We start from the raw sequence: 288,358 nt of genomic DNA, 5'->3' as shown, positions 1-288,358 counted from the left end.
AGACAGGTAGGTTAGAAAATTTAAAAAGGGAAATGGATAGATTAAAGTTAGATATAGTGGGAATTAGTGAAGTTCGGTGGCAGGAGGAACAAGACAGTTGGTCAGATGACTACAGGGTTATAAATACAAAATCAAATAGGGGTAATGGAGGAGTAGGGTTAATAATGAATAAAAAAGTAGGAGTGTGGGTAAGCTACTACAGACAGCATAGTGAACACATTATTGTGTTCAACAACTAGAATTAGAATTGCAAAAACTAGACAGTACCATTGTGTGTATTACTGAACATTGGTGTAAGGAAAATGAAATTATATATTTTGCATTACCATCTTATGACCTGGCCTGTTCCTATAACAGAATTTCCATGAAAGGTGGCGGTTCATGTACTTGTGTGAAAAAAGGCATAATATTTAAAATTAGAAAAGATCTTATAGCATTAAGTGAAGATAAACTTTTTGAACTATCACAGTTGAAATAACAGGAAACAGCTTGTCAAAAAAATATGGACATTTTTTCCTCAAAACTCAATCAGAGCTTAGAAAAGGTAACTTGTCCAAAAATGAGAATTCTCATATGTGGGGATTTAAATATCAACACAATGAAATCAGATGATCTTAGTAGTACCTTCTTGAACATTCTCTGCTGCTATGGCATAACATCACTCATTAACTATAGTGACCAAACAATCTTTCTCAATAATAGACCATGTAGCAACAGACATAGAAAGAAAGCACTGCCACTTAACTTGTCCAAAATCTAGGCCTATCAGATCACTTCTGTCAGATATTAAAAGAAAATATTTGTGTAGTAAGGTCTGCTAAATTGAATGCATGCAAGAGGGTCTTCTCAGAATCAAATCTATGTCATTTCTCATGTTACAACATGAGAGGAAGTGTATGCAGAAACAGATGTAAACAAAATGGTTAATAAGTTCATGACAATATTTAAACTAAAATTTGGGGAAGCATTCCCCAAAACACTGCATTCGATTGGAGCAAAAAACAAAAATTAATGGGTAACTAGAGGTATCAAAAAATCCTCTAAAATCCTACTGTATCTCGCATCCATCAAAAATAGCTAGACTGACCCAGCTTTTTTAGTGTTCTACAAAAATCACAGGAGAACTTATAGAAAAGTATTACTAGCTGCAAAAAAACTTATAAATGGGAAAACATTACTGGAGGCAGATAACAAAAGTAAACACAGATTAAAAGCAAAGATGTTGAAACCAGCAATCCAAAGAAACTAGCAAACTTTGTGAATGAATACTTTGGTGGGTTTTCTAAGAAACTGCAAGAGAAATTACCAGACACATATGTTCTACACCAACAGGACCAGCCACCATATTCAATAGTTCTCTTTCCAACAACAGAGCAAGAGGTGGCACAGGTGATACACCATCTAAAGAATAAAAAATCCACAGGCTTAGATAAGATCCCAGTCAGTGTGCTAAAGAAATGTATACACAACATAAAAACCCCATTGATAATAACAATTAATGAATCTTTCAGATCTGGCTGCTTTCCTGAATACCTGAAACAAGCAAAAGTAATACAAGTACTAAAAAATGGCGATGCAAAAAAGTAGAAAACCAGAGAACAATTTCCTTGTTATCTTGTATTTCCAAAATAATAGAAACCATAACGAAAAATAGTTTAATGAACTACCTAGAAAAATTTAACCTTCTCTGCAATGAACAATTTGGTTTTAGGGCCACAAAAAGTACACAGACAGCTATAGCACAGTTTACCAAAGTCGTACTAGAAGCATTAGACATAGGGGTGAATGCAAAAGGCATTTTGTTGGATTTATCAAAGGCTTTTGACACAGTTGACCGCAGAATTTTATTACATTGAGGTGGATGTTCAGGTCAGTTACACCAAACAACACCTTTTTAACAGTAGTTCATTTATTCACCTCTTTACACAAGCAAGGCTTACAAAGAGCTGCTTATGGAGGAAGAGAGCAAAGATAATCTTAGCTTAGTGTCCAAAGACGATGCTCGGAGTCTAGAGATAAACGTATATCGATGCTGGTGTCAACCTCATCCCCCGCAGTATGGAGTACTCTTGAGAGGCCAGGGGTGGGGGGGGGGGGGGTTACCAAGGCGTCAGCAGGGGAGCCGAACCACGGTCAGCTCGACAGCGTCGTCGGGGAGCTGTGTGGGTAGATGGGTAGATGATGTGATGGAAGGTTCAGCCACTGAACCTGGAAGTTATTGAAGCGCGCCGGGCGTCATACTGGGCATCCTGGTCGTGCGGCGACAGGTAGGCCAGCGGTTTGTGAGTGGAACGGAGCGACAATGACGATGTCTCCGGTGGGCGTGGTGAACACACAAAGCATGTCCAGGTCGACGTCAGGCGAAAGGGGAACACATTTCACCAGGTGGCAGGGAATGGCGGAGGTTGTGTCATGAGCACCAGACGAGGGGAAACACACGACGAACAGTGTATCATCGAGTAGTATTATAGAGATGTCGTGGATTATATCCAGGGGAACAGGTACAAACACCACAAGCAAGAGCACATTCAAGATGGGGGGGGGGGGGGGCATGAGAAACCTCGATAAGGCGAGGCAGGCGACAGAGTAGAGGTCGAAGGGACCAGCAAAGGGCCTAGCGGCGAGGGTATGATCGTAGGTAAGCTCGACGTGGGGAGCATGAGGTCACTCGACAGAGTGAGTGAGACCGGAGTAGGGGGTGAGGTCGGAGGAGAGCTTGACGATTGGAGCTGGAAGTCACTCGATTCAGTGTGTAAGTCCGACCTGGAGGGAGTGGTTGGAGCGTCGTGAGCCACAACAGTGAGTGGTGTGGTCGTGACCTGAAGGGGGGTAGAAGAAGGCTCGACATGAGCAGGCTTAAGTCTGTTGATAGAGACTGTGACAGCTGAATCCTTCATTTGGTTGTCATAGGTGTTGGCTGAGTGCCGGAGAACTCGGTACGGGCCGGTATATGGAAGTGATCGCACCTGCGAGGGAACTGGTAAAGTTGACAATGTTGAGTATGGGGTAGGTGTCCATAATTGTTCATCCATTTAGTCAATGGTAGTCTCTGCACATGTGCCAGGACCCATCTTTCTTGGGTGTCATATGAATGGGCATAGACCAGCTACTGGCAGAGGGTTCAATGACACCAGAGTTTAGAAGTTCGGAAATCTGCTTTTTAAGGTTGGAGAGGCGCTTGGGACAAAGTCTACATGGTTTACTGGAGATCGGGGGACCTGGTGTGAGGCGAAGTTTGTGAACCGTGCCATTGGTGAGGACGGAAATGTTGCCGGCAGTGCGGGAGGTGGTTTGTATACAATGTGTGGAGGGCAGGGCAGGTGAGGCGTGGTCGTAGTGTTCGGAGCCACTCGGCGGAGCCGTTGGGAGCCGAGGCGGCAAAGCGTCCCAGGAGTCAACGCGACAAGATGGCAGCCGGCCCGAAGCAGTGGCACCAAGGTCAGGTGAACTCGGTAGAGCTCGTGAGCCATTTGTGAGTCCATTGTGCGGGGCACAGCCTGTGACAGCACAGTCGCGAGTGCACTGTTTGTGTTGTCAGAGGTGGTCACACGGCGGAATGCAGGAGCTAAAGTTGAATAGTATGAGGTGCTGTCTGTGAGGGGAGGGGTAGGAGCTGTCAGTTCAGGAGCACGTGACGCTCGTCACACATGCGCACTCGTGTCCGGCCGAGTGTCAAATGCTGCTGTGTTAGGGGGGTGTGGCCCTCTGGAACTGTCAGTTCATGTTATGGTAGACTTGATAGCACAGTTGCGAGGGGTAGTGGGAGGTAAACACACAGAGGCTCGAGTGCTGGGACTACAAGCAGATTCGGCGCGCTTACTGACCTTGCTTTGTCCTTGCTGCAGTGTCTGTAATTCCTTTGCTGCGTCGGAGAGCTGGAGCTGAGTTTCGTGGAGCCAGAGGGAGGGATCGAAGTTTTCCTTGCGTAGGCGAGCGACATTTTCAAGTTCGACAAGGCACTTGTGCGTTGTTTCTTTTAACGTCGTCGACAGAGACGAGCATGTACGGATGAGATGAGCCCGGACCAATGTGTCACGAGGGGGTTTGCTCGACGGAGCACAGGGGAAGTGAGTTTTGGACAGGTGATGAAACATGGTGCTTCGCACTAGGTCCAGTGAAAGTCTGTGGTGTCGCAAAATGTCAGTGCCTAGTATAGATTCCTTAATATCGCACACTAATAAAGTCCACTCGTGTTTGCAGTTTGTGGAGAGTGACATGATGTGGGAGGTTGAACCCAAGCATTGTAGTTTAGTTGAATTCACGGCTTGCAGTGAAGTATGTTGAGGGCGGATGTTCAACAACACTAAGGACGTAGGCAGCAGCGAAACATCGACGCCTGTGTCCACTAGGAAAAAGTATCCCGACGAAATGTCTGTAATATAAAGTCGTCCACAATTATCCGGTTGTTCCCAGACAGAATGGAGAACTGGTGGGGGCCTGTCATGTTGTGTGCAGGAGGAAGCTGCAGGGTGGTTTGCAGTTCCATGCTGCCTCACCAAACCATGTATGGAAGTAACAGTATGGGTAGTGCGGTTGCATTTCCTGCGGAAAGTTCATTGCCAGAGGCGGTGGCTGAAGTTCGGTGGCCGCAGCAGGTTCAGTTGCAAGAGGGGGCGTGACTGTGGGCGAAGCCGGTGACGTCCCAGCTGCTTGTTTACTGCTTCCAGGAGCGAGTGGAACAGTCGGTACAGTGCAGCCCCGGCAGCGTCCGGCCACGGGACGAAGAACCTGAACCTGAGACTTGCCATGTAGACAGTGGCTGGCGAAATAGAGCAGTGATGCGTCATGTAGTTTGTCAGCAATTGTCATTCGTTGCTCGACAGGTTCGGGAGACCTCTGAGCCAGAGCAAAGCGGATATGAGGAGATAGTTTATCTGACCAGATGGCGAGGAGAGCTGTGTCAGAAAGTAGATCGTTGCCGACCAGGGCCCGTAGCCATCTGCAGAGTTGGGAAGGTTTGTCGTTGACTAGTTGCTCGACGTGGAGCACTTGCCGTACTGCTGTCTCAGTTGAGCACGCAAGCTGACGTAGAACTGTCTTTTTGGCTAGAGTGTACCGGGTAGCTGAGTCCGGGGCATCGACCATGTCAGCAATCAAGTCCTCCTGGTCGTGCAGGTGGGTGATAAGTCACAGAAATCTGGCTGACTCGTCGAGTTTGTAATGGTCGAACACTTCGTCCACAATTTTGAACCAGGTTGTTGCTGTGTCGGGATTAAACGGCGGCAGCGTCGGTAAGCATTGTAGAATGTTTGGAAGAACAGGCTGAGTTGAATTCGTTGGGGCACTACCTGAAACGAGCTGTTGTTGCTGCAGTAATCAAGGAGAGTGTGCCTCCAGGGGACGTGGCGACGACGGCTGGTCGGGTGGCAGCGTGATGGTGACGTGTTGTGGTTGAGCGCGATCCTTCGCGACGCGGAAGGCCGACGCGGGTGAGACACTGTAATGTATCGATTGCAGTTGCGGAAGCTCAACATGTTGCGGTTGTGTTCGGATTGACGCATCGCGGAAGACCGATGCGCATGAGGCACCGAGATGTGCCGAGAACGGTAGCGGAAGCTCGACTGGATCCGGCGCGGGGGCGACAGGTGAGGAAAAGTTCAAAGTTTGAAAACATGTGCTAGTCCGCAGAAAGCTCGATGTACGATCAGAGCCGGAGCCACCTGTGTTGCAGGGAGGCTGCGGAGGTGCGGGCTGTCCAGAAGCACAGTGTGGAAAATGATGTTGAACTTCGGACGGAATGTGTGAATGTTCACTGTTCATAGTAACTCCACTCAAAATGGTGTGTGGATAAGGTGAATGTCGTGGCACAAAACACTGAGGTGTAGCAGTGAGACGGAGATGGAGGTCAGGCACAGATAACAAGCTATTGTTCCTGTTGCAGGCCGAGGTATCAAAGCAGGAAGACATGTGCTGATGCTGAAACAAGGCAGGCACAGGCATGGTCAGATGCTGAGGAGGTTGACCTGTGAACAGTTCCGGCCACGTGGCAGGAATCCGTGGATTGCGGCGTGGCAAATCGTTGTCCTGGCGGTGGTAAGTTGTCCAACGAAGCAGGGTCCCGCACTGCACGGAGATCCGTAAGAGGTAACTGCACCGTCGATGAGGGAGGGCACATGTGGTGGGAACAAAGGCGTCTGGTAGCCGGAGTCATGCACACTCCTAACCTCACTTATTTTTGCAGGCTCGAAAACATCCGGCGAAATCGGCATAATCGTCGAGTGAGAGGCATCGTGTTGCAGTCCTGGCGGGTGTGCATCGGCCGCAACACGATGCATGTCAATCACAAAATCCGGCGTTGGGCGTTGGGCCGAAGTCATTGTTCGAATGCTGTGCCGATGTAATACACGCGAAAATAAGCGACACGGAGGCCGTGGACACAGTAAAATGGCGAAAACGGAAGACGTTACAACTCGGGGTCAACAGTGAGGTGGATGTTCGGGTCAGTTACACCAAACAACACCTTTTAACAGTAGTTAATTTATTCACCTCTTTACACAAGCAAGGCTTACAAAGAACTGCTTATGGCGGAAGAGAGCAAAGATAATATTAGCTTAGCATCCAAAGACGATGCTCGGAGTCTAGAGACAAATGTATATCGATGCTGGTGTCGAACTCATCGGCGCCACAACACAAATTAGAAATATTAGGAATAAGGGGCACAGCAAAGCAATGGTTTAAATCATACCTGGAAAACAGGGTGCTAAGAGTTGAAATCTCACATATTTGCAAAAGACTGGTAGCAAAACACTTACCTGATTCAATATATATTAATATATGTGTCCCCCAGTGAAGTGTACTGGTCCCAATCCTCTTCCTTATAAATATATATAAATGATTTCCCACAGAGTGTCAGGCATGGAGAAAAAATACTATTTGCTGATGACAGCACTGTAGTGATTACAGACAAAAGCTCAACACTGTTCATAGAAAAAACCAATGAATCTCTCAGAGGCATCCACAATTGATCACTTGAGAATAAATTAACTCTAAATGTCAAAAAGACAAACTGTATAAACTTCAGACTAAATAAAAATCCATTTACATTAAACTAAAAGTAAACAATGAGGTACTTGATTGTGTAACAGACAGCAAATTCTTGGGGATGAATGTAGACTGTCAGCTGAAATGGACAGGGCATGTGAGAATTTTAGCAAAGAGGTTATCTTCAGCATGTTATGCCCTGTGAATCCTTGCACCAGTGTGCAATATTTCATCCTTCAAAGTAGCCTACTTGGGTACATGCATTCAGTCCTCAGTTATGGGATAATGTTTTGGGGGGTAAGTGCTGGAAACATACAGACTATTTTCAAGATACAGAAAAGAGCTGTTCGAATAGTAACAAATAGCAGTAACGGGGCGCACTGTAAAGATTTGTTCAAAAAGTTCTGTGTGAATATATTTATCAAAACATAATGTATATAAGGAAAAACATTAATCTGTTAACCACAAACAACACAATTCACGACCATGGAACCTAATCCAGACATTGTTTACATCCCAACAGAAGAAATAAGTCAAAAGCTCAAAATAGTGTATTATATCATAGTATTAAATTGTACCACTGATTACCACTAGAAATAAAAGATGTAAATGATCCCCACACCTTTAGTCAAAGGCTAAAAAGATATTTACTAGGTAACAGATAATACATTGCAGATAAATATTTAAAATAACTTTAGACTAATGTTCATGAACATTGTACTGCATAACAAATTTAACTTGACATGATTAGAAAAGTAGAACTAAGTATGGGAGCTGTATATACTGTAAAAAGGCATGTTCATTTTATAAGAAATATTGTACAAACATTTGACGACATCCATGCATTGCATATTGTTCAACGGATGAATAAATAAATCTGTGGTGTCACCGCCAGACACCACACTTGCTAGGTGGTAGCCTTTAAATCGGCTGCAGTCCGGTAGTATACGTCGGACCCGTGTGTCGCCACTGTCAGTGATTGCAGACCGAGCGCCATCACACGGCAGGTCTGGAGAGACTTCCTAGCACTCACCCCAGTTGTACAACCGACTTTGCTAGCGATGGTTCACTGACAAAATACTCTCTCATTTGCCGAGACGATAGTTTAGCATAGCCTTCAGCTACGTCATTTTGCTACAACCTAGCAAGGCGCCATATTCAGTTACTATTGACATTGTGAACCATGTACCGTCAAGAGCGACGTTCATCATTAATGGATTAAAGTTAAGTATTCCACCAGCTACGTCCGTTTTTGTAACTCTAATTTCCTTGTCCTGTTCCAGACCTCACGCCAGCCTGTGTGAGCTAAAACGCGTGCATTTCGGCCTCCTCTAGTAACACGGTGTTGGCTCCCTGCCAACCACAACATTGGCGACGAGGCAAAACCGCGTTCTTATCGATATTGCCCTGATTTACATGTGTAATGGCTTCGCCACAGTCTCCAGATGTACTGTCCGAATATTATCGCTTACAGAATCAGCAGATGCAGGCCTTACTGGATGCCCTTGGACAGCTCGTCCAGGGTCAACGTGCAATGCAAAACGATGCGGCAGCCGCCACTCCACCGCTAACGCAGCCACAACACACTGTTGCACCAACTTTTCGACCTTTTGATGCTGCACTGGAAAGCTGGAAGGAGTGGTTACGCCAATTTGGATTCCATCTCGCCGCCTACAGAATTCAAGGTAACGAGCGGCAGACTTTTTTGTTATCATCAGTCGGGGTGAACACATACCATGTGATAGTCAAATTATTTCCCCGACGCGACGTAGCAACTCTGTCCTATCATGAAATTTTGTCTGCATTAGATGCATATTTCAAAGAATCAGTCAATGTAGTTGCAAAAAGGTATACCTTCTTTCGTACAAAACGTACGGCAGGTCAGATTAATCGGGAGTGGGTTGCAACCTTGCAAGACCATACTAGGGATTGTGCTTTTGAGTGTCAATGTGGACTCCCTTATTCAGATACTATGGTACGTGATGCAATTGCACAGAACGTTTCTGATGTTCGTATAAGGGAACAGATTTTGAAACTAGTCAATCCCCCCTTTCAAAAAGTGATGGACATATTGGATCGGCAGGATTTGACATTGCTCAGGACTTATTTGAAACTTCGCCACCCATGTGTCAGATTAACTGGCCCGCCGGGCGAGCTGGAACAGTAAACAGTCCTCGCGCCTGGCCACGCCGCTGCCGCCAGGCTCTCAGCCACGTGTGCCGCGCCGGCAAGCAAATGCAGTGCTCAAATCCTGCCCACGGTGTGCTACTAGACATTCGTGTGAGAATTGCCCGTCACGCCAAGCTATTTGCTTTTATTGTAATAAAAAAGGACATGTTCAGAGTGTTTGCCAGAAAAAGCTCAGATCAGAAGCTCAAAACCATGCCAGGCCCTTTGCTTCACGCCGGAATCGGAATCGAAACAAGAATACTCAGGTTCGCGAAACTTCGCCCATGGAAATTCATGTAGTTCATTCCACTCCGCCCAGTGGCACTTTCTCTAACAGTGACTGTGTTCGTCCCACAAATAATGTGCATCAACAATGCTGGAACTCCTGTCAAGTCGCAAGTGATTTTGTACCGGTGTCACTTCATGTTACATGAGACAGTCGCTCTTGTCGTCAGCAGTACAATAAACTTTTTGTGGACTTGGACATTAACGGCAAAGTGATACAATTCCAGCTCGATACCGGGGCTGCAGTTTCACTGATCAATCAAGACACTTACAATCAGCTGGGCACACCTCCGTTGCGTGCTGCAAATGTTAAGTTAACTAGCTATTCAGGTCAAGAGATCTGTGTGTTAGGACAGTGCAGCCTTCTTGCAACATACAAAGGACAAACAAAACTTGTGTCATTTTACGTCCTTCGTTCTTCTTCTGCAGTGAACTTGTTTGGTTTCGATTTATTTCAGCTGTTTAACTTGTCTATAGTAAATCAGGTCCTATCAGTGAACCAGACTGTGCCTTCAGTCAGTGTTCCTTGTCTATGTGACGAATTTACAGACATTTTTGCACCAGGCCTTGGTTGCGCTAAGAATTATAAAGCACATTTGGAACTGAAAGTAAACGCGCAACCAAAACTTTTCAGAGGACGCAATGTTCCCCGCACATTGCGTGATGCGGTCACGAAAACATTACACGATTTGGAATCACAAGGTGTAATTGAACGTGTGCAGGCTTCTCTCTGGGCATCACCCATAGTAATTTTGCCAAAACCTTCCGGAAAATTGAGACTTTGTGTGGACTTCAAGGCAACAGTGAATCCACAACTAGTGATTGCAACTTTTCCTTTGCCCCACCCAGAAGATCTTTTTGACAAACTGTGCCCGGTTAAATATTTTTCGAAGTTGGACCTAGCAGATGCGTATTTGCAAATACCGGTGGACAAAGAATCCCAACGCATTTTGGTGGTTAACACGCATCTTGGTTTGTATCGATTCAAACGACTGCCATTCGGGTGTGCATCCGCCCCTGCATTGTTTCAGCAATATCTACAAACTGTTTGTGCATCGGTCCCTACTGCAGCAAATTATCTGGACGATATTGTCATCTCCGGAAAGACGGAAGAAGAACATTTGGCCAATCTCAGAACATTATTTCAGGTCTTGCGACAATATGATCTTCGCTTGCGGAAGGACAAACGTGTGTTTTTTGCTCGTGATTTGCCATACCCGGACCAGTTGTCCTCTGACATGGAACTCTTGCCTGCTCCAGACCATATGTCGTCTTCGCCCATCAGGTGCCCCGGCCCGATGGAGGTCGACCCTTCGGCCCCTCCAGTCTCTCTACGGGCGCATACACCGCATGTTGGCGTGCACCCTGGAGCAGGCGTTTCCTAGCTCCCCGCGGTCCGAATGGCAGGGTGCGGGTGGCACAGTCTCGCCTGTTGTTAGGCTCCCCACCTTGTCGCATACGTCAACATGGGGTTCCCTCCCCACGCCGGGCGGAAGCCTTATACCACAACCGTACGCCTATTTGCGGGGGAGGAATGTGGTGTCACCGCCAGACACCACACTTTCTAGGTGGTAGCCTTTAAATCGGCCGTGGTCCAGTAGTATACGTCGGACCCGCGTGTCGCCACTATCAGTGATTGCAGACCGAGCGCCGCCACACGGCAGGTCTAGAGAGACTTCCTAGCACTCGCCCCAGTTGTACAACCAACTTTGCTAGCGATGGTTCACTGACAAAATACTCTCTCATTTGCCGAGACGATAGTTTAGCATAGCCTTCAGCTACATCATTTTGCTACAACCTAGCAAGGTGCCATATTCAGTTACTATTGACATTGTGAATCATGTACCGTCAAGAGCGACGTTCATCATTAATGGATTAAAGTTAAGTATTCCACCAGCTACGTCCGTTTTTCTAAACTCTAATTTCCTTGTCCTGTTCCAGACCTCACGCCAGCCTGCGTGAGCTAAAACGCGTGCATTTCGGCCTCTTCTAGTAACATGGTGTTGGCTCTCCTGCCAATCACAACAAAATCAATCAATCAATCAATATGTGCAAGATACGTCATGTTGCACGTTTTTATCCTTAATGATTTCAAAAAAATGGTTCAAATGGCTCTGAGCGCTATGGGACTCAACATCTTAGGTCATAAGTCCCCTAGAACTTAGAACTACTTAAACCTAACTAACCTAAGGACATCACACACACCCATGCCCGAGGCAGGATTCGAACCTGCAACCGTAGCAGTCCCACGGTTCCGGACTGCAGCGCCAGAACCGCACAGCCATCGAAGCCGGCTAACGATTTCAGGTAGAGATGATGGACATAATAGCTGTGGCATAGGACTGTCAAAGAATGCAGACACCCCATTCTGACATGAAAGACAAAGTGCTCTATCTCAAGTATACGCCTACCCATTTTTGAAACAATATTTCGCCCAACAGAGAAGCGTAAGTTTACAAGAAGGAATGGAACACCTTTTAAATCTGAATAGTTTGTGGCTTATCCATGGCTACATTATGAAGAAAAGAGTGGAAGTTTTTTTTTGCTATGACTGCTTTTGGTCCATCTGCTTAGTGAACAATAGAAGGCCACAAAAAGAGAGGGCTTTTTTTAAAATAAGTATCTGTAATTGGAAAAAATCTACGGAAAGTTCAAGATAGAAGAGCCTTTTTTATCAAGGGTCTCTCGTTATTCAGCAATGTGAAAATAGCACACCTGTCATTGCCCAAGTCGTGTGACATCTGCTGACTTATCAGGAGGAAATTAAAATCATTTCAGTAGTAATTATCAGTTCACTAAGGTTTCTGGGTCTAACAGGAAATGCACTGGGAGGTCATGAAACGGTCTCTGAGAACCTCATGACACTTCTGGATGAGGGGAAGGGTGATGTGCCAGAAATGAAGGTATGGCTGAAGCACCGTGACATTTCGTTGTTGCCAGCGATACAAAACGAAGTACTGGAAATAATGTCTTACATTATCCAGTGAAAAATTGAACAGCAAATAAAAAATTCCCCATTTTACGGAATTATGGCAGATTCAACGATGGATGTGGCTGGTCAGGAGCAGTTGACTCTTCGCATACTTTGTGTTGACCCTGAGATGCTCAAAATAAAAGAACTTTTTCTGGGTTTATGTAGTCCTCTGAACTCCAAGGCACAAACGCTGGCAACTACCATTAAAGATATCATTCTAAGACTGTCACTAGAAATTGAGTTTCAGTGGTGCAATTAAATTCTCTAGGCGGAACAAAGGTGTGAGGGAAATCCTTCGAGACCAGCTAAAAAGTTGTTACATCGACTGCGTAATAATTGTTTGGATCTGGCACTACAGGAAGTTTCTAGAAGTTGTAATCCATTGTCTGATGTACTGTAACTGAGAAAGATGTCTCAAATATAATTCTAGAATTCGCAAAAAGAAAAAAAAACGTGTATGCAGATGTTGTGCTACAATCTGGTGTCCACTGAACTCTAACGCACAAACGCTGCCAACTACCATTAAAGACATCCTTGTAAGACTGTTATTAGAAATTGAGTTTCTATGCGCCCACTGTTTCAATGGTGAAATTAATATGTCTGGGCGGAACAAAGGTGTGAAGGAAATCCTTTGAGACCAGCCATAAAGTTGTTATATCCACTGCAGTAATCATCATTTGGATCTGGCCCTACAGAAAATTTTAAGGAGCTGTGATCCATTGTGTGATGTACTGTGTAATGGTCGCCTAGTCGTTGATATTGCAAATTGCTGTAATCGCACTATTTCACTCCCATTTACGGAGCTTGTTAGCACTTGATGTTTGGTTGGCGCCATTAAAATGCGTTGTAGTAATCGCTGCTGCTTGCTGGATCGCTGCTGTGTCTCGATGCTGATGCTGGCTCTAAATCTGGTTGTCTAGGGTTAAAAACATGAGGTCCCGTGTTTTTTATGTGCATTTGATGATAAAGAACGAGCGAAACCAACAAATATGTAACCTTCAAATATTTATTACTCTGGTGGCCATCTTAACTCCACTGTCCACCAAAGACCATGACACAACACAAAGTAGTACTTCCATTACATGATCTTTGCATTGTTTATCCACCTCAAACAATAACACACAAACACACTTTACCAAAGTGACATTCCGACTGCCTCCCGACCGTTCTTGCTGCTTGTATTTATAACATTGTCAAAGAACTACTAAAAAGAGATATAGTTTACAAGTCACATGTACATCTGTTATCATAATTTGTGCAGAAAAGTTATTAATTTGCATCGAGTGACATAATTTAACATGTTATTAAAATGACAGACAGATTTGTAGACTTGACAGAATAATTCTTTGTTACAAAAAGGCCGTTTTTTAGAAGTTTGTCAATTGACTTCTCTAATTTGCATAAATAAGTAATTAACATGAATTATTAAGAATTACATTGGTTTTCGTCTAAAATAGGATTGATTACGTGAATACTGAGTGAAAACGCTCCTAGTGAACGAATAGGTTTCACTGGGTGATTTTTATTTAAGGAGATCCAAAATACCTAAGTTGGCTACTATTTTTCGTACTTCATATTAATTATTTAAGATAAACTTAGTGTTTTTACATGATGACATTTGCTGTATCAGTGATCAAGTGATATTAACTTTTGTGTGGGTCAGTTATTCAGGATAATTTAATGGGTTGACTGTTTATGGAGACATGTTGTGCAATCATTGTTAACATACACAATAACTCTTCTATAATCTTAAATACTCGTTAAACTGGTTGAATTTGGAGGGTATCACATACTTCATTAAAGTAAAGCCTTTAATATGTTCCGTTACAACTGGTAACTGTGAAAGATGTCTCAAATATAATTCGAGAGTCCTCAAAAAGGAAAAATGTGCATGCAAATGTTGTGCTAGAATCTGGTACTGATGAGATGAATCCAAACCCAAAAGCTCAATGACTGATTCCAATGTGTCCCACCTGATGGGCTGTAAGAGTAAAGTCTTTAACACGTTCCCGGGAAAACCGTGAGTGGGTCCAGAAAACCGTGACCGAAATATTGAATGTACCGAACTCAGAGAAGAAAGGTGGTCAGTTCTGCAGGGCTATGCAAAGCTGCTCAAAAAGTTTGAAACTTTTTTATATAACAGCAAATAAAGTGTTAGGACTGAGTGAGGAACTGGCCAGATCCCTACAGAATCCAAATTTTAATGCTGCTGGAGTGAAACATTCTGAGGTTCTAAAGGTAGCTATTGGAAGTATTAGGACTACAGAAGCGTATGATATACTGTTAGACAAATCCAAAGATTATTCTAAAACCTAAATAGGAAAGGCCCAAATATCTCCCACCCAATAAAAATATCAGCGAAATTGCAACACATAAAAAAATCATTTGCTCCCAAAGAATTGACTCAACAACAAAAATTAAGGAAAGATTTGTTTGAAGTTCTTGATCTTGTTCTGAATGAGATTGATCGAAGATTCAATCGAGAGGATCTAAAACAACTATCCCACCTTGAAGAGATAATTATTACGTCCTCCCAAACACATCTTCCATCTACATGATGTTTGGATGAATTGCTTGGGGTATATACAACAGACTTTAACCTTAACAGGCTTCATGAACTGCTCGAAATGCTGCGAACCATTACAACTGGAATACAACCATGTAATGTATCCTCTGATGGAAGAAAACATATTGCTAAACCTTAATAGGGTTAAAGAACTCTTTCAGGAAGTTATTCACTTCATCATTCTGATACTAACAGTTCCAGCATTGTCAGCATCCTCTGAGAAGTCATTCAGCACCTTGAGATGACTTAAAACTTGCCTCATATCAACAATGACTCAGCCGAGACTCCATCTACTCCCCCATGTTCATCAAGACAGAGATGGAAAAATTAATCTTATGGATGTCTTGAAAGAACTGTCGAAATGTAAACTACATTTGAAAATTGTATGTGAATTTTTTTAGTCTAAATAAAAACAAAATAAAGGACTCTTTTTCAAACAAATTATGTTTTTCTTTATTTCATAAAGATGTCACACACAGTGTTTGTAAAATGGAAATAATAACAAAAGGCTTCTCTCTGGATGAGTGACATTGCAGTCTACAGTAAATATGAACTCCTTATCGTAAATGGTCTCAAAACCAAACAGGACCAGTGTTTCCCTAGATAAATGTATTTAAAAAAATTAAAGCTGTGAAATTGTATTCAAGAGCATGACCTTTAAAACTGAGTCCATATTAGCAGTAATGAGTTGCTTCTCTCTGTAGAGCAACTGATTACCTCACACCTTCCCAAACTCTCGGTATGAGTGTATTCTTAACAGTTTTGCTGAAAGACGAAATCAGTAAATGGGTTTGCTTGCCCCCCTCCCTCCCTCTACATAAATAGTGGTACGCCACTGCCAGATGATGTCATTTATATTCAGACCTCTGAAGAATGTATGCATCATATTCATCAAGTGCTAAGTTGTTTTCGTGACGCAGGCCTAATGCAGAAGCCAGCTAAAGTAGATTTAGCCCACAGGGAAACATCTTTCTTGGGCTACATTGTGTCAGCTAAAGATATAAGGGTAGAACCTGAACATATCAAAGTAATTCACCAGTTCCCTCCACCAAAGGAAAAAAAGTGGACAGCATGATTCATCAGACTGGTCAGTTTTTCCGAAAGTTTGTGTCCCATTTTGTACAGTTGGCTGAACCTTTGAACCTATTAAGATATAAGGGAGAACAGTTTAAGAGGTCGCGTTCAACAGGTTAAAACAAGCTTTAGCCAGTGCGCCAGTCTTGATCATTCCTGATTTTGAGTGGGAGTTCATTTTAGAAACCAATGGTTCAGATTAAGGGGTGATGGCCATACAATTACAGGACCATCAGGGAGAATGGTGGCCTTTAGCTTACCCCACAAGGTCCTTGTCGGAAATCGAAAAGAATTAACCTGAATATGAGTTAGAGGCTCCTGTCACAGTGTAAAAGTTTCGTTTTTATTTGGAGCATAAGCTATTCAGATTGGAAGCTGACAACCTAGCTCTTATGTGGATGCTGGCATCTCCTAGGAAAACTGGAAGGACAGCCTGACAGCCTTTCTGATTTCAGATAAAACATATTAAGGGCACTGAAACTAATTTCTGACATGTTGAGTTGAATGTTCCAAGAGGAATCTGGAAGTTCAGATACCCTACAGGAGGTTGAGGAAGAGGTGTGTGTGTATGTGTGTGTGTGTGTGTGTGTGTGTGTGTGTGTGATCTTAGGGGAAATTCCGGGCAGGAGAATGATATTAGATTGGTGCAAATTATAAAACAGATTAAGGGTGGAGTTGAAGTAGCCAGATGTTCTCGCCAGAAAAATCTCTTGTGTTATAAAACACACATGAGGACAGTAAAGACAAGACATGTTTGCCTACAGAAATAATTCAGCCAGTGTAAAGGTATTTTCATAATTCACCATGTGGGGGACGGCTGGGAATACATAAAACCTTGATGTCAATCAAGGAGCATTTATCATGGGCGACTCTGCACTGAAAGATAAGGAAGCTGATGGAAGGGTGCAAGGAATGTAAAATGGCAAAACCAGACCCTAATTCTCAAACAGGGAAACTTAATTTGAATAAAATAGAACATCCCTTGGATAAAGTGTTCATGCATTATTTAGGCCCCCTAGCCTGGTCGAAGCAAGGCAACTGCTAATGGCTGCTTGCATTTAGGTGCACTACATCCAGTGTGATCATCAAACACCTGGGCAACATATCTATGATGGAGCACAGGAGACCCTTGTTAGCGACAATGCTCCAGCGTTTGTTTCAAGGCAAGTCAAAAGATTTTGCTTCAATAGTGCAATTTCTCTCTTCACCACCATAATGCACCTTCACCAGTCTTTATTTGTTAAGCAGGTAAACAGGAATTTAAAATCATCCCTAATTATATGCAATGGGATTTCACAATCCAAGTGGGAAGAGACACTACATTGGATTAACTTTGCATTTAATGCAGCAGTTCATGAAGCTGCAGAACTACATCCGCCAAATTAATGTTAACTCTCCATTATCCAATTTAATGTGCATAATGATCTTTTATCCAAAGTTAACAATCCCAAGATCATTTGGATGAATTGAGAAGACAAAGAAAGAACATTCGCCTGGCACCCCAGAGAATAGCAAATCGATACAATGAAGGATGGCATCTCATTAACTTGAAAATCAGGAATGTAGTTTACTTAAAAAATTTCTGGGCTGAAAGCAATGGGCAGCAGAAGATAACCAGCAAAATGCTACCCCACTTTCTGGGGCCTTATGAGGTTATTAAGCAGCTATTACCGATGAGTTATCCCGTCCAGGGTCGCTCCAATAAGAAGGAGGTGAGACGTCATATAAGCCAACTTAAGTTATTACAAGGGTATTATGATGGTGTGAAGCTGGCAGTTGCTTTGCTCGTTTCATCCTAAAGGTTACCCCCTTCACACACACACACACACACACACACACACACACACAGGGTGTATACGACCCAGGACAACCGGGAAAAACCCGGGAATTTTTTCATCCCGGAGAAAACCGGGAAAAACCCTGGAATTTTTCATTGTTTTAGTTTTCTGTTAAATTTTTGTAATTTTGACTGGTAAGAACAGACACTCTAACAAAGGATATTACTGTATCCCGCTACTGCACAATAATACTTAAACAATAAAACATAAACGAGAGAAAAAACGAAAATAACTTAAATTGCAAAGGAAATGCGCTTATACAACAACGACACACAGTGCTCATGCAAGCATCTGCCAACAGCAAAATGTGTCAAAGACTGTGCAATGCTTCATAACACACATTGCATCCGATGAGCGTGAAGCCACAAACATTAGATTCCTTTTAGTAGTTATGAGTGGGCTCATGCGCATGCGCAGTTGAGTCGCGTTTGAGTAGTGGATTCTCCCGCTTCTGGCTACAGGAATGTAGCTGTTGGCTGTGCAAACAATCGCAGCAAGCAGCTAGATGCTACCGGGAAAAGGGGGCGCAAAATTTATATTCTTGAGGGGGAAAAAATTGTTTCACAAAGCGCCTAGCATCCAGCTCACCTTGGTCTATCGCAGGCCGGAGTGGCCAAGCGTTTCTAGGCGCTTCAATCTGGAACCGCGCGACCGCTACGGTCGCAGGTTCGAATCCTGCCTCGGGCATGGATGTGTGTGATGTCCTTAGGTTAGTTAGGTTTAAGTAGTTCTAAGTTCTAGGGGATTGATGACCTCAGATGTTAAGTCCCATAGCGCTCGGAGCCATTTGAACCATTTGAACCTTGGTCTATCGATTGTTCATATGATTTTGAAACGCTTTCCTGTTGGTTTTTGAACATTTTTGAACACATTTTAAGTTGATTTCTGAATGAATCATAAGTTGATTTTTGAATGCGTGCATATTGTACGTGATGTCTCTATCAGGAGAATCCTCGTCGCATCTAGAAATAAACTTTCCGCAGACAACAGGGGACGGGGATATAGGAGCTGAGCAGAGTAAAGCCGAACGGATGAATGCCAATCGCTGTCTGATTATGTGATTGATTGGGTTTGCCAATGATCAGCGTTGTTATAATTACTAGCGAAATCCATAGATTCAGACTACCAGAATGGAAATAAACGACTAACAGAAATAACAGGTGAGAAAGATTACGTATTACCTACTCGGTGTATCCAAGAAAATGAAATTTTGACAGAGAATTTTAGGCCAGATCGCTACGCTAGTAAGGACTAGTTGTACAGACCCCGGCTAGCAGCCGCTTAAGTTCTATTCTGGAAGTAACGCGGAAAACGTGTTGTACGAACAAGTAACAACGCCTAACTGGAGATTAATCGCAGGATAAACCTGTGATTCTGCCAGGGTAAATCGGCGAACAAATTTTGATAATGGCAGGAATAGCTACAAAATTGGTGATGACAAGATTGTTTGTTACAACGAGAAAGGAGAAGAAACGGGGACATCACACAAATTATGCAAGAGTAAGACGATTCCAAAATTATATAAAAATTTCATAATACTACTTTTCGATCTCATGCTTGAGAAACTGGTGCGTATGAATGAAATGTGAAACTGTTTCCTAACATAAAGCTTTCTGCTTGTAGTAGGCCTTATAGGCATTTGATATTGGTACTTCGTGAATTATATTCTGTCGTGTTATAAAAATGACCGTTTGTGCTAAAACAGTCTCATTTATTTGGTGTGTGTTACAAAATTGCTGCAATATTAGAAAAGCCTATTTTGTTTTATCTAGCAGTGACACAACAGACGTAATCAGATGGAGAAACCACACCAGTCTTGAGTATTATTTGTATTAACAGCTTTTTCAGAATTAGATAACGACATTTCGATTTGTCATGTAGCATAACGTTTGACGAACTTTGATGAGGTAACAGATTCTTTCGCAGAAAGGAAAACACGCCATGTAAAGATGTAGCAAGATTAGAGGGAAAAATATGCTAGGAGCTAAGGATTGAAGAAATGTGTACTTTCTTGCTTGTCTCTTGTTTTTATTGGTTTTATATATCCTATATTTAATTTTATGTCACACAAAGCAGCAAGTTATTAGCTAACAGCCAATAAAGAGTGCAAATTTTCTGAAGAGTTCTTGTTCTCCCGATTACAAATAATCCCATCCGCTATTAATAGAGAGATTATTATTATTATTTTAAAAAAAGGACAGGCTGTCAAACCGGCCGACTGGGAACAGGAGAGGCACCACAGGACATTTCAATTTCCATTGTCCTTAATATAGTTTGATGGTATCCATTACAGAATATTCACGTTTCAGTTCCACAGAGCGAACACAGTGATGTGCGATAGAAGAATGCTGTATGAAAAGGCGTGGCACTGCACTTTGGCACACTTAAGGCCAAATAACATGTCTTCCATTTCCTTGAACACACATGTTTTATGTTTCAGGCTTTTCGGAAAGATGTGCGCTACAAGATGAACATATTCTCGAAAATTCGATTTTTTTTAGTATTGACCCGGTTAGCAAATATCGTAGATCCGGGGCTGATGTGCAGTGCAGGTAGTCTCCACGTAACCCGTGTTTACACTTTACATTTAGTGAGTTTGCAGGGTGTTGTGTGATGTCCTTAGGTTAGTTAGCTTTAAGTAGTTCTAAGTTCTAGGGGACTGATGACCATAGATGTTGAGTCCCATAGTGCTCAGAGCCATTTGATTTTGCTGTTTCCCCTTCGTTTACTCTCACCTCAAATTAAATCAAACCGGATATCTATGGCCGCGAGCTATCAAGTGAATTACAATACATTCACATAATTACGGAAGGCTAAAATATGTTATTAGTTTCAGATTTTATTTTATTTCCACCTTCTTGACAGTCAAGCATTAATCGCCTTGCAGAACAATTAAGTTATTTTTGTCTGTTTGCTAAAGAAATTTGACTTTTATTAACCTTTTCCGCAGAGGCAGTCAATATATTTGAAACGAAATCTTTAATTCCACAGTACTGGCTAGTTTCATCTGTTCGCTGCATTTCAGGTGCACGTTTTCATCTTCTAGCACGTATGGCATTATGCCATAATAAAGAACCAAACATGATATAATAGAGCACTGGTGCTCCAAGAAAATTTACATCCCGAAAACCACAATGAAAAGCTTAATATCTGGTCGAGGTCTACTTCATTGGGAATCTGGACATACGAATGTGCACTGTTAAGTATGCACTTTAAATGTGAACATTTTAGTATGGTTCACGAAACTCCGATGCTCTTGGAGTATCCTCTGATGTCTTGTTTCTTCTGGCAACTGCTGAAACGAACCTGTTTCTAACAAGTCGCGGGAAAATATTGCGAATGGTAGTTTGAAAAGCGTTACTTTCAAAGTAAATATCCTTTCTCGTAAGCTGAACTATGTGCGAAAATGTATCATGAATTTCTTAAATCAAAGAGCGTTTGACTCTCATATAAAAATTAACTTTTTGATGACGAGCCATTTAGAAGAATTTTGAACCCTGAAGATAAGACATTTATGTCATTATTAAAAATTTTACTGGCATATTTGTGTGAGGTATCTTCAAGTGTAACACGCGCAGGAAAAATCAACATTATATGTGAAAGCTTAGCTTCTCTTGCATCTTATTAACCTTAGAGAATAATATTATATGTGAAAGCTTTGCTTTTATTGTAGCAATACTACGTATATTAATTTAAACTATGAACTTTCCCTGTTTGTGTGTTCATGCTACTCAACACATGTCGCTGTTGGCTGACTGCATCACGTGTCCTATGTTCTGAATATCCGCTGTCATCGGCTGGCGAGATGACGTGACATGAGCTGACTGGCTTACAAAAGCGCATCGCAATCTCGATTTCAATGATTCAGAAAGTAACATGTGGTGTTTGGTGTAATTCCAATGTATACTTCCGTAATACGAAAATACGCAGTGCACAAGTTGCTGCACATTAAAGATATTTCCAAAATGTGTCTTTTGCCCCTGAGTTTCGTTTTCTAAAGTGACGGTAAATTCTACGCCCGTGTATAAAACCATAACCATTCAAAGGATTGAAGTTTTGCAGTTCTAAACGAAAATATACTGTCACTTAACACGGAAAAAGTGTGTTTTCACCCGGGAGAAAAGTGTATTTTTAACAGGGAAATTTTACACACGTTTTCCTTTAAGAGGGGAGTATTGAGATAGGGTGTGTAGTTTTTCGATTAATCTTGACTGATAGGTGGATCTTTAGCGATTGTCACCAGGTAACAGGCAGAAGAGGGGCATGGAGACGTGCATGCGTGGGTAGAGCTCTCTGGCAACTATGCTCTTAGAGCGGTAACAAATGGTAGTGCTTTGGCCTGTAAGCAAAGTGAGTGCGTGTCTTGGCAGGAACACTCAGCTGTGTTTTCAGGTTAGACCTACTGGACGAGTCCAGTGCAGCAAGGAGTGCAGACGTGTCCAAGAGTTCACAAAGGCAGAAGGACACTATTTTAGGCATACCACTAATGCAGTATAACCAGTCTCATTTGTGCACAGCAGCTATCAGACAGGTAGCTGTTGTCATGCCACAATAGTACTACCTAACCACAGTATTACTGTACTTGCAGTACATTATCGGAAATGTGCTATGACATTACAGTAAACAAAAATATAATTTTTTTTATAATCCTAAAATTTATTTTATTTATTTATTGTTTTTTTTTTTTTTTTTTTTTGCATGGAGACACCAACTGGTGTCTTTTGCGAACGTCATAGCATTTTTTTACAAGTTTAGTACAATATATATATATATATATATATATATATATATATATATATATATATACACTCCTGGAAATGGAAAAAAGAACACATTGACACCGGTGTGTCAGACCCACCATACTTGCTCCGGACACTGCGAGAGGGCTGTACAAGCAATGATCACACGCACGGCACAGCGGACACACCAGGAACCGCGGTGTTGGCCGTCGAATGGCGCTAGCTGCGCAGCATTTGTGCACCGCCGCCGTCAGTGTCAGCCAGTTTGCCATGGCATACGGAGCTCCATCGCAGTCTTTAACACTGGTAGCATGCCGCGACAGCGTGGACGTGAACCGTATGTGCAGTTGATGGACTTTGAGCGAGGGCGTACAGTGGGCATGCGGGAGGCCGGGTGGACGTACCGCCGAATTGCTCAACACGTGGGGCGTGAGGTCTCCACAGTACATCGATGTTGTCGCCAGTGGTCGGCGGAAGGTGCACGTGCCCGTCGACCTGGGACCGGACCGCAGCGACGCACGGATGCACGCCAAGACCGTAGGATCCTACGCAGTGCCGTAGGGGACCGCACCGCCACTTCCCAGCAAATTAGGGACACTGTTGCTCCTGGGGTATCAGCGAGGACCATTCGCAACCGTCTCCATGAAGCTGGGCTATGGTCCCGCACACCGTTAGGCCGTCTTCCGCTCACGCCCCAACGTCATGCAGCCCGCCTCCAGTGGTGTCGCGACAGGCGTGAATGGAGGGACGAATGGAGACGTGTCGTCTTCAGCGATGAGAGTCGCTTCTGCCTTGGTGCCAATGATGGTCGTATGCGTGTTTGGCGCCGTGCAGGTGAGTGCCACAATCAGGACTGCATACGACCGAGGCACACAGGGCCAACAACCGGCATCCTGGTGTGGGGAGCGATCTCCCACACTGGCCGTACACCACTGGTGATCGTCGAGGGGACACTGAATAGTGCACGGTACATCCAAACCGTCATCGAACCCATCGTTCTACCATTCCTAGACCGGCAAGGGAACTTGCTGTTCCAACAGGACAATGCACGTCCGCATGTATCCTGTGCCACCCAATGTGCTCTAGAAGGTGTAAGTCAACTACCCTGGCCAGCAAGATCTCCGGATCTGTCCCCCATTGAGCATGTTTGGGACTGGATGAAGCGTCGTCTCACGCGGTCTGCACGTCCAGCACGAACGCTGGTCCAACTGAGGCGCCAGTTGGAAATGGCACGGCAGCCGTTCCACAGGACTACATCCAGCATCTCTACGATCGTCTCCATGGGAGAATAGCAGCCTGCATTGCTGCGAAAGGTGGATATACACTGTACTAGTGCCGACATTGTGCATGCTCTGTTGCCTGTGTCTATGTGCCTGTGGTTCTGTCAGTGTGATCATGTGATGTATCTGACCCCAGGAATGTGTCAATAAAGTTTCCCCTTCCTGGGACAATGAATTCACGGTGTTCTTATTTCAATTTCCAGGAGTGTATATATATATATATATATATATATATATATATATATATATATATATATATATATATATATATATATATATATATATATGTACACAATAATTTATTTTAGTTTAATATTAATATTCACTTAAAGAGTATAAACACTTGTCAATCAAGAAATGTTTCAGTTTCACTTTGAATAAGTTCCCTTTGTGGCACCTTATAGAGCTCGGTAACCTGTTGTACCATATTTGACCACTAATGCATGGACTATGGTCTGTTGTTTTTAATTTTGTTCTTTGTCTGTAGTAGCAGTCTTTATTTCTTGTATTATAGGCATGCATATCAGAGCACTTTGTTTCTTTGTTTTGATGTGTCACAAAAAATATAATTAATTTGTAAAGATACAGTGAGTAGACTGTGAGGTATTTATGATGAACAAAGATTTCCCTGCATGAATCTCTATACCCTAATCCATTGATAATTCTGATTGCTCTTTTCTGTAGGGTTAATATTCTGTTAATATGTATGTCGGCAGCACAACCCCATATCTCTATCCCGTAATTAATCTGTGGAAAAATGGTTCCATAATAAATTGTTTTTAATGTCTGATGTGGAACTACTTTTGATAACTGGCTGATTAGATGTAATGAACTGCTGATTTTATTGCATAAGAATTTGATATGGTTTACCCATCTTAGATTTTCACCTAGGTGAATACTTAGAAATCTGCAGCCTTCTGTGTCCACTACTTCAATTCCACCTATGTTACTGATAGAGATTTGGTGTGAGTTTGTAAGTTTAAATGGCAATAACTGAGATTTACTGATATTAACTTTCAAACCTTGATCTTGGAAATAAGTAGTTATTTGCTGTAGTCCCTCAGTGGCTACCAACGTTAACTCATCATTTTGTTTACCAAGAAATAACAATGAGGTATCATCTGCATAGGTTACCAATTGGGAGTTGAAAGGTTGCTCTATATCATTTATGTACACTAGGAAAAGGAAAGGGCCCAAAATTGAGCCCTGGGGTACACCTTGTGTGACTCATATTTGGACTGGAAATTAATGATCAGATTATTGATTTTGTAAGTCAGCATTGTACACTGCATGTGGTTAAATAAATATGTAGCCAACAATTGCATGGATGCAGCATTTACATTGTATGACTCAAGTTTACTTAAAAGTAACTCATGGTTTACCGAGTCAAAGGCTTTAGTAAGGTCTAGAAATATGCCAGCTGTTTGCATTCCTTGATCAAGGGCACCATACGTTTTGTGAAGAAATTTCGTAATTGCTGTGATAGTACTATGATCTTTTCGGAATCCGTGTTGTGTCTCTGTTAGGAACTTATTTTTCAAGAAATAGTCACTAAGTTGTGTCAGCAGCACAACTTCAAATACTTTGCTGAAGACAGGTATTAATGATATGGGCCTGAAATTTGAAACCTCTTCCTTGGATCCTTTTTTATGCACTGGTTTAACTGTGCTCCATTTCAATACATTTGGAAATGTATGTTCTCTGATACTGCAGTTTACCAGGTGGGTGATTATTTTAACTAATTCCTTATTACATTTTTTAATCACGATACTACTCAAACCATCCCATCCAGATGAGAACTTATTCTTTAGGTTATTTATTATCCTGCCTATTTCTTTTTCACTTACTTGTTTGAGTTCAAAAGGTGACTCTTCAAAGGGGCAGAGCTTTACCTCACTACTCACAACTGTGTTATTAATTGGACTAACAGCTGCAGATATAAAGTATTTATTGAAAACATTGCAGACTTTATTAGGATCTTTAATTGTGTTTCCTTCATGTCTTATAATTAAAATTTCAGTTTCTGGCTTCGGTGTGGCTTTGCGAAATTGATTTATAATTCTCCATGAGGTCTTGGCTATATTGTCTGATTGAGCTATTTCACTGCTGTATATCTGTTTTCTTAGATTTGAAAGCTCTTTCTTAAAGATTTTCTTGGCTTCGTTGTACTTGGCCTTAAAAACCTGCAGGTTTGTTGACTTGTGTAACACATCCAGGTCCTGGATGTTTTGCATGAGTTTTATATTTGCTGGAAGTATCAGTCTGTTGGTTTTTGCACTTTGGTTATGGGTGAGCATAGTATCATAGAATTTGGCCCATTTGTTTTCAGATCCTTCAGTCTGGTAAACCAGATCCCAGTCCTCTATAGCTAATTTGTTTCTTAAGGCAAGGATGTTACCCTCTTTTAGGATTCTTTTATTTTTGATAACTTTTGTCATTTTTCGGATGCTTGTGTTTACATACTCTACAAGCTGGCATTTGTGGTCAGAGTAGTGAAAATCCATATTCCAGCACCTAACACTGTCTTTAATATGTTTACATAGTATAACGTAATCAATTCTGCTAGATATGGACTTTGTTACCCCGGTATCACTATTTACTACATTTATGAGATTATATGAGTTAAGAGTATCTATTAACCTCATATTACACAAACTGGAAGATTTTGCCTCTATATTCAGATCACCAAGTATAGTTAGGTCACTGGGACCACAACGTCCCACTACTCTACTAAATATGTCTATGAAGCTAACTACATCAGCCTTTGGTGGATGGTAAACCCCAATAACTTTATGTTTTCTCATAACCTCTCTACACTCTTTGGTGTGGACTTCAATGCCTGTCACTTCAATCAAGCCTTCTTTGTTGTACTGGTCTAGATAGTTTATTTTCTTGTACTCGAGATTCTCACTAATGTAAACTGCCACACCACCACCCTTATGTTGCTGTCTACAATAACTATTTGCTAAGGAGTAGCCCTCTAGTTTACAGTAAATAATTTCATCAGATTTTAATTCATGCTCAGTTAACACTACTATGCTAGGTGACTGTTCACTTACAAAAACCTGTAATATATTAAGCTTATTTCTAAGGTACTGTATGTTTAGGTGCATGAGCCTTAGTGGTATTTTTAACTGGTCACTCTGATTATCTTCCTTTAAAATGCACTGAGTTGGTTCACTTGCATAAGTTCTGGATCCAGGCACTAAAAGTGTTCCTGTTCTTTGGCGATCTTGCATTTCTTGATCTACTGCCCAACCTGGCTTCTGTCTGTCTAGTTGTCAAGGTAGCTGTTGAGGTGCCTTCTTGCTCCGTACAGTCCGAGGAGGTGCCGAGCTGCCTGGTGTTGCAGTAACTGGAGTTGTATACTCCACCACATTTGATTGAGTAAGTGATGCTGAAGAGTCTGCAGTTGATGCAACAGCTTCTGTTGTTTTAACTAGCTGGCTTGGCCAGTTGTTTTTACCTAGTCCTGGGAATTTGTTAGTTGCTTTACTTTCCCACAAAAACACATCACTTTGAACTCTGGGTTTTATTGGTCTTGAGGATCTTCTAGAAGCACAATGTGTTTCTGGACTTTTGAATATCCTGTTCCTGCAAACTGATCTTCCTACTCCATTGTTCGTTACTGTCCTCTTGACAACATTGTGGTTGATTTCTGGTACTGTAATTTTTTCTTGCTGTGGTATTATTTGCTCAGTTCCTTCTGGATCCTTCCACTCAAGTGATATTGCAGGCTTTAGTTGATTTTTGGAGAGATGGCTGCAAGTAGAGTTCTGGCCATTTCTTCCTTGCCATTAGCATTTAGGTGTAGTCCGTGAGAAGTGTACCAGTCTCTGTTCTCAGAGACTGTTACAAACTGAGTGTTTTGGAAAGATTTCACTATTTTGCCTATTTTCCTATTTGTTCGCCTGGTTTCATCGTTCACACAAGACCAGCTTTCAAGATCATATCTATGGGGTATCCCTACTATGATTACATTTGTGTGCTAAAGCTTAATTAATGCTGATGATGTAGCATTTAATGCCGTGTCTGCTTCGTTTTTGGCTACATCATTTGTGCCACCCCAGATTATAACTGTGTCATTCATTGTGAGATCTTGTAAGTTGTTACAGCTTTCAAGTACTGAAGTTAATGGTGCACCTGGTATAACATTTCGTTGGATTACGAAATTATTATGACTTTGATGCATTAAATTAGTTGCAACTGATCGGCCATGGCTGTCTGCAAACACTGTTATTCTTTTTTTTGTGTTTAGGTGAACTTTTTGTGTTAGTGCTGTGTCTGTTGTACGAATGTTTCTTGCTACTTATGCTGTTTTCTTGAACTATGAAGTTTTTATTTACCTCAGTGCTTTGTTGTTCACAATTTTCATCTTTTTGTAGCACATCAAACCTGCTTCTCTCGTTAGAACACACAGATGATCTAGATTCACTTTCACTTGTCTTATTTTTTGTGTTCACATTTCGTCCTGTCGTGTCTTTATTACCCGTTTTTCTTTGCACTCTATTTACTGACGATGTCATACCGCCAGAAAGATTTCGTTTACTACTAGCAGAAGTTTTGTTTGAAACGAAAATCGCCGGTATGTTTTCATTACACTCGTTTTTTAAATCGTCATAATTCCGCTGCTTTATCAGTTCCTCTAACTTATTTACGTAACGATTTGCAAGCACAAGGCCTTGCTGAAGCGATGTAGTAACACTTTCTTCTATGCAGTTATCGTATCTTGACAAAGCTACCGTTAGTAGATCGCAGCATTCCATGCCACAGTCACATTTCGCGTCCCATTCTTCCGTTCCCGCGAAACACTTTGTATGAATCCATTTTTGCGACACTGCACATAACTTGATACCTTTCGCGATGTAGTTATTGCACTTTATACAATTTATACTCGATATGTAACCGTTTGCCGTGGAACTATTTACACACACTTCTATACGCGACGCCATCTTATCAAAGAAACCTGTATCCTTGGCCAGGGCACTTAAAGAAATGTATCATTGTACGTTATATCGTACAGAAACAAACCCTTATCAGGTTTGGGATCCTGTATAAAGAAACTCTTTATGTGGCTTGGCATCTTATGGTAAACCCATGACCACTGTCACACACGTATCCCCTATGATGATGGGCATCCTGGTTTTCTCACTAACACATTGGCTACTATGTGCATTTATGAAACTATGGCGCCATGTAGTGATGGAGTTGATTGATCTATTGTTGAATGTCAGATGCACTCTGCACATCAACAGTTACTACACAAGCAATGTCTTTGCTCATAAGTTGAATGACCACTCAACAAACTTTGTTGGTACTTTGAGGAAGATCAGAACATACAGACCATTGACAGCAGTGAAAGGAAAGGTCAAGAAAGATGAAGTGTTATGCATGCAGAGTAACACAAACATAATTGTAGGGAAATGGAAGGCTAAGAAAGATGTCGCGCTTCTGACCACTAAAAAAGTTCTACAAATGGTAGCAGCCACCTCAAGAAAAGTAGCAACCAAAAAATCATTTACAGTTTTCGAATGTAATGCTGCAAAATCCTTCACATACATAGCAGATCAGATGGCATCTTAAAAATTTGGTTGAGCTGAAGCCATTAAGAAACCACAGTGAATCATCACAAACAGTGAAAGTTGTCCAAATAAAAAGGTCATGCACTTATAATGTTTTCCTTTTAACTCATAGTTGTAAAGTAAAGCATACAACCTATTAATTAGTTCAAATATGTTGTTATCTCTGAAGTGAATTTGTAAACCAACCTGCTGAGGTATTAAATATTCAGCATTTACATTATTTTTGCTCCATTCCTTCAAAAAAAGGATTTTATTCATCTGAAATGGTGAAATGAGTCTTGATGTGTTATTTAAGATCGTGCACAGTTTGTATACAAATGGCCTAGCAGGAATAGTATTAAAGAAATTAGATGTACCTGAAAAAGGCCTCACCCTGGTACATAAACTTGGGTGATTTAAGTTGGCAACCAATGTATTAAGAGTGACTAGTGCTGGTTAAGCCACCATGGGCCATACCAACACATTTGTACAATTTTTCAATCAGTATGCTAATGTTCATACAAACTGTGAACTATGCAAAACACAAAATGTGACTTACCTTAAACCAGAATTAAACTGTCACATCAATAGCATTGCAAAATAGAAATATAAATGAAAAATGTTCATGAATGTGAATCCTTTTTGAAAGGATGTCGGGCAGACTGCCATGAATTCACCAAAATTTACACAATGTGTCAGTGGTGTAAAACTTGAAGGTGGTTTGTACACCATGATCTCCAAGTGCCTTGGCAATGCACAGTTAAATTTTGAAGTTTATAACTAGTTTAATTATATAGTTATTACAGCCATAGGTACCCACAAAGGGAGGCAATTGGGGGTACTTACCGCCATCATCCCCCACCCCACCTCACCCCCAACCTCCCCCCTCAAAATCTGGTGTATTGTTCACCCACAATATCTTGACGGTTTTACTGGTGCTTCCAGAAGTAGAGAATACAGACTTTAGTTGGAAGATAATCATTTATTTCTAAGTGTGGCAACATTAAACTGCCCCTAGATGCAGAGTATTACTGTGCATATTTGTTAATGGTAACAGTACCATGGCTGCAGGAAGCCTCCAATTCACTGTTTTCAGAAACTTTCACCATGATGTGTTGTCACACGACATTATTATTATTATTATTATTATTATTATTATTGTATCTCTCCCCCTTGGCCATCTTAATGTGGGTGTGAGGTACGCCTCCTGCCGTCCCCAACAGCCACTATGGAGCTTTTATTCATATTACTATGAATTCTCTGAGATCCAATAAGTTTTTAGTGTCACCTATAAAATTTAGTTTTTATGGCACGACATGTCTAGCAGCTGACCAACTCCTTTACATTAAACATGGAATTTCTTGAGACTTGCTCCCACACCTCACTCCTGCAAAAACTTGTCTAGGAGTGCTTGATTATAACAGAACAACTGCCTAAAATATATCAAGATCATCATGACAAAAGATGCCCCCTTTTTCTATAGTTTTTTTGAGTTCTTCTGAACTAGATCACTTCCTATTAATCGATACTTTTGATATTACTTTTCCTAGAGAATACTATCAATGATAAAACATAATAAAAGATGTTCAGTTTAATTTGAGTACCAGCTCAATATGGACACATTTTCGCCATACCCCAATTTGTTGCTGCTTCTTAAGGCTTTATTTGCTCACACAGCAAAAACAGACAACTTTTTAGATGTTTCAGAACATAGTCTTTCCAAAGAAAATGGCTTAAAAGAGTTTGCGGAAAATACTTTTAGTAAAAGTGCGGTAAAAACACCCATTTTTGCGTTTTTGTAAAAATTGTCACCTTTGCCCTTGATTTGTAAGCTATTGGAAAACAGTAGGAGAATGAAATTTTATATAGAAGACCTTGCACTGCTAAGTTATTGCATGCAAAATTTCAGGTTTCTTGCCCCCTTACTTCCTAAGTTATCATTTATTTATTTATTTATTTATTTATTTATTTCTTGTTCCGTAGATCCAGTTAGTGAGTCAATCACAAGGATATGGAACGTGTCAAATTGTACAGGTTTCAATTTAAACTTACAATAAATACAAGGGCAATTCAATGGAAAATTGTACATAGTTTAAGTAAGACATACTATAAATAAAGTAACAGATACAATGTCAGCTAGATAACATAACTACCATTTGACAGAAAAAGGAGTTTCAAATAAAGGTTAAAGATAAGAGCACAAAGTTAAATCATATATTAGACCTACAAGAGTAAATACATGTACAGCCAATCTGTTGTTACAAAAAGTGCGCTAATGCCCAAATGCACAATAAATTCAATTGAACTACTTCTAGACACAATAAGTTTAGTGATGGTATACATTTTCTTTCAGGTATTCATCCACAGTATAATAAGATTTCTCTGTCAGGTAATCTTTGAGAACTTGTTTAAATTTTGGCAGTTCTGTATGAACACATTTGATATGTAGTGGTAGAGCATTGAACAGCTTAATGCTGGAGTAGTAAACTCCTTTTTGTACCAGAGTGAGACGTTTCATTTCTAAATGTAGATTGTTTTTGTTCCTGGTGTTATAACCATGGAATTTACTGTTGTCTTGGTAGATGGAATAATTTTTGCACACAAAGGTCAGCAAGGAAAAAATATACTGTGAGGCAGTTGTTAGGATACCTATCTTCCGAAACAAGTGCCTGCAAGAGTGTCTTTGATGGACCCCACACATTATTCTGATTGCTTTTTTTTGGATGGTGAAAACTTTTTTTGCAAGTGGTTGGTTCCCCCAGAATATGATAGCATATGACATCAATGAGTGGAAGTTGCCAAAGTAGGCAACCTTAATAGTGTCAACTTCAGCCACTGAAGAAATTACCCGTAATGCAAATGTTGCCGAGCTAAGTTTTTTACATAGATGAAGAATGTGAACCGACCAATTACATTTACTGTCTATGTAAGCACCCAGGAATTTTGTGTCTTCAACTTTCTGTATTGGTTGATCTCTACATTTTATGTTAATTTCATCGGGATTACTTTGTGATGTATGGAACCTCATATAATGAGTTTTATCTGCATTGAGCGAGAGACCATTTGAGGAGAACCAATTTAAGATGTCATTAAAAACAGTATTTGTAGTTTTTTCAAGATCATGATCAATCAAATCGTCAATTAGAATTGTGGTATCATCGGCAAACAGGGTAAATTTGCTGTTTGTCTCAGAACAAAGAGGAAGATCATTAATAAAGATGAGGAAAAGCAGTGGGCCCAAAACGGAGCCTTGAGGCACACCACACGTTATCGTGCCCCATTCAGACGAGGCAGGTTCTCCAGAAGAGCCATTTAGCATTACAGTCTGCTTCCGATCCTGTAGATATGATTGTAGCCACAAGCCAACAGTACCACCTAAACCATAGTATTCTGCCTTTTTCCAAAGAATTTGGTGGTTTACACAGTCAAAGGCTTTCGTAAGATCACAAAAAATACCCACTGGAGACATTTTTTTGTTAATGGCTTCCAAAACTTGGTTGCTGAAAGAGAATATTGCCTGTTCAGTACAAAGACCGGCACGAAACCCAAACTGATTTTTGCTTAAGATACTGTGGATGTTGAGATGGTCTACAATCCTCCTGTGCATGAGTTTTTCTAGAATTTTCGAGAAGGTAGTTAATAGGGATATTGGGCGATAGTTTGTAACAATGCTTTTATCCCCTTTTTTAAAGAGAGGAATCACTACAGCCAACTTAAGTCTGTCAGGGACAATCCCATCTTGTAGGGATGCATTGAATATGTTGCATAAGACGGGACTAACAAATTTATTACAGTGTTTCAGTATTTTACTAGAAATATTGTCCACACCAGCAGAATTTTTATTTTTTAATGATCTAATTACTCTTATGACTTCGCTTACAGTAACTGGAGGTAAGGATAACTGTGGGATTCTGTTGCTAATAGCTTTCTGTAAGAGGGACAATGATTCTTCCATAGAACCATTACAGCCTGTCTTCTCTGCTGCTCTCAAAAAGTGGTTATTAAATATTTCTGCAACCAACTCAGGTTTCTTTATGATACTGTCCCCTGTATTAATCTCCACCTGAGACGTGTTCCCTGTTGTCCTGCCAGTTTCCCTCTTTATTACATTCCATATAGTTTTAATTTTATTTTCTGAGCTTTCAATTTCTGATTTTATGCACATACTTTTAGATTTATTTATAACCTTCTTGAGAATGCTACAGTAAAGTTTGTAGTGTTGTCGTTTCTTTGGATCATTACAAGTCCTGAGAGAACTGTATAACATCCTCTTTGTTCTACAAGATGTTATTATCCCTGTAGTGATCCAAGACTTCTTGGCATTGCCTATATGACTATTTCTAACTACTTTTTTGGGAAAGATGGACTCAAATACAGACATGAATTCATTTAAAAATGAATTGTACTTTTTGTTTACATCTGTTTCCCTATAAACTCGGCTCCAGTCTATCTCTTTTAGGCTATCATTGAATTTTTTAAGGCCCTGTTCATTTATTATTCTAAAAGATTTCCAAGAATGCTCGGAACTGTTGCACACACTGATGTAATTGAGCCTAAGCAATTGACCACCATGATCAGAAAGGCCAGTGATTGAATGTACAGTGATCTCATTCCATGTAGACTTATCTATAAATATATTATCTATCAGACTTTTACTGTTAACAGTAATCCTAGTTGGGAAATCTATTATTGCCATCAGATTATAAGACTCCATTAAATGTACTAAATCAGCTTTACTATTGCTCTCATTTAGGAAATCAACATTAAAGTCACCAGTAATTATCAAGTTCTTGGACTTTGAGTACAGTATGGATAATAAAGAATCTAAGTGCTTAAGAAATACATTCAAATTCCCTGAGGGAGATCTATACAGTGCTAACACTACAGCCGTGAAGTCATTTACAGTAATCTCAACACCACATACTTCAATTTGTTGCTCTATACAATGGCTCTTTAAATCTAATGCATTGTAAGATATGTTGTTTTTTACATAAATTACCACTCCACCTTTTTCCATGATGGTTCTAGAGTAATGTGTTGCCTGACAGTAACCACTTAGTTGCAACCTTTCAATATCCTTCACATGATGTTCACTAAAACATAATACATCAGTATCTTTTATTCCTTGTGGTTCCTCTAGCAGAACAGTAATGTCATTTACTTTATTACCAAGTCCTCCCACATTTTGGTGAAAAATCGTCATTTCTTTGGAATTAGAGACAGATCTAAACTTTTGCCTAAAAAATTATCGGTAGCTACAGACACAGTACGTTCATTACTAACAATTTCCTGAAACATTTGAGTTTGAAACCGAGTCTGACTTGATGGTTGGAACCATTCAAGTGCGATTGGTTCCAACTTTGGGGTACATTTGTGGACTTCTTCCAATATTTTTGTTTTTAAGAGGGTACCTAATGCTTTTTTTCCTGATCTGTTCAGGTGCATACCGTGTCTTGTAAATAAATCTCGTCCAAAACTGCTTACATCTACAACACAAGTATTTTTAAAATGCTTACACAACTTTGCTAACTTAGAGTTCGTTTGTGAGATAGCTTCATTTACACATGACTGTGGAATTAAGTCATGTCTCTTTGGAATGTTCACAACAAATACCTTAGACTGATGAAGCGCCGATATTTTCTTCCTGAGCGACTGTATGGCATCATTCCCTTCGTTGCAGGCAACGTTGTTTGAGCCACCTATTAAGATCACACACTCGTTTTTTACTTTTTCAGGATCACACCCCGCTACAACTTCTTGAAGTTTAGCAGCTGGCTTCACAATTCCACAAACATCGGCAGCATTAAAACTACTTTTCACTATATCAGCCATGCCTCTACCATGACTATCAGCGAAAATGTGAAAACGATTTGTTGATGTTTCACTCACAGCAGACTGGATCACACCACTGCCACTTTCATTGCTGTTAACTGAACGTATCAAATGCTGAACTTCACACATTTTTCAAAGCAGCTATTTTTCCATCCGACTTTACTTCAAATTTAGTGCCCATATTATTGCAAAACACAATTGGCTAGAGCCTACACAGGATATGGTGGCTGATGTGCAGAGACCAATTTTCATCCAAAGCACTGAACAAGTTCATTCGTTTGATAGGAAGGGGAGGCTGATAGTGTTTGCCCTCTTTTGACCAGCCGGCAATGACAGAATTGAGGTGCACGTCCTGCAATCTTTCGCAAATGGTTTTACAGAAACTATACTGTAAAAGTATTTCATTTTTTTGTTACTTGTAGCTTTGGACACCAATTTCATGACGATGTGCCCATCATTTTGTTAATGGTCACAGCTGTGATATTTGCATATAAGTAAGATACTGTGTGAAATTCAAAAAAGTTTGCAATGAAAAATAGGGGACGCTATAATTTTGCATTTGGTACATATTACATAATATTTTGCTGCGTATGAAATTTAGCTAACATGTTTAATGTTTCTTTAGACTGGGATGGAGGTCTCTTTGTGTCACTACTCTCCAGAAAATTGATCTGATGTAGCATATTCATTTGCAATTGTGCGCACTAGCAATAAAGCCAGAATGCAAGACCCACAACAATCCTCATACTTCACAAATGGTTTGAGATAACGAAATGAGATTTTGGCAAGCAATAGCATGTGAAGAGGAAAGTATTATGTCATCTGCAAAACTTCATTATCTACCATGTTATTCCACTAACTACAGGCTTTTTGATAAAAGAAGGTAATTTTTAGGGACTATTGATAGGTAGTGAAATGAAAGTGTCGTAGGTTTTGGAACATTATCAGTGAAGACATCAGACATTTATTTTTGTACCAAGGATATACTTTTTCATTAGCTAGTGATCTTACTTTTCCTCTGGTCCTCACTTATTAAAATTAATAGAACACTGTTTCATAATTCCCTCTCAGCTGCATTTGCACATCATGTTAAAGAGGTCACACAGTGTCAACGCTGCTGTTTTTTGGCAAAAGAAGCACATTTTAACATGGCAACTAGAGAAATGTATAGGTTCTACTCAAAATTCACCACTCATGATGTTTCTCTGAAAGCTACAAATGGTTAACAAGACAGGCTGCTTTCGTTGCATTTTCAGAGGAATTCTTTTTTAGATACTACCCAAAGCAGAGGTGACAGCTCTTTCTGTATGGTCACCATGCAAGTGCCGGTGAGGAGGGGCTCCATTTAATATTTACGAAAAATGTGAGCACAGACTTCTTTTCAGCATGACACTTTTCCTCCAGTTCTTGGCATTTCCCCTACTGTGCCCGCCCTTAAACCTCACCACTACCATTTTCCTCATGCATGCCCTGCTGATTCCATATCTACCAGCCACATTATTCTGTGCACACTCTAAATGAGATGTTTAGGGAAATCATGGGAAAACACTTTTAGAAACCTATGCGAATTTTGTGGGAGTACTCATGGCTGAACCAAAAAAGTAATTATGAGAAGTGCTTCGAGGGATGAAAGAAGTGTGGGCACAAGTGTATTGTATCTGAGGGGGATTACTTGGAAGGGAAAAACATGAATATTGATGAATAAATAAATATTTTTTCATAAAAATATAAAGTCACCTTATTTTTTGAACACACCTCTTATGACTCGTACCTGTCTGCTGATACGGTATATATTGTGACATAAAAGTAACATTGATTCATGAATGCGCATTGCACAGATAGTCATCTTCAAATATGGTACATATTTCTAGCAAGGAATACGAAATTAAATTGAGGCTGATGTAATACAATGCAATGAGTAGAAGAAAAATGACATTCAAAAACATTTAGTAAACATTTTTGGTCATATGTCATATTGCTTAATGCATTTAAAAATAAGTATGATTACTTTATTAATCAATCAATCAATCCCACACATGGACAACACTTAATCGTGCAATTACAGTACCACAACTTTGAAGTTGCCAAGGGTGGCAGCAACCAAACAGAGAACAGTGAACAGGAAAGTGTTCTGAGTGGCGCCGACTTTTAACAGTCGGTACTTGGGGGCCAGCCACCAGCTTATCAGCCCCTTACTATAGCTAGTCTATTGGAGGCTCATAACAGTCTAATTAATATAGGCTACCCACAATAATTAACATGTGCGGCCCGAGGTGTCAACCTACGATGTCAATATTGGCTCTTGAGCAAAAGAGTTTGACAACTGCTCCTCTAGACTACTTGGCATGAAATGTCCCACAAAACCTATGATGCCCTAGTATCCCTGAATTTAAATAAATTTATTTAAATAGGCCACAAACTCCTCTAAAAGGATATGATCACTAAAAAAAGGATCACTAAACTAAGCAATACTTCCATTTTAACAGCTGCCAATGTAGGCAACAGCAATTACTCTTTGCAACTCCCTGCTCGTCAAGTCACATCACGACACAACAAGAAAAGCAAGCATGGCCAAGCTGCAATGACATGCATACAAAGGCAACAATAAGGCCTGTTTCACATGTATGCGATTCCATTTGGTTTGGTTCACTTTCGGTCATTTTTTGGTCATTGTTGACAATTGTTAAAGTGTGGTTTGGTTTCTATTTTGTACCTAATACTATAAAAACAGTAGAGTACCGAGAACTTCCTCAACACAAAGAGATATCGTCAGATGTCTACAAAGTGCGAACTCGTATCCAGGGAATAGAAAGTAAACAAGCACGGTTCAGTTTGTTTTAACCTGATAGCAAGCAGAACTCTTTAAAAATGATCTCTTGTTATTATTTTTTGAAAGCTATTGTTGCTGTTTTTTCTGATAAAATGAGCCGCTTACCAGATGATGTGCATCAGCTGATTTCCACAGTACAATCTAAATCAGTGCTGTGGGAAAAAAGCTTGTGAAAAATGTAAGGATAAATTTAAGATGTAGGAAGCATGGAAAGACAATTGTGTTGAAAATGATTTGAAAACAATAACATTTATTTGAAATACATATCAAATTATAATATAATACACCACTTTTTGTTATGAGTAATAAGGTAAATCACATTTTAGAAAATAGCCAACTCACTGAACCTACCGGTACATCAGTCATGAAGTAATCTTTCAACAAATCTCTTACACTTTTGACTAACATAGTTGCCTGGTTTCTCCTTGTTGCACCAAAGGGGACATCTTGAAAACCCAAGATGGACAACACATTTTCCATTTCAAAACCATCTCTGTTTCATACAAAATTGTGCAAAACTACACAAGATTTCACTATGTCCATAGTATAGTCAGAATCCAAGGTAATTGCACGATGGAAGAGTCTCCTTTGTTGTCCAGGTACAATCCATGTACCTGCGATCTCTGCACACAATAGTTGTGGACCTTTTTCTTCACTGTAAAATCATGTCCACTGTGCGGTTTGAGGAGATTCTTATGGAAGCCAAAAGAATTATCTCCCGTGAAATAGTAATGCATTTTGGGGTTCTGTGAGCTGGAAAGCACTTGTCCCCAGGTAGATTGATGGTGCTATTAATGACAGGTCTCCACAGTTGACAGTTGGGAAAGTAGCGATAGTTTAAAATTGCGGGAATGTGTGAAAGAAAAACAAAACGCTAGTATGAACCACATGACAACCATGTAGGTGTCAAAGGGTTTAACTTGTTTTCAGTAGCAATCGAAGATGAACCAAATAGAACTGCATATGTGTGAAACAGGTATAACAATCCTTTGCATGGCACGGTTCAGCAAGGCTCAGTTCCACTCAGCAGCACTGCCGGCTGCAGCTGTGTTGGACTGGGTGAGGTGAAGGGGCGGAGAACGCTAATGGCGGTGTGCAGTCGCACAGCTCCAAGCCGAGGGTGATCTGTAATTGCAGCGCAGCATCGAACTAAGCTGAAGGCAAGCAAATACATCTGTCCAGAACAAATTGGGTACCATGCTTTTGCCAGTATTTTTAGGAAAAATATGAAAACTCTCTGAATTTTCCAGAACGAAAAGTTCTATGAGTTTCGCCAGTCTGGGCACCCTGACTTAGGGAGGAGAGGGGGGGAGGGGCAGATCATACTACTGTACCTTCTTTAAATTATCGCGCAAATGTCAAAATGAAAATCAACTGAAAACCCTGAGCAGAGGAAAGGCCACAAGACCTGAAAGAACACCTATATGGTCCTACAGAAAGCATGCTAAGAAACTTGCTCTTTTTCTACTGCATACTGCAGGTCACTGGAAAAGCACAGCATTCTCAGTGATCGGATAAGTGCATACATTATCCCCATTTTCAATGAGGGTCATGAAACAGCAACACAGAATTATAGGTCTGTATCACTGATGTCAGTTTGTTGTACTATTATGCTTGCATATTATCACTTTTCTAGGAACTGAAAATCTCCTCATTAGGAACCAGCATGGATGCCAAAAGCCATGATCATGGGAAACCTAGCTTGCTCTGTTCGTCCACCAGATCCACAAGGCAATATATAGCAGAGAACAGGTTTACGCTGCGTTCCTTGACTTCCACAAGACATCTGATACTGTTCCCCTTTATCACCTCTTGCAGAAAATACGAGTAGACAGAACATCAGACTAGCTTCACAACTGGATTGAAGAGTTACTGGTAAACAGATCAGAGCATGTCATTCACAATAGCAAGAAATCTTCAGAAGTAAAAGTGACTTTGAGCACATCCCAGGAGATTATTAAAGTTCATTATTTTTCTGAAAAAAAAAAATATATATATATATATATATAGAATTTAGGACCATGATCAGCCACTGCACAGTCGTAGTGCACATACAGATCTACAACACTAATCAGTAGTGTAGTGTCATGTCCCTAATTGGTGAAATAAATTGCATTATGGTCACATCTCTTGGTCTTGATGTCTTTTTCCAAACAGTAATGTATAAGACACATGGGGTGGAAATGTTGGGAAATCTCCCGGAAGTGGATGATAAATGTTGAACATGTGAAGTTGCCAGATGACATACTTAGCACCTGCACTTCTAAGTTTTTCATTTAAGCAATGCATTCTAAGACAGCATTGTTGTAAAACTGCATCATTGGGTTATTTCTGAAGAATGTTGAAAAGCAGTTCAGTCTTTAATAACATGCTTTGAAAAGCAGAAACAAGAAAAAAACACTCAAGTGTATGAGGCTATTTTTGAAACCACAGTCTTCTCTTGTAGTTGTTGTGCACTGGAGTCTGGACTGTCAATTATTTCGTTTAAAACCTCTATTAGCACTGGACAGTTGTTGTGGATGGCAGAAATTATTCTGGCATTACAGTTTGATCTCATTTCACTGTTCAAAAGAATGCATTTACAAGCAGTACTGTTGATAATTGGTGTACGTTTGGTAGACTGATGGAAAAAAGCGTAAATGCCCTGAAGTGTGCAGGAAAAAATCCTAAGTGCAGCTCTGCTGCAAAACTAAATTTAAACAATGTGCAAAACAGCGAGTAAAAAGAGCTTGGGGGTGGGGGCAATTTCATAGACAGTAACTTGCAGGCCATATTTTAATTCTCCTGCCAGAAAAGATGCACCATCATAAGTTTGGATCATCAGTTTGTTGATCATATAATCCCAAAACACACCACTCAGCACACTGAATAAAGCAGCAGGAGTTCTAGTTCCACTAACATCATGAAAACCAAAAAAATTTTCTTGAACGTTGTTGGAGTCTACTAGTCCCACAACACTAGAGCATTGTGACTTGTCTGAAGCATCTGTTGCCTCATCCACAACGCAGGCATAAAATGAAGTTTTATTCAAACTTGAATGTATATACTTGCATTCACAAATCTCATTTATACATTCTATCAATTTGTTCTGCGTAGTTTTCGAAAATACGTGGAAATAGCCCATTTCCTTACAGTGTGTTTTCAAACTTTCATTTCTGTACAGCATAAGTTTAAAATGACTCTGAAATTTCCAGGACTCAGGGAATCTACTGTCTCGTCATCCCCTGCTCACACAAAAGACCTGTGGTGTCAGTTAGAATTTTCATGATGTCTCTGTCAGCTTTCACTTCATTGTTGTGCCTCATTTTCTTCAGTTTGTGATGTTCATTAAATAGCTCTGAAATACTAAATGCTAGTTTGGATGGTACTTTATGCTAAATAAAACTACTGAGATGATTTTTAGAAGAATCATGCTATGCTAAACTTCTGGACAGATTCTTCAGTTCATCGAAATTCTCAGCGTACCACACAGTTTTCCTTGTGCTTAAGAACAAACAAGGCCAGCAGAATAATTTTCCTTTTGTAGGGCTAGCACTTAACCATTTATGCTACTCAGACCATGAACTTTGGAATGCACAAGGTTTGATATCTTTCTGAAGAAGGAGTAGTGACAGTATGGACAGCTTTTTTTCAAAATTTCTTGTCATTCAGTTTCACACCTCCTTAAAAACAATAGCTCCTGAAAGCAAGTAATCATGTCCTCCCTCGAAAGTCATACATCAGCATTTGTACAAGGTTGGACTTCATCCCTATTCACTGCACACGAGAAAGCTACTGTACGCGGGACAACTAACTTAAGAGAAACACAGCTACTGACCTCCCGTGCCACAGCCATATGACTAAGACAGCCTGTAACATCTCTTCTAGAGCTCCTATATAATAGGCTGAATCGTACGCCATTTTTCCCCCAATTCTGAGGATTCAGCAATGTTTATGTCATGGGTGGTTAACCTATGCACACAATTTTTTTTAATGATATTTCTTATGAAATATTTTATATTCCATGTATGAAGGATACCAAACAGTAATTAATGTGTACAGAGAGACTCTGAATGATCTTTTTACACAACAGAAAAATTGAAATGTAATATTATACAGCTGTAGAAATGTAGACTTGGAACTCATGTGGTAGTTTGTAAATGTTAAATGTAATGAGTTAAGAACTCCATATCAGTATCTTCAAATATGGATGTTATGGTAGCAACCTGTGCCTATTACTTTTTGCCTGCATACAGGCACTTGCAAAAGATGTGTTTATTTTTTAATCATAAGTAGGTGCTTTAAGAAATGTGACAGTTTTATTGTAGAGAGGAGGGATTGCATCATGCATAAACTCAACCCTAGACATATATTCATATGGGCCTATTATCCAAAAATAACATAATACAAAAATAAGACAGAAACTTTGTTGCTTGCTGAGTTTTAGTCAAAACTTTATTCTTTGGAAGTTGTGCTGCTTGCACAGGTTGCCTCACAATGACTTATCTGCTATATAGGCATCTTAATTATCACTTGTCCTACCATACTTATATAAGAAGCTGAGTTAAGTATTATTCAGTTTGGGTACATATGTTTATGATAACGATGTATAAATACACTACAGTAAATACTGTGAAAATGTTTCAGGTATCAAGAAATTTTGAGATAAACTGCTTCAGTATAGTTTTCGACTGTGAGAACATACAATTGATTTCACGTTTATAACTACTTTTACTAACACATACTTGTAATATACAATTGAGTTTCAGGTCCTGATTACCAAGTGGCAATTTATGGCCCATCTTTTTCTTGGTTCAGGATCACACACACACACACACACACACACACACCACACACACACACACACACACACACACACACACACACATATATATATATATATATGCGAAAACGATTCTTGCAATGGTGAGTGCAGTTTGGAGCTGAGCAGCCACCCACATTAACAAGTTCTTCAACGCATTTAATCAGAAATCTCAATCTGCATCGTGACTCTCAGGTAAACACAACAATATACTTTGGGGAAAACACAGTGGATAGTTCAGCTCAGTCTATATGAGTCTTAGTTACCATGGCAACTGAGTATTTAAAGGCGGCCTTGGATGTGCCTGGCCTCCTCGCCATATGCTTCATGCCTCCATCTGCCTTAGGTCACTGTTAAGCTTTCTCACTTTGACTTGTTCTCTAGTGCTGGCAGTCTAGAAGAAACAACACAAGCTAATGTCTTTCATGCTCGATGATGAAAGATATTTAAGTTTATTGTAAAAAAAAAAAAAAAAAAAAAAAAGCTGTTACTATTACTATCACAAAAAGTGAGGAAGCCCAGTCTCCCTTCCCTGGTCTGATCAGCTGCCTCTGCAACTGTAGAAATTCAGTATGGAATAGCACCACCACATGCTGAAATCAAGGCTGCTAGGTGTTGTGGCATAGCACCAAAGAGTGTCTGAATATGCTGCAGGAGAATATTCTGTCATGCACTTTGTAGGCATGTCCACAAAGCATCAACTGTGGCTGTTGGAGGACCTGAACAAACAAGTTGAGAACGGACCATACCCCAGACATGTTTGATTGGCAACATGACAGGTGAACTGGCACGCCAGGAAAGCAGTCGTACCTATCATTCTGTGGAGAAGGCTTGCACATTCTCTGTCACACGCAGCCGGGTGTTGTCCTGCTGCCGGCCGCGGTGGCCGTGCGGTTCTAGGCGCTCCAGTCCGGAGCTGCGCTGCTGCTACGGTCGCAGGTTCAAATCCTGCCTCGGGCATAGGTGTGTGTGATGTCCTTAGGTTAGTTAGGTTTAAGTAGTTCTAAGTTCTAGGGGACTAATGACCACAGCAGTTGAGTCCCATAGTGCTCAGAGCCATTTGAACCTTTTTTTTGTTGTCCTGCTGAAATGTGCCATGTGGATCGGCCTGCAAGAGGGGCAGTGCCTTGGGCTGTAAAACCTCCCTGATGTCGTGTTAGCAGTTCAGACTGCCTTCAAGACGTAGAAGGCAAGATTGTGTGTTATAGGTAATAGTGCCCCAAACCATCACACTTTGCAGATTGTCTGCTATACCGCTGAACAATCTCAGTGTCATCAGACGTTTTTAAATGTTGATGAGAAACTAGGACTGGCAAGTGATCTCTAATGTCAACAAAAGTAACGTATTATTTATCAAAAAACAAAGATGATGTGACTTACCAAACGAAAGCGCTGGCAGGTCGAAAGACTCACAAACAAACACAAACATACACACAAAATTCAAGCTTTCGCAACAAACTGTTGCCTCATCAGGAAAGAGGGAAGGAGAGGGAAAGACGAAAGGATGTGGGTTTTAAGGGAGAGGGTAAGGAGTCATTCCAATCCCGGGAGCGGAAAGACTTACCTTAGGGGGAAAAAGGACGGGTATACGCTCGCACACACACACATATCCATCCACACATATACAGACACAAGCAGACATGAATTTTGTGTGTATGTTTGTGTTTGTTTGTGTGTCTTTCGACCTGCCAGCGCTTTCGTTTGGTAAGTCACATCATCTTTGTTTTTTGATAAATTTTTCCCACGTGGAATGTTTCCCTCTATTATATTAAAGTAACGTATTATGCATACAAAAGCAGAAAGCCCCAATATTGTATGATTATACAATTTCAGAACAATCACTGGAAGTAGTCATATCCATTAAATACCTGGGAGTAAGTGTAGGTTCTGTAAGTCGAGCAACCTTATAAAAATATTTGCAGGTAGTGCAGATGCGAGGCTAACATAAATTAGAATAATCCTTAGGAAGTGTAGTCCATTCAGGTAACTTACAAAACCCTCATTTAACCATTACTTCAATACTGCTTATCAGTCCGTGGTGTCTGTACTGGATAGAGGAAATAGATAAGATCAATAGAAGAGCAATGAATTTGGTCACAGGTTCATTTAGTAATCAAGAAAGTGTCACGGACATTCTCATTCAACTCCAGTGGCAGATACTATAAGAGAGAGAGACTGTGTATCATGGTGTGGTTTGCTGTTAAAATTTTGAGAGTTTACATTCCTTGAAGAGTGAACTAACACGCTTGTACCTCATATGTATACATTAACAAAAAGACAATGAAAGTAATATGAGAGATTCAGACTTGCATGGAAGGTTGCCTACAATCTTTCTTCCAAAGGACCATTTCCAATCGTGACAGGAAATGGGTGAGGGAGGGATCAGACCCACAATGGTATACAAAGCACTCTTCATCACATGCTATAAGGTGGCTTGTGGAGCACAGATGTAGATAATCACTGAATATTGTCACGTAGAAGAAGGTGTAATTAGATGAATGACAACCACTAACTTCACTTAACGAAGGTTTATTCAGCACTTGCACATTCAAGAGTGCGGAGCGAACTGCCTCCAGCCAGAACCATAGAGTATATACACAGCTACAGAACATTCCAGTACAATAATTCTTGACATTTGTGGATACTTCTAGAATGTACTCGAACCAAATATAGAAATTAAAATTGTACAGTCCAGGTGAGTTTTGAACTCACGACCCTCCATGCAACAGTTTAGTATCATAACCACTACACCACAGTTCTACTCAGCTTCTTCTGCGACATTGCTCCCTCCTTAAGAGAACAGCGTCTCGGTGTTACGTCATCCTAGTCCAGGAACCAGTCATCAGTCCTGCATACTCCGACTCCCGATGACTGATCTTCTTAGAACTTCTTTCGCTGCTACGCTCTTCATCACCTTTCCGCTTGTTGCCTGTCGTAGGAGCTTCGAATATACTCTGGGTGGCAGGATCCTTGTAGGGCTTCATTCAAAGAACGTGGACCGTATCCCTGATCTTTTGTTGTCTTGCGTCGGGGTCAAAATCTTCAACTTCATAAGTAACATCAGACAACTGTCTTACAACCTTATAAGGTCCAAAGTAGCGCCCGCCTGAGGAGCTTTCAGAGAGACCAACGTTCTGAACAGAGAAGATCCAGATGATGTCACCAGGCTCGTAGACAACAGGGCGGTGGTTCATGTCATACCTTTGGCAATTGTTTTCTTGAGCCTGCAGTGTGCGGAGTCTAGCTAACTACTGAGACTCCTCAGCTCTGGTTAACACCTGGTCTATGTAGTCGTCGTCAACATAATCAGGATGTAATGGAAGCACAGTGTCCATGGTCGTAGTCACCTTATGGCCATGCACCAGGAAAAATGGCGTAATTATGGTGTCTTGTTTGGCAGTGTTGTATGCAAACGTCACGAAAGGTAGCATCTCTTCCCAGTTGCTCTGCTCAACATTGACGAACATTGATAGCATTTCAGCCAAGGTCTTATTAAGGCGTTCAGTATGCCCATTAGTTTGCAGATGTTAGGCAGTCGTGATGTGATGAGTAATGTTGCACTGATGGTTTATCTCTGTCCAAGATTTGATTGAAAAACTTTCCCTTGATCCGTAATTAATGACCTTGGGGCACTGTGTTTTAATACAATTTCTTCCATGATGAATTTGGCTACCTCAGATGCTTCGGCTGTTTTCATAGCTTTTGTTACGGCATAGCATGTCAGATCATCAGTGCAAACAATAATCCATCTATTACCACTAGCAGACGTTGGAAATCGTCCGAGGGAGTCAATCCCAACACGCTGGAAAGGTGTTTCGGCTGGTGGAATTGGTATGAGTTGGCCAGGTGGTTTCTGAGGAACTGCCTTTCTCCTCTGGCACTCTGAACAGTGTGACACATAGTGATGGACACTCCTAAATAAACCTGACCAGAAAAATCTCTTGCGGATTCTATTGTAGGCCTTAATAAATCCTAAATGTCCGGCCTCAGGTGTGCCATGGAATTTCTGTAGAACATCTAAGCGCATGTGTTCAGGAATCACTGGTAGCCACCTCTTTCCAAATGGATCAGAGTTTTTCTTGCAAAGTAATCCATTAACTAATTGTCCTTTCAAATACTCTGACCGATTTACGACAAGCATAATTTGAGATATCTTGGCGTCCTTCTTCTGCTCAGCAGAGAGATGCTGGAGTGCAGCGAGACAGCCACTATCTTCATCAGTCTTCGTGGTCTTGCACAGGGTTTCTTGAGAGACAGTCGGCATCTTAGTGTTTTCTTCCACTTTTGAACACTATGGTAATGTCATGCTCTTGAAGACGTAATGCCCACCTGGCGGGTCGTCCTGTTAGATCCTTAAGACCTGTCAACCAACAAAGTGAATGATGGTCTTTAACAACTGTGAATGGCCTTCCGTAGAGATACTGCTGAAATTTGCACATGGCCCAGATCACAGCAAGACATTCTCTTTCTGTAGTTGAGTAGTTTTTCTCAGCTTCTGTAAGTGTACTAGAAGCATAGGCTATAACCTTCTCTCTTCCATCCGAAATCTGCACCAGAACAGCACCGATCCGATACCCACTGGCATCTGTGTGTAGTTCTGTAGGTGCTCTCTCATCATACAAACCAAGTAAAGGGTCAGTCGTTAAGAGCTTTTCGCAGCACATCAAAAGAATCTTGTTGAGCACTACCCCAGATAAACTTAGCATCAGCTTTTAACAACTCTTGGAGTGGCCTGGCTTTGAACAAAAGTCTTTGATAAAACAACAGTAATAAGAACATAATCTGAGAAAGCTTCTCACATCTCTAATACTTTTAGGACTAGGGAATTCCGTTATAGATCTCACCTTTTCTGGGTCTGGCCGCACACCTTTGTTTGACACAAGATGTCCAAGTATTTTGATTTCTTTTGCTCCAAAGAGATACTTTCTTCGATTAAGTTTCAGTCTACCTTGTTGGAGACACTTAAGAATGGCCCTCAGTCTCTTTATATGTTCATTAAATGTCTCTGAGAACACTATAGTGTCATCTAAATAACAAGGACACATTGTCCACTTTAGGTGACTTAGGAGATTATCCATCATCCATTCAAAAGTTGCCGGTGCATTACACAAACCAAACGGCATTACCTTAAAAACTCATACAGGCCCTCAGGGGTGATGAATGCAGTTTTCTCACGATCAGCCTCACCTATTTCAATTTACCAGTATCCTGAGTAAATGTCGATGGTTGAGAAAAACTTAGCCCACTTCAGACAATCTAGAGTATCACCAGTTCGTGGAAGAGGGTAAACGTCCTTTTTAGTTATCTTATTAAGCTTCCTGTAATCGACACAAAAGTGCCAACTGCCATCCTTCTTCCTGACGAGGACCACTGGTGATGACCATGGGCTCTGCGAAGGCTGAATGATGTCTTTCTTCATCATTTTCTCTACCTCGTCGCGAATTATTCAACATTCCGTTGCTGACACACGGTATGCTCTCTGGCTTATTGTTTGATGGTCTCCAGTGCTAATCCGGTGCTTCACCATCGCTTTGTCGAATTTGCTCTTCACCTGTGGATTGAAGCATTCAGAGAACTCTTCAAGAATGTCAAGTAGCTTCTTCTGTTGTTCCTTAGTGAGATTTGGTGATAGTTGAGGCACTAATTTCGCCCACAGACTCGGCATGGGAGGTTTCTATGATTCTCAGCTGTTCTTCAATTAACGACTCAGCATTTGCTATGCACATGCATTTTGGAAGGTTCTCAGTGACATTTAACTATCAGCAATTCACCGAATCCATTCTTAAATGAGACGACAGAGGCTGGGAAGACCAAGCTATTCTTCAGTGGTATGCTTCTCTTACATTCCACTACAAGATCCATGGGTTGATGCATGGCGTGACCTGAGACAGTTACCCTTCTAGTGCTGAATGCAGGAATTATCACTTCATCCAGCACACAGTCATCACACACTCAGATGTGCCTCTTCCTGTCCATGGTATTTCATCTTGTCTAGCATAATCTTCAAGCAACCACACTCTATAATTGCCTGAGAAGCTTTCAAAAAGTCCCATCCAAGAATGACGTCATAACTACATTCTTGTAAGATGATGAATTCTAACGGCTGTGTATGGCCACTTATGAATGGTACATCTTCCTGTAGGTTTTACATACTTCCCATTAGCCACCTTCAGCAGAGATGTTATGTTGTCGACAAATATGGTTTTCTGCAACTGACAACGGTACTTCTCCGAAATGACTGAATATGATGCTACACAGTCCACAAGAGCTTGGGCTGGTTGGCCATCCATGAGGATATCGATGTAATTTCCTATCATTTTTGTAGTGATCAATGGCGGAGGATTTTTCTCTCATCAGCCTCACCTCCAAGGAAGGTTACACTCTATAGTTTTCCAGGTTGCAGTGGCTAGGTGATCAACTGGAGCTTCTAAACAGCAATGGAGACCTTGATCGGCATGTTGGGGAGCATCCTCTCCAGCAGCTAGCTTGCGGCAATGGTGACCTACGTTGTCCTGCACCCATATCTTCTTGTTCATCATCGGCGTCCCAGAGTTGGTGTCGGCTAAGATCGGTCTGTTGTCTTCTGGCGTGAGTATCATCAAATATCTGCCGCCTTTCTCGACAATAGCGCACCACATGTCCCTGTTGTGCGCAGTAGAAACATACTGGTTGGTTATCCTGGGAACTCCAGACATCAGTCTTCCTTGGTGCCCAAACAGGTTCCTTATGCGACATTGTAGGAACGTAACTCCGCCTGGGTCTCGACTTTTCCACCATTTTAAGGGGAAATGAAGGACGAGAGATTGGGTCCAATGTTTGTTCCACCTCCTCCTTTATGACCTCTTGAAGCGCCTCGGTTTTTTGCTCGCCGATCAATCCAAGTGCCTTCTGAACTTCCTCTCTCACTATCTGACGACGAACACTTGTGAAATCAGTTTCTTCCTCCACCACAGACATCGATATGACATTTACAAGATACTAAAACTTCTTGCGTGTAATTCTTTTTTGATGTATTGTCTCGATATACTGGCACCATTTTATGAAGTCGTCTACTGTCAAAACTTCCTTCAGGAGTAGGACTTTATGCATGTCCTCAGCAACATCCTTCATGAGATGTGCAACCTTATCTTCCGCCTTCATTCTAGGAACCACTATTTTACACAGCTCAGATGTCTTGAATGTAGGATGCTGAAGTCTCTCCTGGATGCTGTGCCCTGCACTTTAATTTTGTCTTCAGCCTTGCACATTGTGTGTTGCCGAAATACTTGCGCAGTTCCGCCTAGAACACTTCCCAGCTTGTGAACTTCTCATTGTTCTCTTGGCAGTGCCCTCCAAGTAGAAAAATGCGTTATCCAAACACACGGTGTCATCCCATTTGTTAAATTTGGCTATACGCTCATATACCTTCAGCCACTTGTTTGGATCTTGGCCATCATCACCAAGAACCCGGAAGGATGCCTAATGTGGTGGCACACAGTTGCTGTCACCGTAAGATCTCTTTCTTCTTCTGTCTCTGACAGATTGCAATCTGTTGAATATGGCTCGAACTCAGGTTTCTCGCCACATAAATGGCGGCTCTGTCGTGGCCTGATGGGAGCCACTGTGTCAACGATAAAAAGTCCCAATACCCGGCGCCTCCATCAGAATAATGTCACCTAAAAGGTGTAATTAGATGAGTGACGAACACTAACGTCACTTAACAAAGGTTTATTCAGCACTTTCATGTACAAGAGTGCGGAGCGAACTGCCTCCAGCCAGAACATATACAGTATATATACCGCTACAGAACATTCCAGTACAATGACTCTTGGCATTTGTGGATACTTCTAGAATGTACTCGAACCAAATATAGAAGTTAAAAAGTTTTGAACTCGCGACCCTTCATGCAACAGTTTAGCATCATAACCACTACACCACGGTTCTACTCAACTTCTTCTGCGACACAATTGAATTCCATGGAGGGGTTGAGGTGGAATACAGTAAAGAACTGAAAACAAAGCAAACAAGTCACAGTTGCCTGAAATTCACGCTCTTATTGATGCTAGATCTGCTTTGAAAGGTGAAAACTAAATGGTGTCCATAAATTACTTTTACAACTATACTAGATATTAACTAATGGTTTTCAATATGTGATAAGATAACTCACAAAGTTTCCTTTTAAACTTGAGGTGACAAGTTTGACACATAACTGAACTTGAAAGCCTGATAAAATGTGGATGCCACAAGAGAAAGCTCTATGTGTGGCCACCACAATCCTCTGACCTCACACCAATCTGCTTCTTCCTGTGTGGTTTTGTAAAGTATCTGCTGTACCAAACCAAGTTAGAGATCTACAGGACTTGAAAGTATGCATTCTCAATTCGTTATATCAGCATGGCGGGCTTTAATCATATATGGAGAGAAACTGAATTCCGACTAGAAATTATTGGTGCCACTAATGCTGGACACATTGATGTTTAGGAATGAGGAAAAAACTTCATGAATTATCTTATCACATGTTGAAAACAATTTGTTAATGTTTTGTATAGTTTTAAAAGGTATTGAAGTCTTAAGTTGTAAAGACGATTTATGGATATCCTGAACTTCATGTAGCACTAAAGTGACTCCAATATTTTGACTCAAAAATTCCAAATACATGTTATGTGATTTTGATTCAGGTTTCAAAATCCAGCTATAATATTTTCCCTCTCCCTGATAGAAGTAAAATGCATCAAACAAATAAACCAGAATTGTCACTTTGAAAAACAACAATCTCACTCACTTTAAATAATAGTGAAGGAATTATTTAATTATTTATCTTTTGTCATGCCAACAGAGCCATTTGAGATGGTGCCACAGTAGTTACAACACTGAACTCATATCTGAGAGGAATGGAATACAAATCCCTATATCATGACACTAATTTAACTTTTCCACACTTTCCCTATTGCATTTCACCAAATTTCATGACAGTTGTTCGAATAAAGCTACATTCACCTACCATTGTTGCACATCTAAATTAATGCTCTATCTCTGATGACTTTAGTAGCTAAATAAACCAGTTTTGATCTACCTACCTGCCTTTCTAAGAAAACGCTTCAAATTCATTTGCTTCAATTTACTGAAACCTAGAAAAAATACGTCAGAATCATACTGAGGGTCCGAAAGTTATGGAAAGGCAGATACAATGTCTATCGCCGGCTGCTGAAACCTCTGAGGTGCATTTGTCTCTTTACAGTGCTGGTTGGAATAAGTTCCTGATGTCCAACATTCAAATTGGCAGTGATCTGACTCGAGGCAGGCCATCAATCACTTCTTACGGCTTTGCAGAGGTCAAGTGATGTCCAGCTCAGAAACACTCATGGTTGTCATGTGCTGTGATTTATGCATTTGAAACCACTGTCTGTGCAGCATTAAAAATCCATCCTAAACATTGCTTGCCGTGGAAACCCAAATACCTGTGTTGTTTGTTGTTGTTTTTGTTGTTGTTGTTGTTGTTGTTGTTGTTGTGGTGGTGGTGGTCTTCAGTCCTGAGACTGGTTTGATGCAGCTCTCCATGCTACTCTATCCTGTGCAAGCTTCTTCATCTCCCAGTACCTACTGCAACCTACATCCTTTTGAATCTGCTTAGTGTATTCATCTCTTGGTCTCCCTCTATGATTTTTACCCTTCACACTGCACTCCAATACTAAATTGGTGATCCCTTGATGCCTCAGAACATGTCCTACCAACCGATCCCTTCTTCTAGTCAAGTTGTGCCACAAACTTCTCTTCTCCCCAATCCTATTCAATACCTCCTCATTAATTATGTGATCTACCCATCTAATCTTCAGCATTCTTCTGTAGCACCACATTTTGAAAGCTTCTATTCTCTTCTTGTCCAAACTATTTATCGTCCACGTTTCACTTCCATACACGGCTACACTCCATAAAAATACTTTCACAAATGACTTCCTGACACTTAAATCTATACTCGATGTTAACAAATTTCTGTTCTTCAGAAACACTTCCCTTGCCATTGCCAGTCTACATTTTATATCCTCTCTGCTTCGACTATCATCAGTTATTTTGCTCAACAAATAGCAAAACACCTTTACTACTTCAAGTGTCTCATTTCCTAATATAATTCCCTCAGCATCACCCAACTTAATTCGACTACATTCCATTATCCTCGTTTTGCTTTTGTTGATGTTCATCTTATATTCTCCATTCAAGACACTATCCATTCTGTTCAACTGCTCTTTCAAGTCCTTTGCTGTCTCTGACAGAATTACAATTTCATCGGCGAACCTCAAAGTTTTTATTTCTTCTACATGGGTTTTAATACCTACTTCGAATTTTTCTTTTGTTTCCTTCACTGTTTGCTCAATATACAGATTGAATAACATCGAGGAAAGGCTACAACCCTGTCTCACTCCCTTCCCAACCACTGCTTCCCTTTCGTGCCCCTCGACTCTTATAACTGCCATCTGGTTTCTGTACAAATTGTAAATAGCCTTTCACTCCCTGTATTTTACCCCTGCCATCTTTAGAATTTGAAAGAGAGTATTCCAGTCAACATTGTCAAAAGCTTTCTCTAGGTCTACAAATGCTAGAAACGTAGGTTTGCCTTTCCTTAATCTTTCTTCTAAGATAAGTCGTAGGGTCAGTATTGCCTCACGTATTCCAATATTTCTACGGAATCCAAACTGATCTTCCCGAGGTTGGCTTCTACTAGTTCTTCCATTCGTCTGTAAAGAATTTGCATTAGTATTTTGCAGCTGTGGCTTATTAAACTGATAGTTCAGTAATTTTCAAATCTGTCAACACCTGCTTTCTTTGGGATAGGAATTATTATATTCTTCTTGAAGTCTGAGGGTATTTCGCCTGTCTCGTACATCTTGCTCACCAGATGGTAGAGTTTAGTCAGGACTGACTCTCCCAAGGCTGTCAGTAATGGAATGTTGTCTACTCCCAGGGCCTTGTTTCGACTCAGGTCTTTCAGTGCTCTGTCAAACTCTTCACGCAGTATCATATCTCCCATTTCATCTTCATCAACATCCTCTTCCATTTCCATAATACTGTCCTGAAGTACATCGCCCTTGTATAGATCCTCTATATACTCCTTCCACCTTTCTGCTTTCCCTTCGTTGCTTAGAACTGTGTTTCTATCTGAGCTCATACAAGTGGCTCTCTTTTCTCCAAAGATCTCTCTAATTTTCCTGTAGGGAGTATCTATCTTACCCCTAGTGAGATAAGCCTCTACATCCTTACATTTGTCCTCTAGCCATCCCTGCTAAGCCATTTTGCGCTTCCTGTCGATCTCATTTTTTGAGACACTTGTATTCCTTTTTGCCAGCTTCATTTACTGCATTTTTGTGTTTTCTCCTTTCATCAATTTAATTCAATATATATTCTGTTACCCAAGGATTTCTACAAGCCCTTGTCTTTTTACCTACTTGATCCTCTGCTGCCTTCACTACTTCATCCCTCAAAGCTACCCATTCTTCTTCTACTGTATTTCTTTCCCCCATTCTTGTCAATTGTTCCCGTATGCTCTCCCTGAAACTCTGTACAACCTCTGGTTTAGTCAGTTTATCCAGGTCCCATCTCCTTAAATTCCCATCTTTTTGCAGTTTCTTCAGTTTTAATCTACAGTTCATAACCAATAGATTGTGGTCAGAGTCCACATCTGCCCTGGAAATGTCTTACAATTTAAAACCTGGTTCCGAAATCTCTGTCTTACCATTACATAATCTGTCTGAAACCTGTCAGCATCTCCAGGCTTCTTCCACATATACAACCTTCTTTTATGATTCTTGAACCAAGTGTTAGCTATGATTAAGCTGTGCTCTGTGCAAAATTCTACCAGGCGGCCACCTCTTTCATTTCTTAGCCCCAGTCCATATTCACCTACTACGTTTCCTTCTCTCCCTTTTCCTACTACTGTATTCCAGTCACCCATGACTATTAAATTTTCGTCTCCCTTCACTATCTGAATAATTTCTTTGATTTCATCATACATTTCTTCAATTTCTTCATCATCAGCAGAGCTAAATGGCATATAAACTTGTACTAATGTAGTAGGCGTGGGTTTCGTGTCTATCTTGGTCACAATAAGACATTCACTATGTTGTTTGTAGCAGCTTACCTGCATTCCTATTTTTTTTATTCAGTATTTAACCTACTCCTGCATTACCCCTATTTGACTTTGTATTTATAACTCTGTATTCGCCTGACCAAAAGTCTTGTTCCTGCTGCCACCGAACTTCGCTAATTCCCACTATATCTAACTTCAACCTATCCATTTCCCTTTTTAAATTTTCTAACCTACCTGCCCGATTAAGGAATCTGATATTCCATGCTCCGATCCATAGAACGCCAGTTTTCTTTCTCCTGATAACAACACCCTCTTGAGCAGTCCCCACCTGGAGATCAGAATGGGGGACTATTTTACCTCCAGAATATTTTACCCAAGAGGACGCCATCATCATTTAACCATACAGTAAAGCTGCATGCCCTCGGGACAAATTATGGCTGTAGTTTCACCTTGCTTTCAGCCGTTCGCAGTACCAGCACAGCAAGGCCATTTTGGTTAGTGTTACAAGGCCAGATCAGTCAATCATCCAGACTGTTACCCCTGCAACTAACGAAAAGGCTGCTGCCCCTCTTCAGGAACCACACGTTTGTCTGGCCTCTCAACAGATACCCCTCTGTTGTGGTTGCACCTACGGTACAGCTATCTGTATCGCTGAGGCATGCAAGCCTCCCCACCAACGACAAGGTCCATGGTTCACGGGACGTGAAAGTTGGTCAGGATCCTGGGATCTTGCCAACAATCTGTACCTCCCTTTTACCTTTCCCAACATATCCCTCTCTTAAAAAAAATAAAAACAATTTTTTTTTGACAGCTAAACAGCTTTGCATGTCTAAATTAATGCTCTATCTCTGATAACTTTAGTAGCTAAATAAACCAGTTTGGATCTACCTACCTACCTTTCTAAGAAAACACTTGAAATTCAGTTGCTTCAATTTACTGAAACCTAGATAAAATACGTCAGAATCATACTGAGGGTCCGAAAGTTATGGAAAGGCAGGTACAAAGTCTATCGTCAGCTGCTGAAACCTCTGAGGTGCATTTGTCTCTTTACAGTGCTGGTTGGAATAAGTTCCTGATGTCCAGCATTCAAATTGGCAGTGATCTGTCTCGTGGCAGGCCATCAATCACTTCTTACGGGTTTGAAGAGGTCAAGTGATGTCCAGCTCACTAATACTCATGGTTGTCATGTGCTGTGATTTATGCATGTGAAACTACTGTCTGTGCAGTATTAAAAATCCATCTTAAACATTGCTTGCCATGGAAACCCAAATACCTGTGTAGCTGTCAATATACTTTGTCCTATGCATCATGCAGTAATTATCACCCCACGTAAAAAGTTGGTCAGGATCCTGGGATCTTGCCAACAATCTGTACCTCCCTTTTACCTTTCCCAACATATCCCTCTCTTAAAAAAATAAAAACAATTAGTTTTGACAGCTAAACAGTGTGTTGCTTTTACTTTTATTGTCAGTACTGTACCTTTTACCTACTAAAGTTAAGTAGTCGCCAGTGATTCTATCTCACGATTTATTAATTTTCTTGACTAAATTTTCCTTTGTAACAATAAATCATAAACTGCTGTTCTTATAACAAAACCAAGACTTAAAAACTGTATCATTTTAAATGCACAGTAAGGAAGTACATCTCCAGTGTCATAATAGACTTGACTGAGGGTAACAAAAAAAGTACCCTCACAAACTGTTGATTTGGATGCCTTCAAGAGAGAAAAAAAGAAACAAAATTTCAAAGTTATAAGAAATTTTTTGAGATCAAGGGTCTGATGATGGTTAGCAGATTTTCAAGTATCACATCTACAAAATTCAATAATTCAGAGAGAAAACAATTCTGAAAGATTTAATACAAAACTAAGTCAAAGTTTCTTAAAATATTTGGACAGTGAGTCACTAGTAACATTTTTAAACACTTTTTGAAATGATATTGCAACACATATGTTGTTAATAAGTTTCAGTACCTGTGTTAAGAAGAATGATACAATGTTCCTTAAGATATGCATGCATCGTTCTTCTTAAGAACATAGACATTGCAATATCTTATTTATCCCCCGATACCAGGCAGCGGCTTTCAATTAAAATGTCCTCTGTATGGGACTCACATAATGTGTGTATGAGTGAAGGTTGTGACACAGGAATGACAGTATATGGAAGTTTGGGTCTGGCCGTGAGTCGTGTATGGATAACCGAATCTGTTTAGATGACCTCTCCTCTTATGTAAAGTGCGAAATCAGGGTTTGAATCACAGTCCAACATAAATTTTCATTGTCGTCATTCACCTGACATCGTTCAGCTGATGGTTGTTTGCATTCGCAGCTGCGAATACATTTCATGAATTTTTTAAAACTTTCACTCTGACCTATTTCTTCACCTACAAATTCAATTAATTTAATGACTGTCTAAAGATCAGGTCGTAAACCAACATGTTGAATATGCAGGAACAGAGATTACACTTGTAACATGAAATATGATGTTAGCTCATTCTTAATTATCCATTTTTTTACAATTTTCAACAATGTTTTCTTTGTTCAGAAATTTAGAAAGTATGTAATAATATTCTTCATACATTCAACTAGTACATGTTGAAATTCAAAGTCATACAGATAGGCAGTTAATTTTGTAACCCACCAACACAAGTAACTGAGAAAGTTAATAATGGGTGTACTTGAAAAATACTGCCTAATGAAGCCTAATTTTTGAAACAGTTGATGGGTCCCTGAAATTATCATAAAGTGAAATGACTTCAGCTAAATTTTGACTTCAGTAGTTTATTGGTAAAAATTTGCATTAAATGCAACCACAAGGTTGTAAGTTGTTAATATGCAAAAACAACTGTATAGGTGAGAAAAGACTTCATGCCTGCTAAGTGTATACGATTATAATAATCTAGAGTGCTGCATAGTGAAAAGTTGGTAGTGTGCATTGCAAGGGCATCTGCCACAAAGTGAATCGATTCAGTTTTGAGTATTAGTCCAGCATACAGCTTCTGCACTGCAGTTACATTTAATTACAACAAAGCAAACTGTCTGTCCGACACAAGAGAATATTTTGTATCAATTACCTGGTCATAATCCACACAAAATATTCTCTTGTGTTGGACAGACATTGTTTGCTTTGCTGTAATTAAACCATTCATCAACTGTATACTGATATTGTTAACATCATGGGCTGTGCTGTTTGTTTAAATGGAACTTTTCATTGTTTCAAAAATTTTACAAGTATTAAAATCTATTTAATGTTTACTAAATACACTATATATGTCAACAAAACACTAGATTGTTTTTATAATTTATACATTTCAAATCTTTAAAATGTTCCACAACCAATTATTTCTTGTATGACCTACCTTCTAAGAGCTGCGTTAACAATGATTTGTATCAGCTCCATCATTCAGGACATTTCGTATATAGTTGTAACTTGTCGATAGTTGATACAAGTAATGTTATATCTTACAAGGGGAGGCCGCCAATTGTGAAATTCAAATTCGATTCATACTGCGCATAATAAAAGCTCATGGCCAGAGGTGTAATGTGGCAAAGCACCAAGATGCACTTCTCAGCCATTGTCGAGAAAATCGACAGTTAAAAGAAACCGTTGCGGTGAAATACTCTCGACGATTAATAATTTTCTACAGCGTCGTGGCACAGCGTTAAGCACTCGGGTTCGTCGTATCGAATCTCACGCCATGCAATTTTTTTTATTATTAGTTTTTTGTAATTCATGCTCTCCCGTCCGCACTGATTTTCGACAATGTTATAAGTTGCGCTAGGGACCGCATCTACCTTCTTTCGAAGTTAGCAGGCAACTACGCTGTTATGCGGTGGCTCGTTTCGGCCCATTCAACATCTGTCATTCAAGTGTAACGAGCGAGTAACGGAGTTTATATTTCATACCTGCCACAGCAAATTTGTGTTCGTGGGGTCTCTATTCTAATTCGAACGTTTGACTTACGCTATACGTATTCGTTTCGGAATATCGTTTCTACGTCTTCCGTTAACTATACGTGGTTAACATTATGAAGACAATTAATAACATTTGTGAAATACAACTTTGTTTGCGGAAAACATAATGATGTTCGAAGTCGCCAGTTTTTCCACGACAAATGACTTTCAACAACTTATTATATGCATAATTGTTGCAACTGATTGCCGGGAATTATATATTTGGGGAAAAAAAAAAAAAAAAAAAAAATTGCATAGGGCGAGATTCGATCCGGCGACCTTCGGATTACCAACCCAAGTGCTTACCGCTGCGCCACGACGCTGTATAGAATTATTTCTTTTAACTGTCAATTTTCTCGACAACAGCTGAGAAGTGCATCTTGGTGCTTTGCCACATTACACCTCTGGCCATGAGCTTTTATTATGCGCAGTATGAATCGAATCTGAATTTCACAATCGGCGGCCTCCCCTTGTTAGCAGGCATAGATATTCTGATCAACTCTTAACTCAATCCCTGCTTCCCACAGAAATTTGTCGAATGGCTACTAAGTTCTGATAGTGAATAGTGCCCAAAAATTGTATGAACTATAAATCTGATACACAGCTAAAGAAGTCAAAATTACATTTTAGTATTTTTGTGCAAGCTGATAAAATTTTAAATTTTCAACCAATATTCTAGTTACAGACATTTGACATCTTTCACTGAAATGATGAATGTTATCTCTTTTGATTCCTGGAAAAAATTAAAATATATGGTTTATTGATAGGAACAGCTTCAACACAATATCATTTACTGAGATCAGATTTACGCACTATGTATCAGGTGCCAGATGAAATACATTCACGCAACAGAAATGGACGTGTTTGAGGCTCTTTTACATTACACATGAAAAATTGAAACACTTACTTTTTTTAAAAAGGAATATTTAATTCCAAAATATTGCATGTGTTGCATCCAGATTTTCATTAAGTACTATCTGTTGTATAAATAAATAATTCAATTTACTGGAGAAATACCACTATAAACAACACTCAATCATGTGGCACATCTATGCGTACAGTCAGTCACAGTTAGTTTGAACAGTTCCGAATTAATACTGTATCTAATATATCTGTCAAAATTTTAAATTAATAGGGACCACCAACACAAGGAAATAACAACAAACTTCAGCATTAAACAATATAGTGCTTACATATATACAACAAAGTGAAAGTTAAATATAGGAGAAAAAAGTTTTATCTGCAAAAATATATATATATATATATGTATATATAATGTTTACATTATTCAACAAACACGACCACAATATACATGCTAAAAACAGGCTTCATTTGACTTAAAGAGTTCTGTACATGTCTCACACAGCAGTCACGTTACTACAAACAACTTATTGTCACAACAATAAAAGAATGCAGGTCTAGTCCTGAGTTCACAGGAAAAATAAATCTGCAAAATTACCTATTATATCAATAAAAGTTTCGATAATTACATGTTAAAATACTCTGAAAGAAACACAAAATTACTTTTTATGTTCCTAACAATAGTACACATGAAAATAAAGATATTAATGATTTACAACATATCATCTAGATACTTAATAACTACAAATATTGAAATATGAGAGCCATTTGTCATTTAGTAGATTAACTGATGTATGCAACAAAATTTAACCATAGACAGTAACAAAAATGTTTAGTTACTTCCAAAACTATGTTTTGTCTATTAGCTATACTAATGTAAAATCAACAGCAGATTGGATCAGATAACTTATCTTTTATTCGTGACATCATTGTCGTCGTCGTCGTCGTCACCACCACCACCAACAACAATAATAATTCAACCTTACTCTATTGTGTATGCACACTTGTTTCTTTGTATCCACATTATCCATGGTCCTGGTTAAAATAATCTTACATTTCAGTCATGTTAGATTACTAACATCAGAGGTTAAAAAAGAAACTAATATTACAAAATAAAATATTACGTTTCCCAATCATTAAAAGAAACTTTGATGTAGCTGTTAAAAAAACTTCTCACTTTGACCTGAAATGTTACAGCATTGGAAAAGTGGACAGCATAAATAGTGAACAATACTGGAAAGGAACTGCCTAGAACTATCATAAAGTTAAAAACCAGTTGCTACCATATCGGGGCTAAAGGCCATTGTAAAAATGTTAAAATTCAAGGTAATAAGAAAAATGATCAAGTAGTGAACAATGATACAATGACACAAGAGAAATATATTTTGTTCAGCAGTATTATCAAGCACACGCTCTACCTATACGAAAAGACAAACATACACGTAAAAATATCTATTTATCAGGTTATGGGAGAGCAATACTCACTAACTAAATTTTATAGGAATGCTGTGTTTCCAATCCACAGATTACTTTGGTTTACAACGTTGGGAAAAAGAAAACAAATACATTACATTCATGAAGAAAAGTAATTCTGAAAGCAGCTAGAACTTGTCACAAATAAAATGTATAATAGAGAAAAGGCAAACAAAACAACAGAAACAATAAGGGAAAGAAGAACCATAATTTTTTGGACATATATACACAATGAATGACGACAGGCTGAAAAAACAAATACTCGAGTCCACCCATCAAGTCCGGTGCCCTATATCCAGCCAATGCAGAGTCGGGACTGGTATGATGATTCCCCAATTTCATGGAGAACCATATCTATATATAGGCTATTATTACAATGAGATCACCACTCTGAAAGGCATTTCAAAGCTTTTGCCAGTTCCTCCCTGGGGCAGAATCTGTGTGTCAAATGTGACATCATTTTGCAGAGTATTTGCATACTGTGCAACTGAGGCAGAACCTGGACACCAATCTGATAATTACCTAAGTGGATGTGGAAAATTACCTAAAAACCATACCAGGCTATCTGTAAACCTGTTGTCAATCCACAAGGCTGATTCAGTCCATGACCCGCAGGCCACTCTGTGTCCTGAGAGCGGAGGCTTTAATGCATTTGGCTATCCGGGTGGGTCAAAACAAATATGCAAGTATTTCAGGGGCAAGAAATTAACAAGCTAGATCTGAAAAGTTGAAAAATATTTAAAAACACACAACATAAAAACAGAAAGAGATTATTATAAGAAAGGTGTTAAATTTAGAAGGCTTCCAAGGCAGAAACAGTGAGAGAACAAGTATGATGTGGTCTGAAGAACTAAAAAAGAAACATGGCAAAAGACAAACCATAATATGAAGCAAAAGAAAAGAGCATTTGAGAAAGAATTGAAATGGTCACATGATCACTAGTTGGCTGAAAAAGAACGAAGGAAAGGAAAAGAAATATTCTGTCCGTAATAAGGAATAGATGAAAGGGTTGGAGGAAGTAGTACCATTTAATTATCAAAGAATGAAGTCACACAAAACAACTTTAAAACAGAAAGCACAAGAATATGAATTATTGAGCACATGACTTATCCATGCAAAAATATACAGTGTTTGTCCTTGTAGACCAAGTCTCTTGGTTCTCCCAACATCCTATTGAGAGTTACTTTGAGGAGAATGGGTACAAAAATCCACGATGTAATAAAGACAATTTGTGAAAAGGACTATCCTTTTCATAATATTGACTTAATTTCTAAGCTGAAATGTTTTCATTAGTGATTCACTTTAACAGTATTGTTTGCTGTTAATCAGATAAGCCTAGGTATTGCTGCTAATTGAAAGCAAAAATTATTATTTAATGTTGGAACTATACATTCTGCAAGTAAATAAGACATTTTTTGTGCACTGAGCTCATTGTTTTGATGTCAGTTTTGAGGAAGTGAAATATTTTGAGGTTACGGGGAGAAAAGTTTACCTTTTGCCAAAGAAAACAGGCATTCAGAATGAAATTTTCACTCTTATGAAACATTCAAGATAGGCATTGCCTGAGAGATACTGGCTGTAAAGCATTCTCAACAAGAGAGAGCTTCAACACTGAAAACAACACAGCAGTCTGTACGTAGAATTAAAATATGTGAAGAAAGGGTGAAACAAAATGCCAACAATGCATTGGAGACTATGGACAAATGAAGAAGCTGTCCCCAAGACACTTCCGAAAATTAATTTATCAGTAAAAATCTGCGGGCCTACTAGATCAAAATTAAGTACGAGGTTACTACAGTATAATATCGGCCAAAACTGTGAAAAAGGTGAGGAGGCAAATGTTTACTGGTGGAATGAAAAAGACAATCTCATAGGAAAGTGAAGACCTCACATGCTATGGCTGTGAAGCAGTTACAGTGAGTCAAGACTATCCACAATTGTTCAACTAAAGACTGAATTATTGCATCGAAATTTTATTACATTTATTTACATTAAAATTTTGAACTTCTTTTCAGTCTACTGCCAATGCACAAATATTAAGCCAGCAAACAGAGAACAGAAATTTCAAATCATACAAGAGCAGTCTGTATGAAACGTAATAAATAAGCCTTTCTGTTATTGAATATTTTATCTATTTTCAAAGTTCAGGGGAAAGATATGCAACATTATTAAATTTGCTTCTCAAAATCAAATTCCAGTCATCTTCAAAATATATCACATTAAATGACATTTAGTATTTCAATCAAAAGTTTTGTACCTTTGGTGTAAATAATCTTATGCAGTGAATCCTGGCAGCAGCATATTATGTGGCCCGTAATTGAATTGTCAAGTTCACACCGCATGAGAACACAGAACACAAGATCATCATTGTTCCACTTACACAGCATCCAACAGATATCAAGAAGATGATAGTATCATGGGCTTACAAGAAAAATTCGTTAAGTCCAAAAATGTGAGAAGCGAGTTATTAATTTTAATAATTAAGAGTTCTCTACTTACTGGGAAAATAAATTAAGTCCCCATTTTTGCAATTAAGTTTCTATCATTTTGTTGACTGGGGGGGAAAAAAAAGTTGTGAGTGCACTTAGTTTTTGTCTGTACATTTCAATACACAATTTCTTAGCTATTTATACATGCAGAAAGATTTTAATCCACAAGTGATCATGTGGATAATCAATATAGCAGTGGTCTTTGCTGTTCATTACAATAGGATTATGACTCTAAGAAAGAAATGTGTAGCTAGCTTTGAAGAAAAATTCTGAAGTAAATACTGGCAAGCAGTGCATATAGTCAACAAAAAACAAACAACTACTTTGATATTTGTAGGCTATAATTTGTAAATTAAATAGTACACTTTGGAAAATTGTTTTGAGATCTACCAAGGGCTGTGAAAACAGCACCACCAGAAGGAAAGAATTATGAGAACATGGGACGAATGGAATTGCAGGTACATAAAGTAGATTGTTTTATGTTTGGTATCCAGCCATAAATGCTAACACTGACAGATGTTTTATTAAAGGTTGTGAACAACAACAAAAATAATTAACACTTTTTCAGGAAGGTTTCATTAACCACAAGTGAACATGACACTATGAGGGAGATAATGATTTTGGAACCGATTTTTCAGATGTAGTTCTTTACTACCATTTTAGTTCTGAGGATTCCAAAGGTAATTCTTTTCTTGCAGTAACTTCAGAGCACCCTAATTCTAAAATAGATCCTTTATTACTAAATTAATTCAACAACTTGCCAATTATTTTTGTTACAAATGATAGTTCAAAGCCAAAGTGTCCGTCCCGATAGCTGAATGGTCAGCGTGACAGACTGCCGTCCTAAGGAGCCCAGGTTCGATTCCCGGCTGGGTTGGGGATTATCTCCGCTCAGGGACTGGGTGTTGTGATGTCTTCATCATCATTTCATCCTCATCCGGTGCGCAGGTCGCCCAATGTGGCATCGAATGTAATGAGACCTGCACCAAGGCGACCGAACCTGCCCCGTAAGGGGCCTCCTGCCCAATGACGCCAAACGCTCTTTTCCAATGCCAAAGTGAGTAAAATCAATTTGTCATTCAAAAGCAAAAATTAATGAAGAATATGCAGCATGCAGGGAACCAGTACAAGAAATCTTAAGTAGACAGACAAAACATAGTCCCAGCAAATGGATCCACTACATAGAGAAGAAAAAGAAGAAAAGGATTACCACACAAAATGAAAAATTCACAGCATAAGTTGAAAGTCCAGTCTTGTAAACTGACATACAGCCAGGGGAGCATTGTGCTGACCACATGCTCCTCCATATCCACATCCAGTGATGCCTGTGGGCCGTTGGGCCTTCTCGGTCTGTTCAGGCAGCGTTTAGTGTTTTGTAAGGTAAAAATCACTAACACTGTAAATGATGTGCAGATTTAAGTGTACGCATCCCCCCCCCCCCTCCCCCCAAATAAAGCTGAGAGGAGATATGTTCCACCTACTGGAAGTTGCTCAAATACAAAATGAATACTTCACAGCGGTATCAGCAGCATATCCAAAAAGAAGAAAGCCTCGCAAGGACAATTTCGTGCCTTGTAAGGATTCCAGAAAACATTTCTTTCAGGAGAGAGGAGAAAAAGTTTGGAGTTTGCCATGCATTTTTCCTGAAAATACTTTGTATCAGCAGCAAAGTTATTCTGGTGGCATTCAATCACAAATCTAATCATAGCACTTTTGAGAGCGAGGATATGGTAGGAAAACACACCGCCAAACCAAAAAAAGCCTGAAGTGATTGACGGAGTAAAGCGAGACAGTGAGTTTTCCAGTTGTGGAATTGCGTTATTCAAGGAAATCGATAAAACATTTCTGCCTAGATAGGACACTTACTATTACAAAAAAATCTATCATTAGCACAAGGAGAGATGTGAAGTATTGTAAGCAGACAGCTACACAAATCATATATGGAAGAACTTTTGGTTACGAATACAATATGTCAATTTATAAACCAAAGAAAGAGCAGTATACTTTGTGTCACAAATATCAACATGCTCTTACGATGAGAAGATATTACTGAAGTATCAATAACATGCGTGTCAGAAACGAAAAGATTGCATTGAAGCCAAAACGGTAGACAAGAAAAAATGTGCCATGGACCCTGGTTTTATATCTACTACTTTTGACTTACAGCTGGTTTTGCGTATACCATCTTCTGATGAGAGTCCATCGTACTACAGCAGAAAAATTCGTCTACAGTCAGACAGTTTGAGAGACTACTATGCCAAACACGTAGTTTAGAAATTGGTATTGGTTTGTTCAATTATCTTTCATCTCTCCCTGAACATGTTACAGAGGTCTCATTGTTTTCTGATAATGTGGGAGTCAAAACAGCAAATACAAATAACAAAATAATATTAGCTGCTCTTCTGTACATAGTGCAAATTACACACCTTTAGAGTGTAGAAGACGAGTTTTTAGAAAGTGGCCACACATACATGGACGTGGATTCAATGCACAGCGCAATTTATAATGCCAACGGTTCTGTACTTGTCTATAGTACTCAGAGGGCTGGCAATATTTTGAACTGCCCAATCAAAGAGGCTTTGCAATTAGAAAATTCAGGGACTGTAGCATTCAGATGCCAGTCTTCAGGAGGTATCAAACATGGTGGCAAAAAATGAGACAGGTGATATGAACTGGCTCAAAGTGAAATCTTCTAGGTGCACAAAGGAAGTTCCTTGGCTGCTGCAATACAAGCACAAGCAATCTAGTGAATACCAACAAATCAGAATTCAGTGAAAGGGATGGCCGCCTTTTGTCCAAAGCAACTTACACCCACATACTCAAACCCATTGCCAATAAGCACGGCAAAAAAGAATGACCTCCTACAACTATGTTGAGCCAGTTTTGTTCCGGGGGAGCAACATGGCTTGTACAACAGCTACTAACATCTGATGACTGAACTGACAAGATTCCAAACCTACTGTGGAGGGCAGAGCAAGCAATAATTCTAAATATGACTGTTAGAAACTCATTGGTGATGGTTTACTTGTCACACTGGAGAGTAATACTTATACTACCTAATAAAAAGAGTATAAACGCAAAACTCAATGTGTCAAAAACAATCAAAATTCAAAACTGATTAATCTCAAAAGTACTTTTATGGACTCAATACATTTTCCTTGTAAGCCCATAGAGATGGTTCAATTCTGCAATAGTAACTATGCTATCTGCTGTCTGAAAAACAGCAGTCACAGCTTTCTGGCATAAAAGGGAAAGGAAATAGTGTGCGAATAACTAGCCACGCTAGCTCTTCATAGCACAATTACAATGGGGCACCATAGACTTTGTGACAGAGTCAGGTGCTTTGCTGCTATCACCTTGAATCAGATGCAATCCAAGTGTTTACATAATATTAATTCTTTTTTTGTGTGTCCATGTTGGTATTATACAGTGTGTTTAACAAAGGTAATATCCCATTTAAATATCTCAAATCATCAACACATGAGCCATTTCAAATAATCACTAAATTTTGATGGGAGTGAGTTCATACATACTTCACATAAAACTCCACCAGCTATAAAAATAGCTTACACCAACAATGAAAATACAAGAAGTGGATAGTGCTAAGTTTTGGGGCTACAGAAAGATCACAACCATATAGAAAATCCACATCCTAGAATTAATGAGGTTGCATTTATAATATGCCCGATGACTGACGTAGGTGACACAGAAATGAAGAAACTAGCTCATTCTGCTGTTTTCAGTCACTAATATGTTGCATCATCTTTGGGAAAACTCAACTTACAGTGAAATATTTTCAGAATACAAAAGTGTGCAATAAGAATTATATCTGGCATAAGTTGTAGAACATCATGCAGAGACCTCTTCAAGATCATTTGGTATTCTGACAAGGGTTCAACAGTACACAGCTTCATTAATGGCCATTGTCATTAGTATTACTTTCCATTTCTCAAGAAATAGTGAAAAGTATGAACATCAAATGAGTACAAAGTCTAAGTACTTAGCATTAATCCAAGACAGAGATGTACATGGGTACACAGATATCCAATAACCTACCAGAGCACAACATGATTTGCTAGTAATGTGGTGAAGGGGGTGGGGTAAGATCATTCTGTTGGGATCCTACTTCCACATCACAGATATTCTTAAAATTAACATACTGGGTTATAAAATCATTAATATTAGCACTGTTAATGTCACAATCTTCCATAATGCTAAGTGATTTCATCTACTGCACAGAAATGAAAAGTGCATTAACCGTTTTCCATGTTCTAGAGATCACTCACCATGTGATCCATGAAATACAATTGATGTTATGTAACAGGCCTTTACAACAGATGCATAACGTGTTTTACATTTATCTTCTGACAAGCATTTTTACTTTTAATGGTTCTTCTGTACTGCTTAGCTAAACTTTCTGCCTTATAATGTAATCCTGTAAAAGGAAAATTCTATTCAAAAAACTAATAAATATGAGACAGAATTGTTGGCCATTATTTTCCTTCTGGAGGCGACATGTTTAGTACTTCCAACACTAAAAAGATAAGATACTGTCATCACATCTACTTCTATAAATGTCTATCAGCAGTATTAAACGTCGATTCTGTCTTATAATCATCATCCCATTTTTAAATATTTTTATTAACTTCTTCCACCCTTCTTGTATCTAATATTTTGACTTGCACAACTGATTCTTAACACTTTTCTCTGGATGTAAATTTCTCAGTTTTGCTTAATTCGTTGTCCAGTTTTCACTCTTATCTACAATGTACTACTGTCTTTAACCAATAATTTCAGTAACTATAGTGGACAAGGTTGTCAAATACTCGGGGCCATGTACCCCTCTTTAGCTCTCAAGGAAAGGAAAAAATATAGTGAAGTCAGGCATCTTTCTTTCAAGAAAATGATTTAAAAGTCAGTATTACACAGGTTTTTAACAGGGTGAGAACTGGAACTTATTTTGTGTTTACGTACGAGCTGTCATTCACCTTCCAAAATATTAAATATATTCTATATTCCCAGGTCTAGTCCCCCCTCCCCCTTTCCTCAACCAACAAACTCTTTTACGAGCACCCTTTGTAACGGGCAGTCAAGTCAAAATGAGACAGTTGGAAAAAAAGTAAATAAATTATTTATTATTTCAAAAGTAGTTATCATAACTGTTAATACATTTATCTCACTGTGAGACATGACAATCAATGCCCATATGGAAAGATGTTTGTGACTGCTAACAGAACCTCAATTTATACCCAGGTGTGTGCGTCTTAAGGGCTTCCCAGTGAAACTTCCGCAGCACAGTCAAAACAATCCCGGCAACAAAGACTTCTCTCAATGTGATTTCCATATTTCTGGGGCGCTGGAGAAATGCATTCGGGCCGTCTATTTGCTCTCGGCAAAGAGGTGCGTGCCTGTGCACAATCATGGTTCCACAGGCAACTGCAAACATTTTTCCATGAAGGCGCAGTCTGCCTTGTCTCTCTGTGGGATAAATGGCAATTACTTTTGAAATAATAAACAGTTTACTTTTTTTTCTATTTCTCATTTTCATTTGACTGCCTCCTTACATTACTTAATCACCCCACAAAATAAACCACCAGACAGCAATATAGTGACACAGAGGCTGGTAGACCAAACTGGGCTGGCTCACTTGCTTACCCCTTTTTCAGATTTCAAACTGCTGTTTCCACATGTAGTGTCACAAAAAAATTTTTGATAAAAAGTTTTAAATGGTAATATGCACCACATTTTAAAAACTTATACGTGTTACGTGCAGTACATTTCTTTCAACAGCACACGTTAGAACTACATATGGAAATGCAAACCGTATACTACATTAATACTGCTTATCTATTTTTTGTTGGCCACAGCTCATTTGTCCAGAATATCAAACAATGCTATTTACTCTCTCTTTCAATAAATACAAATTTAGAATCTTTCGGTGAATCAAAAATTCACTTTTCTGAAGTACGGCATGCTCTTTGTTATAATTTAATATTAAGTATATATCTAATGATCTCTAACTGGTGTATAAACAAGTTGAGAAGCTAACTACATTTTTCAGAAAACATGCTGCAATTGACCACAACACTGAAAATGGCTCTCACATGAATTAACATCAACTGTCACATGGGTTAGACCTGCTATAAACAGTTTTGAAAAGGCAATACAGTTTTAAGAGGCAGGTACAGGATTTTTCCTGTTTCTTATGTCAACTTTTAGTTGACTACTTATTAAACCACATTATTTTAGTACAAAATTCAGTCTAAAACTTCCATACAAATTAGTTTCTCTTGTAAAGATCACAGGTTTATTAGCAATGGTATCAAATCTTCAGAGATTTTATGGTTAGCTAAATACTGACAACCTCTTTAAAACAAATTTGTGCAAAAAATGACTAGAGTCTGAAGGTAAAACTATAATATTAAGTATTCAATTGGTTCTGGTTCGGGGCATGATTTGTGTAGTTTGAAGACTGATTTTCAACAGACTCTAGGTATGCAAGTCTTCTCCTCCTCAATTCTTCTGGATCCACCATGTCATCTGCCGGCTGACATTCGTTGCTGTCACAGCCTGAAAGTATAGACTTAATTAATAAAAAAAATTTACTGCAGAAACAGCTGAGTAAAGAAGCATGTTCAATTAATGAGACCTTAAGGTGTAGCTGACCATCTTCAATAAACATATAATGCACGCTGAAGTAGAGCTCTATACCAATCCAACATAACTAACAACTATACATTAATTTACTATGTACATATTTTGTCACCTGGACTCCCTAGTTTGAAGGAGGAGGGGTGCACAAAAAGAGTGCTCAAGCTACCCACATGTTGGGAAATGGGTAATGTTGCCAACATCTATTTTCTTAAAGGAAAGAAAAAAAAATTCATTACATGGTACCAGAGACCTTATCGGGCATTTGAAATAACTTCTCTGGTCAATATAAAGCTGCAATTCTGCACTCATACCACTGTGGTACACGTGCGACAAGTCTGAAAATTTAAAGGTGCAGCATAAGTCCCACCTCAGTTACCAGCAGCTTCCTCGAAAGAGACGATGGAAGGGGAAGGGAGGAGATGTAAAACATGGCGAAATGAATGATTTACTCCAGATTATCCGTATGTCCCTTGGTCATGGGGCGACCTATTATAGTACGTACAATGATGATTCTAGAAACTTAGTGCATTTAATTTAGTCTGCAAAGAAACATTGATGTTATTAAGTGCAATACGTTGATTATTTTGTGAAATGTGTACCTGTTACAGTACCAGTAGTGTGTGTGAAAGTAGTTGTCCATACTTTTAACAGAAAGAAGGTTACCAAAGGTGTGAGGTTTACTACTGTTTATGCCTGACAAAAAAATCCCAGCACTACTCTTCACTTTTAGAATTGCTGCAGTGTAAGGCCAAGCCAGTCACAGTATGCCCTACAAAACTGGTATATAAGATTGCAGGGTCATACAAACTCAACCTGTTCTGCATAGATAACCGACAGATGAATGTCCTCAGGAAGTGATTACAGGGAGGAATTTAACACTTTCAATGAGGAAACTCACATTTGCTCTTTTCAGTAACAGATCTGGTAATTGTCATCTGCAGTTGCTATGACCAGAGACCGTTAACTAATAGGCAATCATTAAAGTTACAAGGACAAGGTCTATTAATCAATGCTGTCTCTGTTACCTCCTTTCAGCTACCACCACAATTACTGGAATCACCTCCTTGAACACCACCTATCTCTTACTCTAAAAACTTGATTTTACCTTTCAAATTCTCCCTAGAGGAAACCTGATTTTTCTGAACACTACCCTGGTCTCAACCTTTCTTACCTCCTTGGATCAGATTGTAGCCAAAAGAATGGATGGATTTCGATGGAGCAACATCAGGAGATTCATTGCATGCAGGGAGGGAGGAACCTTCACATCAATCACATTCATAATTTTGCTCGTGACAAGCACCACTGTTATCTTAACTGTAGTGCCATATAGATCTCAACCCTACCCACCTTCCACCTGCAGGCTTATACTTCTAGTGTCAGCACTCATGAGGAAGAAGTGCATCAAAAGGGACTCCCATACATGATGTGAGACAAAGATTGACAGAAAGTGTGTGAGAAGAACTATTTAAAATTAACAAGCTGCAGCTACAGCAGCAGACAAAATTTGAAGAGCCAAATTCTTCCAAGGAGGGAAAGATTCTAATGCACGAGGGCCCACTGCAACAGGTGGCCACTTGCTGTAATATAAAATACACTTTGGTACTTCTCAATACTGGCCATCTGGACAGGATGGTCATCAAATAAGCAAATCTCGAGTCGGCATCTGCTGAAGTGTGGGCTTCCGCCATGAGGTCACTACTGCTCTGCCTTCATCCTGACAGGACAACCTGATAGGGTCGTCCCATCAGCCACAGCACTGATGAGCCAAGGGTCGAACTGAGATCCTACCAGCCACCGAGCCACTGGCTGCCTGTCATCTCCAGCCATCGCCAACCAGAATTAGGTCCAGGGTTTATACCCAGATGCCTCCACTGCCTCACACCAGCCAGACTAACAGCTGGCCAGCTTCACCTATGGCTGAGCCAGTACTGCTGGCAACCTGAGTATGCAGATATCACAAGATCTTTATGATGCAGTGCTGAGCTAGGCCTAGAATCATCCAGCTGCATCACTACTACTCAGACTGCACTGATGTCTGAAAGCATGATACCCAGTGCCCATCTAATCTGGGCACTTGCCTTCATGTAAACACTGCCGAGGAAAATAAAGACTACCATTGCCAGCTAACTGCTTTTGACTATCGTGACCCACGATGTCCTCCATCAAAGGACGACCACACTTGTTGAAGTGCACACAGTCAGGTAAATATTTAATTTTCCTTTATAAATTTGTAAATATATCCATGGGAATAACATACTGTGGAAAGTTTTGGATGCACATTCCACATTGGTGTCTGCAATAATGAGATGGTACAAAAATTATGTTTGTGTGTATGACGATTTGGTTAATATATATTAAGGTGACAGAAAATCAGTGTTTCATTCAGCAGTTAACTAAAGTACCTGGAATCCTCAATGAAACAATCAACCGAGCCTAGATTATGACAACGAGTTCAGTATTTTGGAAAGTGTTATGTACAGAAATATGATTGGTGCATATACATAACCGTAAACTCACCAAGTTTGCATTTTGCACTCTACAAATATTCTATGAATGCCCCTCTGGTCGCACACAGCGGTCAGGTTCATTCCGTACCTTATGTAGCAACATCCTGTCAATGGTCATTGCAGCACCACTGATGTATCCTCTAGAGCTGTTCCAGTGGTTTTGGCAGAGGAATTATGTAAACATGGCTCTTAACGTACCTACAAAGAAAAATGTCACTAGGTGTTAGGTCACGTGATCTGGGAGGCCAACGTAACAGAGCCACATCATCTTCACCACCATGCCCAATCCAGATATGCGCAAGTTTGCCCTTTAGGAGTTGGCGAATATCGGTGCTCCAATAAGGTGTACCCCATCATGTTGGAAGATGAAATTCTTTAAATCAGCAGTCAGTTGTGGAAACAACCACAACTGCAACGTATCAAGGCAAGAGGTGACAGTATTCTCACAGATGAGAAATGGAAAATACTGCTTCGTCTGTAACACCGTACGTAAAACAACAACCTTCATCAAATTTCATTCCTGCACCACAATTTCATGAGGATTTTCACTGCCCCACCTTCTTATACTGTGGTGAGTAACCTTTCCAAATAAATGGAAGGTTGCTTCATTGCTGAATATCAGTCTGGAGATGAAATGTTCCTCTTCAAGTGCTTCCTGTATTGTGATGCATTTATCTTTTGGTTTTAATTGTTGCATGGGCTGCAGACAGTATGGTTTGAAATGCAATCGCCCTTGCACATTGCTGCGGTATTCCAATTCATGGCTTCCATGGACTGTTGACTTTTTTGATACATGTATGAAACTTTGACTCATCCTTGCCACTGTTGTGTGCGACACACTTGGACACTGGTGCTTTTCTGTATACAGACACAACCAGTGTCCCTAAACTGTCAATACTAATGCACAATGCTCTGTTTACAAGGCAGTTCTTTTCCATAATTCCTTCTGAACATACACTGCATTGTTGCAACAGATAAACATTTCATATATTTCAACACACAAAAAAACTTTTCTTGCTTTGTCAAGGCACTGCATCTTACTGCGAACTGGTGGGCACAATGCAAACACTGAGTTTACGCTTTTCTTCTTGCATCAATCATATATGTACATGTAATAGTTTGGAAAATACAGAACTTTGAAAATGAATGAATCATTTATAGTAGCCCCTATAGTAGATCGAAGGGTGTGTCGAAAATGTTGATATATCGGTGATATAACCTGTGTAAGTCATGAACTTTGAAGTTATTACAATCCTTTCTTTTGAAAAACTTTCAATAAATGTTTACTTTTGTTTGCAATCAAGTAAACAAATGTAATGTGTAATGTCTAATAAATAAGTTACTCCAAAAAAACAATGAATGAATACTAAAATAAAAAGTCTGAAAAATAAGCTATCAGAAAATAACATCAAAATTAGCAAAGACCCAATATTGAAATTGGTTAAACACCAACAACAAAAGAGAGTGTGTGTGTGTGTGTGTGTGTGTGTGTGTGTGTGTGTGTGGGGGGGGGGGGGGGGGGGGGGGGGGGAGATCTATCTGTAGTTACACCACTCATTTCGTAAAATCAGACAGTACTACTTGTTAACTGCTGGCACTAACAAAGAACCATATGATTATGTGCGATTCAATACTTAACAAGAAATCATCACTGCTTCAGAATGATACCAGAACCTTAATGTCAGCAAAGTTTGTTCAATTTTCTCAATAACAGTAAGTGAAAACTGAATGTTGTAGGTATTTTTGGTGTGCAACTATAATATATAATTCCTGCTCGCATGAGATGGAACAGTCCACACATACTTTAACAAAGAACTCCACGAGTGTGAGGTTGCAAAATGCCAATAATGTTTACGGCATTTGAAACCCCACATATTGTCTACCACGCAACCATAATATTGGCTGCTAATGGCAACAGGGCAGGCCTGGAGGTATCCAGTGGTGAGCACAGCATCAGGCTATGGAGCATAGTCAACGAGTAACTCACAACAGTGCTAGTGGTGTTGATATGAAGCAGAGCAATGGCAACAAAAGAGAAAGAAAACAGCACATTATTTCTAAAACAACAGTTGTTGAAATTGACATTTCATCAGAAAGAATTCCAAGGAATTTCACAGAGTGAGAAAGAAGTGACAAAAGAAATATTAATGTTTCTTCAAGATGAGTCAGTGGAATGTATGGTGTCTTATATACCAACTGTCGGACATAGTACATGAGGAGTACAATGATGAGGATATGTTCGATGTACTTCATCATCACTGTCTGACAGGGAGCCACAAATCCATCTCCAATGAAATGTAATGAAGGAGACTCGTCATCCAAGGAGTGGGTACTAAACATAATTATGTAAATGGAAGATCATCCAAAGAACAGTAAAAAAACACAATTATGAAGAGATTTCGAATAAGTCAACAGCAATGTGACTTTAGTGCGTAAGAAAAGCTACAGATATTTAAGGGAGGACAAAACGCACTTGGTACAAAAGCTGATGTTTGCGTGTTTCAAGGATGCTCGATACAATTTACAGGACATGCACAATTGTGAGCTACAATGTAAAGCACATCAAATTGTGTGTGACATATATTATGGTGATTTCAAGGGAAACAGTGCTATAGAATTGGAAGCAATTTTTAACAAAGCATCAACTTGACGATGCACAGCAAACTGTGGAATCGGCCCAAGAATTTGTAAATGAGATAAGCAAACTTATCCCATCATTCTGTAAGGAATTGATTTTCAACTCCAACCAATCAGGATCTGAAGATGGAATGCATATGAGAGGAACACTGTAAATTAGAGGTATCAGAGAGTTATATCAAGATCAACTAACATTGTATTCATAGACAATTACATCGACTTTTATCCTGGATGGAAAATTGGCTGGAAAGTTATTTATTAAGCTGTGAGAAGTTGGAGGTACTCTGCCCCCTCAATTCTTTCTCATGTGCATGATCCTGCGAGGGCAATAGGGAGTATTTATGTAAGATCAAGCAAGAGTGGGAAAATTGGCATAAGGGAACAACAACTATGATAAGAGAACTGCTTTTGCCCAATAGTTGGTCACTATAACTAGCTTTTGCTCGATTCCTGCATTGTGTATACTAATCATACTCCTTTAGAGCAAACTATCTCTTCTGAAAAGTGTATGATGTTGCAAGTCATACCATCTGGAACCACTGGACAAATTCAGCCTCTGGATTTTTTTTTCCCTGTTCCTATAAAACATTATCATACTACCTGCAGTTATGCCTTAAATGATACTTGGTTTCACGATAAACTCCATGACAGACTGTTTCACATTCAATTGCGTGCCATGATATTCCATCAGTTCTCATCACCCATTACACCAATTTGATTCTGTACACATTCTTTAAGAGTGGATACCTCGCTGAATGTCCTGCATGATTGGCAACTCCTAAGGAGTTTACCTTTGATCTTGATGGTGGAACCTTTGTGATCACTGTAGCACGTCATTTTTCATTCTGAGCTCACATGTTGACAATGTCCATTTTGTGAAGTGTAATACATACATCCCATAGAAGGTTGATCTCTGCACCTCCTGGACACTCATTTTCAGCTGCCCTCCAGATGTACATGATGAGTCATTAGCACTATTATTTTTCCTGTCATAATTGTTAACACAACACTTTCAAATGAGCCTTCTTAAAGATTGAACTTGCCACACTCGAGGGATTCCTTGTAAGATGTGCAATTAACCAAAAATACAATATGTCTGGTTCAATGCTTGCAGGTAAATTTAAAACAAATTATTTTGTATTTTTCCAAACAAAGGGAGTGTACTCAACAATATACTATCTCATGCACTGCGTAACACCTCACTATCTGACTTTTAATCCTACTTTTGTTATTGTAATAATGAAAAATTTTATTTCTGCTAAAATGTGCTTGTTTAAGTTCTAATAGCTTATCATGAGTGGAATCATGCTAATACTCAAACGTATTACATAAATTTAGTAGTGCAACTCACATTCCAGACTCATTTGAAGAGCTCTCTGCAACTCGTGCTCATCATCACCTTCAGTGTCATTTATCTTGGTCTGAAGACTAAGGCTAAGAGCTTTCTGAAGCTGCAGTTCTTCATCCTGGCTGATAGTGCGAGGTATTGGTGGTGCTCCATCAGCTGTGTCTGTGGTAAGACTTAACTGCAAGGCTCTATGGAACTGTGCATCACCCTGTAACATAAACAATAAAGATCAAATCAAGTACAAGATACATCAGAAGTTGACATGTAAATTTATTCATTTATTTTACTTTAGGTTTCAACAATAAGATCATTATATGAGTCGCACAAAACAATCAAGCTTTTCATTGCATTAACTGAATAATGATTAAACACAATCAACAATTAAAGTACTAGTAAAATGGAACTGTTAAAAATTTAATTTCAAGTAATGAAAATCAGCTGGATTTGGGGACGAAGAAATTCATGGAATACTATTTAGTAGGAGCCTTGGGAATGATTTGGAAAACTCGAGGAAGATGGAAATTAGATTCCTGAAGACTATAAATGGAAAATATATCACAGTGAGTTCAAAAATATACAGTCTTTTATTAATTGTATCCAATTCTTGCAGAAGCTAGTTGAAAACATAGCCAGCAAAGAAACACATATTTTTCAAGAAAGTAAACAATGACATGCATCCCACATACAGATCATTTCTATGTTACACTAAATGGATGACGCTGTTGTTTCAAGCAAGTGTATGCTGCCAACAATAAGTCCCATGAGATTTAGTATTGTGAAAGTTCTGGAGGAATCCCTAACTTATTAATTAGAGTCCTATATTAACACAGCAGATGGTGCCCGTAGCAAGACACTGGACTGAATGTATCTTTTGTACTTCAAGTGTGTTGCTCCAAAATTAGACAGCATTGACCTGTAAAGAAGCCTAAGGTGGTAGTGTTTCCAACTGATTCTTACAATAACAATGTAAGCGATTCTGTTCTTATGAGAGCATCCCAGTTATTCTCAATTCCAGAAATCTGAAGTTGTGTACTTTTTTGGCACAAATCGGCGGAAGTAATACATCAGCTCCAACAGAAGAGTATATGAATACACATGGACAGTGTGGTGATCACTGTTGCAGCTTCCCTTGACCTGGTACCAGTGAAAGACGTGCCTGCAGCGGTGCACCCAATTGCAACACTGGACACAAGAGCAGCATCACATTGTCTTCTCAGATGAGTCCCAGTTCTGAATACAGTGTCACGAAGGGTGTGTGTGTGTGTGTGTGGACGCTCTAAGGAGGACAAATGCTGCTAGATTGCTTTTTTTATCATCATACGGGCCCAGTAACTGCTGCAATGGTATAGAATATCATTGGGTGTACAACAGCGTCACCTCCTACTTGGACAGCCAGTAACTTGGACAGCGACCATTAAACAGGAAGCTTCATCTTGTCATTGAAAGCTCCGTGATGTCACCTTTGAACCAAAAATGCAAGGTTGTATGCTGCCCTTGCTGTTCTGACCTTAATACAGAGGGCATTAGACAGTTCCCCTGGCCAGCACATTCTCCAGATATCTAATACAAAATGACTGCCAAGAACCTGGCATGCCACGATGGCAACAACCACTACAAGTAATAAACTTTGGCATCAAGTTAAGTGGCATGGAATGATGTACCTGTTTGTCATTCAAACTCAGTTCAATGCAATGTCCAACCACATTAAAGCTGTTATTCCTGCCAGAGGAGGCAGTTCTGTGTACATAACTTCATTCCCTGTCCTCTCCCACAAACTGAATCGTATATTCTTCCAACTACACTGTACAAACACAATAAGTAAAATTTCACATTTGCTATCATTGCTGGTTTGCAATATGAATATCCAGTAGCGTATTTCATGATGTAAAAATTAATTAAATTGGGTGCATCTTTTTTTAATAACCTGTGCAACAGTGGATGCTTTCAAATACTGTTTTCTCTGAAAAACAGCACATTGGCCATGTAACAGGCAATGCCATCAAGAAATTGATCACTGTTGGTAATGATATGGATGAAGTACCCTCCCAGAAGCCAGATTGCCAATGTTTCTTACTTTCTCAAACTAACACACAAGAAAGTGACCCTGAGATTACGAACAATATGGGTACACTGTAATTTTTAAATCAGGTTTGTGATGAAACAATGTCACTCATTTTGATTTAACCACTTCACAGCAAGGGCAGCCATGGGCCCCTAGAGTTGGTGCAGGCAACAGGGCACCTCTCCAACCAATGAGACTGATTTGCACTATGTCACAGAGAGGAGTAAAAACCTCTGTGACAGGTAAAACGCAAAATTGAATCAGCCACTTCGGCATCATCTGCTAGCACCAGAAGTCGAACATAAGCAGGTTTAAGGCTCCAATGTAAGGTGGCCAAATTGGGGCAGCACAGTAAGAGGTGGGCCACTGTCAGACAGGCATCACATCAACAGTCTGAAGGGTTCTCAGATCAGTGCAAGAAGCTGAAGGAAAGACTGCCAGTCATGGTCTCCTTTATGATTCACAGTTTATTTGGAGAAACCAAGGCACACTAACTTGCATTCCAAGTCTCCAACAATTGTCAGCTTACAATCGGCTCAAGGTCCGGTTCTGGTACCCCCTCCTCCAAAGTCGGCATCCTGGTAGCCAATCTGACCAACAAGTCAGCATGTTCATTCCCTTGATCCCAATGTGAACAGGAGTCCATACAAAGACAACTAACCATCCAGGGTGGTGGATGTCATACAGGAGATCCTGGATAGTCACAAGCAATGGGTGTCGAGGATAGCACTGACTGACAGCCTGAAGATTACTCAAGAGGTCACTGGAGATTAAGAATGACTCACCAGTGCAAGAATGAAGGTGGCTGATGGCTCGAGCAATGCCACCAACTCTGCAGTGAATACAATGCATCCATTTGGCATGAAGTGTAGTTCACTGCACCTTGCATGTGTGTAGGCAAAACCAGTTAGCCCATCAACCATAGAGCCATCAGTGTGTACCACGTCTGAGCCTGGAAGTAGGTCAAGGACATCCAGGAACAGGTAACGAAAAACTGTAGGCTCTGTAGAGTCTTTTGGCCCAAAGGAGAGGTCAGGGCAGATCTGAGGACAGAGTACACATCATGATGACACATGCAGTTTCACGCTGACAAGAGGGGACAGTGAGAACAATTGAGTTCAGAGCAGAGACTCTGTATGCAAACTACGATCATGGCTCCGAATCTTGGCATCTGTTGCGGGAAATAGATCTAGACCAGGAAAAAGGACACGGTAGATCCGTTGGTTGATTTGGAGATTAAAAGAACTAAAGTGCAAGGGTATCAGTCCCTTTTTCCTTAGTCATAGACGGCTCTGAGAGAAACCATACCCAAAAAGAATCCTTTTGCCTTAAATCTGGGGAAGGAACAAAATGCATAAAGTATGTGCGCACCCACACTGAAGTAGGAAACGAGAGTATCATGCCAAAATTAAAAACATTAACTAAAAGTGAAAAAAAAGCAGTGGAAAGTGTTAAAACAATAAAGTAGATGGCCTTGGCTAGCTGATCACAAGAATACAGAAGGATGAGCCAGCCACTATGCAATACACTAAGATCTCCAGCCTAAAAGCACACGGCAAGGAAAACACAGATGGTGAAAAGACAAACACTCAGTTGAACAGGCAGCATCAGAGGGAGTGAGGAAAAGCAAAAAATGCAGGGAGCATGAGGACCTGGGAGACAAGGCCAGGAGACCAATGTTAGAGTGAGTGATAAAAATCCCCCTCTCGAATAAAACTTAAAACTAGGTCACATGTTGAGGCATTGTCACCTATAATTGAAGAGAGCATGTCAGGGATATTAAAAGTCCACCTCAGGGTGGCTAGATTGGGACAGTCCGACAAGATGAGGACTATTGTCAATCAAGAACTGCAGCAAGACTGGGGTGGGTCCTTGCAATGGAAGACATGACCATGAGTCAGCCAAGTATGCCAGATGCGGAGCTCGCAAAGGACAATGGAGTCCCTGTGAGTGGCTCACATGCATGACCTCCAAACATTTGTGTCCTTTATAGCACATAACTTATTTAGCATAGTGAGGGTGTGCCATTCGGTATTCCATATACCTAAAACTTTACTGAGTAATACTGATCGGAGATCAGTTTCTGGTGCACCGATCTCCAGAGTTAGTTTACTGGTAACCTGTTTGGCCAGCCTGTCAAGTTCATTTTCTGTGTTTCCGACATGACCTGGAGTCCAGATGAAGGTTACCAAACATCCACAGTGTTCGTGGGCATAAATAGGCTACTGGACAGTAATTACCAAAGGATGGTGAGAGTAGCACTGCCCAAAAGCTTGTAGGCTGCTTAAGGAATCCCTACAGATGAGGAAGGACTCACCAGTGCAGGAGCATATATGCTCAAGAGTGAGAGAGACGGCTACCAACTGCAGGAAAACACTGCAGCCACCCAGCAAGGAGTGCTGTTCAGTATGTGTTGCGTGAGCATAAGCAAAGCCATCATTGTAGACTATCTCTCAGCCCTGGAAGGCTCCAAGAATAGAGAAAAATTGGTGGCAGCAGGCCTCAGGATGAAATGAGTCTTTTGGGCCTTGTGACACATCCAAGCAAAGCTGTGACTGAGGTATGGACCAGGGAGGTGTAGGTGGATTGACCCAGAGAAAAGGTGGTAGACGGGAAAACTCGAGCTCAGAAAGAAGGGACCAAACACGAACCGCCAGCTTAATCCCTCACCTGGACTGCTGTTGTGGATGGTGGATTACCCTGTTTGGGAAGACTAGGCCATAATTTGGAGGCTCAGACAAACTACGAACATGTACGGCATAATTAACAAGCAGTTGTTGTCAGCTAATCCACAATGGATCCCAACCTCCATGAGTAGGCTATTAACAGGGCTTGTTCAGAAAGCTTCTGTCACAAGCTCAACCCCACAGTGGTTTATTGGATCCAGTATCCACAATGTTGAGGGTGATGCCAAACTGTAAGCCAGACATCCATAATCAAGGTGGGACTGTATCAGAACTTTACAGAGCTGCAGAAGAGTAGAGCGATCTGCATCACAGCTAGTGTTACTCAGGCAGTAGAGTGTGTTAAGAGGCTGCCAGTACTTTTTGCTTAAGCTGACAAAGATGGGGAAGCCAAGTCCTAAAAAGCAATAAGTCTCAACTACGTTAAGTAGTTGGTCATCAAGGTAAAGTTCTGGATGTGGGTGGACAGTATGACAACAGAAGTACATGACGCAAGTTTTGGCAGATGAAAACAAAGCCATGGGTGAGGGCCCATGACTGCACCTCAGACGGCATTCAGCAACACCAATACTAAAAAGGCAAAAGTGAATGAAAAAATCATCAATATATAGGGAAGGTGATACTGAAGACACCAAAGCTGATGCTAGACCATTAATGGCCACTAAAAAGAGAGGAACATTCAATACAGATCCCTGCGGGAGCCCATTCTCTTGAATATTGGCTGACCTGCGGAAAGCAACAACTTTGAAGCCAGACAGTACAGAAGAACAAAAAATTCTGTAAGAAGATCAGGAGCAGGCCCAAGAGACCCCACTTGTGTAATGTAGTGAGAATTTGATGACTTCAAGTGGTGACAAAAACCTTTTTTAAGTAAAAAATGACAGCACTAAGGCATACGCCGGGAAAAGGCTGTACAGATAGCAGACACTAGGTATACCAAATTATCATTGGTGGAACAGACTTGGCAGAAACCACCCTGGGACGGAGCCGGAAGTCTCCAAGACTCAAAGAGCCAACACAGTCACAAACAACTTACACAAAACATTTGCGAGACTATTGGGGTGGTAGCTGTCCATCTCCAGGGTGTTCTTACCAGGTTTCAGCACTGGGACGATGACACTTTCATACCATTGCGGTGGGAACTCTCCCTTGCTCGAGTGAAGTTGAAGATGGCAAGGATGTGTCACTGGTAATCCACTGAGAGATGTTTAAGCATTTTATAGTGAATACGGTCTGGCCGTGGAGCTGTATAGAGACAATGGGCAAGGGAACTGAGGAATTCCCACTCACTGAATGGAGCTCTGTGTGGCTCAAGTTGGCGTGTAGTAAAAGAGAAGCGCTTTCGTTCCCCTTCTGTTGTTGGATATGAAAGGCAGGTTGATAATTCTCAGATGCACAAGTTCGGGCACAATATGCAGCAAAATGTTTGTTAACTGCATCTGGGTCAGTATAGATAGCTGCATTCTTGGAAATCCCAGGTACAACTGCAGGAGTCTGGAATCCATAAAGGTGTCTGATCTTCATCCTAACCAAAGGAGGATAGGTATGTGATCCAAAGATGGAAATGTACAGTTTCCAACACTCCTGCTCCCATCTTCTGATTAACTGGTGGGCACAGACACAGAGCCTTTTGAAGGCAATGAGGTGCTCCATTGATGGGTGCCACACTCATGACGTTGGACAGTCTGTCTACGATCTCTAATGGCCTCTGCAATTTCTGGCGATCACCAAGGCACTGTCTACCCCCCACCCTCCGGGGGGATCCTGAGGAATGGGGGATTGTCAAGCTGTCAGCAGGCATGTACCCAAATTTCTAGCATTTGAATCACCACATAACGGTGAAACATAGGGTTCAATGTCACGCCGTATATCATCCCCTTGACTTTTCAGGCAAATTATCACACTCAAAGGCCAAGATTAAGACACTGGTACCATCCCTGTTATCCTTAGGCCCCTATACATACGCCTGACAAAGTGTACACCTAATCGCTGTAGATTTGGAGTGCAACTTGTCATCAGGCTGCAATAGGATAGCTCAATGGAATAAAATCCCCTGGTCCATGTTTACAATCTTATTGGTGGGAGGGAGGGGTGAAGGAGGCCGGGACATCACCCAAGTTGGTAAAAGTGAGCAATGCACATTACAAGGCAGAGAATGCTATATTTATCAATACTGATCCGTTCTGCCTTTTGGACATTCCCGCCAATTCCCCTCTAAGTTCTCAAAGAAAACCGGAGGCTTTGTTGTCATAAAGGATTCTCATCAGACCTTGCACAAACTAAGTATTGGGGAGAATATATCTCTCCTTGACCTTTAATTCTACATTCCTCCCTTGCCCGCCAGGGAAGTGAACAATTTGGGGTCATATCTCGTAGCATTATATTGCACCTTACCTGGACTTTCAACCACCAGCGTCGGACAACTTCATCTGCTTCACTACGGGTCATCCGACCTGACCAGGCGCTCTCCCCGTGGGCACCACCTAGCCTCAATAGAGGACACCTGCCAGGATGGCCGATGCCGAGAGTCCCGATGCCTTAAGGCCAATGCCAGGAGTCCCAATGCCCCAGGTAGATGGGCATCTACTCCTTGCCACACGTGGCCAATCTGCAGCGCAGGCATTAGCAGAGCGATCACTGTGTTGCCAGGGGCCTATGACCAAAACGGTTCATGACCCCCGCCCCCCTCCCCCACTACAGATTGGCACCCCAGCTGGATATTGGATACAAATGAAGAATCCATTATCATGTAGAAGCAGTAGACGACAGTGCACAATGGACGTAAATTACGCACTCCCTAAGGTGTCCTTGCCCATAAGGCTGAATTACAGGTGCATTTACACTTCGATTACAATAATAGGTACAGAACATCTCAGTCCACAATGGAGAGATTATGCAGCACATAGGGCATCCTTGCCCAAATGACCCACACTTCAGTAGAATTTTGAAAGGTGAAGGTCAAACAATAAAATGGGACCAAAACTTATTAAGACAAAAACCAGGAGTCTCCTTTTAGTCATCTCTTACAACAGACCTCGAGTCTATTCTAGCCCCCAAACCCGCAGGGAGTTCAGATGCTCTGGGAAGCAGTAAATGTGTATTGCATAGCTGAGCAGCAGTTGTTGGCACCTCATCTGTAGTGAAGGGACATCATCCTCTGCAAATAGGCTGTTCACAGGGCTAGTCCAAAAGGCACCAGTTGTAAGATGGACCCCAGAATGGTGGGTCGGGTCCAGCATATGCAATGTTGAAGGCAATGCTGAGCCATATGCCACACTCCCATAGTCAAGACAAGACAGGATCAGAGCTTCGTACAGCTGCAAAAGTGTGGAGCAGTCTAAACACCAGCTGGTGATACTAACACAGTAAAGAGTATTAAGGTGCAACCAGCATGTTTGCTTAAGCTGACGAAGATGGGGAAGTCATGTCAACTGAGCATCGAAGATCAGATCCAAAAAACAATAATACTCCACCACGTTGAACATCTGGTCCTTGAGGTAGAATTCTGGTTGGAGTCAGACAGTATGACAGCGACAGGAGTACATGACATGTCTTAGGAGCGGAAAAGCAGAAGCCAGCAGTTAGATTTCAGGACTTCACTCTGCAGTCAGCATTCAGCAACACCCACAGTCGAGGAGCAATAGTAGATGCAAAAGTCGTCAACATACAGGGAGGGTGACACTGTAGATCTCACAGCTGCAGATACCCCTTTGGTAGCCACTAGGAAATGGGGCACAGTGAATACAGAGCCCTGTAGGACCCCATTCTCTTGTATATGGGGAGTACTGTTGGAACCACCAACCTGAACCCAAAAAGTATGAGGCAAGAAGTTCTGGACAAAAAGCCCCCGAGACCCCTCTCATAGTGGTTAGGATGATGTGGTGATGCCATGTGGTGTCTTAAGCTCTATACAAGACAAAGAAGACAGTGATATGTTGACACTGAGCGAAGGCTGACCAAATTGCGGACTCCATGCAGACCAAATTGTCAGCACTGTTGCGACTTGCAAAGAATATTAATGAGGCTAATCGGTCAAAGCTGTCCATCTCATGAGGTGCTTACCCAGTTTCAGTACTGGTACAATCATGCTTTATTGGCACTGAGAAGTGAACTCACTCTCGCTCCACATACGGATAGAAATGGCAAGGATGGGACAATGCAAATCCACTGATAAGTGTTTGGGCATTTGGCAATAGATGCCGTCTGGTCCTGGAGCTGTGTCACGGCAAAGTGGTAGGGCAATGAAGAATTCCCACTCACTGAATGGAGCATTATAAGGTTCCAGGTGACATGCAGTAAATAGTAAAGGAAGTCACTCTACCTGCTATTTGATGACACAAAATGCAGGCTGATAATTCTCAGATGCAGAGGCTCAAACATAATAAAAAGCAACGTGTTCAGCAACAGTGTCTGTATCATTGTAAACACCACCATTCACAGAGATCAATTCACAGAGATACCAGGTGCACCTGTGAGGTACTGCTGCCCACAGAGGCGTTGAATCTTTGCCCAAATCCACGAAGGATGGTTACATGGTCCAATGGGAGTAACACACCACTCCCAACATTCTTGTTTGTTTTATGAGGTGGCGGAACTAGGCAGGAAGCCATTTAAAAGCAATGAGGTGCTCCACTGAAGGATGTCACTTATAACATTGGAGAGCTCTCCGCGATCTCTAATGGCCACGGCAATTTTGGTGGTCCATCGAGGTATTGTCTTCCGGTCAGGTGCTCCCAAGGAAGAGGATATCATAGGCAGCTGCTGAGACAGAATGGCTGCAGTTGTGCTCTAGACAACTGCATCGTGAAAGCATCCCAAGCAGCTTTGGAGAGAGCCATCTGGGTACATGCTCAGGGGAGTGACACAGGTCCACAGCTCATGGTCATGCAGTAGCGTTCTCGCTTCCCGCGCCCGGGTTCAATTCCCAGCGGGGTCAGGGATTTTCTCTGCCTCGTGAGTGTGTTGTGTGATGCCCTTAGGTTAGTTAGGTTTAAGTAGTTCCAAGTTCTAGGGGACTGATGACCATAGATGTTAAGTCCCATAGTGCTCAGAGCCATTTGAACCTTTTTTTTTTTTTTTTTTTTTTTTTTTTAAATGACACAGTTTACGACATCTTTATTGTGGCCAGTGGTTGTAGTTCCACCCCACGAATGGTTGTAGGCATTGAAGTCACCCAATATTCGGAAGGGCAGGGGCAGCTCAGAAAACAGTGCAGACAACGTGTTTTGGAACATTTCATCGTCAGAGGGGAAATGGAAAATTCCAGAGATGTCTTCACGTGAACAACCACAGCCACAAAAGTCGTGCTGAGCGGCACATATTTGCTATAGACACAGTCCCACAGTCCAGAACGTATATGCAACCACCACCTAATGTTCTTTCATAGTCAGTTCACTTCTTAAAGTAGCCCGACAGCCATGGACGGTAGGGGCCCGCATTGCTGACAAACAAGTTTCTGGAGGGCGATGAAAAAAAAAAAAAAACCAGGTGAATCGCACTAAAGGTGCCGAGTGGCAGACAAAGAAACTACAGGTCCACCGGAGGATCACACTATCGGTATCTATAGGAGCATGAAGGGACCAAGGAGGCAAGTCATAAATCAGTGCTGCCTGATGCCACCGTAACTACAGATTTGTTTCCAATCAGGGGCATTGGGGGGAGCGGGTGTCCAGGGCCATAGAAACCATAAGGAACACTGCCTCAGACACAGAGGCAGAACATGCAAGTTCTGCCAGTAAGGGGCCATCAGAATCTCTTCTTGTCCTTAGATCATTGATACTCTCCTGTGATGGCTTATCTGCCCCAGATTCAGGGACAGAGGAGGAGCACAAAGTCTTGCGACCTACAAACTGTGGCGCTTTCAGCCATCAGGTTAGCAGAGTCTTAGGAAGGGAGTGTCCCGAAGGAACTCTTCCCCGTATAAAGGGTACCAGAGAAAGGTGTTGCTTCTCTGGCTAGGGGTTGGGGGCTGATGTCCCCGGCAGATTGAGCATCAATGCTCCCAAAGGAGGTGTGGGGGGAAGCAGGAGGAGGAGGACCCCAACCACCAGAGGGGTCAGGCAGCCCCAAGAGCCAGACATAGAAGATACGGAGGGTGATGACACAGTCATCAACGAGACTCATGCTGTAACAGTAGCATACATCATTGCCATATGCGTAGTATGTCAGCAATCTTATTTCTTCTTGCCCTTTTGAAATGTGAAGTGGTCAAGGGACTTGTATTCCTGGATTTTCTTGTCACGCTTGAAAATGGTGCACTATGGTGAACAGGGGAATGGTGCTTCCCACAGTTGATGGGGGGACGCGCATAAGGAACATTTGTGTGCAACTGATGGCCACAACCTTACAGACAGGGCTAGCATTGCAACACATGCATTTTCAGAACCACATGAGGAGGTATATATGGCTCGACAACACAGCAACACACCATTACCTTGACCTTGTCATGTAACGAGTAATCTTCAAAGGCCAAGATAAAGGCTCCACTATTCACTCTGTTGTCTTTTGATCCCCGTTGGACATGACAGACAAAATGGACACCTCGTAGCTCCAAATTAGCACACAACCTGTCAACAGTTCGTATAAGGAAATCTCTGAAAATGCTACCCTAAACCATATTTAGACATTTGCATATATATGTGTGTGTGTGTGTGTGTGTGTGTGTGTGTGTGTGTGTGTGTGTGTGTGTGTGTGTGTGGGAGGGGAGGGGGGGAGTTATAGTGACAGGGATATCACCCAATTTCTCGCAGGCAAGCAGCACTCCTGACTGAGCAGGAGAGGCCATTTTAGGCAGAATGGAACCACTTTCATTTTTTGAAATCTCTGCCGCTTCCCAAAACTTGTCTTTGAGGTGTTCTACAAAGAACACAAGCTTTGTAGTCAAAGAGGGATCCCCGTCCACCCTACAATAAACCAAGTATTGGGGGGGAGGGGGGGGGGGGTATTTCTCGCTTTGTCTCTGAGCCCTATATTCCTCCGATGGCGTAGCCAAGGAAAGAAACATTCTGGGTTCGTATCTCTCCCATTATAACATGTCTTAGCTTCATAAGAGACTGCTGGCGCTGTATAGCCACCAGCGGAAGAAAGTTTAACTTGCTTCATGTGCAAATCTTTTTCCATAGTACCACCCACTCCAGAGGGGCATCTCCTCACAGGTACCACCCAGTCGCAGGAACAGTTACCTGGCTTACCTGGCGAGTAAACCGTTGTCCAAAGTGCCCGTACCCCAGCTCATGCACCAACACTGCAATCCTTATGTGGTCAAGGGGCTACCACCACTGTGCAGGTACCTCATGCTAGTGCTGGCTCAAACTTTTCTGTCATGAGGCTTAGGGAGTCTCTTCAGTGTACCCTTGTAAAACAAGATACCATGCTGAAGCTTACCACAAGGTGGTATTGAGTCAGTCAGAAGTTCTGGAAGTGTTGGATTCTGAATTCTGTATATGGTGCTGGCATTTGCCCACAATGGGGCTGAGCATCACTGTTGTGTGTTTTGCTAATTCATATGTTGGTGCACCAGTGTGAGTAACAATTAGATAGAATGGCATTCCATCTTGCAGTGGTTTAACCACAAAGTGTTTGTATTTAGCATTTTATCTGCAGGTGGTCAACTGCCACGCCCTGTTGGCTTGAGCCTACTAATGCTGAGCATCTCAACAGAAGGACAAGCCAGACTGAAACAAGAAGGTGCGCCTTTCGGCCTCCCTTGTCTTTCTGCTGAGAAGCTGAGAGGACCAAATCACACAATCTTTGGTTGCAGTACACTCAACACAGACTTAAGAGGACCTCAAGAGACCTCTTCTCGCTTCATCTTCAGCTGGTGTCTACACTCTCCTGACTTGTGGGTGTGGATAGGTTCAGTTACCTGGTCTCAAGCCAACAGGGCATGGCAGTTGGCCATCTGTAGTTTAACTGCTAAACACTGAAGCCTTATAGCTCAACTACTGCAAGTGGAACCTCGGTGAACTGTCATCAAATGCATGGAGAAAATAATTGATGATGATACCTTATCTGTACTAAGAAAAGGGTGAATCCAACACTAACACCAATGAGCCTACTAGCGGCAGAATTCATCAGTTCAGTGGAACAAGTTGCTCTCACTCCTCTCTGGAACAGTGCAGAGGAAATTTAATCTGAAACATGCCATACACTTACCAAGACTATACAATCAAAGATAAACATCTCCAAGGGAGAGAGGAAAGCACTTAAGTTGCTCCAAGAAGATTGTGAGATAGACTTCCTTCCACATGACAAAGAGAATTGTACAGTTCTAACACCACATCAAGTACAGAAGAAAAGAATGTATAATCTATTAAAAGATGATACCTGCAGGAGAACTGAAGACGATCCTACCAACCAAGTGATGAGACAGACCATTCAGCTTCCCCAACACACACACACACACACACACACACACACACACACACACACACACAGAGAGAGAGAGAAGAAGGTTATGAAGAAACTTTGTCCAAGCAGCTGGGCCCCATGCACTTTACGGACTACCTAAAGTCCACAAGGAAGAAATGCTGCTTCCTCCAGTTGTTAGCAACGTTGGCACACCAACACATGAATTACCAAAACATCTGATAGTGATGTTCACCTCCTTTGTGGGCAAATTCCTGCACCACATACAGAATTTTGTGTATTTCATCCAGACGAACATTTAACTGAGCCAAGAACACTTGACTGTGAGCCTTGACGTCTTATCTCTCTTTACAAAGGCACCCCTAAATGACTCCCTAAGCCTCATATGAGGAAAGTCTGGGCCAGTGCTAACGAAATTGTTTGAATCTGTGCTTAAGTCAACTTATTTTCTGTTTGATGGAAATCACCATGACTAAATAGATGAGGCAGTGATGGGCTACCCGTTATCAGCAGTAGCCAATATGTTTATGGAGGAATTTTGAAAGAGTAGCCCTGGAGTTGGCAGTCTATGAACACCTCATGCTTTTTCCAATATGTAAATGATATTTTGTGTTCTGGCTGCACGAACAACATTGCCTTCAAGACTTCATCCAACACCTAATTTCACTGCACCAGAACATCACATTCACAGTAGAGATGGGGGAGAAAAAAATCAACTTCCTTTTCTGGATGTGCTCGTCAGTAGAGACCATATGCCACCCTAGGACACAGTGTTTACCATACAATGATACATTTTTACTTGCACATAATTCCTACTGCCATTCCCTTTCATAATTAGAAGGTGTCCTAAAAACTTTACTGCCCAGAGCACATGTCTGACTGACAGTCCAGCAATGTAACTGCAGCACTTACAGGGTGTATTCTGCTTGAAGTTAATGGCAACCATCAGATACAGCATCCCTTAGATCAATGTAGCCAAATGCACAGCCAGGTGAGGAGGAAGAGAACCCTGTTGCAATGGCAAATATCCAATATGCCAGGAACACATCAGCAAAAAATCAGAAGAATACTCCGGAAACATGTCAGGTCCATGTTCTGCCCACTAACCAAGATAAATGCCTTACTGGGAACAGTCAAGGATAATCTAGGATTAGACAAACTAGGAGTCTACAAAATCACTTGGCACTATGGGAAAATGTATGCGGGTACAGTACAGGAGAGATGCACTGAGCATAAAAACCACTCTGACAATAAACAGCAGACGAAGTCCACTGTGGCAGATAACAGGCCACTGAAATGTACTGAATTACGAAAGCATCAAGTTTTTGCAACAATCCAACATCTTCTCAAATTTTATTCTAAAACAAGGCTGTTGAGATCCAGCTACACAATGGATATAAACTACACAACGGATCAATAAGTAAAGACAGTGGATTTGAATTAAGCACAGCATGGGATCCAGCCTTGAGAACAATCAAAACATAGCAGCAATCTTTACAAAAATTCATTCCTATCGTAAGAACGATGGATACAAACATCTGACACTGGCCTCAGCACTACTGAGAATCCTTGATTGACCCCCAGTATTGTGCTTCCCCCACAGGAGGGGGGGGGGGGGGGGGGGTAAAGGCAGTGAACAGGCAGAAAATAGTCAGTCATTAGGAACACCTCAAGACAGCAGGAAGTCAGCCTGCTGTAATATTGTGCCTTCTGGATTACACTACCCGGCTGAATACCCAAGAAATGTTCAAGGCCTTTCTGTGCTGGGAAAACATGAAATCACACATGTATAAATGTTGATAACAGCATAAAATACCGAACATATGGCTGTGATGACAAAGTACATAAATGTCAGATTTTTTAATTTTTAACATGTGTTATAGTGCAGTTCTGCAGTATTCCAATTGATAATGACAACATGGCCAAAACTGAAATAGTGGGTTTTATAAATAAATAACTCTACAGTGAAACATGACCATGATGTCAAAAATTCCACAAGGAATATTTCTTTCACTGGCCATCTTCATACTCATAATGGATGAAGTTTTAAATGTAGTCAAAATGAACCAACTAATATCTTGGTTTCTGCAAATGATATAATGATTTGGGTGAGAGAAAAGTGAAGGTATGAAATTGATTGCACAGCGACATAAAACATGATTAAGACACGATGCATGTTTATCCTTAATTTTATATAATTATTCCTTACTTTGCGTTTCAATATTTTCTTGGACTATTTTGTGTCCTTGTACTTCATATTACTAAATGTTTTCAATAAAATTAACAAATTTAAACCACAACATTTTTGGTGATTCCAACATGATCTCCAGCATTAACTGATGCGTCCCACAATGTGCCGCTTGGAAAGTCAAATGAGAACGATTGTGCCAACCACACTGTGCCTTCTGCATACTGAACCATAATTTTATAATGCAAGATCCGCCACTGACAGCTGATATACCTACAAGGGCACTAAATAACCATGTCAGGGTCAAACCACCATCATGCTGGCAGCAAAACCCAGTCTTGTGGTTTTCACCGCTTGAGAGATAGTTCGTGCTAGCACATGTGACTGCTGATGAAGCTAACAATGAAACATCACCAGCTCAACCTCATATTTTAAGGGGGGAAAAAGAACACTTGCAAGATATCAGCCACAGCAGTAGATCAGACACGAAAATTTGGGCCATAATTCTGATAGTATGCAGTTATGATCTTTTGAAAGTACACCTTTTAAACTTCATGTGCACTGGTTCTTTGTCACATGCTCCACCCTACTGCACCTGCATATTGTCAGAGTGTGAAGTACTGTATAGTAGAATGACAACCAAAGTTGGGATGTTGGAAGCAAGGAAAGAGGAGTGGACAAACTGGCCATCCGATTTTGAAATCTTGTTCGATAACATGTTATATGTGAAAAATAGTAAGTAATATGAGTATGCACTGTGTCATACATGTGTGTCACATGTATGTATGTATGTTTCACAAGTACATATGTTAAACATCATTTTAATAATATTCTTGCACTGACATTCTAGAGCTGTATACGCCCCTCAAAATCAAAATTAATAAACCACAAAGTAATGAGAAGATTATGAAGGATTTTCTTCACTATAACAGTGCCAGCTTTAAAAATCAAAGAAAATGCTGCACAACAGTGCCTTTAATTGCTAAAACATACTAAGCTACTATTTTAATGACACACCAATTCATTTACACTGTGTTTGTGAATTGCAAAATGAAAATGTCCAAGAGATCTCCAGCACCAGCTACAGGTTAGGAACCATGCACTTCAACACAATGAACAAATAATGTTACCCATGTCAAAACAGTATTTTACAAACCTCTTACTCACTCCACTGTAGAGAGCTTCATGCTCAGGTATTAGGTGGCTGCTGTGGGGCAGAGCGAGTGAGAAACAAAACGTGCGCATTAAAGTTTAAAAGCTATACTTTCAATAGGTCATGACTGTGTACTACCCAAATTACAGCCCAAAGTTATCCAGGGGATAGATTGCTGGAATTGATATCTAGTATGTATGTTTTTTTTTTTTAAATATTAGATCAAGTTGGTGATGTTTCCTTGTAAGTACAGTTACATTGTCACGGGATTGAATGACGATATGGCTATAGAATTACAGGACTTTTGCCTTCACCACCTAGCACCAATCAGCACTCAACCATTACAAATGCCTTAATCACCCAACTGTTGCAGTCTGAAACAAAGTACCTAGAAAAGTTACTTCGTACTGAGGAGTTAGGTGACCGCATACCTTCATAGTTACTGTGCCGCCTGCTCAAGCCAGTAACCCTGTCAATGAAGACATTCTGCAGAAGGTCTGGCTGTAATGCAGAACATACTTACAGTACACCCTGGCAATCTAGATACACTTGCATAAACTGCAGACCATATCACAGAGATGTACCCATCCACTAATGTAACCAATCTGCCCACTGTTAGACAACACTGTTGCAACATTGTAAGCTGAGTAAACCACGCAGGTCACAGCTCTGGTGTGTTCCAGTTGCCAGTCACAAAACTACTGCTCACTGACGGAATGCAACTGATCGCCTTCAGCCGTAAAAGTTTGTTGGTACCACATGCGGTTTGACACTGATGCGTGGAAATGCGGTCCCCCATGTGAGACATGAAACATGTTCAATAATCACTGCTTACAGGGACTGACTCTCCAAATAGAAGCCACTATTGTCACAGAGCATTACGCAGAACTGTAATTCCTGGTGGACACAGATGCCGTTGTGTCAGAGTGCCCATCTTCTCATCTGCCTCATCATAGCTGTAATGACTTGCCTCTTTGCCACTAGTGGATCTATCATCTAGAAGTATGGTTGTGTAACAATGACACTGCAAGTTTGAGTGGGACTTCATCATGTCAGGTGTGGTGGAGACTTTTTGTCATTTTACAAACTACTACCAGACCTCACCTCCTCGGCATTACCCCTAATTTAGCCAGCCACGGATGAATGATTGCAAGTGATTCTCCATATTCAGAACTCTATGCTAACTCTACGGACAGTTCATTGAGATCAATCATCAGCTACCCTCACTAGCACCAGTACAGCATTCAACAGTGCATTACATAGTAACTACGCCAGGACCTGCAAATCATTCTCGACATCGCTGCGTAACGGTGGAGAAATTTAAAGTAAAGCAAGAGTTTTCCTTCATGCTAGTTCACAGAATTTGCTGCCCATTAAGCAACAACTGGGCCTCATCTCTCCAAGTAGTTCAAAAGAAAACCAACAGATGGCACCCATGTGGTGATTACTAACAGTTTAACACTTGAACTATCCTTTATCGTTATCTGACACTGCACAATGGAGATTCTGCATTTACCATCCATAGCTTACACATTAGACTTAAGTGTGTGCATTCTGTCAACTAGCAGTCACTCCAAAACACGTAGTTAAAACCTCTGTATGTACTCCACACAGTCTCTCCGAATTTACTAAGATGCCTTTTGGATTTTGCAACACTGTGCAAACCTTCCAGCACTTTATGGGTGATGTCAAGTGTGATCTCAACTTCTGCTATGTCTATACTGATGTCTTGGTGATGTACAGCTCTGAAACAGCTGGGAAATTTAAGCCAAACCTTTACTTGCCTCCATTCACAAGAATTACTCAAAAATCCATCGACATGTGCATCTGGAGCAGCAGAGGTCAACTTCCTAAGTTATACCTTCAACAACCAATGAACATGGCTGCACAGCAAAAATTTGAAGCCATAACCAACTTCACACAGCTTGTGATTCCTCAACATCACAAATTTCTATCACCTTTGGTGCTCAACAATGCACTCTTGGCTGCTCCACTGAATGAACTCTTGTGAGGTTCACTGAAACTGACTGACAAACTGCCATTGACCAGCGAGGCTGAGACAGCCTTTATCAAAGTGAAGACTGCTATCGCTGAGGATGCACTTTAGCACACCCTGTTCTGCCAGTGTCTTTCACTTTAACAGCTGATGTGTCTGCAACTGCAATAGGTGCTGTACTTCAGCAACGAATAGGCCAAAATGGTAAGCCCTCAGTGTTCTTCAGCCAGAAGCTATCTCTGTCACAGCATAGTTGGTCAACATGATCATGAGTTGTACACTTCCATCAATATATTCCATTACATGCCCAAAGGTCAACAGTTTACACTGGTCACGGATGGCTCAAATGGCTCTGAGCACTATGGGACTTAACTGCTGTGGTCATCAGTCCCCTAGAACTTAGAACTACTTAAACCTAACTAACCTAAGGACAGCACACACATCCATGGCCGAGGCAGGATTCAAACCTGCAACCATAGCGGTCGTGCGGTTCCAGACTGTAGCGCCTAGAACCACTCGGCCATTCAGACAGAGCAATTCACAACTTCAGGTTGAGGGAGATCTGAATAAAGCTGCAGACACCCTCACTCATGTAGAAGCAATTACAGGCACAGTTGACTATAAAGCACTTGTCTCAGAACAGCAATTCAACAATGAACTGTGAGATTCACTGGCACAACCATCTGGTCTATAGCTCGGCTGCACCCAAGTACTACTGTCAACCATACTGTTATAGTGTGACATTTCTACATTGAAGGCACAACCATTTGTGACATTTAACTTTCAACACAAGGTAATTGTGTCATATGATATGTCTCAGCCTGAGGTCCGTAATATGACAAGTCTGGTTGAGCAAGTTCCTGTGCAGCTGAATATAGACAAAGACTGCAAGGCATTTGTGCACCATTATGTGGCGTGTCAATGAAATAAGATCACTCATGTCAGCACAGCCCTTCAGACATTTGTCCCACCATCCAATGATTTGACCACATACATTTAGACACTGTCAGGCCTTTACCACTGTCTGAAGGGTGCACTTACTGCCTAACTGATATCAACCACTTCACTACTTGGACTGAAGTTTCTCCCTTGGCTGACATCACTGCTGAAACATTCTTTTGTGGATGGTTTGCTCATTTCAGAGTACACCTTCATATTACCACTAACTAAGGCAGGCAATTTGATTCTTACCTTTTAAAACATTCACTGTCTCATTAGGCACGAAGTGCATCTGAACTACTGTGCATCGCCCAGCAGCAAACGGCTTAGTGGAACATCTGCACTGACAAAGGTATTCCTTCAGTGCCACGAATCACAACACTAGACAGAAACACTACCAGTTGTCCCCCTGGGCCTCCACCTGTCCAGCCATCCATCAAAAAAGATCTAAAAACTAAAGTCTAAGGTCAACCGATGCAACTGCCTGTCAAGTTCCTCAGCAATGATCTTATCAAGGCATCAGACTTTGACACAAATTGCAATCACAAATCCAGCAGCTATGTTCTGTTGCACTCAGACCAATACATTTACTGTTCTTTTATCTTCTCTGACCTTTGGAAACATGAGAAAGTCTCTGGAGTCACCATGTAATGGACCATACCCAGTCCTCAGTAGGGATGAGAAAATGTTTAAGAATAATGTTATGGGTACTCCAACTACAATCTCCATTGACCCCCATAAACCCATACACTGGTATAAACAAATCACCTGATAGATCTATCACGGGCATGACAATATCTCCTGCCACTCTACCACACATCACGGACAGGCCGGAATAGACATCGAACATCGGCCCCTATGAACCAACAGCAGCCTTGGCAAAACCTGTTGTCACATGATCTGAATGCTACTTCTTCTTCAACAGAAGATATCGTTACCACTTAGGGGAGGAGTGATGAAGTGATTGTGCACTGCAATCTCAAACGTGATGATATGAAGTGTTTTATGTCCCACAATGTGAACACTGATGTGTTTATTTTTTATTTTATATAATTATTCCTTAGTTTTGTCTTTTGATGTTTCTCAGGCTGTTGTGTGTCTTGTACATTATGTTAATAAATGTTGCCAATAAAGCGAACATACTTAAACCACAATGTACAAAGCAAACCATCTTTGGCATGAAGAATTCATAACAATCTATCTACAGTCTGTAACACAAAAGACACACAGAGCTTTAGCACATTCCAATATTTCTCCCTTAATACTGGTTATTGAAACCTTGTAAGCAAGCTCATGTGAGATGGCTGGAGTCTATTTTCAAGCATTTATCAGTTCAGGTTTTTGACCATTTCCAGTTATTCTCACCCAAGGGGAGTGGGGGGGGGGGGGGGATAAATGAAATGAAATGAAATAAAATAAAATAATAATAATAATAATAAGACAATTCATTCTGATCTACTCTGTATATGTTAAATGTCTCTTGTTACTCCTATTTGCTATGGGTCCCAAATAATATAGCAATATTCTAGGATGACTATCGCAAGTGGTTAGTAGGCAGCATTCTTTTTAGACTTCATTACACCAGTACCCTACCAATGAAATAAAGTCTGATCTGCTTTACTTACCTGTATAATACTTTCCTTTCTTACTGCCACAAACTGTTACACACAAGCATTTGTTCAAGATGACGGAATTGAATTGTGACTTGTAGACATTGTAGTCACAGGATATTAAGTTTTTGCATTTTGTGATGTGCACAATTTTACATTTCTGGACATTTAAATGAAGTTTGTTTGCTAAACCATATAATCGTACTTTCTTAATAAGCACTGCTGTGATACACTGAATGCTTTTCAGAAGTCAAGAAATACTGCCTCTATCTAATAGACCTGATTAATGACTTTTAGGATGTCATGTGATAAAAGAGCAGGGTGCATGTTGGAATGAATGTCTTTCTGTTCCATACACCACATTACATTACATGTGTACAAACCTTCTATAATGAATGGAAGTTAATGATATTGGATGGTTATTATGTGGAATTCTGCTACCCGTGCTTTCTTCAACTATTGGGCACAGCTTTTCTTTTAAGGCCCTACAGTACATTACAGTTAAAATATGACCTAACCAACATGAAAATTCTGCTTGCATTCTGATACGGACTCTGTTGTGCCATGAGGTTTTGTTCAATTTTAGCAATTTCAGATACTGTTATCTATGTCACTTATCTTTGCATTGATACAATTAATCAGAGACACTACTTCATAAACATCTTATGTAAAGGAACAATTTAAAACAGAGTTTAGGGTTTCTGTTTCTATGTTGCTACTTTCAATTACAGTTCAGATCAATCTACACAAACTATATGTCTCATCTACACTACTGATGTATGGACTACAAACAGCAACTTTAGTGCATTAGTTAAAAGCTGTCTCCAGGTAGCAAAAACTATGTTCCTGCGTTATTGTTTACAGGAAAATGAAATAGATAAAATAATGACTGATAATATCAAACATCTACAATTAGAAAGAAGGATGTTATAGAATCTTAAACCAAGTGAAGGCAGTGATACTCAATGAAGATGCTGGTTCCCCACTGGTACCCTCCGTCCCCACTGGTACCCTCCGGCTTACTCTGATGAGAATATCCTGGGGAAGCGACTGAAAGGAAGACCTTGTTGAAGCTGGGAGAAGCAGATCTTCAATAATCACAGAATTTGAGGTACCAAATGCTATCACAAGTAGTCACCAGCTGTGAAAGGACAATAAAATCTACAGGACACTTATCTGCAATTGCTTCCTGGTTGCTGGAGGCACAGTAATGATGATGATGATGATTGTGATAACAGTAATGAAATAATAACAACAACAACATTACCAACAACAGCAACTATCTGTGTTTCTACTTAATCTCTTGTGACATATCAACAGCTAAAGACACGTTGAAATTCTTGCAAAGTTTCCCTCTGTAGTTATAGTGGTGTGTAAATACGAAGGCAGGTGCAGGATGTATTCTATGCAGAGAGAGAGGCCCCAAGAATGCAATACAGTGCTGCCATTGTCCTCTCTGACACTATCCCGTACCACACACTCCAGCTGTTGCCTACCAAGTTATGTACCACATTGTGTACTTTTTCTGCTTCTATCTCTCCCTAGAACAATTTATAGGCATAGAAAACTATAGCTACTGCTTCTTAACATAACACTTATCGTGTCTGCTTTGTGACACTCATGTCCACCTACTTAGCTCAGCGGTAACATGCAGCAGGCCTGCATTAGATTCCCTGGTGGGTTGGAGATTTTCTCCACTCGTGGACTGGGTGTTGTGTTATCATCATTATCATCATCTTATCATTAGAACGCAAGTCACTCAATGTGGTGTCACCTGCAATAAGACTTGCAACTTGGCAGCCAAACTTCCCCACATGGGGCTCCAGGAGACCAATGGTACATGATCCTCATTTTTTGTGCCCCTCATAATGAAGACTACAGTGGCCAAGTATTCTCCTTACACCCAGATAAGCTTGAAAGTCAATGCTAAATGCACTATATGCACCCTGAAAGGCACATTACAGATAGATGCAGCATAATGATGCTATTGACTCTAGCATCATGTAGTACACTGCTCCTTGTCATTGTAAAGTGCCCACTATCTGCCTTCATTGGCACATATAACAGTAATTACTACACCGTCTTCCATCTTACCTCATGTCATTTAGTGTTGTATAATTGTTTGCTTGAAATTCTGAACTCCTCTAAAATAGCTGCCTCACTCTATATGAGATTTTGGTGTTTTTGCTCTCCTTCCAGTTGCAACATCTGTTACTGTTTACATCAGTACCTTTGTTAAATAATTGTCCCTTTCATCTATAGTGATGTAATCTTCATTTTCTAAAATGCTTAGCTTGTCACTTAATTTAAAATAATACACATTCCTATATAAAATTTCACAATCTATATTTCTCACTTACTGTCTGATGAGATTGTTCCATTCTAGCTTCGTATCTATTTTTAACAAGCAATTCGAAAATGGTTGAAAACCATCACATTAAATACAACTGCTTCAGCCTTTTTGCAACTTCTTCAGAATGTGAACACATTAATGCATAGATTTTAAGGATGCCCTCAAAATATCCTTTATTGTATCAATGTTTACAGTAATATATTTTATTTATTTTTAAAATACACCTTGCTCTTCAGCAGATTCCTTCCAAATCTGTAATATTGTTTCCAATTTAAATGGAAAATACTGAATGGAAATTTACGTAAAATAAGGGAAAGACAACCACTTACCTGTACAGAATTGATACTTGGCTCACACAAACCCATAACAGAAAACCATTAGCATTAGCTTCTGAGCTCTTGCTCTTTTTCTAATAAGAGTACACATGTTTACATACACAACCCCACAGATATGTAAATGTACACACTGGCAGTAGCAGCAAGACTGTTTATTGAAAGTATATGACAGAGATAGGGAGGGGATAGGGAAGGACACATGAGGCAAGGAGGGTATAGCAGGTTTGTGTGACATAGATCTTTTGCCAAATAACTCGGCGGCCGCACAGAAAGAGGAAAGGAGTTCCAAGAGTAGAGCACCTAAGGGATACACAGACAGAGAGACAGAAAGGACAGGGAAGGGGGAAGGGAGGGAAGGTAAGGTAAGGAGAGAAAGGTAGTGGTGAAGAGAGGCAGGGAGAGGAGAGAATAAGGGGGAGATGGAAACAGAGAGACAGAGTGGGTGCCACATGGGGGTGAGGAGGAAGAGTAGTGTGACAATGCAGTAGATGGGGAATTAGTGTTGTTGACAGAAGAGAGAAGTGAAAAGGTAAGGTGAGACAGTGAGAAACAGGGTCATGTATGTTTAGACCAGAGGGACTGTGAATCTGCATTACATGCTGGAGAGAGAATTCCCACCTGTGTAGTTCAGAGAAACTTGTGCTGTAAAGGAGTCTTCAAATGGCCATTCAATGAAGCAGCTATTGAAGTCATTAGTGCTGTGGTATGCAGCATGACCTTGAAGAGTGCAACCACTTCTTACACCAGTAGTTTAACTCCCTCTCACCATGTTCCAAGATGAAGGGAATCCTACCCACTGTTCCAGCACACAACCAACCAACAGAAAATCCTTATCCATCCCTATTCTAATCTTGCTCCCAGTCCTACATCACATAGGCCATTCCCTTAAGATCAACCCAGGTGCAAGACCTGTCCACTGCCCACCAGCTCCTACCACAGTACAGTTACAGTAATTTCCTACCCAATAAAGGCAGGGCCACGTGTGAAACAGCCATGTTACGTAAGAGCTATGCTGCAGTTACTGTACAGCATTCTATGTGGGCATGACAAGTAATCAACTGTCTACTTTACGAATGCTCACCACCAAACTGTGTAGGCTTGACCATCCAATGCTCCACATCACAACACAGGCCATTTGTATACTCCATTCCAGCAAATGTTTCTTTGAACTATGCAGGTCGCAATTCTTTCTTCAGCACAAGCTGCTCTCTTGCAATTCCCCTGGCCTAAACCTCTGCTAACTTGTTTTCCACTGCCTCTACTTACCTTTTCCCATCTCTTTTCTGTCCACACTGCTCCTTCCCCAAACAGATCATGTAACGCCTTGTCCCATCACTCTTCGTCATTCCCTCATATGGCATGCTTCCCCCCCCCCCCCCTCCCCGTCTCCCCTCTACCTCCCTATCCAACTCCCTTTCCTGTTCCCTCCTGGCCTCCCTACTCACCTCCACCTTCCTCTCCTTTGCTCCCCTCACTTTCCCCCTCTCCCAACTCTTTATGTGATCCATCCTCTGGACTCTGTCATCTTGTTGTACTGACTCAGATATATGTGAAAGACTTGTCTCATACTACCCTATCACCCTACTCTCACCTCAAGTGCCCTTCCCTGTCCCCTCACCAATCCCACCTGCACTGCAACTGCTATTGATAATCGAGTCTTGCCGTGGCCATGGGCAGCTACAGGTGAGTGGTTGCCTTTCCTTTATTTTATGTATTTACCCTTTATTTTTCTTTTGTTGCAAATGCCTAACTTAATCATTTTAATTACTCCGTCTCTTCAACTAGCTCCCAAAACTGGAATCATAATAAATTAGTACATAAATAATATACCACAAGTGCTCTTAACAAAAGACATCACATTTGTTAGTTATGTAAATAATTATTTCTATTCATGAATTTCTGTATGGTATAGGAGGAGTTATTAAGAAAACACAATTTTAATCTAAATTTGAAAACACCTCTGCTGTCTGTCAGCCATTTTATTTGAATGGACAAGCATTTTATATCTGAGTACTGCAATCTTTTGTGAGTCAAATTTAGATCCACAGGAGTCAGTGCAGATCATTTTTCCTTCTAGTACTGTATTGGTGAATACCTCTGCTACTCTTGATCACAACTGATTCTTACCAACAAATTTCACAACTATACAAATGTACTATGAGATGTGGTTGATATAACTAACTGTTTAAACAGATGCCTGATGTGTGAGCTCCACATATAATTCCACGCTATTCAGTTTATCTTGTGCAACAAACAGTTTTTGCCCATGTGAGGAGTTCCCTCTGAATATTAACATGCAGGACATCAGTAAATGAAAATTTGCAATGGTTTGTATGTTCCCAAAGTTGGTAATTATTTTTATAGCAAAAGCACCTGAACCTAAACTTTTAACAAGTCAGCTAGATGGCATATCCATTTTAGGTTCCCATCAATGCATTCAGCCAAGTACTTAAAACTTTCTACCCTGTTGATTATTTCTGTTGATAAATTATATTCATGGCAAGTGGGGTATTTTTGACAATACGTAACTTGTAATTCTTCAAGCTTTACCAGTGAGGAATTGTCATGTTGATTAATCGGGTTTCTGCCAGTTATTCGCGTCTTTCCCGCATGATATTTCAACTGCGTGACTCACAGTCTTCTTCAGGTGCTGTCTGATACTGATTCCAGTGAGGAACAAGTCTGGTATTTATGCCTAGGTTGTGCTAGGCGTTCCCTCTGTGCCGCGTCTCGCGCTCTGTCCGTGGTGTGTGACAACCAATAGCAACGGCTGTAGCTTCTTCTAGCCACAGCTGTTCCGAATGCTGTGTGCGTACTTTGTGGTTATTATCCACTGTCAATATAGCTGAATTAAGTTCTGAATGACGCCCAAGCTGTGCTATATGTTTTATCTTCCGACTGTCATCATTTGAGTCCTCCTGTGAAGTAGGACATTATGTTACTGTGCTGTGTTGTGCTAGGCACACAGCTAACTAAAATGTAAGTGTAAGAGAGGGCGCATTTCATATCGAAATTTTAATACTTGGGTACTGGAGAAAAACTGTAGCACTTAGGGAGTCTTATCTGCCTGTCAGACTTTACTTTGCAACCCAATATAATGGCAAAGAAACAGCAATACGTTGTAGATTTTATCAGCTTAAATTTCTATTATGTGGTCACTAGAAGGTACAATCATCTTCCTCAATAGTGCTGCCCTTTGAAATATAAAAGTGTGACTGACTGACTAACCCATTACTATTCAGATTGGTGACAATGTCTCAGTGCATTACCTTGTCAAAAAATTTGGAAATAATGTAAGGAATGAGACTTGCAAATAGTTACTGACAACTGGAGAGTCGCTTTTGTTACACAGATACCTAAAAATGGTATGTTTTAATCTGTCTAGAAAAAAGAAATTCCCAACATGGGGAGTAACAAACTGCTCACTACAGGATCTAAATTCATTTGTGAACAGTACTCAGTTTTTACAGTACATATTCAATATTGGTTGCAGAAGGGCAGATTGATTACTCCTTTGTGTAAGGTATGTGCTATAAGCACTCACAAGGTCAGCTAGATGAACATTAGTGACACTGTGGTATGCCTACGCACAAAATGAAATTTTGTTTTCTTTTCAATACAAAGGATCAGTGTCGAACACAAATCCATACAGGCAGTCAGTCTTGCCTATAATGTGTATGGACCAGTGTTTTGACAGAAGTGATCAGATAATCCCTCACTATACAGTCTAGAAAAAAATAGATGCAGCAAAGGAAGAAACACAAAGTGTGCAATTTAAATTGAACTAGAAATTCCACATAAGCATATTGTTGCCCCCATTGCACGACACACAGTTCAGGAGATATAATGCCAAACACTGAAATGCATGATAAACTAGTTTTTGCCTAAAATGCAGCACAAATTATGTGGTTTATGTTCATCCAGTGTTTCCATAACAAGAGCACTTAGCGACTTCTAACAAGCTTTAAGCGTAATTTCAAACCTTTCCTAAATTTTTTTCTCACTTACACACTTAAAGCTAATATTTAACACACTAACTCATTTGCAATAAGACATCTGAAGCTTTTTTGACATTGGAGTTGGATGCTTTAAAGAATCGAGAGTTTACTGGTTGGTACGTAATTCCCATTTACCTTATATGGAAATAAAACGTTTAGCGCCAATATCTCAGACTTACAGAAAAATCAGCACAAGAGATAACAAAAATGCCATTTTTTATTGCATGCTTAAATTCATTAGAAATGTTTTATCAGTTTTTAAAAAATACAACTACTGAAAATATTTTTTATAAATGTTAAAAAAAACCTAGGAATTTCTTGCCAAACAAAACATCTTGAATCAAATTCCCTGTAGCAGGTTAGTTAAAAACCACTTTACTAGAAACAAAAACCATTTAGCCAGATCCACTGTCATGGTCAACATAGAGCTAATGTGTATTATTTTCAACCTTCAGCTTTGTAAAAAGAATCATGGTGTACTGGATGTACGTATTGTTAGAGATCCAGAAGATCCTCCTTTCCTTTTGTAATTGCAGTCCTGTCTGGATAAAGCTGTTGTACAGATCCAGCTGGTGTATGGTGCTCTTCCTCTATCACACTTTTGCAAATTTACTTCTCTGAAGTGAGAACTTTTCTTGAAAATACATTTAATCATAAGGCTCTTCAGTACATTCATTCACTGCTGCAGCCAATAAATTTCCAGCTTGTTAACTTTTCTCCCATTCACAAATGTCGCTTGGGTGGTGATATATATTTCCAAAGCTGTAGGCTTGAAGCAGCTCTCTTTAGTCATTTTGTTACTCACTAACTGCATTTTCCGTTTTTCTTTGCTAGTTGTATCACAAATATCGAATCACCTGAATGTAATGCGAAATGGTGGCGAACCTTTTTCTTTCTATTACTGCAAACTATCCGTCTCTTCTTCATGATGGCAGCACCTCACAACTTCCTGTACACCCTTTAGTACTTCTTACACTGACATATCCCTAACAGATGTGACAGCAATATTTTTTTAAGGCATCTATAGTTCTGAGCTATCCCTTTATGGAACATCCAATATTTTTTACATATTTGCCAACAATAAAAATTGTGAAAACAGTAACTGCAAAAGAAAATGATGAACATATTTATTACAATCTGCTATAATGACAAATATCAACCATTATTAGTTAAAGAAGATTAGTATATACATTCAATGCATATGGGGGATGACCAAAGAAAGCACTCAGCAACTGAAGGGCACAAAGAAAAGATTCTAAATTACCTCTCCCTCTCCCGTGTGTGTGTGTGTGTGTGTGTGTGTGTGTGTGTGTGTGTGTGTGTGTGTGTGTAAGGGGGGGGGGGGGCAGCAGGGGGGGGTGGGGGCAGGGGGGGGGGGATCATCCCGTCACTGCTGCCTGAAATAGCAGTTTTGCAGTTTTAGTTGTTGTGGGTAGTTAGGAACAGGGAGGAATGTAATTAGTGTAAAGGAAGAACATGACGAAAGTGTAAGGTGCACTAATTCCTCCAGAAATTGAACACTTTCTTCCTCATCCATTCAGCGAGTCACCTTCACTAATGCTTCAGGAGAACCTCTGCTGATACCAACACTATCAGCGATGCATACACTTCAACAGCCAGTACCCTTTCCACACCCTAAGGCCCTCCCACATGACCTAGCTGCCTGGGAAAGTTGCATCTGGAATAACAAACTGCCCCTGCCCCCAATTTGTTGAAAATTTGGCTGAGGCCTTTGCAGATAGAAACTAACCCCTCCCCTTCCTCCAACAACTTACTCATCTGGATAGAGATCTCCCATGACTTTTAGAACCACAAAAAAGCAAAAGAGTCTTCATTCAGTATCATCCAGAACTGGAACCAATATAACATATTCTCCATCAAAGCTTCAATTAGCCCTCATTGTACACTGAAAAATGGAATATCCTCCGCCACAATTCTTCTCACCTTCCCTTATGCAGTATTCCACTACCTCTGAACCTACGCAATATCCTTCTCTGCAGCTAAGCATATCCTGCTCCTAGCCCCTGCCTCATGGGGCTGATCCCTGCGGAAGACCCAAGGATCTGTCCTCTACTGTTTATTTTTAATCCCTACTGGCATTTAATACCCCATTAAAGGAGAAAACATGTGAAAGACATGTCCTTCACTGAAACCTTTGCAAAGCATTCCATGTGATATGGCCATGACAAAGTTATCCACCTGGATGAAGGCCACTTAAACTGTGGCCCTATGCTAGCTAGACCCAGTTTCTTATCATGTTCTGAAACATGTCGCTGAAATCAATGGCTGTTTCAACATTAATTCCATTTAGATTCTTCTCAACATCACCTTTTCTCAGTAGTTCAGATAGAACTTCACTGTGCAACATAGTTTTTATTTCTGCAACCCCACCCCCTTCCCCCCGGCCTTAATTTCTGCTAGTGACTGTCTTCCAATTGCCTTATCCTCTTGTTTACACAGCATTCCACTCTTCTGTCTCATGTTGGTCACTCCATTTGTTACCTTCCTAGTCGACTCTACCTCAATCAACAGAACCTTTCTCATCACTACTTTTTCATGTACTCTGAGTTCTCTCCTTTCCATTTGTAATATCTCTTTTTCTCTCTCAATATTGCTCCTCACTAACAATAACCTGCCCCTGCACACAAACACACACACACTTTACAAGGTTTCTCCTAACACTTCCCCTGTCCTCTTCTTCCTCCTCGCTCCACACCCTCTAAATTTCCTCATTGTCAGCCCTAGAAACGATCTCTTCCTGCCCAGTCAGGCAGTAGTGCCAGTAGCAAGCAGAGCTCTGCAAATGTATGTGAAAAAGTTGAGTGTCAAACAATGAAAAGTCCACAACGGAATAATAGCAATATGGTGATAAATTGCTGCTCATCACGCAGACGAGGCACTGAGTCACAGATAGACCCAATGAAGAAGACTGCTACATATTTAAGATTTCTGAAATAGAAAACACACACACACACACACACACACACACACACACACACACACTGAGCACAATCTGGTGGGGGTGAGGGCAAGTGGGGTGGGGGTCAGGAGGTGGTGTCAGACAAGGAGAGGGGAAGGGGAAGAGAACTGTGTAAGCGTGGAGGCAGATACTGTGCTGCCACCAGTGGAAGCATGGAAGCATACAGGGATGTGATGGGGAGAGGGTCTGGGTGAGAGGGGTGGAAGGGGGGAAGGACAAAGCAGAGAAGATAAGTAGAGAAAGGGGGAGAAAGTAAGAAGCTAGACACTGTAGGTAGTCAAAACCCTGGCAGAGAACGTGATACAGTTTCTCCAGTCCTAGATGGTGCTGAGTCACAAAAGGAGTTTTCCTTTGTGACAAGACAGTGGGAATGTGATAGATGTGTGTGGAGGTGTGCATGGAGGTAATAGGTAACTGGAGAGAGACACAGCATGGGAAATTTGTTTTCGGACAAGGTTAGGAGGGTAAATTTGGACTGTGAATGACTCTGTGAGACCCTCGGCATATTTGTAGAGGTACTGCTCATCACTACAGATGTGATAAACTTGGTGCCTAGGCTGGATGGAAGGAATAGGTGGCAGCTACCAAAGTGGAGGTATTATTGGTGGTTGGTAGGTTTGATATGGACAGAGGTACTGATGTAGTCACACCTGAGATGGTAGTCAACATCGAGGCAGGTGGCTTGTAGGGTTGAGAAGGATCAGGTGATGCAAATAGGGGAGAAGGTGTTGAGCTTCTGAATGAATGTGGATAGGGTGCCCTCACCATCGGTCGAAATCATGAAGAAATCGTCAATGAATCTGAACCAGACAAGGAGTTTGGGATTGTGGGTTATTAGCAAGGTTTCCTCTAGATGGATCAGGAATAGGTTGGCATAAGATGGTGCTATGCTGGCTCCCATTGCTGTACCATGGATTTGTTTGTAGGCGATACCTTCAAGGGAGAAGTACTTGTGGGTGATGATATAGTTAGTCATGGTTACTAGGAAGGGATTTGTAAGTCTGAGGTCAGTTTGGTGTTGGGAAAGGCAGTGTTCAATAGTAGCAAGGCCATGAGGAAAATTTTAAAAAGTTGAGAGAGTGTTTCTTAACCTGATGGAACACTTTTCCCAAACAAAAATTAAGGCATTGCCACATCTACATACCTCTCTAATGCTGAGTGCACCTTCTCCTTTTCAATTAGTGATATGCATACATATATTCTATCCCGCATTTTCCATCAATGTATGTAAACACATTTCATTACCTTAAATTGTTCATGCTGCAGTACCATCTCCATAACATAAATTTCTTTTAGCATATTCTTAGGTATTGTGTTACAGAAAGATAAGCACACGTGTAGAAATCCACTATCACACACTTACTTCTTCCTCATTAGCTGGCGTGACGCGTGATGAACTCTCATCTTGCAAACTAAGTCTGAGAGCTGCTTGTAACTCTGTATCGTCAGTACTCAGACTGCGTTCAATTTCTATTGGTATATGTGTCACTCTTGGTGGATTACTGTCAGTCAGACTCAGCCTCACAGCTCTCTGTAGGTCCTGGTCCTCTTCAGAATCTTGAGCACTTACAGGAACAACTTTGCGCACAATTGTGGCAAGCAGGCGAGGCTTCTCGTGCTGTACAGCAGGGGCAAGGTGCAACAAATTGTCAGCTTCTGACTCGGGAAGATCCCCAAACACAACAAAAATAGAATAACCTACAGAAAAAATGAAACCATTTTGTCATACTACACTGACAAATTTTTAAAAAATTGCTTATATAACCACATGAATTTAAAAGAAGAAATAGTCTACCTTCTTGCTGCAGCTGTGCTAGGAACATGGCTAAATATGTGTCACTAATCAGTTCAGGTCCACTAAGTAATGAGTTCAAATTGAACCACTGCTGGCCCAATCGGCGAATTGTAAACCAGTGGTCACGATAGTTGCAAATGAATGCATTCATTTCACTATAAACAAAAATATCATGTGAAAGGTTCAGTAACCTTTAGACATTGAGAAAACTGCTCATAAAGATACCAAAAATTAATATCTTCTTTTACATTAATTACAACTTTTCCAAATTTATATTAGAGTCAAATAGAATTGCTAAAGGGTGACAAGTACAGGTAGTTACTACCAAAATCAGGAAATGCAAGAATGGGAATTTATGCTTGTGATATTTAAATGTTAAAATTTCACTTCCAAAATAATGAGTTGAAAGGAAACCACAGAAAAGCTTGCCCACATCCATTCACAATTCTGGAATTTAATTATTATTTGCATGTGCCACAGATCATAATTGACATCTCTTCAAATGATTTGGAATGAGCCAATTTTACACATACTTTCTCAAGGAAAATATAAATGTTGACATTTTGGATGACTGTCTTGAGTTACACTACCACCTGCCCTTTTTTCATATAAGCATTTCTATATTATTACACAATAAGATATTCTTCTGTGGTATTGAACTTATGAAGACGTTTGTGTTTGTAGTTCATTTTAATAAGTTCTTTACGCCACTGAGTAAATGATGAAACATATGTATGGCTTTTCATGCCATGCTAAGGCTGAATGAAGGATCATGTCACTTCTTTTATGAATGGTTCTATTGTTTTCGAACCAAAATTAATTGCCAACAGCATATGGGTGCAAATATACTGTTGCCAACAGACCCAACTGTTTAAAGCGCTCTTTACAAGAGGTTGCAGAGTGGATTTCACATATTATCCTACCGCATGCTTCTGTTTAACAAACACTTCTTTTCTCAGTGACAAGTTACATCAGAATACGATACTATGCGACACATGTGAATGGAAATAGGGAACACCAACTTTCTTCATTTTCATCTCCAAAATCTGATATCTGCAATGTAAAGCATAGACACTTAACAAGTATTAACATGCAACTTCCTGTTGAAGTAGTTATCAATGTAAACTTCTAAAAATATTATGACAAGGATAGGAAAAAGAAAACTGGCGTTCTACGGATCGGAGCGTGGAATGTCAGATCCCTTAATCGGGCAGGTAGGTTAGAAAATTTAAAAAGGGAAATGGATAGGTTAAAGTTAGATATTGTGGGAATTAGTGAAGTTCGGTGGCAGGAGGAACAAGACTTTTGGTCAGGTGACTACAGGGTTATAAACACAAAGTCAAATAGGGGTAATGCAGGAGTAGGTTTAATAATGAATAGGAAAATAGGAACGTGGGTAAGCTACTACAAACAGCTTAGTGAACGCATTATTGTGGCCAAGATAGATACGAAGCCCACACTTACTACAGTAGTACAAGTTTATATGCCAACTAGCTCTGCAGATGACGAAGAAATTGAAGAAATGTATGATGAAATAAAAGAAATTATTCAGATAGTGAAGGGAGACGAAAATTTAATAGTCATGGGTGACTGGAATTCGAGTGTAGGAAAAGGGAGAGAAGGAAACGTAGTAGGTGAATATGGACTGGGGATAAGAAATGAAAGAGGAAGCCACCTGATAGAATTTTGCACAGAGCACAACTTAATCATAGCTAACACTTGGTTTAAGAATCATGATAGAAGGTTGTATATATGGAAGAACCCTGGAGATACTAAAAGGTATCAGATAGATTATATAATGGTAAGACAGAGATTTAGGAACCAGGTTTTAAATTGTAAGACATTTCCAGGGGCAGATGTGGACTCTGACCACAATCTATTGGTTATGACCTGTAGATTAAAACTGAAGAAACTGCAAAAAGGTGGGAATTTAAGGAGATGGGACCTGGATAAACTGAAAGAACCAGAGGTTGTACAGAGTTTCAGGGAGAGCATAAGGGAACAATTGAAAGGAATGGTGGAAAGAAATACAGTAGAAGAAGAATGGGTAGCTCTGAGGGATGAAGTAGTGAAGGCAGCAGACGATCAAGTAGGTAAAAAGAAGAGGGTTAGTAGAAATCCTTGGGTAACAGAAGAAATATTGAATTTAATTGATGAAAGGAGAAAATATAAAAATGCAGTAAATGAAGCAGGCAAAAAGGAATACAAACGTCTCAAAAATGAGATCGACAGGAAGTGCAAAATGGCTAAGCAGGGATGGCTAGAGGACAAATGTAAGGATGTAGAGGCTTATCTCACTAGGGGTAAGATAGATACTGCCTACAGGAAAATTAAAGAGACCTTTGGAGATAAGAGAACCACATGTATGAACATCAAGAGCTCAGATGGAAACCCAGTTCTAAGCAAAGAAGGGAAAGCAGAAAGGTGGAAGGAGTATATAGAGAGTCTATACAAGGGCGATGCACTTGAGGACAATATTATGGAAATGGAAGAGGATGTAGATGAAGATGAAATGGGAGATATAATACTGCGTGAAGAGTTTGACAGAGCACTGAAGGACCTGAGTCGAAACAAGGCCCCCGGAGTAGACAACATTCCATTGGAACTACTGACGGCCTTGGGAGAGCCAGTTCTGACAAAACTCTACCATCTGGTGAGCAAGATGTATGAAACAGGCGAAATACCCTCAGACTTCAAGAAGAATATAATAATTCCAATCCCAAAGAAAGCAGGTGTTGACAGATGTGAAAATTACCGAACAATCAGTTTAATAAGCCACAGCTGCAAAGTACTAACACGAATTCTTTACAGACGAATGGAAAAACTAGTAGAAGCCGACCTCGGGGAAGATCAGTTTGGATTCCGTAGAAATACTGGAACACGTGAGGCAATACTGACCTTACGACTTATCTTAGAAGAAAGATTAAGGAAAGGCAAACCTACGTTTCTAGCATTTGTAGACTTAGAGAAAGCTTTTGACAATGTTGACTGGAATACTCTCTTTCAAATTCTAAAGGTGGCAGGGGTAAAATACAGGGAGCGAAAGGCTATTTACAACTTGTACAGAAACCAGATGGCAGTTATAAGAGTTGAGGGACATGAAAGGGAAGTAGTGGTTGGGAAGGGAGTAAGACAGGGTTGTAGCCTCTCCCCGATGTTATTCAATTTGTACATTGAGCAAGCAGTAAAGGAAGCAAAAGAAAAATTTGGAGTAGGTATTAAAATCCATGGAGAAGAAATAAAAACTTTGAGGTTCGCCGATGACATTGTAATTCTGTCAGAGACAGCAAAGGACTTGGAAGAGCAGTTGAACGGAATGGATGGTGTCTTGAAGGGAGGATATAAGATGAACATCAACAAAAGCAAAACGAGGATAATGGAATGTAGTCGAATTAAGTCGGGTGATGCTGAGGGTATTAGATTAGGAAATGAGACACTTAAAGTAGTAAAGGAGTTTTGCTATTTGGGGAGCAAAATAACTGATGATGGACGAAGTAGAGAGGATATAAAATGTAGACTGGCAATGGCAAGGAAAGCGCTTCTGAAGAAGAGAAATTTGTTAACATCGAGTATAGATTTAAGTGTCAGGAAGTTATTTCTGAAAGTATTTGTATGGAGTGTAGCCATGTATGGAAGTGAAACATGGACGGTAAATAGTTTGGACAAGAAGAGAATAGAAGCTTTTGAAATGTGGTGCTACAGAAGAATGCTGAAGATTAGATGGGTAGATCACATAACTAATGAGGAAGTATTGAATAGGATTGGGGAGAAGAGAAGTTTGTGGCACAACTTGACCAGAAGAAGGGATCGGTTGGTAGGACATGTTCTGAGGCATCAAGGGATCACCAATTTAGTATTTTAGGAAAGGTGTATTATAGATCTTGTATATATGATGTTTTCTACTATCTTTGAGAAGGAGGTATGATGCGAGACTGGTTGGTAATTATATATGTCTTGCTACCTTTTGTATAATGGAGCCTGACTAAAGTATTTCAGCCTGCTTTGAAATATATCCTATGATAGTGTTGTACTGCCTATGAGACTGAGTACATTGCATATATGGAAACAGGATTTCAGTAATTTAGAAAAGATACTATCAAGTATGTGAGAGTTTTTACTTTTAAGGCACTGAACAATATTCTTAATTTTCTGGCAGAACACAGTACAGTCAACTGGTGTCAAAAACAGCCATTTTCGTAACAAAATCGCAGAAGTTTTTTCTGAACAGTTCTGTATGTTTTTTGGGGTGCTGAATTGGAATTTAATGTTTACTCAAAATTTTTGCACTTTTTCAGTTTTTCACTTGTTATCTCGGAAAGTATGCACTTTTCAAAGTTGACTACTCTGTACAAAATTAAAGTAGACAAAATTTCCCACAAAATATACTAATTAGGTTGATTTTCTCACACGCATAATTGGTGCCAAAGCACACTGAAAAACAGCGACTTTTTGGCCCATCTGCAAAAACATAAAAAATGCCCATTCCACCCAACACAACTCAGAAAATATACACTACTGGCCATTAAAATTGCTACACCACATAGATGACGTGCTTGTTGTTGTTGTTGTTGTTGTTGTTGTGGTCTTCAGTCCTGAGACTGGTTTGATGCAGCTCTCCATGCTACTCTATCCTGTGCAAGCTTTTTCATCTCCCAGTACCTACTGCAACCTACATCCTTCTGAATCTGCTTAGTGTATTCATCTCTTGGTCTCCCTCTACGATTTTTACCCTCCACGCTGCCCTCCAATACTAAATTGGTGATCCCTTGATGCCTCAGAACATGTCCTACCAACCGATCCCTTCTTCTGGTCAAGTTGTGCCACAAACTTCTCTTCTCCCCAATCCTATTCAATACTTCCTCATTAGTTATGTGATCTACATTCCATTATCCTTGTTTTGATGACGTGCTACAGATGCAAAATTTAACCGACAGGAAGAAGATGCTGTGATATGCAAATGATTAGGTTTTAAGAGCATTCACACAACGTTGGCACCGGTGGCGACACATACAATGTGCTGACATGAGGAAAGTTTCCAACCGATTTCTCATACACAAACAGCAGTTGACCAGCATTGCCTGGTGAAATGTCGTTGTGATGCCTTGTGTGAGGAGGAGAAATGTGTACCATCATGTTTCCGACTGTGATAAGGGTCGGATTGTAGCTTATCACGATTGCGGCACTGCTGCTCGCGTTGGACGAGATCCAATGATTGTTAGCAGAATATGGAATCGGTGGGTTCAGGTGGATAATACGGAACGCCGTGCTGGATCTCAACGGCCTCGTATCACTAGCAGTCGAGATGACAGGCATCTTATCCACAAGGCAGTAACAGATCGTGCAGCCAAGTCTCGATCCCTGAGTCAACAGATTGGGCCTTTTGCAAGACAACAACCATCTGCACAAACAGTTTGACGACATTTGCAGCAGCATGAGCTATCAGCTCAGAGACCATAGCTGCGGTTACCCTTGATGCTGCATCACAGACAGGAGCACCTGCGATGGTGTACTCAACGACGAACCTGGGTGCACGAATGGCAAAATGTCATTTTTTCAAATGAATCCAGGTTCTGTTTACAGCATCATGATGGTCGCATCCGTGTTTGGTGACATCGCGGTGAATGCACATTGGGTGCGTGTATTCGTCATCGCCATACTGGCGTATCACCCAGCGTGATGGTATGGGGTGCCATTGGTTACACGTCTCGGTCACCTCTTGTTCGCATTGACGGCACTTTGACAGTGGACGTTACATTTCAGATGTGTTATGACCCATGGCTCTACCCTTCATTCGATCCCTGCGAAACCCTAAATTTCAACAGGATAATGCACGACCACATGTTGCAGGTCCTGTACGGGCCTTTCTGGATACAGAAAATGTTCGACTGCTGCCCTGGCCAGCACATTCTCCAGATCTCTCACCAATTGAAAACGTCTGGTCAATGGTGGCCGAGCACCTGGCTCGTCACAATGCGCCAGTCACTACTCTTGACGAACTGTGGTATTGTGTTGAAGCTGCATGGGCAGCTGTACCTGTACGCGCCATCCCAGGTGTATCAAGGTCGTTATTATGGCCAAAGGTGGTTGTTCTGGGTACTGATTTCTCAGGATCTATGCACCAAAATTGCATGAAAATGTAATCACATGTCAGTTCTAGTACAAAATATTTGTCCAATGAATACCCACTGATCATCTGCATTTCTTCTTGGTGTAGCAATTTTAATGACCAGTAGTGTACACACCAGCAATGAAAACAATTATACCACCTGAAAGTGCATTAAATTACCTACAAGAGATGTCTGTAATATTCAGTTTTCTTGTAAGTAAAAAGGGAACAAAGCAAAAATGATGAAAAATACCTCCTGAGCCCTCCCACCTGCCTATCTCTCATCAGTACTATACTTTCAGGTGTATTTTCCTTGAAAAGAGCTTTTTTGAATTAATTGGTGGGAAAGAGCATTTGATAAAAATGTAGAGAAATTATATTTACTATGTATTAGGTACATAATACTGAATAGAAAGGTGAATATGAAATCTGTCTGTAGTAATATACATGTGTCATGAAACAAGTGAATGTCGAGCACACGACTGAGTCATCAGTTCGAGTAGGTTCTCCATCTGGAAAAGAAAGATGGCATTTAATGACAGAATATGGATACGAAAATTGTAAGTTGTACAGTGAACTATCAAGTATGAACAAATACTTGTACTGATGTCAACTGCACAGTTTTTTTACTCATCTCTGCTTGCTTGCTGGTGGTGGTCCAGACAATGTTTATTGGATACTAGCAGATCCAGGTGAAGGGTTTTGGGCAATGGAAGACCTAGGCAAACTATCAGAAAGGTCCAGGCTGAACAGGGTTGCTGTTCTCCAACTGAATAAATTGTAATTGAATGATTACTACTATGACAGAGAAAAATTGAATGGTATAGGTGCATAATGCTACAAAATATTACATGAATTAATACCTTCTGCCATCTCAGCTACTTCAGACAATGGTACGCAAATGACTCATCCAAGAGATTGCCATATTCTATATCAAAATAGTCCTTAATATTGAAGCACAACCCTTCAAATTGCTGGCACAGTTTCATGCACAACAGTCCTGCTTGCCTACACCTACCAACCTTGGCAATCTGTCTTAAATTTGCAAGATATAAGCTGAAGAAGCCTCTCAGGAGCCATGGTTTTCAATGTGGTAATGGGAGCCAACCCATTTTTTGTCAAATGCCACACCCACTGCTCTGGATCCATATAGTACAGTATCCGGCAAATTTATGACTCATATCAATTACATATGAAATAAGTACAATCAAAATGTGGAATTTTTGTTCGATGAGGATTCAGACAGATGGAAGACTATCAATTCCCTGGATCGCTTTAGGAGGTCAACAAAACGGCAGTTCGTGGAGATACAATTTAGCTCCACCATGACACCAACAAGTATCTAATGGAAAAAACAAGGATGGACTAATTGCCATGCTGATGACCATGCAGATGACAAAATGCGGTTAAAGTGGAATCACTTCCCTGAAGTTAACTGATGACGCATACACTCTCGTAGTGCGTATGGTACAATCCTTGGCTTTGGCTCACAAGAATTAACAACTGTGGGGGAAGATATTGACCTTCTTGCCATAATTATTGATCTTCAAACTTCCACAATGTATATTTCTCCAAGCCAGGCAGATATGTCTCCCAGTTCTTCTGATATCCGGGAAGTGGTGTGGAGAAGATTGTTGCCAAGTACATGCGCTTCCTCTACACAATAAGTGGTTGTGACTATGCCCACATTACTCAATCACAAAAAAGTAAAATTTCTCATGTCCCTCTCAAAAACATCCCACTTTTGAATTTTAAATTGCTACATTCACTGATCCTTCAGCCCATCCAAAGAAAGTATCAGCTGCAGGTGAGAAATTACTGATAGCTTTTTATGATGGTATGCTGCACTCCGCAACACTCAACTAGCCAAGGTTTGAAGACTATGTGACATTGGCCTACAATGCATACATCCAACTGATGCTGCAGCTCAACAATACACCAAGATGTGTGGGTGTAGGTGAGCAGGACTGGTCCACCTGAAACTGTGCCAACAATGTTAAGGGTCATACTCTAACATCAACGACAGTTTTTATGTAGAAGATGGAGACGACCTGGACGAGCTCCTTGCAGTACCACTATCTGAAGCAGCTGAGAGAACAAAAAATATTAATTCAAGCAATATTTTGCAGTGTTATGCATCTTTACTGGTCAATTTTTCTCTATCATAACACTGATCAATCAATTACAACTTATTTAGTTGAAGAACAGCAACTCACTGTTCAGCATGGATCTCTCACAGCCCTTGACACTTTGTGTGGATCTTCAATCCTCCAAAACACTTCAACTGGACCTCCTAGTGGCCAAGAAACACTGCCCAGGCCACCAACAGCTAAATGGAAATAAGTATAAACTGTGCACAACACCAGTACAGGTCTTTTTCATACACTGATAGTTCCCAGTACAACTTAGCTGTCTTGCATACTCATATTCTATCACTAAATGCCTGCTTTCTTTTCCAAATGAAGAACTTACTCCAAGTGCTGAACCTATCACATACACATTAATACTTACAGATTTCATACACCAAAAGTATAGCACCAATGTGTGTGTGTGTGTGTGTGTGTGTGTGTGTGTGTGTGTGTGTGTGGGCGCGCATGTGCGCGCCTTTGGTCATATTGATTTACTTCAAGAGTTATACTGTGAGCCTGAAATTGAGAAATTGTTTATGAATGGATATATAATTATGAAGTAAAGCTGTCATCAGCCCAAACATTGGTCTGAATGCCACATTGCTTACTAGGCACAACTCAGTTGGAGATGGTAAGCCATTGCATTCTTCTGACCTTTCAACTGACTTATCAAGCCAGTTATAGAGAGACCTACAGTTTAATATTGATTCCCAAATGTGTAGTAATCAGAGGTGAAAGAAGTGATAAGTAACAGATAAAAATACCAGGATTGAGGGAGGTGACTGAACCCAACACTTCTGACTCCATAGTTTGGCACTCTGGATGGGTAATACCTGTTTGAGAAAAGCAGTTTCAATGAGCAGCTGTCAGCAGTTTCAATGAGCAGCTGTCAGCAACATTACAATTTCTGGCAACAACAAAAAGTTCTTAAGATTTAAAATTTTTGACAGTAATGTCAAAGCACGCACTATGGAAAATACAATTACACACAACACTCATTATTATTGATTTATTACCCATTTTTAAGAATATACTTGAGATTAATGTCATCATCTGCAAAATTGTATACACAGTTCTGAAGACGGATTTCATGATTACAAGTAAAGTACCTCACATTGAATTGATCTCATTAGATTGCTGAACTCTCTGTGTTACACAGTCTGCAACGATATTTTATAAAAGTATGTTCCCTGTTTGGCACAGGATCTACAGCTCCCATTTTCTCTATTAAGGAATTATAAGAAGTTGCCTTCTTATATTGGCTTCTGTACTTCTTCACCCTTCCTTTCCACAAACTTTTGCGGTTCTACATATTCCAATAAATTCAGCAATGAACACTCATAACACTGAAAGCATAGCAACCACTAAAATTTTCTGATTCACTGAGCACAAAAAGCCAAGAAACATTAAATTTATCACACATGTGAGTAACAAATGTTCTGCGCCAGATTTGCAGTTGTTTATGGCCCACAGTCAATAATTTGTCACTGTAGATGTGATTTGTGCCCCCAAATTTTGGCAAATTTGACCAAACTTTGCTATAATTTGTCTGTGCAGATGTTAGTTAGTTTGTTGCATGTTCCATTGATCAATCGCCTGATACTGTAGCCGTTATGAAGTGGAATGTGTCAAGTGCACAAGAAATGCATATATGAAACAAAATTTTTTAATAGATTAATATTTCTATTATTTATCGCATTCTCTTAAATGGCACAACATGTAGACACTGTATTCATAGATTTATTTATTCCTATTCAAGAATTCATCTATGGTATAGAAGGAGATGTCAAGGAGATATGATTTCAATTTATTTTTGAAGCTATTACTGCTGTCTGTTAGACATTTTATTTCATCTGGTAATTTGTCAAATTTTTTTATAGCAGCACATTTTTACCCCTTTCTGTGCCAAAGATAGGTTGAGTGAAGGATAGTGTAAGTTTTTCTTTTTTCTGGTATTATAATCATGAATGTCACAGTTGTTTTAAACTGGTCCATGTTGTTGAGAACAAATTTCATTAGTGAGTAAATGTACTGTGAGGCTGTTGTAAGAATTCTCAATCTTTTAAAAAGATGCCTTCAAGATGTGTGACTATGAACCCGAAACATTATTCTAACCACTTTCTCTTGGAGCAGTGAATACTTTTTGTCTAAGTGTTGAGTTACCGCAAAATATTATTCCGTATGACATCAGAGAGAGAAAGTATGCAAAGTATGTTAGCTTACTTATTTCTAATCCTCAAAATTGGCAGTTATTCTGATTGCAAAAGTTGCTGAACCTAGTCACTTTAGAAGATCCAAAATATGAATTTTCCATTTAAGATTCTCATCTGTATGTACATCTAAATACTTAGTATGCTCTACCATGTCTATTGACTTCTGTTGATGTGTGATATTTATTGAAGGAACTGCACTTTTTGCAGCAGAAAATTGGATGTACTGTGTTTTTTTAAAGTTTAAAGGAAGCCCATTGGCAGAAAACCTATTAATGACTTTTCGAAAGACCTTATTTGTATCGTTCTCAATTGGAGTTCCTTTTACTGGATTAATAATTATGCTTGTATCATCAGCAAACAGTGTCAGTTCAGCTTCTTGTTTCAGATAAGAAGGGAGGTCGTTCACATATATCAAGAACAGAAGGGGACCCATGATTGAACCCTGTGAAACACCTAATGTAATTTCACCCCAGTTAGATGCAGTGGCAAACTTATTTAAATCACTTTACCCATATAAAGAAACTTTTTGTTTCTTGTTCTGTACATATGATTTAAACCACTTGTATGCTATTCCATTTATACCACAGAATTGTAATTTCTGTAATAATGTCATGGTCCACAAAATCAAATGCTTTGGACAAGTCACAGAAAATTCCTACTGGTGACATTTTACTATTTACAGACTGTGGAAACTGTATATTGCTGTCTCAATGGAACAGCATTTTTGAAATCCGAACTGTGATTTACTAAGTATCCCATTACTGTTAAGATGGCTAACCACTGCAGTACATTACTTTCTCGAAGATTTTTGAAAATGCTGTAAGCAAGGATACTGTCCGATAATTATTGACATCCCTGGTGTCCCCCTTTTTGTAGAGAGGCCTGACAATGGCATATTTTAACATGTATTTTCGCAGACAGGCTGGGAAAATACCTTGAGTTAGTGATGCATTACATATGTGACTCAGAACATCAGCTGTAACTGCTCCACATTGTTTTAATATCTTATTAGAGGGGTCATCTACTTCAATAGAACATTTATTTCTCAAATATTTCATAATTTTGCTTATTTCTCAAGAGGTTGTTAGGTGAAAATTTGACTAAAATTTTTCAAAACTGCCTCTTCTATGTGCTGCCTGGCTTTTTCTTTTGAACTATTCTCACCCTTTTTTTCTTCTACACTTAATAAATGGTTGTTAAATACTTTAGCTACTTGTGTACTGTTGGTTAGAATGGTCTCATTCTCTTTAATAGTAATACTACCTACACCAGTGGTCACTTTTCCTGTCTCCCTTTTAACAACATTCCATACTGATTTGATTTTACTGCTGGAGTTGTTAATTTCTTCTCTAAAATACATATTTCTTGATTTCTTTAGAACTTTTCTCAGTGTGTTACAATAAATTTTATAGTGTAAAACCACATCTGGATCTTTACTAATACTTGCTGTCTCATACAGTTTTCTTTTTCTTTCTTATGACACTTTAATACCTGTAGTAATCTAAGGTTTCTTTGAAAAGTGTGTGGTGTTACAGTTAGTAACTTTCTTTGGGAAACAATGCTCAAAAAGAGATATAAATTTATCAAGAAATATGTTGCATCTATCATACGCATTTGACTCATTATATACATCCAACCAATTAACATTTCTTAAACTTTCTCTGAAGTGCTCTATAGACACTGGGTTGAGCAACCTTACACTTTTACTTATTGGTTTCTGAACTGTACACCCTGTTAGATTTTGTAAGTTAATCAGTTGTGTATCATGGTCTGACAATTCATTTACCACAGGGAAAGCATGCGTTTGTTTTACATTCTCTTTCTGTACAAATGCATTATGTATTAGTGCGCTACTGTTTTGAGCTATATGTGTAGGGAAATTGACAACTGATTCTAAGTTATACGTTGTTAATATCACTTCTAGTTCATTTTTTCTAGCAGAATTACTTAGAAAGTTTACAATGAAATCACCACAGATTAATAAGGTCTTTTTTGTCTGATAGACAGCATAATAGGGTGTCAAACTTTTTATTAATAACTCCCAGTCTCTTAATGGGGACCTGTATGCTGTTGCTAATATCAATACTACATTATCTAGCTGAAGTTCACATCAACAAACCTCAAAGTGCTGATCAACACAAATTTTGCTTACTTCTACAGTTATGTATATATACCCTCATTTTATCAAAATGGCAACTCCTCCTTTATCCATCCTAGATCTGCAAGTGTAAGATGCCAAATTATATCCATTTATACTGACACTATCCATCCCCACAGTTATATGGTGTTCAGACAGACAGAGTATATGAATCTCATTCTTATTTTTGAGATCATCTAAACAAACTAATAGATCATCTACTAAATTTTTTATTCCCCTGATATTTTAATGACGTAAGTTGATGCTGCCCTTAGCTTTGCCCCTATTTACTGTACATGAAGTTTCTTTTATTCTATTTATCTTGATTGTTGTTTGTCTGGATTTTGGCTTTAGCCTAAAAAACCTGTCTGCCTGGACCCATTAACCACAGGGATCACCCCTTGTGTGACAGTGGCCCCCTTACAGTTTCTGCTAATAGAGAAGCTAACTTATTTTTCCGCTTCCTATTCAGGTGCAGGCCATGTGTTGTGTATCCCCACCTACCAATAGCATTAACTGGAACAACACTTATGCAAGATTTGCCGGTGTCTGGAGCATCCTGTTCTGCTCAGTGTTAACATGCCTTACAGCAGTGTTTACCCAGGGCTGATCATGGTGCTGAAAGACCTCCACAAACCCTATGTTTGTGTGCCCAGTTTCTGCTCCTATTTTATCCAGGTCACTCCTAATACTGTATCTTTTATTCATAGCCAGGCTGTTCCCTGCTCCCCCAACTATAATTATCTTATCTTCCTTCTCAAAGTCCCTGCATAGCTGACCTAAGTTTTCTGTCACCTGCCTAAGGCTAGCACTTGGTTTCACAAAACTTGTTTAACCAAGCTGAATGAAAATGTTAGAAACAAAGACTAGATTTTGTAAAATGCAAACACAGGTAGCCCAAAGATGAAAATGAAAAATATTCATATCAGGAAGACATTACAAAGAAATGGTTTCAGACAGCAAGTGCTTACAACATCCCACTGAACGACATATTACTACATGAAGAGGTACTGAAGACGTCAATTTGTGGGACATTAAGGATATGTCCATGTCTAATGAGTAGACTGAAACTTAAGAAGCAGCATGATGTAGTGTACAAAACTGTATGAGGTGAAAAAAATGGTGAAAAAGTAGTAACTGTTAGTAAATGGCAGAGTGAAAGGTTAAAAATTACACAGTACTATGCACCAAAGGACAGCTTTAACATCAATGACCCTAGTCCTTTGTTCCTTAGCCTTCAAAATAAAGACACCTGGCTTGAATGGCAAAAATTGAAACTGAGGAAAACACAGTAGAGGTTACACCACAGGAAAATTGGTACCAATGTTGACGAGTCTGAAAAGTTATGCTGTTTGTTACTGACAATTAAAAACCGAACATGTTGCAGCCTTGATGCAAAAATCGGAGCCCCCAAGAGGAAAATTCTCCTATTTGTAGATTGCTGTCCTGCACATCCTAAAAAAAGCAAACTAACACAATATGCAGCTAGAATTCTTGTGATCAAATAGCAAAAGCAAGTTGTAGCATTTGAATTTATACATTATTCATATTTTGAAGACGTTACATAAAAATGATTGTGCAGATGGTTTTGAGTTTAAAGAAGGCTGCATCATTTCCAGTCCCCATCAAAGTATCAATTCTAGCTGCTCTGCATTATAAAGAGTCTAACAACTCCAACTGCTTCTGAAAAGCTTAATCCTTCCAAACAGCTCATGGAAAAGGGTCTAACCTACTAGATATGTATAATGAAACTGCTAACTGTGGAAATCTCTCCTTAATTCACGATAGGTAAAAAAGCAGTTGGAACATCCAGTGCAATATTTTTTGTATATGGGTGATAGTGTTGTCACCGTTGAAAGTGTGTCTGCAGAAGATATAGGAAAGTCCCACATTAAGGAAAAAGGTGATAGTGCAGCAATTGAAATTAGTGATAGTGATAATGGTTATGACAGTGGTGTTGTCTGCATTGCAGATGTAAATGCAACAGTTATTAAAAAGAAACTCATTTCTGCTGCAGAAGTACAAATCAAAATTTTCGAATGTGCTAATTAACTAGAATGCCAGATATGGATTGTTTGGTACAAAAAGCAGAAACTATACTTTTGGATGAAAGCTAACACACGAGGGTGCAGGCTGTCCATGATGTACTGTTGTGTTGTCACAGTTCTCTCTCTTACTACCAACCATGACCTGAAGTTATACCCAATGCCTCCTCACACACAATGATACCAGGAGTAAAAGCACTGAGCCTCTCCAAAACATTGGAAGAATGGAAACTCTGAGCAGGTGGCTGCCATACTCACTGACGGTATTTATCTGGGGTAGTGCAGAACCAAGTTTCACTACTAAACACAACGCAACAGTATTCATCAGAAATCCTGGTCATCCATCACTCAAAATGCAGCCATTTGAGTTGTGATATTTGCAGTAACGTACACATGGGATGGGTAATTCCTTTGTCTGGTTGCTGTTGGTCTCAATGGTATAGGCCAACACAGAATGTTGCTGAGAGTCCATTACATGTTCTCAGATGGCAGGGGCAGATGTGAAGGAGTTATGATGCGATGTGATGTGATTTGTGCACAACACCTTGATCCTGGTGGTGATCAGACATGGCTGACCAGAACGTCGACAACATTCCCACCCAGACCAACATTAAGCCAATGTCATTTCAGAATGTTCCATAGATCTGGATACTGCACAATTTGACCATACAACCACATGGACACCCACTAAGAGGCTCCTTTCGATCTCTGTAAGGTGCTGATAATGCCGTCTCAAACTAGTATGCGGCATCTCTGTGTCCTACACAGTGACCAACATTAACACTGTTCACAGCCCATACTCCACAAGGCTGGTAAACAATATTAAACACGAACAACATTAATGCACTCTACTGGCTGTTATACCCATTACAGATAGATGCAGTTCTAATGATTTACATACCTGCTGATGGTAGATACATGTATGAAGCTACTTTGACATCCAACTGTATCTTCTGGAGCTTCACCTACTTTGTCAAGCAGTGTATTTAATATGAAGTGAAGTTATAGTGTTATAAGAATAGGAAACCAGCCACCATAAGAAATAAATAAATAAAATGCAAACATTTCAGTGCCTGCTTTAAGGATCAACAAGGTTGTGTCAATTTAGTTACAAGATTTTCTTACTCCACAAAATTGACCAATAGCAACAGCTTTATCACACAAGTTGAAGAGACTGAAATATCCACCCCACATCACATTCCTGAAGCCATTTCCAACACAATATTACAAATACAAAACTTACACAATTCTTCCTTGGCTCATTCCTTTCTCTATTGGTCCTAACAGCGGATTTCGGGGTTACTTCATTTTGTTACTTTTCCTGATATTTTACAGTAGCTTAAATTGCTGAACTTACTACTTTCGTAGATGCTACCTAGAGCACGCTTCCTCTGGGACACATTCAAAGCACATTATACACTCCTGGAAATGGAAAAAAGAACACATTGACACCGGTGTGTCAGACCCACCATACTTGCTCCGGACACTGTGAGAGGGCTGTACAAGCAATGATCACACGCACGGCACAGCGGACACACCAGGAACCGCGGTGTTGGCCGTCGAATGGCGCTAGCTGCGCAGCATTTGTGCACCGCCGCCGTCAGTGTCAGCCAGTTTGCCGTGGCATATGGAGCTCCATCGCAGTCTTTAACACTGGTAGCATGCCGCGACAGCGTGGACGTGAACCGTATGTGCAGTTGACGGACTTTGAGCGAGGGCGTATAGTGGGCATGCGGGAGGCCGGGTGGACGTACCGCCGAATTGCTCAACACGTGGGGCGTGAGGTCTCCACAGTACATCGATGTTGTCGCCAGTGGTCGGCGGAAGGTGCACGTGCCCGTCGACCTGGGACCGGACCGCAGCGACGCACGGATGCACGCCAAGACCGTAGGATCCCACGCAGTGCCGTAGGGGACCGCACCGCCACTTCCCAGCAAATTAGGGACACTGTTGCTCCTGGGGTATCGGCGAGGACCATTCGCAACCGTCTCCATGAAGTTGGGCTACGGTCCCGCACACCGTTAGGCCGTCTTCCGCTCACGCCCCAACATCGTGCAGCCCGCCTCCAGTGGTGTCGCGACAGGCGTGAATGGAGGGACGAATGGAGACGTGTCGTCTTCAGCGATGAGAGTCGCTTCTGCCTTGGTGCCAATGATGGTCGTATGCGTGTTTGGCGCCGTGCAGGTGAGCGCCACAATCAGGACTGCATACGACCGAGGCACACAGGGCCAACACCCGGCATCATGGTGTGGGGAGCGATCTCCTACACTGGCCGTACACCACTGGTGATCGTCGAGGGGACACTGAATAGTGCACGGTACATCCAAACCGTCATCGAACCCATCGTTCTACCATTCCTAGACCGGCAAGGGAACTTGCTGTTCCAACAGGACAATGCACGTCCGCATGTATCCCGTGCCACCCAACGTGCTCTAGAAGGTGTAAGTCAACTACCCTGGCCAGCAAGATCTCCGGATCTGTCCCCCATTGAGCATGTTTGGGACTGGATGAAGCATCGTCTCACGCGGTCTGCACGTCCAGCACGAACGCTGGGCCAACTGAGGCGCCAGGTGGAAATGGCATGGCGAGCCGTTCCACAGGACTACATCCAGCATCTCTACGATCGTCTCCATGGGAGAATAGCAGCCTGCATTGCTGCGAAAGGTGGATATACACTGTACTAGTGCCGACATTGTGCATGCTCTGTTGCCTGTGTCTATGTGCCTGTGGTTCTGTCAGTGTGATCATGTGATGTATCTGACCCCAGGAATGTGTCAATAAAGTTTCCCCTTCCTGGGACAATGAATTCACGGTGTTCTTATTTCAATTTCCAGGAGTGTATATTATGATAATAATAGCACAGGCTGTTTTCACAGATTACAGCACATTCACAAAACTGTTATAATTTTTCTCAGTATTCATTTTTCTGTATCGTAACAGATAAATTGTAGACTACATTTGATTAATTTTTTAAGTTTCCTTATGTCAGTCTGATGGTGACCCTCATCATCACCCTAATGAAAGTATTAGCACTAGTTTTCATTTTGTATTTCTATTACTTTCAATGTCTGATATTTACCTGAAATACACTGATGAGCCAAAACATTATGACCACCTCCTTAATAGCTTGTATGTGCATCTTTGGAATGGAATACATCACTGATTCTGTATATCAGGGATCCGACAGTGTGTTGGTAGGTTTGTGGAGGTATGTGGCACCTCCTGAATAGCTTGTTTGTCCATCTTTGGAATGGAAGACATAACTGATACTGTGTATCAGGGATCAGACAGTTTGTTGGTAGGTTTGTGTAGGGTATGTGGCACACACAGGTCAAGCAAATCGCGTAAGTAATGAGCCACTGATATGCATACATGGAGATGGTGCCCGATAGTGTCCAAGATGGGTACCACAGGATTTACATCAGGCGAATTTGGTCACCACAGACATCAATACGAGTTCAAATCACTGTAGCACGGTTCTGACTCCAAGATATGGACAATTATACAGCCAAAAAGATGACACTGCCATATGGCAAGACATCAAGCATGAAGAGATGCAGGTGGTTCGCCACTGTCAGTATGTCTTTGGTTACTAACACAGGTCCCATGCAAGTGCAGGAGAATGTCTTCCACAGCATAATACTGCCCAGTCTGCATCCATGGCACACTGCACATTTTGAGCTGCCATTCTCCTCAATGATGGCATTTGTGGAGATGACCATCGATATAGAGTAGTGAAGGTGCGATTCAACCGAAGAGCCAACACGTTTCCACTGATCGATGTTCAAATCCTGGTGGTCCCATGCCCACTGAAATCTTAACTGACGATGTTGGGTCAACATATGAACACCTACAAGGGGAGTTCGCCAATCGGTACACGCCGATTTCGCCCAAACTGTGTGTGTAGAAAGAGTTGTGTGTCCACATCACGTGCCTTAAATATTTCACGTGAGTGGGTCTTAGGAAAGGAGAAAATGCTCTCTGAAGTTTTTCCAATAGCACTATACACCTTATTCAGCACACTGTTCATGGCTAAAGCCGTAGTGTAATGGTCAAGCGCATTGCTTACCAAACGGACGACCTGAAATCAATCCCAGCTTCTTCCCAACTTTTTTTCTGTTTTTTTTCCTCATTGTTATTTTACTTCGTTTCTTCAGATTGTTTAACTACTTACCGTAGAATTTAAATACATTCAAACTTTCGAATCAAACATAAAACAATTATATCGTAAATGACATACAAAACGGTTAAAAAATAAAATATTTTTCTTATTACGTATATGACGCTAACAGACATTAACGTTCCATGCTTCTAATACTTGGGCAAAATCCTTCAAGAAAAATATTCAATAAGGCAGCGAAAAATAATGAGATTCGTCAGCAAAAATGGTGTCGCAACTTTGGACGAAACAGTGGCAGCAGCAGAGAAGTTTCGTATGCAGATGAGACATTTAATGCCACATTTCAACATCGACTACATAATTAACACCGACCAGACCGGCTGCCAGTATGAGTCAACGTACAACAGGTCTCTGGATGTCAAAGGTGCAAAGACTGTTATGGTGAAGAAGCTCAATCTATCGAAGACCACCCACTTTTACGCAGTACAGTACAGTTTAAATGCTTCAGGGAAACTTCTACCACTCATGTTTTTATGTTTGCAACAGCCTGCGAATAAATTTGGTCCTTGGGTTGCCGCCAATGTCAAAAAATTAGAAGATGATTACGAAAATGTTGTCATTATATGTTCCATATCAGGGAAACTAACAGAAGAGCTTTATGCAACATTCTTGGAAACAACATTGAAGCCATACGTCGCAGACAATAAATTTCTTCTATTGCTGGATTCTTGAAGTGGTCAAACAGATTTAACATTGTATGATGAGACATTTACGAATGAGCTAGGCGAGGCAATGTGTAACATGAAGGTCATTCCACCAAAATGTACACCGCTGGTTCAACCGTGTCATTTATATTTCTATTGCCAAGTCAGAATTCTAATTAAAAGACTACAAACTGCCCCTGAATTGCTCTGACACTGGTTCAACCGTGTGATTTATATTTCTATTGCCAAGTCAAAATTCTAATTAGAAGACTACAAAGTGCCCCTGAATTGCTCCGACAACTGCGAGAAATATCATCAAGAGAAGATGGAATTAAAATACATTTGATCATGCAGCATTAATTCAGTGTTCATGTGTTCACCCCTATGATCCAGTACGCTTAGTTTGCATCCAAAGTGATAGTGGACAAACCGTTGTTTCAAAACTTGAATGAAGTGTCCTTTCCAATGACGCATGTTTCGGCCAAATGTAACTGCTCAAACAATGCGTGGTGTGAAACATACCGTATTTACTCGAATCTAAGCCGCACTCGAATCTAAGCCGCACCTGAAAAATGAGACTCGAAATAAAGGAAAAAAAAAATTTCCCGAATCTAAGCCGCACCTGAAATTTGAGACTCGACATTCAAGGGGAGAGAAAAGTTTTAGGCCGCACCTCCAAATCGAAACAAAGTTGGTCCATTGTAATATGAGACACAATTTAGGTCGAATGAAAGACGATACAGCTACAGTAGTTTGGTTCGAGTCGTAAGCTTAGCAGTTAAGCTTTACCAGGTAGCCATTGCTACGCATCAGGCGCTCCGTCCGTATTTATACGGGTACCCTTCCTTTTTCACGTGCTTCGTCTGGTTTGAATCGATTGCTTATTTTGCTTTGATCTGATATGTGTCGTTTTCTTTGTTATAGGTGTTTACGTCACTCTAAGCTGAAAATGCATTACTGTACCGTGTCATGCATTGTTTGTCGCATTTTGATAGTGCGTGTTTACGGCCTGTCGCCGGTCGCGGCATGACTGGCTTTTGTGCCCGCTACCGCCACTTAAAAAAAAGAAGAGAAATCGTCGCATTAGCGAAACATTGGCAAGAGACTGCTATTTGTTGTTACTTACACTGCTGCTTTCTTTGATAATGATCAACAAGAACCAAATAATAGACTGCGTATGATAGAACATGTTCTGAACGAGTGTTTAGCGAAAATTTTTCTCCGTTTGAAAATCTTTGCGGCCGCTTCTTTAGTACATCAAATTCTGCACAGAAATTAGTCATCTTACATTTAAAATCTAGTCAGTTGCCGTGCTTCATTTCTGACTGTATAACTATTAGGCATAAGAATAATACGAATATAAACATGACACGATACGTATATTCTTCCGCGTTTGCTGTTGTCTCACTCTAGTTTCATAGTTTATTAGGCAGACAGGATTTCAATGAGATAGCAGCAAACACGAAAGAATACATGGCAAAATGTTTATATTCGTATTATTCTTATGGTGAAGAGAATACTGCATGTGATTCACATTTCATCAGGTTCCTATTAACCATCTAACCATCTCTTCTCACAGGTAGGAATAAAACTCGGAACGTAGAGTTGGCCATATTGACAAACATCCCTAACAGTCTTGCCAGTCGGATTTTCGTAGTACATTGAAATTCTGCTACATTCGAAGATGAACAATACGGAATTTGTATTTACTTCGTTGGATAATGTATGAAAATGCAGTGGTCGAAATTCGGGCGGAGAAAAAAAAAAAAAGCTCGTCTTCTAACTTTTTTTTTTAATTTATTTACTGATGCAGAGGTTTTGGCGCCAGTATTTATCTTTGTGCCCACAAAGCATACTTGTGTAGCGCTACATATATTCGACGGCAGAAGTTAGTTGTGGCGGCACCTATCAACATTTTTCAGAACTTCCGCTTGCTTTGCACTCGATTCTAAGCCGCAGGCGGTTTTTTGGATTACAAAAACCGGAAAAAAAGTGCGGCTTAGATTCGAGTAAATACGGTACATGTTTCACATGTTTCTATGATCAATGTAACCATAAAAATTGCAAACCTTCTACTGTGATAATAAATAAAAAGTAGTGCATGGAATCACAAGAACCTTTGGAAACTTTATTTTCATTAACACTTTCACCTAATTATATAAATATACTACTTGAATTTGTTTAATTTCTACAGTAAATAGTTGAACAATCGGAAGTTGGTTGGTTGGTTGGTTGGTTGTTTGAGGTTAAAGGGACCAAACGGCAAGGTCATCAGTCCCTTGTTTCAAATAGACTCCATTCTGCTAACGGGACATCTCAGAAAAGTCAGAACAATAAAACGGAAAAACGTAAAAAGGCAGCACGTTGTCATTTGCAAAAACAAATGAGGGAAGTCGGCAAGAGAACGAACCCAAAACTATGCTGAAGCAGCATAGGCAAGACCACCTGTGACTTAAAAGATACTGCTATAATGCAGAAAGTACGTATGGGAATAGAAAAACTAACCAAGCCTTAAAAAGAAGGGGTAAAAACAGAGTAAAAGGGGAAGAAAAGAGAATTCCGGTCTAGGAGGTGAATCGGGAATCTCTGAACACTGCCTACAGTGGCAGACACCCAAACACTCACCGCCCTGCCCCAACACCAGAGAAAGATTAAAAACTTTAAAACTGAGAATAAAAACCACTCTCCCGGAGGAAACCGAGAACCAGAGAGACCATCCAGGAATCGTCAGCCAACATCAAAGGTAAAGTGTGGGGGAGTCTGTACTTAGCACGCAGAGCCAAAAGAAGGGGGCATTCAACCAAAATGTGGGCCACTGACTGGAAGGCTCCACAACCACATAGCGGGGGTGGCTCGTCACGCAAAAGAAAACCATGGGTCAGCCTGGTATGGCCAATCCGGAGACGACACAGTGTGGTCGAGTCCTTGCGGGAGAGGCGAAAGTAAGAACGCCATGGGCCTGGTGTCACCTTAATTGCACGAAGTTTATTAGACAGTGGAGTAGCCTCCCAAGAATTGGCCCATGACTGTGCGAAGTGGGATTTGATGTGAAGCCGTAAATCCGCTGCAGGAGGGGTTACAGAAAACGGGGGGTAAGTAACTGCTCCCCCAGCCAAACGATCAGCAAGCTCATTACCCGGGATACCCACATGGCCTGGGACCCATAGGAAGTCAATAGAACAAGCAGCATGGTGAAGATCAGCGAGATGGTCATGGATGGCAGAGACCAAGGGATGGCGCGAAAAACACCGGTCAATAGCAAGAAGGCCACTCATCGAGTCCGTACATAACAAAACGCGGTTGTGTTGGGATTGTTTAATAAAGGTAAGGGCCCGGGAAATTGCCATCAATTCCGCAGTAAACACCCCACATGTAGGAGGCAGCAGATGATTTTCCGTTCCAACAAAGGACGTGAAGGCATACCCAACATGATCAGCAGATTCAGAGCCATCAGTGTAAAAAACAACAGCATCCCGAAACTCCCATAAAATTTGGCGGAAAAAGGAACGGAACACCACCGGGGGGATGAAATCTTTCGGACCGCGGCGGAGATCCATTCGAATTCGAGGCCAAGGAACTAACCAAGGAGGGGTGGAGGGAAGGGAGCGAGGAAGACAGGACAAAGAAGGAAGCTGAAAATCACGGTAAAGAGACGCAAGGCGCAGTCCAACCGGTAAACCCGCCCGAGGGCGGGAGTCGGGTGGGCGACGTCCATGGTCTGGGAACAGGATAGAATAGGAAGGATGAGTGGGAGAAGAACGGATAGTGAGGGCATAAGACACCAGAAGCAGGGACTGCCGAACAGAAAGGGGGGGGGGGGGGGGGATCCCAGCTTCAAGCAGGAGACTATCAACAGGGCTAGTAGGGAACGCACCGGTGGCCAAACGGATACCACGATGGTGGGCTGGATCCAGCACGTGCAGTGTGGAAGGAGCAGCTGAACCATAAACTTGACAACCGTAGTCCAAACGTGACAGATCTAGAGCACGATAAAGACGGAGGAGGAGGGAACGGTCCGCACCCCAAGAGGAGTGGGCAAGGAAGCGAAGGACATTGAGTTTACGGAAACATCCTACCTTCAGGAGTCTGATATGGGGTAGCCAAGTGAGCTTGTTGTCGAAAAGAAGACCCAGGAAACGAAACTGTGGAACCACAGGCAATCTTTGTGCAGCGAGATAGAGCTCTGGATCAGGGTGGACCGTAGTACGGCGACAGAAGTGGACCACCCGCGATTTTAAAGGAGAGAATTGAAACCCGTGTGAGGGTCCATGCAGAGGCACGCCGTATAGCCGCCTGGAGCTGCCGTTCTGCAGATGGCATCGAGGAGGAACTAACCCAAATGCAGAAATCATCCACATACAGGGCAGGGGTGACCAAGGGACCGACAGAGGCCACAAGTCCATCGATAGCAATGAGGAAAAGAAGGACACTCAAGACAGAACCCTGTGGGATGCCCGTCTCCTGGGTCCGTGAAGAACTAAAAGCAGTACCAACTCGAACTCTGAATGACCGATGGATCAGGAACTGGCAGATAAAAATCGGGAGTGGGCCCCGAAGACCCCACTGATGAAGGGTTAGTAAGATGTGATGGCGCCAGGCCGTGTCATAGGCCTTGCGAAGGTCAAAAAACACTGCAACCAAATGGCGGCACTGGGAAAAAGCCTGCCGAACTGCGGATTCCAAGCGAAGTAAATGATCGATTGGAGATCGTCCCTCTCAGAAGCCACACTGGTAAGGGGACAATAGATCCCGAGATTCGAGGACCCAAGTGAGCCGACAGGCTACCAGGCGTTCAAGTAACTTACAAACAACATTGGTCAAACTAACTGGCCGACAGCTGTCAACAGATAGGGGGTTCTTACCAGGCTTAAGGACAGGAACCACAATGCTATCCCTCCACTGAGAAGGGAAGTCACCCTGGAGCCAGATACGGTTAAACACTCGAAGAAGATGTTGCCGTTGCGGAGCACTGAGATGTTGAAGCAGTTGGTTATGAATGGAATCTGGGCCAGGGGCCGTATCATGAGAAGAAGATAGAGCAGAAAGAAATTCCCATTCAGTAAAAGGTTCGTTGTAAGATTCTGACTCACAAGTGGTGAAACATAAGGTGAGAGCTTCAGTTTGCTGTTTTTGATGAAGGAAAGCAGCTGGATAGGAGGCTGATGCTGATGCCACTGCAAAATGGGTCGCAATATGTTCTGTGAGAACTAATGGGTCCGTACAAATGCCATCTGGGAGGTGAAGGCCTGGGAGGGTGGACTGCCGATGGCAACCTTGGAGAGAGCGAAGTGTAGCCCATACCCGTGACAGAGGGACAGTGGAACCAAAGGAAGAAACGAATCTTTCCCAACATATCCGCTTGCTCTGTTTGATTAAATAACGGGCTTTAGCGCGAAGGCGCTTGAAGGTAGTAAGGCTGGCTACGGATGGGTGCCTCTTAAAGTGTTGCAAAGCTCGACGGCGATCACGGATGGCAATGGCAATGGCCGTACTCCACCACGGGACTTGCCGGCGACGAAATGGTCCAGATGAGCGCGAGACAGCAAGGTTAGCAGCGCGAACAATCGCGTCAGACACGTCACGTAGGACGTCATCAATACAACCCGACAAAGAGGGAGAAAACTCGACCTGTGCAGTATATAGAGGCCAATCGGCGCGGTGGTAAGACCAACGAGGTAACCTGTCCATTGGGGAGTGGGAAGGGAGCGTGATAATCAACGGGAAATGGTCACTATCATAAAGGTCGTCGTGTGGCGACCAGTGTAATGAAGGGAGGAGAGAGGGAGAAGAAAGAGAACGATCAATGGCAGAAAAGGTACCATGACCAGCACTGAAATGAGTAGGGGAGCCATCATTAAGAAGGCACAGGTCGTGGTCTGCAATAAATTGGTCTATAAGAAGACCTCGTCTAGATGGAAAGGCACTGCCCCACAAAGGATGATGAGCATTAAAATCCCCAAGGAGGAGGAAGGGAGGAGGAAGTTGCTGAAGAAGGGTGGTTAAGGCAGCAGGTGGTGGTGGTGGTGGTTAGTGTTTAACGTCCCGTCGACAACGAGGTCATTAGAGACGGAGCGCAAGCTCGGGTTAGGGAAGGATTGGGAAGGAAATCGGCCGTGCCCTTTCAAAGGAACCATCCCGGCATTTGCCTGAAACGATTTAGGGAAATCACGGAAAACCTAAATCAGGATGGCCGGAGACGGGATTGAACCAAGGCAGCAGGTGTAAGAGACCTGTCAGGAGGGAGATAAAGATTGCAAACTGTGACTGCAGAGTCTAAGTGGACCCTAACAGCAACTGCTTCCAATGTAGTTTGGAGAGGAATCCACGTGCTAGCAATGTCTGTACGGACCAACATACAAACGCCACCAGAAGCCCGCAAGGGTCCGACCCGATTTCGACAGAAAACACGGAACCCACGGAGGGTCGGTGAGTGAGCATCAGTAAAATGAGATTCCTGGAAAACCACACAAGCTGTAGAGTAGGACGAAAGAAGGGATTTCAATTCCGGAAGGTGACGATAGTAGCCATTACAATTCCATTGGAGAACCACAGAACGATGGTTTAAATGAGGGCTGAATACGCTAAATCCAGTCATACCGCCGGGTCCCCACCAGTTACCGACAAGGAGGGGGCGACATCCATGAACGACAGGTCAGAATCCGGTTGTGAAGTCGGGGAAGGGACCTCCGGTGACACCAGAGGCTCTTTGTCCCGGGACTTATGTTTCTTCTTCTTTTCAGGCTGAGATCGAGGAGGGCTGTGTGGCATAAAGGAGCCAGCTGCAGCAAGATCAGGAACAGAAAGAGACCGGGCGACCTGGGGGCCGATAGACCGCGGCTCTCGCGGTCGCCGCGCGGCAGCAGACCTTTGACCTGGAAGGTGCCGGGAAGGGGCATCCCGGGAGAGGCGCCCTTGACCGGCAGATGCCGAAGGAGTGGGACACTTCTCCGGCTGGGGAGGGGGAGCAGCACCCAGAGGAGAAGGTGTGGGAGCCGCAGGGGAGGGGGGAAGGAGAGGGGTCCGAGATGGGGGTAAGGAAGGGGGAGGAAGGGATGAAGATGTAACCAAGGCGTAACTAGATGTCATGGACACAGGGTGCAATCGTGCATATTTCTTACGGGCCTCTGTGTAGCTTAAACGATCAAGGGACTTATACTCCTGTATCTTTTTTTCTTTCTTATAGACTGGGCAATCTGGTGAACGTGGAGAATGACTACCATGACAATTTACACATACAGGAGGGGGAACACAGGGACTCCCCTCATGAAGTGGACGTCCACAGTCACCACAGAGAGGGTCCTGGGAACAGCGAGAAGACATGTGGCCAAAACGCAAGCACTTAAAACACCGCATAGGAGGTGGGATGTACGGCTTCACATCACAGCGATAGACCATAATCTTAACTTTCTCAGGAAGGGTATCCCCTTCAAAGGCCAGGATAAAGGCACCAGTATCAATACGATTATCTTTAGGACCCTTCTGAACACGCCGAACAAAGTGAACACCCCGCCGTCCGAGATTGTCCCGAAGTTCCTCATCAGTTTGAAGGATGAGGTCCCTGTGAAAAATCAGACCTTGTACCATATTTAGAGACTGGTGAGGGGTAATGGACACAGGAATTGTGCCAAGATGGGTACAGGCACGAAGGGCCGCAGATTGGGCAGCCGAAGCAGTTTTTATCAGCAACGAACCCGACCGCATCTTGCTCAGGGAGTCCACTTCGCCGAACTTGTCTTCAATGTGTTCCACAAAGAATAAAGGTTTAACACTGGTGAAAGTATCTCCATCAGTCCTGGTGCAAACTAGATAACGGGGGAAAGGTTTTGCCCCTAGACGACGGGCCTGACCCTCTTCCCAGGGGGTAGCCATGGAAGGGAAGGCCAAAGGGGCAAGAGAAGCAGCACTTGAGGAATCAGTACCACGCAGAGAGACGGCCGCAGAAGAACGGCCAGAGTTTTGGACCCGTATGCGTTTCATCTGCATAGCGTCTGCCCTGATACCACCCACTCCGATCAGGGGCTCTCCTCACGGGCGCCACCCAGCCACAGCAAGGGCCGTCTGGCACGGCGGCCATTGCCGGGAGTTCCGATGCTCCAGGATGACGAGCAACCACTCCAAGGCATGCATGAGGTGGTCACAGCTCAGGTATCAGAAGTGTGATCCCTGTGTGTTCAGGGGGCTCAACCAAAAGGGTACATAGCGACCCCACCACACGGGCTGGCTACCGTGCTGGCTATGCACCCTAGCATCAAACAATGACGTGAAAGAAAAGGTTGAATGTACTAGGAGGGCGCACGTCGGAGACACTAGGTAAGGTGCTCTTCCCCAAATGGCTCACACTACGGAGGAGAAATTTTGTAATGGAGGTCAAACCCAAGAGGGGGACCAAGGAATGCCAAAAGGAGGAGACGATTACGCAACAAAGCCGGAGTGTAAAACCAACAGAACCATGAGGATAGCGGGGGCCAACATAAGCAAGGACACCAATAGAGGGAGAGGAGAGGGCGAGGGGAAAGGAGCATGGAGGGGAAAGGAGGGGAAGGGAAAGGAAATGCAGCCCGGGAGAGAAAGAAGGCTGCAAGGGCTCGGGGCCCCATGCTCGCCACGCACGTATCCACAAAAGAGTTGTGGACCCCCTGGGGGGAACAATCAGAAGAAATGAAGTAAAATAAACATGGGAAAAAACAGAAAATATCATCATGAAGTATCTGGGATTGACCTCAGGTCACCTGTTTCACAAGCAATGCGCTTGACCATTACGCTACGGCGTTAATGACGAACAGGGTGCTTAATAAGGTATATAGTGCTATCGGAAAAACTTTCGAGAGCATTTTCTCCTTTCTTGAGGCCCACTCAGGTGAAATATTTAAGGCACGTGATGTGGAAACCCACTTCCTTCTACACACGCAATTTGGGCAAAATTGGTGTGTCCTGATTGGAGACCTCCCCTTGTTATGGGCGATCTGCTGTGGAGCTCCATTTTCAACAATGTACGATAAACTGTGTGCTCCAAAACACTTGTGCATGCACCAGCATTGTGCTCTTTCAGCAGAGATGCCACAGATCACAATCTATCTTACTTTACAGAGCAGGCGAGCCTCCAAACCCCATGTTCTGTGAAGATTCATGGACATCCAACCATTTAATGCCTAGTGGTAGTTTCATTGTCCTCCTCCTCTTTACGTAAATGATCACGAAGTAGCACGTGAACATTCGACCAGCTTTGCATTTTCGAGATACTTTTTCACAGATTGTGCGTAATAATAATGTATCCTTTGTCAAAGCCACTTATCTCAATTGATTTCCCCATCTTTGCCAGAGAAATCCCCTGTCCGTGTCTGTTCCACTTCCACACTTTTATTTTCATGTTAGTATTAAGGAAATAGTTGATCAGCTGTACACAGGAATGAGTTGGTGGGTTCAGAATATTAGGACATTGGTCAGGTAGAGTTCAGCAGTTGCAAGGTCACGAGCAAGGGGAATATTTTAGAGTGAGAGAGTGTCAAAAGCAACAGAGGAGTTTTTTAATGATCTTTTTTAAAGAATTATTAAGAGTTTCTCTAACCATGGACTCTCCCTTAATTTTGATAAAAGCACTATATTCGGTTCCATACAACAAATAGAGACATACCCACAATTGATGTAGCACATGAACAGGAGACAGTAAACAGAGTAGAATGCAAATTTCAGGTTGTACATACCAATGACAACTTGAATTGGAAGAGGCATATTATTGAACTGCTCAACAATTAATTGCAGCTACTTTCGCTCTACATACAATTTATAGTCTTTGAAATAAATGAATCCAATCTCCTGGCATATTTTGCTTATTTCCACTCAATAATGTCTTATGGATATTTTGATTGCACAAAAGTAGGCAATCTGATACTTTGTTGTGTTCACCTGCAGTCATTCTGTACGTACACCTTAAGGAAGTGTTTTGACTCACCATTGCAGTACATATGTTCACTAATGAAATATGTCACAAGTAATCCATCCCTATTTGAAAAGCATAGTGACATCTGTACCTACAACACTAGAGGAAAAATGAATGACCTTTATTACCCATTACTGAAATTGTCAATGACTCAGGAAGAAATTCAATATGCAACAACAAAAATTTTTGATCATTTGCCCAATAACATAAAATGTCTGATATGTAGAAAAGTAAGTTTTAAATGCATCCTTAAATCATTTCTCCTGCACAAACCCTATTTGGTAGCCAAATTTTTATTTAGAAATTGGTAGCTGTTTTCTTTTTCTTTCTCTCTCCTTTCTATTGAAAAACTAGTTTTTATTATAGCTGCAAGAGAAAGACTAAAATATGTTCATTAATTTGAATATTATCATGTTCACACAAACTGTAAACGGACTCATTCTACATCATTTCAATAAAAAAATTGTTCAAATAATCTATGATACATATAACTAATTAACTAACCAATGAAACACAAAGATCAATCAATAAAAGCATTTTGCTGCATTCCCATTATCTTCTGCCAAGCCTCTCCACTCAGAGCATTCTCCTTGTGTGTGTCACAATGCTCCATTATTTCACTGATGTGGTCTTTCCAAGAACATCATGATCTGCTGCACTTACATCTGATACATGGTTTCCATTCAAAAATTTACTTTGGTCATTTATGATCTGACATTCTCAACAAATGCCTGTACCTCTTTAATGGTTTCTTTCCAATTCCGTAATAGTTGGTTAGTTTCATGTTCCATGAATCATTTTGCACCATAAATCGTAATGACGTGGGGAACAAGTCATGGAGGGGGGTGGGGAACATCATATATTAATCTTAGATCATGTTTTTCAGCAATGAAGACTTTACTTCCTAAAGAACATTATTCCATATGACATTACTGAATGAAAATTTGTAAAATATGTCAACTTACTGATTTGTCCCTCCCCAAGATTTGCAATGATTCTAAGTGCAAATGTGGCTGCATGAAGTTGTTTTGGGCATTCCAAAATGTGCTTTCTTCCAGTTTAAATTCTCATCAATTTGTACACCTAAGAATTTTGAAGTTCCCATCCTATTTACCATTTTCTCACCATCTTTTACACTTATCATTCGTGTAGTACTCCTACTTGTGCAGAACTAATATGTTGTTTCATTTTACAACTGAAGGTGAGGCTATCTGCAAAAAACCAGTCAATGATACTTTTAAGAATGAGTTCTACTTGTTGTACATTAGACGGAAGATTGTTTATATGTATGTGGAACAATAGCAGACATTAGAGTGAGCCTTGGGGAACCCCATACGTGATTTCTCCCCAGACAGAACAATGTCCTCAGAATACATTGGTTGAATTAGTAAGTACAACTTCCTGCATTCTTTTTGTCAGATATGACATTATCTATTGGCTGGCCATACCATCAATCTCACAAAACTTCAATCTGTTTGGGAGAACACAGTGATTTACACAGTCAAATGCCTTAGATAGGTTGCTGAAAATACCTACTTGCATTATTTTATGATTCAATTCTCGTAAAATCTGATGAGTGGACATGTATATAGCATTCTCAATAGAGCAACTCTCCTGAAATCCAAACTGATTTGCTGAGATTATCATAATCTTCTCAAAAATCCTGGAGAATGATGTCTCCTCTCACCTTCCTTAAATAGGGGTTTGACAACAGCATATTTCAGTCACTCTGGAAAAATGCGTTGAATTAGTAATGTATTACAAATTTCTGGCAAGCCAAGGCCTATTATATGGGAACAATTCATTACTATTCTATTAAACACACCATCAAGACCAGATGGGCTTTTATTTTTGAGAGAATGTATAGTATTCTTAATTTCAGAAGCATAAGTTGATGATACATTCATATTATTGAATTTTATGAGAGCTCATTTTTCCAAGATACTGCTGTTATTTCTTTCTGGAACTGTTTATCCCTATACTTTCTACTATAGTTAAGAAAAGGTTATGAAATATATTTGCTACCTGTGACTCATCATTCATAGCCCTTCCATCCAGTTCACTAGTGATGTTACCGTGTTCTGTGCTTGCTGGTCCTGGGTCGTTTCACTACATTCCATAAAGCCTTAAGTCTGTCGTACAATTACTAATTTCTGATGTGAACATTCCTCAATTTTTTAAAAACTTCTCTTAGTAATTTTGAGTAGTTTCTTTGGTGTGCAATTACTACAGGATCTCTACTTGTTCTAGCCAACAGATACATTTCCGTTTTCCTTTCACAAGATACTTTAATCCCTCGAGTGATCCACAGGTTTTTTTTTTTTTTTTTTTTTTTTTTTTTACAAGGCTGTTTAATGTCTTTTCTGATTGGCTTATGTGGAATGCTATTTCCAAATAATAACATTAATTAATCATGGAATAGATTAAATCTTATGTTAGCATTTGGGTCATTATAAATGTCACCCCATATCATCTCTTATCCAATGCACTGCTGTCATTATATGCCCCAAGATATTTAAATTTTTCTACCTGTTTCATAAAAACTCTGTCACTGATCTGTACTTCAAATCTGGTTTTACTACTCACTACCACAGATTCAGTTTTTTTATCAGACTCATCTGTAATCCCCATTTATCATATTTATATCAGAAAAATGACATCATGAACTCAAGATTGTTCTCATCTTGTGCTACAATGGCTTGATCATCAGCACATTGCAACGAAAATACCTATACATCATCAACAATGGTCCACATTCCTCCACAACCGCTCTTCCGTCTTCAGAGAGCAATTCCTACCTATAAATTGAACAATATGAGTGACATACTGCAACCTTGTCTCAGCCCTCTTGTGGCTACTAGCTTCCAATAATTTTGACCCACTTTTAATCTGTACCATATTGTTTTTGTATATTTCAACAATAATCTGTCATCTACATCTACATCTTTCTTAGCTTCCCACAGTTTTGTTCTATGAAATGTGTCTTAAGCTTTTGCAAAATATACAAAGGCAATATGTAACTCATTCTCTAACACTACAAATTTCTAAATTAGCTGTTGCAAAATACAGAGGTTATCTGTAAAGGATATGTTCTGTCTGAACCCACTCTGGTCTTCCCAAATTTAGTGGTCAACATTCTGCCTTATGTTCTCAGATAGTTTTGCCAAACAAGCAGCTCATTGTGCAGTTGACATTAGCACCTCTGTAGCAGTTAGTGTCTCCTATTCTCTTTCTTGAGAATGGAAACCAGTTTCCACTCTGATGCATTTCAATCTGTTGACAAGTTGTTCATATGGCGCTTTTTCTTTTCAAATAGCATCCTCCAACTTTCAATAATTCCACAGCGAGGTTTCCAGGACCAGGTGATCTGCCATTTTTCATTTTACCTATTGTACTGTTCATTTTCTATACGGTAATGTCATATCTTGAACAGTTTCTTCAGTCTTACCTTCTTTCCCTTTCGTGTACTGGATCTCTGTCTTCAATCAGAAGATCAGTAGAATGCTCTTTTCCATTCCCTTAAAGCATTGGTCAGCAAAGCTCATTAGCCAACAGAGCCAAAAATCAACAGTACAATGACTGGACTTGCTTTTGAGGGTTTTTATTTATTTATTTTAACTACAGTACATGTAGATATATTGTAATTAAATTAGGGCTCTCCTAAGTTGGCCTTTGCTAAGACTGTCCTCAATCTGACTGATTGATGTACATTCGCCAAAGATGACCCCTTTCAATTCTCTTAACAACTCTTGTTGTGTGTACTTGTTTCATCTATCTCCACATACCTTTCTGAACAGTCAACACATATTCTGTCATTACACAGTGCTACATAAATTTACTTTAATAAACTTTAACAATAATTTTAAATGTTATTTAAACTATGGGTACATTGTATAAAAATTTATATCATACTTAATAACAATTCTATTTATTGATTAAACTGTGTGGTAACTGAAGTATTAAATCATGACAATGACTGATACACACAAATCTCAGCAGTGGCCTTTAATCTCCTCGGAAAGTTTGGGTAACTCAATTTGGTATGTGGTTGTTTATAATCTTAGGAGCAATTCTAGGTCCTCATCAATAAGACTACTCCTCATTTTACTCTTGATAGCATTCATGCTGAAATATGATCATTCACATGAATATATATACATGAATAAGAAAACGGCAAACTTTTTTTCTATTGAAGAGTATTATTCCAGATGTGAGAAATCAACATATCTTCTTTCTCTGTATCTTTCAAAGAAGATCATTTGTGCTGTCAACTAAGTTCTCTTTCTTTTTCTCTAATATTTTTATATCAGTACAAAAAGTTAAAACTTTGAGCTTGATTTTTTTTTTTAAATCCAGGAATCGCATTTTAAAGTTGCCAATGTTAATCTTAAAGGGAGAAAAATTTAATTCTGTTTCAGTAGCATTTTGAGGATTTCTTTTAAAGAAAGCTAACATCACTTTATTCTTTCTGAATTCCTGAAACCAGCTGGGAAAAGCTTCCTTCTTCTTATTTAAAAGCATTGCTTTGAAATAACATACATCAGGCTTCAAATGTGAGTCAAAGTCTCTCTTTCAAAATCTAGAACAAAAAGAGATAATTTACTTTTAAATAAAATAACTTCTTCTAACATCGAAAACATCTTCTTCAGGTTATGATTAAGGTAGTTTAGATGACAATGTCTACCATGAAATTAAATTTTTGGATACATAGATTGTTTGTTAGATACGGATAGTGAACACTTTTCTCAAGCAGAAATGCTGTAATTTCTGTTAATAAAGAAGCAAATGGTTCAAATGGCTCCGAGCACTATGGGACTTAACTTCTAAGGTCATCAGTCAAAGAAGCAAAAGTTTCCAAAACATTTCCCATTGAAAACCAAAGTATCTTGTTATGCAGCAGATCTGCGCACTCTTTCTCCATTTCAACTAAAAATCCTTTATATTTGTGTTGATCACAAGCTTTAACACTATTCATGTTATTTTGTGGAAGACACACACTCAAGGGGCCGAAAGCTGCATGCAGCTCGCAAGCCGCAGTTTGCCGATTACTGCCTTAAAGGAATTAAGCTGTCTGCTCCTTTTTTATCTTCGTTTTCTTCATGCCAATAACTGTCCTCCACACTCCTGTCGTTTGTGATCCAACTGCTAAAACTCTCAACTTGAATGCATTTTTGTTCCCACATCTTGTTCTTTTGTTATTTAATTCTGTTTCTTAGCTCCTGATTTATTTTTTGGTAAATTTTGACTATCTTGTGGCAATTTAGTTGATAACAATTCTTTGCATATTTTTTTTTTTTTTTCCCCAAATCAACTTCTTAAGACTGTATGACAACCATGGGAGATCCTTTTTGTCTACATTCTTATTCACATATTCCATTTCAAAATTGTTATCTTCTGCCATCATTTATAGTTCACACTCTAATCTTAATTGAAATCAATGCTTTATGACAAATGGCTTCAGGTGAATGAGCTCGTACTGTGCCTGCTCCAGTTTCTCTCCATTTCCCAGCTAGTCAGTTTTACCATTGTTGATGTTTCCTACAAAACAGGTATGCCATCTTTGATAAAACTAAGTAGTGATCAGATCCAAAGTTGGCTTCCCACGTAGCTCTCCAGTCTTAAACTGTCATTTTTTTTAATCTTGACTTAGTATTAATGTAATCAATTACTGATCTCTATTGTAATTACGATCTTTCGCACGTAGTATATCTGATCTGTGAACAAATTTACGTAAATAATGTGTATTCAAAATTCTCATATTGTACTGGTTACAGAATACTACAAGATTTTCTCCAGAACTATTAACAACATGTTCTCCATATCTTCCTACAATTGAATCATTTACTTGAAGCCCATTCTTGCATTAACATCTCCTGCTGTAACAGTATTACTTCTTGGAAGCTTTTAAATTAGTTGAGTAGGTAGTCTAATTTCTGGTAGGAACGGTTTTGGTTTGCTGTGGCATATAATCATTCAGTGCATATGCTCTTATTACACAAGGACTTTTTTTATTCGGCTCTCTTCAGTCCGGATTTCCAGTTTATCCCAATTAATTTTTTGTTTCCTTTCCCTTTTTTGTAACACAAAAATATGCTGTATGCAGTCGCTATGGTACAGTATCTGTACAACTGCTAGCACTGCTTGTAGCACAGAGATCATTAGTTACAAGCTTCCATGCTAGATGACAGTAATATAGATGCCTGTCGCAGAATGACAGTGGTGATGGTTACGGCATAGTAACTGATGACAAAATTTGTATTACAATCTCTTGCACTACAGAGAACTAGTGACTATGAGGTGTACAGTTCCTAATTTGGAGGCAATGGCACAGAAAGAAAACATAGTGGTTTACATAGAACATCAACTGGAAACAACTCCAGGCACAATGATGTTAGCGGGATGTCTACACGACTGTACTGCTCTCAAACACCAAACAAATTTGAAACAAAAGAAGGTGTCACCATATTTGACTAAATAAATGTGAATAGACTACAGTAAATACCAGAATTTAAGTGCCAAAAACAATGTTTCTTGTTAGTGCCCAAGAATGCTTGTATGTTATAGTACATATTAGAGGTTTTGCTTTCAGCAAAATATGATGGGATTATCTAGGATTTCAGTAATCCAGATAACATCAGTACAGATAAATGAGGTTGGGAACCACATGGAGCCCACCACTCATAAATGAGTTTCTTGTGTATAACCACTTCAATTCCATATAACTTGATGGTGAATGTGACGATTCTTTCACATAAAAATGCATAGTACTTGATGTAAGTGAAACAGCTCTGTAAATTGGAGGTCAAGAGTGGAAATGCCCACTTTTACCCTTTTATGTCTACTTTTACCCTTTTATGTCTATCACCTTCAAATCAAAAATGGATAAAATTTCCAAATTGATCATTTCCTTGCCCCCCTCCCGTCCCAGGCAAAACAATTATGTCCTTGTACTGCCAATCCATTTGATTCTCTATTTTGGTGTATTTATTTGTCAATAATTATTTTAATGTTTTTCCATCCAAGTTGCAAGGCTTCACTTTACATTTTCGAGCCTTAGAAAGTTTTTCTAGATAACGAGGTACTTGCCCACTGACCTAACCCCATACCTGGAGGACCAGGATTTGACGTCAGGGTTTCCTCCCCGAGGTGGCTTGGCTCCACTATGCCTAAAGAGACTGTGTTTAAGGAACAGAATATGAGATTGGATTTTAGCAAGGGAATAAACATGGGCAAACACATTATCGTTAAGGAATCCCCAGCTGCTGGATCAAAAGTATGTTCAGAATTTCTTTGACAGGGAACAGTAACAAGAGAGGTTTGTGTGTTCTTTTTATTAATTTCCCTTGTAGCTGTATTATGAAAAGGATAGATTGCTACTTACCATATAGGGGAGACACAGTCGTAGTAAGGCACAATGAAAAGACTGCTAACATTTAAGCATTTAGGCAAAAGACCTCCTTCCAAAATAGAGAAGACACGCACATTCAAACAAGCACAACTCAAACACATACACAAATTACTACTGTCTCTGGCCACTGTGACCAGACTGCAGACTACTACTGCGCCTGACAGCAGCAGCAATCTGGTGTGCGTAAGGAGGCAGTAAGGGGTGCAGACAGGGAGCAATAGTAAGGAAGGGGAAGGTGTTGTACTGCTTGTGGGAACATGTAGGGATGTGGTGTAGACACGGTAGGGGACTGCTAGAGCCTCACCCTTCATTGAGATCATGGAGATGTGATCTTCATGATCTGAACCATCTTCGTGATCTGAATCCAGGATGTGGGCATCCTATCCACATTTTTAACAATATTATGGGAAGGATAGTTGCTACTTACCATATAGCAGATATGCCGAGTCACAGATAAGCACAACACAATAACTGACAAAATAAGAGCTTTCAGGCAATAAGACCATCTGGCACGCGCGCACGCACGCGCGCGCGCACACACACACACACACACACACACACACACACACACACACACACACACACACACAGAGTCTCTGGCAACTGAAGCCAGACTGCGAGCAGCAGCACATGATGGGAGAGGCAAATGGGTGGTGGGGGTAAGGAGGAGGGTGCATTAGGGAGGGGGAGGGATAACAAAGGAGAGGAGGGGACAAATTGCTGCTAGCAGAAGCATACAGAGACGAGGTAGAGAGCAGGTAGTGCAGCTAGGTGCAGTCAGGAGGTTAGACGGAAGGCAGGTTGGGTTGCGGAAACAGACTGAGGCTGCATTGGTGCAACACAGGGCTGTGTATTGCTGGAATGGGAACAGGGAAGGGGTTAGATGGGTGATGATAATGACTGACAAATGTTGAGACCAGGAGGGTTACGGGAACATAGGACATAAAGTGCCCTCCGCCACACACCTTTGGGTGGCTTGTGGAGTATAAATGTAGATGTAGATGTAGATTTGCAGGGAGAGCTCCCACCTGTGCAGTTCAGAAAAGCTGGTGTTGGTGCGAAGGATCCAGGCTATGAAACAGTCTTTGAAATGAAGAATGTCATGTTGAGAACGTGCTCAGCAACGTGGTGGTTCAGCTGTTTCTCGGCCACAGTTTATCGGTGCATTCATGCAGACAGACAGCTCGTTGGTTGTCATGCCCACACAGAACACAGCACAGTGGTTGCAGCTTAGCTCGTAGATGACATGAATGGTTTCACAGGTAGCCCTGTCTTTGATGGGATAGGTGATGTTTGTGTAGTAGGTGATGGGAAGTGATATGTATGGGGCAAGTCATCTGGGTGTACTACAGGGATATGAGCCATAGGGCAAAGGGTTGGGAGAAGGGATTGTGTAGTGATGGACGAGGATACTGCATAGGCTCAAAAGGTGGCGGAATACCATGGTCGGAGGGTGGGAAGGATAGTGGGTAGGACATTTCTCATTTCAGGGTATGATGGGAGGTAGTCGAAACCCTGGCTGAGGATGTAATTCAGTTGCTCCATCCCTGGGTGGTATTGAGTCGCAAGAGGAATGTTCCTCTATGGCCGGGTGGTGGGACTTTGGGAGGTGGTAGGTGACTGGAAAGATAAGGCACAGGAGATATGATCTTATAGAAGGTTGGGAGGGTAATTACAGTCTGTGAAAGCCCTAGTACGACCCTTGGTATATTTCGAGGGGGACTGCTTGTCACTACAGATGCGGCAGCTGCAGTGAAGCAGTCCCTCTTGAAGTATACTAAGGGTCTCACTAAGGCCTTCACAGACCGTAATTAGCCTCCCAACCTTGCACAAAAACAAATCTCCCATACCTTATCTTTCCAGTCATCCACCACCTCCACTAACCACCCACAGAGGAGCATTCCCCTCAAGTCTCAGTACCACCCAGGACTGGAGCAACTTAATTGCATTCTCCACCACAGTCTTGATACCTCTCGTCCTGCCCTGAATGAGAAATGTCCTACGCACTATCCTCAACACCCTTCCCACATTGGTATTCCACCACCCACCAAACCTAAGCAACAACCTCGTCCATCTCTACACAACGCCTGCTCCTAACCCCTTGCCTTTTATCCCTGTAGTAGACCTAAATGCAAGACTTGTCCCATACATACCACCACCACCACCTTCTCCAGACCAGTCACAAACATCACTTATACCATCAAAGGCAAGACTACCCATGAAACCAGTCGTGCGATCTACAAGCTAAACTGCAACCACTGTGCTGCATTCTACATCATGGGCATGACAACCAACAGGCTGTCTGTCCACACGAATAGCCACCGACAAACTGTGGCCAAGAAACAGCTTGGACCATCCCCCATTGCTCAGCATGCAGTCCAACACGATGTTCTCCATTTCAATGACTGTTTTGCTTGTGCCATCTGGATCCTTCCCATCAACACCAGCTTTCTGAATTGTTCAGGTGGGAACTCTCCCTGCAATATGCCCTGTTCCCATAACCCTCCTGGCCTCAACCTTCATTTGTCATCATCCTTACCCATCTAGCCCCTTCCCTGTTCCCATTCCAGCACTACACAAGTCCTCCATTCCACCAACACACCCTCCATCTTTTTACTTCTCTCATTTTCCACAACCCCCCCCACCCCGCCCCATCCTCTGTCTAGCCTCGCGACTGCACCCACTTGCCCCACCCTCTCTGCACCTCATCCCCAGACATTCCAGCAAGCAACACTTTCCATGCCTGTCTGAGACTCAGCATCTCCACTGTACTGTGAGTAGCGTCTATTTTTTTCATTATATTTTTACAGTCTATCCTGCATTTTCCACTGTTTGATCTATCCATATTTCTCCCATACTTACACACCTTGGCCCCCATTTGCTTCACCTAGTCCTCCTCAATCCAACAAGCCACCTTCTTCAATGTTGATCTCCACCTCGAGGGCAGCTACATCAATACCTCTGCCCATATCAAACCTACCAACCATCAGCAATACCTCCACTTTGACAGCTGCCACCCATTTCATACCAAGAAGTCCCTTCCATACAGCCTATCCACCCATGGCCATCAGATCTGCAATGATGAGCAGTCCTCCTCTAAATGTACGATGGGTTTCACTCAGTACCCTCCCACCTCGTCCATAAACAGATCTCCCTGTCTTGTCTCTCAGGTCATCTACCACATCCCACCATCGAGCCGCAATGGTGGACTCCTTTGTGGCTCTAGTGTCAATCAGGATTGGAACACTTGAACCACATTTTCCATTAAGGTTTTGACTACCCTTGTCATATCCTGAAATGAGGACTACCCTATCCACTATCCTTCCCACTCTTCCCACAGTGGTATTCGGCTTCCCACCAAACCTACGCAATACCCATGTCCAGCCGTATTCCACCCCTGCTCCCAACCCCTTGCCTTACGACTTTATGAGGAATACCATCGCAACAGACCTAGATATGAGACCTTTACCACACATCCTCCCAACACCGCCTACTCCGGTCCAGTCACAGACAACAACGCTGCACAATACAACTTGCTTCATTTCCACGACTGCTTCAATGCCTGCACCACCTGGATCCTTCCTACTATCTCCCCTTCCAAACCTCCTAACTACACCTGGCGATCTTACCCTGTTCCCTCCACATACCTGCAATGCTCCCACAAGCAGTACTACACCCTCCCCCACCCCTACCCGGCTGTCCCTTGTCTACCTGCCCCACACCACTTCCTTACCATCACCACCCAACGAGACTGCTGCTCCCATTAGCCACAGTGCCCTAAGACAGTGGTCATGTGTGCCTGAGTTGTATTTGTGTGTGTGTGTGTGTGTGTGTGTGTGTGTGTGTGTGTGTGTGTATGTTTTTTCCCTCTATTTCAGAGGAAGGCTTTTCGGCTGAAAGCTTACATGTATAGCAGTATTTTCATAACATAATTGTTATTCCATCCTGGACTTCTCTTTCAGCTGTCTGGCATCAAAACCATGTCAATGACAACTCTGAAACTTGTTGAACAATATTCTAGAAATGCTTTCTTCCAATGAGACAGAGGAGAAATTGCCTCAATAACTGCAGCAGCAAAAGAGGGGTTTTAACCCAATAATGAGTAAAAGATTCTTGTCGAAACCTCAAGATGTATTTGCTGTCAGTGAGAATAGAGGTATTGTCTTTGGCTTTCAGTGTTTCTACTGAAAAATGTGTAATGTGTCCATTGTGCTCCTTTACTCTTACATTAAAACTCCATAGGCCTGTGGTGTGGAAAATACTTAGTTCTCTGGGTTTTTTTTTGTCACCAGTTACCCTCCATTTCTCTTCTTTCAGTCTAACATTAGTGTTTTAGCTTCTCTTATGGCACTGAATACAGCTTAAATTTTATTTCTTCCATAAGACCAGTCTTCCTATTTTCTTTCCTCAAACCCATCGATTCTTTCAATTCTATGATGTCTTTTCAATGTGTAACCCATTCCAGCTGACTTGGTGGGGGATCACCCACATCTACATCTATATACATAACCCACAAGTCACCATGGCGTGCATGGCGGAGGGCACCCTGTGCCGGGTAGCAGCCAATTCCAGCTGAATGGGTGGTGGATTATCTACCCCCCCCCCCCCAGGTGGTGGATTATCTACCCCTATATACATAATCCATAAGTCGCCGTAGGGTGCATGGCAAAGCGTACCCTGTGGCACTACTAGTCCATTCCTTTTCTGTTCCTTTTGCAAACAGATTGAGGGAAAAAAACAACTGTAGATGTGTCTCCACACGAGCCCTAATATCACTAATCTTATTTTCATGGTGGTTAAGTGAAACGTACATAGGAGGCAATCATTCTGCAGTTAGCCTCATATGCCGGTTCTCTAAATGTTCTGAATAGTGCTCCTCGAGAAGAATGTCACCTTCATTCCAGTGATTCCTATTGGAGTTCCCGAAGCATGTCCATAATACTTGCATGTTGTTCGAACCTATTGTATTGGTGATAAATCGAGAAGCCTGCCTCTGAAATGCTTCGATGTCTTCCTTTAATCCAACCTCGTGCAGATCCTAAACACCCACAGTACCCAACAGTGAGTCACAGTAGTATCCTATAGACGGTCTCCCTTACATATTAATCACACTTTCCTAAAATTCTCCCAATAAACCAAAGTCTATCATTCACCTTCTCTACTACATTCCTTACATGCTCATTCCATTTCATATTTGCAACATTACGCCTAGATATTTGATCAACCGACTGTCTCAAGCAGCACACTACTAATTCTGTATTCAAACATAATGGGTTTGTTTTTACTTTTCATCTACATTAACTTACAGTTTTCTACATTTAGAACTAACTGCCATTCACACACCAACTAGAAATTTTGTCTAAGTCATCTTGTATCCTCCTACAGTCACTCAATGACAACACCCTCCCATACACCACAGCATCATTAACAAATAGCAGCAGACCGCTGCTTACTCTGTCCGCAAGAGCATTTCTGTACATAGGAAATAAAAGCGGTCCTAACACACTTCCCTGGGCACTCCTGACGATACCCTTGTCTCTGACGAACACTCGCGATCATGGACAACATACTGGGTTCCGTTACTTAAAATGTCTTTGAGCCACTCTCATAACTGGGAATCTATTCTGTATGCTTGTACCTTTGTTAACAGTCGGCAGTGCGGCACTGTGTCAAATGCTTTACAGAAATCTAGGAACATGGAATCTGTTTGGTGTAACAAACTTTTCATACTTTGTGTCACCAGTTTCTATTGGAAATTTTCAAGTTTCAAATTTTGTTCTTACAGGGGTCCAAAGTTATCAATGGACGGAATACCTACTAAAATAATAAATATGTGCTCTCCTTAGCAACTGACAATGTTCTTTACTGTCTTGTGATTAGAATATATTTTTTATCATGTGTGATGACATTCAGTAAAATGCCAGTGTTGGGAGTGGAGTGCAACCACATAGTCTTTAAGTATTCTCCCATACTTTCCTGGGTGGAACTGGGTGGAGGTATTTAACACCTCATGCTCAGCACAAATGCACTAAGCAGTAAGCCCTAGGCATTGCAATTTCATCCTCTTTCTCCAATGTTAACACCCCATTCTCACCCAATTATATACACAGACATTAAATACAAATTGAACAAAAACAAGCAATAAGGCTCATGTGCAATGCATGTCTTTAGCTCTTCATGGTAGGCACTTACCCAGGACATCTCTGGGCTTCCAAAGCTCGTTCATCTGTGCTGTTGTATGGTACAAGTTCCAGACCCCAAACTTCAAGAGCACTGCTTATTACTTGAACTGAGAAATACCCACTGTCATCATAATTTCCAGAAGGTTGCTGGAACAAAAATCGAACAATAGTATCTCAAACACTCTCATTACCAGTGTTAATGTAAATACACATCCACTTGCATACTGACAGTGATTTTAACAAGAAGCTGAACAAGAAGATATGCCAGTTTCCAAATTATATAACAGAAAAATATATATAAACGAACACACTGTTGGTTCAGTCAAGGAAAAATTACACAGCTTTATGTAGTTAACTTTAAAACATAAGTCTGCACAATTTTGCAGCCACTGTTAATTCCATTTACTTTCTGATTATTACAATGTGTTATTTTTTCTTCTGAATAACAACAGGCGAAAATCCTAAGAGTAGGGCCAATATATTGGGTGATTAAGAGAAAAATAGCACTGCCTAACAATCAACGAGATTTTATTTGGAAATTCTAAATAAATTTCAAGGCGTCTTGTTAGCAAGTAAGTGATGTGAAAAGAACTAGAGAAACAACTCTATTTCAATACTTAATCAAGAAATTGAAAATCTCATTCTTTGGCATCTTTGAGCTTAACAACCATTAATTTTATTGCATAATAATAATTTATGTAAAATATCTTCTTCTTGATACCGCTTTTTAGCACCTTATGACTACAAAATTGTTCCTAATCGACACCTAGGAACCAGTTGCAAAGGAGCAGCCACTATCACCCAATATTGTCCCAGACTGTAACAACTGGAGCCACATCCTTTATCAGGATTTGGGCTTCTACCATTGTTCCCAGAAATAAGGAACATTCTACCCACAATCCTTCCCCAGTGGTATTCTGCCATCCACCTAAGCTATGTATGCAATGTCCTAGTCCTCCCTTACACGACACCTACTCCCAACCCCTTGCCACATGGATCATACCCCTGTGGAAGACCAAGGTGCTATACATGAACCCAATACATCGTACTCCAGTCACATTACAAGCTTATCCTATCCTATAACTGGGAGTTGTCTTTGTAATACATCCTTCATATAGTGGAGCGTTAAGGCCTTCGTCAACAATAGACGACACACACACACACACACACACACACACACACACACACACACACAACTGCAGTCACAGGCAACTGAAACCACACTGCGAGGCTGGGGCAGGGAGTCGGAAGGATAGTATGGTGGGGTGGTAGACAGTGAAGTGCTGCAGGGGCGTGGTGCGGAGGGGGGGGGGGGGGGGGGGGGGGAGTGGGAGGGAAGTGTGGAAAAGGAGAGAAATAAAAAGGCTGGGTGTGATGGTGGAATGACTGCTGCGTAGTGGTGGAATGGGAACAGGGAAGAGGTTGGTTGGTTGTGTTTAAAAGAGGGGGGAGGGACCAAACTGCAAGGTCATCGGGCCCTCGTTCCGATTAAAATAATTCCACAAGGGTGGGAGTAAAATAATCAAAACATACGAAACACAGCTGGAAGACAGGAGAAAACCACAAGAATGACACTAAAATGGACAAAATCAGACAAGAAAACCACAGAGACGCATGAACCACATAGCAGAGATCAAAACAAAAGAGCAGATTACCATGGCTGGCTAACCATGAGAATAAAAAGGAGAAGCCAGCCACTCTGCAACACATAAAAACCTCCACCCTAAAAGCACTAGGGTGGAGGACACAGATGGACGAAGGACATGTGCTAAAACTTAGATCAAATGACAAAACCCACCTTCAAGAATAAAACTTAAAACTAAAGCTGCTGTTGAGGCATAATTGCCCAGAAGTGGACAACCAACCTTTTGTGAGCCACAGCAACACCGGGGTGGGTCCTCACAACAGAGAAGGTAACCATGTGTTAGCCTCTTATGGCCAATGAGGAGATGGCAGAGGAGAACCGATTCCCTGTGAGAGAACAGCATGGAAGACTTCCACACATTCGTAGTCTCCTAAATGACACAGTTTGTTGTGTGTACTGTAATGCCATTCAGTCTCCCAAAGCCAAAAATCACTGCAGCGTAAGACAGAACGCAGGTCAGTTTCAGAGATGCCCATCTCCAGAGGTGCTTTCCGTGTAGCCTGTTTGGCCAGCGTGTCAGCAAGTTCATTGCCCAAGATTCCAACGTGTACTGGGGGCCCCACAAACACCACTGAACGACAGGACCGTTCCAAGGCATAGGTGGGCTCCTGAATGGATGCTACCAAAGGCTGGCAAGAGCAGCACTGGTCGATAGCTTGGAGGCTGCTCAAGGAGAAGGTACACAGGAGAAATGACTTGCCAGAGCACGAGCTGATGTGCTCATGAGCATGAGATATGGCCACCAGTTCTTCAGTGAAAACACTGCAGCCATCTGGCAAGGAGTGCTGTTCAATATGTCCTCCATGAACACAAGCAAAGCCATTTTAAACCACTTCATGGGCGCGGTACATGTCGAGAATCGAGAGGAAGTGACAGCAGACAGCCGCAGATGAACAGAGTCCTTAGGGCCATGAGAAAGGTCCAGAAGAATATGTAGCCTAGGTGTACACCATGGAGGTGTACATGAATGGACCTCGAAGAGAGTTGGTAACGGGAAGGACCCCAGTTCAGACAGAAGGGACCAGATGCGAACCGTGATCTTAAGCCCTGACGTGCGCTGCCGATGTGGGAGATGAACCGCTGTGGTTGGAAAAAAGGAGACGGTAATTCGGATGTGCAGGAGAACTACAAGTGTGTGCAAAGTAAGTGGTGAGCAGTTGTGCATGCCTAACCTTCAATGGAGGGACTCCAGCCTCCAATAGGGCACTGGTCACCAAACTCGTTCTAGAAGCTCCCATCACTAGGCAGACGCCACAGTGGTGCACTGGGTCGAGGAAACACAACGCTGAGGGCACCGCTGAACCATACACCAAATTCCCATAGACAAGGCGGGATTGAACAAGGGCTCTGTAGAGCTGCAGCAGCATAGAGCGATCTGCACCCTAGTCGGCGTTGCTCAGGCAGCGGAGGGCATTGAGGCGCAGCCAGCACTTCCGCTTAAGCTGATGAAGGTGAGGTAGCAAAGTCAGTCGAGAGTCAAACACCAGTCCTAAGAATCAATATGTCTCCACTACAGTGAGTGGATCGTCATTAAGGTAAAGCTCTGGTTCTGGATGAATGGTGCGACACCAACAGAAATGCATGACACATCAGTTCAAGGCTGCAAACTAGAAACTGTGGGCTTTGGAGCAGTACGAAATGCAAAAGTCATCAATGTACAGAGAAGGTGAGACTGATGGCCCTATAGCTGCTGCTAGATCATTAATAGCCACACACTCAATATGGAGCCCTGCGGAACGCCATTCTCCTGAACACAGGGGAACTATGGAAGGCACCGACTTGGATACGGAAAGTACGGACAGACAGGAAGTTTTGGATAAAAACTGGGCGCTGGCTATAATGTGGAAGGATTTGTTGTCGCCAGGTCTTGTCATGTGCTTTACGTAAGTCAATAAAGACGGCAACTAGATGTTGGCTTCTGGAAAAGGCTGTTCGGATGGCAGACTCGAGGGACACAAGATTATCAGTGGTAAAGAGACCCTGGTGGAAGCCGCCTCGACATGGGCCAGTAGGCCGCGTGACTCCAGGACCCAACCCAACCACCGACACACCATACGTTCCAGCAGCTTACAAAGAAAGTTGGTGAGGCTGATGGGCTGGTAGCTATTCACATCAAGTGGGTTGTGACGGTTTGAGCACCAGAATGATGGTGCTCTCCTGCCATTGCGACGGAAAGACCCCAGCGCACCAGATCCAGTTGAAGATGACGAGGAGAAGTCGCCTGTAATCAGACGGGAGATGTTAAATCATCTGACTGTGGATCCGATCCGATCCAGGAGCTGTGTCGGGGCAATGTGCAAGGGTGCTGAGGAACTCCCACTCTGTAAATGGGGTTCACTGTGGTGTGTATTGAATGAGATGACTTTCCTTTCCATCCGCCGTTTGAGGATGCGAAAGGGTGGGGGGGCAGTTCTCCGATGCAGAAGCTCAAGCATACTGCTCAGAAATGTGCTCGGCAATCGTGTCGGTAGATAACAGGCCATTGATGTTAATGCCAAGGAAACCTGTTGGGGGTTTGGTACACAAAAAGATGTCTGAACTTTGTCCAGACCTCTCCCAACACTCCTCTTTCCATCGTTTTATAAGCAGGCGAATGCGGGCACGGAGCTGCTTAAAGGCTATGTCCCTAGAGCTGCTCTAGGGAAAGGTGCTGCTTATGTCCCTGTAGAGATCACTGACACTCTTTAATTGCCTCATTGACTTCCAGCGACCACCAAGGGACTGTATTTCGCTAGGGGCACCCAAAAGAACCAGGGAGTGTGTTTTCCGCCGCAGAAACAATCATTGTAGTGACCTGATCAACAACAACATCGATGGCACCCATGTGAGGGAGATTCACTGGTGACAGCAGAGGTGAAGACTTCCCAGTCTGCCTTGTTTAAAGCCCATCTGGGTAGGCATCCATGGGCATGACACCGGGGGAGTGACATGAAGATGGGGAAGTGGTCACTACCACACACGTCATCATGTGCTCTCCAGTGGATAGATGGGAGAAGGCCAGGACTGCAAACTGAGAGATCAATGGCCAAATATGTGCAGGCACCTGTATTTAAGAGGCAGTGGTCGAGTTGTGACAGTAAATTTTCGACCTCCCTACCTTGGCCAGTAAGCATGGTACCACCCCACATGGGGTTATGCGTTAAAATGTCCCAGAAATCTGAAAGGTTTAGGGAGTTGATCAATCAGTGCAGCCAATACGTTCAGGGTACTGCACCATTTGGAGGAAGCTGTACATATCAGACAGTTATTTCCTGTGTCGTCCTTATCCTGACAGCCACAACTTCAAGAGGGGTTTGAAGGGGCGCAGGTTCTCTACATAATGAGTTCAGGACATAGACGCAAACTCCATCTGACACTCAACTACAGTCGCTACAGTTCCTGCAATATCCCTTAGAGCTGTGGAGTGCACTGCTGGGAACCAGGTTTCCTGCAGGGCAAAGCAGAAAGCAGATGTAATGCTTAACAATTGCCGTAGCTCAGCTAGGTGGTGGGAAAAACTGCCACAATACCACTGGAGGATTGCTTGGATGCGAGACTGGGAAAGCATGAAACATTCAATGAGGCAGTCTACACCTCACGGTCACCTGCTGCCACCAGATGAGTACCTGTGCGATCGACATCCAATGTGTCTGAGAGCCCAGCAAGATCAAGGTTCTCAGCGGACGCCAGAATCTCCACCTCATCCACAGACACAAAGCTTGTAGATAGTTGTGGTGTGATTGCCACCACAGTGCCTTGGTTCTTGGGGGTCTTTTTTCTTTTTAGGTTTCTCTCGCTGCTCCTTAAATCTGTCTGGCTGGGAGGGCTTCACTGATTCAGTCTCAGGGTCTGAGGAGGACCATGCAGCCCTACGACCAGCTATCTGTGGTTGCTTCAGCAACTGGCGGATGTCAGCTTTGCCACTGGTAGGAACCTGGAAAGGGAGTGACCCAAGGCAAGATTTTTGTGCTGCAACACATGTTAAATATAGTCATCAACTGTTTAGGAAAGCTGATCCAATTGCTGTAGAGACCTTTGTAAACCTTATCAAGGAACAAGAGTGGCAAGATGTTTTAGCGCTGATACAGTAGACGATAAATATAATGCTTTCCTCAAGACGTTTCTCGTGCTCTTTGAAAGTTTCTTTACGTTAGAACGTTCAAAACAGGGTACTAGCACAAACAGGCAGCCTGGGTCGTTGACTAGAGGGATAAGAATATCCTGTAGAACAAAGTGGCAATTATATCAAAACGTTAGAAACAGTCAAAATCTAAATGCAGCAGCCCATTAAAAACAGTATTGTTAGGTGCTTAAGAAAGTTATTAGGAAGGCAAAAAGTATGTGGTATGCAGACAGAATAGCTAAGTCTCAGGATAAAATGAAAACCATATGGTCAGTCGTAAAGGAAGTGGCTGGTCTGCAGGGACGGGTCAAGGATATAGAATCAGTGCATAGTGGAATGTCTGTGTTACTGATAAGTCGCATATATGTACAGTATTTAATAATCACTTTCTGAATATAGCAGGTGAACTAAATAGAAACCTAGTCCCAACAGGGAATCATATAGCGCTCGTAGAAAAAAGTGTTCCGAGACTGTTACCTGAAATGTTCCTCCATGATACTGACAAGAGGGAGATTGAGTTAATAATTAAATCACTGAAGACCAAGAACTCTCATGGATATGATGGGGTATCTAGCAGAATACTGAAGTATCGTTCTATGTATGTTAGCCCAGTACTTAGCCATATCTTTAACTTTTCCTTTAGGAGCGGTCGGTTTTATGACCGATTAAAGTACTCGGCAAAGTCACTTTATAGAAAGGGTGACAGGGATAATGTTGACAATTATATACCTATTTCTATGACATCGGTGTTTGCTAAAGTTATCGAGAACATTGTATATACAAGGTGACTGGAGCATTTAAATTCACATAATTTGCTGTCAAATGTACAGTTTGGTTTTAGAAATGGTTTAACAACTGATAATGCTATATTCTCTTTTCTCTGTGAGGTTCTGGACGGATTACATAAAAGGTTGTGCACCTAGGTGTTTTCTTTGATTTAACGAAGGCTTTTGACTGTATTGAACACAAGATATTACTGCAGAAGTTGGACCATTATGGAGTAAGGTGAGTAGCTTACAATTGGTTCGCCTCTTACTTTAAGAACAGAAAGCAGACGGTAATTCTCCACAATATTGGGAGTGGTAGTGATGTTCAGTCCCAATGAGGCACTGGTAAGTGGGGCGTTCCCCAAGGGTCGGTACTGGGGCTACTGCTGTTTCTTATTTATATAAATGATATGCCTTCTAGTATTACAGGTGATTCAAAAATATTTCTGTTTGCTGATGACACCAGCTTGGTAGTGAAGGATCTTGTGTGTAATATTGAAACATTATCAAATAATGTAGTTCATGAAATAAGTTCGTGGCTTGTGGAAAATAATTTGATGCTAAATCACAGTAAGACTCAGTTTTTACAGTTTCTAACTCACAATTCAACAAGAACTGATATTTTGATCAGACAGAATGGGCATATTATAAGCGAGACTGAACAGTTCAAGTGCCTTGGCGTTCGGAGAGATAATAAGCTGTTGTGGAAAACCCATGTTCAGGATCTTGTTCAGAAACTAAATGCTGCTTGTTTACCATTAGAACAGCATCTAAAATAAGTGACAGTTCAACACGAAAAGTAGTCTACTTCGCATATTTTCATACGCTTATGTCATATGGTATTATTTTTTTGGGGGTAATTCTTCTGATTCAAAAAGGGTATCTTTGGCTCAAAAATGGGCTGTTCGAGCTATATGTGGTGTAAGTTCGAGAACCTCTTGTCGACCCCTATTCAGTGTGTGAATTCTGACATTGCACTCACAGTATATATATTTTCTTTAATGTCGTTCGTTCTTAGCAATATTAGCTTATTCCCAAGAGTTAGCAGCTTTCACTCAGTTAATATTAGGCAGAAATCAAATCTGCATGTGGAATGCACTTCCTTGACTCTTGTGCAGAAAGGAGTGCACTATTCTGCTGCATCCATTTTCAATAAGCTACCACAAGAACTCAAAAATCTTAGCAGTAGCCCAAACACTTTTAAGTCTAAACTGAAGAGTCTCCTCATGACTCACTCCTATTCTGTCGAGGAGCTCCTGGAAGAGCTGAAAAATTGAACAAATTCCAGTGTTACATTGTTGATTTTCTTTATTTAAACTTACGAACTGTCGCCTGAATACATTTCTTGTATTTCATTTTCTCTGTTTCTACTATCGTGTTATAATTTCATGTATTGACTCATTCTATGACCATGGAGACTTCTCCTTAATTTGTCCTGCAGAACGATAAATAAATAAATAAATAAAAAATCTGCAATGGAGGGACTATGGCCTCCAACAGGACACTGGTCACCGAACTCATTCTAAAAGCTCCTACCACTACGCAAACGCCACAGTGGTGCACTGGGTTGAGGAAACGCAACACTGAGGGCACCGCCAACCCATAAACCAGATTCCCAAAGTCAAGGCGTGTTTGAACAAGGGCTCTGTAGAGCTGCAGCAGCGTAGAGCGATCTGCACCCCAGTTGGTGTTGCTCATGTAGCGGAGGGCATTGAAGTGCTGCCAGCACTTCTGCTTAAGCTGATGAAGGTGTGGAAGCAAAGTCAATCGAGCGTCAAAATCCAGTCCTAAGAATCGATATGTCTCCACTATAGTGAGTGGATCATCATCCAAGGTAAAGCTCTGGTTCTGGATAAACGGTGCGACGACACCATGCATGACACACGACTTCACAGCTGAAAACTGGAAGCCGTGGGCTAGAGTCCATGACTGTGCCTTGTAAATGGCTCCCTGTAGGCGCCACTCAGCAACACCACTACTGGAGGAGCAATACGAATTGCATTAGTCATTCGCATACAGAGAAGGGGATACCGACGGCCCTACAGTTGCTGCTAGGCCGTTTATGGCCACTAAAAATTGATACTATCAATACAGAACCTTGTGGAACACCATTCTCCTGAATACGGGGGGAACTATGGGAGGCACCAACTTGGACACGGAAAGTATGAAGTGACAGGAAGTTTTGGATAAAAATCGGGACCTGGCCGCAGAGACCCCATTCATACAGTGTGGCAAGGATATGATGTCACCAGATCGTGTTGTATGCTTTATCTAAGTCACAAAAGATGGCAACCAGATGTTGCCGTCTGGAAAAGACTGTTCAGATGGTAAACTCTAGGGACACAAGTTTATAAGCGGCAGAGCGACCCTGGCGGAAGCCACCCTGACATGGAGCCAGAGAGCCACGTGACTCCATGACCCGACCCAGCCGCCGACACACTGTACATTCCATCGGCTTACAGAGAATGTTGGTGAGGCTGATGGGTCGATAGCTATCCACATCAAACGGATTTTTACTGGGTTTTAGCACCAGAATGATGGTGCACTCCTGCCATTGCGATGGAAAGATGCCATTGCATCAGATCTGGTTGAAGATGACAAGGAGATATCGCTTTTAGTCAGACGAGAGATGTTTAATCATCTGACTGTGCATCCGATCTGGCCCAGGAGCTGTGTCGGGGCAATGTGCAAGGGCGCTGATGATTTTTTTTTTTTTTTTTTTTTTTTGTGGTTTTCGGGCGCACAACGTCAATGGTCATTAGCGCCCTGACTACTCTAAGAATGCACCGCAAGGCACAAGTTGACAACAACAACTAAAAGGGAAAACACAATAAAAGACAGACTGACAGGCATAAGATTAAAACAACATCATCAAATGTCCTTAGCGAGGTTTGTCAAATTGAGAAAACAAAGAACACGAGCAGCTGCTCGTGGGTCATCCGCTAAAATGGCATCTAAACTATTAGGCAGGTTAAGATCGAGGCGCAGTGTGGTAAGATCTGGACAGGACATTAAAATATGTCTAACCGTCAGCAAGTGCCCACATGGGCAGAACGGCGCCGGCGCAGCCGTCAGCAGATGGCGATGGCTGAACCGGCAGTGTCCAATTCTTAACCTTGCTAAAACGACCTCCTCCCGCCGAGAAGGGCGTGAGGAGGACGTCCAAGCCACGGGAAGAGGTTTTAAGGCCCGAAGCTTGTTGTCGGTAAGTGCAGCCCAATCGGCATGCCACAGCGACACAACGCGCCGACAAATGACCCTGCTAAAATCGGACGAAGGGACACAACAAGAAGCTGTCCGAGGCTGGAGGACCGCAGCCTTGGCCGCGGCATCTGCAGCTTCGTTCCCAGGGATACCGACATGGCCAGGAACCCACATAAAGCTAACCGGCGTACCGACGTCCACCAGCTGCTGAAGAGAGCGTTGGATCCGGTGTACGAAAGGGTGAACCGGGTACGGATCACTGAGGCTCTGGATGGCGCTCAGGGAATCTGAGCAGATGACATAAGCAGAATGTCGGTGGCGGCAAATGTAAAGAAAAGCCTGGTAGAGGGCAAAGAGCTCAGCTGTGAAGACCGAACAATGGCCATGGAGCCGGTATTGGAAACTTTGTGCCCCGACAATAAAGGAACACCCGTCCCCGTCATTGGTCTTAGAGCCATCTGTATAAATGAAAGTCATGTTGTTGAACTTCGAACGAAGTTCCAAAAAACGGGAGTGGTAGACCGAACCGGGGGTGACCTCTTTTGGGAGCGAGCTGAGGTCGAGGTGAACGCGGACCTGAGCCTGGAGCCAAGGTGGCGTGCGGCTCTCGCCCACTCGAAAGGTTGCAGGGAGTGAAAAATGAAGGTGTTGAAGGAGGCGACGAAAGCGAACTCCAGGGGGTAGCAAGGCAGAGACATACAACCCGTATTGAAGGTCAAGAGAGTCGTCAAAAAAGGAACGATAAGATGGATGGTCGGGCATTGACAGTAGCCGACAGGCATACCGGCAAAGCAGTATATCGCGCCGGTAGGTGAGTGGCAATTCGCCAGCGTCAGCATGAAGACTCTCTACGGGACTGGTATAAAATGCTCCGATCGCAAGTCGTAAACCCCGATGTTGTATGGAGTTGAGGCGGCGTAAGATGGATGGCCGTGCAGAGGAGTATACGAAGCTCCCATAATCCAGCTTGGAGCGGACGATCGACCGATATAGACGAAGTAGGACGGTTCGATCCGCTCCCCACGACATACCACTGAGAACACGGAGGACATTTAAAGAACGGGTACAACGGGCGGCCAAATATGACACATGTGGAGACCAGCTAAGTTTCCTGTCAAAGGTAAGGCCTAAAAATTTGATTGTCTCCACGAGTGGGAGAGCAACGGGACCGAGTCGTAAGGACGGTGGGAGAAACTCTTTGTAGCGCCAGAAGTTAATACAGACCGTCTTCTCGGCAGAAAAACGGAAGCCATTGGCGACACTCCAGGAGTAAAGACGGTCAAGAGAACGCTGAAGACAGCGCTCCAGGACACGTGGACACTGCGCGCTGCAATAGATGGTAAAATCGTCCACGAAAAGGGAGCCTGATACATCAGCTGGGAGGCAATCCATTATTGGATTGATCGCGATGGCGAAGAGAGCGACGCTCAAAACTGAGCCCTGTGGCACCCCATTCTCCTGGCGAAAGGTGTCTGACAGGACAGAACCCACACGTACCCGAAACTGTCGATCCATTAAAAAGGAACGAATAAAAAGAGGGAGGCGACCGCGAAAGCCCTATGTATGCAGGGTGCGGAGAATGCCCGCCCTCCAACAGGTGTCGTAAGCCTTCTCCAAATCAAAGAACACAGCCGCGGTCGGGCGCTTCCGCAAGAAGTTATTCATAATGAAGGTCGACAAGGTAACCAGATGGTCAACAGCAGAGCGGCGTCTTCGAAATCCACATTGTACATTGGTAAGTAGGCGTCGAGACTCTAGCAGCCAAACCAATCGAGAGTTAACCATTCGCTCCATCACTTTACAGACACAGCTGGTAAGCGAGATAGGTCAATAACTGGAAGGCAAGTGCTTGTCCTTCCCCGGCTTAGGAATCGGGACAACAATAGACTCGCGCCAGCATGCGGGAACATGTCCCTCAATCCAGATGCGATTGTATGTACGAAGAAGAAAACCTTTACCCGCAGGAGAAAGGTTCTTCAGCATCTGAATATGAATAGAATCAGGCCCTGGAGCGGAAGACCGTGATCGGCCAAGTGCGGTTTCGAGTTCCCGCATGGTGAATGGGGCATTATAACTTTCACAATTCGAGGAGAGGAAGTCAGGTGGCCTAGCCTCCTCTGCCTGTTTGCGGGGGAGGAAGGCAGGGTGGTAATGAGCGGAGCTCGAAACCTCGGCGAAAAAGCGGCCGAAGGCATTGGAGACAGCCTCAGGGGCCACAAGGACTTCATTCGCGACCTTCAAGCCAGAAACTGGGGAGTGGACCTTAGTGCCAGATAGCCGGCGCAGGCTACCCCAGACAACAGAAGAAGGAGTAGAACTGTTGAAGGTGCTTGTGAAAGCAGCCCAGCTGGCTTTCTTGCTTTCTTTAATAATACGACGACACTGAGCACGTAATCGTTTATAATTAATACAATTCGCCACTGTAGGGTGGCGTTTAAAGGTGCGTAAAGCACGTCGACGAGCACGTAAAGCGTCTCTACATGCTGCGGTCCACCAGGGGACCGGTACGCGACGTGGAGAAGAAGTAGGGTGAGGGATGGAATATTCAGCAGCAGCGAGAATGACTTCCGTGAGGTGTGCGACCTGACGATCGCAGCTTGTGAAGGTTTGATCCTGAAAGGTCGCCCTGGAAGAGAAGAGCCCCCAGTCTGCCTTGGAGATGGTCCAACGAGAGGAGCACGGAGAAGGAGTATGCTGCAGGAGATGGATAACACACGGGAAGTGGTCGCTCGAATATGTATCAGCAAGTGCATACCACTCAAACCGGCGTGCAAGTTGGGGAGTACATATAGAGAGGTCTAAATGGGAATAGGTATGAGATGTGTCCGAAAGAAAAGTAGGGGCGCCAGTATTGAGGCAGACAAGATTGAGCTGGTTGAAAAGGTCTGCTAACAATGAGCCCCTCGGGCAGGATGCTGGAGAGCCCCAAAGAGGATGGTGGGCATTGAAGTCTCCAGTTAACAAAAATGGTGCAGGTAGCTGAGCAATAAGTTGCGTCATGTCTGCCCTGGTAACGGCAGATGACGATGGAGCGTAAACGGTACAAAAGGAAAACGTAAAAGTGGGGAGACTAATGCGGATGGCAACTGCCTGCAGGCCGGTGTGCAACGTGATGGGATCGTAGTAAATATCATCCCGGACCAGCAACATAACCCCTCCATGAGCTGGGATACCTACCACAGGGGGTAGGTCAAAACGCACAGAGGTGTAGTGTGCCAAGGCAATTTGATCGCATGGGCGTAGCTTCGTTTCCTGGAGGGCTACGACGAGCGGACGATGCAAGCGGAGCAGCAACTTCAAGTCCTCTCGGTTGGAGCGAATGCTGCGAATATTCCAGTTAATAAGTGCCATCGTAAGAAAAGGAAGATGAGAGAAGGGGTCACTTCAAGGCCGCTTAGGGCCTGGCTTCGAGCGAGCACTGCCGCCGCTAGCAGGAGGCGGACAGTCATCGTCCATGGGGTCTATAGGGTCATCGGCCATCTCGGGAGGATGGCCGGGAGGGGGAGCTTCCTCCGCCGGTGAACGGCCAGATGTTCGGCTACCAGCGGTGCGGCCAGGCGAAACGGATGACGGCCTGGGGCGGCAACCGCTGGGTGGCGCAGGAGAAGAAAGGCGCCGCGGCGGAGAAGGAGAACTGTGCTTCCTATGCGCCTTTTTAGAAGGACGTTTGGTGGAAGTACCGGTCGAAGGCTGGGAGGTCGAGGGACGGAGGAAGTCTGCACGGGATGGTTCCTTCTTGAAGGCCCGTGCATCTGACTTCGGGGTCTTCGACTGAGCAGAAGCTGAGGAAGTGGCTGGTGTCTGTGGGGTGATGGGAGGAAGAGGAGACGTCGACCGCGCGATCTTAGCACTGGCCGAACGGACGACCGTGGTGCTGAAGGTCAGATCGCATGTCTGGGTTGCTACCTCCCGGGTAGTCCGAGGAGAGGCGAGGACAGTGCTGTATTTCCCCGCTGGGAGCAGCGTGGGCTTCCTACTAGCCAATAGCTTGCGAGCAGCCGAGGTGGACACTTTCTCTTTGACTCGAATTTCCTGGATACAGCGTTCTTCCTTATAGACAGGACAGTCGCGGGAGGATGCGGCATGGTCACCCTGACAGTTCACACAACGAGGAGACGGAGGTGGACAGTCACCCTCATGGGCATCCCTGCCACAAGTGACACATTTAGCCGCATTGGAGCAAGACTGTCGAGTGTGATTGAAACGCTGACACTGGTAGCAGCGCGTAGGGGTCGGGACATAGGGGCGAACAGAAATAACCTCGTAGCCCGCCTTGATGCGCGATGGCAGCTTAACACTATCGAAGGTTAAGAAAAGTGTCCGGGTCGGTACTAGGTCATTGTTGACCTTTTTCATGACCCGATGGACAGCCGTCACGCCCTGCTCAGCGAGGAAAGATTGAAGCTCCTCGTCAGTCAATCCGTCGAGAGAGCTACTATAGACTACACCACGAGACGAATTCAAAGTTCGGTGGGCCTCCACCCGGACAGGGAACGTGTACAGGAGTGTGGCCCGAAGCAGTTTTTGTGCCTGAAAGGCACTCTCAGTTTCTAGTAATAAGGTACCGTTACGCAACCTGGTACAAGATTTGACAGATCCGGCTATGGCATCTACGCCCTTCTGGATAACAAAAGGGTTGACAGAGGAAAAATCCTTTCCGTCCTCAGATCGAGAAACTACGAGGAACTGTGGGGCAGGCGGTAGTACTTTTGTCACTGTTGGCTGGTCACGTTTCCGTTTGTGGGTCAAAGTCGAATGCGATGGAGTAGAATCCATTGCGGAGGAATCCCCCATGATTGCCAGCGTCTCCGATGGCGCGCTCCTTCCTTGTGGGGACCCTCTCAGAGGGCACTCCCGCCTTAGGTGAATGTTTACACCTCAGGTCACACCTCCCGAGAAACAGACGGAGGGACCAATCGGCATGGTCAGAAGGTATCAGCTCAGGCAATCACCCCTCCCCGGGCCTGGCCTTTACCAGGGGGTACGCGCGTGCCTTACATGTCTACCCAGGGCGGGGAATTACGCGTTACCCCGTCACCGGCTACGCGTGCGAACGCGTGGGTCGGCCTTCAGGCACGCACAGGGAGGAAGGAAGAAGAGGAAAAAGAAGAGAGAGAGGGAGAAAGAGGACAGACTGTCTCAAACGCCAAGGCGGAGACCAGAGAAGGCAAGGAGAAGAAGGCAATGAGAAGGCAAGGAGAAGAAGGCAATGAGAAGGCAAGGAGAAGAAGGCAATGAGAAGGCAAGGAGAAGAAGGCAATGAGAAGGCAAGGAAAAAAAGGCAATGAGAAGGCAAGGAGAAAAAGGCAATGAGAAGGCAAGGAGAAAAAGGCAATGAGAAGGCAAGGAGAAGTCAAGGGAAAGAGTAAGGAAGACAGTGAAGTAGAGAAGAGCAAAGAAAGGAACCAACAAAAGGAAGGAAGAAACGAGAAGTGAAAAACCAAAAAGACCACGATTATAGGTCGTGAAACCGTCCGTCTCCGGACGCAGGCGCTAACTACCCCCGTGAGGGGGATGGACTCCTTTTAGTCGCCTCTTACGACAGGCAGGAATACCTCGGGCCTATTCTCACCCCGGACCCGCAGGGGTGGGGCGCTGATGAGTGCCCACCCTGTAAATGAGGCGCTATAGGGTTCACTGTGGTGTGTTGTGAATGAGAGGATGTTCCTTTCCTTTCACTGTTTGAGGTGGGAAAGGCTGGGGAGCAGTTCAACACAGAGGCTTGAGCACAGTGCTCAGCAAAGTGCTTGGCAATCACGTTTGCGTCGGTAGGGAGCAGGCCATTCATGTTAACGCCGGGGACACCTGTTGGGGTCTGGTACACAAAAAGACATCTGAATTTCGTCCAGACTTGGGAAGGTGACCGAATGGTCGACACGTACCTCTCCCAACACTCTTGTTTCCATTGTTTTATAAGCAGGCGAATGCGGGTATGAAGCCGCTTACAGGCTATTAGGTCCTCTACGGAAGGGTCACTGTAGAGCTCGCTGACGCTCTTTAATTGCCTCAGTGACTTCTGGTGACCACCAAGGGACCGTCTTTTGCCTGGGCACCCCAGAAAACGAGGGATTGAATACCCGGTGCAGAAATTATTGTTGTAGTGACCTGCTACATCACAACACTGATGGCACCACTTAGGGGAGATTCAACGATGACAGCAGCCGTGAAGGCTACCCAGTCTGTCTTGTTTAAAGCCCATCTGGGTAGCTGTCCATGGGCATGAGGCTGGGGAATGACAGGAAGATGGGGGGAAGTGGTCACTACCACACAGGTTGTCATGTGCTCTTCAATGGATAGATGGAAGGAGTCCTGGGCTTCAAGTTGATAAATCAATGGCCGAGTAACTGCTGTGACTGCAAACTGAGAGATTAATGGCCAAATACGTGCCGTGTGCCACACGAAAATGTGTGGCAGCCTCAGTATTTAAGAGGCAGAGGTCGAACAGAGACAGTAAATTTTCGACATCTCTGCCATGGCCAGTAAGCATGGTGCTACCCAACAAGCAGTTATGGGCATTAAAATCTCCCAAAATTAGGAAAGGTTTAGGGAGTTGATCAATCAGTGTAACCACACCATCTGGAGGGAGATATATGTTGCAGACAGTTATTTCCTGTGTCGTCCATATCCTGACAGCCACAGCTTGAAGAGGGCTTTGGAGGGGCACAGTTTCACTACAGACTAAGATTAGGATATAAACGCGAACTCCACCTAACACACTATTATATTCACGACGTTTTTTGTAATATCCCCTGCAGCCATGAAGAGCAGTGGTTCGCATTGCTGGGAACCAGGTTTCCTGGGGGACAATGCAGAAAGCAGGTGTACAGCTAAACAGTTGCCGGAGCTCAGCCTGGTGGTGGAAAAAACTGCGGCAATTCCACGGAGGACAACGTGATCGTGATACTGGGAAGGCATGTAACACTCAACGAGGTAGTCTACACCTCAGTGTCACCTGCTGCCACTGACTTATTTCTTGAACAGGCTATATCCATTGTGTCTGAGAGTCTGGTGAGATCTGGGTCCTCAGCAGATGTCTGAATCTTCAGCTCATCCTCAGATGCAGAACTTGTAGGCAGCGGATATGGAGTCCTCTTTCTGGATTTCTCTTGCTGATCCTTGGGTTTCTCTCGCTGGGAGGGCTTCACTGATTTAGTCTCCGGGACTGAGGATGATCATGAAGCCCTATGACCAGTTGCTTTTGGGTACTTCAGCCACTGGCGGGTATCATCTTTCCCACTAGCAGAAACCTGGGAAGAGAGTGACCCAACGGATCCCTTCCTAACAAGAGGAGCCGAAGAGGACTTACACATCTCCGGCTGAGAAGTAGGGACTGGCGTCCTCGATGGTTGGCGGTACAGTGCTCCCGAGGTAGGTGGTGCGGGAGCAACAGGGAAGGAAGTGCCCCACACCATCATCAAGGGGCAGGCGTAGTCTTCCAGCTCTGAGAGTCGACAGAAAGCAGCTCTGAGAGCCGACAGGAAATGCGAAACTGATAGGGCTACAACTGTTCTCATAGTGGCTGCATAAGAGGTGGTCATAGCCACAGTATGAAGCTGCTCAAATTTCCTCTTGGCCTCAGTGTAGCTCAGTCGGTCTAGGGTCTTCTATTCCATGATTTTCCTTTCTTGCTGTAAAATCCTGCAGTCTGGTGAGCAAGGGTAATGATGCTCTCTGCAGTTGACACAGATGGGAGTGTTGTGATGGGATGGACGTCCACAATCTCGACATGTGATGCTGGAAGTACAGCGGGAAGATATGGCCAAACTTCCAGCACTTAAAGCACCGCATTGGGGGAGGGATATATGGCTTGACATCACAGCGGTAGACCATCACCTTGACCTTCTCGGGCAATGTGTCACCTCAAAGACTAAGATGAAGGCACCGTTGGCAACCTGATTATCCCTCAGAACCCGATGGACATGCCAGACGAAATTAACTCCTTGTCACTCTAAGTTGGCGTGCAACTCGTCATCAGACTGCAATTAAAGGTCCCTGTGGAATGCAATACCCTGGACCATAGTTAAGCTCTTATGAGCCGTGATGGTAACGGAAACATCCCGCAGCTTGTCACAAGCGAGTAATTCACGTGACTGAGCTGAGAATGCCGTTTTTATCAAGACTTACCCTGACCGCATTTTGGACAAGCCCTCCGCCTCCCCAAACTTGGCCTCTAAATGCTCTACAAAAAAAAGGAGGCTTCATCATCATGAAAGATTCCCTGTCAGCTCTCGTACATACGAGGTACAAAGGCGAATAAAGTTCGCTGCCATCCTTAGCCTGGCATTCCTCCCATGGTGTGGCCAGGGAGGTGAACGACTTAGGATCATACACCCTTGCATTGTACTGAGACTTGAAACGCTAAGAGACTGCTGGCGTTTGATCACCAGCAACTGATGACATGGTAGGCTTCATCGCGTGTCATCTGCCCTGATGCCACCCACTCCGACCAGGGGCCCTCCCTTCGGGTGCCACCCTGCTGCAACAAAGGCCATCTGGCAGGATGGCCATTGCCAGGAGTCCCGATGTCCCAGGGTGACGAACATCTACTCCTTGGCGTACATGGGAAGTTCACAGCGCAGGCATCAGCAGAGCGGTCCCTGTGTAGTCAGGGGCTTCAACCAACAGGGTACATGGCGGCCTCACCACAATGGACTGGCTACCGTGCTTGATGTAAGTTGCAAAGAATTCCATGGTCATCTTCGGCACAGAAAATGACACTGCATAATGGGCGGAGGAAAACGCACGCAGGAAGATGTCCTTGCTGAAGAGATGGAGAATGGGTGGGACAGCAATGCCTTGATGAGAAAGTGGGCTAAAGATCTCAATGCACCATGGATACGATGCACCATGTAAGGCGCCCTTCCAATCGGCTCGCTCTTCGGGAAAATTTTGAAAAATGGAGATCAAACCCTACAGGGGACCATCACATATAGGCCGAAAGGTTTGAGATTCCTTTTAGTCACCTCTTACGGCAGGCAGGAATACCTTGCGCTTATTCTAACCCCCAGGCCCGCTGGGGGGGGGGGGGAAAGAGGTATGGGATAACATTATTGACATTTTTACATTGTTAGGCGCCCTCAGTATTGCAGTCTGAAAATGGTAGAGTGTTCATCAACAAAATAATGAGCAGCTTAACTGAACTATGGCCATTTTAAGATTGTCCACAGTAAACCTAGACACAGTCAGAGCCATGGCAGTGTAGAGTGAGCAAATCAAGACTAGAAAATATGCTAACTACACGAACCATGGACCTTGCCGTTGGTGGGGACGCTTGCGTGCCTCAGAGATACACATGGCCGTACCGTAGGTGCACCACAACGGAGGGGTATCTGTTGAGAGGCCAGACAAATGTGTGGTTCCTGAAGAGGGGCAGCAGCCTTTTCAGTAGTTGCAGGGGCAACAGTCTGGATAATTGACTGATCTGGCCTTTTAACACTAACCAAAACAGCCTTGCTGTGCTGGTACTGCGAGCGGCTGAAAGCAAGGGGAAACTACGGTAAAGTTAGATATAGTGGGAATTAGTGAAGTTCGGTGGCAGGAGGAACAAGACTTTTGGTCAGACGAATATAGGGTTATAAATACAAAGTCAAATAGGGGTAATGCAGGAGTAGGTTTAATATTGAATAAAAAAAAATAGGAATGCAGGTAAGCTACTACAAACATTACAGTGAACGCATTACTGTGGCCAAGATAGACATGAAGCCCACACCTAACACAGTAGTACAAGTTTATATGCCAACTAGCTCTGCAGATGACGAAGAAATTGAAGAAATGTATGATGAAATAAAAGAAATCTTTCAGATAGTGAATGGAGACGAAAATTTAATAGTCATGGGTGACTGGAATTCGGTAGTACGAAAAGGGAGAGAAGGAAACATAGTAGGTGAATATGGATTGGGGGTAAGAAATGAAAGAGGAAGCCGCCTGGTAGAATTCTGCACAGAGCATAACTTGATCATAGCTAACACTTCGTTCAAGAATCATAAAAGAAGGTTGTATACATGGAAGAAGCCTGGAGATACTGACAGGTTTCAGATAGATTATATAATGGTAAGACAGAGATTTAGGCACCAGGTTTTAAATTGTAAGACATTTCCAGGGGCAGATGTGGACTCTGACCACAATCTATTGTTTATGAACTGTAGATTAAAACTGAAGAAACTGCAAAAAGGTGGGAATTTAAGGAGATGGGACCGGGATAAACTGACTAAAGCAGAGGTTTTACAGAGTGTCAGGGAGAGCATAAGGGAACAATTGACAGGAATGGGGGAAAGAAATACAGTAGAAGAAGAATGCGTAGCTTTGAGGGATGAAGTAGTGAAGGCAGCAGAGGATCAAGTAGGTAAAAAGATGAGGGCTAGTAGAAATCCTTGGGTAACAGAAGAAATATTGAATTTAATTGATGAAAGGAGAAAATATAAAAATGCAGTAAATGAAGCAGGCAAAAAAGAATACAAATGTCTCAAAAATGAGATCGACAGGAAGTGCAAAATGGCTAAGCAGGGATGGCTAGAGGACAAATGTAAGGATGTAGAGGCTTATCTCACGAGGGGTAAGATAGATATGACTACAGGAAAATTAAAGAGACCATTGGAGAAAAGAGAACCACTTGGATGAATATCAAGAGCTCAGGTGGAAACCCAGTTCTAAACAAAGAAGGAAAAGCAGAAAGGTGGAAGGAGTATATGGAGGGTCTACACAAGGGTGATGTACTTGAGGACAACATTATGGAAATGGAAGAGGACGTAGATGAAGATGAAATGGGAGATATGATACAGCGTGAAGAGTTTGACAGAGCACTGAAAGACCTGAGTCGAAACAAGGCCCCAGGAGTAGACAACATTCCATTAGAACTACTGATAGCCTTGGGAGATCCTGCCCTGACAAAACCCTGCCATCTGGTGTGCAAGATGTCTGACACAGGTGAAATACCTTCAGACTTCAAGAAGAAATTCCAATCCCAAATAAAGCAGGTGTTGATAGATGTGAAAATTACTGAACTATCAGTTTAATAAGTTACGGCTGCAAAATACTAACACGAATTCTTTACAGACGAATGGAAAAACTGGCAGAAGTCGACCTCGGGGAAGATCAGTTTGGATGCCGTAGAAATATTGGAATACGTGAGGCAATACTGACCCTACGACTTATCTTAGAAGCTAGATTAAGGAAAGGCAAACCTACGTGTCTAGCATTTGTAGACTTAGAGAAAGCTTTTGACAATGTTGACTGGAATACTCTTTCAAATTCTGAAGGTTGCAGGGGTAAAATACAGGGAGCGAATGGCTATTTACAATTTGTATAGAAACCAAATGGCAGTTATAAGAGTTGAGGGGCATGAAAGGGAAGCAGTGGTTGGGAAGGGAGTGAGACAGGGTTGTAGCCTCTCCCCGATGTTATTCAATTTGTACATTGAGCAAGCAGTGAAGGAAACAAAAGAAAAATTTGGAGTAGGTATTAAAATCAATGGAGAAGAAATAAAAACTTTGAGGTTCGCCAATGACATTGTAATTCTGTCAGAGACAGCAAAGGACTTGAAAGAGCAGTTGAACAGAATGGATAGTGTCTTGAAAGGAGGATATAAGATGAACATCAACAAAAGCAAAATGAGGATAATGGAATGTAGTCCAATTAAGTCAGGTGATGCTGAGTGTATTAGATTAGGAAATGAGAGACAAAGTAGTAAAGGAGTTTTGCTATTTGTGGAGCAAAATAACTGATGATGGTCGAAGTGGAGAGGATATAAAATGTAGACTGGCAATGGCAAGGAAAGCGTTTCTGAAGAAGAGAAATTTGTTAACATCGAGTATAGATTTAAGTGTCAGGAAGTCGTTTCTGAAAGTATTTGTATTGAGTGTAGCCATGTATGGAAGTGAAACATGGACGATAAATAGTTTGGACAAAAAGAGAATAGAAGCTTTCGAAATGTGGTGCTACAGAAGAATGCTGAAGATTAGATGGGTAGATCACATAACTAATGAGGAGGTATTGAATAGGATTGGGGAGAAGGTAAGTTTGTGGCACAACTTGACTAGAAGAAGGGATCGATTGGTAGGACATGTTCTGAGGCATCAAGGGATTACCAATTTAGTATTGGAGGGCAGCATGGAGGGTAAAAATCATAGAGGGAGGCCAAGATATGAATACACCAAGCAGATTCAGAAGGATGTAGGTTGCAGTAGGTACTGGAAGATGAAGTTTGCACAGGATAGAGTAGCATGGAAAGCTGCATCAAACCAGTCTCAGGACTGAAGACCACAACAACAACAACAACATCATGGATGCAGGAGCACAACACCAAGGAGTGGAGCCGTGCATTAAGATTTGTGCAGGTAATGAAGAAAAGCACTTTACGTTATGGAATTAACAGATCTCCCTCCTAAACATGGTTAGTCTTCAACAAATTTATTTCCTGAAGCACTGATGAATGTTCACTCTGAGGATGACCATGAAAATTTAATTTATCGATTGAGTGTTAGCAGTGGGATATGGTCTGAAACATTGCAGGATAATGATCACAGTAAATCTCCATTGCAAGAGGATAACATACAAACAGGAACAGAGGTTGAGAACAGAGAGAAAGAAAGTATTCCTGATACCAATTTGGTTCTGGTTTTGTTTTACTTTAGGGTGCAAAAAACAACTAGGCTCACATGCACCCAAGCCAAAACTATAGAACACGAAGACAGAGAGGAGTTAAAAAACAACTCTATGTCAGTCTCAATTGACATAAGAGAAGACAGCTAAAACAGCCACATGGAGAAAGGGCTAAAAAGACACCATACAGATATGGAGGTCCAAAACTAAAAAATAAATGGCCTTCAGCACATTGCTTTGGCAGATAAAAAGTAAAACACAGCTGACAGCCTGCGCATCATTTGCTAGAAAGGCCAATAACTCTGATGGCAAATCCAAGCAGGAACGTAAACAGTTAAGAAATGGGCATTCCGTCAGGAAGTGGCAGACAGCTAAAATTTGGGCGCAATGTGTACAAAGTGGCATGCCTCACTCCACCAAGGGACCGGGACATGCTGTGGTAAAGAGTAAGTGCGAGGAATGGAATGTTCTGCAGCAGTAAGGATAATGTTTGTGAGATATTTCGCCTGTTCACCACAACTGGGGAAATCTTGTTCTTTGAAGGTCGCCAGGAAGGAGTAAAGCTGCCAGTCAGCCTTAGTAAACAGCCATTTGCATGTGTACGCAGATGGGGTAGGAGTCAGCAAATGGGAAATGGCCACTCAAGTAGGTGTCAGAAAAAACGGACCACTCAAGACAATGGGCAAGCTGGGCAGTGCAGAAGGTCAGGTCCAAATGGGAATAGGTGTGCGAGGAGTCGGAAAGTAAAGTGGGTGCCCCAGTGTTAAGGCAGAGGAGGTTAAGCTGGTTAGAAACGTCAGCCAAGAGGGCACCTTTATGACAGGTACTGGGAGAACCCCAAAGGGGATGATGCGCATTAAAGTATCCGAGTAGCAAAAATGGGAGAGAAAGTTGCCCAATAAGGTGAAGGAAGTCTGCCCTGGTGACATTGAATGATGGAGAGACATAAATGGAACAGAGGGAAAAAGTCAGGTGAGGAAGGAAAAGGCGAACTGCAACAGCTTGAAGGTAGGTAGTCAGGGAGATGGGTTGACTATGAATGTCATCCTGCATGAGCAGCACGATGTTCCCATGACAATGAACACCAACCTCATAGGTAAGGTCAAAACGAACTCTTAAGAAATGGAAAAGTTCAAAGAGGTCGTGAGGGCGCAATTTTGTTTCCTGAAGGCAGAGTACAAGGAGAAGTTATGATGCTAAAAGCAGCTGTAAATCCTCTTTGTGGGACCAAAGGCCACAATCGTTCAATTGGAGGAGAGTCATGATGAAGAGATGTAGGGGTGTCACCTCGGCAGCTGCCGAGTGACAGCCTGTGAAGGGTTGCTACTACAGGGCACAGAAGCATGAGGATCCTACTCCATGGGGTCCACAGAAGCATCAGCTTTCTTGTGCAGTCGGTCTGTGGGGTCCAACACTGAAAAATGGTTGGCGGTGCCAGCCAGGCTAAGGTATCTTGTGGCGACACCATCGCAGAGGATCTTCAAATTGGCAAAGGGGAAGACCATTTGACTTTGGTGGACTTCTTCGAGCCTTTCCAGTTAGAGGAAGACTCTAGTGGTGTTTGGCTGGAGGGACGTATGAAGTCCTTATGGGAGTACTCCTTCTGTGCTTTCCAGCCTACTGGTTGTGTAGCTGGAGATTTCGCCCCTTGAGGCGAGGGCTGGTTGGTTGATTGGTTGGTTGGTTGGTTTAAAAGAGGGGGAAGGGACCAAACTTCAAGGTCACTGGTCCCCTGTTCCTAGTAAAACAATGCCACAAGTGAGAGAATAAAATGGACGAGACATATAACACAAAATGGAAAGAAGGGAAAAACCACAAGAACAAAGGAAAGGCTACAAACCCTAAAAGAAACAAAAAAGGACAATAAAACAACAGAGATGCTAGAAACAGAAGAAAGTAAAACAAGAAAACAGATTACAGTGGCTGGCCGACCACAAGAATAAAAAGGAGAAGACACATTAAAACTTCCACCCTAAACGCACTAGGGTAGAGGACACAGAGGGACAAAGAACATGCGCTAAAACCTACATACAAGTATAAAACCCACTCTCACGGATAAAACTTAAAACAGAAGCTGCTGCTGAGGCATCATCGCCCAACACCGAAGGTAGGGAGTTCGGAAAGTTAAAAGTCCACCAAACAACGGCTAAAAGTGGGCAGTCCAGCAAGATGTGGATGACTATCATTTGGGAGCCACAGTGACACAGAGGTGGGTCCTAGTGACGGAGCAAGCACAGGACAATTGAGTCCCTGCAAGAGGACCGCGTGGAAGACTTCCAGACATTTGTCGTCTCCTTAATGATACACAGCTTGTTGTGCGTACTGTTATGCCATTCCGTCTCCCAAAGCTTGAAAACCCTGCAGTGTAAGACAGAATGCAGGTCAGCTTTGGAGATGCCCATCTCCAGAAGCGCTTTCTGCATCGCCTGTTTGGCCAGCCTGTCGGCAAGTTCGTTGCCTGGGATTCTGACGTGTCCAGGGGTCCACACGAACACCACTGAATGACAAGACCGTTACAGGGCATAGATGGACTCCTGGTTGGGAGCTACCAGAGGATGGCGAGGGTACCACTGGTTGATAGATTGTAGGCTGCTCAATCAGTCAGTACACAGCAGAAATGACACGCCAGGGCACGAGCAGATGTGCTCAAGAGCACGACATATGGTCACCAGCTCTACAGTGAAAACACTGCAGCCATCTGGCAAGGAGTGCTGTTCAATATATCCTCTATTAACATACGCAAAGCCTATGTGACCATCAGCCATGAAGCCGTTGGTGTAAACCACTTAAGAGCCCTGGAACACGTCAAGAATCGAGAGGAAGTGACAGCGGACAGGCGCTGGGTTAACGGAGTCCTTAGGGGAACGTGAAAGGTCCAGACAAAGCTGCGTACAAGGTGTACATCATTGAGGTGTAAATAATCGGACTGCAAGTGGAGGTGGTAAAGGGAAGGACTCCAGTTCAGAGAGAAGGGACACCATGCGAACAGCAATTGTTAGCCTCAACCTGGGCCGCCGATGTGGGAGATGAACTGCCGTGGGCGGGAAAAGGAGACAGTAATTCGGATCCTCAGGAGAACTACAAATGTGTGCAACGTAACTGGCGAGCAGTTGTGCACGTCTGATCTGCAAGGGAGGGATCCCAGCCCCCACCAGTATGCTGGTCACCTGACTCATCTTAAGAGCTCCCGTCGCTAGCTGAACCCCGCAGTGGTGTACAGGGTTGAGTAAATGCAACACTGAGGGTGCTGCCGAACCACAAACCGCACTCCCATCGTCAATTCGGGATTGGACAAAGGCTCTGTAGAGCCACAGCAGCATAGAGCGATCTGCACCCCCATTGGTGTTGCTCATGCAATGGAGGGCACTGAGGTGCTGTGAGCACTTCTGCTTAAGCTGATGAAGATAAGGAAGCAAAGTCAATCAAGCGTCGAAAACCAGTCCGAAGAATCGATTTGTCTCTACTACAGTGAGTGGATCGTCATGAAGGTAAAGTTCTGAGTCCGGATGAACGGTACGACGATAGCAGAAGTGCTTGATACACGACTCTGTGGCTGAAAATTGTAAGCCATGGGCTAGAGCCCATGACTGCGCCTTGTGGATGGCTCCCTGTAGACGACCCTCAGCAACACAAGTACTGGAGCAGCAGTACGAAATGCAGAAGTCGTCTGCATGCAAAGAAGATGAGACGGAGGGCCCAACAGCTGCTGCTACACCGTTAAAGGCCACTAAAAAGAGAGAGACACTCAATACAGAGCCCTGCGGGACTCCATTCTCCTGGATATGGGTGGAACTATGGAAGGCACCAGCTTGGATATGGAAAGTATGGAGCGACAGGAAGTTTTGGATAAAAACTGGCTGTCGTCCCAATCAAGCCCAGGAGCTGTGTCGGGGCATTGTGCAAGGGCACTGAGGAACTCCCACTCTGTAAATGGGGTGTTATAGGATTCACTGTGGCATGTAGTGAATGAGAGGACATTCCCTTACAGCTGCTGTTTGAGAGTGCAAAAAGCTGGGGTGTAATTCTCCAATGCAGAGGCTCAAGCAAAGTGCTCAGCGAAGTGCTCAGCAACACGTTTGCATCGGTAGATAACACTCCATTTATGGTAACATCAGGAACACCTGTTGGGGTCTGGTACCTGAAAAGACGTTTGATCTTTGCCCAGACTTGGGGAAGTGTCATACGGCACTGAATGCTTGAGACTAATCTCTCCCAAAGCTCCTGCTTCTGTCATTTGACACGTTGGCGAATGCAGTCATGGAGCCGTTTAAAGACTATGAGATGCTCCAGGGAAGGGTGCAAGGGTGCCTCTTATGCTGCTGTAGAGCTCGCCAGCACTCTTTAATTACTTCAGTGACTTCTGGCGACCACCAAGGGACTGCCTTACGCCTCTGGCACCCTAAAGCGTGAGGTATCGCGTTTTCTGCCGCAGAAACAAGTGTTGTAGTCACCTGCTGAACCATCACATCTATGTTACCATGTGGGGGAGATTCAACGGTGACAGCAGAGGTGAAAGTTTCTCAGTCCACTTTGTTTAAAGCCCATCTGGACAGATGTCCGTGGGCCTGACGCTGAGGCAATGACAGGAAGATAGGGAACTGGTCACTACCACAGTTTGTGGGAGAAGTCGTGGGTTGCAAATTAATAAATCAATGGCCAAGTAACTACCATGAGCCACATTGAAATGTGTGGTGACCCCAGTATTTATGAGGCAGAGGTCAAAATGAGACAGTAAAGTTTCGACATCTTTGCCTCTGCCAGTAAGCACAATGCCACCCCACAAGGGGTTAAGGCATTAGAATCTCCCAAAAGTAAGAAAGGTTTAGGGAGTGGATCAATCAGTGTAGCTAATACATTCAGGGGTACTGCACCATCTGGAGGAAGACATACATTGCAGTTATTTCCTGTGTCGTCCTTATTCTGACAGCCACAGCTTCTAGAGGGGTTTGAAGGGGCACAGTTTCACTGCAGACTGAGTTTAGGACATAAACACAAACTCCATCTGACACTTGATTATAGTTGCTATGGTTCCTGTAAAATCCCTTATAGCCACGGAGAGCAGGGGTCCACATTGCCAAGAACCAGGTTTCATGGAGGGCAACGCAGATAGCAGGTGTAAAGCTCAACAGTTGCCGTAGCTCAGGCAGGTGGTGGAAAAAATGCCATAGTTGATGTGATCATGAGACTGGGAAAGCATGGAACATTCAATGAGGTAGTTTACGCCTCAGGGTCACCTGGTGCCACCGACTTATTGCCTGAGCAGTCTATATCCATTGTGTCTGAGGGTCTGGCGAGATCTACGTCCTCAGCAGACACCAGAATCTCCACCCCATCTTCAGATGCAGAGCTTGTAGTTAGCGGTGGTGGGAGTGCCACCGCAATTTCCTTGGTCTTAGGGGTTATCTTTTTGGATTTCTCTCGCTGCTCCTTGGGTTTCCCTGGCTGGGAGGACTTCACTGGTTCAGTCTCCAGGACTGAGGATGAGCGTGAAGCCCTACGACTACCTGATTTTGGACTCTTCAGCCACTGGTTGGTGTCATTTTTCCCACTAGCAGAAACCGGGGAAGGGAGTGACCCAAGGGACCCCTTCCTAGCGAGAGAAGCCAAAGAAAACTTATGCTTCTCCAGCTTAGAGGAGGGGACAGACGTCCCTGATTGTTGGAGGGGGGGGGGGGGCTGTTGCTCCCGAAGTACGTGGTGCAGGAGCAACAGAGAGGGAGGGAAATGCCCTGCACCATCAAGGGGGCAGGTGTAGTCTTCCGGATCTGAGAGGTGACTGGGGTTGGCAGAGCTGATAGTGCCGGAACCACACCAACAGGATGCAAGCGTTCAAATTTTCTCTTAGCCTCAGTGTAGGTCACTCGGTCCAGGGTCTTGTACTCCACGATTTTCCTTTCTTTCTGGAGAATCCTGCAGTCTGACGAGCGAGGCAAATGGTGGTCTCTTCAAGTTGACACAGATGGGAGGCAGGGCACATGAAGCACTGGGATGCGATGGGCATCCACAATCTCAACGTAAGACAATCGAAGTACAGCGAGAAGACATATGGCCGGACTTCCAGCATTTGAAGCACCGCATTGGGGGAGGGATATAGAGCTTTACATCACAGCAGTAGACCATCACCTTAATCGTCTTGGCTAATGTATCAGCCTCGGAGGCCAAGATGAAGGCACTGGTGACAACCTGATTATCCGTCGGACCCCAGTGGACACGCCGGACAAAATGTACACATCACCACTCTAAATTGGTGCGCAGCTCATCGCCAGATTGCAAAAGAATGTCCCTGTGAAATATGATACCCTGGGACCATATTTAAGCTCTTACGGGGCGTGATGGTTGCAGAAACATCTCCCAGCTTGTCACAAGCGAGTAATGCCTGTGACTGGGCAGAGGATGCTGTTTTGATCAAGACTGACCCAGATCTCATTTTGGACAAGCCCTCCCAACTTTGTCCTCTAAATGCTCAACAAAAAACTGAGGCTTCATCATGATAAAAGATTCCCCATCAGCTCTCGAACATACAAGGTATAAGGGCAAATAAGAACTGCTGCCATCCATAGACTGACATTCCTCCCATGGTGTGGCCAGAGAGGAGAACGATTTGGGGTCGTACTTGTGTGCGTTGAAGTGAGCCTGTGAACACTTAGAGACTGCTGGTGTTTCACCACTAGCAAGAGATGATGTACTGCACTTCATTGCATGTCATCCGCCCTGATGCCACCCACTCCGACCAGGGGCCCTCCCCCACAGGCGCCACCCAGCCACAGCAAACGCCACCTGTCAGGATGGCCATTGCCGGGAGTCCCAGTGATCCAGGGTGATGGGAATCAGCAGAGTTATCCCTGTGTGGTCAGGGGGCTACAACCAACAGGGTACGTGGTGGCCTCACCACAACGGATCGGATACCTTGCTGGATATGAGGTGCAAAGAATTCCATGGTCATCGTCGGCACAGAAAACGACACTGCATAACACTGCATAGTGGGTGGAGGAAATCGCACCCAGGAAGGTTTCCTCGCTCAAGAGATGGAGGATGAGCAAGACTGCAATGCTACAATGAGAAAATGGGCTAAAGATCTCAATGCACAACGGACACGATGCACCATTTAGGCGTCCTTCCCCAATTGGCTCGCTCTTTGGTAAAATTTTGAAAAATGGAGGTCAAACCCTACAGTGCACCATCACCATCTACGTTTCATAGACGTTGAGTCTGAAGATGATTGACTCAGTGCGAGAAAATACCCCACGATTGCCAGCATCTCCGATGGCGCCCTCCTCTCAACAGGGGGCCCCCTTCACAAGGGGACGCACCCATCTTGGGTGTTTGTTCACATTTCACATTTCAGGCCACACCTGACAGAGGGACCAATCAGCAATTTGGGAAGGTTGCAGCTCAGGCAATCACCCCCCCCCCCCCCCCCCCCCCCGCCGGACCTGGCACCCAGTCACCTGTCACCTGTCACGCGTCAGACAAGTGGACCGGCCTTCAGGAGCACACAGGGAGGAAGAACAAAAAGAAGAAATTCAAACTCCATAGTGGAGGAACAAAAGGAAAAGGGAAACAGAGAAAGGAAAAAGGAGAAAAAAAAACAATGGCGAGACTGTTCTTAAGTGAGCGACAGACAATGCAGAACATCCCCAATAACACCCCAGATGTGTTACACAAGGGAGACAAAAAAGAATAGCAATAGGATAGACATGCAGCATGGAAGGGGAAACATGCTGCAAAGGCTGGGACCCTGTGGCAGTCAAGCACAAATCCGGCAAAGAGTGGCGAGCCCCCTGGGGCTCTTGACATTAACGACTACTGCCTGACCGATTTAGACGAGTCAACCCGTACTATTGAAACACACAGAATTGAAGCGTACAAGTGCTTTGAAGAACAAGCACAAAGAATGCAGGAGTGTCCAGACAGCTGCTTTCCAAAGTGTAAAAGGGCTGTACTGTGAAAGTGCCAGTTCCAGACTTCGACAGAGAAAGAGGAGACACTAGGTTGATTTCTGGTGTCAACTTCGAGACAACAGCCAATGGGTTATACCGAATCAGGACGAGAGATGGTGTGCTGAGCCAACTATAAAGCACGGTAATAAATTGTTTGTTTTTAAATAATTTTGGAAGGGACAATACGATACGCCACTGCAGATACAACTACAACATTTTTCTCAGGTTCCAGTTCGCTACTTGCCCTCTATGAATTATCTCAGAGGAGGAAGTTCCAGCAGAGAAAACTGTTGCCCTGTGGACAGTCATGACTTCTCAGTTGATGGGAAGTGGCCAGGGATTCTTAAAATGCAACTGTCAGCAAAAATGTCAGACTCAGATGCTTTTGCAAAAACAAAAATGTGTTGTGCAACTCAAAGTGCCATGGTGCATGTCCTTGCTGCAATAAATGAATTTTACATAGTATGGTCTAGGGGTAGCGTCTTTGATTCATAACCAAAATGTCTTCGGTCCCGGGTTCGATCCCCGGCACTGCCTAAATTTTTATAATAATCAGCATTGGCGGCCGAAGACTTCCGGCATAAGAAGTCAGCCTCATTCTGCCAACGGCCTTGTCAAAGAGGGCAGAGGAGCGTTATGAATAGGAAGGTATGGCAGAGGGTGTGTTACTGTGAACAGTTCAGTGACCGGGTTGTTCTAATCAGAATCAACAGCAGACCAACACCGACAACGATAGTTCAGGTATACATGCCGACGTCGCAAGCTGAAGATGAACAGATAGAGAAAGTGTATGAGGATATTGAAAGGGTAATGCAGTATGTAAAGGGGGACGAAAATCTAATAGCCATGGGCGACTGGAATGCAGTTGTAGGGGAAGGAGGAGAAGAAAAGGTTACAAGAGAATATGGGCTTGGGACAAGGAATGAAAGAGGAGAAAGACTAATTGAGTTCTGTAACAAATTTCAGCTAGTAATAGCGAATACCCTGTTCAAGAATCACAAGAGCAGGAGGTATACTTGGAAAAGGCTGGGAGATACGGGAAGATTTCAATTAGATTACATCATGGTCAGACAGAGATTCCGAAATCAGATACTGGATTGTAAGGTGTACCCAGGAGCAGATATTTTTGTGGCGGTGTTCGTAGCGACAAACACTTGGCTGTAGAAATGGCTTACGAAGTCACCGCCACACTTTTAATAGCGGGCCGACCGGTCCGCTGGAACAGTAAACAGAAAGATGAAACCCCAAACACTCTGATTAAATAAAAGTCGGTACTTATCTTTATTACTGAAGATACAGAAACACAGTAGTGAACTCGGTGTCTACAGAAATCTGTCTAGTTCGAGTCGGAGCGGCTAGGTCAGCGTCGGCTGACGACAAACAACAACTCTGCTGCGATGAACACCCAACTGACTAGCAAGTACACAATTCGGTGGCGAGTATACAACTGAGCGGCGAATACAGAACTGTCCTAGCGCTCGCGACTCCAGCGCTTAAGAAGCCAGAAGCCAGCGGTGGCGCGCGCAGACTTGCGGCGATTTGCTGTCTTGCTGGCGCTGCTTATGCGGACGGCGTCCGGACTTTGATGCTGCCAACCTTTTGGCAGCGTGCTCGGGTGGCATTACTGGCTAGGACATAACAGATATAGACTCAGATCACAATATAGTAGTGATGAAGAGTAGGTTGAAGTTCAAGGCATTAGTCAGGAAGAATCAATACGCAAAGAAGTGGGGTACGGAAGTACTAAGGAATGATGAGATACGTTTGAAGTTCTCTAACGCTATAGATACAGCAATAAGGAATAGCGCAGTAGGCAGTACAGTTGAAGAGGAATGGACATCTCTAAAAAGGGCCATCACAGAAGTTGGGAAGGAAAACATAGGTACAAAGAAGGTAGCTGCGAAGAAACCATGGGTAACAGAAGAAATACTTCAGTTGATTGATGAAAGGAGGAAGTACAAACATGTTCCGGCAAAATCAGGAATACAGAAATACAAGTCGCTGAGGAATGAAATAAATAGGAAGTGCAGGGAAGCTAAGACGAAATGACTGCAGGAAAAATGTGAAGACATCAAAAAAGATATGATTGTCGGAAGGACAGACTCAGCATACAAGAAAGTCAAAACAACCTTTGGTGACATTAAAAGCAACGGTGGTAACATTAAGAGTGCAACGGGAATTCCACTGTTAAATGCAGAGGAGAGAGCAGATAGGTGGAATGAATACATTGAAAGCCTCTATGAGGGTGAAGATTTGTCTGATGTGATAGAAGAACAAACAGGAGTTGATTTAGAAGAGATAGGGGATCCAGTATTAGAATCGGAATTTAAAAGAGCTTTGGAGGACTCACGGTCAAATAAGGCAGAAGGGATAGATAACATTCCATCAGAATTTCTAAAATCATTGGGGGAAGTGGCAACAAAACGACTATTCACGTTGGTGTGTAGAATATATGAGTCTGGCGATATACCATCTGACTTTCAGAAAAGCATCATCCACACAATTCCGAAGATGGCAAGAGCTGACAAGTGCGAGAATTATCGCACAATCAGCTTAACAGCTCATGCATCGAAGCTGCTAACAAGAATAATATACAGAAGAATGTAAAAGAAAATTGAGAATGCGCTAGGTGATGATTAGTTTGGCTTTAGGAAAAGTAAAGGGACGAGAGAGGCAATTCTGACGTTACAGCTAATAATGGAAGCAAGGCTAAAGAAAAATCACGACACTTCCATAGGATTTGTCGACCTGGAAAAAGCGTTCGACAATATAAAATGGTGCAAGCTGTTCGAGATTCTGAAAAAAGTAGGGGTAAGCTATAGGGAGAGACGGGTCATATACAATACGTACAACAACCAAGAGGGAATAATAAGAGTGGACGATCAAGAACGAAGTGCTCATATTAAGAAGGGTGTAAGACAAGCCTGTAGCCTTTCGCCCCTACTCTTCAATCTGTACATCGAGGAGGAAGCAATGATGGGAATAAAAGAAAGGTTCAGGAGTGGAATTAAAATACAAGGTGAAAGGACATCAATGATACGATTCGCTGATGACATTGCTATCCTGAGTGAAAGTGAAGAAGAATTAAATGATCTGCTGAACGGAATGAACAGTCTAATGTGTACACAGTATGGTTTGAGAGTAAATCGGAGAAAGATGAAGGTAATGAGAAGTAATGGAAACGAGAACAGCGAGAAACTTAACATCAGGATTGATGGTCACGAACTCAATGAAGTTAAGGAATTCTGCTACCTAGGCAGTAAAATAACCAATGACGGACGGAGCAAGGAGGACATCAAAAGCAGACTCACTATGGCAAAAAAGGAATTTCTGGCCAAGAGAAGTCTACTAATATCAAATACCGGCCTTAATTTGAGGAAGAAATTTCTGAGGATGTACGTCTGGAGTACAGCATTGTATGGTAGTGAAACATGGACTGTGAGAAAACCAGAACAGAAGAGAATCGAAGCATTTGAGGTGTGGTGCTATAGACAAATGTTGAAAATTAAGTGGACTGATAAGGTAAGGAATGAGGAGGTTCTACGCAGAATCGGAGAGGAAAGTAATATGTGGAAAACACTGATAAGGAGAAGGGACAGGATGATAGGACATCTGCTAAGACATGAGGGAATGACTTCCATGGTACTAGAGGGAGCTGTAGAGGGCAAAAACTGTAGAGGAAGACAGAGATTGGAATATGTCAAGCAAATAATTGAGGACGTAGGTTGCAAGTGCTACTCTGAGATGAAGAGGTTAGCACAGGAAAGGAATTCGTGGTGGGCCGCATAAAACCAGTCAGTAGACTGATAAAAAAAAAAAAATAAATAAAAATAAAAAAACCTACAGATGATAAATGCAACTTTCAAAGTAGGACTGTTTTGTTATTACAGCCATGGTTCACATTCCTTACAATTCTCTTGGATTGGAAGATATACATTCAGCAGTGATAGTGCACTATCTCTAGGCAATGTGTATTGTTTGACAGAAGTGGAATCAGTAATTAACTTTCACTAAATGAGCCAGTCAAGGTGCACTACCACCAGTGATAGTACATTTTCCCTGAAACTTCCACTTCCACTAAAGCACATCCACAAATGTGTGTCGATGACAGGAGCCAATCTTGGTGTCCTGCAAAAGTGATTACAACAACTGTAACACTTGCAACTGTGGGTCCCTCCAAGTAGAGCAAGCAAAAACAACTCATACTGCAAGACTTTCAGCCACTTCATTCAATGAAATTATAAAACTATCTGAGTTGCACAAAGAAGTTTGTTTTTATATAATGGCGACCAGTTTCGGACTTTTGTCCATTATCAAGCCATCCTGTAGTACAAATTGCACTATGTTACAAAAAACATATACAAAACATAATGTCAACCAACGTAAAAGTACATTTGGCAACATGAATACATACTACGTAAGTCCTACCATGACACAATAAGGTGTGTACACTTGGGTACAACATTCTAGTGCTGTGTGCAGCAAAACAATGTTACTTGAGCAATGAACGACACTAGTAAACCAAGGTAAGGAAAGCTCAAGGGAGTGTGCCAAAGGGACGTTGTTTGTTTTATTTTTCAACATCGCGTAGCGACAGTTACATATGACCATAAATAATATTCATCTCAGCTTGATGTTAAAACACTGTCACCATATACATACACAAAAGAGATTATGTGAATGTATACACGTCATACCTTGTAGTGCCACCAGTGACCAGTCAGTATACCACAATGACTGCGGCATTTGTAACGGCAGGCAATTCACAGTTTTTATACAAAAAACTAAAATATTCAACTTTGTGTCAGATTAAAACTTTGTGCTGCGCCAAGACTTGAACTTGGAATCTTTGTCTTTCACAGGCAAATGTTGTAAAGCTGTAGGATGATTCACGAGTTGTGCTCGGGTAGCGCAGTCAGTAGAGCACCCGTTCATGAAAGGCAAAGGTTCCGAATTTGAGTCTTTGTCTGGCACACAGTTTTAATTTGCCAGGAAGTTACACCCAGCACACACTCCACTGCAGAGCGAAAATTTCATTCTGTAAAATATCCACATCATAATATATCTACATCTACATCCATACTCCGCAAGCCACCTGACTGTGTGTGGCGGAGGGTACCTTAGGTACCTCTATCGGTTCTCCCTTCTATTCCAGTCTCGTATTGTTCGTGGAAAGAAGGATTGTCGGTATGCTTCTGTGTTGGCTCTAATCTCTCTGATTTTATCATCATGGTCTCTTCACGAGATATACGTAGGAGGGAGCAATATACTGACTGACTCTTCGGTGAAGGTATGTTCTCGAAACTTCATCAAAAGCCCGTACCGAGCTACTGACCGTCTCTCCTGCAGGGTCTTCCACTGGAGTTCATCTATCATGTAAGCGTAGGCTTCCGCGGCCGTTGTCTTCTTCAATAAAATTCTTCAGGGTATCAGACCGCATTGTCATAATTTAAAATGCGCCAACGTTTCGGCCAGCGTTGCAGCTAGCCTTCATCAGGGCCTTACGTTAACTGCTAAATGAACACACTTGGTTCCTTAAATAGCTGCACGAGGAAACCGTGTCGTTACTTGATTGGCTGTAAAAGGAGGAGGAGGAGGAGGGGTGAAAGGTATGCTTTATTGGTGTTTCCTTTATTATCTGTCATTGGCTGAAATAGCTGTTTTCTATTGGTCTTTATATTAATCCACCCCATTGGAGGAGACGGACGAATAGCGAACAGGTGATGGCTGTGACGTCACACTGTTTCCATGCTGTCCAGAAGCCGGCTGCGGCGTGCCATTGCTTTGTGTGCTCGCGACCACTACTGCGGCTCTCCGCATGTCTGCATGGGCCGCCACGGCTCTGCCGCCGCTCCATGGCCCTGCTATTGCAGGCAGCCAAGACCTCGGAAGCTTGTACCCGTCCTCTCTATTCATGTTGGCGGGTCTTTTGGCTATTTCTATCGCCTCTCTAATCTTTCTTTTGAAAGTGAGAGGCTGTTTCGCCAGGACGCGGGCTTCTTGAAAAAATATTGGTTTCCCGCACTCGTCTCGGTGTTCCGCCACTGCTGACTTAGTGTGTTGTTTCAGGCGGATATATCTTTCATGTTCCGAGAGCCTTGTGCTAATCGGACGTCCCGTCTCACCTATGTAGACTAATCCACACGCACAACCAATTTCATACACGCCAGTTGTGTGTAGTTTGTCAACTGCATCCTTGGTAGAACCGAGCATGTCTGATATTTTGTTTCTGCTTCAGAAAATTGGTTTGATGTCAGCTTTTCGTACAATTTTGCCAATACCTTCGGTGACCCCTTGTACATGTGGTAACACAGCAATGCTCTGTGCCTCCTTCTCCTCTTCCCTATTAGTCTTCTCCCTTGTCGACATGGTGCTGTCTATCATCTGCTTCCCATAGCCATTAGTTCCGAAGATGGACCTGAGGCGTTCAAGTTCTGTCTTCAGATGTTCTTCGTCGCTTATCCTGTATGCTCTCTTCGTTAGCGTGTGCAGGGCGGACTTCTTCTGGGTGGGGTGATGGTGGGAGGAGGTGTGAAGGTACCTGTCCGTATTGGTTGGTTTCCTGTACACTTTGTGGCCAAGTTTACCATCAGGTTTTCGATAAACTTCCACGTCGAGAAAAGGCAGCACCCCATTCTTCTCTGTTTCCATTGTAAACTGAATTTTCCTATGCTGTTGGTTAAGGTGCTTGTGGAAGTTCTGTAACTCCTCTTCTCCATGGGGCCAGATGACGAAAGTATCATCGACATAGAGAAGCCAACAATTTGGGCGTAACAGTGCGGACTGGAGGGCTGTTTCCTCAAATGCCTCCATGAAAATTTTTTCTGCTGCGATAGGCGATAGGGGTGAGCCCATAGCTACACCGTCAGTTTGTTCATAAAATTGACCTCTCCACTTGAAATAGTTGGTCGTCAGACAGTGGCGCACAAGCTCACATATATCAGGTGCAACGCGTTCTTCTAGGATGTTCACAGTATCTGACACTGGGACATTCGTGAATAGGGATTTGACGTCGAAACTAACCATCAGATCTTGGTCCGTAACACGCATTTCCTTTAGGAGAGACACGAAGTGAGTGGAATCCTTAACGTAGGACTCGGTTTGGTGCACTAGGTGTCGGAGCCTAGGTGCCAGTTCTTTTGCTAGGTAGTAGGTCGGCGAATTTATACTGTTTACTATGGGCCTTAAGGGGAAGTCGGTTTTGTGTACCTTCGGTACACCATATATCCTTGGTGCCTGTGTCACTTGCGGGATGAATCTTCTGGCCTTGTCAAAGTTGATTCTGGAGTGCTTGAGCAGTGCCTGCGTCGTTTTGATTACCTTGGCCGTCGGATCTCCCTGGAGTTTCTTGTAGATAGGTTCTGCGAGAATATCTTCCATTCGTTTGTTGTAATCAGTTGTGTCCAAGACTACAGTGGCATTGCCCTTATCTGCCTGTACCACTACTAAGTGGGGGTTGTCCCTGAGTTCCTTGATGGCATGGTATTCCTCAGCGTTGATGTTTTGCTTCGGTGGCTTTGCTTTATTCAGAACTCTGACCATTTCCTGCCGGATCTTCTCCGCCTCGGCCTGTGGCAGATGACGTACCGAAGCCTCTACGGATTCTATGATATCTTCTTTTGGAACTTGCTTAGGTGCGACTGCGAAATTCATCCCCTTGGCCAGAATTGCTGTGGTTGCTTCGCTCAAGGTGTGGCTGGAGAGGTTGACCACTGTCCGTCGCCTGTCCAGCGTCAATGTTTCGTCCGTGGCTTTCTGTTGTAGTTTGTCGTACTTTCTCATCTGGCGGTTAGTAATACTATTGCTGGTCCTTGATGCTTGCTGAAAGGTTAACCTGTCGACTTTATTCCAGTCTTCCATCTGAAGTTTTCTGGCCAGAAATAGGTGCAGATCACACAAATTCCTGTTGTGAGCATCGAGACTTATGCGGATGTGGCGGATCCTTTCCCGTAGCAATGCTTTACTGGCTTTAACACAGATATTCCTCGCCTTGTTCGTTTTTATGTGAGACTTCAACCGCAAAGAATACGGCACAACACTCGCGTCTCTGCATCTCTTCAAAAAAGCCTACGCTTACATTTAATCAACCTGTATGGGCAGGAAATCCACGGAAACATCAAGAAGTTAGAACCACTGCGTTTAAAAAGATGTAAACTGCTGAATGACCTTGCTTTTTTGAAGAGATGCAGAGACACGAGTGTTGTGCCGTATTCTTTGCAGTTGACGTCTCACATAAAAACGAACAAGGCGAGGAATATCTGTGTTAAAGCCAGTAAAGCATTGCTACGGGAAAGGATCCGCCGCATCGGCATAAGTCTCGATGCTCACAACAGGAATTTGTGTGATCTGCACCTATTTCTGGCCAGAAAACTTCAGATGGAAGACTGGGATAAAGTCGACAGGTTAACCTTTCAGCAAGCATCAAGGACCAGCAATAGTATTACTAACCGCCAGATGAGAAAGTACGACAAACTACAACAGAAAGCCACGGACGAAACATTGACGCTGGACAGGCGACAGACAGTGGTCAACCTCTCCAGCCACACCTTGAGCGAAGCAACCACAGCAATTCTGGCCAAGGGGATGAATTTCGCAGTCACACCTAAGCGAGTTCCAAAAGAAGATATCATAGAATCCATAGAGGCTTCGGTACGTCATCTGCCACAGGCCGAGGCGGAGAAGATCCGGCAGGAAACGGTCAGAGTTCTGAATAAAGCAAAGCCACCGAAGCAAAACATCAACGCTGAGGAATACCATGCCATCAAGGAACTCAGGGACAACCCCCACTTAGTAGTGGTACAGGCAGATAAGGGCAACGCCACTGTAGTCTTGGACACAACTGATTACAACAAACGAATGGAAGATATTCTCGCAGAACCTATCTACAAGAAACTTCAGGGAGATCCGATGGCCAAGGTAATCAAAACGACGCAGGCACTGCTCAAGCACTCCAGAATCAACTTCGACAAGGCCAGAAGATTCATCCCACAAGTGACACAGGCACCAAGGATATATGGTGTACCGAAGGTACACAAAACCGACTTCCCCTTAAGGCCCATAGTAAACAGTATAAATTCGCCGACCTACTACCTAGCAAAAGAACTGGCACCTAGGCTCCGACACCTAGTGCACCAAACCGAGTCCTACGTTAAGGATTCCACTCACTTCGTGTCTCTCCTAAAGGAAATGCGTGTTACGGACCAAGATCTGATGGTTAGTTTCGACGTCAAATCCCTATTCACGAATGTCCCAGTGTCAGATACTGTGAACATCCTAGAAGAACACGTGGCACCTGATATATGTGAGCTTGTGTGCCACTGTCTGACGACCACCTATTTCAGGTGGAGAGGTCAATTTTATGAACAAACTGACGGTGTAGCTATGGGCTCACCCCTATCGCCTATCGCAGCAGAAAAAATTTTCATGGAGGCATTTGAGGAAACAGCCCTCCAGTCCGCACTGTTACGCCCAAATTGTTGGCTTCTCTATGTCGATGATACTTTCGTCATCTGGCCCCACGGAGAAGAGGAGTTACAGAACTTCCACAAGCACCTTAACCAACAGCATAGGAAAATTCAGTTTACAATGGAAACAGAGAAGAATGGGGTGCTGCCTTTTCTCGACGTGGAAGTTTATCGAAAACCTGATGGTAAACTTGGCCACAAAGTGTACAGGAAACCAACCAATACGGACAGGTACCTTCACACCTCCTCCCACCATCACCCCACCCAGAAGAAGTCCGCCCTGCACACGCTAACGAAGAGAGCATACAGGATAAGCGACGAAGAACATCTGAAGACAGAACTTGAACGCCTCAGGTCCATCTTCGGAACTAATGGCTATGGGAAGCAGATGATAGACAGCACCATGTCGACAAGGGAGAAGACTAATAGGGAAGAGGAGAAGGAGGCACAGAGCATTGCTGTGTTACCACATGTACAAGGGGTCACCGAACGTATTGGCAAAATTGTACGAAAAGCCGACATCAAACCAATTTTCTGAAGCAGAAACAAAATAGCAGACATGCTCGGTTCTACCAAGGATGCAGTTGACAAACTACACACAACTGGCGTGTATGAAATTGGTTGTGCGTGTGGATTAGTCTACATAGGTGAGACGGGACGTCCGATTAGCACAAGGCTCTCGGAACATGAAAGATATATCCGCCTGAAACAACACACTAAGTCAGCAGTGGCGGAACACCGAGACGAGTGCGGGAAACCAATATTTTTTTAAGAAGCCCGCGTCCTGGCGAAACAGCCTCTCACTTTCAAAAGAAAGATTAGAGAGGCGATAGAAATAGCCAAAAGACCCGCCAACATGAATAGAGAGGACGGGTACAAGCTTCCGAGGTCTTGGCTGCCTGCAATAGCAGGGCTACGGAGCGACGGCAGAGCCGTGGCGGCCCATGCAGACACGCGGAGAGCCGCAGTAGTGGTCGCGAGCACACAAAGCAATGGCACACCGCAGCCGGCTTCTGGACAGCATGGAAACAGTGTGACGTCACAGCCATCACCTGTTCGCTATTCGTCCGTCTCCTCCACTGGGGTGGATTAATATAAAGACCAATAGAAAACAGCTATTTCAGCCAATGACAGATAATAAAGGAAACACCAATAAAGCATACCTTTCACCCCTCCTCCTCCTCCTTTTACAGCCAATCAAGTAACGACACGGTTTTCTCGTGCAGCTATTTAAGGAACCAAGTGTGTTCATTTAGCAGTTAACGTAAGGCCCTGATGAAGGCTAGCTGCAACGCTGGCCGAAACGTTGGCGTATTTTAAATTGTGACGATGCGGTCTGATACCCTGAAGAATTTTATTCATCTATCATCTCTGTAATGCTTTCGCGATTACTAAATGATCCTGTAACAAAGCGCGCTGCTCTCTGTTGGATCTTCTCTATCTCTTCTATCAACCCTATCTGGTACGGATCCCACACTGCCGAGCAGTATTCAAGCAGTGGGCAAACAAGCGTACTGTAACCTACTTCCTTTGTTTTCGGATTGCATGTCCTTAGGAATCTTCCAATGAATCTCAGTCTGGCATCTGCTTTACCAACAATCAACTTTATATGATATTCCATTTTAAATCACTCCTAATGCCTACTCCCAGATAATTTATGGAATTAACTGCTTTCAGTTGCTGACCTGCTATTTTGTAGCTAAATGATAAGGAATCTATCTTCCTATGTATTCGCAGCACATTACACTTGTCTACATTGAGATTGAATTGTCATTCCCTGTACCATGCGTCAATTCGCTGCAGATCCTCCTGCATTTCAGTACAATTTTCCATTGTTACAAACTATCGATACACCACAGCATCATCTGCAAAAAGCCTCAGTGAACTTCCAATGCCATCCACAAGGTCATTTATGTATATTGTGAATAGCAACGGTCCTACAACACTACCCTGCGGCACACCTGAAATCACTCTCACTTCGGAAGACTTCTCTCCATTGAGAATGACATGCTGCGTTCTGTTGTCTAGGAACTCTTCAATCCAATCACACAATTGGTCTGGTAGGCCATATGCTCTTACTTTGTTCATTAAACGACTGTGGGGAACTATATTGAACGCCTTGCGGAAGTCAAGAAACACAGCATCTACTGTGAACCCGTGTCTATGGCCCTCTGAGTCTCGTGGATGAATAGTGCGAGCTGGGTTTCACATGACCGTCTTTTTCGAAACCCATGCTGATTCTTACAGAATAGATTTCTAGTCTCCAGAAAAGTCATTATACTCTAACATACTACGCGTTCCAAAATTCTACAACTGATCGACGTTAGATATATAGGTCTATAGTTCTGCACATTTGTTCGACGTGCCTTCTTGAAAACGGGGATGACCTGTGCCATTTTCCAATCTTTTGGAACGCTACGCTCTTCTAGAGACCTACGGTACACCGCTGCAAGATTGGCGGCAAGTTCCTTCGCGTACTCTGTGTGAAATCGAACTGGTATCCAATCAGGTCCAGCGGCCTTTCCTCTTTTGAGCGATTTTAATTGTTTCTCTATCCCTCTGTCGTCTATTTCTATATCTACCATTTTGTCATCTGTGCGACAATCTAGAGAAGGAACTATAGTGCAGTCTTCCTCTGTGAAACAGCTTTGGAAAAAGACATTTAGTATTTCGACCTTTAGTCTGTCATCCTCTGTTTCAGACCATTTTGGTCACAGAGTGTCTGGACATTTTGTTTTGATCCACCTACCGCTTTGACATAAGACCAAAATTTCTTAGGATTTTCTGCAAAGTCAGTACATAGAACTTTACTTTCGAATTCACTGAACGCCTCTCACATAGCCCCCCTCACACTACATTTCGCATCCCGTAATTTTTGTTTGTCTGCAAGGCTTTGACTATGTTTATGTTTGCTGTGAAGTTCCCTTTACTTCCGCAGCAAGGCAGTAACTACAACAAGAATTTTACAAACGCTTACGCATCACACACTGTAGCACCACCAGTGGCCAATCAGAAAAACAAAAATTAATGTAAAATAAAAATGATATACTATCTAAACCTAATGAACAGAAACCCTATAACTGATAACAAAAACCAATGAGCAATGTAAGTGATGAAATTGATTTCAGTTATCACCTCGCAGGTGGTGTGTGTGTGTGTGTGTGTGTGTGTGTGTGTGTGTGTGTGGGCGCGCGCGTACGCACGCACACACACACGTGGGGGACAGGGAGGCACGGAATTAGAGAAGGTACAGAAAGATGGTGTGGAGAAGAGGAAATATGAGTACATTTGAAGCAACCTAACATATACAATTTAAAAATATAGATGCATCCACAAGATTAATCTAATTCTTGTAAACTCTGGCTTTTCTGTATCAGACAAAAATCAGACTCATTGGTCTCTTAAGCTAGACAATCGACGACAATATAAAGGCCAATTCCCACATAGTAATTACTTTATGATTTATTTCTTTTAACTTTTTAATTAAACTCTATGAAATATGCACATAAAACAATCTGCTGGCAATTTTTATGGGTAAGGAAGTGGATGAATACGTACCCAAAGGCCTCTACCTTGAGTGGTTAGTGGTTTATTCATAATTCAACCGAATAATGAAATATGAATATAGAACAACTGTCAAAAGTGAGAAAGGTAGGAGGAAAGGGGGAGGGAGAATTTTGGTGGAGGATGGGGTGGAGGAGCAGAATATATATGGTTACAGGGGTCAGCATGTGGAAAGGGGTGAGATGGCACAAAAGAGTACTGTAATCAACCACTGGAACATATCATTCTGAGTAAGATAACACCTCTAAGCAGCAATGATTATTCCTGTTCACATGTATTACTCACTACCAAATTCTTATTCTGAGTACTCTCCCATCCAGTGAGTTCAAATTTCAAATAATTGCTCTTAGAAAACAAGTTAATGCAGGTGCATAGAAGCACAAAAATATTGTCAGATAGGGGAATGGGAAGTTGGTCCTGTGGTCTCTATGTAATTTTTTTTAAATTACAACCATCTTTCTTGTTTGTGCTCCTATGAGGCAGCATTATCTTGTTTTGTACATGTGTTTATTGGAATACTCAACTCACTGGATGGGAGAGTACTCCGAACAAGAGTTAGATTGTGAGCAACCCACGTGAAAAGGAATAAGTGTTGCTTGTCGGATGTGTTAACTTACTCAGAACTTTTTATTCAAATGGTTGATTACGCTTATCTTTTACACCACCTCAGCCCTTTCCACCCACTCAACCCAACACCTGTAACCTTCAATATTCTGGTCTTCCACTGCCTTCCTTCCCTCCCTCCCTCCCTCCTTCCCCCCAAACTCCCTTTTCTGCAACTCTCTCACTTTCAACAGTTCTGCTAGATTGTTGGCTGGGTCACATCATTGGTTAATAAGGTAGAGGTCTGGGTAGGTCTTTCTGTACACATTCATCTATGCTGTTACGCATAAAAATTGCCCACAGATTGTTTTATACATTTATTTTACGTAGTTTAACTATGAAGTTAAAAAGAAAGAAAAAAAATAGATATTATATGGGAACTGTCTTTATAGGTTGCTGTACATTGTCTAACTTAGGAGACCAGTGAGTCTGATACTTAGAAACAGGTGTTATGAAGTACTGGAGTAATCCTTTGGATGTATCTATTTTTTGAATTAGAGAAGGAAAGTTGCTACTCACCATAAACCGGAGATGCTGAGTCATGATAGGCACAACAAAAAGATTCACACAGTTATAGCCGCCGGCCATTAAAGCCTTTGTCAGCAATACACCCCCCCCCCCCCCCACACACACACACACACACACACACACACACACACACACACTCACTGTGGTTTCAGTTGTCTGCGACTGCAGATGTGTGTGCAGCAAGTTGTGTGTGTGTGTGTGTGTGTGTGTGTGTGTGTGTGTGTGTGTGTGTGTGTGGTGTGGGGGGGGGGGGGTGTATTGCTGACAAAGGCCTTAACGGCCGAAAGCTATAATTGTGTGAATCTTTTTGTTGTGCCTATCGTGACTCAGCATCTCCGCTATATAGTGAGTAGCAACTTTCCTCCTCTAATATTGTTACATTCCATCCTGGATTTTCCATTGTTTGATTTCATTTTTTGAATTGTTTATATAAGGTTACTTCATGAGTACTCTTATCTTTTCTTCCAACCCCCCCCCCCCCCCCCACCCCAAAACACCCCCATTTCCATTCGTACCACAGTTCTGTGCCCCTCCCCCCCCTCTATCCTTTCACCTGGCCTTACTCCATTTCCCTCTCCCCCTCCCCAGGATGGTGTTTTAATTTTTGTGCATGACAGTTTATTCATGCCTTTATAAGATAACCTGCTTGCTCCTTTCATCATTTACATTACACACCAGTTTTTGTTAACAGTGAGAAGGCTTCTGTTCACTGTGAAAGTACTTCAAGGCATTCTTTGAATGCCTTTAATGCATGGTCTAGCCTATTCCGTTTCAGACAACGGCTGTAAGATTATTATTAGGGAACAACCAGCGGGATAGTTCTGAACAGTATGAATGGACTTTGTAAGCGTGATGTTCTATGTTTTATTGCTACAATGCAATAGATGATGCAATGAAGTTGTACTTTTATGTGTTTATTAATTTAAGTTCATATTGTAGTATATGCAATGTAGTAGGTTTTACTGTGAGTAAAAAATATATCAGAGGTTTGTTATGCTATTGTGTAAGTGGTCTTGGATATTTCACCTTATGTTTTTAAATGATTTGGATTGAGTATCATTATGTGTGTAACATTCATTCTTCGTTATACCGATTGGCCATTGGTGGTGCTACGCAGTATGACACTTAAAGTGTTTGTAAAATTCTTTTGGTACATGTTACCTTTTATACTGTGACTTGGATATCTTAGTTTCATATATATTATAAAACAAAGATGCTGTGACTTACCACACGAGAAAGTGCTGGTAGATAGACACAATAAAAAACACACAAAAACACACACAAATTTCAAACTTTTGCTGTACATTGTCTAACTTAGGAGACCAGTGAGTCTGATACTTAGAAACAGGTGTTATGAAGTACTGGAGTAATCCTTTGGATGTATCTATTTTTTGAATTAGAGAAGGAAAGTTGCTACTCACCATAAACCGGAGATGCTGAGTCATGATAGGCACAACAAAAAGACATCAGACAAGTAAGGTCTTCACTGGAATTAGACAACCCCCCCCCACACACACACACACACACACACACACACACACACACACACACACACCTACAGTCTCTGGCTGCTTGTCTGGCCTCAGCAGCCAGAGACTGTTGTCAAGTGTGAGCAAGTTGTATATGCATGTACAGGATAAGTAGCACCTATCCTTTTCATACTACAGTCATTTTAGCGTTATATTGACAGACCACTGGTGCCACTAAAAGGCGGGGCGGGGCGCGTGTACGTTCACAAGATCTCTTTTGTACATTTATCTTTTATGTTATGCCTGTGTTTTAACATAAAGTTAAAATGCTCATATGTAAATGTTATTGTGTAATGCTGTAAGATAAAACAAACAACCTCCCCATGCTGCACTCTCTTCAGCACCCCCACCTCAGTTTACATAATGCTGTCCATTGCTCAAGTAAGTTTGTTTTGCTGCACGTAGCACTCTTATGTTGTACGCAAGTAGTATCTTGTACCTAGCCACTCATACAAGCACTGTAGCCAGCGTACACACTTTATGATGTTATGGTAGGACTTTTGTGACACACAATCATTTTGTTAAACATGCTTTTACATTGATTGACATTTGTATCATATGTATTATTTGTAACCTGATACACTTTGTTACAAAGCATGGCTTGATAATGGACCCAAGTCCAAAATGTCGCCATTTACTTAACAACTAACTTCTGTGCAACTGACGGTTTTGTAATTTTGTCAAATCATGGTAAGTTTCTGCCTACTAATTTACAGTATGCTGAAAGTGAGTATACTCTTTGGTACTATTCTGTACAATGTATTGCCAACATACATGAAGAGGTTGGAGAAGCGAACAGCTTTAAGAGTGCAGTTTAGATCATTTTTACTGAAAAATGTTTTTACAGTTCAAACGAGCCTAAATATGTTACGTTATCGTATCATATTGTATCGAGGACATCATTTTTGGAAGAAAGAAAACTGGCATTCTATGGATTGGAGCATGGAATGTCAGTTCCCTTAATCCGATAGGTAGGTTAGAAAATTTAAAAAGGGAAAGAGATAGGTTAAAGCTAGATATGGTGGGAATAAGTGAAGTTCAGTGGCAGGAGCAACAAGACTTCTGGTCCGGTGAATACAGGGTTATAAATAGAAAATTAAATAGGGGTAATGTGGGAGTAGATTTAATAATGAATAAAAAAATAGGAGTGTGGATAAGCTACTGCAAACAGCATAGTGAATGCATTATTGTAGCAAAGATAGACATGAAGCCCACACCTACCACAGTTGTACAAGTTTATATGCCAACTGCGGTAGCTCCACAGATGACAAAGAGATTGATGAAATGTATGATGAGAAAAGAAATTATCCAGATAGTAATGGGAAACGATAATTTACTAGTCACGGGGACTGGAATTCGATGGTAGGAAAATGAAGAGAAGGAAAAGTAGTAGGTGAAGCTGGAATTGGGGTAAGGAATGGAAGAGGAAGCCGCCTGGTAGAATTTTGCACAGAGCATAACTTAATCATAGCTAACACTTGCTTTAAGAATCACGAGCAAAGACTGTATATGTGGAAGAGGCCTGGAGACACTGGACGGTTTCAGATAAATTATATAACGGTAAGACAGAGATTTAGGAAACAGGTTTTAAATTGTAAGACATTTCTTGGGGCAGATGTGGACTCTGACCACAATCTTTTGGTTATGAACAATAGATTAAAAATGAAGAAACTGCAAAAAGGTGGGAATTTAAGGAGATGGGACCGGGATAAACTGAAACAATCAGAGGTTATAGAGAGTTTCAGAGAGCATTAGGGATCTAGAATGAAATTTTCACTCTACAGCGGAGTGTGCGCTGATATGAAACTTCCTGGCAGGTTAAAACTGTGTGCCGGACCGAGACTCGAACTCTGGACCTTCTAGAAACACCCCCAGGCTGTGGCTAAGCCATGTCTCCTCAATATCCTTTCTTCCAGGAGTGCTAGTTCTGCCAGGTTCGCACGAGAGCTTCTGTGAAGTTTGGAAGGTAGGAGACGAGGTACTAGTGGAATTAGAGCTGTGAGGACGGGGCATGAGTCATGCTTGGATAGCTCAGTCGGTACAGCATTTGCCCGCGAAAGGCAAAGGTCCTGAGTTCGAGTCTCGGTCTGGCACACAGTTTTAACCTGCCAGGAAGTTTCAGCATTAGGGATCGATTGGCAAGAACAGGGGAAAGAAAGACAGAAGAAGAAGAATGGGTAGCTTTGAGGGATGAAGTAGTGAAGGCAGCAGAGGGCTAGTAGAAATCCTTGGGTAACAGTAGAGATGTTGAAATTAATTGATGAAAGGAGAAAACATAAAAATTCAGTAAATGAAGCAGGTGAAAAAGAATACAAACATCTCAAAAAATGACATCAACAGGAAGTGCAAAATGGATAATCATGGATGGCTACAGCACAAATGTAAGGATGTAAAGGCGTATATCACTAGGTGTAAGATAGATACTGCCTACAGGAAAATTAAAGAGACCTTTGGAGAAGAAAGAACCACCTGTATCAACATCAAGAGCTCAGTTGGAAAATCAGTTCTAAGTAAAGAAGGGAAAGCAGGAAGGTGGAAGGAGTAGACAACATTCCATTAGAACTACTGATAGCCTTGGGAGATCCTGCCCTGACAAAACCCTGCCATCTGGTGTGCAAGATGTATGAGACAGGTGAAATACCTTCAGACTTCAAGAAGAAATTCCAATCCCAAAGAAAGGAGGTGTTGACAGATGTGAAAATTACAGAACTATCAGTTTAATAAGTCACGGCTGCAAAATACTAACACATTCCTTACAGACGAATGGAAAAACTTGTAGAAGCCAACCTCAGAGAAGATCAGTTTGGATTCCGTAGAAATGTTGGAACATGTGACACAATACTGACCCTACAACTTATCTTAGAAGATAAATTAATGAAAGATAATCATACATTTCTAGCATTTGTATACTTAGAGAAAGCTTTTGACAATGTTGACTGGAATACTCTCTTTCAAATTCTGTAAGTAGCAGGGATCAAATACAGGGAGCGAAACGCTATTTACAATTTGTACAGAAACCAGATGGCAGTTATAAGACACGAGGGGCATGAAAGGGAAGCAGTGGTTGAGAAGGTAGTGAGACACAGTTGTAGCCTATCACCGATGTTATTCAATCTGTATATTGAGCAAGCAGTGAAGGAAACAAATGAAAAATTTGGGTGAGTAATTAAAATCCATCGAGAAGAAATAAAAACTTTGAGGTTTGCCAATGACATTGTAATTCTGCCAGAGACAGCAAAGGACCTGGAAGAGCAGTTGAATGGAATGGACAGTGTCTTCAGAGGAGGATATAAGATGAGCATCAACAAAAGCAAAATGAGTATAATGGAATGTAGTCAAATTAAATCAGGTGATGCTGAGGGAATTAGATTAAGTATTTGTGTAGTGTGTAGCCATTTACGGAAGTGAAACTTGGACAATAAACAGTTTACACAAGAAGAGAACAGAAACTTTCGAAATGTGGTTCTACAGAAGAATACTGAAGATCAGATGGGTAGATCACATAATGAATGATGAGGTACTGAATAGAATTGGGGAGAAGAGGAATTTGTGGCACAACTTTACTAGAAGAAGGGATCAGTTGGTAGAACACATCCTGAGGCATCAAGGGTTCACCAATTTAGTATTGGAGGGAAGCGTGGAGGGTAAAAATCGTAGAGGGAGGCCAAGGCATGAATACACTAAACAGATTTAGAAGGATGTAGGTTGCACTAGTTACTCAGAGATGAAAAAGCTTGCACATGATAGAGTAGAGTGGAGGGCTGCATCAAGGCAGTCTCTGGACTGAAGACCACAACAACAACATGTTACATCCACTGAATTATTTGGCATCCATTTAATTGTTGAATACTTTTAATCCATTAACAGTCCACTTGCTTAGCTGGTTCGTAACATGCTTGCCTCCCATGCACTGGGGCCGAGTTCAATTCCCGGCAGGTGTTGTGATATCATCATCATCATCATCATCATCATGTCACCCAATGTGGCGCCGAGTGAAACAAGACTTGCACTTGGTGGCCAAATCCGAATGGAACCTCCCATCCAACAGTGCCATACGACGATTTCATCTCAATTCATTGACAGATGTAAGACCTATGCTTTGTTTTTCTTTGCTGCTTGTTCGTTGTTTTCTCTGTTTTATGTCCAATGCCTCAGTAAAGTATGTGGAAAATATTATATTGTCATTAAAAAATAAAAACTCAGATGGGTGGGATGGGATACCGACAAAAGTGATTAAGGCAGTGTATCACATAATAGCACCTCCACTAACTAAAATAAATAATCTTTTGAACAGGGATGCTTTGGTTGGTTGGTTGTTTCGGGGAAGGAGACCAGACAGCGAGGTCATCGGTCTCATCGGATTAGGAAAGGACGGGGAAGGAAGTCGGCCGTGCCCATTGAAAGGAACCATGCCAGCATTTGCCTGGAGCAATTTAGGGAAATCACGGAAAACCTAAATCAGGATGGCCGGACGCGGGATTGAACCGTCGTCCTCCCGAATGCGAGTCCAGTGTCTATCCACTGCGCCACCTCGCTCGGTCAGGGATGCTTTCCTGATGCATTGAAGTATGCTGAAGTCAGACCTCTGTTCAAGAAAGGGTCGAGGGATGACATGGGAAACTATTGTCCTATTTCTATTCTTCCTATCTTGCCGAAAGTAAATAACTTTACTGAAAAGATATGCAAAGCACTGGACCAGAGGAGTAAAGTTGCTGGCATTTTCTGTGATCTTACTAAAGCTTTCGACTCTGTAAACCATGCCTTGTGAATCTACAAATTAAGATGGATATGGTATTAAGATCAATTCTCTCAAATGACTTACACTGTACCTGCAGAACAGAAAGCAGTGGTAACTATCACTTCAAATGTGGTGAATTATTTTTCGAAGTGGAGCACTGTTTCACAAGGTGTGGCTCAAGGCTCCATTTTGGGGCCAATCTTGTTCCTAATCTAGGTAAATGACTTACCCACAAATATCAATTCCCCATCAGTTCTGTTTGCAGACAATACTTTAGAAAACTGGTTCCAGTTGAAAACTGGACTTTGCAAAAACCCGTATGGAACATTTCCAAACCAAACACTCAAAATGTGCACAACTTAAAATACAATACAATAATCAACTTATGAAAGAAGTTGACAGTATCAAATTCCTAGGACTAAATGTGGACAAGAACTTGAACTGGAACACACATACTGACTCCTTATAAAATAAACTAAGCAGTTTTGCATTTGCAATACAGATACTTGAAATTCTACCGACATGAGTACACGAAAAATAGCATACAATAGCTATTTTGAATAAGTCATTACTTATGGTATAATTTTCTGGGAAGTTCAAGTAGAGTATCTTGTATACTGAAACTTCAGAAAAAAATCATCACATACATGTGTACCACACAGAAAACAGAATCTTGTATACTGAAACTTCAGAAAAAAATCATCACATACATGTGTACCACACAGAAAACAGAATCTTGTTGCCCATTATTTCGACAACTGCAAATCCTAATTGTACCCTCCATATACATTTATGAAATTATCTTCCTACACTGCAGGCAAAAATTATTTGAGGAAAATCATTTTAACCACACATACAACACAAGAAATAAAACTAATTTTATGCTTCCCACACACAAATTGAAATTATATGAATGGGCTCCACAGTATATGGGGATAATATATAACAAATTAATTGGCAAATATATATTTAATGCTAAGCCAGAGATCCTAAAAATAAGGCTACATTGGGTTCTGGGGGAGAAATGCTACTACTCGATAGAAGAATTTTTAGAGGATGACACGATAATTTGAGCAAGGGTAATTTAGTGTTAGATTTTTAGATACTATTATTATTATTATTATTTCTTTCTTTTCTCAGACGTTATGTCTGGTCAAAAATGGAAAGTGACGCGGACCTTGATCAAGCGTGGCTTCCTTTTAACTGTATGGTATATGTTATATTGCATTTAGGAACTTTCGGGTAATTGAACATGTATCAATAATTACGGATTTCTGTAGTTGTATATATAAGTTTGGATGTAGCTGTATTGCATTGATGTACTGGTGGATATTGTGTGGTATGACTCCTGTAGTTGATAGTATAATTGGTATAATGTCAACTTTATCCTGATGCCACTTGTCCTTGACTTCCTCAGCCAGTTGGATGTATTTTTCAATTTTTTCTCCTGTTTTCTTTTGTATATTTGTTGTATTGGGTATGGATATTTCGATTAGTTGTGTTAATTTCTTCTTTTTATTGGCGAGTATGATGTCAGGTTTGTTATGTGGTGTTGTTTTATCTGTTATAATGGTTCTGTTCCAGTATAATTTGTATTCATCATTCTCCAGTACATTTTGTGGTGCATACTTGTATGTGGGAATGTGTTGTTTTATAAGTTTATGTTGTAAGGCAAGCTGTTGATGTATTATTTTTGCTACATTGTCATGTCTTCTGGGGTATTCTGTATTTGCTAGTATTGTACATCCGCTTGTGATGTGATCTACTGTTTCTATTTGTTGTTTGCAAATTAATTATTATTATTATGCTGTATGTAATCATCAGCTCTCTATGTTTACGGTAAATTTTACTGAACTTTAGACGTGCCTCCTGTACCTGAATCAAATGATTTTGATTATGTATGTTATGAGACTAATAAACCACAATTCACAATGCAACATATCTCCTCAGAGAAGAGGCATGTTGTAAGTTTGGGGTGGATATAGCACGGCAGATGTTCAAGTGTTATACTTTTCTGCAATGTTGTATAGTTTGCTCCCAAGTTAACATTTTTCTTAAGTGTATTACATCAAAGTTTTATGTTTTGATTATAACAGTTATTCTATTTCTTGTCCCTGTTGTTACCTCCTTGTTGCCTATGCATAAGCAGTTCCTTCTCCAGTCATGTACCCAGTAAGGTGGCTACATCAGTGTTAATGCAGTGTAGTCTTTAATTTTTCCGATTACCTGTAGAGCTTATTTGATACTGTCATCAAGTACTGGAATAGTGCACTACAACTGACGACAGCGTTGTGTATACTTTTTCCTATGCAATCTTTTCCACCAATCCTAATGAGGTGAGCTGAGTTATGAGCTCCCACTTTGCCTGTTTATAGTGTGGGTAGGCATCACACCTTAAAATTGTAGGTGGCAATGCGGCCTCGTTTTTGAAATATTGCCTGTTAAAGTTTGGGCAGCTCTTTATATACAGATGCGTTTCACTGTTGTGACAAGTGAGCGAGTAGCTGAGTGGGAAGCGAGCAAGACACCCGTCCAGGCGACCCTGGTTTGAGACCTGCCTATGCTACTTTTGTTTTCTTTTTTTTCCAAATGCCTGTTTTAATTTATAATTAATCATGAACATTCCACAAGGAATTGATTAAAAAGAATTACAAGCCTCTATAAATCAAAATTACACATTAAATGTCAAATTTTGTCTCAATATTTTGCTTTTCTTTTATTTTAACATTATTCCATAACGTCAATGCAGTGGTGTTTCCTGTGGATTTGAGAAAATACAGATGCGATTGCGACGAAAATGAATGTGCATTTGTACAATGTTCGTGGTGTTGAAAGTACAAATATTTTGATTGTTTTTATAACAAGTATCATCCGTCAGAATGTACTCGTCAAAATATAGGAAATATTAATTAACTTTCCATTAAATGAAACATATTTTTAATCCCTCATTCGTTGGTATTTTTTTAATATTCCCTACCTCCATGGAACAAAATTAAAAATACAAGGAAAAAATTTGAACAATAATAAAATATATCAAGAAATTACATCATGGTTAATTTCCTGTTTTTGACATTCAATGTATAAGTTTAATTTATAGAGGCTTGTAATTCTTTTTAATCAATTCCTTGTGGAATTTTCATGATTAATTATAAATTAAAACAGACATTTGAAAAACAAAAGTAGCATAGACGGGTCCCTAACCGGGGTTGCCAGGACGGGAGTCTTGCTCGCTTGCCACAACAGTGAAACTTTTCTGTATATAAAGAGCTGCCCAAACTTTAACAGGCAATATTTCAAAAACAAGGTCACACTGGCACCTACAATTTTAGGGTGTGATAGGTGCCTATCCACACTATAAGCAGACAAAGTGGGAGCTCATAGTTCGATGCACCTCCCAGAAGGTCCCCTCTTAAGTCTTCCGTCTCTCTTCCATTACTACACATGTTCTTGCCAAGTGCCATATCCAGCAGTTTCCCACTACTTCTGGAATTTAATATCAGGTTTTTTCTTTGATTTATGAGCATTATCTTGCACTCAATCACATCTGTAGAATGCTGCCATTCAGAAAACCTACTGCAAATGGGAACTCCCGAGTACATCATTCAGCATTTTCTTAGGATCGTGAAGACATACTTTCATAACCAACAACAATATCAGAAAATAGGCCGAGTCTGTTGGTGACCCTATCTGATAACTCATTTGATACAATGGTACTGAATGGGAAAGAAATAATGGAAGTAGTAAAGGTAACCACTCAACTGCATAATTTATGGACTGAGTGATTGATAGATATGAAAGAACACATACACTGTAATTGCTGCTAAGGGTTTGGACAATATCCTTTCTAAGAGCTAACAAACAAAACACACACACACACACACACACACACACACACACACACACACACACACCTTTCATATGTAGTCAATTCTAAACTGCAGTTTGACAGACATGTACCTGCTTAATAGAGTTCAACTTGTACTTAGAGAAATGCTGAAAAATTGATGGTTTTAGATGTTAAACATGCTACCAAAGCTTACTTATGAAGTTTTAAGAACCAGTATCACATGACAAATCTAGGAATACCCTACTCCCCCCATAGGCTATCACTCCCAGAGAGACTGCAAAACACAATTAGACTAAGTATAGTGCCGCACTAGCATTTAGGCAGTCATTCTTCTTATGCTTTAAATATAAAAGTAACAAAAAGAAATGCTAATGCATGATACAATGGGCAGTACAATGCACAGCACAGTTGATCAAAGTATGGATGGATCACCTCATTTTTTAACTACAACTGGGGGAGGAAGGAGCAGAGAAACTGCCCAGGTACCTTTTAACATTTCACTGTCAATTTTTTTTTTAAATTATGTATAACAGAGTTACTTATTCAGCTGTTTCTGTTCATTTTCAGTTTGATGACAATAATCACAATATTTACAAACATTTAATAGTATGTAAAATGTTGTTCTAATGTGCAGTTTAAAATACTATGAAAACTGAATAGTGAATGGCTCACATCTGTAATTTTGGAATTACTTGTCTTAGGATCAATCAAATATGAACCTATCACTGAAAACTGCTGGCAAATCTGAGTAAATAAGCAAAAAAGAGTAACGAAAACGAATAAAACATGTTTTATCTTCTTACCTTAGATGATGATTGCTAAAGTTAAAAATGGAGGACCTACTTCATTATGTATTTTGCAGCACAAGAAAAACCTTTGTGATGTGACACACACAGTACCGAAGCACTCATTTTGTAACACTATAATGGATGTGTAAAACCAGTGGTTGATAGTCAATGTCCTTCAAAGCACAGCCTTCTTTCCACGTGATCAACAAATGTTAAGAATACTTTGGAGCTACGAATTCACTGCAATGGCTAACCTGTTCCTATGCAAAAACATTCAAGAGCAGGCTAGCCATCCTGACTTGAGCTATCACAGTTCTTTCAAGTAAGGTGAATGCTGGGATGGTTGAAGTGATGAGACCATGGCCGATTTCCTTCCCTACCCTTGCCTAATAGTCATTTCGTGTATGTTTTATATATGTACAGGTTATATTATTTCTGTAATTTGTCTGACATGTCCTAGACCGTTGTGATGACAATACCTCTGTTGGAACTTTCATACCAACAAACTTGTAGTGATAGAATAATTAAGTTACAAAAACAGAAGAAGTTCCACTGCCTCTTTGGAACCAATTTTGTGAATGACACTTTTTATTCAGTCACATTGTTTCTTCATCAAATAATGCTACACTGCTCTAGAAATATACTTCAACCCCCCACATATCACTCACATAGCAATCATGAGGATAAGATTAATTACTGCAACTACAGAGGCAGTCAATCATTGTTCCTGCATTCCACGCGTGAATGGAACATGAAGAAATCCTAATAAATGGTACAATGGGACGTACCATACTCTCTGTAATACACTATACTTCACGGTGGTTTGCAGAATGTAGATGTAGCTGCAGCTTCTATGATTGCACTGATTTGCGATGCCAATGCACAGTTATTATGAAGCAAATTGCCTATGTAGTACTGGAGTGACAGCAACTGTAGCTTCCTATTCTCCAACTTTCCAGTAGATTTTGTTTCATCGTTTGCTATTAACTGCAACCTTATGCATATTCAACGAAAATATGGGTACTAAACATGGTCCTTAATGTCACATATAACATGTATCAATGGGACGCCTTAAATCTAGAAACTAGCATAAGTTACTGTCGGTTTAAACATTTTGTGCCGTCACACATGTGTACCTCCAAAAATCTTCTGTACTCTTCGCTGTCGACACCAGATTCAGACATTCTTAGACGCTCTTCATAATCCATTCGCTGTGCAATAGTTGCTAAATCAACGGCAGTGAAATATGGTCCCTGCAGCAAGGCATTCAAACAGTGCTGCGCACATAATGATCCTTCTTGCTGCAAAAGAATACGTTTAAATTCATTAAATATAAGGTTAAGAGCAGTACAAATATCCAACACAATTGTTACGAAAATGACGACAAAATAAAGTTTTCCTACAGAGATTTCTGGACAAATACCTGCGTTATATTCGCTAGAACAAATACGCTACTTAAATCGTTTACCAGTCGAACACTGAATATTTTGTTGTATTTTACCTTTTCATGAAATATCGCCTCCATGTTCTTACATCTGTGACGTATAAGGACGACCCAATGGGATTGATGTCTTGTAAAATACTTGCCTGTGTTTTTGAGTTCGAGTGTTGACATTCAACATGGCGGCATGTCGTCAGTGCTGTGCTGTGTCGTGGTGAGATAGTTAGATTTAAATTTATAGCTTATTTTTATTACTTTAACGAGTTGTCTGTCACTGGTGTACTTGAAAATTGTTTATTATTCTCTGTATTTACTATGAATGTGATGAATTCAACTCATAATTATAAAAAGCGAGAAAACGTAAGGCGGTCTTCAGTTCCAAATTATATAGCTGGTGTAATTTAAGGAAACATGGATTAATTGGCATTCCATGCCTCAGATTTAAGTTAAGGGAATAAAATGTACATAATGTCAAAAATAAATTTATACTAATTGTAGAACTGTTACGGAACAATTTGCTTTAAAATTGTGTGGAACTTATGATGTGTGCATGCAGTTGTAAAGTGTGTGTTTATGCATACAAAGTTTTGATATCAGTTTTTCTTTCTTTTCTTTGCAGCTTGTGTAATTATTAGAATAGGAAACTTGAAACAACGATCAGTTTAAAATAAAAGTCAAAAACACAATCCGCACCCAGCACGCATTGAAGACATCTGAGGATTTTTCCAACATCATTTTTCATTTAGGACCTTCTTAAAGCTCAGTGATATTATAGTTAGTGCATCTACAAGGGTGCTGGAACAGACTTTTTCGAATTCGTTCAGGCACTAGTGACATATTAAACCTATGATGGTTTCTTTTATATTTTCATTTTAAGGATAGAATAGGTGAGAACTTACTTTGTGCATATACGTTTCGGGTATTTTTACGTGTAGTTCTGTGATAAACCTCTCTGAACTTGAAATCAGAAGAAACGGTGCATTGGTCAGCATAACTTGTAAAGACTATGTCCAATAATCCTCAGTGGAAATCATTCCAGCCGCCAGCCATGAATACAGAAACAGCAATACTTGAATTAAATTTCAAACCTATGACAATTTCTAATAATTCTACCACAAGTTCAGACGTTCATAACTCGTCCAATGGTACGAGTTTTAGTAACAGTGGTAGCAATCAGTTCCAGGGTGCTCAGTCATCAACAAAAGACACTGCAACCAGTGCATTTAACAAGGGCAGTTCAAACAATCATTATTCATCCAGTTATAATTCATTCCCATCATCAAATAGTACCCGTGGAAGTGGACGGTATTCTGGTAATGCATTTTCTAGCAGTGAAGGAACAAGTGTGTTCAATGGTGAAAGCTTGCCTTCACCTCCCAGCAACAACGGTAGTGCCAATTCAAATACAACCAGCAGTTGTGGGTACAATGATTCCTCGTTGGGAAGTCAAGGCACAAGGGAGACTGGTATTATTGAAAAATTGTTGGTGAGTTTTTCATGTTCATTTTTTTTGTTAGATGTTTTTATGAAATATCACACATGGAGAGGAGGTGAAAAAATTCAAAATATAAAGCAGACCATATTATATTCATGAAATTTATCATTGATGGGATGGTCAGTTCAATGTCTTCATTTTGTCTCCAATCCATCTGTGATAATTCATCCTTACTACTAATAACTTTGCAGTCAAGACAACTTGTTAAGTGACAGTTTGGAATAATTGCAGATGATTTATTTGTCCCAGAAGAAACTAGCATATTAGATATTTGTAACAAAACTGTATTTTATTCTATCATACTTTAGCCACTGCATTTGTGTTTCGGAAGTTCTGTAAAACTGCTGGAAATGAACTATGAAAAACACAATTTACTCGTATACTAATGTGACTCAGTTTATAGTAGGCCTTTACCATTTGGAACTACGATAAGTTTTAAAGCGCTTCAAGCTGTGTAGAAATTTAATTTTCGTTGGGCTCCTATTGCTGTCGGCTTCCTTTCCACTGCTGTTGATCACCTAGACTCCATATCATTTCATAATGTGACAGGCAATATTTTCATTAGGTAGTTTTATGTTCTACAGATCATTTGCACAATAAATCTTAATGATGTGGAACAAGCCATTTCATATTGACATCACAAATTACTTTGTAAATGCACCTTAATGCTGATGGTGTTAAAAAATGAAAATGGAGACCTACAAATGTGACTACCCACCACCGCTTAAACTTTACAATAATAGTTTATATGTGTATATTACAGGAAAGAATGAGGGTCTAGTGTAGCAGGGGATACAACCCGTCGGCTTTGGACAATGACGTCACAAGTCGCCAGAGAGCTGTTTACCATTTTCGCTTTTGCTGTTATGTTTCAGTTTCGTTTTTTTACTGATTGCTTAATAAAGTGGATCTGTTTATTCTATCTCGTGAGATTTTTTTTTTTTAAAGCCAAAAAACACTTATCAGCCACTGAAGGGAGCTACAACACTAAGAAGAATCGCTTCTCGATTGGCCACTTGTGACGTCATTGTCCAAAGCCGACGGGTTGTATCCCCTGCTACACTAGTCCCAAGAATGAAGTTGGTGCTTCAGTTTGACATTAATCTACAGCAGCAACAATAATAATAATAATAATAATAATAATAATAATAATAATAGTTTATATGCGTATATGACAGGAAAGAATGAAGTTGGTGCTTCAGTTTGTCATTAATCTACAGCAGCAACAACAATAATAATAATAATAATAATAGTTCTCAGAGTTGGTTTCTTTCTAGTAGTTACAGTGTCATTTTAATAGGTATAGATAGCTGTGTTATAACAACAGTGTTGTTGCATTCCCTTCAATTCATTAATTCTTGTAGTATTGTTTGTTGAGAAGTTGAGTAGCAGTAATATGGGTGGAAATATAGGAGAGAGGTTTAAGGGTCAGGCCTAGAGGCATTTTCAGTGTTTGTCATATTTTTATTGTTTACATTCTAATCACTTAAGCTACAGGTTTTCAGTTTCTCTGATCCTACACCATAGGCTACCTAAAATATTGAATTTTTATTTTATTTTTAAAATAAAGCTGACAATATGTCAGCTTAAAAAATAGAGTTGTTATGTGCATTGTATTGTAAAGATGTGTTCCTACCTGTAGAAAATGTTGCTTCAACGCTCACTGTATACAAACAATAGGTAGGAAGTCATATATTTTCAGAAGAATTTTGTGTACTTAAAGGTATGTCCACATACTGTATCTTTCATTGTACATGTGCACAGATGCACACACAGTCTGCTATGCATCCACTATGTACAGCAGTTTCTTGTTACGAAAGGTAGCAGAGGAAGAAAGCACAAACTTGATTATGAATATAGTGCTTACTGTCCAATACTAGACTTAACTGGTACTTTATTCTGAGAAATATAAAGTGATGGTAATGTTTTGTATGCAAATTATAGAAGAATGTCACAGTAAGATTTTGATTTTCGGCAAGGGAAACTTTGAATTTGTATCTCAAGGCAAGTTACTGTTATGCAATTTCTGCTGTGATAAGCCTGGCAGTAGCATTTTGTTATCTGTCAACTGGTAATTCATATACCAGTTTGAGCTCTCTCATTGACATTTCAGTGATTATCCCTAAAACTCTGAAATGCTTAAAGCCTGTTCTTTGTGACTGTGTGAAAGTTGCTTAATGATTGTGTAAAGATTAGGTAGTCGCCTTTCAAAACATAAGGAAGACACTTCACACAAGTTCACTCGAAAAAGGTTATAGATTAACATTCTTGGACTAAAAAATTTGGGAATGTCATAGACCCCAGAATCTACTACATTGGAGGCCGTGTTTACCAAATTTGTATTTCCATCTTTGATGTTCATTTCAATTTCTAGAAGTTTGTTGAGCTCCATCTGTGCCATCTTTTCCAAATGTTGAGATGTTTGGCCTCTCAGTTTTGCCCAAGCATGAATATTGATCCACAATTTTCATGTACATTTTTAATAAATTTGTAGGTGCTGCTTCTTTTTTTCGTGCTCCAAGAATTGTTATACTCTTTGTGGTATTATGACTGAAGACTTTGGTCTCAGTTTTAGTTCACGCCATATCAAGCCCATACTTGTCATTCAGGTCATTTCATTTCAACCTTTTGTTCAGATAATCTCTAGAAGCAGATATATGACTTCTTGTTGTAATCTTCTATATATTTCAGCAGGCTTTTCTTGTACTGAACAGACACACACCATTGCAAATAAATCTACTGGAAGCATAACCTCAGCAAAGTTACTCAGCATCCAAAAGAAATTCACCAAATTGGCAAATTTCTTTTAAGATGCTGCTAATGAGATGTTTGTGTTTTAGTGTTTGATAGCTTCACTAGCACAAGCCAGCAAAGAGCTGTTGTGCCCATTCTACATTGGTTGGTCATTCAACAAATGCAGTCTGTTCACTAGCAGAGTCTGGAGTGATCCTTATTGATCATGGTCAGTCATGTAGCACATCTGCTCAGAGGCAAAATAACCATAGAAAACCTTATACTATTTTGAGTTACAAGTATAGAATGTCATTGTGTCATTAATGATAAAAGTTGTTAGTATGTAAAGTAGTTCCAACATGAAGGCCATCAAGTGGGCTTCAGAGAGAACTGATAGGTACTTGGTAACTGCTGTATTTAGGAATTAGGGTGTGATTCACAAATTTCACTTGAGTGACTGGCACTATAATCAAACATCCTGCTTCCATGTACGTTAAGGCAGTTGTTCTTATGTGTCACTTATGGTGAACATACAGTGGCCGTTCCACCACCCTGCAGAATGACTTCAAGGGAGAGTATAAGGAGTCCTGCATAAACTTTTGAGTTGATGTCAATTCAAACAGTGGGTTGGCAGTTAACATTACAGCTGTTAATTGTTTTACTACAGTCTTCACTAACTTTTCAAAGATCATATTGTTGAAAAGTGATCAGCTACTGCTTTCCTGATTATAAAATCTGAAAAGTTGGCCATTTAACGTAGATTCCGCCAACATCGATTGGTAAAAGCAACTTTGAATCAACACCACCCAGTAGTCACCCTTCTATTATATTGAGGATGCCTGTTTTTAGTCACCTTTGAAATTTGTCATGAGGTCTTCCCACCTTTAACTGGTCTTAACTATGCAGAGTAGAGCTTTTCTTATTCTTCATTGGTTTTCTGAAATTTTGGCTGATTGTAAATAAATATGCTTCAGCATATCTGTGAAAATAGCTTTGTTTTTCAGTGTCATTTAATATATCTCATTAAGCATAAGAGGTAGTTTGTCCCTTCTTTTTGTGTCTTTGAAATTGATCAGGAGACCCAGGTTCATTGAGATACCTAGGCCACAAATTTTCATCTTCTGTGACTATCACAGGATAAGGACCTTACTGCAGGAACCATCAGTGCCATAAGTGCCCCTTTGGGTTGTAGTGGGAGTACCAATTCTAACACAGTATTACTTCTCTCTCGTTACACACACTCCCCCCCCCCCCCCCCCCCCCCAATGGGAATTTGATTTTTATTTGTTCCATTTGCACATCTTGGATTAACTGAAGCTTTCAATACCACTTCATCAGTGACACCTTCAAACGTAGTCCATACATCGAGCTATGGCACAGGCCATCTGTCATCATAACATACATTTTAAATTGTCAGTCTTCTGCTCTGTTTCTATTTGCACATGTATAATGTCACATGCCATCATTGTGTCACAGATTTGGCATCTGGTATCAGTTGGTTCAGTTGGCCTTAGGTCTTCAAGTTGTTTACACTTGAAGATCAAAGATACGTATTATAGGTGCAGTGCACAATGAAGCCAGTCAAATTTATAATACAGTGTTGTTTCCTACCTGGTGTGGTATTTCATAATTTTTGTGAACACCAAAGTAGTATGAGTTTCAATCAAGGGAGAAATTGGAGCTCTTCAGCCTGTTAATAATCAAACATGCTAAGATTAGTTCTCCAAAGACTATTTTAAAAGTTCTAGGCAGTATTGGAGACAAAACTGTACATTCCCATTTCAGCACTTTACTCGATAGATAAAATAGTCTGCACCCTACAAGGCCACGAGGAAAATTGTCATTTTTTACTGTTCTGAGAAATTTGGGAAGCAAGTGAAAACTGTCATATAGGAGCTTAAGAACTTTTTAAGACCACGTTGTGGTGCACTGCACTCCCACATTAGCCCTTCCCCATCTCCACCTGTACTTTTTTCTTACAAGACACTTCTTTTCTGAAGTCCAGTTGCAGAAAAACTGTTAAAAACAAAACAAACTGTTATCTGTGAAACCAGCAATGTGATGAAGATATTTACTATTAGATTGTCATGATTGTGCAAGTGAGTGGTTTTCCTGTAGTGTGCACACATTGGAAGGGCATACTCAAAGATTGTGGTACAGCCCATCAGCTTTTACACATGACATCATGATGATGGACATCCCTATTTCAGCTTATACAATATGGCAACCATGGTATCACTCTTTACACACGTGAACAGACTCAAATTATACGAAAAATAGTTAATTGCAGAAATAACTTGAAACTAACAGAACAGCCGCATGAATTGTAACAATATTATGAAAAGGAAAGTTGCTACTCCCCATATAGCACAAGCATGCGCGCTCACACACACACACACACACACACACACACACACACTCACACACATATGACTGCAGTCTCATGCAACTGAATTGGGTGTTTTGGGTGGGGACAGATGAAATATGCAACAATCGTAATAGTGAAGAAATATCAAAACAAACACTACGAACAAAATCACACAAAAAACTTATATTGGAAATTTCTCCTTCATAGTTCCAGTGAAGTCCAAAAACCCAATATTGGAATTTTCACTTGATGTATATTGCTCTAAAGAAATTGAAGATACCACAAAACCTCACACAACTTGGCACATCCAATATCTAACACCTTATTTAGCCTATATAGCTAAAACAAAGTCTGCAATATCATAAAACCAAAATTACCTATGTGGGCTAGCTAAGGTTGGAAACCTAGCTTTGTCATTGTAGGTAAAACAAGCTCCACAATACCTAAAAATCACAGACCAACACAACGACTAGAAACTAACAAAACAACCCAAAAAAAATCAGTAAAAAACTGCATTACCACCAATTTCGACATACAAGAAACACACAACCAAGCACATAAAGACACACACCATAAATTATGACTTAAACAAATAAAACTATAAGAACATACTTACTAACCAGATTCATCGACACACGTCTAGCAAAAATAATGTTACCAGCACAATCTCTGTAATGGCCAGCCTAGACTTCTCAAACCAGGGACCCCTCCAGATAGAATGCCATGCATTGTCTAGTCAGCAATGCCATATATGCTAGTTCGTGGACTAAAATGCAGAAACTTCAGCTCGTCTCATACCTTCTTCACAAACATGACACGTCACATACTTGGCAGTTTAACCAAAGAAATATGGGAATTTAATAGTAGTCAACATGTTGTCTTGTATTGTGGTCTGTAGGGACCTACTCTGAACATTATTGACGTATGCTTAGCTAACAAAAAAACAAAACAAAATTAGATCTGTAACCATAAAAACACACAGTACTAATAATTGCAAACCCGAAATCAAATTTTCTACCAATAACTGCCACTGATGCAGCCCCACAAACACTTTCAATATTATTCTCACAAATAGTGCTCAAGAAATCCAATGCATTCCTACTAGCAGCACTCACAAACTATTTAGAAACATAAACATCCCACAATAGAAAGTAACACCACACATTCTGACACATACTGCAAACATGATGCATTTCAAATTCACCTCGCCACCATGACGTCACACAACACAGTTAAGTCACTGATCAAAGCAGACGAGTGCTACTGCAAACTTCAGTTGAGACATTGAAGGCTCTTGAACACCAAGACAGAAATAGGGAAGTGTGGAGGGAATGATATTTCCTTACACAGGACAGTAGAGTGTGGATAGAAATCTCCATTGCTTTTGTGGACAACAAAGTATAAAATTGCATTGACACTAAGTATGCCTACACCAGTTATCACTGTCCGTTGTGACTCACAGCATGGTGTCCAGAGGAAAATGAAATCTCATTGAGTGCCATGGGCAGAACAGTTGGCAATTGGGCTGCCTTCTGATGAGAAGTGCACTATAACCTAATGTGTTTGTATATTTCCCCAATCCCTCCACATTTGGAGAAAATAATTTTTTTACAAGTACCAAATGCCGCAAATGACTTATCATTTGCCCCCTCCCCCCCTTTTCCCTTGTACACTTTCACTCATTGTGATTCACGCTGTATAAAAATCTTGCACTTCGTGTGCCCTCTCAGTTTGGCATTATGAGTGGCTGCTGCTAATTTTAGTCTGCCATCCATAGAAATCTTACTGTGGCAAACATAATAAGGAAAGTTTTGTCAGAATGTAAATAATTTAGGAGTAAAGGATGCAACTCACTGAATAGCAGATGCCTTGACTCATCAGCTCGCACAAAAAAGAATGAAAACTTTGCTTGCTTTTGGAAGAAATCCTCTGATGAGTTAGTGTGTGTAAAAACACACACACACACACACACACACACACACACACAATGTTTCTCCTGTTAGTCAGCAGACCATTTGATACTTCCTTACATAATCATCCTTTGCCTGTAAACTATGCATATTGCCACAAAATGAAGCTGGTGCTTAGTATATCTTTTAGAAAACTTGTTGTGAGGCCCATTGGTGTGTATAAAAGATAGATGGAAAGGAAACTCAACCAAAAAAGGATGTTTATCAACTAGTATAGTCTGATGGGAGAATTTGGAAATTGAACCCTACTGAATCCAAGACCCATTTGGTATGGTGGTGGGTTAGGGAATTGCAGATCTCCTCTATAACAGGACTGATCTCCAAATTGACAGCAATAAATATTACTTTACATTAGTAGAACATTTCGGTTTAATACTGACATTTTTTGTTTTTTACGATGGTATACCCATTGTAAGAAACAAAAAAGAGCAGCTATGTTTTTTAATGATAATCATGCTGGTGTAGGGACCAACATCGGACCTGTCTCACCCATCATCGTCAGCAGAGGCTTGGGCTTTCTCAGGTTTTATTTGTCATAATAATGGTACATTATCCGACTGGTTTCTAATATCAGTATTTGCTAATAAATATCTCTTGTTCCTGTTCTTTTATTACGCAAATTACAATAGCTCATAAAATAATTTAATGTTCTTTACAGCACTCGTATGGATTCATTCAGTGTTGTGAGCGACAGGCAAGGCTTTTCTTTCACTTCAGTCAATTCAATGGGACAATTGAACATCTGAAGATTGGTGATCCAGTAGAATTTGAGATGACATATGACAGAAGAACTGGAAAGCCTATTGCTAGTGCTGTTACAAAGATAGCTCCAGAAGTGGTGAGTATTATTTTTATTTGCTTTATTGAATACATCCAAGCATTCCCACAGCCTGAAGTACTGTAATATTTCAGGTTTTAAGTGAAGAACGTGTCACTGGCAATGTTACCACTGAGTTGAGGAGTGATGGGTCAGGAACAGATACACAGGGACGTATTAGCTATGAAAACCGCGGAGAATGTTTCTTCCTACCATATAATAAGGATGATGTTGAGGGTAATGTTACATTACGAGCTGGAGATAAAGTTAGTTTCCAGATTGCAACTAACCAGAGGTGAGTACATTTTGTGCTTTCCTGAATGTTTAAAATGTAAAATTTCTTTGAATTCAGTTTTAGTCTATATATAGTTCTTTCTTTTGCATTAAGAATACTGAAATTATCTTATGAGCTATAAGTCACCCTCTGTTTATCAAACATCATCTGATTTATGGCAGGATTTTCACTCAGTTGTAGGTTAATATTCCAGCAATGATGTTTACAGTTACGTCATAATGTAAAATTCAGTGAAAATAAATAGGCTAATGTCATCTTAACTGTTCCAGTAATTTGGTTTGTTGAAGTCTGTAATCTCTATTACAGAAATGGTAACCTAGGAGCATGTCACATTCGTTTGGAAAATCCAGCCCACCCTGTTAAGTACCGCGGTGTAGTGTGCTCCATGAAAGAAAGTTTTGGTTTCATTGAACGAGCCGATGTTGTTAAAGAGATTTTTTTTCATTTCTCAGAGGCAAAATCAAAAGATGAATTGCAACTTGGAGATGATGTGGAATTCATAATTTTAACCAGGAATGTAAGTACTAAAGAAAAATATACATTAGATTTAAAATGAAATTTTTAGTTGATTTAATAGAGCCCACCTGCCATCTCCATCTCACATGTCTCTTCATCTTACAGTAGCACCAACACCCAATGTCCTCACATGTTATCCCCAACACCCACCTTCAAGCGGTAAGTGTTGTGTTCCCTCCTTATCTTCCACCCCATGAGCTTACAGTTAATTAGGCCCATGAGGTCCTCATCCATGATTTTTGTGCACACCACATGCAGTCACATTCTACACACACTTGTCCCAGGGATCGAGCAGTTGAGAAATTCCTCTTGTTGAACTGTGTATGGCTCTCCAACTTCAGCACTGCTAACAGATCATCCACAGCCATTGACCAGTCACTTTGCTGTTCTGTATTAGCTCATACTGCCCTTTGGTAAGTGGTGAAGGAAATATACTTTTGGGCATTTTCTCATTTGGATCCACCTGTCAGATACATCATGAAGCAATGGATGTTAAAGCCAGCTGGATGCCTTACAGCAAACTGGCTCTGTTACAACACAAATCTAACTTCCAGAACATGGTAAAAATATGTCACTACCATTATTTAAAGGACTGCAGATGTTTCTGTCAAATAGTTGTCTAGCAAATGGCTAGTTCCATGATGGAGCATAGTCATTTAGCCATCAGGGATAAGATCTGCCGATAATCTTCCAGTCTTCCATATTATTCAGGCTGGAGCCAACTGTGTTGTGAAAGGGGGGGGGGGGGCAAAAAATAGTCAAGGCATAAATTCTTATAATTTGCTTACCATTTCACACCATCAGCAAAGGCACAGAACTCGATATGTAGAATCAGCAGGAAAGACAATGTGCACTGCAGTGGCTGTACACAACAGTGGTGTAGCCCAAATGACGATGAAATATTTCAAGTAAATAGCATCTATTACCCATCAAGATCACATAGTTCAGCAGTGAGTATAATAAGATGAGAAGGCAGGTTCAACATACAGTTCCAGAAGAATAAAACTTCCTTTTTGTATGGGGGGGGGGGGAAGGGGGGGATTATAGCATGCATTAAACTTGGCTAGCAATACAATAGGGATAAAGTGCACTGTGACATGTTGTAACATTTGAATATTGAGTCTGAGAGACCTACATCATGTTATTGAACAGCATTTGGTATGATCGACAATACCCAGATTCATTGAGAAAATCAGTCGTATTCACCCTCGAGGAAACTGGGAAGGATTGAACCATCACAAATAGCTATTACAGTGTAGCTCTTACTAGTTGTGCACTGAAGACAGTGGAGTGAATTGTCAGCAGCTAATTAGTGTTGATTCCAGGAAACAGAAAACTTTTAAGTTGCCTTCATGTGTTCTTTACATAGCAGCCGCTCTACACTTTGTGCTAATACTCATGGAGGCAGCAATACAATAGACTTTTTCTCACTAGGCAGCACTTGATAGGAATATTTTTTTGATATAGAAAAGGTCCACAGTTTCACATGGCAGTACAGTCCAGCAACTGTATGAAAAGGCTCTGGGGTTTTCCTCTCATTACAGTGTTATCACTGATATATCCAGGGGAATGGTGTCCCACAGGGTAGCATCCTGTTACTTTTTTGCAATAACCACAAACAGTACACCGTCAACGGCCAAGAGCTCTGTTGGTGCTCTCCTTTTGGACGCAATTTTTCAGTCTTTCACTCAACTTTTACTATTGAAAAAACTGCTTGTACCCTTAAGAAGACAAGTACCTGAGAGAGAGAGAGAGAGAGAGAGAAAGAGAGAGAGAGAGAGATTTAGTAGTGTATGTCATGTTCTTAATCGACCTGAACTGCTATTTGGGTGTGCCATTTTTTGATTCACAGATTCAGTAAAGCTCTGGATCGTCATCTTTGATGAGAAATTCTCATCTTTGAAACGACCTAGATACTATATCTAAACCTTCTCAAGGCAATAACTCTGAATGCTGTAAACATGTTAAAATTGCATATTGCCTGTTGATTTCTGTCTTTGGTTCTTTGGCTGACATTTGGTTGATAATTTTTCTGATTTTTAGCCAGCAGGACTAGCTGGCATTTTCAAAGACTCACCCGCTGTTGCTGGTGGTGTACTTGAGTCAAGCTCACAGCCACAATTTATATGTATGTACATGTTGCAGTTTACTTCTCCCCTTGCTAAGTGCAACAATCATTTGCTGCAGCACGGGAATTGAGAATCTGTTCACCTTAAGGCCGTCTTCTTTCTTGTTGAAACTACTTTTCCGTTTGTGAGATTCCATGGCTACCACAAGTGGATGTGGTAGCTCTTCTACCCAGCAAGAACCTCTGTCAGCAAATTTTGTTGTATGATTGGTCTTGCCCAGTGCTTGCTCTATGGCAGCAGATGTCTCCAACTGCCTCAGCGTGCAATACTATTTGTCCGGTGATTCTTGTGTCGGTGGTTCATCTAGTCATTCCAACACAGACTTTTCCACATGTACAGAGTATATGGTCTATTTCCAACATTGCAAGTTGTCCTTTGGCAATCAGACTCTCTGAACTTGGTCAGTTTTTAAATAGTCTTTGTGTTGTGTTTGCACAATACACAGCCGATTCTGTCCCTCGCCCTGGGCATGTATGGTAGAAAGGTCGTATCAGACATTTCTTCTTCCAAAATGTCATGTCCCCAAGTATTAGATTTGGCACCACATCTTATGCGACAGGTGGTGTACCCAAAACTTCCAGCTGTTGCTCCTTGTGTCCGCTGTGGCTCACGTATTTGCCCTGCGTGTGTTATGAGCATGTTAATCATCCCTTATTTCTGGCGTGGGTGACAATTTGACAGTTTGTGCAAGTATTGGTCTATGTGCATTTGTTTTTAGTACATGCTGTGTCCTAGGTTGTATCCATAGCACCTGGACAGTACCACAATTAGTTTGCAACTTGCACTTTTCATGAAAATTGTGTGTCAGAATTACATACTATTTTATACTGAAGAGTTTGATTGTGAAGCAGTTCAGTTTTACTGGAGGCCATAATAAGACTCCAATAAGAACTTTTGGAATGTTGACTGTACAATGAAAGTGTGGTAAAGCTGTCCTGCATTGGGAGTGCTGTCCTCTGTGATGGTTCATTCTGATCAAATTATTCATTGTAGTGGTTTATGTGCTTGGTGCTATCACATAGTCTTGCTGTGTGTGTCATCACCTGTTGTCATAGGACACTCTTTATTAGGGGCACGGGGTATCTGATGTGCCTGTTATTCAATAACTGCCTTAGTTATTGTTTTTTGTTTTGGATGATGTCACAAATGATGTAGTCTTATTGTCTTGTTAAGTCTCTGTTATTTGCCTGTCATGATTGTATCACAGGTGGGGTTCTGGAAGTAGTAGTGAATACTGCTTACTTAGGGGAGTGAAATGAGTCCTCTGGGGATTGTGAAGCAGCCCAACCACATGCTCTGACTGTTTATCACAATAAGTCAAAGCTGAACTATAAAATAGGGAATGACACCACAAAGAGGAGATGCTGCACATGGAAAGTCTGAGATATGAATTTGAGAGAAATACATTGATGCAGTAAAAACAATATAGTACTCAGCAGAACAAGAAGGAAAGGACAGGTTAGGGCTTGGGAGACTGTGGGGATTTTATTGAAATATGTAGTGTAATAAAAAAAAAGGAAGAAAGGTCAAGAGCTGGTATTTCAGTTGTGATTGAGAGCTTTTTAAGACTGTCATTACAAATATTGGAAAAAAATAGATCCACACCAACATGGGAATTAAAGGATGTATAATTAGTGTTGGAACATAATCGCCATGTTAAGGTGAAATGGAATTTTTAGAAACTTGTGGATATAGTAGAGATTGTGGGGAAGAGCCAGAAGACCTAAATGTTCATACAAAAGAAAATTTGAAAGTATACTGTTGTGTTTATATCGGTGAGAGAAGAGTATAATGGATGAATGTACATCTTGTCCAAATAAACCACTGGACATATGAAGTTCTCTGTCTCATTTGTTTGTAAAAACATGATCTTGTATGTACAGTATCAAAGTTAGATTTTGCATTTGCAATCACTCATTTTTTAAATTGAAATCTGTAAGACGCCTTGTGTGACAAATACTGTGAATTTACTTGATTAAGATTTTTCTATATTTTCACAGAAATTGGTATGTAATTACAAATCTACGAATATTGTGACTGGAATAAATGTTATGAGCTCTTCACTTTCTCATTGGAATGTTGTTGTTGTGGTCTTCAGTTCAGAGACTGGTTTGATGCAGTCCTCCATACTACTCTACCCTGTGCAAGCTTTTTCATCTCCGAGTAACTACTGCAACCTATATCCTTCTGAGTCTGTTCAGTGTATTCATGCCTTGGTCTCCCTCTATGATTTTTACCCTCCACGCTTCTCTCCAATACTAAATTGATGACCCCTTGACGCCTCAGAACATGTTCTATCAACCGATCCCTTCTTCTAGTCAACTTGTACCACAAATTCCTCTTCTCCCCAATTCTGTTCATTACTTCCTCATTAGTTACGAGATACACTCATATAATCTTCAGCATTCTTCTGTAATATTACATTTCGAAAGCTTCTATTCTCTTGTCTAAACTATTCATCGTCCATGTTTCACTTCCACACATGGCTGCACTCCATATAAATACCTTCAGAAAATACTTCCTGACACTTATATCGATACTCAATGTTAACAAATTTCTCTTCTTCAGAAACACTTTCTTGCCATTGCCATTCTACATTTTATATTCTCTCTACTACGACTATCATCAGTTATTTTGCTCCCCAAATGGCAAAACTCATCTACTACTTTTAAGTGTCTCATTTCCTAATCTAATTCCCTCAGCATCACCTCATCTAGTTCTACTACATTCCATTATCCTCATTTTGATTTTGTTGATGTTCATTTTATATCCTCCTCTGAAGACGCTGTCCATTCCATTCAGCTGCTCTTCCAGGTCCTTTGCTGTCTCTGAAAGAATTACAATGTCGTCAGCAAACCTCAAAGTTTTTATTTCTTCTCCATCGATTTTAATTCCTACTCCAAATTTTTCTTTTGTTTCCTTCACTGCTTGCTCAACATACAGATTGAATAACATCAGTGATAGGCTACAACTGTGTCTCACTCCCTTCTCAACCACTGCTTCCCTTTCAACCCCTCGTCTTTTATAACTGCCATCTGGTTTCTGTACGAATTGTAAATAGCCTTTCACTCCCTTTATTTAACCCCTGCCATCTTCAGAATTTGAAAGAAAGTATTCCAGTTGACATTGTCAAAAGCTTTCTCCAAGTCTACAAATGCTAGAAACATAGGTTTGTCTTTTCTTAATCTATCTTCCAAGATAAAGTCGTAGGGTCAGTATTGCCTCAGGTGTTCAAACATTTCAGCGGAATCCAAAGTGATCTGCCCCGAGGTCGGCTTCTACCAGTTTTTCCATTCATCTGTAAGGAATTTATGTTAGTAATTTGCAACCATGACTTATTAAACTGGTAGTTCGGTAATTTTCGAAGTTGTCAATTCTTGCTTTCTTTGGGATAGGAATTATTATATTCTTCTTGAAGTCTGAGGGTATTTCGCCTGTCTCATAAATCTTGCTCACCAGATGGTAGAGGTTTGTCAGGGCTGGCTGTCCCAAGGCTATCAGTAGTTCTAATGGAATGTTGTCAACTCCTGGGCCCTTGTCTCAACTTAGGTCTTTCAGTGCTCTGTCAAATTCTTCATGCAGTATCATATCTCCCATTGGGATATATTTTCGCATTTGCCACACTTCAAAATCATATACATCATATAATTTGTAGAACATGGACTTACTGAACTTTTTACCTCTTGGAAGTTTGCTCTGTCACCTTTTCTATTGTCAGTCGTGTCCTTTGTCTTCTTGCCACCAATAAACTTAACGACGAGTGCACACACTTAGCTGCAAAGACATTTTTATGCTATTTTTCATTTGTTCTGCCAGGTAACAACACATACTGCTTTTGAAATATACTGAAACTGTTCCTAGCAATTTGTTTTGTGACCAGATTAATACTCAGTACATTCAGGATCTCATTTATTATGTTGCCTCTATTACATCCATTTGCGTCAGTTATCGCATTGACCTAAAGTTTGCTGTAAAAAATTTGGGGAATGTCGTGTATATTTTTTTCAAGAGAAGTGTAGTGATAGGACGTTATCTCAATTTTTCACCACTTAAGTGAATCTTACACATTTTTAAACAGGCCTTACTGAATGTGTGTGTGTGTGTGTGTGTGTGTGTGTGTGTGTGTGTGTGTGTGTGTGTGTGTGTGTGTGTGTGTGTGTGTGCGTGCGCGCGCGCGCGCGCGCGCGCTTATTACTGAGAGTCACTGGGATGTGACAAAAGTACATAAGTGACTAATATCACTATTTGCCCTTACAAATCCATTACCAGGTCTGCTGAAAGGGTCTGTCTATATGCCAAATCTGTAATCGTGTTAGCACATAAGAATGTCAAGAAAATCCTCTTCTAGTTTATAAGTAACAGCATAATCCTCCAGGCAAGAGGCAGGTGAAAAGCTCTTTAGATACCACTTCTGTAGAGGAAGGAATACATCACTGCAAGTGTATTGTAGAATCATATTCTTTCTGTCAGGTAATATGTAGGCTCACAGAATGCAACAAGAAATTGATTGTTAGTTGTGTGTATTTCTAACAGGAAACTTTCACGAGAGTTGGAAACATGAACGATCTTTGGCTAGTATTTATCCTAGTGTTATTCCTACTGATAGCATAGGGAAGATATTGTCATAACAGGTGAATTTTTACTGTATGTGACATTGTTATATACAATAAACATTCCTGCACCATCCAAAAAAAGGTGTAATCTCAATCTTGATGGTGAAAAGTAAAGTGCTGCCCTGCCACAATTTATTGGGCAGCTCCACATGTGTTTTAGTAATATTTCCATATTCATTCAAGTCTGTTATAAAACTTATCTGCGAGTGAGTATTAGGAATTTAAAAAAAAATGTTTTAAAAAGATTATAATTATGTAGGCATTGATATGCCACATATACATATTATGCATTCATGCACATTTTTGAGCTAATTTTGAAGATATATCTTTTCCTTTTTGGTAGCTCTTATAGGCATGTAATGTTAATATTTTTTGTAAAGGGCTGCACTATTTTTTTCTTTCTGCTGCTTGTTAATAGAGGGAAGTCAGTCAGATATCCTTGTCCACCCATTCTGCCCAAAAAAATTTCAGTTCCTTCTGTGCTCAATATCCTATTCTAGTAGATACTGAACCTTTGTAATTGTGTATATGTCTTGGATATTTTCTTATGATCTTTGTCTGTGTAAGCTCTCTGTTTTTGTGACATTTGTTTTGGCCATTTTTTTGTTGAATGACGGTGTAGTAGTAAACTCAAGCACATTCTTCTTTGCGGAAGGGTATCATTTGCTTTTATTTCTTTACTTTACATCACTTACATTGTAACCACTGCTTAAAACAACGGTGACAAAAATCTTTAATATAGTGCTAGGCAGAGAAATGGCATACACCATTTAACACTCATTCTTCATGCGTCAGTGAAAATATATTCAGCCATAAAAATCTTGACGACTTACCTAGTGATGTGATAAATCTTATATACAAAAAAATTCAAACAAAAAACTGAAATCATTAACTTACCATTTGTATAAAAAAGGTGATTTAAGATTAAACTAAAACACAATTGTGTAAATAGACGCTAGTTGCAGTATCTTGTACTGATAAACTGTTCTATAATTGTTATCTGACTGGTTTATTCCACATCATTGCGAGAGACTATATTTATGACCCACAGAACATGAACATGATTAACCTTCCAGGTGGTCCTAATTCTTTTAGTTTTTACACTATTCCCAAATTATTTATTATTTCTTTATAATCTCAAATTGCACACTCTATACCTAATGTCAAAGACCAAATTTATTTACATCTTACTCAGTTTCAATATTTATATTTCTGTCAATGCTGCATTTTATTAGATTTTAGTGTATGTGTGTTAAGAATGATTTTCTGATTAAACTTTTACTATCAGGGGAAAGAAGTTGCCTGTAACATCACACGACTGCCTCCAGGGACTGTTGTATTTGAAGATGTGGGGTCAGAAGTGATGAAAGGTCAGGTGTTAAAACCCTTAGAAAGAGGTCAACAAATGCGTCACCTGAATGATCCACTTCCTGGACGCATACGCTACCGCGCTGCTGATCATTCAGAGGTTGAAATACCCTTTGGTGATAAGGACCAGAAAGGAGACTTCACTTTGAGGTGTTAAATTATGCATTTTGTTACAGACTTTGACAACTTATAAAGTGTGTAGTTTTATTCTTAAATCTTTTGATTAACTAATCTTTCTCTTCCTTGGTCCATAGACATGGTGACTGGGTGCAGTTTCAGATTGCAACAGACCGACGCGATCAGCTTCAGCGTGCCACAAATATTTCTCTGCTGGATGAGTCATTTGTAGTTTCTGGAGAACGTCGAGAGCAAGGTGTTGTGGCATCATTAAAAGATGGATTTGGTTTCCTTCGATGTGTAGAGAGAGATGCAAGGCTCTTCTTTCATTTCAATGAAGTTTTGGATGTAGACAGAGAAATATGTATTAATGATGAGGTTGAATTCACAGTGTCGCAGGTATGACAGAAGACTTGTTATAAACTACCTATTCTATACTCAATCCTGGTAGATGTCAAAAACCTATGTCTGCTGAATTCTTTCACGTTGTACCTCATTTAGTTGAAATGTAATAACCACAAACTTTGTATATTAATGTGATCTTCGATAACGATTATAAACATGCCCTTATTTTGTCTTTGTGTAGAAAAACAAGTGTATAAAAATGTGGACGATGGTTATCTGCCACGTTCATTTTCAAATAATATTTTCTGAATATATTGCATTCTTTGGGTTACATTTCAGGAGCAGTCATCCTTTTCTAATGTACGACAAAGTGCGATTCGTGTGAAACATCTTCCACCTGGCACAGTTGAATTTGAAACTATCATAGAAAAAAATCTTAGTGGCACTGTCACAAAAGAGGCCCAAATGTTGAATTGGAATTCAAGAAGTCCCACAAAAGGTGGCAACCAGGTAAGTCATTCTCTAATTAGTCACTTCTTCTCCTTCTCCTTTCCTCTTCAAAAGTTTTTTGGAAATGTTGATTTTATATTGCTCGTTGTTTTCACTCTCATTTTTTCTCTCTCTTCAGTCAACTACTGAAAAGTCTGGAGAGATGGGAGTTATTAGCTATCAAGCTAATGGTACAAAAAAGACTGTAAACTTCCTAGCCAGAGATTGTGATATAAAGAATTATCCAAGAGTGGGTGATAAGGTAAAAAGCTGAATAGTATTCATATTGATAGTGATGTAGCTATGCATTCTGTTCTTTTATAATGGAATAAGATAACTTGTTAAGTGACCTAATGCCCATTTTGATGGGGTAAAAACTTCTAGCATTTTGCTGTCTAATGTTACTAGGTCCAGCCATATTAATGTAACCACCCCCTACGTTCACTGTCAACATGTAATAGCCACTCACAGACGACAGGTGGCAGAACAAGCGGTGGAGGGTGTATAAAGTGTGTCAATGGAATGTAGAAAGCAGTGCAGTCGGTGACATAATGTAGAAACAGAGCGATTTATCTGACATTCAGAAAGTCATGGTCATTGGCTTTCAGGCCAATGGTGGAAGCATTTCTGAAACAGCTAAGTTTGTAAACTGTTCGCATCCCGCTATGGTTAAAGAATACCATGCATGGCAAAAAGGCACGATCCAAAACCAGCACTGAGGCAACTGTGGTGCACCACAGGCCATAAAGGACAGGAGTAAACAACAGCTGCAGAGATGTGTACAGGCGAATAGACATGCAACTGTTCAGGCACTGACCTCTCAGATGAACCAACACGGTCACCTCAAAGACCCGTCAGTGAATGTTGCTGCGTAAGAGCTTCCACAGCAGGCACCTGGTTCATTTATCAATGCTGATTGCTGTTCATCAGCGACAAGGCTGGAGTTTGCATGCCAGTACCACAACTGGATGTCCACTGAGTGGGGACCGGTGGCCTTTTCAGATGAATCACATTTTATGCTCCATCAGACAGCCGGTCATTGGCATGTGTGAATGTGCAACAGTCATCAGAAGGTTCCAGGCTGGATGAGGGAGCATTATGGTCTGGGGAATGTTTTTGTGGTATTCCCTGGGTGATATCCTCATTCTGGAAAGCACAATGGATCAACACAAGTATGTAGTTGTCCCAGGGGACCATGTTCACCCCAACATGCAGTTTGTTTTCTGTTGGCTCGATGCTATCCACCAGAAGGACAATGCAATGTGTCAAAGCTTCCAGTGTACTTGCGTGGTTCGGAGAGCAACAGGATGAGTTAACTGTACTCCCGTGGGCACAAAACTCCCTAATTTAAACACTGTCAAGAATCTGTGGGACCTTCTCAATCTGGCTGTTCATGCCATGCATCCTGGGCTGAGAAACTTGAGTGTAGCTGGCCACAGCACTGGAGTTGGCATGGCTCTACAGCCTTGTCAGTACCTTCCAGGACATTGTTACTCTTCCTGCTTGTCTGCACTGCAAAAGGTGGTTATTCAGGATTTTGACATTGGGGTCACATTTATTGACTGTGGAGTTCTATATGATCGTCTCCACTTCTGACATGAATGATGAGTAGTACAAAGTGTATCCTACCTGAAGTGCGTAGTCCTACATGTGGGCTGTTTCTTTCTTTTTGTCCAACTAAACTCCAATATAGTGAAGCTTTTACTGAAGTAGGTAGTTACACATGATTAGGTATTCATGTACATAATGGTACTAAGTGGCTGTGAAGAAAATAGCCCTTTTCAAAGTGCTATGGTTCACTGTGTAGTTGTAGTAAAGTTGCAAAGCCAGTAAGATAATTGAACTGTTCGCATTGTGCACATTTTGTAAGTTTTATGTCATTCAATTCACTATTTTTGATGCAAGTGACACTCATAATAGTCAGTAAATTTTATCGTGACAGAATTTATCATAAGTTGAAGTAGCTTGGTCTCTTCTTAAAGTTGGTTGAGAAACCTCTTCTTTTGTCGCCATTTTGTGTGATAACTTATCTATAAAACCTGTAATTTTTATCACTTTTGTGTTCATAGTTTTTTATATAGACATGGTGAAGTTGCCAGAAAACAAATTTGCTGTGAAAGTTAATGATTTTTGAACCCTTAATTTTCATTAAGGACATCTGTTCCATATTTGTGTTAACTGCCACTTGAAAGAACACCTTTTCCTGTACAAAATATAAAAATTTCCACAAATGTTTTTCCTGGAAGGTCTAAAATTGTGGCTGGAGTTTTGGCATGCAAATGATTATTGGGTCATTCCAGAGAAATGTGGTCATAAAGGTGAAAAAGTAATGTTTACTATACTTGGCACTCTCTCACATCAAACCGACACTAATGCTCTTCAGTTTAATTTTTTGCTATCAATTTCTCCAGAAGCAAGATTTTTTAGGAATATCTCTTGGAGGACATGAAGTATAGCATTCAACAAAAAATTGTAGAAATGTTTGTAGCCATATTTTCTGTCCTTGGTTTTTGAGGAGGAAAGGGGCATGTACGCAGTTCATCAGGTCAAATTGATGCTTACTAGTAGCATCATTGGTAAGTATTATACATTTTATGTAAGGAAGGATAGGAAAATAGCAATCAGTCACAGTTCAGTTGGTTTTTTTCTTATTCTTGCATATCCAGATTTCAGCCATAAATAGTCGTCTTCAGTGTAATTAAATGAGTTATAATCCAACAGACTCCCAGCAGTACATGTCAACATGCCCAGGCAAAAGGAATCTGCTTGATATGGATATGCAAGAATAGATAAAAACTGATGGGATTCCGGTAGTTGCTGTTTCCTATCCTGCCTTATAATATTATACCCGCACTGTCCACAGGGATTCCACATGGAGTCAAAGTTGGCATTTTTTGTATGTTTGACAGTTTTCGGTACTGAATCAGAAGACTGCATGCTGCACCATTGTCTGTTGCCTTGGAAGAAATGCGCTTGAATTACACATTCTGGTCTGTACAAGGACACTGATCCTGAAGAAACTATGGGGCCAAGCAATGGTGCATCACTTGAAACTAAGCAATGACCAGATGATTTTACTACAGAGACAGCATCAGAATCTCTGTACTGATTAGTCACCACTTCGATTCAAAAAGTCAAACACAAGATCGTGAAACTAAAGTTTAGGGAAGTAATTTTACTGCTTGATTTTGCAGAAAATTACTCCTGTGTTGTACAGGATATTGTACCAGATGCTGTCAATCGTTTTCATTGGGAAAGTAGTCAAGCTACTGCGCATCCCACTTTTATCTATTTTGACAAAAATGAAGTAAAAAAAAAAACATAATGAGTGATAGGCATAATACAATTGCTATTTTGTAAAAAGGTCCTGTATTTTCCGATACTCCAAAATATTGATTGCATGACAAACTTTACTGGAGATCTGTAGAATTTGAGGGGCAAAAAGATTTTTTTTGGAATTTTTTTATAGAAAAAGTTATTCTTAATGCAGTTATGGATCAGGTGTCCATACTCAAATGCAAGGGTTCAAAAATCACTCAATTGGGCAGCAAATTTGTTTCTGGATTACTTCATTCCTGTCTATCTCAAAAACTGTGAACCCAAAAATGACAAGTTTACAGGTTTTATAAATGAGGTATCAGGCAATAAGGTAACAAAAGGAAGGGTTTCTGAACCAAATACCTACACGTATCAAGCTACCTCGACTTGGGAGAAATTGTGTTATGACAAATTTTATGGACAACTTTGAGTACCATTTGGAGCAAATGTAGAGAGACAAATGACAAAGTTACAGCATGTGCATATGCATTATGCACATCTTGCTTTAGTTGTTTAGTTAACTTCACACCTGATTTGAACAAAGTGTGAGATGATAATGTATGGACCATCTTTAAAACTAGGCCACTTAAAAATAAATTACCCAAATATTTCACTGGACTGTTCACTTTGTTTCTTTGTTGCAGACAGATCAGTAAACTGTGTGTATTGATTTGTGATGTACCACCAGAAGTACACTCATTTTGCAAACACCCGGATTAATTTCAATATTGTTGAGATTCACTCAGCGATGAGTTTATGCAATAGTTCAATAGTTTAAACCCTACAGTAGGCAAATTTCTGATTTTCAACGTAATTGCCCCATAATACAGCCATTTGTTGAAAATATTGTGCTCAGCAGTTGTAATACAGAACCTTTCATTTCATCTGTGGTTTACACTCCCATGCATTTGACGTGTCACTAAAGGTTACTCCTAAATACTTCCACTTTTTACAAACTTCTACTGTTTATTTTCATGTGTCAACTTTCACACTTGTGAACATCACATGTGTTCGATTACTTCAGGGACTCAGTAGTGCTGGAATAAATTACTGTGATATTATAATTAATCTAGATACCAAGATGTTCAGAGTTCATTAACCTGACTATTGCATGTGAGATAGATTAGTTAATTGATAGATGTTAATAAATATAAACACATCAATTATTTTGTAACATGCATTTTCTATTTGACATGTTCCACATCTATGAGAATCTCTTTGCTGTGGCTACAGAATAAATGTCGAATCTAATTTAGTGTGTGTGATGTTTCCCGTTGGCTGTGGGACCCATTAATTTTTTTCCTGCAACACTCCGTTAACATGTTAAACACTGAATTGTACCTTTTTATAGTATGCGTCTTCAGTAACCTGTTTCCTTTGTGTGGTCTCTTTAATAACTCACTACATTATTTGCCATTATAATTTTTTACATCCTTCTGTAACACCATAAATGCACTCATATTCTTCTCCTTTGTTTTTTGAACTACAGTACCTGTGTTCCACTTTCAGAGAATGATATGCTCTGTACATACAGTTTTATAAATATCTCACCTTACACATATTGTAAGGTGATACGCAAATGTTTAAAGGTAGATGTAGTTTCTGAGAATTACTGATCTCATAGTTCATATATATTGAAGCAGAATGTTTTTCTTGTAGGTGGACTTCAACATTAGCATGGTGAAACGAAATAAGGAACTTGTAGCAACAGATGTTCATGTTACAGCAAGGAGCCAATCAAAAACTGGATTGGGTCGTTCAAACAGTTTACCATTGTGCCAGGGTTTTATTGCCGCTCTGAAAGATGGATTTGGATTCATTGAAACTCTTGCTCATGATCGTGAAGTATTCTTCCATTTTAGGTATTTATTGTTAGTTTCACAGAACACGTCGTCAGTTTTATTTCGAATTATGAAATTTAAATTTTCGTTGGTCCATGTATTTCAAGCTATGCAGCAAATTTAGAGGCATAATTGTCATTGCAGCAACTTTGATGGAGATAATGCGACCTTGGAGATAGGCCTGGAAGTTGAATATAACTTGGCAACAAGGGGGTCATCAGGCAGCTGTCTTACAGCAGAAAATGTTCGCATACTACCGAAGGGTACTATTGAACTACCTCCAGCTCAGGGAGATGTATTGAATGGTATTGTCATTCGGCCCTTAAGGAGTGTGAATCCAGATCAGAGTCAGTATGCAGGACTCATTCAGGTATCTACTGAAGGAGGTGAGTACAATATCATTACTTCATTTGCACATCTTCAATCATTGCATACAGTGTGATGATTATTGAACTATATGAAATAAAACCATAACAACTTCTGAATGGTTTGTGTTGGACATTCAAATTGCAGTGTTGGCCATGGGGCATGCTGGGAATTAGTATGCACATGTGTGTGTGCCTTGTTGTTGTCGGACATTTCATTTGGATGGGTTTGTCAGTAAGCAACATTGGCACATTTGGGGCACTGAGAATCCGCATTTCACGGTCGAGAAGTCTCTTCACCCTCAACGGGTGACTGTGTGGTGTGCAATATCCAGTCACAGAATAATTGATGCAATATTGCTTGTTGGCACGGTGACTACCAAATGACACGTGAAGGTTTTAGAAGATGATTTCATCCCCATTGTCCAAAGTGACCCTGATTTTGACAAGATGTGGTTCATGCAACACAGAGCTTGACACTATCATAGCAGGAGAGTGTTTAATGTCCTGGAGGAGCACTTTGGTGACCACATTCTGGCTCTGGGTTACCCAGAGGCGACTGGCATGGACCTCAATTGGGTGCCATATTCTCTGGATCTGAACACATGAGACTCCTTTTTGTGGGGCTGTATTAAAAATGCGGTGTACAGCAATAACCCCAAAACCATTACTGAGCTGAAAACAGCCATTCAGAAGGTCATCGACATTTGTCTGCACCACATCACCGCCAATGATGGCAGACACATTGAACATGTCATAACCTAAATCTGAATATCTGTAGTGACATTTACATGTTGAATATAGGGTGTGCATCCTGTAGTTTGTAACTAATTTTAAGTTTTTTTTTTTTTTCATGTAGTTCAATAATTGTCACCCTTTACATGTCAGTACTTTTATGGCCCATGTTTCCTCTCCACATTAATCTTCATCCAAACAATTGAGAGCAAAATCCAAAACTTCCCTTTTTAGCCTTTAATGCATTTTTTCCTCCCAAATGTGACAGAACACTGGAACTAGTGTGTAGCTGTGTGGCTTTTGTTATGATGCAAAGTACTGAAAAAATCTGTATGTGAGCCATTGATTTTCACAAGTATTTGAAAGTTGTGTTTATTTCTTACAAGCCTAGCATTAATGTTTCAAACAGATATTTTATTTACTGGTAGGCCTATATGAACATGTGGAACAAAAGGTTAAAAAGTTGAAGTAGGCATTAATTCACTTGTAATATGAATTGTGTAGTAACTGAAGTATACCTACAATAAAAGAAAACAAAAATCCTCAAATAATAAATATCTTCTGTAGCAGCCTCAGAAAAAGAGTAGTGATTTCATGAAATGTGGGTCTTATTCCACATGGAAATGGCAGGGAAGTCTTCTGCCAAGGTTTATCCAACAGACATAATTGACAAGTTCATGTATGTAATGTACTTTAAAGACACCAACACCACCACATTGTATCTGAAAATAGTGAACAGGTTGTTCCAGGGACTTAGAGGATAATTCACAACAAGAACAAGGGATCATGTTAAATCTTGCACAATTTGCACACCAGGTATGGAGATGTGAATGGCACAGTGAGTAGCTGATGCTCCTGAAATAAGTGTGCAAATAATTGGAACTACTGAAGGCAGATGCACTCTTTACACATTCCATTCTGTGCAAGCAACTGCCTTATCCCATCTCTCACACAGTGCGTGCAAGCTGTCATGACACAAGATGTCCATATCACACCACATAACAACTCTGCAGGTGGTTTCTAACATTGTGTGCTGGGGGTCCATAGTTAACAGCTTATATTTTATTTATGGACAAGTTTGATAATAAATTACGTCACTAACTACATATGGGCAGACAGAAATCTGTGAGCAATCATGGAAGCAGGGCAACAGGTTCGCATTAGTATCATTGTGTGAGGTATTGTGGAATACAGACTCTGAGGACTGTACACTTTGCAAGCAAACAGACATGTACTCTTCATCACAGATTTCTGCACTACAAGTCACCTATGGAGAATGTGTCCCTTGCAAAAAGACTACAGATGGGTTTGTGCACCTCATTTTTTACAATGCATACAACAGTACCTAGCAGAAGCATTTAACTGAGTTTTGCGTTGGTTGTGGTGGCGCAGTAGCATGATTCGTCACTTGCTTGACGTTACCCCGGAGATTTCTGCCTATGGGGACATTAAAAAATGTAAATTTATTCCACTCCTGTCAAATGTGAGCACATTAAAGCAGTGTGTGGCCCATGCATGTGACCATATCTGAAGACAGCCAGATTTGTTGGCATGTACAGGTGGTAACCACAGTGAGCACAGTGCCCAGACAAATGACTATCTTAGGATACAGTGACCCTTATCTCAACAATTAACAAAGGGATCCTGTAAAGTTATTTGCTATAACTTAATTAAATTTCTATTCCATGTAATAGTCAGACTGTGTTGTTATAAGCAAGCCTTTATTGCAGTTGTATGACACTTTCTGCGAGTTTTTCTTTTACGTTGGGCTTTGGTGGGCTACTCTTTTAGTTTAAACGACCCACTGCTTCAGACTGTTGTGTACTGGATAAGAGGGTAATGCCCTGTAGTGTTAGCCAGGAGAGTGCTGGAGGCAGTCCAGTGAGTAGGCAACGAATCAGGTGGTGCCTTCACGGTGGAGTGTGTTTTGAGAATTACTACAAGTAGTTTTGTTTTTTGGCCGAAATCCTTCGAAGAATTGCATAGTTAGATGTCATTGATTACAGCAATTAGCTTCTGCCCGTCGATGTTTGCTATTTCAATGATGCGTATTTCTGCTGGTGTTAGCTGTTGTTAAGAGAATGTGAGCAGGTACTAAGAATTAATATCTTCTGGTGATGTGTCGTTGTGCTTGCACCCTTCTCTTTGAGAGGTATTTGTTTGGCGTTTGTTAATCTGTAGTTAGTGTTGCTCTAGCTATTCTTTAAATGTTTGTGTGTTTTTAATTGTTGTGCTGATTAGCCTCGCACCTATTAAGTCTGGTGTGCTTATGATACCTGTACTTCTTTGTGATTTTACTATGTACAAGTCCATCAGTGTTAGTAATATTCATGAGGAGTGGGTTTGATTCCCATATAGGCATATCCATTGGCTTTCCTTTGGTTGTGCAAACATTACCTTAAATTGTTTGTTGGTAAATAATAATGGGGTAATGTCACTCTTGGTTATATTGCAGCCCATCTGGAATTGAGTGGAGTTAGTTCACTAAATTTTTCTAATAAGGCATTAGATGGTGGTGCTCGTATTGATTGTTTAACCAATAGGTTTGAGTAATCGTTTGTGCTCCAGTGGTTTTCCAGATTAAATTTATCTTGGAGTCATTGGTTTTTGAATGCGTTAAGTAGATCATTCACAGGGGTATTCAGCTGGAGATGAAGTCTGTTGGAGTATGAGTGGTGGTGGTGTGATTTTTTTTTTTTTTTTTGAGCCGGTCAGTGGTGGTTATTTGCAGATCACGTTTAGAGGCATTAAGACAGTTCTGAATTGTAGTGGAGTTAATGACCGATATACGTTACTTTGGTTAAAGCAGCTCCTTTGCAGTACGTAGTTTGTGGTCTCCATATGATGATATACTTCATCATACTTTAAGTTGGCCAGGTTCGCATTTCTAAGTATGTTATGACACATGTATAATCTTAAGCATTACAGAGAAGTATTTGGTGTGTAGTTAATTGCCCTAGTTGGTTGATGGTTCTGGTCACTGACTTGGGTGTTGGTAGTTTGAGGTCATTTAAGTATCATGAATGGGATAAACGCTAGCCCTCCACTCAAATATTGTTCATGACACCAAGCAGGGGATTCACAGTTTGCATGTTTCATTTACAGGTAACCAAAGGCACATTGTAATGTTGGCTAAATTCACATTATGGCTATAACTTCATTCAGTTCTTCTATAACTGTGTTCAGGATTGATTGTTGTCTTAAGGTTTTTAAAAAAATTGTCATATAGCTTTCATCATCATCATTTCAATTGTGTTTTGTGTGCGCTTATGCTACTGACCACAATGCCATCTTGCGTGCAGAAGACAATAGTATGGACATCTATTGACAATATGTATGATTATATTGTGAATTAGACACATTAAGGGGAAATAGCAGTTTGTTACTTTAATTTTGGACTCCAGTGTGTATTGCCCTCCTTATCATATATTGTCGGAAAGACAAAACTGATGGAAATTATCTTTTGTCTTTTTGTAACCATGCAGTGTCCTGTACTAAGGCAATACTCTGCTATTGCAGATTTATGTGATTGGCCCAGACAGGTATGGTTGTCTACTATAATACCTCTTTATTCAATATGTCCCAAGAAATCTCATCTACACCTTGTTTCCTGAGGCCGAGGTCATCTCTGACACAACCTAACAAATTCCTGTTTCGCAAGAGGAAGAAAGATACATCAAATATCTGTGGAGGGCTATTCTGATATTTGAGGAAATGCTGCCAAGGTACAGAAAGAAAGCTATGATAGTGGCTGCTTCTGCTTCTTCGGTTTGTTTCCTTGGCTGGACTCATTTTCTTTGAAATTCTGGACGACCAATTCATTGCACATTCAACAAAAATCAGTCTACTTGAGGGAACAAGATGAAGAAACTGAAGCAGCCACTGTCACAGCTTTTTTATGCCCATTTTTGAAAATTATGTGCATAGTCAAGGAAAGTGAGTTCAGGAAATGTTCAGCTACTTTTTTGCTGTGTACCGTTGGAAAATTTGCGAAGGTACTGTTATCTGACGGAAACACGAATTAAGTGAACTTCATGGGTTCGTTTGGGTACTGCACAGTGCATACCTCCTTGAAGTGGATTTCACAGGCAAGTGTACTGCCATGCTAGGAAACAAGTTGACATGGCAACTAGTATAGAAGAATTTATTCACACTACAAGGGCTGTTCAATAAAGAATGATCTCTCCTTTCCCCCCACCCAAAGTATTTTTACTCATCTTCATAATTTTGAAGGTCCTTTTCAAAGTAGTCTCCCATGAATGCGATGCACTTATTCCAGCATTTCTGCCAGTCTTCAAAAACATGCTGGAAACCATTTTTTGAGAGGTCCTTCAAAATCGTCTCTTCAGGCTTGCTTCTGATTATTGATAATGCCTCCCACGAAGGCGTTTTTTCATGTTAGGGAATTGAAAAAAGTCATATGGGGCTACATCCGGACTATAGGGAGGGTGAGGGATGCACTTCACATTGATTTTTGCAAGATATTCAGCAACAACATTGGCAATATGCACAGGGTGTATACGGTCCAGGAAAAATCCGGGCATTTTTTCATCCGAGAGAAAACCAGGAAACCCGGGAATTTTTCATTGTTTTAGTTTGCAGTTAAATTTTTGTAATTCTGGCTGGTTAGAACTGATACTCTAACAAAGGATATTACTGTATCCCGCTACTGCAGAATAATATTGCAGCAATAACACGAATGAGACAAAAAACTGAAAATAAAACTTCAGTTGCAAAAGAAATCTGCTACATATGACAACAAAACACAGTGCTCATACAACCATCTGCCAACAGCAATAATGTGTCAAAGGCTATAGGAAGACAATGCAATGCTTCATAACAACAAATTGCCTCCGATGAGCGTGGTGTCACAACTGTTTACATCGTGGCCCATGAGAAAGACAGGCCGCAGCGTGTACGTCACGGAGGTAGGTCTGACCTCTCTCACTTCAACAGACAAACAGTGCTTCAGCACCTCTTAACTCGTAACTAGCTGTTGACGTACAAACAAGAATTGCATATTCTACTGGAATCTGCTATTATGAAATCTTACTGATCGGAAGTCCATAGGCCTACTAATAATTTGTTACGGCTGTACTGTGGTACAACAGAATTAAAATTGTGTCATTATAATTATTGCTTGCATGAGGCATCACGTAAAGATGTAATTCTCGGTAGTGCTTAAACACCTAACCACGAGTTAACAGGTTTAGAAACGCACTTAGTCTGCTAAGCTGAGCAAGCACGTGAGCTCAGGCCTATCCTCGTGACGTATGCGACGCAGCCTGTCTTTCTCGTGGGACTCGTGTTTACATTAGATTCGTTCGAGCAGTTGCGAGCGGGCTCATGTGCATGCGCAGTTGAGTCGCGCATTAGTAGTACCTTCTCCCGCTTCTGGATACAGAAGTGTAGCTGTTAGCTGTATCACCAGTAGCAGCAAGCAGCCATATGCTACCTGGAAAAATTATGCTGGCGCACGCAAGCTGCCACACTCACGCATGTGGAACAGGCCCAAATTTAGGAGCTGGTGGGTGTGGGTGGTGGGGGGGGGGGCTGTCTGTCCCCAGATGGCGATTTGTTTCACAAAGCACCCAACACCCAACATCCAGCACATGGTCTGTTGATTACTCGTATGATTTTAAAATGCATCCCTGCTGATTTTTTAATATTTTTGAACACATTCTAAGTTAATTTCTGAATGGATCATAAGTCGATTTTTCAGTGTGTGCATAGTGCAGGTGATGTCTCTGCCAGAGGAATCCCGGTCGCATCTAGAAATAAACTTTCCTGCAGACAAAAGAGGTCGGGGCTATACTAGCTGATCGGAATAAAGCCGAATAGGTGAATGCCAATCTCTTGTTTGTTATGTGGTTGACTGCGTTTGCAAATGATCAGCTTTGTTATAATTACTAGCGAAATCCATAGATTCAGACTACTAGAATGGAAATAAACGACAAACAGGAATAACAGATAAGAAAAATTATGTATTATCTTCTCGGTGTATCCAAGAAAATGAAATTTTGACCGAGAAGTTTTGGCCAGATCGCTACACTAGTAAGAGCCAGATGCACGGTCCCCGGCTAGCAGCTGCTTAAGTTCAATTGTGGGAGTAGCGCAGAGAACGCGTTGTATGAACATGTAATAATGCCTAACCAGAGAATAAACGCGAGATAACTAAACCGGTGATTGTGGCAGGGTTAGTAAAGGTAACCAGAGAATGAGTCTTGACACTGGCAGGTATAGTTACAGAATTAGTGATAAGATTGTTTGTTAGAACAAGAAAGGAGAAGAAATGGGGACATTACACAAATCATGGAAGAATATGACGATTCCAAATTTATACAAAAATTTCATATTACTACTTTTTGATCTCAGGCTTGAGAAGCTGGAGCATATGAATAAAATTTGGAACTATTTCCTAGCATAAAACTTTTTTCTTTTAGTGGGCATAATAGGCATTTGGTATTGTTACTTTGTGAATTATATTCTCTCGTGCTATAAGAATGGCCATTTGTGCAAAAACAGTCTCGTTTATTTGGTGTGTGTTACAATTGCTGCAATATTACATAGGCCTATTTCGTTTCATCTAGCAGACAGTGACAAAATAGACTAATCAGATTGTGAAATCACACCAGTCTTGGGTACTAACTGTGAAGTTTTTCAGTGTTAGACGACATTTCGATTTTTCATGTAGAATAACGTTTGACGAACTTTGATGAGGTAATAGATTCTTTCGCAGAAAGGAAAGCACACCATGTAAAGCTGTAGCAAGATTAGAGAGAAAAAAATGCTAGGACCTAAGCAGTAAAGAAAGTGCACTGTCTTGCTTATCTCTTGTCTTTATGGTTTCACGTATCCTACATTTCATTTTATGCCACACAAAAACAAGGCAGTAAAGAGTGCAAATTTTCTGAAGAGTTCTTGTTCTCCCGGTTACAAACAATCCCATCCAGTATAAATTGCGATGCTTGCTTTTTTTAGGCACCACAGGGCATTTTAATTTCCACCGTCATGAATATAGTTTGATGATATCCATTACAAAATAATACACCTTTGAATTCCACAAAGCGAAATGCAGTGACATGTGATAGAAGAATGCCGTGTGAAGAAGCATGGAACTGCACTTTGGCTCACAGGAGACCATATAACGTCTTACAATTCCTCGAACATATATCTTTTATGTACCAGACTGTTCATTAAGATGTGCACTACAAAATTAATATATTTTTGAAAAGTTGATTTTTTAAATCTTTAGCATTCTCTCTCAAACGTTTGGGGGGGGGGGGGGGGTAGGAAATATTGTAGATCTGAGGCAGATGCACAGAGCCGTCTTGAGTTGTAGTGGGTAGTCTCCACATCACCTGTGTTTACATTTAGTGATTTTGCTGTTTTCTCTTCGTATGCTGCTCTCACGTTAAGTGAAAACAAAACAGATTTCTGTGGCTAGGCGCTATCAAGAGGATTAAAATAAATTCACATAATTATGGAGGGCTAAAATTTGATTAATTTCAGGTCTTATTTTACTTCCACCTTTCTGCCAGTCAAGCATTAAATGCCTTGCAGAACAATGAAATTATTTTTGTCGTTTAGCTAAAGAAATTTGGCTTTTATTACTATTTTCTGCTCAGGCAGTCCGTTTATTTGAAAATGTTTAATTCCACGCTGTCGGCTAGTTTCAACTGTTCGCTGGATTTCGAGGGCATGTTTTCATCTTCTAGCATGTATGGCATTATGCCATAGTAAAGAACCAAACATGAGATACTACAGTACTGGTACGCCAAGAAAATTTACATCCCAAAAACGACACTAAGAAGCATAATATCAGGTCGAGGCCTGCTTCATTGGGAATCTGGACATGCCAGTGTGTACTATAAGCTGAATTATGCATTTTAGTACGGTTCATGACATTCCGATGCTCTTGGAGTATCCTTTGATGTCTTGTTTCTTTTATGGCATAATGTAAGATCTTTTAATGTTTATGTGTATGAACATAGGGGCTCCCTGTGTAATCGTAGCTGCGCAAGTGCGGTGACACCTGTTATCTGGCACTCTCTGGCAACTACTGAAATAAACATATTTCTAATAAGTCGCGGGAAAATATTGCAAAATGTGGTTTGAAAAGCATTAAGCATAGTTAACGACGGCATTGTGTTGCACCACTCATTGCGTGGAATGAGTTGCACCCAAACAGTTTCTTATATGACTGTAGACACGGTGACACCAGTATACACTTCAGTTTCGTCGTTTAGTGGGTTCCCGAGTCATGTCTGAAATTAAAGTTTTGCCAACTGCACGTCACACGAGTTGTGATGGAGTTAAAGCTTGTTGCGTGTAATCGCTACATAAGAAGAAGAAGAAGAAAAAAAAATACGTTTAGATTCGTGACTGGATGGAAAAAAGACGTCAGTTAGGTTGCTCAGCAACCTTGCTGAAATAATTTATAATGGATGGCCCACGAAGTTCTTTTACTTAGCTTAGAATGTTACCAGAACTGTTCACATTTCTTCTAAATAGAGTTAATTATGCAATAAGGAAAAGACACTCTGATCCGTGATCCGGATCACGGAACGGATTTAAAGGAAACCGACCAAGCAATGGAAAAGGATTACGAGATGGTTTACGACTGGGCACCTTAAACGTAAGGACTCTAACTGGGAAGTTAGAAGAAATTGTAGAAATGATGGAAAGGAGGAAATTGGACATCTTGGGACTTGCTGAGACTAGGTGGAGAGGAGTTGGTGAAAAACCACTAAGTAAAGGATGTAAACTGTACTGGATAGGGAATGAGAGGGGAAGAAATGGAGGGCAATAGTGGTCAGAGAGGGTCTGCAGGAGGAGGTGGAAGGTATCAATGATCGAATGATAAAAGCCAGAGTACGAGTGAAAGGAAAAAGCATTGAAATCATCCAAGCATATGCCCCACAGGTGGGGTGTACAAAAAAGGAGAAGGAGGAATTTGAAGATGACATGCAAAAGCAGCTAATTGGAGGTAATCAGATTATAACAGGGGACCTCAATGCACATGTTGGCACAGACAGGAAAGGATTCGAGGAGATAATGGGACCAGAGGGCTGGGGGAACCGAAATAGAAAAGGAAAATTGTTGCTGTAATTCTGCAAGAGGAATGGGCTAGCGATCGCAAATTCCTGGTACAAGAAGAGAAGTAGCCACAAAATAACTTGGTACAGTGGAGACTGGTCCCAAACTTCAGTAGTAGACTATGTACTAGTGGATAGGCAGATGATGAGCAGCCTCACAGATGTTAAGGTCATTCCATCTGAGGCCTTAGACAGTGACCATCGGCTGTTGGTAGCCACCCTGAGAGAGAAAAAAGATAGGAGGGCAACAGATATACAGGAGAAAAGGTTGAAGACATGGATGCTGAAAGAGGATGAACGGAGGACCCAGTACCAGACACTGATCAAGAAGAAGCTGCCAAAGGAAGATCAGAGAACAGTGGAAGAAGAATGGGGAGATTTTAAGAGGGCTCTAGTTGAGGCAGCTGAGACTGTGTGCGGAAGAACTAGCACAAAGAGGAGAAGTAAGGAAACCCCATGGTGGAACAACATATGTAAAGAGGCAGTACTTCGAAAGAACAAAGCCTTCAGAGAATGGTTCCAGACCCGAACAGAGGAAGCTAGGGTAAAATATAAGGAAAGCAAGAAAGCGGCACAGACCATAGTAAGGGCGGAGAAGAAGAAGTGGATGGAAAAATGGACAAGAATGTTAGAAGAGGACAGTGAAGGGAACAAAAAAGTACTTTACACCATGGTAAGAAATAAGAGGAACGACAGAAGCGAGTGCCTGAGGATCATGGATAATAATGGAAGAGTTGTGGAGGAAATGCATGAGCTCAAAAAGATTTGGAAGGAGTACTTTGAAGATCTGTTGAATGCCGCCAAGCGGGTAACTAACAGCGATGGAGAGCCTAAGGCAGCAGATGATTATAATAGTGGGGAAATTGATGATCTAACTTGGAATGAAGTGGAAGAAGCCATAAAGAGGATGAAAGGGAGCAAGGCACCAGGTTGGGACGAAGTAACAGTGGATATGATACGAACAGCAGGAGAAGTAGGAACCCAGTGGCTATACAGAGTGCTGAGGGTGGTGTGGAAGGAGAACAGAATTCCTGAGGATTGGAAGAAAGGAATTATAGTCCCGATCTTCAAGAAAGGGGATAAAAGGAGATGTGAGAACTACAGAGGAATCACCCTGCTATGCCACTGTGGAAAAATCTATGAAAAGATCCTGGAGAAGAGAATAAGAAGCAGTATTGAAAGTAGACTGCAAGAGGAGCAGTATGGTTTCAGACCGGGAAGATCAACAACGGACCTCATATTTGCGGTAAGGCAACTGCAGGAAAGGCACTATGAGTATGGGAAGGACTTAATCACGGCCTTTTTAGATATTGAGAAGGCGTATGACAGTATCTGTAGGGACAAGCTCTGGGATGTGCTGAACGCAAAAGGGATAGATGAAGAGATAACACGAAAAGTCAGAAAAATGTATGAGGGAAGTGAGAGTTGTGTGAAAGTGGGGAGGGAACGTACTGCATGGTTCAAGCTGGAAAATGGGCTGCGACAGGGAAGTGCACTTTCGCCTTTATTGTTTATTATTGTTATGGATGAAATCCTACAGCAAGTATCAGATGCAATTGGAGATCATAAAATGAAAGCAGTGCTTTTTGCCGATGACCTGATGTTATGGGGAAATTGCGAGGAGGTGGTGCAAGAGCAGTTAGATGTATGGGAGGAAACGGCAGCACAATATGGAATGCATTTCTCTGCAAAGAAAAGTGAAATAATTGTCACAACAAGGAAGAAGAATAGGCCAAATGTGGATATAACTTGTGGAGGGGAAAAACTACAAGTGGTAGAGAACTTAAAGTACCTGGGAAGCATGATTGAAAGTAAGGGGGGAAACGCAATGGAAATAAATGAAAGGTGCAGAAAAGCAGGGCAGTTCTACAAATGCATTAGGGGGCTTATTTGGAGCAAGGAGGTGCCACAGAAATCCAAGGGAATTATATACCGAACCTACTTTGTCCCCATATTGGCATACGGAAGTGAGACATGGGTAATGCACAAAAGCGACAAAAGTAGAATACAGGCTAGTGAAATGAAGTTCCAGAGGAGCAGGTTGAGTGTAACAAGACGAGACAGATTGCGAAATGTGTATGTGAGGGAAAGACTAAAGGAGGAACCAGTACAGGACAGGATAGAAAAATCAAGACTGCAGTGGTATGGACACATGAAGAGAATGGATGAGGGAAGAATTCCAAAGAGGATGTTTGATCTGCAACTGGAGCTGGAGGGGAAGAGGCCCAGAGGAAGACCAAGAGATAGATTGGTGAAGGGAGTGAAGGAATGTGTGACGAGAAGAGGAGAGAACTGGACGAAGGTGGAAGAGGGGGAATGGTGGAAAGACAGAACACGATGGAGAGGCTTGTGTTCCCGACAGACCCAGCCAGTGGCTGGAAACTGTCCATGATGATGATGAAAAGACACTGTAATGTATGAAGCAATGTCGCCAGAATTGAAATTACGTCTCACGTTGCATGCATCACAATCAAGAATACTTGGCATGCTAGAAGATGCAGTTTTAGTTGGTGGTCACTCTTTTTCATTAACACCAATAATTATTAACATAACAGCAATAATTATTCGAAGCAAGCCGCATTAAGAAGAGAATGGTTTGCAAACTACTGTCTCAAAGTGGAAATATTTCTAAATTCAAACATATGTGAATGGGGAGCATGGTACGACGTTTTGAATAAATGAATATTGAATAAAGCATGCAGCTTCTTGACTTATGTAGCTTTCCCTCCTGTCAACAAACCGAGCAAGGTGGCGCAGCGGTTAGCACACTGGACTCGCCTTCGGGAGGACGACGGTTCAATCACGCGTCCGGCCATCCATGATTTCCCTAAAACATTCCAGGAAAATGCCGGGATGGTTCCTTTGAAAGGACACGGCTGACTTCCTTCCCCATCCTTCCCTAATCCGATGAGACCGATGACCTCACTGGTCGCCTCCCTCAAAGCAACCCAACCCTGTCAACAATCGTCATAAAAAAAAAAGGTCGGCCAACTCGAACCTTGGGATTTTAGTCTTGTAGATGAGTACATTTCCACAGTGAGAATTGTATTTTTCTTAATTCAGTTGTATATGTGCTCCTAATTCAATAAATTTTGCCCTGCAGCTCAGATATTGTCAAACCATCTGTATTTTGATCGCACATGACGGTTTCAGGAGCAGCAATATGTTGCTTATATTTTTGTAATCAACATCACTGAAATCCCACAGACACATATACAAAGATATCCAAAAAGTGAACATTTTTGTCCGTTCCTCACTTCATATTTCAGTTTGTCCGCACTCTATGAACTCGCATAACCTCAAACTCATGTAACTAGTGTTGCCAACACGCTGAAAGTGTTCAGTTTCACCAATGAGTTGGGCAAATACGCAGCACACATACGGAGTGGCCGGTAGCGCAGTTGCTTGCAACCTAGTGCCCTCATGTAAACTAGGCTTTACTTTGCGAAGTAAATTTCCTTTTATCGCAAGATGAATAATATGCGAGAATGTATGATGAACTTCTGAAATCACAGAGCGGTTGACTGTGATTTAAAAATCAGCTTTAGCGGACGAGAAATTTAGAAGAATTTTGAGCCCAGAAGATCAGACGTTATGTCGTTATTTAACATTTTACTGGCACTTTTGTGTTATGTACCTTAAGTGTAACACACACAAAGCTTCTCTTGCAGCTTATTAATCTATAGATAGTGGGGAGCGAGCGTGGTGATTACGACAATAATCACTCACACTCCCATCACTTACTATGAATACTTCTGTTCTCGCAGCGTATATACAATGCGTGTAGCATAGAGTTCGTACTTCAGAGAAAAGATATGGCAAAGTCATAGTTGTTCCGCTGTGGTAGGGTATTATTGGGGGGTGAGCCAATGATTCTACTTCCCCACAAATCTTAGAGACCAATATTATATGTGAAAGCTTCTTGTAGCAACACTATGTATATTAATTTAAACCATTAACTTTTCCTATTTGTGTGTTCGCGCTAAGTGATGTTGCTATTGGCTGACGACGTCACGTGTTGTATACTCTGAATATCTGCTGTCATCGGCTGGCGAGATGATGTGGCATCAGCTGTGACTGGCTTCCAAAAGTGCATTGCAATCTCAATTTCAATGCTTCAGAAAGTAACATGCAGTGTTTTGTGGGATTTGCATTTATACTTTCGTAATATGAAAATATACAGTGTACATGTTGCTGCACATCAAAGATCTTTCCAAAACGTAACCCTCCCCCCCCCCCCCCCTCCCCCCGAGTTTCATTTTCTAAAGTGCTGAGAAATTCTACGACAGTGTATAAAACCATAGCCATTCAAAGGATTAATAACTTTTACAGTTTCGAGGGAAAGTATATTGTCTCTTAACACTGGAAAAGTGTATTTTCAACTGGGAGACAATATATTTTTAACCGAGAATTTTTTTGCTTGTCCGTGTATACACCCTGGTGCAACAATGCATTATCATGCTGCAGCATCCAGCCAGCTTCACAGAAATGTGACCTTTTGTGCTTTATATGGACTTGCAATGTTTTCAGGACATCCCTGTAGTATTGTCCAGTTACTGATGTGTGTGCAGGTACAACATGCTGATAAACCATTCCTTGAATATCAAAGAACGAGATTACCACAACTTTACCAGCAGAAGCAACCACTTTTGCTTTTTTGGAGGTTGGTGATGAAGATGATTTCCACATTGAGCTTTGCTGTTCGCTCTCAGGACAAAAAAGATGTAGCCAAGTTTCATCAGCAGTGATTACATTTGAAAGAAACTCCAGATCTTCCTCTAACATCAACTTTAACTGCATGCAGACCTGCACGCGAATGTCCTTTTGTTCAGGAATCAACAGTCTTGGAACCCATTGCGCACAAACACGTGTCATGTAATTTCTCTGTCACTAACATGTGGGTGGCATCCAATCAAATGTTCAGTATTTCAAAATGTGATCTTAAGGTAATTCATTGATCCTCACTCACAATGACAGCAGCAGTGTTGCTTTCTTCTGTAAGTGAAGGAACTGGAGCATCGGATTCACCTTCTTTTGAAATTGTTTGTCTCCCTTCTTTAAACATTTTAAACCACCTTCGAGCTGTGCTGTAGGAAAGAACAGATTCTCCATAGGCCTCCTGTAACATTGTATAGGCTTCAGCTGAAGATTTGTTGAGACGAAAGCAGAATTTCAAAGCCACATATTGTTCCTTGTGTGTTACCTCCATTCCAGTGGCAGGCGATACTGAACCTGTGTGACCTTGCCTCCCTCTCACAGGCGAGAACCAGGAGTCCCCAACAGTGAAACTACTATGGCGTGTTTGTTGCACATTAAGCTGACATAATATCATAAGATTAAATTTTAGTACGAGAAGTTATTGAGCTTGAGGTGGGAAACTTAAATTTACTAGAACATTTCATCTAACAAATTCATTGCAAATACAATTAATGAATTGTTTTGCTTTTCTTCCACATTTATTTAAGTTACATTGTTCGTTGACTGTTAGTGTGCCATGAACATTAGACCCAAAATTACTGCCTTGTCAGAACTATGTAAAGAATCTCCAGGCCCATTATCAACTGCAGAAGTCTCATCTTCATCACCAGTAAAGCCTGCAAAGGATGAATCGAATGAGAGGGGGATAAGGTAGTTCTGTGTTGATGATAAATTCATGTATTTTCTGAATCTATCCCCCCCCCCCCTTCCCCAATATTAGAAAGCATCTGAACAGGATTCTTCTAGAATGTGCAGGATCTCTTCTGCCTCATTCAGTTGCCGTTTAGCCATTTTACTACTGAAGAAATTCGGAAAAAAATCTTTAAAGAACAACGTCGTGTATTGGATACTACCATGGCAAATGTTTTATAAATGAGCACAACTTGAAAGCAAATTGTATAAGCCATTACGTAAAGTAAAAAATGAGTCAGTATGGAACATGTTACTCCCCAAAATGCATCTATATAAATGTCAATACCTTATTGCATTGTAGATTGCAAAATAAGAATGCCCTGGATTTCGCCAGAATACACTTGTCAACAAATTAACAAAGATACACGGTGCAACAGATGTTACTGAGAAGGTGTTGTAGCCAGTTTTTTTTTTAAAACAGAATCGAGACTGCCATATTACGCCTTACACGGTGGAAGTTCTCTGGAACACTCAGAGCTGAGTGCATCTTTTCCTTCAGAAGGCATTGTCTTGCTGTTTCATTCACCAATGCCCAAGCATTATTGCTCATGCAAGTCAAGAGCAGTAGTTGTTTGGGTGTCATATGGAATGGTTGTGTGGGGTCATGTCACACCAAAAATATATGCACAGTTTGCAGATGTTGATATGATATGTGTTTGGAAGTTTTCTATTTATGATAGAGCAGTACTGCATGATTAATCAGTTTATTTGTGGAGGGTCCATGAAATTACACACAAAATCAGTTAAAGAATCGGTATTGTCAGTTTTTTAATCTATCATGAACGGTTGAAGCCTGATAGTCTAATTTGGAAAAGTAACACTGCAATGGGAGACGTCATTGTGACAGTAGAACTAAATTTATCTGCTAGTATTAGCATGTTTGGGTGTAACCATAGTTAATATGTTATGAATGAAATTAACAGATGAAGTAAATTGTATGAACTGTTACCCTTTCAAAGCAACCTTTACACCTAAAATTGAAGAATGATAATATTCAAAAAGAAAAGAGACATGTTTTTGTTTTAGGCAACACGATCAGGTTCCATACAAAGTGTGCTCTCTCTGTTAACCATCTCTTATTCATGTCTGAGCCCTGCAAAGAAAACTGTTTCAATTACAAATCAGCAAAAAAGTTGTGGAAAGAACATTACAAGCTTTCCTCACATAGTATAACTGTCATAAGATAATTATGAATTGTAGTGTTCAGTGCCTGTTTTTGTGTAAATCTACCTTTATTTTAAAATAACACGAATGTAGCATTGAATGTACCACTATTCATTTCAATCTTTCTGTTTTCCAGAGGATGAGAAAGGACCTGAATATGAATTTGGAATTACTGGATTAGCTAACAAACGGGAACTTCTGCAGACTGGAGATCCAGTTACATTTCAAGTAGATACTGAAGGCAGAGCAACAAATATATCAGCTATACGCAAGAAAAGAAGGGCTACAGTTAATGCTGTGAAAGGTAATTGGTGTGTTCAATTATTTGTAATGTGTGTTTATAAGAGAAAGTAGTATGAATGAAGTGTGAATGAGGTGACCACCAGCCATATACTGCCATCTCCACAAGTTAAGGTACTTGGAGATCAACACGACACACCAACGTGAGACTTCTTAGTCCACCTTCAACAGCTTTTGTTGGCAGAAATCTTTTGTATTGGTCTTCTGTATTGAATATGTTTGGTGCATAATATTAACAGCTAAAGAATGGCTCGGCAAACGCATTTGGATGACATTAGGTGAGGCAGGCCCATTGGCAGATTGGAGACCATCCTGTCAGTGCAAGGTGGACCAAGCATTGAAATGTCATGTTCACAGTTTTTGAGTAGATGGAAGGAAGAAGTAATGGCAAGATAGGATCATAAGCTACAACGCAGAACCAGTATCGCCAGTTTGAGATATGAGCTGAAAGTATTCCAGCTGACAAAATACATTGTGACCTCCTGATAGCCTGTGAATTGCGCATCCCCCACGAGAATGAGCAGTGTTCTCAGTCCAGAAATTCGTGTTCTGTAGGCTTTCAGACCTACCAAAGGGATTCCCCTAACAAAGGCACAACATAGCAGATGTGATGGTCTGCTCACACCCATGTAGACCCAAAAATTGTGATATTCGTTATTGAGCCTGGAGAGGAAATGCGTAAATCATTGACTCCTTTCCACATGACCGTTTTAGCCTAATGTTTGATAATGGTGTTCATCTGACCACTACTTACCCCAGTTTGGGTAAGGAGATTTCATCATCATCATCATCTTCTTCTTCTTCTTCTCCTTCTTCTTCTTCTTCCTCCTCCTGTATACACTTTTAAACATGTCTTTTTTTTTATTTTTGTGTAATAGAGCTTCATATTGTCATTACTGGGGAAAATATATTCATCAACAAGTTTATTCTCTACATTAAATGTGTTAAAATGTCTTTCCTCCTAGACAGACACTGATATATGGAAAGCTGTAGAATATTTACATCTTGTCACATAATACAGTCCCAAGCCTTGATTTGATTCACAGTTTGCAACAACTTCGCTTATTTTACTGTGAAGAACTTTGCCCTTTAACCTGCTTTATACGTGTGGCCTCTTAAACTTCAAATGGGTTCTCCCAGAGTATATATTAGTGGAGCACTCCACCTGACTTCTGGCAACCACATCTGATGTTTACAATCGACTGAGAAGGAAGTACTGTGCATTTTGTTTGTGATGTTCGCCTCTATTTGCAAATTACTTAAGTTGCATGTGAATGCTTAAAACTTTGTGCTTCTATGCACGCATCTTTTGGAGTGTGGCTCTTGCTCTGTATTTTCCAGACCTTGATCTTGTCTCATTTGGACTATGGTTGCCATGGTTTGTGGCATAGCTCCACCTTCAGTTTGAAACTGTTAGACAGATGTTGAGATAACAGACTTCGTAAAAGAAAAGCTACTACAATTGGTTAGTAGTGGAAAGGCGTTGGGAACAAATGAGATATCTATAAGATTCTATAAAGATTGTGCGGAGGAACCTCTAGCAGCAGTGTATCGTAGATTGTTGGAGCAATGAAAGGCACCTAGTGACTTTAAAAAAAGTGCAGCTCATTCCTGTTTTTTCAAAAAGAGTTGTAGGGCAGATGCACATATTCATAGGCCTATATCGTTGACATCAATCTGTTGTAGAACTAAGGGACACTTTTTATGCTCAAGAATTATGACATTTTTGGAGAATCAAAATCTCCTGTAAAAATGAAGATGGATTCAGCAAACAGAAATCTTGTGAAACTCAACTCTCTGTTCCACCACGAGATCCATAGCGCTCTAGACAACAGTGATCATGTTGATGCCATGTTCCTTGACTTCAGGGAGACATTTGACACTCTCCTTCACTGCCATTTAGTGAAGAAAAAAAAGGTGAGTTTACCTAGTATTGGGCCAGACCTGTGACTGGATTCAAGACTTCCTTGCCAATATAACTTAACACGGCACTCTCAAGAGAACAACATACTGTAGATAGATGTAAAGGTAATTTCCGGAGTACCCTAGGGAAGCATGAGGGGACTATTACTGTTTACAATGAATATAATTGATGTTGTAGAGTGTGTCAGAATTACTTTTAAAGCTGTTCACAGATGATGCAGTTGTGTACAAGAAAGTAGCAATGCCAGAACACAATATTGATTTGCAGAATAACTGCTGACAATGGATGAATGGTGCACAATTTAAATTACGTTTGGAGTGGGACAGTGTGGTTAGTTTGGGTATCTCCCACTGTACACCGAGTCTAATGAACGTTTTTCCCTACCTCCTTCAAGAGCTGCCTTGGTCATCTCTGTTTTAATTGGTTTTAAATGTGGTTAGCCCCTTCTTTCTGCCACACCCTATTTTCCATTTTAGGAGTGGGACTCCAGTGAGTAGTGACTGCTGTTCTCCCATTTTTAACACTTTCAATGTAACATTTTCTCTGTAATGTGTCAGGGTGGACAGTTGTAGGAAGGACAATCTCCATTGCATGCAGAGCCCAAGGGGACACATGCTTGTCGCTTTGCTCCAAACACCTACTGATCTGATTACTTTTCTCGCATTATTCTATTATTGTCATTCTAGCTGATACCCATTACTTGTTAGACTTCTCAATTTTACTATTACAAATGTTCCAGCTAGAAGACATTCTTTACTCTGTAGCTGTCTTTGCCCTTATCTGGTTGGCTGGGGGCCAGAGAAAAGTAGACTTCCTCCAGCCACGGTTATTCTAAATGATGGGCCCATGTTCAGAACTTTGTATTTATTTAAATCCAAATCCAAAATGAACAAGTTTTATAGCAGTGAAAAGAGGAAGTTTCAAAGTTTTTTCATAATGTTTGATATCAGTTTAATAAATGTAATAATTTGTATTTAGTTTTAATCATTATTTAATAATTATAAATGTTCAGTGTGACCAATGTTGGCAGCACGGCAAACATCGACATGGTAAGCAATCTTTTCCCACACACGCTAAAGTGTGTCTGCTGTTACTGAGCACATGGCAGCAGTGATCCAATTCCGCAGATCATTCAGAGTTTTTGGTAGAGGCAGTACATACAGTTTCCTTCCCCGTAAGAAATAGTAGCAAGGTGAGAGATCAGGAGATCTGGGCGGTCAGAAGTGCTGAGCCAGGTCCTAAAGTCCACTGCGACTGATCCAGCACTGAGGAAGGGAGTCATTCAAAAAGTCTCATACATTGCTGTGCCAATGGGGCAGAGCTCCTTCCTGTTGGAAATTGAAGTTCTGGGAATCTTCAGTAACTTGAGGGAACAGCCATTGTCCCAACATATCCATGTACATGATTCCTGTTACTGTTCTTTCCTCAGAGCAAAATGGTCCATAAACCTTTGTACGGGATACGGCACAGAACACGTTGCTCTTTGGTGAGTCTCTTTCATGTTGCAATCGTGAATGTGGGTTTTTCAAACCCCATATGCGAACACTGTGTCTGTTAACTTGTCCACGAAGGTTGAATGTTGCTTCATCGCTAAAAATTACATGCTGTATAGAAATGCGTCATCCTCCATCTTTGCTAGCACATAACCACAAAATGCGAGATTCTTCTCTTTGTCATTGGGGTTGAGAGCCTGCACAAGTTGTAATTGGTAGGACTTGTACAGCAAACGCCGTCTCAGTATTTTCCATACAGTTGGTTTGGGGGTATTCAAAGTTCTCGACTGGCTCTATTGGTATACTTACTGGGACTGCACACAAAGCTTTCCTGAATCTGTTGGACATCATCTTCTGACATGTGGTCGGCCTGTGCATTTTCCTTTGCACACACTGCCAGTCTGTTTAAATTGCTTAAACTAATGGCTAATGCTTTTGCGAGTTGGTGGTTCAATACTGAATTTGGTACAAAGTGCTCCACAGTTGCCATCTCACTCATAACTGACAGTGAAATTGAATGGCGGCCCTATTGCTGCGCGAACTCTATTGGTCGCTTCAGAAACCATCACTGCCCAGCTGCTGTTTCCTGCCAAAAATTTTGAAACTTCTTCTTTTCATTGGTTTAAAGCTTGTTCATTTTGGATTTGTCTTTGAATACATATGAATTTTTGAAAATGGTCCATCATTTAGAATAACCGTGCATAATCACCTTGGACAGTTCCATGAATTGTAATCCTTGAGCTTTCTTCTCCCTTTCATAACACCATTTCAAGTATCAAGTCCAAAGTCCCAAAAGCCCTACAGGATCATTTTTATAATTCTTTTGTTGAATTATGAATATATTGTGGGTGCAGGTACTTGCATTGGGAAGAAATACGCATTTCATTATTCATATAATGATGTCAGTTTCAGCTCTACTTTGGCTGACCGACTTTTGCTTTGATGTGCTTGTAACCAGAACTAGCAGTCACTCACTCATCTGGAGGTGTAAGAACTTTATTGCAGGTGTAGCGTCTACTGGCAACCTTGCTAATTGATAGAAATGAGGTGTCACATTCAAATGAAACTCGATTTTATTAACTCAAAAATGTAGTTTTACAGAGTACACAACTCAAAAATAGTCGCCAAACTTTTTGGCACATTTATCCCATTGCGACACTAGCCAGTAGATTTCATCCTTGAAAAACTAGTAGGTTGTTGTCAGATCCAGGGCTGGACCCAGTCACACACTTTGTCGTCAGTTGTGAATCAATGTCCGTAAATAGCTTGTTTTAGAGGTCCAAACAGATGAAAGTCAAACGGTGAAAGGTCGGGACTGTATGGTGGATGTTCCAGCCGTTTCCCATGAAACTGCTGCAGTGTCATCTTCACCGGATTGGCTGTGTGTGGGCAGGCGTTATCACGCAGGAGGATAACACCATTGAACAACATGCCTCGGCGTTTTGACTTGATGGGTTGTCTGAGGTTCTGTAAAGTGGCTTGATAACACTGAAGCAATCTCCTTTGTAGACGGATTACACTTCCCTAGTATTCTACTAATAAACCGAAGTCTGCCACCTGCTTTACGCAAGAATGAGCCTATGTGATCATTCATATCCATACAAATTCTTACACCTAGGTATTTGAATGAGTTGGCCAATTCCTGTAGTAACTCTTTGATGTTATACTCATAGGATACTACGTTTTTTGTTATGTAACGTGCAAAATTTTACAATTCTGAACATTTAAAGCAAGTTGCAAATCTCTGCTGCACAACTTTGAAATCTTACCAAGATCTGACTGAATATGTTCGCAGCTTCTTTCTGTTAGGACTTCATTACAGATAATTGCATCATCTGCAAAAAGCATGATTTTGTTATTAATATTGTCTTGCAAGGTCGTTAATATACAGTGTGAAAGCACGGATCCCAACACACTTCCCTGGGACACACCCAAAGTTACTTCTGCATCTGGTGAGGACTTTCCATCCAAGATAACATGTTGCATCCTTCCTACCAAAAAATCATCAGTCCAGTCACAGATTTCACTTGATATCCCATATGACTGCACTTTTGACACTAAGCGTATCACACCTGTAGAGACATCCGTCAAGTTCACTGTATTTTCCTGGTTTAGTCCTTTCTCTTTCCAGCCAACTGCGTTGGCAAAAATTCTAAGTTTATTCTCTTCTTTCACCTATCCCCTGATTGTTCCTTCAGGAACACTACACTTGCATTATAAGCTTGCTTTAGTTCTACTGTTCTCCACACGATCAATGATCTTTAGTACTCACAGAATATGCTTTCTGTTTCTGTGATATCATAATAACCACACAAAAATCTAGACAGTTAATGAACAATTTATGCTCCATGTGATGGTTGTGCTCATTTTGTTTATTGCCAGGTACTGTTGCATAGCCACTTTGTTGACTGTGTCACAGTGTTAACCATGAGATGAGTATTCAAAGCTTCTCACCAGCAATAACCCTAGTATGTTAAGACAATCCAAACATTGAGTTCATTACACCCATCTGTTTTGGTTATTATTTAGAGGGCTTGGAGGTTGCAGCAGTAAATTAAAGTGCAGAGAATCTACATGCAGACTGTAATAACATTTTTCCAAATTTGTAAAACAGGCTGCGAGTGCAAAAATGATTCATAAATGATATTTTATTTTGGGGAACATACTTGATACTGCATTTTATCCAAAAGCATGGTATATCAGACTGCGGTATATCAGACTTCTCCTGTATTGTGACTAGTATGTGTTCTATAACACTACATCGGAATAAATCAAAGATATACTTTATCTCACAATTTGTTTTCTCCATTAAGTATGATCTGAGGATATCAGTTTGCTAGGAAACTCGTCATTCTCATCACGAAGCTGGTCCAGGTATTCCATAAACTTGTATTTTGTTCAGCGGTCAACAGTGTTGGACTGTACTGAAATATTGTGGAAGTCAAATAACATGGCATCAACAGGGGTGCCATTATCTACAGGTTCCTGTATCTCATGAGCAAGCAGAAGCAGAATGAGTCAGATTTCACAAGGTTACTGTGTGCGGAGTTGGTGTTTATTTCTACAGAGAAGTTTTTTAATAGCCAAAAATACTATAAGCTCAAATGTAAGACATGTTTTACAACAGTTTGAGATAAGTAATGTAGAACTATAGTTAAATGCTGTTCAAAAGTCATCATATATATAATCAGTTCATGATATCCAATATTACAAATTTACTGTCTCTGATGGACACACGTCCAAATCACCCGCTCTCAAAACTCTGCTATCTCACTCCCCACATCCACCACTGCTGGCGCGTTCAATCAGGCTTCTGTTGTGAAAAGGCCACTGTAATATTGTTATGTTGTATGTGTGTCATTATTACACATTGTACTTGCTCATGATTTGAACAGGAACTAACCCTTGAAATTCAACTAAAGTATTGTGTGAATGTTCATTTTCCTGTTTTATTGAAAAAAATGGGCTGTAATTAGTGAAGAATGAGATACTGCCAATTATGGAGTGAAATTTTCACATTGTTTTGTACTGTATCTATTGTTTTAATGTCTTAATAAATGAAATGATTCTTATGCCTTGTCATTTACTATATTATGCTTGCTTCCAATGACTGTTCTGCCATATGAACTGATTTAAAAAAGCTATTTTCAGGAATGAGAAGAGAGACTTAAAACCATCAGTTGCCATTTTCTAGTGAAACGTAGATTGTGTTGCCCTATGCAGCAAGTGTGTGTATGATGTAAACTTCCATGAATGCTGTGAGATAAAGCTACCTGTGTTTCAATCCTCTTAAGTAATATCTACTTCTGCCGTTCTTCATTCCCCATGATTCCCTCCCTCCCATCAAAGTGTCCTCTCTCCCTCCCACCCTCCCGCCATCCCATCATCCATCTTTCCCACCATCCCCTCTCACCTACCTTCCCTGACATCCCACAGTGCCTTCACCTTTCTCCACCTCCTTCTCTCTCGAGTATTGTGGTTACTCGCACAAGAAGTGAACAGGTTTGCAATATTCTAAATGCATTTTCTGTACATTTTGTAGGTCTCTTTGGATTTCTGGCATATGAACTTGATGAAGGAAAGAATCTGTTTTTCCACATGTCTGAAGTAAAAGATGGTGTAACACTTCAGCCTGGAGATCAAGTAGAATTTGTTATTGTAACTAATCAGAGAACAGGCAAATCATCTGCTTGCGATGTTACTAAAATTGGGTAAGTTGTATGCTGTATAGTGGTAATTTCGTAAAGCATGTAAACAACTTTATTCTGTTGAATTGGTTGTTCTCTCTCTCTCTCTCTCTCTCTCTCTCTCTCTCTCTCTCTCGGACATACCATTTATCAACATAAGTCATTATTTTATTCGGTGGCTACATTTCAACTTTGCAGGGGGTGTTCTTTCGGCAATAAGAAATGCATCTGCAGAAAAGAATACTGTCAGCAAAAAACCATGTTTGTTTGTGTAATAAGTATAAATTAATTTAATCATCAATTTCATGATATGTCAGTATGAAAATGTTTGAGATAAACGTCTTCCTTAAGTTTCAAACTTCTTCCTTGTTTTTAAACTAAATGTGTGTGTACTTAACAGCATCATATCCATCAGAACAAATTTGGATGTCTTTATATCTGCATTGAACCATTTCTGTCTGTCTACTATTTCACCTATTTTTCACTGTCTACTTCATAGAAACCATTTACCTAACAAACAGGCAATAAAGTGGTTTGTAGTTAAATACCTAGTCACAAGAAGCTGTGTCTCACCAGAACCTAGCTTTCCTGTATTTGAATGTGTTTTGTCTTTTGACAATATTATGAAAAGTATAGTTGGTACTCACCATAAAGAAGAGATACTGAGTCGCAGATAGGCACAACAAAAAGACTGTCGAAAAATGAGCTTTCAGCCAACTAGGTCTTTGTCATAAATAGACCACACACACACACACACACACACACACACACACACACACACACACACACACACTTGCTCGCGTGCGCGACCACAGTCTGTAGCAGCTGAAGCCAGAGTTTGTCAAATCTGACTTGAAACCTCTACATAGAAGTCTGTCAAAGAAAGAATTCTAACATCACATTTAATTTTTCTTATCAACACAAAACTATTGCCAAAACTAGGTGTTTTCTGAGGACTTTGCAAAATGGCCAGCAATACTAGGAGCTTCTGTATTCGGGTTCGCTGTGATCATCATCCCATCTTGAAGACGTGTCATCCCTCAGCATGATTCTCCACAGTTAAATAAACCAGTAATATTTGTTCTATCCTGTATGATAACTTATTTTCTGGTTTTCATATGAGAGCTATCGTTCATCATTAAGAATACGTAGGGGTACACATCATTCCTCTGGAATGGTGTGTAACACAGCAGACTATGGGAAGGTGAAATTAAGCCAAGATCAGTAGATCAACATTCTGGACATAGCTATCTCCTGAAAGTCACAAAGACAGACAAGGCAGTCTTTGTTCATCAGTAACATGACTTTTACATTGGTATGAGGCTCTGTCGTTGTCTGGTGTACAACTGTCAGTTTGTCACATTTTGTGTGTGTTTCACCACCTGGCAAGAGAAAAATTGGAATGTAGGTAGGAAACTGTCATCATTTAAGGGTTCATTATAAGTGTAATGCACATTATAAAATATCCTGTGTTGTCTGGACTCTACAAAGTTTTAATATAGAGATTTTAACCTGTTGTTTTTCCCAGGAGGCCTCTGCCAGTTATGTCAGGGTATGGGTTTAGTGAATTCTTAATTCCCAAGTTGAGGATGTCTGCATCATTAGTTCTTTATAACTTTGTGCCAATTTTAAAATTTTATCAGTCTCGGGTTGAGCTGTATGTTGAAGAGACACTAAGTCAGTAGCAGGCAACCTCAGGGGCATTTGCTGCAACATATTTATATTAGGCTTCTTAGAGTATTTGTGTCCTTTTTGAGTAGACATATATTTTCCTTGTGAGCATCTAAGCTTATCTGGCATTGTAACATAGTTGTTCTCAGATTTGCTGTCAAGCTCCAAAATAAATTTGACATACTATCTCAATGGTCCATGTAGATGCCATCTTCAGATAGGACACTTCTTGAATCAAACTAAACTACTACTGTGTTCCAGTGGAGAATGTCTACCTCCACAGAAATACCTCAGCTTGAACAGTTGAAACTGAATAAAATGATTTTAAAATATATATTGAGACTGTGTTGATTATGCCACCCATCAAGGAAGCTTACATGTAAAACTCTACTTCTTAGTACATTTGATGTTTAGATTTGTTTCAAAGTCTACAGAAGCACAAGTTATTGAAGAAACAGTACCAGTAGCAGCAGCAAACACAAAACATTTCCGTGAAACATTATATGCTAACACATGGCAGTATTACTCAACAAAAAAAGCAAACTGTAGACCCAGCCTTAGTAAGAACTAACTGGGTTGTGGGATTGGGTACAGCCACATTCCTGTTCAAAGCAGTGCACATTGTTACAGCATGGTGCAAGCACAGCAAGAGACCACAGAAAATGTTTGTATCTAGCTGCATTAGTAGATGTTAAGATAAGTAAATTTATCAACAGCGAGGAGCAGGAAAGAGTGACAGTATTGACCATACTAGGTGACTGAGTGTGGAAGTAAAATGTTGAAGGTAAGTTGATGGTGTGCTAATTACGGCCAGATTACACTACATCATGTGGAGCTGAAAGTTTCTGCCCCAAAGAAGAAGCAACAAAGGACATACAATAAGTATCCAACCGATGATATGGATCGACATGTAGGGCAGCAGTCGGTTGTGTATATAAAGCAGAAGGTATGTGTATAAGCCTAGGATCTCCTCCCAAACCCTTTGATGAATTATAACCAAATTAAGCATAGAAACAGCAGGCTTCACAAGTATCAGCATTGTGGAGTTTATAACCTCATAGCCCCAAAAGCAGTGGGGATATACAAAAAGGCAGGCATGTTTCTTCCACCGCCCGGCATATAGGCTGCCCTGCACAACAGGTATGTTGTGTGGAACAATATCAGTCTGCCAAATCGACCTGCTTTGGAGGGCAGCCTATATGTCAAGGTAAGGAGGAGATTTCTGGGCCCTGGATTCCCTGCATGACTGGTATCCTGTGTTGTAGTGGTATTGACCTGCTTTGGATGGAGGTCAGATGCAAAAAAATGATTATTCAAGCCCCTGATGTGTAGCCCGCCTAGCATGACATACGTGTTGTAGTAGTATCGGCCTGTTTAACTGAACTGCATTGCAGGGGTAGATGTGCTGATGACCACAGCTGGTAATAGGTTGAGATACATAGAGGAAGAGAGGGACAGAGTGAAGGGAGGAGAGGGAAATTGCTGAGACAGGTGGAAGGTATAGTGGGCAGTGGAAAAGGAAGAGGGGGACAGAGATAAAAAGAGAAGGGGAAGAGGATACAATCAGAGGGAGGGGGAAGAAGATACGATCAGAGAGGGGGGGATGGAGTAGATGAAGAGGCAGTGGGGACGAGGAGACAATTAAGAGGTGAGAGGATGAGGTGGACGAGGGGGGGGGGGGGGGGGTGTTCTATATGTGTCGAGTGCATAGGCGGGTGAAGATGTGGGATTATTAACAATACAATGAAAACTTCGCTTTTGTCACAGAACTGGATTCCTGGGCTATCAAGGAAAGTATGAAGAAATTTGTTCTGTCTGAAGGTATTTGGTTTTAAAAGATGTCAGAATAAATGAGCCATCAAGTGTGAACAAGAAAAAGATCAACAGAATTAAAGGGGACAGTGGTTTACTTAAGCAAAACATGGATTTGTACGCATTACATGGTGAAGAATTGTTGATAAAGTCGCATGTGCAAGGAGTATTGTTAAACAAAAGTGCTGTGCTGGATTGGTATACAGATACGTAGCATGTGACAGTGCCCCACATGTTAAAATACTGCAGTGTACACTTTTATCATCTTCCCCTACTTGTTTCTCAGTAAAAAAAGACAGTGCTACCACCCAGGGCAGGTTTTCATTTTGCTTTAATTAGTGTCATATTTCCCAAATTAAAAGTTGATCTGATGTGTGCTTTCTGAAAATGTGGAATTGTAATGAATTTATTAAAGCAAGGGGGAGTGGAACAGTTTGTGGCTAAGTTGTAGGTAATGTGATTACTTTGGCTTTTGGTAATGGCATACTGCAGTGTGTAAACACCAAATATTATGTAGCATCTCTGCCCTTGTCAAATATCCGTGCTGTTCTATTCAGCTATACTAAAACATTGTTCATTGTAACTCAGAAATTTCACTTCTGAGACAAATAAAACAAGAATGTACAACACAGAAACTTCTTTTTTGTGGAAAAATGACTGAGTTCAAGATGTCGTACACACATTGTCAAATAGTACATTTATGACATTTGTGAATCTGATGGTCAAAATTGTATCTTACATGGTATTGTTTCGACAATTACTTTTGCTTCTCTAGTCTATAGATTTTTTAGCATTCAAACATCAGTTGTACACTAATACAGATTTTACAGATAAATAACCTTGAAGGGTGTGGCTCATATTTATCCATATTTTAAAATAAGTTTTATTCAGTTTGAGCTGTAGCATCTACCTTGTGAGTAGTAACATAAAGTAAGTTAATAGAACAGGATCACACTGTTTCTCTGAGAAGCTGATTAAAAGAATTCTCAGCATTGTTTAATGACCTTTTACCTCACGCGTGCTAGTACACATTTCTGTTTTCTTTGATATACAACTTGCTATTGCATTTTCTGTAGTGAAGAGCTTCCGGTATTAATAATGGAATATTGTGTTCAGAACAAAAGGAAATAAAATCTCTACCTGAAGGCTTTATGTATTTTGACATTTATATCACCCCATTCGCAGCAACATATATAAGAATATACACTGAAGAATCAAGATTGAATACTGCCTAGTGGCGTTGCAAGCTTGGTGTAGCAAGAAATGTATATCAGTGGGGCAATGACAAATTGGAAATCATTCTGGTGAAGATACAGGCCACAAGTAAGGAAATCCATTGACTTAAGTGAGTTTGATAAGGAGCAGATTATGACCCAGCACCTGGGAATGCGCATCTTGGAAATGGTGAAGTTGTTCACAAAAATCCATGGAAAACAGTGGATGGTTGGTGAAGCTGCAAGTAGGCAGCAAGGTGTTGAATACCCACACTTCATTGCAGAACTTGGAGGTTAGAGGCTTGCTCGCTCTGTAACGCAGGACAGAAGGTGATCTGTGGCAGGTCTGATTGCAGAATATAATGCTGCTAGTCACATGTAGCTTTCACTCAATAGATGTGAACATTTTCAGAAATTATGTAACCAAGACCCATGCATGAAATATGCTGCGTATAGCCCCACTGTCTTTTTTATTTCTGATGATTGCTTTCCCCTTGCAGGATATGTCTGCACTTGCTAGAATACAGTGCTGTAGCAGGTACAATTGTTTTGGAGCACGCCATTCGGCACACCCTGTTGAACGTAGGTGCCCCACAGCACGACTCCAGTATGTTCCCGTGATGACCAAATGACATTAATCATTATTGCAGTGGGCATGGCGTCATAAAAATTGGACTGTGCATCAGTGGAGTCATGTCACTTAACTGGATGACACACATTTCTTGTTACATTACGTTGATGGTTTGTATACGAATAAGATGGCACCGAGGCAGAAGGCTGCTCAAAATGTGCGCCGTATGACAGACGTTGACCGTTGGTGAGGTGGTGCGGCAGTTTAATGCTTGACATTAACCCGGGATTCCATGGGGCCTGTAGTAATAACAAAGGCTTTGCTGTGAACTGCATGAACATTACTGCAGACCTCCTATATTCCTTCATGTTTGAGGTCTTCCTGAGTGAGGATGACATCTTCTAGTTGGGTAACTGTTCATTTCATGAGGCCACAACCGTACGGCTGTGGTTTGAGGAGCATGATAGTGAATTCATGTTGATATATTGAACATCAAATTCATCCACTGGAACACACCAGGATGCTGTTAGGTACTAGCTCTGCACCCACAAACCACTTTCTTATAATTTTGTCACACACCTGTGGAAACCTACTGAGGGACTTGTCAAAACCATGTCATATTGTATCACTGCTATTAGCGTTCCAAAGGTGAACCAAAATGCTATTAAATAGGTCATCGTAATGTTTTGATTCATTTGTGTTGTAAAGAAAGACGATACTGGTACATCATTTGCAAAATTGCCCCAGTTTTAGATTCATAGTTGTATAGAGGAGTTTGCTGGTACTCTGAAGACTGTATAAAGAGTACACTGTTGAAGCATTTTATTTAAAACCAAGTAACTCTCCAATGAATTACCAACCTTCTTAAAAATGAACGAGGCAGCCAAATATCCCTCTTCAGTAGGAGTGCATAAGGACTGTAATTTAAGAAGGTGGTGCGACATACTAAGTATTATGTCTCCCTGCTCGTCAAATATTGGGTGTCTAGGAATCCTGCTTACTTGGATCGCTAGACAATCAAATTAGACACAACATATTAATAAGATTTATTACAGTAGGCAAAGAGAGAATACTTAAATTTGCATTACACAGATGTTTTGTTGGCAAAGGGCGACATATAAAATAAGCAATTATCTTTAGTTTAAACAATCACAAGTCTGTGCTACATAGAGCGTAAAGGCGAAATAATGAGCTCAGACACTTCTATCCAAGTCGCTAGTCTTGAAGCTGCTATTCAACTGAGCTGCGAACAGTTAGATGTGGTGCTTGTGTCCTCTTCACTTAGGGGCCACTGCTATTGCATTGTCATCCTGGAGGGAGGTCTGGTCAACATGCAATTGGCTGATGTCTTCTCATAGCCATCTCTTCTGTCATTTCCAACTGGCATGCTGACGCATGACTTTACACCGTAACATTCCCCAAACCCCGCAATGCGACAGATCGTCGTCGTATAAGGAACACAATAATGGGAGGAGTGACAGGAGCGTGGGCGCTGCAATGGACCAGAAGCTGTGGCTGCACGGGATGATGTACTTCCGGTTGTACCCCGCCATCCGGCCTGCGCTCCGGTGGAAACACCCCCTGTAAAACACCCAGAAGGGTATGTGTCCACCTCTGGAAGTCCGTACGAAGATGTAGAAGACGTTGGCTGCTGTGGCATGGGTGGGTCCAGCTCCACCGGTAGGACGAGGGGAGGTGAAGGTTCAGTCTCCATGGCGTCGTCCCGCCATCTCGTGATGACACTCTTAGGCGGTTGCTGCGGCCACAGTTTCCTCGGGATCCGTGAATCTGGGAGGAGAGATTCAGAAGGATCATTGTGCACATGACAGTGGCGAACTTGATAGTGGTGGTGCTGCAATCCATCCTGGCCCGAAATGAGATGCACGCATGCACCAGAATGACAAAGGATCTCGCCTCCCACTCACTGTCTGCTGCCGCTGAAATCTGTGTAAAACACACTATCATGCAGTGCGAAGCGATACTTGATGCCCTTATTTGGCGCCGGATGCTGAGGAGGGTGGAGCAGTGTCTGATGGCAGCAGCTGTGAAACAGTTCCGCCAGCGATGGTCCATCTCGTGGATGCGAAAGATAGGAGGCGAGAAACAGTTGCCGCACTTGATCCCTGGTGTGAGCGGTGTGAAGTTAGGCCATCTGCTACTTGAAGTTGACTGTGGATAGAACGGCGCACTAGTGATATGCTGTATGCCATTGTGTTCACAGAATGTTTCAAATTCACTTGACGTGAACGGAGGGCCGTTGTCTTGACATTATGACTTCAGGCAAACCTTCGAGGCAAAAAATAGAGGACAATACCTGATTTGTGCTACGTGATGTTGTCGATGGCACAGCTAAAGGAAACTTGCTGCAAGAGTTGACCACAATCAACCAACAAATGTTCTAAAAAGGTCCTGCAAAGTCTACGTGCACACATTGCCATGGTGATTGCAAGGGTATGGCCAAGCAGAGAATTTTTGTGTTGCAACGAACTGATTTACTGCAAATGCGTGACATTTTGATGTCATCTGTTCTATTTGTCTCTCCATACCCTGCCAAGTACAGTGTCTACGTGCTAACTGTTTCATACGAACAATCCCCCAGTGTTCTTGGTGAAGTAACTGCAGCACTTCTGTTTGCAAAGGGATCAACACATGACTGTCCACTCTCAATTTTGAACAACAATTACACCTTGCTGTATTGCGAGGCTATGCCGACGTGCAAAATATCAGCACACTGCAGAGTTCTTTATGCTCTACAATGAGCGAGGTCAAGATGTGTGAATGTATTTGAGCAAAATGTTCAAATCAGAATCAGCTTCCATGGCCTGTGCCATTTTGCTATAGTTCAGAGGAAGGGATTCAAGCAATTCAGAATCCTGAGCATCGATGTGACAACAAGATGCAGCAGAAGCGTCATAGTCTATATCAGGGCCAATTGGAAGGCACGAAAGTGCGTCCGCATTAGCATGGTGAGCTCTCGAATGGTACACAATCTCATATTGGTATTGAGACAACAACAAAGCCCATCTTTGCAATTTTTGGACAGTTCGTACAGGAACCGGCTTCATCAGATGAAACAAGGACTGCAATGGATTGTAATCCATTACTAAGTAGAATTTCCTGCCATACAAATAGTGGTGGAATTTAGTGACACCATACACAGTAGCTAGTGCCTCTTTCTCTATTTGTGAATAGTTGCACTGAGTTTTGGACAACACTTTTGATTCGAAAGAAATAGGCCTGTCTTTATCACCAAATCTGTGTGAAAGCACTGCACCGATTCCTAAAGAGGAAGTATCAATTTGCTACACAACTAGTTTGTCCGGATCAAAGTGAACCAAGTATTGTTCATGAGCAATGCAGCTTTTAAGTTTTTGAAAAGCTTTTTGGCACTCATCTGTCCAGACAAAGGGAATGTTCTTGCAACACAAGCGATGCAATGGAGCTGCAATTTGTGCAGCATTCAGTAAGAACCGAATATAGTAGTTCATTTTCCCTAAAACTGACTGCAATTCCGTGACATTGCGAGGAATGGCAGATCACGTATGGCTAACAAACGTGACTGAAAAGGATGTACACCTTGACTGTTAATGACATGACCAAGATACTGCAATTCAGATTTTAAAAAATTACACTTGTCCAGTCTACACTTTAGTCCTGCATCAGACAACACACAAAACAAAGCACACAAATTTGCAATGTGCTCTTCAGATGTACAACCTGCTGTGACAATATCGTCCAAACAGTTTGAACAGTTTGGTACTCTGCTCCAGATACCATTGGAAATGGCAGGTGGAGAAGCACTGCTAAAAGGCAAATGCAAATATTTAAACAAGTCCAAATGAGTGTTCACAACACACACAATTTGAGATTCTTCATCTTGTGGTATTGGAAGATATGCATTGCACAAATCAATTTTTGAAAAGTAGCAACAGCGCCCAATCTGTCCATGAGAACCTCTGGGCGTAGCAATGGATAAGTATCAATCACAGTTTGTGGGTTGACTGAAGACTTGAAGTCAACACGGAGGCGAATGCAGCCTGAAGGTTTGGGGAGCAAATCTGTGGACTTGCCCAGTTACTAACTTGTATGGCCACAATAGCTTCACTTTCTTGCAATTCCTTAAGTTCAGCAGCTACTTTATACCATAATGCAAGGGAAACAGTTCTGGCCTAGCAAAATTTCGGCTGAGCATTGTCTTTCATAGTAATACGTGCAACAAAATTGTTAGCCCTGCCTAAACCTTCAGAAAAAGAGTTCCGGGAATTCTTTCAGCAAGTGAGCTACACTATCTTTTGCATTGACTACAGTCACTGACAACACATTTCCCTGAATTTGAAAGCCAAACAAATCAAGGCCAAATATATTCTCACAATCATGTGATTGTAGCACAGTGAAAGTTACAGTTCGCGTATGCGAGTGATCCGAGGCAAGCTAAGTACATTTTCCGAGAATGGGAATTTCTTGTCCATTATAAGCCGTCAGATGCGTGCTAGTTTTAAACAGGCGTGGGTACCCTAACAGTTCATAAGTGTTACAATTCAGCACTGTAACCGAGGCACCCATGTGCAGCTGAAATTTCACATTCTTTCCACTATTATGCAAATGAACAAAATGTTTGTTGGACTGTCATAGCATTGAAGAAACTGTGCACTTGTTAGTTTTGCTAATGCCTGTAGCAGGCTTTGAATACGCTGCATTGATTACATTGACCTTGTGACTAGATATTTGTGAGTGGACAAAATTCTTATGGTTGTTCTGTTGCAAACATAAAGATTGTATGTGACCTTACTTGCCACAAGCGTAACAATGTGCTGTATGGACGTGCAGTGTTGGTGTTTGTACCTTGAATAGCACTGAGGGCATGACTTAATTGTGTTTGCCTGTGTAGAGATCTGTCTATGCGGCTGTTGCTGCCTACTAGGCTGGTCATAAGCAAGGGACGACTTAACCTGACAAATTAGTGGCTGTTCAAATTTATTGGCCAACACGGCACCTGAATCATACTGATCTAGAATTTGCACTGTGCGCTGGAATGATAGATCGGACAGTTTCAAAATCTGTTCTCTAAGTTTGACATCAGTTACACTGTACACGATCGCATCATGCAACATAAATCTGAATATAAAGCACCACAAGCACATTTGAATTCGCAGTTCCCCGTCATACCCTGAAAATTTGTTACCCACTCACAATAAGTTTGTTCTGGCCTTTTCTTGCAACTAAAGAATTGGTACCTAGCTGCCACCACATTCACTTGTTGGTCATAATAGTCAGTCAGGGAATCTACAATCTGATCATAGGAAAGTTCACTCTGAGTGGCGTTTAGAGGACAATTTCTGAATGAGATGAAAGACTGCACTTCCTACTGTTGGCAAAAAGTAATGTGGTTTCACAGTACCTGATATGTTGTGAGCAATTATGTGGGCTTCATACTGTTAACAACTTCCTTCCCCTTCTTTTTCGTTAAACTGGCGAAAAGGCAGTGTAGCACTTGGAGCTACAGTTGTTATCTGTTGCACTACATTGGCAGCTTGATCGGCAAGTAGCTCCTGTACCATGTTTAGCAGTGTAGCTATCTGCTGTGTCTGAAACTGAAACATCTATGTTAGCCATGTTGCATCTATCGCTTGCAGTTGAGCACCTGAGCAGGGGGTGGGAGAGATTTGTTGCTCATTTTGGAATAGGCGAATACAATAAACAGACAATGCAAGCAAGAAAAATAAACACACAAACAAAGAAAATTTCTGCCATGTCCACCTGAAAACATTGAATAAAAAAAAAAGAACACTGTAAGAGACACTGTTAAAACTTGTAAACACACTCCTGCAAAGAAAAGACAAGGTAGAATTAAGGCATCCACAAAACACCAAAGCCCACGACAAAAGAAAATTTGTGGCAGCCAGGCGCTGGGTTCTTCTTATACCTCGTTGCCAAATACTGTGTTTCCCTGCTCATCAAATATGAGGTTTCTAGGAATCCTGCTTACTTGGATTGCTAGACAAGCAAATCAAACAAATCGTTTTGTTACAATAGGAAAAGGACAATAATACACAGATGTGTCACAAGCAAAGGGTGACATACAAAGAAGCAATTTTCTTCTGTATAAACAGTCACAAGTCTGTGCTACATAGAGTGTAAAAGCGAAGTAACGAGTGTAGATGCTTCTATCCAAGTTGCTAGTCTAGAAGCTGCTATTCAACTGGGCCGTGACCAGTCAGACACCGCACTTATGTCCTCTTCGCAAAGGGGCTGCTGTTGTCGCGGTGTCATCCCAGAGGGAGGTCCAGTCAGCGTGCGATTGGCTGACATCTTCCTGCAGCCATCTCTTCTCTATCATTCTCAACTGACATGCCAGCGCTTGACTTTCTGCTGTAACACTTAGATAAGAGGCATATCCTTAATATTGAAACTGATAGAGGACTGGAAAGAGGGGATAAAATGTTAAGCGTAGAATTGAAGAGGAAAAAAGGAAAATAAAAGAACTACTGTATTTCATTCTTGCCATAGGGACTCTGATGTTACTTGAATACATTAAAGCAAGAATTATCCATTTCAAGATATTGCAATAGATTTCCATCCTGTTACTTTTATTAAATGCTGCATTACACTTCAAACTTGAGTCTCTGTAAATTAAAGGTTGTAACATTCTCTACCAATTGTTCAATTCCTTGATCAAGTAGGCATTCGAGAACTTTTGTGTAAATGTTCTCATTGTTGAAAAATTTCCCTCCTGTCCTCCTCCAGTGATTTTCAGTTTGTGGAAATCACATAGTACAAGATCTGGGTTTCCCAATCAGCTCAACCACATTTTTACAACCTTGTTCAAATTGTTGGCACCTCTTCCATGACTGGATGCAGCATTGCATTTGGTGACTGTATTGCCAGAATTTCGTCATGAATCTGTGTGCAATGTAGAAATTTTTCCCACATGAATTGTATTGTCCCCTGTACTTCAACTTTAAAGGACATTTCCAGTTGTTGCACCATTTCAGTCGCAAACTGTTGTATGTTTGTTATCCATACCACAGCAGAACTCTCTCTGCAAGAAACCTGGAACATGTACTCTCTTCTGACTGTGTCACTCTTTTTGCACAATGCTCTAAGCGTGGGACGACATCTGTAGCTTACTTGCTGAAATCTCTGTGGTGCTAGAGACCATGTTGCCTGAAACAGTAACTACATAATTATTATCAGTTTTTTATTACCCGGGTATGGCTGTATTTCAGATGACCATTAACCGTAGGGTTTTAATATCAATTGCATTTAAAATTTTCATCTTCAGATATCCATTGTCACAAGTGGTGACCAAGATACCAATAGATTAGGTGCCGAAGGCAATGGAAAAATACTGTGACTTAGTTGTAGGTATTCTTAACAGTTTTTCATATTGGAACTGATATTACTGCCTTATTGCGGAGGACATTAATTAAGTCACTTGCACTTGGAACCAAAATATAACTCCAGAATAAAAGTAAAACAGAACAGTAAATGATATTTTGTGACTGTATCAGTCAGGACCTATATAACTCATATCAGGTTGACGTACAGTAGCTGAAATTGACTTTAGGAACTATAATACTAATTCGCGATGATAGAATACTGTTGATTTTGCTTTATCTGCAGAACTGTTTGCATAAGTTCTTTGTATTATTGTATACTACTTTATCAGTGTCAGCTTGTTGGATTTTATTTGCAATAGGCATTATGGGTTACAGTATATTCATTGAACAAAGTTAAAAAATAAAAAAAAAATTCTGCATAACTACTAAACTCAAGTCTCGGACCTCGGACCTCCTCTACAATTTTAACCCCCCCCCCCCCCCACCTTCCATTACCAAATTGGCTATTCCCAGGAAGCATCTTATTAACTATCACTTCTTTTAGTCAATTTGTGCCATAAATTTCTTTCCTCCCCATCTAATGTGTAGCAGTCTTGTATTGCTCCACATTTCAAAAGCTTCTATTCTTTCATGCCTGGACTGTTTATCATCCATGTTTCACTTCCATTTCTATAAAAAGCTACACACCTGACAAATATTTTAAGGAAAAACTTATGAAAACTTCAATTTATATGCAGTGTTAACCAATTTCTCTTTTCTAGAGACACTTTTCATGCTATTGCCAGTTTTTATTTTGTATTTTCTCTACTTCCACCATCATCAGATATTTTCTATCCACATAAGCAAAACTAATCAGTTTCTTTCAGTGTCTCATATCCCAAGCTCAGCATCACCTGATTTATTTCAGCCACATTTCATTACCCTTCTTTTACCATTGTTGTTGTTTATATTGTAACTCCTTTCCAAGAGGCTTGCTTTTTTTCCATGTCCATAGACTGTTATTACTGCAGTCTGGTTTCAGTGTAAGCTGTGAATCTACAAATGTACATTTGTTTTTCTTCAGCCTATTTTCAAAGATAAGCCTCTGGTCTGAACTGAATTGACTCAAGTTTTCCTACACTTTCCTAGAATGCAAACAATCTTTTCTGAAGTCAGCCTCTACCAGTTTTTTCATACTTTTATAAATATTTTTGTCAGTATTTTGTAAACATGACATATTAAATTGATGGTTCAGTTAAGTGCTTGCTTTCTTCAGAACAGTGGCAGTGGCTTTTACATTCTTTTTCAAGTCTGAGGGTTTTTCATCTGTCTTGTGTATATTGCCAACAATTATCCTCAGTTATTCTTTCGGAAAAAGTTGCCAAACGTAAACGTTGTAGTAGGACTGTGGATACTTCTTTCAGTGGAAATTTTCATCACTATTCTCACCCAAGAACATAAAACTTCTATCTTCTCTTTGTTTATTATTTTTGATGTGGTACATTAATTTTAGGTAGGGTATTTGTGACAGCATAACCTAGATAGCTTTTTTCACACCTAAAACTTCCCTATTTGTGCAAAATCACTTAATTATAAACTTATGAGACAGAATTGGCCAGAGTTATCGCCAGATGAATTGTCAGTACTGCTGTTTGATTTATGTATACACTGTATCCTAGCTTTCGGAACAGATGTGTCCCTCTTATCCTGGGGCCTGAATGACCCAGCATTCCTTTCTAACCTTCCCCAATCCATCCTGTTCTCATCTCCCAGGAAGGAACTATTAGTTCCGAAAGATAGGATAGGGTATGTGCTTCATATATGTCTGTCAGAAGTACTGACAGTTCACCTAAAGGTTTTTACTGGCAACTGATTCTGTCTACAATTTTATAGTTTTCTCAAAAGAATTTTTCTTTTGTTATAATAAAATAATTAACTGCCTTCACAAAATACTGATTACTACTTTCTTGGTGGATGTGACTTTACTTCACATGTATCATCTGAAAAAGATTCCAATAAAATGGTATTTAATTAATGTGAAATGACGACAGTTATGGGCCCTCAATTGGACACTGCAAAAGTGCAGGATTTTCAGGCAGTATCAAAATGCCTTTTCTGGGGCGCAGTCATTTGAGAGTTGTACATGCAGCACTTGTTTTGGGATCCACCTGCCAGAACTGTCAGGAACACACATACTGTAATTATTGGGGTAGTGTTAAGCACTCAGTATACCTCAATATAAAAACTTCATAATCTGTACTACATGTTGTGAACTTTGAATACCAGTGACACAGTCTTCAATGAGTATACAGTCTTGGAATTCCTCCAGGGGGCTCACCACTCGTTTGCAGGTTCGTGTTTGGCTACCACGGGGCCCCAGCCTTTGCAGCATTTTTTCCCTTCTGTGCTGCGTGTCTAACCTCTTGCTATTCTTTTTCCCCTCACTTGGGGACCATGTCCAGAATGTTATTGGGAATGTTCTGCATTGTCTGTCACTGACATAAGAACAGTCTTACCTTTGTTTTTCACTCTCTTTTCCTTTCTTTGTTTCCCTTCTCCTTTCCTTCCTCCGCTTCGGCATTTGAGGTTCCTCTTTTTCTTCTTTCTCTCTGTGCGCATCTGGAGACCAGCCCACGCGTCTTAACGCATAACAGGTGACTGGGTAATACATAATTCCCAGCCCTGGGTCGACAGGTAGGGTTTGGACGTACATCCTGGTACAGGCCAGGCCGAGGGAGGGATGATTGCCTGAGCTGCAACCTTGCCAAATTGCCAATTGGCCATCAGGTGTTCGGGAGGTGTGATCTGAGATGTGAACAATCACCTAAGGCAGGTGTGCCCCCTTGTGAAGGGCGCCCACAGTGAGGGAGTGTGCCATCGGAGACACTGACAATCATGGAGACTTCCTCGTGATGAGTCAATCATCTCCACAATCAACGTCTACAAAACGTAAACGTAATGAGGCTAATGATTCAAAGACCCTTCCCATTACACCACAGTTCCTCATGGTCTCACGTACTGAAGACAGTCAGTCCTTCGCCATGGTAAATCTGTTTATTATTCAGAAAGGTGTTGATACAATTGTCGGCCTTGTGAAATACTGCCCTCGTTTACTGAATGGACTTCCCTTTTGGAGGCTACTTCTGATTCACAGGCACAACAACTGCTTGCTGCCTCGCTTCTCCACGGCTACCCTGTTAGTGTCGAGGCCCATAGAACTTTGAGTTCTTCCCGTGGTGTAATTTACACCAGGCTCCTCGATGGTCTGACTGAGGCCGAAATCCAATGTCATCTCTCTGATCAGGGTGTCATTGCCATCCATCATGTAATGAAAAAGGTAGATTCCTCCTTAGTGCGCACCCCAGCTTTTTTCTCTCCTTTGATAGAATGGTGCTTCCGTCCAAGATCAAAGCAGGCTATGAAATTATCACAGTTCGGCCGTACATTCCAAACCCGATGCACTGCTACCAGTGTCATTGTTTCAACCCGTACTAGAACATCTTGTCGATACCCAGCCAAATGTGTAACCTGTGGTAGGGATGCGCATGAGGGCAATTGTCCGCCACCTTCTCCCTGCTGTATCAACTGCAATGGCGGCCATGCCGCCGCTTCTTGGGATTGTCCCATGTATCTTGATGAGTGGGCAATCCAAGAGATTTGGGTAAAGGAAAAAGTGCATTACCCAGTAGCTCATAAGTTACTGGCTAGTCGCAAACCCTGCATTCCCCCGTCTGGCACCTGTAATTCTGTTCTTGTTAACCCTCGCTCCATGGAGGACATGGCCACGCAGATGTGTGACCTCCAGTTCAGCTCTGAGGTCGTGAAATCTCTCTGTGTTGAGGTAGCTTTGCCATCCCCTCATCCAGCTGTGCAACAAGCCATCAAACTCTTGCCTCAAGGGTTGAAGCCACCAGCTATAGAAGCGGTAGGCCAGATAGGACAGAAGGAGTACTCCCATGAAGACTTCGTCCTTCCCTCCAGCCAAACAACACCCAAATCTTCCTCTAACCGGAAAGGCTCGAAGAAGTCCACCAAAGGCAAACGGTCTTCTCCTTCGCCAACTCAAAGATCCTCTGCCACATGATACCTTAGCCTGGCCAGCGTCCATGTCACCAAAGTGCACTGCCAACCATTTTTCAGCATTGGACTCCACAGACGGACAGCACACGCAAACCGATGCTTCTGTGGACCCCATGGAGCAGGATCCTCCTGCTTCTGTGCCCTGTAGTAGCAACTCTTCACAGGCTGTCACTCGGCAGCCGCTGAGGTGACACCCCTACATGTCTTCATCATGACTTCTCCAATGGATGTTTGCAGCCTTCGGTCTCACAAAGAGTATTTACGGCTGCTTTTAGCATTGGAGCGTCCCCTTGTACTCTGCCTTCAGGAAACGAAATTGCGCCCTCACGACTGCTTTGAGCTTTCACATTTCCTACCGATTCGTTTTGACCTTCCCTCTGAGGTGCATTCCATCCCATGGTGGTGTCGTGCTGCTCGCACAGGATGACATTCAAAGTCAACCCATCACCCTGACTACCCACCTTCAAGCTGTCGCAATTCGCCTTTTCCTGCCCCACCTGACTTTTTCCCTCTGTACCACTTATGTCCCTCCGTCATTAAATGTCACCAGGGCAGACTTCGTTCAGTTTATTGGGCAGCTACCTCCCCCATTTTTGCTACTTGGTGACTTTAAAGCGCATCATCACCTTTGGGGTTCTCCCAGGACCTATCAGAGAGGTGCCCTCTTGGCTGACCTCCTTTAACCAACTTAACCTCTCCTGCTTTGACACTGGGGCACCCACTTTCCTTTCTGACTCCTCGCACACCTATTCCCATTTGGACCTATCCTTTTGCACTGCCCAACTTGCCCATTGTCTTGAGTGGTCCGTACTTTCTGACACCTACTCGGGCAACTATTTCCTGTGTGCTGTTTGTTTGCTGACTCCTACCCGATCCTTGTGCATGCCTAAATGGCAGCTTTACTCCTCCGTGGCAACCTTCGTAGAACAAGATTTTCCCAGTTGTGATTACCAGGTGGAATATCTCCCAAACGTTATCCTTACTGCTGCAGAGCATTCATTCCTCGCACTTCTTCTTTACCACGTCGTGTCCCAGTCCCTTGGTGGACTGAGGCATGCCATGATGCAATTCACACACAGAAAACGTGCTCTCGGACTTGGATCATGCTCTCAATTCATCCCGATCCTCCGCCCCAGGGCCAGGTGTCATCCACATTCAGATGTTGCAGCACCTTTCTCTTGCGGGCAAGCACCTTCTGCTTAACACATACAACTGCATTTGGGCAGAGGGCACATTTCCCGGTCGCTGGCGTGAAGCCGTCGTCATACCCATACCTAAGCCCGGAAAGGACAAAAACCTTCCTTCTAGGTACCGCTCCATCTCTCTTACCAACTGCATTTGCAAGGTGATGAATCGTATGGTACATGCCTGGCTGGTATGGTGACTCAAGTCTCCCAATTTACCGACGAAGTTACAGTGTGAATTTAGAGTGCGGCGTTCTATAGTTGACCATCTCGTTACTTTGTCCACCCATGTCATGAATTGTTTTCTGCGGAAATCCCAGACTGTGGCCATGTTTTTCGATTTGGATGTCTGTGACAACTGCTACAGAATTTGATCCTGTGTAATCTTTACACATGGGGCTTCCGTGGCCGCCTGCCCTGTTCCCTTTGGGTATTTTTAAAAGACCCAGTTTTCAAGGTGTGTGTGGGTTCTGCCTTGTCGGATCTTTATCCAGGAAAACGGCATTCGTCCTGAGCGTCGCCCTCTTTGCTATCGCCATTAACCCTATAATGGTCTGGCTCTAGTCAGACGTCTCTGGCTCCCATTTTGTTGACAATTTTGCTATCTATTGCAGTTCTCCACGGACCTGTCTCACTGAGAGGCATCTTCAGTCACGTCTTGATCATCTTTACTCCTGTAGCATCGACAGTGGCTTTCGCTTTTCCATTGACAAAACCGTCTCTGTGAATTTTTGGCAACGCAGTTGGTTTCTTCCAATGTCTTGTCTTTACATCTTAAGCCCATTGGCCTTCCGTTCATTGAAACTACGAAATTCCTGGGGCTCATGCTTGATAGGAAACACTCTTGGTCCTCTCATGTGCCTTACCTGGCAGCCCACTGTACGCGGTTCCTCAGTGTCCTATATGTCCACAGTGGTACTTCCTGGAGTGCCGATTGAACCACTCTCCTCCGTTTGTACTAGTCCCTTGTCCATTCGAAACTCGACTGTGGTTGCATTGTTTCTGTGTCTGCACGTCCATCCCTCTTACGCCATCTTAACACTATCCACCATTGTGGGATCTGTTTGGCCACGGATGCCTTTTACACTAGCCCAGTTGAGAGGCTGTATGCTGGAGCTGCTGAACTACCACTGTTCTACCACTGTGACTTTCTTTTCAGCAGGTATGCGTGCTGTTTGTCTGACATGCATGGCCACCCATTCTATGCCTCCTTCTTTCATGATTCCGTTGATCATCAGTATGGGGTGCTTCTCTTTTCTCTGTTAGGTCCTGGAGTCCACTTTCAGCACTTGCTATGGTGGCTTATCTTCACACTATCTGCACCTTTCCCGGTGGGTGTGAACCCTTCACCACCTAGGCTTTGTGAAGCGACTCATGTTAACCTTGGCCTTCATTCGCTTCCTAAGGACACTACTCCAGCCTTGGTCTAATGCCTTCAGTTTCACGATCTTCGTGATAGTAGCTTTGTATAAACTTATGGCTCTCGGACTGACTGTGGGGTCGGGTGTGCCTTCGTCAATGGCACCTGTGTGTTTCGATATTGGTTTCCGGCACACTGCTCAGTATTTACAGCTGAGCTCTTTGTCCTTTATCAGGCCACAGTGTACATCCAGCGACACAGCCTTTTTGATTCTGTCCTGTGCTCAGACTCACTCAGCACCCTTCAAAGTCTATGTACACTGTACACCGCCCATCCCTTAGTGCAGTGGGTCCAGGAAAACTGTCACTTGCTCACTCTTGGTGGAGCCAGTGTGATTTTTCTGTGGGTTCCTGGTCATATCAGACTGCCAGGAAACGAGGCTGCGCCATGGCTGCAGTCCTCGTACCTCAGCTCGCGAGTTCCTATATTCCCTCTGACGATCTCTGTGTTGCCGTCTGTCGGGAGGTAGTGTCCCTTCGGCATCGCCAATGGTCCTTGCTTCACGGGAATAAGCTCCGGCTTATTAAGCCTCTCCCCTGACTTGGACGACCTCCTCTCGGCCTTCTCGCTGGGAGGAGGTCATTTCGAGTAGGCTGTGTATTGGGCACTGCCTTCTTAGCCATCGTCATTTGATAAGTGGTGCTAACCCACCACTTTGTACACATTCCACCCAAGTTTTAACTGTCCGCCACTTCCTGACTGACTGACTGCCCATTTTTAACTGCTTACGTTCCTGCTTTGGTTTGCCAACTGAGTTATCGGCCATTTTAGCAAATGATGCGCGAGCTGTCGACTGTGTTTTACTTTTTATCTGCCAAAGCAGTGTGCTGAAGGCCATTAATTTTTAGTTTTGGACCTCCGTTTCTGTATGGTGTCTTTTTTAAGCCCTTTTTCCACATGCCTGTTTTTAGCTGTCTTCCATTATATCAATTGAGACTGATGTATAGCCATTTTTTAACTCCTCCCTGTCTTTGTGTTCCATAGTTTTGATTTGGGCACGTATTACCCCAGTTGTGTGTTGCGCCCTAAAGCAAAACAAAACAAACAAACAGTCTTGGCATGGCATAAAATATTTCCCTATATAAATGATGACCATAAGTGGATTGTGTTAACAGCAATGTATGGCAATCCTGTATAGCACTTCTTAAATAGAACCATGTATTCTCTGAAACTGTAACTTTCTACTAATACAAATAGATTACTACTCGCAACACAGATGCAGCCTCCTCTATGTAGCTAGTAGCAGTGTTCTAATAATATTGTTATTCCGTTCCAGAGTTCCCATTATTCTAACTTTTGCAGTAGGATTTTAAGATTGACACAGTTACCTCTGATAAGTTGAAAATCATGTTTGGTGATATTTTATCATTTATTTGCTGAACACCATATGAATGCTATTTTCTCCAAATAACCATGTTGTTCAGTGACAAAACAAATTTTTATTAAAATAATTATTCTTATTTTCAGTGACGCTCCTAAACAAGAACGGCCAGAGAGGCTTATTAGCCGATTGAGAACTATTTCACTTGATGATTCTGGACCAAAATTGACAGTGGTCAGACAGCCACGAGGACCTGATGGAACGAGGGGCTTTGATATTGATATACGCCAACCACGTTTACCTGGAGCTCCTGTTTCTGAATAATGTTTGTGCAGGCAACTTCTACTCAGACAGCAGTCCTTGAATAAGAACTTAGAGATCCCAGAAAATAAAATCTCTGTATAACTATTACTGATTAGCACACTTAGTTCAATTTTGCTTTAACACATTGAAGCATCCATACTATACTCGTATTATATGCTTACATCAAACTTCACAAGATGAGAGGTGTTCTTTAAAATGATTTGAAGCTGTAATTAAATATATGCTCTTCCAAAACAAATATGAAATCATGCAAAATACTGCCACCCATGTCAAGTAAAAAAAAAAAGGCAGTCAGTAATCCAGATTTTTAATTTAATGCTTGCAGCTGAAATGTTACAAATAAACTGGTCTCTTCTTATACCATGAAGATACAGGTTAAAGTCCTGTTAGACCTCTTATTTTATGGCATAGTAAAATTGTGTGTTATTCACTGAAGTCAGCTGTGAACATTTGGACCACTGAAGGAATGGTAGCCACAACTACAGCTTCATTCTCTCAAGATTTCTCCACAAGTTCCATCTGCAAGCAGTAGTTTCCCGAGTTAACTATCCTGCTTGTTTTAATGGTACAATTTAGAGACACAAGTAAATATTGACACTGTTACTTTCCATCACAACTACTGATAGCTGATGGCAAGACTTGGTCTGTTACATTGTCCATGTAAATATGGAGTGGCAGTATAGTTGTAAAAGAAACTAGCATTAAAAAATTACAAGACTCCCTTGAATATGCTGGGGAACATAACTTCTGTATTTAATATTCAGTCTTATCTCCCTAGAAGTTTTAGAATAATACATATTTGGTGATTCCTGTTTAATTGTCTAAATTGTTTGGCACAATTTAGACAGCAGTGTTAAGAGTTTACTTCTGCCACTAATAAATACGAAGTTAACTGTCCAAGATTTGTCTTACATTCAGTACCCACAACAACTGTGTTGTTTATGTAAACTGGATTATGTTGCCCTTTACTTCCAATCTCTGGGGTTTCCTGTTCTGCCTCTGTACTTCAGTAAACAATTTTATACCTCCCTATTTAATGGCGAGCAAGTTAGGAAAACATCATTTTGTACTGTTTTGACATATTTTTCATTAAAGACTGAAAAACAGATCTATGTGTGCCTAAGTTAAGAATGTTGGTTTGTGCAAAGAGGAGGTTAGGAAAAACAGATTTTTCTTTGTAGATGCTTCAGTGGTTTACATTAACTAAGAATTATTTAAATGCATATTACAAAGTCTTAAAAAATGTAAAATGAAAACTTTCTACTTCTTCTGTGATACAATGAGTCTGTGAATGAATATTCAGGAAGGAGGCAATCTTGTATTACAAATAAACAATGTGTACTGCTGGATGCTGTTTAATAGAATAGAGCTGGAAGATGTTTGATAGAGTAGGCATTGCTTTCATGCTCATCCATCCGTAGTAAACCTGGAGTGCATAATAGTTTTAAGTAGCTGTAACCAATATTCATTTAATATTTGTAAACAATTTTAATGTGATTTGTACATTCTCCTGTACTTCTGAGTGGATGTATGGATGTGTTTGTTGCAATTTATGAACAATTAATAATATCTTGTATATGAAGGGTATTAGTCTGAAACCACATGATATAGTACCAAAGAAATACAGTTGTCTAAGAAGAGTTGAGATCTTTTTATATCTGCTGCAGGACAACTCCCTTAAATTTTGTAAAGACTCAAATCTGTTATCCTAAGTCTGAGATATTGTGCTAAATTGTCTTTTGCATGTAGACAGTTGTCTTGTTTTCTTCTCATTTTTTCCTTTTTTGTATGTCTGTGAATCAGTCGGCATAAATCAATATTATTGCTTTTTATGAACTACCAACTTTTGCATGATTGTATGAGGAGGAAAGATTCAGAGCTTGAAAATATATATTTTAAAATGAGAAACAAGTTTTCATTGCTTGAATTATTGTCAGCTGTGGTGTGCTGCTGCATTCTGTAATATGTTTCACTCACTATTCTTTGGTAATGGAGATGTAACGTATTTTAAATTGCTCCAGGTTGCTGTGGGTACTGTTCAGCAGAATTTGACTATACATGTGATGTTTATTTTTATTATATTGTATTAAGTTTCCAGTTACAAGGAAATGTAAAAAAAAATATACAAAAATCGGTTGAACAAGATGCAGACAACAAGGGTCTACTGAAATTTGTGTATGCCTGCTCTCCTATCCCTGAATGTAACATCCATGCCTAATGGGATTGCAGTTATATGCGGGCTTACATTGAAACTACAGTTGGAACATTGTTTTGTTCTGAATATTAGACCTGAATTTGCATCTCCTGAACAGAAAAGCTTCTGAAACTAGAGTAATATATTTCTGAAGTAAGATTCTTAAGGGATTCAGTGTACTCACTTTGTGTAACGTACTTGAAGACTCAGAAACATAACTTCAACAACATATGACTTTTGTGTTAGCTTGTTTCTTTACAGGCTTTGAATAAATCTGCATATCAATAAATTGCTCAATATACTGGACATAAATAATGATTCTTTGGTCTGATGCTAGTCAGATAGTTAGTCTTATGTTTACTTCCTTCCAGGTTGTTATTACAATTTACAGTTAAAACATGACCCAAAAAAAAAGATCTTAAATTTGTTACATTTCAAACACACGATTTGTAAACCACTCACCTGACTACAGTCAGTGCTAAAGCAGTATAGAAGGATAAAAACAGTATAGAAAGATAACAATTAACATAAGTAAAAGGCTACCACTCGTATATAGTGGACTGAGATGTAGCACATAGACACACGTAACAGAAAACTGTTTGCTAGCTTTCGAGCACTGGCTCTTCTTCTAATATGGCACTTTTCAGGATTTCATAACACAGGTTTCTAACTAAGGATGCATAATTCCTATACAAACACATACCAAGCATTAGGCCTGGTTCACTTTCCTTCTCCACAATTAAAACCCTTCCCCCGTGTGTGTGTGTGTGTGTGTGTGTGTGTGTGTGTGTGTGTGTGTGTGTGTGTGTGTCCACACACACAAACTTAACACATCGACTGCCACTTGACTAATGGTAGGTGGTTCACTGCCAGACTACATGAGACATGAGGCTGTGCTGCAGCCCATGGCAGGCGCAAGACACGTGGAATAAGCTTCATGGCAGTCAACTTGTTAATAGAGCAAACTTCAAAAGTCAGTTACAATAAGGCTGAAATAGTGTGTAACCAATACCTCTGTTAAAATAATAATAATAATAATAATAATACAAATAAACAATGAAATCAAAGAACCAGTTGATAATTTTTTGTATATGGGGCAATTTATAATAAAATAAAATTTAAAAAAAATATCCTTCATCCTCACCGATCTGAAAACTGCTCTCCTTAGTTCGTTTCTTTGTTCCGTCTTTCTGCCCCCCACCCCCCACCCCCCTTAAGCGTTAGGTGATATTTGAAATAACTTAGGAAACACCAAATTTTTATCAACGCACCTCTGTATTGAGCAAAATTAGATACAAAATGCAGACATGCTTCTGGCTTGCACCCGCTCACTACAGTTGCTACAGAACAAGAAGTGACAACAAGATTATTTGTCTTCTGTCATTGGTGACAATGAAAATGAGCCATCTGCAGAGAGAGATTTTTACAAGTGAGAATCAAATTGCTATCAAAAGTATGAATGTAAAAATGATAAAGCAAATTGTACATCACATCCATGAAGCTAATGTTACAGCTGGAGGTAGTTTGGTTTCGAGAAGTTCTGGATCCCAAGACTCAGACAATTATGTAATGGCAGATGGATATACCATGATAGAAAACACAAAAACAACATTGATACATATAGCTGAAGATCGTAATTCATGGAAAAAAATGATAAGCTGGATGTCAAATGGCTCATGATGAATAAATGAATTTAGTTTGTAAATAGTTCACATTTGCCTAATCTAATAGTAGCATTGCAGAAGGGTATGTGTATCGACGCCCTTACACTTGGGAATAGCCACCAATGCTGCTCTTGTTTTTGTCTGTATTACAGAATGTCTTTAGAACACAATTTTAACAAATAGAGAAATTTTGTTGCGAAAGTACCTACATCCCCCCAGTCTCATGGAGTTTGTGATTCCTGCATCATGAATAAAGATAGGCAAATGTTATTACAGATCGATTCAAGTATACGAAAAATTTTGGAAATGTTATTGTAATGTGTCACTCATGGGTTCAGGCTTCAGTAATTGTAAAATTGGTGTAGTAAGTTTGTAGGTGGCAGGACAATAGCAGAGAACATTCGGTGTCAAAGTAAATACTGTTTATTCTCTCTTTATTTCTGTATACCAACCATTGTATTTAGTGCCTTCCAATTAATTGATTTTGAACATACCGACCACCTGTAGGCCATTGGATATCAGTACAAAATCAGTTACAAGTAATCAACAATATAGATATGACGCAAAGCACAAACAAGTTACTTTTATTAATCGACCACAATAATATTGCACCTGGGAGTGAGGCCAGTTCAATTAGCTTCCCGTGAATCAGTGCGTAATTAGGGTAGATAGTAAATGCACAACTGACCTGAAAGCACTCACAGCGCAATGAGTTTTCCGTACTCACAACTGTACTTGTTTATTGTAATGTCACCGCATGTCTCCAATAGCAGCCAAGCACAATAATATTGTGATGGAGTAGTAATAACATTTGTCACATAACTGACCCATATCGACACAAAAGCAGTTACAAGTAATCAGGAACATAGCTATTGAAGGTTATGCAGCAAATGTATATTCTGTGCTTATTATAACTTCTTGCCCTCATAGCTATGTAGCTGATTACTTGTGACTGACTTTGGGCATGTGTTTGGATATGGAAATAAAAAGAGAATAAATAACACTTACTTTGAAAAGTACTCCTCAGAAAATTTGAGAACACGTTGTCAGAACCATAATAGTAACAAGCTATTCTAACTTTGACAAATCCATAATTTACACAGAATTACACTGAAGAGTGTACTCAACACCCTCAGTATTTCACTTAGCACTAAAAACATAAACACAGCTCTTAAGACTACAGTTCTGTGAGTGTGTAAATGAGGAGAATGGTGTTTCCATCTACATTTGGAAAATTTGTTACTTTTTTATTTGTAGGAGTATTCCTTTCCCGTTTTCTCTTACTCACTTTTCTGGGATTTCTTTTTGTGGACTTGCAAATTCTGTCAGATATGTTGTTTATGAAGATGATGATAGGTATGATCAGCTCCGAAGGAAGTAACAAATAGAGTCTTGTGTTGCAAGTAGTTTGCAATTTATTTTTCTTGCCATTTTCAAGACAGTTTTATTGCTTTTTATTTTCTGAAAATTAGATGTCAAAACTAGGAAACTGATACATGTAAAAATATAAACACTTCAACTGAAATGTAATGCTACTCACTACATAGCGGAAGCGTTGAGTCGCAGATAGGCATTTTAAAACAAAACAAACAAAAAAAGTAAGTTTTCAGCCAAAATGGCGTCCTCCTGAATTAGACAACACACATGCACATGCCACCATTGTGTCTGGCTGCCAAGGCCATTTTGACTGATCATGGTTCCCTCCATGCCTGTTCCTTGCTTCCGAACTCCTCAAATCCTAACCATTTGTCGCAAATTAAGCTCATTTATTGTGATCTGTAGATTGTGTGAAGGAGAAACTTCACTGATGTGGAAAGAATAAAGATGTATATTAAAGTAAGACAGAGAAACTGAATCTGTAAACTGTCTTAACAATAAATTATTACCAGTTGCTTAGTGCTAGCCACACTTGTGCCTTCTACATTTAATTGAGTAGGTCAGTAAGAAAGCTGATACTTTGATAAGGGCTGCTGGCCCATCAATTTTACAATGAAGTTGCTGTCTGTCTGCTATTAATAACTTAATATTAATTTTACTGCAGTGGTATTTTTCAGAGTTTTTTTTTTCTTTACTTCTGTAAATATGGAGTCCTACTTAAGAGTACATTGCTACTTGTCACACAGCTTGTTGACAAACATTGTTCCTTGCATTGTAGCTATCAAAACTTTTGAGTCCCTGAATCTAAATTCAGATAATTTGTAGAAAGAGTGGCTAATGAGGCAGTTATTAATTTTCTTTTGACTAGGTAGGGATTTCCAATTTCTCACTTTGTTACATTGGGGCTTATCACCACAGTACAAAACACACTGAACCCTGGACTAGGGGGGGCTTGTCTTGCTTTGAGACTGTGTATATCACAGTTGCATTGAAACTGATTAAAGAGTAAATGTATTGGGAAGTGAATGTAAGAATTCCCAAGATCCGTAAAAACAATGGCAAGGAAAGCGTTTATGAAAAAGAGAATTTTGTTTACATCGAGTATAGATTTACGTGTAAGGAAGTTGTTTCTGAAAGTATTTGCATGGGGTGTAGCCATGTATGGAAGTGAAACGTGGACGATAAATAGTTTGGACAAGAAGAGAGTAGAAGCTTTCAAAATTTGGTGCTACAGAAGAATGCTGAAGATTAGATGGGTAGATCACATAACTAATGAGGAGGTATTGAATAGAATTGGGGAGAAGAGGAGTTTGTGGTACAACTTGACAAGAAGAAGGGACCGGTTGGTAGGACATGTTCTGAGGCATCAAGGGATCACAAATTTAGCTTTGGAGGGTAAAAATCGTAGAGGGAGACCAAGAGATGAATACACTAAGCAGATTCAGAAGGATGTAGGTTGCAGTAGGTACTGGGAGGTGAAGAATCTTGCACAGGATAGAGTAGCATGGAGAGCTGCATCAAACCAGCCTCAGGACTGAAGACCGCAACAACAACGAGAGATGCCTCTAAGGGCATAACACACTGAACTAAGCTTGATTAGTTTATCCATGTGCTGACTCCATTTTAACTTGTTATCCAGCTGAACCAAGAATTTTACCCATTGTGCTACATTTAGTGTGTGGCCATTGAAAGTCTATGCTGGATGTTAAAAGGATTTTATTGCCTTTTTGAAAATATTTCAGTAAGAGTCTTTGTTAGATTAAGACTCACTGGACAGTAAGTCACTAACTCACAACATTTCCTAAACTTCATAAATGCTTTTTCTTCATTCCTCTTTGTTCTCTTTCTGCCAGAAGGAGCCCACTGGCTCTGAAAACATGCACACTTCATTAACCTTTATACATGTCTGTTTTTTCCCCTACCACTGCATGTTGAGCAGATTTTTTGTCTATCCAATCATATTATATTTTCAAAAAGTGATTATTTCCACTTTTATATTTTCATTTACCTGAATGCATAGGAGAAGTTCATCTTTATTTATAAGAATTCTGATCTTTTTGATGGAAGACTCTAAGGGCATTTTCTTTATTGCCCTTGGCTTTGTCAAAGCAGTAGTATTTTGTAGTACTAGTTGTTTCAACTCTTAACTATATTTATTTTCCAGCTCTGTCTTTCAAAGGAATTTATGCTTAAAAAAGGCCTAGTGAACACACTGTAAATCACTGGAATTGGTTGAACACTTCTTTAATAAGAGTTGATGCTTCTGACAACTAACTATGCAAGTAGTTTCTTACGAAAAACATTCAGATGCAAACCGTGCCATGATTTATGTGACCAAGTAAAGAGAGATGCGTTAATCACATCCAATTGTCGGTCTCCCTCTCGTGTGATTTTCTGAGCTCTACTGTAACGCATTTAACAGAATGGTTCATCCATGGCTTACATCGCTCAGACAGACATGATCTTCACACTAGTGTGAAGAGCATTGTCAGCAATGTCTCTGATGTCTTCCACCATTGAATGTACCTCAATGAAAATAATCAGTTTGTAAAAATATAATGTAATTGTACAGATAAAAAATCTATGCACCAAGCAGTGGCAGGGGAAAACGCACATACAAGTTAAGCAAATGTGCAAGCTTTTGGAGCCAGTGACTCTTTCTTCTGGCAGAATAGTTGAAGGTGAGGGATGAAGCAAAAGGACTGGTGAGGTTTGGGAAATGTCGTACAGAACCCTGCACCAGGAGAGAGGTACCAGACAGGATGAGGAGGAAATACTGACTGCCAACAATCGGTCTTCCTTCTCATCCCATCAAGTAAGTTGATTGCCAACAATCAGTCTTTACTTCTCACCTCGTTCATTGTTAACTGTTCTCATTTCCTAAACATTGCCAGTCCTTTCCCTTCATCCCTCTTCTTTTCCATTCAACCCTTTGAAAGCTTGCACATATCCTTAACTTCTGTGTGCGTTTTCTCTTGCTGCTGCTTGGTGAGTAGATTTTTGTAACCATTTATGCTATATTTTCAGTTGTATATACCGACTGATGTAGCACAGTGATTAGCACACTTGAATCACGTTCGGGAGGACAATTGTTCAAACCCACTTTCTACCATCCAGATGTAGGTTTTCCAAGATTTATCTAAATTGCTCCTAGCAAATTCCTGGATCTCATTGTCGGTGGGGCATTAAAACCCAGTCTTTCTTCCTTCAGTTGTATAATGAAAGTTACAGTCAAACTGTTACTTGTGTCCCCTACTATATTACTTTTTTTTTCCTTTACCACAGGTGACCACTGAGTCCTGTACTTAAAAACACTAGTTACCTGGTAATCACTTCCCAAAGTTCTGAAACCATTTTGGCATTTCATCCCTGAGACCACCACATAGCAATAAGAATTTTTCGGTCTCCTTAAATCTTTCCTACCAAAACTTAGGATGCACCTTAACTCCTGCACTTTCAGATTACTTCTGAACTTCTTGGTATATCTGAATAGATTTTGCCATGTCTCCAAAGCACTGAAGCTGTTGCGGACAGTTGGACTGAAGCAATCTGTTGCAGACAGTTAGACTGAAGCAATAAGACTTGAAATGGCTCCTGGATATTTTCACTGATTTACAAGGCTTGACTGTAATCCAGTCTTCTTGCCTAGACCTAACATTACTACTGCAGACTGCAGCCACACAAACTACTAACTCTTCTTCGCCACTGCTGTATCAGCTCACAGTTTCAAGATAAGGTGCTCATCTTTTA

The 288,358-nt window shown here is 41.2% G+C and overlaps 2 protein-coding genes across 3 annotated transcripts; one reads left to right on the top strand and one right to left on the bottom strand.

Moving 5' to 3' along the window:
• Window positions 1-70,127: 70,127 nt before the first annotated feature.
• LOC124795485 (ataxin-3-like) lies at window positions 70,128-209,227 on the bottom strand. 2 transcript variants are annotated; one of them, XM_047259530.1, is made up of 7 exons: window positions 209,168-209,227; window positions 208,803-208,967; window positions 152,361-152,497; window positions 109,370-109,524; window positions 108,938-109,272; window positions 76,913-77,117; window positions 70,128-70,333 (listed from the first exon to the last, which is right to left on the bottom strand). In XM_047259530.1, exons 1-7 carry the CDS (start codon window positions 209,189-209,191, stop codon window positions 70,185-70,187), a joined length of 1,170 nt encoding a protein of 389 aa, XP_047115486.1. In that variant the 5' UTR covers window positions 209,192-209,227; the 3' UTR covers window positions 70,128-70,184. The 2 variants fall into 2 exon arrangements, with proteins under 2 accessions (XP_047115486.1, XP_047115487.1); XM_047259531.1 differs by lacking the exons at window positions 70,128-70,333; window positions 76,913-77,117 and adding an exon at window positions 102,506-103,514.
• Window positions 209,228-209,273: 46 nt separating this feature from the next.
• LOC124796470 (cold shock domain-containing protein E1) lies at window positions 209,274-281,518 on the top strand. The gene is made up of 14 exons (XM_047260696.1): window positions 209,274-209,321; window positions 209,727-210,593; window positions 218,332-218,511; window positions 218,586-218,785; window positions 219,092-219,302; window positions 227,332-227,561; window positions 227,666-227,927; window positions 228,213-228,383; window positions 228,502-228,624; window positions 233,340-233,542; window positions 233,666-233,907; window positions 250,690-250,857; window positions 258,313-258,481; window positions 279,196-281,518. Exons 2-14 carry the CDS (start codon window positions 210,114-210,116, stop codon window positions 279,371-279,373), a joined length of 2,817 nt encoding a protein of 938 aa, XP_047116652.1. The 5' UTR covers window positions 209,274-209,321; window positions 209,727-210,113; the 3' UTR covers window positions 279,374-281,518.
• Window positions 281,519-288,358: the final 6,840 nt, after the last annotated feature.

The sequence above is a fragment of the Schistocerca piceifrons genome, chromosome 4 (assembly GCF_021461385.2).
Source record: "Schistocerca piceifrons isolate TAMUIC-IGC-003096 chromosome 4, iqSchPice1.1, whole genome shotgun sequence".
NCBI lineage: Eukaryota > Metazoa > Arthropoda > Insecta > Orthoptera > Acrididae > Schistocerca > Schistocerca piceifrons.
Note: the sequence above shows the minus strand (reverse complement) of the source record. Positions and strands in the feature narration are given on the sequence as shown.

Coding starts and splice junctions, on each gene's coding strand:
- LOC124795485 (XM_047259530.1), bottom strand. CDS start 209,191: ATGGAGGCGATATTTCATGAAAAG. Junction 208,968..209,167: donor AGGCGATATTTCATGAAAAG/GTAAAATACAAC, acceptor ATTCTTTTGCAG/CAAGAAGGATCATTATGTGC. Junction 109,273..109,369: donor AGCACAGCTGCAGCAAGAAG/GTAGACTATTTC, acceptor TTTTTTCTGTAG/GTTATTCTATTTTTGTTGTG.
- LOC124796470 (XM_047260696.1), top strand. CDS start 210,114: ATGTCCAATAATCCTCAGTGGAAATCATTCCAGCCGCCAGCCATGAAT. Junction 227,928..228,212: donor TTGAATTCACAGTGTCGCAG/GTATGACAGAAG, acceptor GTTACATTTCAG/GAGCAGTCATCCTTTTCTAA. Junction 233,908..250,689: donor TCAGGTATCTACTGAAGGAG/GTGAGTACAATA, acceptor TCTGTTTTCCAG/AGGATGAGAAAGGACCTGAA.